At 39.2% G+C, this 208,576-nt stretch overlaps 9 protein-coding genes and 1 long non-coding RNA gene across 24 annotated transcripts; 7 read left to right on the plus strand and 3 right to left on the minus strand.

The window, feature by feature from the left end:
- Positions 1-583: 583 nt before the first annotated feature.
- LOC101157246 (ETS translocation variant 3-like protein) lies at positions 584-42,756 on the plus strand. The gene is made up of 7 exons (XM_004078236.4): positions 584-1,003; positions 3,982-4,147; positions 36,279-36,347; positions 36,960-37,194; positions 38,737-38,914; positions 40,275-40,401; positions 41,858-42,756. Exons 3-7 carry the CDS (start codon positions 36,287-36,289, stop codon positions 42,673-42,675), a joined length of 1,419 nt encoding a protein of 472 aa, XP_004078284.1. The 5' UTR covers positions 584-1,003; positions 3,982-4,147; positions 36,279-36,286; the 3' UTR covers positions 42,676-42,756.
- Positions 42,757-47,631: 4,875 nt separating this feature from the next.
- arhgef1 (Rho guanine nucleotide exchange factor 1) lies at positions 47,632-91,400 on the plus strand. Of its 8 annotated transcripts, none has more exons than XM_011485513.3 (32): positions 47,632-47,763; positions 67,728-67,807; positions 67,915-68,028; positions 70,087-70,209; positions 70,829-70,871; positions 70,963-71,068; positions 73,989-74,129; positions 76,680-76,709; positions 77,803-77,914; positions 78,071-78,137; positions 78,611-78,640; positions 79,026-79,187; positions 79,330-79,468; positions 80,317-80,328; positions 80,998-81,159; positions 82,849-83,039; positions 83,122-83,268; positions 83,496-83,578; positions 83,800-83,922; positions 85,211-85,325; positions 85,545-85,645; positions 85,790-85,864; positions 85,947-86,022; positions 86,478-86,642; positions 86,732-86,819; positions 86,897-87,004; positions 87,109-87,161; positions 87,268-87,411; positions 87,609-87,734; positions 87,938-88,128; positions 88,521-88,614; positions 88,850-91,400. In XM_011485513.3, the coding sequence occupies exons 2-31, from the start codon at positions 67,757-67,759 to the stop codon at positions 88,590-88,592; spliced, it is 3,150 nt and encodes a 1,049-aa protein (XP_011483815.1). In that variant the 5' UTR covers positions 47,632-47,763; positions 67,728-67,756; the 3' UTR covers positions 88,593-88,614; positions 88,850-91,400. The 8 variants fall into 8 exon arrangements, with proteins under 8 accessions (XP_011483815.1, XP_020565934.1, XP_011483817.1 ...); XM_020710275.2 differs by having other exon boundaries at positions 78,611-78,634; positions 79,020-79,187; positions 80,995-81,159; XM_011485510.3 differs by having other exon boundaries at positions 47,633-47,763; positions 80,995-81,159.
- A 1,402-nt stretch (positions 91,401-92,802) lies between these two features.
- On the plus strand, positions 92,803-95,113 carry cd79a (CD79a molecule). The gene is made up of 5 exons (XM_004078238.4): positions 92,803-92,954; positions 93,316-93,633; positions 94,146-94,261; positions 94,441-94,503; positions 94,637-95,113. The coding sequence occupies exons 1-5, from the start codon at positions 92,915-92,917 to the stop codon at positions 94,760-94,762; spliced, it is 663 nt and encodes a 220-aa protein (XP_004078286.1). The 5' UTR covers positions 92,803-92,914; the 3' UTR covers positions 94,763-95,113.
- A 671-nt stretch (positions 95,114-95,784) lies between these two features.
- Positions 95,785-119,083, plus strand: lipe (lipase E, hormone sensitive type). Of its 5 annotated transcripts, XM_020710276.2 has the most exons (16): positions 95,785-95,971; positions 96,362-96,389; positions 98,218-98,258; positions 100,572-100,813; positions 103,986-104,270; positions 104,761-104,851; positions 105,231-105,257; positions 105,777-105,922; positions 106,166-106,351; positions 106,716-106,868; positions 110,045-110,189; positions 110,898-111,125; positions 112,003-112,203; positions 113,327-113,505; positions 114,260-114,526; positions 115,234-119,083. In XM_020710276.2, the coding sequence occupies exons 1-16, from the start codon at positions 95,881-95,883 to the stop codon at positions 115,633-115,635; spliced, it is 2,712 nt and encodes a 903-aa protein (XP_020565935.1). In that variant the 5' UTR covers positions 95,785-95,880; the 3' UTR covers positions 115,636-119,083. The 5 variants fall into 5 exon arrangements, with proteins under 5 accessions (XP_020565935.1, XP_020565936.1, XP_011483820.1 ...); XM_020710277.2 differs by lacking the exon at positions 105,231-105,257 and having other exon boundaries at positions 95,788-95,971; XM_020710278.2 differs by lacking the exon at positions 96,362-96,389 and having other exon boundaries at positions 95,855-95,971.
- Positions 119,084-119,320: 237 nt separating this feature from the next.
- On the plus strand, positions 119,321-173,824 carry tmem145 (transmembrane protein 145). Its single transcript, XM_023964041.1, has 15 exons — positions 119,321-119,680; positions 139,072-139,146; positions 140,252-140,329; positions 142,249-142,335; positions 142,822-142,923; positions 152,996-153,080; positions 153,441-153,512; positions 156,539-156,607; positions 157,150-157,230; positions 157,545-157,623; positions 160,582-160,675; positions 163,244-163,416; positions 164,489-164,609; positions 164,926-165,114; positions 171,663-173,824. Exons 1-15 carry the CDS (start codon positions 119,336-119,338, stop codon positions 171,903-171,905), a joined length of 1,893 nt encoding a protein of 630 aa, XP_023819809.1. The 5' UTR covers positions 119,321-119,335; the 3' UTR covers positions 171,906-173,824.
- On the plus strand, positions 153,519-155,531 carry LOC110016690. The gene is made up of 2 exons (XR_002292022.1): positions 153,519-153,648; positions 153,736-155,531. It is a non-coding gene; the product is annotated as an uncharacterized LOC110016690 (long non-coding RNA).
- A 1,782-nt stretch (positions 173,825-175,606) lies between the features above and the next one.
- Positions 175,607-177,050, minus strand: mrpl17 (mitochondrial ribosomal protein L17). The gene is made up of 3 exons (XM_004078013.4): positions 176,685-177,050; positions 176,076-176,144; positions 175,607-175,990 (listed from the first exon to the last, which is right to left on the minus strand). Exons 1-3 carry the CDS (start codon positions 176,856-176,858, stop codon positions 175,736-175,738), a joined length of 498 nt encoding a protein of 165 aa, XP_004078061.1. The 5' UTR covers positions 176,859-177,050; the 3' UTR covers positions 175,607-175,735.
- Positions 177,051-177,650: 600 nt separating this feature from the next.
- On the minus strand, positions 177,651-179,113 carry LOC101161921 (trypsin-2). Its single transcript, XM_020710279.2, has 6 exons — positions 178,982-179,113; positions 178,748-178,898; positions 178,392-178,642; positions 178,153-178,289; positions 177,940-178,041; positions 177,651-177,819 (listed from the first exon to the last, which is right to left on the minus strand). Exons 1-6 carry the CDS (start codon positions 179,019-179,021, stop codon positions 177,772-177,774), a joined length of 729 nt encoding a protein of 242 aa, XP_020565938.1. The 5' UTR covers positions 179,022-179,113; the 3' UTR covers positions 177,651-177,771.
- A 5,148-nt stretch (positions 179,114-184,261) lies between these two features.
- On the plus strand, positions 184,262-185,661 carry tryp (trypsinogen). The gene is given in 6 exon segments (NM_001104900.1): positions 184,262-184,327; positions 184,430-184,580; positions 184,686-184,936; positions 185,039-185,175; positions 185,287-185,388; positions 185,513-185,661. Coding segments are annotated over 6 exon segments (729 nt in total). The 5' UTR covers positions 184,262-184,287; the 3' UTR covers positions 185,561-185,661.
- A 4,194-nt stretch (positions 185,662-189,855) lies between these two features.
- On the minus strand, positions 189,856-204,607 carry LOC101158476 (E3 ubiquitin-protein ligase CBL). Of its 4 annotated transcripts, none has more exons than XM_023964004.1 (13): positions 204,018-204,598; positions 203,115-203,570; positions 196,709-196,855; positions 196,472-196,628; positions 196,275-196,396; positions 195,993-196,130; positions 195,827-195,914; positions 195,575-195,706; positions 193,442-193,621; positions 192,131-192,262; positions 191,896-191,936; positions 191,042-191,082; positions 189,856-190,438 (listed from the first exon to the last, which is right to left on the minus strand). In XM_023964004.1, exons 2-13 carry the CDS (start codon positions 203,489-203,491, stop codon positions 190,317-190,319), a joined length of 1,677 nt encoding a protein of 558 aa, XP_023819772.1. In that variant the 5' UTR covers positions 203,492-203,570; positions 204,018-204,598; the 3' UTR covers positions 189,856-190,316. The 4 variants fall into 4 exon arrangements, with proteins under 4 accessions (XP_023819772.1, XP_023819773.1, XP_020565939.2 ...); XM_023964005.1 differs by having other exon boundaries at positions 193,442-193,618; positions 204,018-204,596; XM_023964006.1 differs by having other exon boundaries at positions 190,322-190,434; positions 204,018-204,607.
- Positions 204,608-208,576: the final 3,969 nt, after the last annotated feature.

The following is a 208,576-nucleotide window of genomic DNA, read 5'->3' on the forward strand; positions in this document are numbered from 1 at the left end:
GTTGTCAAAGTCTTCCCTCCATTTTAAGCTCTCTTTTCCCATCGTCTGCTCTCCCGGTCCCTCTAACATAGACTCCTGCTCTCTGCCCTCAGCTGGGTTCCATTGGTTTACTTAATTGATTATTAAGTCGCTGATTGGGGATCAATTAAATAATTAAAGTTTGTTAAAGCCAGAGTCGATTCGGCAGGAGCACATCTGCATGTGTGGGAGATTTTGCATATAGGTGCACATTGAAAATGTTGAATGTTTGTTCTTGTTTGCCAAAGATACTCTGCCCGTTGGCATCCACTCCTAAAAATCCAAGTTTTTCAAAGACTCGTGGAGGTAGAGGAGAAAACGCAGCTGCGCTCAGGTTTAATCTTGAAAATCACTGATTCATCCTGGAGTTTAGCGCCTGAAAGCCATCAAAGACGCCACTTGCGTTTGTTTGTGTTCGGAGAGCTGGATTGAGGAGGTGTGAGGAGGGCAACTTTTTGGTGACAAGGCAGCAATGATAGGTAACAGCGCGGGTGGAGGCACCCTGAAGGGGGGGGGGGCTCCTGTGGCGGCAGCATGAGAGCCCTGAAAGGAGAGACGAACACACACTCACAAAGCCAGCACTACACACTGCACACTCACATACCTCATATATGAGACTCAGGAGCGGAAACGGGTCGAATCCTACTTCAAATTCTCTTTCCTCTCGGCTTGTCGACCGGGGAAAACAAACCGACCCGAGGCAGAGCGAATGGGGATTTACTAATTAACTACTTTCGCGCGCGCACACTTACACACACACACACTGACTCCACAAAGAGGGAGAGAGAGAGAGATGACAGAGAGAGATGCACACCTCCTCTTCTCACTTCTCCTCCCCCCTCCCTCCGCTCTCCTCCCCGGGTTCAGGTTGGTAGAGTGCGCCTCTCCGGTCGCTGCGTCGGTGCGCTGTCAGACTGAATGCGTGTGGATTGACTGGTCGCACTTCAGCCGCTCAGAACAGCACTTCCTGCAGAGAAAACCGGAGGTTGGTTGCGTCTTTTACTTTTTTTCTTTTTTGTATAGAATGTTTAATTTTTTTCCCATCTAAGAAATTTTGTTTAAAACATGTTTTTGTTATCGTCCTCTGCTCAAAATATGTGAGTTGTTGGAATATTGTTGAAATATGAGAATTGTAATTTTGTTGTCCTAAAATAAAAGAAAAAGTTGGAGCGTGCGTAATAAGCTATTGACCTGGGACAGTTTGAGAAGAACTGGCTTTATTTAGTCAAAACTAAGTTGTTTTTTTTTCTTTTCAAAGATTTTTAATCGCCAGACATGTCGTAAGCAGGAGTGGAAGGAAGTCCCGCTTGTGCGTTCAGCTGTCCGCGTTGGCCCGGATTAGCCTTTTGAATGTCTCTATTTGTTAAGGCGTGCAGCTCTCACCTCCACGCCGCTGCATCAATCAGTCAATTAAACAGTCATTCACGCGGTGAGCTGCACGGGACTGAGGCCGGGCACCCCCCACCCCCTCCCATTCTCCCCCTCTGGCCTAATCTGTGCGCAGCTCTGAGCGCGCAAAGAAATCCGCGACTTTCAGTCCCAGATGTGGAGCGACATTCGTCAGAGTTGTGCGATTTTGCGCGTCTTTTTTCTGGATTATGATTTATTTAGCACTTCGGATTTGTTGTCAATGTAATCGGATTAATAATTTGAATTTTGCAAACCGTTGGGGTGATCATTAAATCCACATGCGCACCTTTGAAGCATGCAGACTTTTGGAGAAAAACTCTGAAAAACTTGCATAAAATGAATAAAAGTACTTTATATTCTCATACAATATGATCTGTTACCATCAACAAACAAACAACAATGAAAGCAAACGATGAGTAATAAATGCCAGAAATATTTCTGTTTGTTCCAGACAACCTCTGATTTGCGCGCGCTTCCAGACTCGCTTGGGAATTTATTTTAGAAGTGTGCGCATCGATATGATGCGGACTCAAGCATGAGCAAAATAAATATAAATATATATATATTTGGAATAATCTTTATTTGATTTGGCCTCTCCTTCATGTATGTTATTATTTTTGGTATTTTTTAGGTGTTTGCCCCCCGCACAACTTTGATGCATATTTATGCGCGCCGTGGGTGTACTCCATCAATTATTTGTGTCAGTATATTTCCAGATAAACAGTGTTTGTAAATCAATACATGCATGTAACTATTGCAGATTAAGAGGTCGATCAATGGGTTCGGAGCAACCCCAACCCATGTTGTTGTTTTTTTTTTCTGGCGCCAGTTTTCCACTGATAACTTTACTCCACACTTAGCCTGACTCCAAAAAAAAAAAACATTAAAATAAAAATGTGAAAAAAGTTTTTAAAAAGTGTGCACAGTGCACGTGCCTAAGGGAGAAGTTAAAAGGTGTAGAATTTTGCCTAATTTTCCAATTTGAAAGAGGCATACTAATATTTAAGAAATTAATTATAATGAGTAATTAGATTTAATGCAAATATGCTAATAATTATAATTGTTTTAAAATTATTTACATTTATTGAAGATCTTTTTGAAATGTTTCATAATTAATTTTATACATTTTAGACATCAAATATTTTATACCATTTTTTTCTACTTTAGTTCATCTAGTCTGTTTGCGCTTGGCCTGTAACAGGCCGTCCCGCCTGAGGTCTCAGGAGCCTGTTGTGTCCGTGTCGTGTGTGTGTGTGAACTCTGTGCCGGATAATTGGATTATGTCGCAGCTCTTTGTGCCACTGATGGCGGGCCGCTTTCCCCGTCCCCTCTGCTGTCAACAGCAGGTGGAAGCATTCCCGTCATTAAATGGCATTTTGAGAAATTTCTCCCCACGTCACTCACCCTCCCCTGATTGATCCCTCACCTCTCCACGCATTTCCCCTCGTTAACTCATCACTTTTAGTAAATATGAAGGAAGACGATCCAGGTAATAATAAAAATATCTTATTTAATCTTTAAATGTTTTTTTAAGTTATCTAAATGAAATTATTATAATTATTTGTATTATTACTATATCGGAACGTTCACTCAACAAAATGTTAAAAGTAAAGACTTTATTTCTATCAAGCTTTTTTCATACATTTTATGCCTAACTATTATGAATCTACGTTTCAATTTCTGAATAATGAAAATGTCGACGGCCAATTATAATGTTAGCTTTTTTTTGTCTTTTTAGATTTTTTTCAGTTATAGTTTTAACTGTCCCCGACACATAGTTTGATATGCGGTTTTGAACTACGTTTGTCTTCGACTTTTAAGTTATTATAAATTTTCCAAAAAATATTTGATTTATACTTTGGAGTAAAGCCGGTCGAAGTTTTTTTTTTTTTTTTTTTTTTTTAAACCCTCGACCTGAAAGGTTTTCACATTCCTTCATCTTCCTCATCCACCTCCCTAGTTAGTAAAAAGAACATTTTAACAGCTGATGAATGGGTTTGATTATCTTTTTTTCTCGTAAAAAATGTTATTTTTCATGTTTTGTTGTCTGTAAAGCAGTTTGGTATGATCAAAGTGCGGCTAGTTAATGCGGTCAATAATCTTTCCAGCAAGCGTCTCATGTATCGATGACAAGCCTCCCGCCGTGCTGCGTTCAGGTGCCTCCGTCTGCGCGCTGAATATCGCGCGCGCAAGGACAGGCGTTGGTCCGCAGCGCTTTCACTTCCAAACCCAAACGAACTTCAGATGATTTGAATCATCTATTCTTTGAGTTAACAAGATCACCAATTCTGATAATCATGACATCTTCCAATATCAGCTGTTTGTTTGTAACTATTGGAGAGTAAACAGACAGTAGGATGATTGATCTCCGGTGTGTGAAGCAGCAGAGGTCCGGCGGGGGTGAAAAAAAACACGAACGCCTGGACCGGCTCCAATCAGCTGGGTTGAAGCGCCACATATCTGCTTCAAGCCCTTTCATTTTACTCAGATGGATGGAAAAAAAAAACACTTTTAACAGAAGACATGATGACGCTTGTCATTTGTTTGTTTCAGTGTCGCCTTTGCGCAGTGAGAACGCAGCACTTCTGTTCCCTCCGCGCGCCTTCATCCCCGGATCGGATCGAGCGCACCGGCGACCAGACTCCTGTTGAACCCGAGCGGAAGTGATCGGGCTTCGGCCTCAGGTGCATCTCTGAGGCGGAGCGACGTGGAGGTCCAGGTGGGTGAATTTCCTCCACTCTCTCACGCTGGAAAATTGTTTCCTGCGTGCGCTCACGCCTTCCCTTCCTATGCGCTCTGATCCAAACAAAAGTTTGGATGGATTAAGATAAAAATATGAGATTAACAGCAAACAGAAGTTTTCAGTTTGACCAGAGATGTAGTTTAAAGCCACAGCAAAAATCATAAGTAAAATGTTGACGTTCCCAATTTAAGATGACTACAGATAAACAAGAGTAGTCACAAAAATATGTCCACTTTTAACTCTGAACCATCTTTTGTGAAGCCCTGAATTCTCCAAATAATCAAAGATGTTTGTTCGCATCCTCCCGGCTCATCTTTGCTCTCCCAGTTCACCCTGTCTGATATTAGCCCCTTAGCACAACTTACATTTGTGATTCATTACTCAAGACTCCTTACTGTTTTCCAGCAGTAACACGTGTCAAATTCACTGCCTGTGGGCTGTTTCTTCACTATTTGCACGTTCTTTTCAATCTAACTGCCCCTTTCTATAGCTGTTGTTCCCTCGTCATGTCTCGCTGCCACACCTGGTAACTACAACTTTGTGCGCAATAATAACAGCCCGATGTATCCATCTATCTCTCTATCTATCCTGTCGGCAGTTAGTGGAGTGGCTGAGAGACTTGGAGCCGTGAAAGGTCAGTTAATCAATGGCTCACAATTTGACAAATCCCAGTGACTCTTATCATCCTCACAGGCGTTTAGGGCCAAAAGGAGGACCACCGAGATAAATGCTTAATCTTGGCTGCTCAGGGAGAGACCCAACAAGGACATTGAGTACTTGTAAAGAAATGGGCCTGCAGAGACGTTTTAGGAACTTTGGGGGGGAGGCAGGGGCAAAGCTGACCAAATGTGCCTCCGTAAGGGAAAGGACAGCTCCAAGTTCGGTCTGTCAAAGAAACGGGCGACTTTGTTGCCCTCAGATCACAGAACTTGCCTTTTGGGCTGACAGAAATCCTGCTTCGGCTATGGCATTGCTGCTGTCGTGTGTCAAGTTGAGAAAGAAAAAAAGAAAAGAGGAAAACAAAGGTGTATGAGTGGTAGAATTCTCCTGTGGCATGTTAGCCCGCCTGCAGCAGTGTGCAACCAAGAGGAAAATGAGCTTTTGTCCACAAGGCTGGTCTTTCTTCCCTCTGTTTTTTTTTTTTTTTTTGAGCTGCAGGGGTTTGGAAGTTGGCACAATTGGCCTTGCACCTTTAGTACAGATCACCCTGGTGTGACATGGAAACTGTTGTTTTGCTGATCTTTCTGCACTTTTTTTTAATCTCCGCTTGCGGTTTTGTAATCCAGTTAACACTCAAATTGCCACCACCAAAGCAGCTGCCTCCAATTTGTGTTTTCAGTTTCTGTCTGAGTGCCTGTTCAGTAGATCTGGAGCTCCATGAACACCGGCGCACGCCTCAACCCTCTACCGCCGTCTCAGTTCAATGTAATTCAATTGAGATTACTTGAAGTGGCATGACAGCAGATTCCTAGTATTGTCAAAGCACTTAGGAGGCAATGACAGGACCACATCGACGTGTTCTAAACACAACGCCCTGCAAGAGGCAGAGCCCATCCAGACTCTTAGGTGTGCTGATGGAGTGGAGGGGACAGCTGGGTCAAAGAGTCCGTGGAAAAATGACATTAAGGATGTTAAAGTCTCACTCTGATCATCTTTTGATCTATTTTAAAAGCATTCCTAGTGGTCTTTAGTTAAGATTATGCCGTTTTAGGCAAAATAAAAACAAAACGTTTCTGCAGAGTGGCACAAGTTAATTAAAAATTCGTCTCTGAGTTGTGGGCGGGACTGTTTGTGTGGAGTAGGCCTTGCCCCTACTTCCCATCATCCATCAGTTTACATACTATCCCGCTAGCTTGCAGCCCCTCCCACCCCCAGCCTAACATTACCAGTGCCACAACAATGGCGACCAATATCAGAACTATCCAGCTGTACAGTTCTGAGCCTGATGCCAGCTCAGACGAGGACAATGAAGACGTACATGGATCTAGTCGTCTACAAGCAGATGAATCAGAATGAAACAGAGCAGGCTTGCAGCCTGTTGCAGGTGATACGTCACACCTACAAGCTTTTTCCAACAGCATTTTTTGTCTGCTCCCGATTCACAACTATTTAAATAACAAAATACTCAGAAATGACAATTTGAGCTTCAATTTCTTTATAAAAGTCCTCCATCACAAGAAAAAGAACATGTTTAAAACAACTTTTTCATTGGAGTGGGTCTTAAAAGGATTGAAAGTTGCGGAAAGAATGTTAAAAGGAGAGGAGAGAAATGAGGAGCAGAGCCGAGGCATGACGGAGTCTATAAAGATGAAAGAAAGATGAGTGATGGAGAGGTTCAAGACGGAAGGAGGGAAGTTAACCAGGGAAAACAAGGGGGACAGAGAGGAACAGGTGAGATGAACGGGATGGAGAGAGCACTGGAGGGAAAAAAGAGAAAACGTGGAATAAAGAACGCGAGGAGATGGGGAAGGAGGGGTGAAATGTAAAAGAGTGATGCAGGAAAGAAGAAAATAGGAAGAAATTTACTAGAAGAGAGATGAAGTCGCCTTGTCCCCGGTCAGTCATTAATCCGATTTAAGCGCAATTAAGGTGAGACTGATTCTTTCCTAGAGAGAAAGAAATAGATGGAGAGGGTGAAACGAGAAAGGAGGAGTGGAGGGGGATGGGACTGAGTGATTGAAAGCGAGAAGTGGGGAAAATGAAACAGGTGTCTGAAATCCAAAAGCCAGGAAATGTACAAATTAGGGGCAGAGTGCTGTAAACCTGGACCAAGAATCAGAGTGATTGGTTTACTTTGGGACTCGCTGCTTTTATTGTTTGCACAGCTGTAGTGTTCTTGAGTCTGAACAGTAGAGCTCTGCGTCTTGTAAAGCTACATAAAAAAAGGGTATGTGATGTGCGTTCAAACACGCTTTTAGCGTATGGTGTTCACACTGGACAAGCATGGAGAGTCTTTAATTTTTTTTATTTTGCAACTGTTTACCAGTGCATGTCCGCCACCTACAGTTGGAAGAGGCTTGGTGCGAAATGTTGAAGCAGTGCAAATCTCAGGAATCTTGCTCAAGGTTTTACTTTCACAGCTCTATCCCGATATATGAAAGACTTGGTACATGCACAATTCCTGCCAGGCAATAACCGCAATTTCGCCTCAACGATCAATTTTCAAATGGTTGGCACTTCCGTTAATCAAAGGGGTTGTCATCCATACGTCACTACCAAATCCCTTATTGGTCAAAGTTTGACCACATTCAGTGGCCACAAGCTTTGTACCTATAGCTCAAAAACTTGCATAGCTACATATGAGCGTGAGACGTTTGAAAGCCCGTGTTTACATAGGTTTTTCATTGGAAGTGGATGCTTCAATGAGTGTTGCTGAGGGCGCTGTGACGTTTTAAAAGAACTCCAATGGAGAAAATTGATGAATCTCCTTTAAATTGGAATTAGAAACTAAATTAATGTTGAGTTTCCTTTTATTTTCCCCTTCCTCCTACTGCAAAACCGACCTTTCTAGTCCCTACTTGTTGTGCTCTGCTGTTCCAGATGCATATCAGGGGTCTCAGGGTTGACAGAGGGGTCCATCTACTGCTGTTGCATTTCTATGTCTATTGGGAGATGGTGTTCCTGATAGCTTGCCCATCTGACACGTACACAACAGTACATAAATCAAGCGCACATCCACGCTTTTGCTCCATTTATCTCCCACTGGAGCGCTGCGGTGATAGCAGGCCGCTCTGCATAGAAACAGTGAGAGGGAGAGGTCTGTCTCGTTAAGTTGCAAAGTAATGGGTAGTTGCAGAAAGGTTTGTCTCCGTTGCTGCCTTCCCCTTTTGTTCAGGCTTTTCCAGCGTTTGTGCCTTCTTTGTTAGATGCGGCTGAATTGCGCGTTGCACCCACAGCTACCAGCATAATTGCTGCTCCACTCAACTGCAGGACAACAGCATGTTATTAGAAAGCTCGTTAGGGCAAACAATCGAGCAAATTGAGAGATGAGATTGTACATTTTGTTTGCTACATTTCAGGGTCTTGGATGGAAATGGCGTTACATGGTTTCGATTGACTTGCATCAAAGCTGAATGCATGTTTTTCTGAAAGGTTTTACTTTTTGTCTTTAATAGGCAAGTAGATTGTTTGCATTTACTGCCTGTTGTTGGTGCTTTTTACTGCGTCGTACTTCTTACACTTCTCTTTTGCTCCTTTTAAAGATTCGCCATACTTTTTCGGTGACACGTCTATTGCTGTTTCTGTGGCTCATCACAAGTCTCAGATTGAGTGGCCATTTGGCTGCTGTTGACAGGAGGGAGCAGCTATTGACAGGGCCCTGCCGGGGAGGCGTGTCTCAGGCCCCACGTCCAAAGCGTTTGTGGCGTTTAATACACTGTAGCAGTGGTCCTCGCAGCTCTCGCCCTGCATGCTACTGCCATAAGGATCAATATGCACTGGGTTAGAGAGAAATGGACCATCTGATGCACAGTCAGAGGAGGGGGGAGAAGGAGGGAGAGAGGCAGTACTCGTGAGGAGGATGGGGTAATGAAAGGATAAAGATAGAAACATTGGAAAAGAAGAGGAGACAGAAAGTCCAAAAGAGAAGGGGAAATGATTAGAAGGCTGGTTAAAAAGACATGGAAGCAGAGGGATGCTCAGAGCAGACACAGATAGCAAGGGAAAGAAAGTGGTCGGCGCTTGAAAGAGACATTCAGCTGGGAGAGAAAACAGATTGGAGTGAACGGGGGTAGACACTGAAAAAGAGGAAGACTCCAGACACCAGGGAGGAAACACAAAGGAAAGGAAAAAAGACATAAGGGAAGAGACGAGTAGGAGATAGGAAGGGAGAGGGGAGTAGAAGAAAGGAGGGGGGGGGAGAAAAACAGAGAGGCAAGGGAGGGTGCCGGGGAAGGATGAGGAGGAAAAGAGGAGAGGGGGGTAAAATTTCCATCAGGTTTTCAATTGGAGCGGATCAATAGTGTATTAGAGCTCACCTTGACCCCGTCTCCCCCCCCTCTCCCCGACCCAGCACACAGGCCAAGCTACTCTCGCTCACAGCAGGGGACAGAGAGGGGGAGAGATTGCATTACGGGCTCTCTGTCTTGGGCCAAAGTGGCAGAAAATGGCACAATAAAAGCAAGAGCGGGCGGAGAAAGAGGAAAACTCGGTCGCAGTGGGCAGAAACAGAGAAAGTGGGAGATGGGGAGTTGGAGGGAGCAGAGTGAGAAACCAGCGGGTGTTGTCGCTCTTGTTTTGGACGGAGCTTTCTGGGGGGATGAAACTTGTTGGGCGCCTTAACGTGTGCATGACTTGAGTGCAGTTGGATCACTATAGCACTCAAAAGGATAGATTAAAACAGTTGTTGCCCACACGGATCGGGTTGATGCACACATGCATATACACTGTAAAGCAAAACACAACGTTTCAACATAAAAGCATGAGTTAAAGGGCTGCCTCACAGTTTGATTTGTTGTGTTAACATAACCTTTTGTTGTATTCAATTAAAATATCTTGTTTAACCAAAGCAATGATGATTTATTCTGATATAGATTTTTAGGTCATGTAAACTTCTTTTGGTTTGTTATAACTTTTTTTCTCAACTCATTTAAAAACTTAAATTATGTTAAGCAAGGGGTTGCAATCAAATTAAGTAGCAAATATTATTCAAAAGAACTCACTTTTTTTTGACTAGACCTAAAGAAGACTATAAAAGAATAAAAAATTAGAACTACAATAGCTGAACACCAAGATTCCTCCATTTTCTTAACCTGCTGAATCCGTTTTCGGTCTGTCTGAGTCTAACCTCTGGCCACTGTTGGATGAGGGCAGGGTACACCCCGGGCAGGCTACAAGTGTGTTGCGGGGCCAGACAATCAATCTAAGGGCAATATAGAGTAATAATTCAGTTTATGAGTGTGGAATGAACATACAAACTCAACACACTGGGATTTAGACCAGAACCTTCCCACTGTAAGGTAAGAGTGCCAACCACTGTGCCACCATGCTTGGAGTCTGAACTTCCCAAGGCTTTATCTTATTCTTCTTCTTTTTCTGAGTAAATAGCTAATATTTTCCGCTTAGCGCCATCTAATGGTTGCAAATTGGAAGGGCTAAAAGAAAAGAAGATTGAACTTCCAATGTTAAATCAATTGAACGTAAAATCTCATATTAAGACGTTTTGTTTCGCTAAGATGTATTTGACTTAAAGTTTTAATTGTGCCAACAACGTGACCAAGAGCTTGTTCTGTTTAATTACAATAACACTTTAAAACAACAAAAATGTCAAAATGCAATTTACAGTGTAGGTGCAGGGTCACCGGGATTGTCTAAGCTCAGCCAAGCCAGTATCGACAAACGCAACTCTTGTTTTTCTCTCCAGGCTAGTGGGGATGTTGTGTACCTAAATGATTAGTCTTCAAACCATCACAAACCATAAAAATATGTATTTTAAACATCAAAATATGTGTAAATGTACTTGGTGAATTGATTTGCATCACCATATTCATGTATATTATGTCCTAATGCTTTATTTATTTGCAAGTTTGAGCCAAATGAATTAAATGTATCCAGAGAAAAGTTAGTTATTTTGAGATATTGATCTGGGATACCAAAATGGATTTACCTGCCAACAAATTTTCACTTGGATTCTTTTGAGTGCAGGTATTTTGTTCTGACTGATTCCAAAACCAAAAATGTCCCATGACCCCAAAAAAGTTGTATAAGTTACATCAGAGACTCTCTTCTCTGGCCCCTGAGCTCTATACCACCCTGCCTGTTTTCAGCTCTCCCTGCACCTCTTGCTGCTGAATACCTGAACCAGGTATGGTCGGCTAATCCAAGTGAGTGATGTGGTCGGCAGAGGGAAGTGTAAGACAGACAGGGTGGGAGATCTCAAAAACCAGAGTTGGATAGCCCTGATTGACATGTTAAAGTATTAAAGTAATTAAGTTTAAAACATTGTTTTGATCATTACTTAAAAGATATTTTAGTTTAAAATCTGAAATCTGCACACATGTTAATCTCAGATTACAGAGGTTCAATACTTGAAGTAAAAGTATAAATGTAATTTCAACTGTTTAAAAATAAACTTTCATGCAAACTGCAATTTTTCTGCAAAATTACCCTGGCAGAATCAATAAAGAATAAACTTTCAGATAAAAATTAGCTTTGCAAAAAAAATTCAGCTCAAGTTTCAGATTGCTGACATACACCGAACCAACATATCAATTGTTTTTTTTGAGCAGTTTAGATACATATATATTCTATATTCTTTTTTATCTGTCATGAGTGAAACTGTAACCTGCTTACCTGTTCATCATTAACCTTTTGATCAATACAATTATTAATCACTGTTACTGTCATTTTCCTGTCTGCCATGTCTTTTTATGTTACTTTGAAACAAAACATGTAACTGTCTCAAACATTTGTGATTTTTATTAACATCAAACTCCCATTTTAAGTACAAACGAAGGACCTGACAGCATCCCAGAGTGCATAGTAAATCTATAACTATCAGTTGGTGTTATAGTTGTTATCTGTCCCCTCTTCTCTTCCCATTTCTTATATTCTCAAGTTAAATTGCCTTCCCCTACCTTTTTCATTGACAATCAAATTCACTTCACATTTATTGTGAGTTCTGTCAGGCCTGCACGATAAATTCAACATATTGGTATAAATTTGGCTCAAAAGAGTTTATATCTATACACCTGGAGTGTCCAATTGGAGTAGTTTAATTTAAGTCCCACAATCATTTATTTGTCTGCTCCTGACTTACAACAATTTAACCAAAAAAAAGACTCAGAAATGCAGTTTTAGGCTGTATTTGTCCTCAATCATGAGAAAAATGCCACAAGGAAATGTTAAAAACATCCAAAACACAATTTTCATCAAATCGGGTCTTTTACCCCCACTGTTACATGTATATCTCCACAAGAAGCCCTCTGTTTCTCTATAGCACGACTGCTGGACATAAAAAGTTGGGAACAAACTAAAAATAGGCTAAACATTTGCACAAATTTGTTTGTGTGCCCAAATTGCACACCTGTCCTCCATCACTGCAGGGCAGCAACTTGAACTGCTTGAGGAGGACAGAGGCGGTGGACTGGAGGAGGCGGTGATGGGGCGAGAGGTTGAATGAAAAAAAATTGATCTGGGATTTTAGCATTTAGACACAGTTTACAAAGCGATATTGAGGGGAGTCAGGGGGACTGTGCGGGGGTGGGAGTGGGGGTGGCACTTAACTTTACAATAGGTCAGCTCTGTCTCTAATTCTGTTACTAACTGTAACCCTGGTGCCCTGACGTCTGGGCTATGCTTCTGGAAAGCGAAAAGTAAAATACAATCCTCCGCTTCTCTCAGCCATTCATCTTTTGGGGTGAGCGCGTGACGCGGCTGTTTAGACAGCGGCTTGTTTGTAAACGCGCGCGCCCACTAGCAGCGCCGTCCTCAGTCTCTTCTGCTCATTTCCCAACGCCGCTCTCATTGTCACCCACCCACACTCCAGCGCGCGCGCGCGCCGGGGCGCCCGACAACAACGGCGCGCGCGCGCACGCCTGTGTCAAACGCACAGTTACACACAAACTCCGTCCCTCTCACTGAGGGAAGGGCCGGGGGGGGGGGGGGGGGGGGGGGTAGTAGAGAAAAAAGAAATCGATCGCCGGGGATAGCGGTGCGCGTCGGAGGATCGTATCTTGTCAAAATAATATATTACCCTCATCCCCGCCTGATCGATGCGCTGGATTAGGGACGGAGGGCCCCCTCTCTCCCCCTCTTCTCCCCCCTTCTCTTCCTCCTCGGTGCTTGGCGCAGTTTAATATTTACCTCCGTGAAAGAGCGGCCGCGACGGCTCTCAGCCCTAATTGATTCCGACACATGGGGCTCTGTGCTCAGGCTGCGGATGAGAGGGGGAGAGCCGGCTGGAATGCAGAGGGAGAGGATGGAGAAAAAGAAAAGGGGGACGTTGGAAGAGGCAGGTGCTAAGAGATGAATCCAGGATGGATGAAGCAGAATAAGTGGTCGGAACAACATTTCATAGCAGATAGCTGTCAGAAAACATGAAAAAAAAGAAGTGAAGAGAAGAGGGAACAGTTGCAAGATTAAAGTTTTTTATGAAAGGAGCTGAACTTAAAGGATCATCGTGAATTCAGGAATTGGACCAGAATGCAATATGAGGCATGAAAGAGGGACGGGTGAACAAAAGAGAGGAAATACACCAGAATGAGGGAACAGAAGGAAATGGGACAGCAGTGTGGAAAAGGCTCCGTATTTAGCCACCTCCATTATTGGGTGCAGGTATAATTTCAGGGGTCAAGTCTTGGTGTGTTGTTTTGGGTCTCATTTGCCTCCAAGCCCCTAAAATGCAAAGAAAACCATTAAATCAGTTCATCCATATCTATGTAGTTTTATATGGTATGCTCCTCCTGACAGCACCCTCTGAGTTTACCGGGCTTTGGACAGGCACAGGCAAAACACTGGTTTGCGCCAAGGACTATCTCTGAGAATGTAACCGAGTTAGGGGGACGCCACCCACAGAAAGTTACTTGCTTCCTGTTCCAACCAAATGAAGTCACTTCAGTCACCGTCATCAGTAAGCAAAGATTAGTCCATGTCGGTCGACATTTCTATGGCAACCACTCTCTCCAATCAGGAGTCAGAAGTTAGATGTTAGAAGGTCACACCCCTTGCACTGAATGTGGACTTGGGAAAATCTGTCAATCAAACACTTGGAACAATCGACGCAAGACCACCTACTTTCATTGAGGCATCTCATTGGTCAGTTTATAATTTGAGTAACTTGCGCTACAGTGAAAAATAAAAATTAGTTTTTGCAAGAAGATAATAAAAAAGGTATCAGAGAAAGAATGGTACTGGTAATAAATAGAATGACTGAGTAATAGCTGTTCATTTCTCAACAGACGTCTGTGGTATTTTGACATTTTGGGACCAGTGTGTACTTCTTGTTTAAAACGTGAAGGGGGAGGAGTCACTGCATTTACCCTTTTTTCTCTTTATATCTGTTTATTTGTCCATCTGTCAATCCATCCATCTGTACGTTTTTTTGTCTTTTATCTCATATTTTTGTATTCTGTTGTTTATTGTGATTTCTTTTGTTAGGTGTTTGTATTTGTGTTTTTCTTTCTCTTCAGTTAATTCTGGATTTTTGGGGGCCATCACAGTTAAAGGGGGCATTGCACCCCCCTTATGCTCATACCGATATCCGGCCTTGCACCAGGAGCAGGAAGGGGAACCGGCAGGGATGAAGGCAGAGGGGAGCAAATGAGAGGGGATTAAGAGAGCGACATGAAGATGGATAGAAATGGAGGAGTGAAACATGATGGGTGGAATGCAGCGCACCAATAAAAACGGGGAGGAAAGAAATAGAGGGGGATGATGGAAAAAGAGCCTGGCGCAGAGGTGACAGAATGATATCAGGTGGGATAGACAGAAAACAGGAGTGATATGCGGAGCGGGAGGCAGGAGAGGAGAGAGGGACCATATTTTCCGATGAAGGAACTGGCCTGTCACGCTGTTCCGCCAGCGTAGAGCGGCTCTATAAAATACAGGGAGCAAGGTGGTCGTGTCGGGTGACTTATGTGTATATCTAGGGTTTGTCAATATTTCTTTCTGTCTCCTCCCTCTGTGATCCCTGTTCCCTTTTGCCAACTCCACTCAAGCTCTCCCCATTAGGACCAACACTTCTCCTCCATTATTGTCTGCCTCTGATCTGAGTCCTTTGTGAAGGAGCATCTCACATTTGAACATTTGCTTACAAGACAAATATCACTCCTCCACTCCTCCCAATCATTCTCCATTATAAGACAATAAAGGCATGATGATGAGCCTCGTGGTTAAATTGAGATTGACACGGCACCAACATCTGATTGATGTTCACACCATAAATTCTGCCTCCAGATCCAAAAAGAGGCTTATACCAGTTTGAGCCTCTCTTCTGCATGAGTGCATGGAGGAATTCATGCATGTGGTTGAGTAAACATCTCAAATATGCTCCTCTAGTTGGGCTCCGCTGTGCAGGGAGCACCAGGTGGGATGTGAATTTATGCATGCTGTTCCAGGGGAGGATCGCAGCTCCTCTTCCTCAATTGGTAGTTTACCATCCTGTATACAGACCTGAAGAGACTCATGGGGGGAGGGGGGCACTACTTCCACAAATGCACTAGTTTTGTGTGCAACTGGTAGAGACTCACCAAGACCTTTCACTGTTTGATACTTTGAAATACTTAGAACCTTGCTTTTTGAGATATACCAAATTTGAAGTTGTTTTAACAATTTTCCAACATTTCCAAATTTTTTTGTCTCATTAAGAGCTAGAATTAAGACATAAACAAATAATTAATAAAATCAGTCAAAAACCTTTTGCCCCATAATCTTGACAAACTGAAAGTACACTGTAGTTTTCGGTTAAAATTTGAGGATGCTATTTTAAATGTTCAATAGATATTGATGAATTAGACTGACATTCACTGTTATTATTTTGAAATGAAATTTTTTAGTTATGTTCTAAGAATAAGTGCCATGGGAAAACTTGTACTAAGTTAGGACTCTAATTCTGTTCACATTTTGTTCTAAAATGAGTCATTTTCACTTATTACACTAGTTTTCAGTCACTGTAATCAAATTAACTACAATCAAGGACATAAAAACTCCAAAAATACAAACCATTTGCTTGTAACTATAAAAAATACTTAATATTGGGTTGTTTGACAGAATATTTGAAGTAATTTGATCTGAATCTATGTGTTGGCAACGGCCTCGGCAACAAGCATTCAAGCGACCACTTCTAACAAACTCGTAGCGCGGGCCGCGCTACCAGAGCTAACTTAGCTAGAATTGAATTGAACAAAAGTCTATGTAAACGCTGTAAAATGTGCATTCCGGGATTCTGCTTTCAAAGCTCGTGCATTCACGCTTCTCTACACCAGTTTCTACGTACGGATAATTTCCCCTTCAATTTTTGGAAGTGCCAACCGTTGGAAAACTGAGACGAAATGATTAATTCTGCAAGTCAATATGAACAAAGGTAAATAAGCGTTTTAGGCTTCCACATTCAAAACCCTCGTGTTCACGCACTGCTACGCACGTTTACGTATGGATAGCGTCCCTATTAATTCACAGAAGTGATTCAAAATTGATCAAGGAGGAGAAATGAACAATTTCAGTTTGTGCCCTTATGGAATTCTATTAAACCAACTCTTTCATATATCAGAATAGAGCTGTGGAAAAAAAAGCTTGAAGCAAGTTTTGCAAGATTTGTACCGCTTCAACATTTCCCACAAAGCCTCTTTCCCCTGTGGCAGACATGCACTAGTATCGGATTGTGATATTCCAGTGTGAACACACACACTGCACATTCAAGAATACGCTTTCAGCGCCTTCTTGTACTCGCTCCACATACCTAGTGTGAACGTAGAAGTTAGCTTTTTTACCTTTTTTTCTAATGCTTATGTGGACGTCCTAGTTCCCAAATTTTGATATCTTATACGTTTTTATGTTAAGTACAAATTACTAGTTTCATGCATCATTTTTTTTCTCTTAAGATTTGGGTTCTTCTTCCTAGGCTACCTCTTTTTGCAGTGTAGTCGATAGTTCTTCAGGATTTCCATTCCTTTCTTCCATCTCCATCATCTAGATTTAGCTTCAGCAAACTCTGATCTTACTGGGGATTTTTTTTCTTAAATTTAATTGGAAGGAACACAGGTGACATCTGGAACCTGTTTCTTCATGACAATTGACTGTCAGTAAAAATAAAGTAAGAAAACAAAGCAGGATGCAGGATGGAGAAGTTGGACTGGATGTGAACAAAATTATTTTTGGGGTGAGCTGAAAATCTCGAATCCGCCTCCATGACTTCCTCTTTTTTCACAGTGATGCTTTTTTTCCTCTCTGCCTTCTTCCCTCTGCTCGCCTCTGTAACCGTGACTGTTCTTTATTTACACCTTTCTCCCGCTGTCTGCAGTGGCTCAGGGAGCGGTAACAGAAGTGTCACTTGTCATTATTGGTATAATTCAGTAATCCGTCATCGTGCGCTCACTGTATGCACCACATTATACGCCAGCGCAGCAGGTGTACTACACACTGAGGGGGAGATTTGATTTGACACGCGCTTGCAGGGCGGAAAGGGGCCGACCAAGGGACGGTGGGGACACACACGCACACACGAATTGTGTGCAGATTTATTTGTGTGTCAGAAATAGTGGAAAAGGGAAACACAAAGATGTGGAGACACAATTTGTGAGTGTGTGAGGCTGTGGGTGAATGACTTCAAGATGTGGCTCCAGCTGAAAACAAGAAACTGTGTCAACATGGAAACAACGACAGCAGAAAACACAAAATCTTCCTTTGGAAATTAGAAAAAATAACAACATACAGTATATTTGAGAAGCTGTGGATCAGTTTGTTTAGAGTCTGAGCTACACCAATCTGGCTTTTGATGTGTCTTGCTTGTTTTTGAACTGTTTTTCTTGACTTCAAAGTTTCTGCAGCCATTATACATATGTGTGTGCTTTACCCTCACCCTCATTTAACACACTCCAAATGAAGCCGCTTTAAATGTAGAAAACAGTTATGATCCTTAAAATAAAAATAGTTGACTAAATCAATACAGCCTTTTCTGCAAAGAAAGTTGAGTTGTACAGTTTTATTGTTTTCATTTTTTAGAAAAACACTTGAATTGAACCTCCTATTAGCTGGAATCCTGGGTTTTTTACTTTGAAAGCTGAAGCAGAGCGAGGAAAGAAATGAGAGGTGAAAAAGAAGAGCGATGACGCGCAAACAAAGAAAGGAGGCTCATGTTTTTATGACCAGTGTGTCTGTTGGACCCCTCCACCATCAGGACACCCACTCATTTTATTGTTAGATTTCATGGATGTCTTGAGCCATGCTAATAGAAGGAAGGAGATGAAAGTCAAAGCTAGCCTGAAGGCTAGTTGAAAGCTTGGACTTCACACTTCCTGTTTAAGTAACACCTTTACACTCAAAAGCAAACTTTTCTAAGAAAACGAATCCCTTGTATAAGCGTGAAATGCCCTCATAATTTGAATTACCTGGTGGCTACCAAAAAGACACTCACCTGTGGCCCTCCGTCATGTCAATTTCCAGTATTTTCCTTTTCTCTTCTACAAACACAGGATGCATGAAACTCAAAAGTTTAAAAAAAAAAAATTAGAGGTAAAATTTCAGTCTAAATTAACTGGCTGGGGTTAAGTTGGGTAGGAGAGGCCTGTTGTTTTGCAGAATTCTCACTGAGTCCCAATTTACTCAAATTCAACTAATAGTTGCATTGAAGTGGTTGTCTCTGTAGGCTCATTTTCTTCAATGTCAGAGTCAGCAAGAACTACAGAGTTTTTTTATTAACTACTGGGAAGAGAGTGAAAAGTGTCCCTAGATGTGCATGTGTGAGTGTGCGAGTGATTGTGTGGCCCTGCGACAGACTGGCGACTGGGGTGTTCCCTGCCTTTGCCCAACAGTAGCCGGGACAGGCTCCAGCAACCCTGTGACCCCAAAAGGGATATCCTGGGTTAAAAAAATAGATGGATTAAATTAATTTATATTATAGCAAATAAAAACATTTTACACTGTTTTTTCTAGATATTTAATTTCTTGTAGAACTGTGTTTGTAATTGTTTGGTGTATTGGCCCAGTTAAATTTCAGATTATCTGCAAACGCATTTGCAACTAACTCCACGAAGGCTTAACTGTGGGATGGTGCCATGGATTTAAATCTGCCTATGTTAACTTCTAGAAGATGGACTCTGGCATCAGCTTACATATTAGTTGTAGGTTTTGGACAAAAAAACGGAACTCCTTATACACTGTAACAGATCCCATCTTCATCTACATTATCTTATGAACATGTTTGCTTTTTCAGTCTTTTTCCAATGCATTTGTGAGCCCATAGCATTTGATCCAGAAGAATCAAGGAGAAAGTGCTTTTATCTTAAACAATTTTTACACCAGAATAAACTGTTCTGGCTTCGCATACATTAATGAATATACAATAAGCTGACAATGTTGAATCTTATTAAATGGAACGTCAATCAGAGCCCAGAAAAGCCCCAATCAAGTCGTAACCATATCCACTTTCTACTAGAATCATTCAGAGTTAAGAACAGAATTGTAGGTGATATAGCCAAAATATTAGTTTGACATTTATTTTGGCAATACCTAATATATATTCATGTTAAACAATGCATTTTTGTCTAGTCTTTTTGGTTCTCATGTTTAGGTGCTGGTAAAGTACAAAGCTTCTTTAGAAAATGTGGTTTATTAATTATGTTTAATGCATCTACCTGCCATTTACATCAGCTTTCCTAAGCAATCATTGCAAATATTAGTTTTCCTGTAAGTCCTGTTCATTAGGCTTCCACAAAGCTAACTTTCTCACCCTGCCCCTTATAGCTTCAGGATTTTATCATATCTAACATGATGACATCACATTTTGTTACCTTGTTTTAAAATGCACACCTGCTGTTTAAAGTGGTACATTTTCAATGGCATCAATAAGATGTTGATCGTATTTAGCATCTTTTCAAAAATAGTGGATTTGCTGAGCTAGTAATTCATATTTTCACAATCCACAAACTAAATCTAATATTTTTGTAGTCTAGTTAACCCTCACATATAAATTGCCTTTTCTTAAACATACTTGGCTAGATGCAAACCAAACCAGAGCTCTCCTGCTCCCATCTGACTTAGCTGACAGAAACATACCAGTTTACGGTGGAGCACATAACATGAAAGAGCAAAGAGCAGGAGAACAAAGACAAAGGATGGGTATGCCTCGTAAAAAAATAAAAATAAAAACTGACCTGTTCAGACGAAATCACTCCAGTTTTCTTCCAGTTCTTGTAAAACATCATCTTTCTCTGAGATTAGTTAAAAACTTAAAACAATGCTTAAGATTCACTGAATTCTTTTAAATGGCTGAGCTAAACTGCTTCAGTGATGCTGTGATTTGCATTTAAGGAAGTTTTATATTTTGAAAATTGTAAAATTATATTTGATGAAATTAGGCCAAATCTGAATAATATAACTTATTACAGTTAACTAGATATTGTGATATTCAGGTCTAACTATTCCTCTCTCAGCAGATTTTGCTCGGTGCGCGCTGCTTTGTATTCTCCAAAGAGCCACCATTTCAACCCAACTGCTATTTTACTCTGTAATCATACACAAGATGATGCTCGATGAGAGCTGCATTCTGGGTACTTTTCTCTGGAGTGTGTGAACCGAAGTGAGAATGAACGAATTTAAGGTTTGAGATAACCGAGTTTCCCCTTCTCTTTTTATCAATGGCAATTTGTATGTAAGTGCACACCTCTGTAGTCCCAGCGGACACAGTGGATTTCATCAAGTTCTTAACCCCACAAAGCTACAAATCCGGTTACCACTGTAAGTGTTTTAAACTGTTTAAACTATCACAGTCCTTCGTGCTTGAGTCTCAGGCAGAGGGTAAGTCACGCCCAGCAAGGCTGAAGAACTATGAGTCTAACAGCATTTACTTCTATTTTCTTCCCGTTGTGTTTTTGCTTCATATAACACCTGCCATTTCCACCAAACGCACTCCAGAGGGATCCAGCACAAGTGCAGAAAGTTTTCCAATTATCTTATTGATTCATTTTTCATCAAGAACAAGTTAGTTAAAACACAAGACAATTGTAAATAACTTGACTGTCCACGTTTTATTGTCTTTGGATGTAGTTATACCGAATCGGTTTGAGGGAATGGGGGCTGATGCCAAAAAGACCAAATAAAATAACAAAATAGCTCAGTGATGCAGATTTGAACATATTCTGAGATTTATCTAAGATATTTCTTAGTGTGTCTGTAATTATGAGTAAAGCCTAAAACTGTTTTAATTTGCACAAAATCCCATTTTTATTTTAAAACTAATACAAGATCAACCAGTAAACAAACAAAGTGAAGTTTTTAAAGACCCACTCCTATAAAAATAGTGTTTTTTGTATTTTCAACATGTGGCATTTCTCTGATGGATGAAATTTGTTAAGAAAATTAGGCTTAAAACTGCATTTCAGAGTATTTATTTATTCAAATCATTGTGAATCAGGAACAGATGAAAAAATGCTGTTGGTCAAAGCCTGTAGCAGTGGCGTAGGTTCTACACTCGGTGGGCCACAAGCTCCCTGTTCCGCTCCATACCAATCAAGGTGGGGTTTATCTGCACCAAAAGTCTTGCTGACAACTCAGAGGTGAATTTTTAACGAATTCCTGCTGCTCTGCAAAACCATGTCCTAGAACACCACAGAGTTTTATTTTTTTTTTTTTTGCCTAATAATGGCAAAGTCATAATTTAAAGGCCACTGGTAACACTTTAAAAAAAGATCAAAAGATGATCAGAGTTGGACTTTAAGCTTTGCTTTAACTTTTCAGGAAGCCATTCTCATACAAAATATCGAAAGAAAATGCAACAAGCTGGAAAATGATGTTGTCTGCTGTAGAGGTGAGAGAAAACAGGAAAGGGGGATTAGAGAGGTCATTGTAGACTGAGTAGTCAATGTGCACCATTAACCAGGGCATCTAGTAACAAAAAGAGTGAAAATAGCAAAAAATTAGAACTATGCATCTGTAAAAGAAACAATTTCTGCGCATAGAGGAGCGTTAAGAATGGACAATAATGAAGTCAGCTGAATGTTTGATCAAACTTCAGATAAAATCAGAAGTGCCTAAAACAGGTTGTTGGAAGCTGAAAGTCCTTTTTCGTAAAACATTTTGATAACCGTTCCTTCAAAATGCATCTTTAATGGCAGTAAAACTTAAATGTGAACTATCAGCATACCATGCAAATATGTTGAAGGGCTGGTCACTTAAATGTGCAGATTTTGTTCAGCGTGAGTTTGTAAGGCTGCAGCAACAGTATTAAAAGAAATCGGAAAATTCCCCACATGTTTGGAGTTTAACTGGTTCAGTAAAAACAGAGCTGTTAATAATATCCTTGTTTCAAAAAAAAAGGAAGGAGAGGATGATGGAAAGAAAGTTTAAAAAGAGTAATAGGAGGAAGGTGGGGAAGTAAGGGAGGGCGGAGGAAGGAAAGCCTTTGAATTATTGTCCTGTATATGCTTGAGTGGAGGTGAGACGCAGCGCTGGGTGCGACATGGAGAGTTGTTAAAGAAAAGATGAGAGGTGATGCCAGCGGTGGGGAGGCGAGGTGGTGGTGGTAGGGAGGGGGGCGCAGATGATGAATGGAAGGAGGAGAGGGATGAGAGACGGAGCAGCATGAAAGAGTGTGTAGAGTGCTCGGTCCCGCTCCGAGGATGATGAAACGTTAATTAAAGTAAACGAGCTACCTGAGCTCTCGGCTAACCCCCCCTGTCACACTCTGTCAGGAGACAGAACGAGGGGGGGGGGGGGGGGAATCTGACTGGAAAGAAGTTGGATAATCCAGCTGTGGCTTTGGATGAGAGCTGTCACAGTTTGCTGGCAGAGATGCCGTCCATCTGCTGCACGCGCCACGATCATGGCATTCTCCTTTTCAGCAGCTAATTAGTCCTCAATGAGCTTAAAATGTATTTAACATTTGCACTTAAAATTAAAGTTGCTGCTTGCGTGATTAAAAACAAACAGTAAAAGGAAAAATAGGCCCCAAATGTTCCATATGTGTCCTGATTTGCGCGCACGAGCCCCTTTGCGCACATAAGCCTCATCCCCACGCAAGGTTTATCTGCCAAGATCACCTTTGTTTCTTTGTAATGCTCATATTTATTCAATTAATCTGCGCTTTAATTCGTTTGTATAAATATCTACCCGCTCTGGCTATCGCTCTTTTTTTTATTTCTCTCCAACGATTATCCTGGCGTCTAATTAGAAATCGATGCCGCTGGGCCGGCGGGTATTTGCAGTGTGTTTGTGGACGTTGAGAACAATTCCCCGGACGGAAAAAAAAACCGACAGAAGAAAGAGAGAGGAAGAGGAAACGCTGCACTATGAACTGGACTGTGCGCGCAAACACATGAGCGTGCGCGCGCATAAGATTTCTGGACTTTACACCTCCCAGCAATTCAGCTTTAAAAAAAGCAGTAAAAAAGAAATAAAATAAAATAAAATAAAAGGTACAAGAAGATGGAAAAATGAAAAGAAAATCATTTTAACGACTGACTTGAGGGAATTGTTGAGGGTGGATTCCCGAAGAAAAACAACTGTAGAAGTGGAAGAAGCCTTTCAAATGGCCTGCGTTAAACAGCGATTATTATTATTATTTATGGTGTGTAATTGTGTGCTTTTTGTCTTAAAAAATGCGGATCTGTAAATGTTGTTGCTATTATTTTTTTATTTGAGGTTTTATTCCTAATTTAAACAAAAAGATTAAGTTAAATGTAAATAAAAACTCTTTTTTACGTGATTTTTATCACCATTTAGATGTTTTCTTTTTGTCCAATTTTATTTAAAAGTTTGAACCTTCTTTATTTCAAAAAATGAAAAAGCATTTTTTTTCCTATTTGGTCACCCTCGGTTGATGGTTCTATCCTGTCTGCCTGGCGCGTGTCCCCTCTCTCTTCCAGCCGCGTCCAGCGGACACGAGATCGTTTAGAGTCGGCGCGTTAGCGCCATTACCTTTGCCAATCGAACCTAAACGGATTATCACCTGTCGGATGGAAAAATCAACTGTTCCAACTGAGTTTAGAAAAAACAGAGAACGAAGCGCTCGCACTTTTATTAGTTCATCCATAGGGCCGAGTGTTTGCCGTCTGCGCGCGGTTGGTTATTGGCTCGCTCTGTAATCTGGTTTCCCGCTGCCGCTCCACTGTTCCTCATCATCATCATCACCACCATGAGGCAGATGCAGCTCTCTGCCCTGCTCCGTCTCCCCTTCTCCTGTGGCTCTGCACGTGCGCAGCAGTCAGGAAGTGTCATATCGGCGCGCACAGGGTCGCAGTGTCACCCCCCGCTGCACGACGAGCACAACCGACTAACTTTTTCTTTTCCCCCCACCACCCCCTTGTTGTTGCTTCACATTTCGTCAACCTCTGTGATGCTTTACTCGTTCAAAAAAAAACAAAAATCAGTCCGGGCTGTGGTGGTTCTGCTTGTGTGTGTGTGCGCGCGTAAAACTCTTGGAGTGTCTTTGTTGCTTTGTGCTCAGAGTCTCCATCCTTGCATTTTCTGTCAGTCCATCTTCCCATCTTGCATTCTCATTAAGCCCCCCCCCCCCCCCCCCAAAAAAAAAAAAATAGGCACACAGAGAAACACACACAGACACACAACCCTCCCTCCTTCACTCACACTGCTCTCCTTCTTCTTCCTCCGCGCCTCGCGCTCCCCTTGCCCGTGGCTATGTGATCGTGAAAAATGTGTTTACAAAACTCGCTCTCTTGCAGATCAAACTGCGCGGACGAATCAAAGGCTTTGGAGGGAGAGGCAGAGGAGAAGCGAGGGAAGAGATAGAGAGAAGAGTGTGCGTACAGGCCTTAGAATTTTCAAATTCTCTGTATGTTGTTCTTTTGTGTGTGTGCGTGTATGTGTGTGTGTGACCCCTCTCGCGCACATGTGTGTGTGTGTGCCTGCATCTCTTTTGGTAATACAATATCTTTAAGGCCCCCAAAACAACTATCTGTGTCTCACAGTTAAACATGAGATAATGCAATATTGATGTCTCCTTGTCTTTGCTATAACGCAATACTGGGCCCATTCTGGCTGGACATACGAAGGCGGGCTGATGGTGCCCTTGCACTTAAAAGAATTACTCTGCTCCTGTAATAAATTTTAGAGCCATGCTGCACAAATATGGAGTCCCTAAAGGAGCGCACAGACGGGCCAAACCAAAGGAGTTGAGATTACTCAAAGCAACACCAAGTATTCCGCTCAAATACAGTACATTCAGACGGGGCTGGATTCGTTGTCAGCCTCATCATTCATTTGATGTGTTCATCAGTGTTTGTTTACATCTTCAATCTTTTAGGTTCTTGTCTGAAGGTGAAGTTAGCCTCAAGGAAACTTCATGGACAGCTAAATCCATCCAGCTATTTTCTCAAAACCAAAATTTGGAGCATTTTTAGGGAAGGAATATGTTGCAAACAAAAATAAAGTCAAAATGGCAAAATGGTTGTTATATTCCATATCTTATCACCTTTTAAAGTTATTTAAGTCACGATGTTTCTTTAAATTCTTGATAGTCAACTTTCAAACAGAAGAGAAAAGATGCCTCATTATGTGAAATGTCATAAGATCCGGCTTCTTCATTTGAATCAGGATCTCGATTCCCCTTCTGTGTTAAAGGTTTTGATGGTTATGAAAGCCCCAAAAAAAAAGAAAAGAAGAGAAAGACATACAAAAGACAAGAGGAGATGCTGGTGAAGGAGAGGACAGGTGAGAGGAAGAGGGGGGAGTGAAGGGGGCAGATGGACAGGCGGGGGGAGCGATTATAGCAGGGTTTATGTATGAGCTATTGATTGGGTCGGTGGTGACTTCTTGAGTGGTTAATTCGGGAAGTGAGAGCGATAGAGAGTAACTTACTGACCAAAGAGGGAGGGGGACGCTGATGGAGGGGGGGGGGGGGGGGGGGGGGGTGAGGAGAGCGAGGGGGGAGAATGGAGACCCAACAGCCACTGTGGGAGTACCTTTCTTCAGGTGCTGTTGTCAAAAAGACCAATGTGGTGGCTCATCGCTGTAGGAGGGCACAGTTCTTCTTCTTAGTGTTTTAAGTTTTTATGCCAAAAATCATCCAGAAAAAAATTAATGAGGTTCTGGCAATTGTTTATCTTAAAAAAATCTTAACTTTAATTTTGCTGAATACAGATGCTATTTGACTAATGAAACTTTTGTTTTATTGTCTTTTTGTCTATAAAATTAAAAAAAGGAAATATAGGGGTTCAGAATGCAACTTCTTTCCCAAATCTCGAAAAAGCAAAGACAAATTGTTATAAACTGTTAATAAAGACAGATTTTGCATGTTTTTGCGCTTGATAGCTTCCATTTTAATGTCTTTTGCAACCCATTAACAGAACGATCAGCTAAAACGATTTAGACGATGACATCCAGAAGAAAAGTTCAGGTTCTCTTTCTAATTGAAAATGTTGTGTGGTCACTTTTTCTCTCTCCTTTAAACAAAATCTCATTTGATCATTACAAAGGGCTTAAAACCAAAGCTGCAAAGCATAAAAATAAAAAAATCACTTTAGCCAGCCTGTAAGCTCAACCATGAGGTCAAAAAGGTCAGCTAATGTTAAAAAAAACTATACCAGCAAACAGCTGATCAAGTGGTGAGGCAATAACTAAGAACGCATCATATACATTTAAAAAAAATGAACGTGAAAAATGGCTGGAAAGCTGCCGTCTAACATTGATCATCTTCGAGTGAAGCACACAAAAGACTGAGTCTATTAACTGTGTAATCAATAATATATAGACCAGTGAGGCAGGAAACAAAAACAGGGCAGAGACAACATCCACTTCAAAATAAAATGCAAAAAACGTTCACGAAAAATGATCAATTAAATTTCAAAATAAATCAGGAAGTGAAATGTTGATGGAGACAATTCTTTTAGCAAAAATATCAAATTTATTTTAACTTTGTTTACAAGTATATTCACAGTGTTTTGGAGTTTTTCTTTTATTATTTTACTCTTGTTTATAGTTTTCAGCATTAAGATTACATGGGAACCTTAAAAAAATCTTTAGTCCTTTATACTCTCATAAGAAGAAAACTGAGTATAAAACAACAAAAATAAGAATTTGGTACAGACACTTCAGGCCTGAATGCCAGATAAACATTACACATCATGCTTTAAGGATCAGTCTGACAAATGTGAAACATCAAATCTTTCTCTTCAGCTGCTCCATTCAGGGGTCGTCTTTCTGCAGGCATTCAGCGACATCTTTTTTACTCATTCATCTACTTTACTGCATCCATGGACTTCTGCTTTGTGTTCCTTTGACCAATTCCTCCTCAGATCGTGTCAAACCATCTCAAACTCCTGACTTTATCTCCAAAACACCCAAGAGCTGACCCTCTGATGCTCTCCTTTCACTACTAAAGAGGACCTCAATCTCCAGCTTTGTGTTGTTATTATAGAGCTGAAAGGCTCAATTTGACAAATGAGTTCACGTCTCACTAAATATTAAACATTTAAAGTTAGAGAACCCAATCTTGAAGGCTGTTTGACCTTGTTTTCTGGCCGAAGACACACAAATAGTCAGTTTAAAACTTTTATGTCATTAAATAACATGTACTCTAGCCAACTGAACATTTGATATGTTTGCTATGAGATTTTTAGAACTATTTTTTTTATTTTGGACTGTTTTTCACATCATCTCCAAGCTGGACTACGCACGCATGCACGCGCGCGCGCGGACGTCAAAGGACCCTCCGAAGCATCTCTTCTTCTCCAGCAGCACCTAGTCTCAGTCAGGAAGTCAGAAACAAAAGCAACGACCTTTAGTGCGCGCGTGCATGTAATAGTTGTGTGGGCGTGCACGTGGTGCGGATTGTGAAGGAGATTACTATTATTCCGAATGTGTACGACGCACGGTTTGCTCTCTTCACGCATGTGTCAAAGTCGGTTTGCTGGTAGGATATCCTGCAGACAGACTCCTTGTGTGTGTGTGTGTGCACGCGCGCGCGTGTGAGACCGTGTGTGTGTGTGTGTGTGTGTGAAGGTCAGCTCGCCGGCGCAGTTTCTTTTCCTATTCCTCTTCCCTCTCGCGCAGGTTTTGATCTCTCAGCCGCGAGATCAAAGGCGCTCTCTGGCTATTAGTCAGCGCGAGCCATTGATCCTTCATCGATCCACGCAAGACACAGCCGCCCCGTGAACACCGCGCGAGGCTCCCCAAAGCTCTTCCCGCGCGCCAGGAGAAAGAGAGACAGAGAGAAAGTGAGGAAGGAGGTGAAGCCGCGTGTGTGTGCGCGCGAGTTTTTTTTTTTCCACCGGCGCGCGCAGAGCCAAACTCGAGCTTTTTCTTTGCCGCGGGACATGAAACAATGAGGCTCGAGCCGGTTTTAATAAAGCGCGCTTTCCCTCCTTTCAACTCTGGCGCGAGGCGGACGAGCCGGCAGCGGAGAGCGATCGATAATTAATGACGATGAATAATTTAACCCTATCGATCGGTACTTTTTTTCTCCATCATTTTCCCCTACTTTTCCTTATTTTCTTATGGCCAGCCTCCTATATCATACTTATGCCGATTCATGCGCCCAGCATCCGCATGTCCGCTCACCTCTTCAACTGGAGTCCTCACCTCCACGAAAATCTGGAGGAAAGACAAGAAAAAAGTTTCTTCATTACAGCAACAAAACATCTAAACGTTTTAAAATTAATGCATTAATTAAGTGTCACATTGAAATGGGATTTGTTGACAACAATTATCATTTTTGGTCCAAATTCAGTAAAAAAAAGAACACTACAAGGGGACCTATTGATGCTTGCTCAACACGTGTATTACTCCGCGACCAAAAGTAGTCCACGAGAAAAAAAAACACTTCAAGGTTAAGTTGTTTTGAATAAGAACTGTCTATAAATGACTTTAATATTTTTGGGCTTTTTAATGGAGATTTTATTTTACATTTAAAATAATTTGGGATCAAAAAGTTTTATTCTATTCTAATCAAATTGAGTAAATATATTTGTTCTTCATTTCTGTTATAATCACTGTTATTTTCTCTTTTTTCCGTCTGTGATTGATCCATAGAAGAAGAAAAATGTTTTTAAAAAGCCTCTTGGTAATTCTTATCCCATGTCTGGGGCTGTTTCTTTCAAAGTAAATTTCACTGGAATTTAGCTGGGTGCTGCTGTCAGATGATGGTCTGTCTCAGTGTGAAGGACTCGGTATTAGGATTGCACCTGCAGTGTGGTGTAATATGTGCTCTGTAGGAGAACAAGCAGAGAGCCTCAGAGCTCCTGTAACTATACATCTTGGTTAAATACACTGACAGAACTGTGCTGCTGTCTGTTCCTATTACCCAGGCTGAACTGGTTTTCACCTTTTCACATGAAGTGTGTGTGGAGCACAAGATGCAGGAGGGAACGTACCAGAACGTGGTTGCTGGGCTTTTTATAAATAAGAATTGGCATTAGATTTGATTAAAAATGTTAATAACACAGTATATGACAACAGCAAGATCAGACATTTTGCAAAATTTAAGCAAGAGAAAACCCTCGAAGGTGTTTTTTTTCACTTTGTGAATCATTTTTACATTTATACATTTATTGTTATCGTTATAAAGTGCTCAAAAACAAAATAATGAGTATCCAAAAAGGCAAAGGAACTCAAGACAACAGCCGGCTGAGGAACGAAAAAGATATCAAACTGTCCAAACAGAGACAGATGACACACACACGCAGCCATGGCTATTAGTGTAAAATATATTTAAACATTTAAAGCAAAGTTTAGAGGAATGTCAGAAACCTTTAGAGGAAATTTGAATTGAGCATGTTGTCCACAAAAACACTAGAGGTCAACACTAAAACATACTTTTATTCCAACTTTGAATATGTTGATGAAAAATAGATATAAATAACAGATAAACATATAAAGATTTACCCCACAGTGAATAATTATCACAGGCTGTAATTCAGTTCAACGTTGACTTTTCTCCTTAGCGTTAGGATTGCAGGTTCCCCCCCTCCTCCTTGACCAACCCTTTCCTTTTTTTCCGTCTCTCCCCTCCTCGTTTCTCCTCTCCTTTCCATCTCCTCTAACAAACCCATAGCAGAGTCCCTCAGTTCTCCCGCCTGAGGCTGACCAGTGTGTCAGAGCTAACCAGGGAGAGGAACAGAGAGGGGGGAGACAGATAGTGCGGGAGAGGAGGAATTGAGAAGGAGAGAGTTCAGTCGGGTCTTTTTTTTTTTTTTTTTTGGGGCAACCAGAAAAAGGAAGATAAGACAGATATACTGAGTCCGTTTCATCTCGTACTAAAGAAAGCGGGAGAGGCCAGCTCTTCATGTTTCTCATAGTATTCTATCTTTTTATATCACAGCCCATCACTCTTTCCTTCTTTAGACAGCACTGGAGACATAATGTTGCCTGAATGTCAGGCTGAGCTCCTTCGCTTTTCCAGCCCAGTCACTCTGCAGAATTTCAAAAACATAGTTACAGTACTTTCCTCATACCTCCTGTCTGCAAACCGTGGCTTTGAAAGGACAACAGCTTATGGATGAAAACATTAAAATCACTTGGCTTGATTTGTAATAAAACACATTTGGGGCATTTCTATTTATGTTTAATGAAAGTTTATAAGTTGATGAGACTGAAGTGCAAAGCAGACACAGAATAGTAAAGCAAACTAGTATCAATTTAATTGTATTAGAGATGGGTTTTTTTTTTGGGGTTCAAATTCCAAGATTTGGTCAAATTAGACCTGAGCTTGGAATCACTTTGATAGAAGCAAAAAAAAATTTTTTAATTGTTCATTTTGAAAGCTAATGGAAATGCATTTGGCCTTACAAAGTACACAAGTTGTTTTAAAACTGAATTTTCTGAAGTGAAGGTGCCAGGCCTCACATGCACTGTTACACAAAAATGATGTATAACCCTTTTGCTTCACAAGTTTGAAAGCATTTGCGAAAAAAGCAGAAAAAGCCCTAAATAGCCTCTAATGAGATGGTGTGGTTGTCAAAAAGCACTGTCCTCTCTTAATCTGTACCAAACATACAGTATTTTTGATTAAAGTCCCACTCCAATCAGCTATTGCTCTATTGTAAAAGTATTTTCAGCCGTCTATAATTGGGATTATGCAGTTTTTTAGCCAAAAGAGAAAAAAAATCTTTGTATGTAGAACATAGTTTCTGCAGAGCGGCAGTAGTTCATTAGAAATCCACCTCTGAGTTGTCGGCGAGTCTTTTGTTGTGGAGCCACTCTGTGGCCTCTTCCCCTCTCCATTACAGAGAGATCTCTGTTAAGACGGTCCTCCGCTAGCTTACTGCCCCTCAAATCCTCAACCCAACACTAGCGGTGCTATAGAAATGGGGAACAATATTGGAGCTTTCTAGCCGTACAGTTTTGAACTAGATTCCAGCAAATGAAGACGTCCATGGCTCTATTTTTCTACAAGTGGATCCATCAGAATGTATCGGAGCAGGGGGCTTGTGGCTTGCCGTTGTAGCTTCTACGTCACTTAGAAGCTTTTTCAAACAGCATTTTCTCATGTGCTCCTGATTCACAACAATTTCTATAAATAACCCTCAAACACAATTTTAAGCTTAATGTTCTTTATGTTTGTCATCCATTATCAGAAAAATGCCACAAGAACATGTAAAAAACACCAAAAACAGTGAATCCTTGAACGACTGCATTTTATTTAAATATTTTTATATTTGGACTCAAATACGATAACATTTTTGCAAATTAGATGAAACAGACAGTACTCTGAGCTTCCTTGCATTCATATTTTCATGTAAAGTCAGAGAAAAATTTGTCCCAAAAACACAGCAGGATAAACCGGATAAAAACTCTGACTCATCATCTCAGGTTGGGTTTACAGCAGCAGTTCCTTTTGCAGACCTACACTGTGCAACATGTGAAGAGGTACTTTTCTTTGAGCACTGGTTTTGCAGTTTTTTATCAAGATGAGACTGTGCAGAGCGACTAGGCCTCTCCTTTTATGCGTTCTACTATTGTAACACTTCTAACTGTGTGATCCATCATTCCCACAGCTTTTATAGATGACCTTTTGTGAAAAAAAAGTCTTTTGTTTGAACTATTGTGTCCACAACCGCAGAAAATAAAGCATTGGTGTTTTCTTGTCTACCTACACTTCTTCTCTGTATTGGCACCAGCATTTTCAGTAAACAAAGTGTATTCTCTCTTTCGGCTTGCCGCTGAGACGTGTGTTAGTGTGTCGATACTGATTCAGTCAATATCTATGGGCTCCATGTCTTATTCTGTGCGCCGCCGCTGCTCGCTGTGTGCATGACGGTTGCCTGAATACCTGCAGACTGCGCTTTGTGCCATATCTGCTTGAGACTGTGCGATCTATTGCAATCTGCGAGTCTGTGCCTGGCAGTCTGTGCATGCATGTGTGTGTTTGCAGGAGAGTGCGTGAATGAGGAACTGTATTCCCTGGGCTGCTAGTTATAATGTTTCTGGGGGTGATGGGGGGGAACTTGAAAGCCCTGTGCTGCCCAAATCAAAACTAACAAGGAAATGATGGGGGCTCCTTTATCTCCTCTCTGGCCTGGGGGGCCAAAGGGGCGGGAGGGGTAGAGAATGGGAGACTGGGCAGGGAGAAACACAAGGAGGAGGAAGAGAGAAAGAGAGATGGAGAAGAAGAAGAAGGAGAGGAGGAGGAGGAGAAGGGCAGCCTGGCTTCCTCTTTGATTTGTAAAAAATGCATTACCTCCGAAATCAAACGGAAAATTACTGCGCCGAAGCAAAACACACAGAGCAGGAGAGGAAAAGGAGATGGGTGGGGCAGAAGGGAGGAGAAGACAGAGGTAAGGTGTGTGTGTAAGTAGGCAGGAGGTGGGAAAGAGGAGAAGGAGAATTCACCTGTATGGATATCCTACCAAATAGGACAAAAACGAATACGGTTATGGATTGAGGATATGCGCGGGTGTCATGGGAGTGAGATCCTGGCTGAGTACATATGTATATATAATCCTCAGAGGAAATGAGTCTATACATGCTGCAGACCAAGGGGATATGGTAAATGAAGGAGATGATGCAGTATTGATGGCCAGAAACCCACAGGGAAGAGAAAACTTATAGATTACTACCTGCAAGACAACGAATTTTTCATTTTTTTCCCCCTAAAAAGCTCAGTTCTTGCAAAAGCCTTCATTCACACCTCATGTTGAAATGTGAGGATTTTTATTGAAGGCCAGACTTCTGAAAGTTTGAACATTTAAAAAAATGTATGTTGGAGGAGACCAGCACTTCCGCAATTAATCCATTTATTTTCTTACAATCCAACCTAATCTTTTATATCAATTTTGTAAAAGACCATTTTGGTTGAGGCACGGTTTATTTTACTATTATGTAAAAACAACCAAGTGGCATCACAGTAGACAACACACATGAAAAGGCAGGAAAAAATGATCAAGCCATCATTTCAGTCCAATGTGTGGAAACACTTTAAATTTAGCAAAGACATACAGTGTGGTAGAATGCTCTAATAATGTTCACTTTGTATTATTTTGATGTGGAAAAACAACAGTGGGCTCAACTTTAGGAAGCTGAATTCAACACAGTTGTCTCGACGGGCTTCACACCAATAATTGTTCAAAAACTGAATCAGTCATGAATTAGAATTGCTGAACTGAACTAGACAGACCCTGGACATCCTGGCCCTTAGACTCTCCATCTCAGTGAGGAAAAATCTGTAAAGAAAAAATTACAGGACAAAAGAAGAAACCTCAGGGATGTCCACACCAAGGAGGGATCCTCTCCCAGGATGGACAGGCGATGTGAAAGTTAAAGAAAATGATCTCATTTAACTCTACAACTACATGTGTGAATAGTGTGCCAGATGGGCTTCACCCAGATGTCCTGGGGGACGGCTGGAGGAGCGAGACGAGCCAGAATGGATTTACTATTAATTCTTGTTTATTTGTACACATATTTAACTTAGACTTGATTATCTAGCAAGAAACACAAGGAAAGTTGAAAACATGCCTGCACTGTTCAGTATCAGGTATTTATCTCTGAGTCACACCGGTTGAATTTTTGGCTAAAGATGTCCTGGATCAGCTTTAGCTCGGTGAATCAGATTGGTCAAAATGAACCAATATTTTATGAGAAACCACAAATTATCCTATTAATTGAATCATTATTAAAAGGAATTGTTACAGCCCTAAATAGGTCAGATCACAGGCCTAAAAAAAAGCTGTTAAAAGTTTGTAAATCTATAAAAGATTGCTTGTTCAGAGCGTGCAGGGAGGAAAAAAATGATAGACAAATGAAAATGTGATTGTGTGGATGATAAGAAGAAAAAATACAAACACATGTGAGATGGTTGGAATATCTGAGGAAAACAAGAGAGCGGCTTGAAAACAAGGAGAATGAGGAGCAGGGGGAGAGCAAAGGAGGCCACAATCCAGAGGCTGAAAGTGGGGTGAGAGCGACGCAGAGACCGATGGAGAGAGTCTGTCAGAGTGAGAAATGCCTGGAGTTAGCAATAATAATTTATACAAACACACCTTAATAATTCACGTTCCAATTCAATGCTGGAGGGAAAATCCAAAATTCACAGAGCATAATTAAATAGAAAGAGGCAGAGAGGGGAGAGATAGCGGGACCAGCAGCAGCAGCAGCAGCAGCAGGGCATCTCTTCCATCTGAGCTTTGTCAAACAACCCTGATGAAACTGCAATATCCAAACTATATCCTGTCATGTTCGTCACCCGAACAGCGAAAGCTCCATACCATTCCCTGTCAGCATATGTCTGCTCACATTTCGTTTGCCGCCGTTCTTATAATAAGCTCTCATTCAATAAAGCCGACCACCTCCAACAAACACAGGTTTGGATACGAAGTGTGACAGGAAGTAAAAGAGCCCAAATGAAAACTGGGTTCCTGCGTCTTATGTCTTTCTTACATCTAATCTTCCTTCCATCTCTCTGGTGTTTTAAGGTTAGCTGTGAAAGTCACATTTTGTTGTTTGTGTATTCAAGATCTATTTATTGTCAAATTGTGCAATACATTTTAACATGCAGATGACATTTTTGTCCTCTCAGATCCTGGTGCAAACAAGCAGAATGATGAATAACAACAAAAAGACACAGCATATAAATAACATGTATAAATTACAGTATACATTAATGAGAACAATATATAAATACATATGGGAGAAGAATTACAATGAGATGCTGCTGTCGTATACATTTTGCTTTGTTTTTCATGAATTCATTTTGTCATTAGCAAAAATGAGGGAGTTGTCTTGTCATTTTAAACCCTGTTGCTTTTAAACTGGAATTAAATCATTTTCGACTCTTTTCTACTTTAGTTAATAAATAGAACTTTATGAGCCTCTGAAGCTCTTTTTGTTTTTTTATATTATTTTATGATTTTTGAAGTAAAAAGTGATAACAAATTAGTTCACAATGCTGAAGTATTTGATCATTCTTTATAGTTTTTATTTAAGCTTTTTAAAATGACACTATTTTTTGCAATCGTTTGCTGCTTCTGAGGTTGATACAAACATTGACTATATTGTTTTCATAATTCCAATTTAGTGATAGTAGATATTTTTTCATGTACTAAAGTGGCAAGAAATGCCGTTTTAAGAAATTACAGATTATAGAATCATAAATGAGCACTCTCAAGTAGGAAAGTTGTTTGAATTATGAGTATTGGAAACATAATAATAATAATGATTTATCACATGATCCTCTAGAAAACGTTTTTTTTATCAGGCCTTTAATATTTCTGAAATATTTGGACAAACTTTAAGCCATTTAGGATGCTTATTTTTATGTTTTATATTTGTTTTTTTATTCCCAGAGGTGCAGCAATACTGTCATTATAATAATAATTCATAATTGATCAAATATAACTGTTCCTATTCAGGCTCTATAGGAAAAGGCAGTAAATGCAGAGGAATTTATTTGTGAGAATTGATGCAGGTTCGTGATCAAAATCCCACCATATTATGGCTGTATTGCTGTCATGTTTATTATCTGGGACTTTTTAATGTTTGATTAAATAATTTTATCAAAACTTTTACCTCTTTAATTAATTTACAGTAAGTAAGTAAACAAATGTGAGAAGATCAAGTCTTGATCTTTTACAAAAACGTTATTGTTTTTACACTACCCAAGTCACGACGCCCATTCAAAATAACATTTTGAATTCATAAGTTAGCTTACTTTCGCAGTTGGTTTTCAAACATTTTTTTAATTCCTGCTGTTGGAGCCGCACTTTAGGAATGTCCAGCACATTGCATCACACACAGCCTCAGGTGGCCAGACAAGATCATATCCATCAAACACCTGATCTCCACCAAAGACATATGAAACATAACCTTGTTGGGTTTCACATCGATTTATGGGATCATTTTGAAGTCCTGTTGCGCCTTTAGATGCTTATGCAATACCTCAATTTTGAGAAAAGTTTATTTTGAACTTCGTGGCTCAACTCTGACCCAAGCAAATGACGTAAGATCTGCTGCTGAGGAACGTCCCTCTGGTCGTACAGGTCTGAGCACCATCTCCAATGTGTTTCAGGTGGAGGTATGGACTGCAACTGCGTCAGTGATTTGCTTCTCCCCCCTGTGCCCGCCCTTTGGACGCCAGGTGAGTCGTATCATCCTCAAAGGTTGTAGCTGTTTTGACTTCTCCATGGAAAGTTATTTTGAAAAAAAAAACATTTAATTAAGAAACAGAAAATTGAAATCCTGATCAAAACTGTTGTATTATATTTATTTTTATATTTTCTTCAGATCTAAATAGCCAATGAATAAAATGGATTGCTGATTAAAGCCAAGAAGCCTCAACATGGAAATGAAATGCTGAAAATGTTCTTAAAAGATTCAGCTTTATTTGTTTTCAGGAGTTTCTTAAAGTAATTGGTTTCACATGTAGTGTTTTTAAATGGCTTGTTATAATCAAAAGCCGCCCAGCTCTGCGTATGATGTGCATACAGTTGGCTTTTAAAATTCAGACCTGAGCAGCATCAATCAGATCTCCCCCAGCGAGCTGTCATCATCCTACTGACCAATCTGTTGAGGCTAGAGGGCATTAGCACAGACTAACATAGCTCAAGGCACGTGCTGTGATATTAAACACATCATCCCTCACCTCCACCACTCATCAGTCAGACAGCGAACACTCCCCCCCCCCAACATCGGAGCTCAGTGGGACAAATGTCAGCCCTTAACCTCCTGTTTTCCCACTTGCACCACCCAGGGTTTGCCTTCCCGGACTGGGCCTACAAGCCTGAGTCAAGCCCCGGCTCCAGGCAGATCCAGCTGTGGCACTTCATCCTAGAGCTGCTGCAGAAGGAGGAGTATCACGGCGTGATTGCCTGGCAGGGAGATTATGGCGAGTTTGTCATCAAGGATCCAGACGAGGTGGCCCGGCTGTGGGGGATAAGAAAATGCAAACCTCACATGAACTATGACAAGCTGAGCAGGGCGCTAAGGTATGTTTGTATCTGATAAGTCCACATTTATCACACTTTACATTATTTGTTTACTCATGCTGGACTTAATCCTCACTTAACATCTCTCCGTCTTGGGGAAAATGAAAAGATGAAGAAGGGACTTGCGATAGGGACGTCAATACCCTCAATTTCTGCTTATCTGTTGACATCCTAATGGAAAGTTCAGCACTGAGCTAGCATTGAAAAAATTCAATAGGGATTTCAAAATTTACCCACTGTGAGGAATTACTTGGACTTCTGCTCAGAAACCATGCTCACACCCCCGTTATATACACTTTCAACGTATCTCAGAATCTCCTTATGCATATACAAACCACCCTGTTTGAACCCTCCTCCCCCTAAATCTTTTTGGCCCCTTGTTAATGTGGGCTGTCGTCAGAGTCTAATTGTTATGAATTGGCTGGGGCCACAATTAGCCTTCTTAATTAGCCTCACTTAATTGCTCAATTAAGGGCCGCTGCACAATTGCCATGCAAAGCAAAACATGTACACATCATTGCACTGGGTTCAGCCGCCATGAATACATGCTGATATGCATAAGCTTCTGTGTTTGTTGCTATAGTGCGTCTGCATAATGAGGTTCTCCTCACTAATTTTTCCTGCTGAGTTGTTTGGTGGAGCTATGTGATCGCTTTCAGACAAAGGAATGCACAGGAAGAAGATGCTTTTGGATTGTAATCTTTAATCACGACGATATGTTTGATTTTTTTGTTCTTTTTTTGTTGTTTTGTTTTGTTTGAAGCACCTCCCCATGGTGCTTCATCAGAGCTCTCAGCTCTTTTACCTGAGCCAGATGGCTTCATGTTTTCCCTTTTTCTGCCAATACACCCGTCCCTGGCACAGGGTGCAGCATGACACCTTCATGGGTGGTAACGGAAACTGGCATGACGACGCATTGACAAGCCCAGCGGGAGACACCGGAGGTCGTCACCATGACAACTGCTCTTGTTGTACCACCTTTGGCAGTGGCAGCTTCTTGGTGTCATGTAACTCATGATCACTGCAAATCGAAACATTCCGATTCTTGTTCTTTTGTTAGGGATTTCTTTTCCCTGAACCTTTTGCAGGATTATTTGTTATATGAGAGCAAATAAATATTTTAACATTTTGTTTTATTCCTATGTGAATTTTTAGCACAATATCCATGTTATTTCTTTTTTTTTAAAACATGGTTGTGAAAATCTAATATTCTTGCATGCATTTCTTGTAATTTAAACAGGATTTAACTTCTTTGTGTGAATTACCAGCTCTGTAAGGTTTTCCTTCAAATACCTCCCTGTATTGAAAAAAGCCAGTGAGACATGAATTGATCTGGGGAAGGAGGAGATGAATAAAAACGGTGGGAAATCAGCATAGCTCTTTGCCTCACAGCACCAAAGTTGTTTACTTGTTCCGTTCTTACAGTGAGGAAATACTAAACCTTGATTTAGGCATTAAAAAAAATCATTTCCTTCTCTTTTCCTTTTCCCTTTATCCCCCACCTCCATCCTTTCATCGATGCACTCTCCACTTCCTTTCCAGGTATTACTACAACAAGCGGATTTTGCACAAAACCAAAGGGAAGCGTTTCACCTACAAGTTCAACTTCAGTAAGGTGGTCCTGGTGAACTACCCCATCCTAGACATGGCCAACTCTCCCTTTTTTCTGGCTCAGAACCACTTTAATGGGAGCTCTGCCACACCAGACTGCAGCCCAGAGGTAAAAAAGCTTTTATAATGGTTAAAAAAAATTGTTAATGCTGATTTTTTTTTTTGTGATAAGTAAATGAAGAAATTTTAGTAACAAAAGAGAATCCAGACATAAAATATCTGAAGAAGGTTAAAAAAAGGCAAAAGCATCACTTTAGTTTCAAATAAAGCACTATTACTCTGGTCATTAAAATCCACATCCCAGTTTTAGATTTTGTCATTATAGTTTTTAGCTCTGAATGTTTCATTAAAGAGGAGAAACATTTTCTGTTATGTAGAAATCATGCTTGTTTGCCTTTCTAAGATAGAGATAAATTACATCAGAAGTCAGGGGAAAGTAAATCATGAGCAAAAATATTTCAAACATTTTGCTTTGCATTATTAGTATTTCTCCCAAAAAACCTAATTAAAGAATTTTGAAACAATGTTGCTGTCAAAATGTGCATCATTTCCTTTTTTGTGCAACAAACGTCCTAGAAAGCATAGTTAACTTGAAAGGCCAGTATGAGGGAGAATCAACCATCATTTGTCTGTGCCACCCTTCAGATGGGGATAAGGAGATGCAGACTCTGAAGGAGACAGAGCAAGGGGACGGTTTTAACTCGCCCTTAAAACAAAAGAAGAAGTTATCCCCTCCTTCTCTTATCCTCGTCTCCGGCACCGTATCCATCTGTCATCGATTGAAAATGAAAGAAATAGAAAGCAAAGGAGGCCACGTCAGATCAGATCAATGGCGGGTCATTAATGCGGTTTGTTAAGCAACGTAGATCTCGCAGCTTGGATGTACAGTCTTGGCTTTCAAACTTGAGGCTGCGGGAGTGACAGAAACTATTGATTCACAGTGATGCTAGGTGGGAAAAAAATCCCCCCTTTGTCCCCTTGATTCAACTGTTTCATTTACTCTCCCTTGACTTCTGTTCTTTCACATATTTAAGCAGCAATAAGGTGGACACACTGACGCACAGAGACACACTGCTGCAAAACTTCCTGAGCTGTTCCTCTGCAAGTCCCATTTGTCCTGGGTCTTCTTACACGAGCTGACCTCTCTCCTTCTCCTTGTCATTCATTATATGTTCTCTTAATCTGGATCTCCATTTGACTCTGTACTTTTCCTGCCTTTGAGTCTAAGCCTCTGTGTCCTCCCACCTCCCTCAACCCAGAGTCCCAGGGTGACTCTTTTTATCATGTCCTTGGTGCAACTGGGTCTCTGTTTGCATCACTCTGCTTCTGTCAGTTTATGACGTTTCTCAACATTCTGCAGAGGCATTTTTTGTGGGCGTGCACACAAATTATTCAGAGAGCCCCCCCCCCCCCCCCATTCCTAAAATAATTGTGTTAACTTTATTTTTTACTTACTTTTCCCAACACAGGCCATCCAGTCGTTGTTTCCTCGTTTGCCAGACACTGGAAGAGGAGGACTGTTTGATCGAGGAACCACAGCGCCTGGACCCGAAGGGGACAAACTGAGGCTGGACACATTCCCTTTCCTAAGTACAGGTGAGCTGCAGAAACAACAACAGAAAATTGTTTGTTGCAAACGTCAATCCAAACATGAGAAATCCCTCAACGAGGCATGAGGAACTCGGGGGTCTCAGCGTTTGTTTGGGCTGTGTGCTTGCGGAGAAGTGAACAAAGGTGGGAGGAGGCAGAAGGACTGGAGGAGAGCAGATTGAGGAACAAGGATATGGGGAGGCATGAACCTTTATTGTTAAAGGAAATAAGACAGATGGCGGTCCCATAGCAGGCTGCAGAGAGGCTGCGCTTCAGGTGAGAATCACCAGGTTAGCTGCTGAATTATACATTTCAACAGAGGAAAGAAACATGTTGGAGGCAGGAGAAGTGATCCTTTACTTCAGAATGATAGTCCACGCCCCCCCCCCCCCCCCCCGTTAGGGTACGGGCGCGGCTCATGCTGCGGTCGGTTACCAAAGCGTCCAGTTTTTGTTTGCATCTTTTTTACTCTCTGCACATGCAATTTGATGCACAGGCATCCACAGAGTTCAGGAGGTAACATGCAGACACATGTACTCACACACACACGCATGCAATCTTTATCACACAACCTGCCCCCCCCCCCCCCCCCCCAACTATGTTTGTCCTCAGGTCCTATTCCCCCCTTCTTCCCTTCTCACCCTCCCATGTGTCCCCATCGTCCTAATCCCTTCCCAGGCAGGAAGGCCCTAATTGAGGGTGCAGGCTTCAGTTTGTGGCCTGTGGGCGCCCATTACTGTGTTTTCATAAGCAAGTGAGGCCTGCCTGACTGATTCAATATTCATGTGTCTGCCAGCTACTCCTGGCCCAGCACGCAGAGACTTCACCGCTGTCAAATTAGCCCTGCATAGTAAATAACGGAGTGAAGAGAGAAGGAGTGAGGCTGGGAGAGTTGGAGGGTGCAGCAGAGATAGAATCTCTGAGTTGGTTGACATTTGGAAGGAAGTTGAGAAGGTTGTGAGGCAATGCTTTTTGCATGTTCATAAATTTTTGAAAGCAGCATTACCTCAGAGTTACCCTCTTTCTCAGAGAGAAAAGATGCTTACAAGGAACCGAATTAAAAATGCAGAACAAGATTTATTTGAAAGACTGTTTTTTTTTCTGCTTAATCTGAAACAATGCAGATGCCAGAAGTCAGGACATGTGATTGACATGTTATGGGATGGCATCAAATCAGAGTCTTCTTGTTTCACCTAGCAGCCATAGAATCCCTTCCACTGTAGTGTTCTCTGTTCTCACATCTGTTAGCAGCTGTGTGAAGTGGGGGTGCGCAGTGCTGCCTGAACCATCAGTTTATTTTTTTTGTGTAAAGCAACTGTGCCAGAATGAGCCCCTGTGGCTCCATATTAGAATTGCAAATACCACCAACTCTAATTAGTAAAGATTCTTAGATGCTGAATGTCAGGAAACCTTTGCCCCTTCTGAGTTTAACCTCCTTCTCTGGATCTTCTTTGTCCTGTAGGTGCCCAATGCTACACCAAACCCCCGTCCCTGCTGGGCCCGTATCCTCGCAGTCCAACCTTCGACTACCCTTGGGGCTTTAACCCCTACCTCCCAGGAGCCTTCTCTCTCAATAACTGCCCCAAACTGCCTCCTGGCTCCCTTTATCCCTCCCAGTTCTATCCCAATCCTTTGCAGAGCAGCCTCTCCCAGCTGCCTCACCCCTTTTCTTCTCTGCTCCCTCCAGCGGAAACGGGTGCAGGAGAGAGAGGAGTAGCAGGGCAAAACGGGGGAGCAAACGGCACAGCGGGGGGTCAGGCAGGCAGGATCTGTCTGCCACCCTACCCAGGAAGCCTGCCGATGGGTCGGACAGACATTGGCAATGGAGCCGCACTGAGCGAGAGGGAGACGGTGGAGGCCAATCCCCCGGGTACGGGGCTGAACCTGGGGGTGGGAGCTGTCAACCTGGGAGCGGGGAACGGGACAGGCCAGCAGAGTCCCACAGAGAGGAGAGGAGGGGTGAAGCAGGACCCGGAGTCAGACTCAGACCTGGAGATTACGGATCTGAGCGACTGCAGCTCGGAGAACGAGAACGAGCACGAGTTCAGCATCAGAAAGGATGCCAGCCTGGTGAGCCGGCCGCAGCTCACGCTGGACGGAAAGAAGGGAAGCGTGCTGCCGCCCATCTCCTCTCTCCCTCCGCCAGTGTCCCCTCATCCTCTCAAGAGCCTGATGCCAATCAATCCTCACCCCCCATCCATCCCCCCGTCGCTCTCCCCCTCCATGCCTCTGCACGAAAGACACAGGGAGACAGAGACTCTTAAAATGATCCACAGCTAAGACATTTTCTGACCAGTCTATGCTCGATAACTCTCTTCTTCTCTCCTGTTATTTCTCAAACAGACACTGCAAAAAAAAAAATTTTTTTTTTACCATAATAAGCAGATCCGTTTTTCACCTCTCAAACAAAGATTTTCTTCATTTTTTGAGTGCATATTTAATAGGAATTGATTAAGTTGATTTACTGCCAATGATAATCAACAGCAACTTATTTTTTTCCTTTAAAAAAAAACTTTTTGAGCAAATCTGTAAGCTTCTACATTTACTGTCTGCATTTGGGCCAGGAATAAGATCATGAAAGTGATCAATCAGATCCCAGAACAGCCCACCTTGATAAATATTAACAAATAAAATCCACACACTGACAGAAGTGCAAAAGAACACTGCTTAGATCGATCTAGTTCTGCAGATATGTCCTCTCAAGATTTTGCCTGAACCAATTACTTGAAAGAAAGTATCAAATACTGCCACCTAGTGGTCACTTTAGTAAACTTTTTTTGGGTCAACGTTTTCTCAAATAAAACCAAGTTCTAATTTTTCCAATTTTTCATGAATTCTTGATTTTTTTTAATTTTATTTCATCTTTAGTCTTGTTAAATGTGTTAGTTTTGTGAACTTTGTCAGCTGGGTTCCTGCATACTTTTCAATAGGAAAGAAAAAGACAGCAAGAAGAGCTGGACCTACTTTGATTTGTATGAATAAGTCAGTGTACATATTTTATTATGATGTATATGACATTTAATTATTATTCGCTATGATAAGATTTAGCTGTATTGTTGTGATTTAATTCAGTATTTAAACATGTTGGACAATTATAAGCGTAGGTGTATCAAAGTTTAAATTATTGATGACAGAAGATCTGCCCTCTGAAGAGGTTTTTTTTATTATTATGTGGACAGAATTTAAGATGGGAATATGCCAAGATTTTCTTCCTTTTATTTATTTATTTATTTTGCTCTGCTAATTGTGCCCTTTAATAATTTTGGCCCTCAGAGCAAACCCTTTGAGCTCAAAGGTATAAAAATTTGCCAGTAGATTTATTTTTATAGTTAGTATTTACCCAGTGCAAGTGCACTGCAATTAGTCAAATGTGAATAATTTTGGCCTTAGTGGGTTTTTTAAAAAATCTTTTCCCAAATCTGTTTAGACTTGATTAGATCAATGCCTTTATAAGCAGTGATATGTTGTTTTGCTGCTGGACATTAAAGCGTGGAAAACTGATTTACAGAGGCAGCATTTCCAGGCTCTCCCTCATTTTAATGAACAAGCCCCTTTCGACAGTCCAGTTTCGTCGGCACAGAGTGAACATTGTTGTACAGTTTCTTAACCTTTGCGGTCCATGGTTTGTCAAACAGTGGCGGTTTAATGATCAGTAGTGAAAGCTCTGTTGTAAAGTTAATGTAAAGCTCCACGTTTTGGTGAGTCATTCCAATGAAAGGTCTCCAAGTGAAGAACACCAACAGCTGTAAATATTGTTTTCTTTGTGCGTGTATGTGTGTCTATACACCTAAAAATGACATTGCAGTGACTTTGCCAGTCATCCTTCTTTGTTTTACTGTAAAAAGGGAATAATGAAAAGTGCAAAAAAGAAGAAAAAGATTAATATCTTCCAAAGCAATAAATATTATTCTGGATAGAGGGCTGTTTTTGAGTTTTTGAATACATTCAGATCTTGAGAGCAACAACAAGGAGGATTCAATAAAAGCCCAATTTCAAAAAAACACACACGAAATAGTTCTGGCATTTTTAAAAATGTTTTAAGAACATCTGAGCTGTGGTTTCAAGCGAAGAATTGATCAATGATTTAGTTTTCACCAACAGGATCTCAGTTTTGGTTGTTGGTTTCTGGTTCTGCTTGATTTCCTTTGGAGTTTTGACTATTGTTAGCTATTGACAGCAGTAATAAGGAAAAAGTCTGTGCCTCTGAGGAAAGAACTGCACTCAGCTGCTGACAAACAAAAGCTTCAGAGTTTCCATTGTTGAAAAGATTACGGTTTAAATTAAAATTATAAAGTTTGAAGATTTCACAGGCAACTGGTATGGATTGCTGCTAAAACACTTAGTTTACACTTAATGAGATTTAACAAATGAAAGCATTGATTAGATAATAAGATTACTTAAAGTAATCTACAAGCTGTCAGGCTTGAAATTTCACACCTGTTTCCGAAGCTGAAAAGAAATGGCAAACAGCAACTCACGATACTAATTTAATAAGAAGTTGTTGATTGTTTAATGATGGTATTAATTGTAAGATGTCAGCTGTAATTGTGCATCCTTTTATGCTTTTAACATTTTTGTTTTTCTAGATGTTTGGTCATAATTTCCTTAACTATGAGAAAAGGACAAACAACACATGATCTTAGCTGTGACATTTAAGAAGAAGAAGAAAAAAGGAATTGAAGACATTAGCCAAACAGTTTGGAGACATGTAGAATTTTTGTATTGGATTAAGCGCACATTTATGCACAGAAATTATTTCAATATGCTACCCCATGTGTTTAGCTCAAGATACATTAATAGCATTGACATTGGGATTGTGAGTGCAAGAGAAAATGTGTTGCCTTCACTTGCTATCTGTGTGGAGGTGCAAGGAAGAGTATAAAATGTGAGGACAAATGTTTTTGTAAAAGAGCAACCCTGTACTGTTCTGCACTATGCAAAGCATGTATGCAGTAAGAAGGAAGGTTTGCTGTCATATTTATTATAAAAACCAACACAACCTACTTAAGAAGTGAAGCAACACCTTTCATTGACTGCCAAAAACAAGCAAACTAGAAGATTAGTTGTTCCAACAATCTATCAGTAGCACATTTTCATTCTGATCGGTTGGTCATTATTTTATTTTTGGCATCGCTCCTACAGACCATGAAGGATCTTTTATTCATCCTGGGAGGTCAAGAATGTGTTGTCATCTAAATTCCTCTCAAGGAGTCACCTAAAAGGAATCCATTCAATGTCTAAGAAAGCCCATTGGTGGATTTGTCACAGTAAAGGGGACCGTTTCAAATCACAGTACCGTATGCCAGCCATCAGTCAAATAGCCAGGAAAATAAGGCAAAATAGGCCAACTAATAATAGTCATTCAACAGCAATGTCATGAATACGGCCTCAGTACATCTTGATATTCCACACTACCAAATCGTAATTGCAATGTTTCAGGAAAATATTTTTTGAAATCTTTCATTTATATTTTACTGATTATAAACACAAAAGATACTTTTTTAAATTATCACTTATCTTCTGCATAAAGATTAAGCTGTAAAAGCTGCTGCACTGAAATTCTCTGCCACTAGACAGGCAGTAATTCAGTTTTATGCTTTAGCAGCCAACATGTTCATGTGCTCCTTTGTAAACCATCTCACCAGTGTTTATGATGGACACAAGGATGTGGCTAGTAGACCTCGAAACAGGTAAGAGTTTGTCTATTTCTGTATATTCTGGTAAATAATAAAACTGAGTAAGTTATCTGATTGAGAATAAAATTGTTGTGCACATATTTGAATGCATGGAATTAGCTTCTTTTTATGTTATTTTCTCTTGCTGTGATAAAACTTTCATCTGTTTTGACCTTAAATGCAAATTTATTTAACAGAATGAGTAAATAGCTGCTTTATAGTTTTTAATTCTACATACATTTTTCTTTCTTTGCACAATTCCTCAAATGTGGATAAAACATACGTTTACTTTTGAGGAAATAGAACCTTTTTCTATACAATAAATATTTTTAATTTATTCAGGGAAAGTCCTGTGAAATGAGTTTATGATTTCTTTGGACTACTTTTGAAATTTAAAAATAAAATGCCGTATTAAAAGGAAGAAATGAATTGACAAGATTTTGTGTGTGTGTGTGTGTGTCTTTATACAGCGACAATACATAGAATTTAATTTTTGCAATGATCTTCAAGTTACTTATAAGGTTCTTTTGTTCTAAATCCTCCAGAACTATCAGCATTTCTTAAACATGTTTTCTTCATACATGTTACTGGCTCAAATATTTCTAAAATAAACTTTCTACTAAAGAAAAACCTTTTTCTAAAGATTGAAAAAAAGTGTTTCTCAGCAAAAACTTCAAATTTGCCCAAAATAGGACAACTTTTATTTTTAAATATAACGACTGCATACTATTTTATATGACAAATAAAATGTTATTTGCGGATTGACACATTTGATTTCGAAATTTTTACAAACTGAAAATTCAACAGTTTTGTTTTCTATCTTATTGTTTGTTTCAAGTTGAACTTTGTGTTTGATATTTTGACAAAAAATACATTAGAATTTTCTGTGGAGATGTAGTTACAAATGATTTTCAACACATTTAATGAAAATGTCAAAAATGGTCAGAATATGTCATCTGGTGATGTAAAATATGTTTTCTGTAGCTGCGTTTGTCCACAGAGAGGCGCCAGGACGATGAAAGACAAATGTGTAATGAAGCCTGTCCAGACACAGAAGCCTGACAATAGAACTGAAGCCTGCACACAGCTGTGTTGATTTTATGGACAGCTGCTCATACAACAACTGTCTCCTTCAGAGAGTTGCAGGAATTTGTTTGTCATTCATTCATTTATCCATTTGTCAATTGTAATAACATGTTGTTTGCCACTTTTATGACAAACGTTTCAATTTTAAAGGCTCCCCCTCCTGGGAAACAAATTACGGAAGATGAATAAAAGAACAAATAGCTAATTATTAGGCTATAAAATTTCTATTTTTAGAGCAAATAAATCACTGACATTTTTTTGTTTGTTTTGTAGCAAAGTGGGCTCCGCGGGGACGGGTAACCGTGTGGCACAGTCAGTGCGGAAACACCGTTCACCCTGTCTTTTTAACTTTCTATTCCAGCCGCAGAAAACAACCAAATACCAAGTTAATTTTTTTTCTATTGGTGTATTTTACCGAACACTATACACAAATAGTTTTGAAGCCTTTCGCTTTTGCTCGCAGTCCTCTATACTTCGAGCTCTTTTTTCTAGACGTGTACTTCCGCGTACCGTGTTGTGCCCCCCCCCCTTCCACTGACACACACAGCAACTTTCGAACAGGAAACCCTTTAGACGCTTCGCCCGTCGTTTTTCTCTGCGTTCCAGGGTAAGTACATCCCATAAAACAACTCCAACTAACACTTTAACACGTTTAAATGTTGAGCGGTTCGATTGGTGTGATTAAAATCGAGATAAATTCATTTTTAACCGGACTAATGGTTCGCCCCCCTCGACCCCCCTTCCCCGTGAGGCAGATACAGGAATGCTTTGCTCGCGCGCGGCTGCTCGGCACCTCAGAAACAGCGGATTTGTTTCAAAAGTAACATAAAATGTGGAACTTTTTGCCTTCTGGTTGGCTCATGAGCCTAATATAAAGTTTACTTTGTTTTGAAAAACTTGGAAAATAGCAGCCTCCTTCTCAGGTGAAGTAGCAGACTTATATTTTCTTGCAAATCCACCGAGGATTTAGAGAACCCTATTAGGTATTACACTCTGAAGCACAAATCAGGTTAATATCCTCCGAGGGAGTACTGTTATGTCATGCGTTGTCAGAGGGAACTTTATCGCAGGATACTTTATCTATTTTGGAGTTTTATGTTCTAGACAAGGACACACATCTGTAATTTATCTGACTGTGTCAAAGGCTGGAACTGAAACAAAAATGTTAGGAAAGCCCTGCAGAGTCTGTTGTGTTTACCAGAAAGCAAAAAAGTGGGGCAGCTGAGCTCTGACCCATTCTAGTCAATCTATTTGTGTCTAGTATTAAAAAAGGAAAGTAGAAAGGAAGATCTTTGGCTGAAAATGAGGCTCAACTGATACTATTTAGGATCAAGTTCAAGGAGCCAAGTAGAGTAACACAATGGATAAATTCAAGTATATATTTTTAATATTCTTGGCTTTATTTAATTCCGTCTCCTTGTGATGCACAGAAAAGCTTAACTAATAGGGTTTTGTGAAACTTTAAGGATGACCATCGTCTTGTTTTTCCTACTTTGCTTCTGCAGGACCGTTTTTTTTGTAAAGTCCCATTCCAATGAAAATTGTGTTTTTAATATCGTTTTGTAGAATTTTTCTCATGACAGAGGATGTACATAAAGAAAATTAGGATTACAATAGTATTTCTGAGTATTTCTTTACTCAAATCATTGTGAATTAGGAGCAGATGGAAAAAAAAACCTTGTAGTTTGTGTGCCCTCCTCCTTATCTATGCCATTTATCCATCTATGCCAATGAAAACTAGAGACAGACAGTGTTCGGTATAAAATGTTTGGTTATAATTGAATGTCAATGACGATTTAACCTTTTGAGACAGTGGTGATGAGATTGCTGAGGCTGTTATTAATTCACAGGAAATTATTATTTTAACTTTATCATCAGAGAGATGGTGCCACGCAGATAGGATACTGATGTGGTTGTGGTCAAGTAGCTTAGTAAGCTGCAAAGTTTAGGGTCAAATAATGTTCTTTCGGGCTTCTTTTTTTTTGTTTTTTTTGCATCCGTGTCCTCATCTCAGACGAAGGCATCACCTTCGGGGTTTCCCCCACTAGTCTCCTTGTGCTCTCTTAAAGAAAGTTTTAAATTTAACTTAATGTTTATTTCCATTGTGAGACGTGTGGGTGCTTGCATTGGGTGTTGAAAGTGGGGGTTTTGGAGACCGATGTTTTCCCATCCAGGCGCTGTACACCCTCGAGGCCCAGCGTGAGACAGGCCCTGCCACTTCCTGTTACGCTCTGTTAAATAAAAGGAGCCCTGCACTTGTCGCGTCTTTCTCTCCCTACATTTTTACAAGTGCAGGCTTGTCTGGAACCCAAAGGCTACCTTCTCTTCCTTTTAAAGGAATGTTGGCTATTTAATCAGGGTTACCGTACTGCACTCTCTTTCCCTGGATTTCACTCTATTATTCCAGAAACATAAACCTACCCACCTTCTCTGCAATTGGGGGGGTAAAACAAAAAAAAGTTAAAACTTTGGCTGTGCCACAATGAGGTGTAAAACTTGCCACCGGCCTCAATGAGGGATGGCCAACAGCTTAACTAACAGGCAAAGGCATCCACAGCTGAACAGCCAGGGGGTGTCCGGAGGGCTTAAAGCTGTGTTGTTGGCAAGCTAATAACCTACTGTAGTCAGGGACGGACTTCAAAGCTATCACAGGTATTCTTCTCTGGCTGCAGTTAGCTTGACGAGTAGGCAGCAGATAATGAGAGACAGAGTTGACTGGGCTGCTCTTCTGCTCTTCATGGTTCAGCAATGAAACTTTCTGATTCCTTCTGAATGAGCTCAGAGCTTGATGTGCAGCAAACTTGAAAATAAGTGTGCATGGAGCGCACAGAAAGGTGGATGTGCTTTGTTGCACCTGCAACAAAAGTCTCCCTAATTACAGCCAATTTTTGCAATCCGGTAAGTACGCTTGTGGAGAAGTGCTATGGGGTGTTTGTAAACTCCTGTTCACGTCTGACATGCTAGACAGGTTTCCATAATTTCACTTTGTACGGCCTTTGCATTTTTTTGGTCATTTTTAGTCATTATTACCCAAATTAGCCTTAAACCCTGAAGCTTCAAACTCTTGGAGTCTCTTGATGGAGTAGATTCCGCTTCCGTTAAGTTTTTCTGTTGAAGCTTCTGTTTAAGGAAGTCACATAGAGTTGTGCATGAGAGTAATATGAGCAGACTAAACAATAGTTGGAACACAAAAGCCACACTAACAGATGTGCGCAGGAGATTTAACTACAACACAAGACCTTTTAACTACCCCCTTTGAAGATTTTGTCAAAGGTGATTATGCTTAATGTACAATTTACTTGCTGCTTTAAAAGGTAACTGAATAATACCTTAACAGTTGTTTTTACTAACCCTGAGGTTTTTACACGTTGGCTAGAATAATTTCCGATCTAGATAAAAAAAAGATTAAGGCTGTGCTAGCACACCCACACACCTTAGTACTTTAGTTTTAGGACCAATGTTACGTGGGAAGACCAGCCGTGTTTAAGAGAATAATTGTGCGACTACCAAAGATGTGGTAACAACTGATCTAAAAGTATCACACTTCTAGCACATTTTTTAATAAAATGTACAGATATTGTGGCAGTTTTCAGTACTTGCATTCTTGCAGACTCGGATGGTTTTAATTTGTTGAGTATTTAGGAATTTTTTGATTCAAAAGATTATCTTTAACATAAAATTCAATACTAATCACATGAGTTAACCAAGTTCACCAAGAAACTGTTTATGTATCTTATTGTTTTACAAAAGCTTTTTAAATGGATCTGTTTCACACGAACACATTTTTCATCAATTTTAAAGGTCAGTGCCCCTCAGGATTTGGGCACACACAAAATACAGTGTTCTCCCACTTATTAGCGTTTCATTTTTCACAGTTTCACGTATTCGCAGACGTTTTTTTTTTTTTTTTTCCAGTAACATAACTCCTTCGGTTCATCAAAAAAACGCAGCTCAACTGCTCATTACGCAAATTTCTATTCAGTCAATCACATGGCAGCAACTCAATGCATTTAGGCATGCAGTCATGGTCAAGACAATTTGTTGGAGATCAACCCGAGCATCAGAATGGGGAAGAAAGGTGATTGAAGTGACCTTGAACATGGCATGGTTGTTGGTGCCTAAAGGACTGATCTGAGTATTTCAGAAACTGCTGACCTACTGGGATATTCAACCACAACAATCTCAAGAGTTTACAGAGAATGGTCCAGGACATTATTTTTACAGAGGAAAGAAAAAAGTCCAGTGAGCATCAGTTCTGTGGGCGGAAATGCTGTGTTGATGCCAGAGGTCAGAGGAGAATGACCAGACTGGTTCCAGCTGATAGATAGGCAACAGTAGCTTAAATAACTATTGGTTACAACTGAGGTCTGCAGAAGAGGATGTCTGAATGCACAAAACGTGCAACCTTGAGGTAGATGGGCTACAGCAGCAGAAGACCACACAGGCAAACACACAAACACCACACAGACAAATCTGCAGCAACTGTGTGATGCTGTCATGTCCATATGTACCAAACTCTATGAGGAATGTTTCCAATACCTTGTTGAATCTATGCCACCAAGGATTAAGGCAGTTCTGAAGGCAAACATGGGTTCAACCCAGTAGCAAGGTGTACCTAATAAAGTGGCTGGTGAGTGTTTATTCTTTATAGCAACACAGAGTCCTATTTCACATAGAACTAGGTTGGAAAAATGAATCAATCATACCAATCTCAACTCACAAGATGCCATTCATGAAACCTGTGGATCGTTTTTTCTTTTAAAGCAATTTTCTTTTGGGCAAAATCGTTTTTTTGTTGTAAGAGTTGAATCATTTGTGAGTCAATGTTATGGTTCAAATGTTTCTGTTTGAACTAATATTATTGTAAAAACTTTTTATTAGCCATAAATCCAGATATTTTTTATTTTAATACTCTCAATTAGAGACTGGTTCCTTTATTGATTATTTTTTCAGTACCAGTTCCATATTACATTATTTCAGACATTTTGGTTTTATTTTCTTAATCTTGTTTTTTTTTCACAAGCTTTTTAAAACTAATATACTGAGAAACAATCACAAAAGAAATGTAATGTTAACACAACATGATGCACACATTTTAAATAAAGTTCCAACAGTATTAACTAATCTGGTGTTTGTAAAGTTTGCTGCTGCTAAACATCCCCATTTACTAGCCCATTGTCAACCAACCAAAACTAGTTTCCTTGGGTTTTAAAATGCTGGTTTGAAAAAGAAAGACTCTTTAAATATTGATTGGTATCAGTGAAATTCAGCAAGTGCTTAAAATGATCTGAATTGATACCAATCACTGTTCACAATCATAAAATTATTCAATTTTTATGTTGAATTACATTGAAATTTATAATTTGGTGCATCATAAATTTGCTGACCTTAATTTGCCCCAAATGTTATCTATTAACTTAATAGATTTTCTTATAGTTCTTTAAAGGAATTGTTTAGGTGTCAAGGCATCAGCTCACTCACTCTTTGAACTGCATAGAGTGGCATAAATAATGAGTTCCGAATATCAATATTATCATCGCTCTGCTCTGTTTCTGACTCAGATTAGTTAAATCTCACTGCTTGGCTGCCACATGTGACAAAAATGTTGGTGTGTGTTTGGGCTCTTCAATACACAAATGATGCATCTAGCCCACTTTATGTTGAAGTATAATCCAGAACTGCTGCAGTGTTGTTTCTTGTTACTCACTCTGGAAAAACAAGAAAATGGAAAGAGTTGCATCCATTTATCTGAGTTTTCCAAGTTTTTGTCAGACTGGAAGCTGGCAAGTTGAGGTGAGGCAGAGCGTGTCAGTGGGAAAGGAAAAAAGAGAAAGAGGGTCATTCATTTAGGAGCTGAAGGGGGAAAAAAAGGCTGTTGACTCCTCAGATATTTACTTTTGGGGAGGGAAGGATGGAAAAAGGTGCGCTGTTCAGTGGGGTGAAGAGGGTTTCAGTGGAGTGAGTGGGGAAATATAGGGCTGATTTTGGTAATCAAAAATTTAAGGGCTTTTGTATTTTGGACTTAATTAAAAGAGTCTAATCCTCACTAAACATGATGCTAATTTTCCTAAAATTTGTCCAAAAATAGTTTGTTTTGTCTCTGTGGGATAAACTGCACCACAGACAGTTTCTTTAACCATCTTTTGAGACATTTCCAAGTAACAATGTTTTTTTTAATATTCTTCAAATTATACGCCTTCATACTGTCAAACATTTGGGAAGGGGAAAATTGTCAAACCATAATATAAGAGATTATGTTTCTGTTCCAATAAAAAAATGTATGACTGATCTGCATTCTCCCTGAGTAGAGTACACAGACATGTCTGTAATGTAACACAATGGAAAATTGTGCCTTTCTGCTGGTTAGGTGGAGCCTGTTTGTAAGCATTGTCTATTCACAATTAAACCTTTAAAATAGACCACCGATAAGTGATTACAACAGTAGAACTATTATTTTACTAGTTGATTAATTACTTAATGGTTTCATTGTTTGGCTCATGAGGCACAAAGTAGTGAAGGTTTGTAGTTTTTCAAAGCTGATGTCTAAATAAGCTTCATGGTTTATTTAATTAGGCCGCTTTGTTTTGGTCCAGAGAGCTTGTTTGCCTAAAGCCTTGTATACACTGTGCAAGTCCTCCATCAGATATTGAGACTCTTGTTGTCACCATCCCTGTATAATGATGATGGCCAAGGACAAATACAGTGTTCCCCCGCGAATTCGCGTTTCACTATTTGCAGTTTCACATATTTGCCGATTTCTTTTCGTCACGTGACTCCTCCGGTTTAACAGACAACTTAAGACGCTTATTTGAGACTTTGGCGTACGAGGGAGGTGCTGCGCGGGGATCGGAGATGAAGAGCCCGCCGGCCTGTGGGCCTCCAAGAACTGGTCCCACGAGTACCTGAATCGCTGTAACCAAAGTTTGTGCTCCTTTATGGAGAAATGGCATCTGCTGACTCAGAAGTGGCCGGAAAATATCCTGATACGCCGAGGAAGATAATTGCGGTGAATAATTATCATTCGGATGAATGAAGAATGGATGAAATCGGTGTTGTGCCAAGATGCGTTGCCCCTGCCAGAATTTGTTCCCCGTCTGGACTGGCGTGCCATGCCCGACGCACAAATCACCTGAATGTACCCCATTCTTGGATCTATTAGTTTTGGGGAATTAAAAAAAAAAAACAGTTGTCATGGTGGTATGTTTGCAGAATACTCTTTTAATACAAATTTGCAATGTCTAGCTGGGCTTTTCTAATCTAAATTTTAATCGTCGTCATGAAGCAACACTTATGACAGATAAGGGTGCTCCGATTGATCGGTCGCCGATCATAATCGGCCGATTATAGCTTTGGGATGTTTGATCGGCCGTCTCTATAAAGGCCGATCCAGAAAAGCCGATCAGATGACGCAAAACTCGCGAGACGATTTTTTTACGCGCTGCTAAAAATGGCTTCACCGGTCTGGCAATTCTACGTGGTGTGCGAAAAAGATAATACATTAGCAATCTGGAACGTGTGTACCAAGCAAATCCCACGAGGCGGAAAGCACGCAAAACATTTTAACACCACCAACCTCATCAGACATTTGAAGGTTAGTCACGTAAAGGAATATGAGCAGTTTTCAAAGTTAGCTAGCGCAAAGAGAGAGCGAGACAGTTCAGCAACTCAAGCGCCACTCACTCAGCTGTCAGTAACAGAGACATTTCAAAGAAAGCAACCCTACAGCAGGGACAGTAAGAAGCATAAAGAGATATCAGACAAAATAATGGAATTCATTTGCCTAGATCACCAGCCTCTGTCTGTTGTGGAAGACGAAGGGTTCCAGCGACTCATGTCCTATTTAGATTCACGTTACACTCTGCCAGGGCGTAAATATTTCAATAACCAATGTCTGACTGACTTAAAACAATATTTTGGCTATAGCCTTTTTTGTTGCAGTTTTAAAAGTAGCCTAAAGCTAAATTTAAAGACTCAGATGTTATGTCTTATCTTATTTTATTTATATATTCTCCAGGAAAGTTGTATTAGTTAAGTCCTAAGTTGTTCCTAATAACCAAACACATGCTGCTAAGTTAATTTGTTGGAAATGTTGCTTCCAAATAAATACACAGTTGTCAATTCATGATGCGTTGTCTTCTCTTAATTGTAATACTTAATGTGCATTGTTGTTAAATATTGTTTAAAAAATTATGCTACATGATAAATAGAAGGCTTCAAATAGACCCTGTAATCGGTGATCGGTATCGGTATCGGGTGATACAGCTTCCAGCAATCGGGGATCGGTGATCGGCCCCAAAAATCCTGATCGGAGCACCCCTAATGACAGAGATTTAAATGTGGGAGATAAATCTAATTACAGTAAACACAGATTTGACTTGATCTTAGATTGCTATGAGAACTGGAATGGAATGCTTTCTCTCTGTGTTGTGCACCATTGGCATGAGGTTTGCAGTACCTTGAACTAAGGTGGTTCTTTGTGCAGAGATGGAGACATTCTTGGCCACATTCACCTAAAATATCTTCAAAATTGGAATTTTAGGAATCCTTCATATGCTGTTGTATTTTAGCTAAAGAAAGCTAAAATACACAAACAAATATAAAAAATCTTTTTTATACAAGCGAATAGAATATAAAGAGACTAAAGCGAATTTTTTTTTTTTTTTTTTTTTTCTCAGGGAAATGCTCATGTGAGATTTCTTTGTTAGGTCACTGAAATTACTTCTCCTCTCACACATGGAAGCATTTAGGTCAAACTGCAGGTTCACTCTGAATTGGCGATCTATACCAGTCGATTAGCCTCGTCCTATCAACTGTTTCCATGAGGCCTCTGGGCTCTAAAAGGGGTAAGAGGGGGAGGTTTGGGAGGGAAGTTTGTAGAAGATTAGCTTCCCTTTGCCCTGAAAACTAGTAGATGCAGTGAAGTTTTGATTAGCATTTGTGAATATGAGACAGTGAGGGCAGGCGGATGTTGTATCTTTATACGAGATGTAGGCTTCTAGAAAGTCTTTTGAGATTTTGCTGCATCCGTCTGTTTAGCATCATTATAAATGTCCACCGAAACAACATAAACACAAAGTAATTGATTCTCTGCTGTAGCTCCATCCAAGGAAAACCAAGATAAGGTCATTACAGTAAAGCAGCAGTGTTGCAAAAGTATGCTTCCTTTTGTAGTGCAAATAAAGTACAAGTAAGGCAGAATTCTGTGAAGCGATGAAGAAAAACCCGCCTTGTTCTTTCCTGGTGCTGTTAGCCATAATCTTATTTTAGCCACTACGTAATGGTTGTTAAATTACATAAATGGCTCTTGTCTGCTGGCTATGAATGCAGAGGCTGTCTTTGAGCAAAGGCACTTTGGCCTGCTATATTTTCAGGAAGAGGTGAAGGATATGAACTTATGAAAGGAGATGAAAGTGAGATATTTTAAGAGATGTAACTTACCAACATGGAAAAGGTTGGACAAACCTTTAAGAAAATAGATGTAACAAGGCAAATCCTTGTGTTCTTGCACTTTCAGCACAGAAAATCCCCTCCCTCTTTCACACGCACACATACCCACAAAGATGTGACTTCCTTAAACATGCGCTCAGCTGTTCAGCACTAAGTTGAAATCTCACAGTGCAGTTGTTCCCGTCTTGTTTGCTTACTGTCACAACGGAGACAAGATATTTTGACGACACCCACAGAAACACACATTAGTAACCGGTCAGTACAGTTACATTTGGCTTTATCTTCAAATGCCTCATCTTTGACGATTACAATCTTGATCAAGTCACTGCTTGTCAACTGTTTAAGATGCCTTTTATTGTCTGAGAGCATAATCTATTTGAAAGGAAAGGATGATATAGGAATTAATGTTGCTAGTAGTCTATGGCAGAATAGCAGTTCTCTTTATAGTGAAAATTGAGAAGTTTCTTATTCCTTCATGTTACATACATCACATCTTGAACATCAACACTCCAGTAAATGTCCAGTCATTTATAGAGAATCCATTATCCACTAGCTGTTCAGTCTTTAGCACACACACTATTTTGGGGTTAGACTGCAATCTGCATTTGTAAAGGCATAAATTATTCACATATTCTCCATAGTTAGATGCTTTTGAGTCTGTTTACACAACAAAATGTTAGCTCCGCCATCAGTAGCTGTAGCTGCCTGGTCATGGCTGAATGAATCCTGGGTGTGCGCTCAGTTATGGCTTGCTGACTTTTGGGTGCAGATGTGTGAATTTCAAATGCTGAGATGTGGGTCCAGATGCAGTCACGGTTGTAGATATACAGTGGTGGATAGACTTCTATGAGCTTCTTAAACTAGCACTGAGGAATCAGCTGCACTTTTTTTTAACCATTCTTTCCATCTGTTCTTTCTACCTGGTTGCTTTTTTCCTGTTACACTCTGTTTCTTGTTTGAATCTCCTCTCCCCCCATGTTCTCTCCCTCCACTTCTCTTTAAGCCTGTCTTACATTTTTTTCTTTTTATTGCTTCAAGCAGGTTTACCAACATTAGTAGTAATGCTAGTTTACAAAACTTGTTGAATCAGTTTGCAGAACGTTCAAAATAATCATGTTTCAAACAACATTAATGCTTAAAAGCTTGTTTTTTGTTGAAAAATATACATAAATATAGTCCAAACTTACAATAGCCTTTTGTTTTTGTATTTTTTAAAAGTCTGTATTTAGAGGCAATCAACCACTAATTGGAAAAACACAGAACAGTAAGTTCCAAACACACAGGAGAACAAAAATTTCTCTATTTTATGCTGTTGGTGTACTGACTGCAATGACACAAGCATTAACACTTGGATTCATGCTAATGATATGATCAAAACTGTGACGTGCCTAATTTTTGAAAACTAGCAGGAATACGTTGCTAACTACCTGACTTTACTTCTCTTTAGTTGGAATTGTCTAAAACGTTAGCGTTTCAGGTAGAGAAAACTAAAAGTAGGTAGGGAAAAGATTTTTAGACTGAGAGGAGGTGAATCTTATGTTTTGAATTTCCTCTGTCGGCACATCTTGGTATTAACAACTGCTTTTGAATGCCACCTTTTAATGAAATAAGCCATTCATCCTAGAGGTTTATCATTTTTTACCTGAGTGCACAATAATAAATCAAAATTTACATAAATATACACAAATACAATGTTTGTGTATAACTATGTAAAATCAAAAAGTTCACAATACCATTGTCCTTTTTGTCTCGCAAATTCAAGTCCATAAGGCTTTGTATTTTTTAACCTTTTCTTTGCACTCTTGCACATGAACTTCTGGATTAGTTTGTCACTTATATCAGACTGTATGCTTACTTCCTGTTCTGGTTTCCATGAAACCTTAACTCAAGTGGCAACAGGTGGTTTGTTTGGTCTGGTATCAACTGTCGTGTTTCTACAAAAGCACTTGAATGTTCAGTTTCTTTCATGTTTTTTTTTTCACTCTTTGTCTTGCATTTTCTTGCTCTTTTCTCATCTGATAAGTAATGCAGGAAATGGTTCTGATAGCTTCCTGAGGAAATTACACCCACTTCCTGTCTATACACCTCCTTACTTGCCAGTGCTGCCCCCAATGGCCTTTATTTGTTTGTTTTTAATTTTGTGTCTATGTTAAAGCACATCAGAATCAGCAGTGGAGCTGCAAGGAACCCCCGGCTACTGTTAGAGACTTTGTTCTGATGACAGAACATGATAAGTACGGCAAGCAGCAGCAGCCAGTTGGTAGACTATTTTTGGATGTTGCCCTCAGTACTTTACTGTATTGTAGAGGACAAGACACTCATTCCAATAAAGTCTAGGAATACCTTCAAATTGTGGTTAAAGATACTGAGTGTTCATAAATTGGTTGATTTGAATTGTTTGATTTTTTTAAATATATTAATGATAAGCAGCAAGAATAACTTCCCATGCATTTTCTTGTATTAACTTTTTTTTTTACTTCAGCTTGTGTTGCTAACAGGACAGATTTTAGTCAAATTTCACCAGAGAATAAACGATACCAGTATTGTCAATGTCAACAATTGCTGACACTCCCCTAGGATATGTCCTGTTATCCCTTGAGCTGAAAAGCAGGTTTGTACGCAAACTGTCAAAGAAGACTAGTTTTGTAATATCAAACATACAAAGCATACTGTCAGCCAGATGGTATGAGGAACTTCCGCTTACTATCAATTGAAAAGCCAACGGATTCATTAAATTGAGTTTTATGACAGAGCTAGAACTGACTAGCAAAAGGTCGCAAAACACTCCTTCCCCTTTTCCCACCCCACACTTGTAGCGTTAACTTCAAAAACACAAAATCCACAATTTAACAACGTAAGTAACACACATATTAAAGGAAGGGAAAAACACCGTTTTATAAAAAAAATAATGGCCATATTTTACTGACCACAACATGCACTTAAAATCATCTACACGTATTTTCCGGACTATAAGTCGCTCCGGAGTATAAGTCGCACCAGCCCAAAAATGCATTATAAAGTAGAAAAAAACACAGATAAGTCGCACTGGACTATAAGTCGCATTTTGACTGGAAATTTATTTGACAAAATCTGAAACCAATAACTAATAACCTGCACAACCTCATATGACACAATCATAACAGACTGTTTATCTCATAATTTCACAGTAATTCTTTGTCATAGTTATTTATTTATTCCTTTCATGAAGCATCATTGGCCAACTAATACTCTGTTTTCATCCTGTATTTGTAGAAACAGTTGTCATTTTTATTGCATTTCTGAATCTATGAAATCATTGGAAAATAGAATATTATGTTGTTAGCCTTCAAGATCTTACTGTAAAAAAAGTTTGCTGATTCTCTGAGTCACTTAACATACTCTTAACACTTAACATACCTTGATACATCAAATTTAGCCAGGAACATCATCTCTGTTCCTCACAAATGAACATAACAGGAGGGTTAACAATGTATTTATTTCAATTTATTTCTAATGTAAGTCGCTGCGGAGTATAAGTCGCACCCCTTGCCAAACTATGAAAAAAGGGCGACTTATAGTCCGGAAAATACGGTAATTCCTTCAAAAAATGATGGTGTTCCACATAACCTGGTGTGCCTTTAATGTGAATATTGGTTGTGCTTACTGATAATGAACAGATTTTTTGCTGTACACAGCAAAAAAGTAAATTATGAGGCCGTGCCACTTTCAAGTATTAGCTGTGCACAATAGTGGTATCGTGTTGCTCACAAGATATGTTATTGCTGTTGTCATAGTAAATAAAATAAAGAGTGAGTAAAAGGATACATGTTTTTATTCTTTTTAATCAAGCAATATCGTTTTTTGCAACCCCACATGTATTACTGAAGAAATTAAGTTATAAAAGTTAAAAGAAGGTAAAAAATCAGGCTAAAATGTTTCCCCAGGCTTTAAGTCCTGCCAGATACTTTACAAAGTTATAAAAAAATAACATACACAATCATGTCTGATTGCAGCTGGGTGTGGTAACTAAGGTTTTCTGTTGCTACTGATAATACATGAAGTAGCAGTGTATGCCTTGGGCAGTTCTGTTTTTTGTTTCTTCAATGGTTATTTGATGCTCTGCAAAAGGAAAAACACTGTTTTTAAACCATTTATTCCCATAGGATGACAAAGGTCATGCATTGAGGACAAACCATGCTTACCTGAAATGATTGCCCCATCACGTTAGGCCTTGCTGAGAATTTGTGTAAACCAAATTATGAAATCTTGATGAAGAATATTAGTCATCTAGGTGACGTCTTGAAGTTGAGTCACGGGATTTGGACTTAGTGTCTTCAGTTCTTGAAATGTTTCACCACCCAAGTAGTTTCATCAGTTGATTTATGCTGCATTAATCTGGTTTATTTATTGAAAGCAATCCACCCCTTTTTTTTTTCTTCATTGTTCACATTTCAAGCAGGTGTCTAATACGTGTTTGCGTATGTACTGTTCAGGACATTTGGCTGGTCAGCTGTGTAGTGGAATGCAAAAGACCAGTTGTCATTAGGTCTTAGAAAGGCTGCTCTCGGACATACATGCACAGTCTTAACTCTTACACACAAAAGACACGCACGCTTGATGGCTATGGTTAGATTGATACCACCTGACACTTAGCTAGGACTGGAATGTGATGGGAGGGAATAGTAGCGGGCAACTGCTGACTCTCAGGAGTACCACAGATTATCTATGTACTTCCGAGACTTTGTTAAAATTCTTTGGCCTTTTCCTCCACCATGGCTCCACGAACTTGAAAATGCGCTAACAATGAGAGGGTTGTACTAGCTCTCGTGCATTAGAGGTAAGGAAAAAAAGGGCAGCTTGGTGTTCAAACTTAGCCTCCATCTGTTCCCTGTGCCATATGCTGAAGTTCTCCACTTGGCTCTCACTCTTCCACCATTCCTGCTGCAATCCCGTCTGCTCCCTAAATCTAAATTGGAACTGACCGTTGCTTCTTCCTGAGGAACTTCAATTGCCCCCCCCCCCCCCCCCCCTTCCTTTTCCAACTTGTTACTTGTTTCTCAGTTACTCGGTAATCAAGCAAGACATTACAACTGTAAAGAATAGCATCCCCTGTGAAACTGTCCTGGGCGTCACCTGCCTTTGGCCAACAATAGTTGGGCAGGTCGTGGCCTTTGACCACGCGTAGGACTAAATGGCTTTAAAGGATGAATGAATAAATACTTTTTGGATTTGCAATATCGTTTGCTGTAATATTAATTATGTTTATCTAGTTGGCAATCAAAACTTGATATATTGTTATAACATATTGTCTTTGAATTGTATTCATTGTGAAATGTATCTAATGGAGTAAATGATCAAACGGCTGAATTTCTTTTCCAACATTAATGATGTATCTTTTAGTTGGAAATTGTCGACGTGGGGTGTTTAATGACTGTTGTATTTTACACAAATACAGCAAAACGTGTATTTTTACAAAAACAAGCAGGCTTTAAGTGTCAGTTTTGTAAGTTTTAAGATTTTTTCCCCGCTATACACTTGCTAAAATGTTTGTTTTGGCTCTCTTGTGCTGCCAACAAAAGTCTTTAATCTGTCCATCGGCCCATACCATGCCTGGATCCTTGCAGCATTCATTGCATATGGTAGCTGTTCTTTTTACATGGATAAAACAAGCTTACAATTTGGTAATGTGTTGGTGACCGTTAGTGTGTAAGAAAAGGAGTCGTCGTGTGTGTGTGTGGTTATGTTTGTTTATGGCTGCAGATGTGCACTCATGGCCCTCGTAGTCTCTGTTTAGCTAACCTCCTCCCACGCATGCTGCTTCAGTGTTGGTAGTTCTTTTTTTTTTTTTTTTTGCTTTCAAACCATCAGCCTACTGAAAACGACCATGAATGAACACATTCTTTCTCTATGTCTCTCAATCTTCTAGTGTCACTCTATCTGCCATCCTATGGAAGCGATTCTGTAGCAAAATTAAAAATAAAAGTCAATACCAGAAAAGCTTTTTCATTTTCAAAATGAAGCTGCATTTTGTAACTCAAAATTAAAATGAAAAAGCAATCCGCCAAAATGCTTTTTAATAATCTATTAAAAAACTGCTTATTCTGTGTCATAATTAAAACGAAAATGCAAAGAGGGGATTGCATTTTCACATCCACCCTGCGCTTAGTGTCGCACAATTCAATTGGATTTAGCATTTCCAGAGGGGAGGCGGGGCGATGACGTCAGTGCTGTCTCCGTGTGTCCGGCTGCAAAGAGACACATGCTAGGAGCAGTGCGGCCAGGCTTGTAGCTTTGTTTTAGCGGCAGAGGAGAGGGCTTTGTGAAGATCGTGCACTCCTGATGATTGAATGGAAAATACTAAGGGGTTTTAACTACCGTAAATTCCGGACTACAAAGCGCACCCATTTACAAGCCGCACCCACCCATTGTCACGTATTTAATTACTTGTAAATATATACAAGCCGCGTCAGAGTACAAGCCGCATGAAGTAAGCAACATGGTGAACCTGAGAAGTCACGTCCTGACTCCCAGAGTAAGTGTGATGCATTAGCACACTGTGGGAGGAGTCAGCCTTGCCTCTGGCTCATGCATGTGACTATACCCACATCTGCCAAACAGCATGGACCTCTATTCTGTTCACAAGTTCCTCAGTTATGGTTTTTTTATTTATTTCTTTTTTTTTAATTTTTTTTTTACTTATTGACAATCTAGGTATCATACATAAAATTACAAACAGCAACCATATAATCAACATTACATCCGTCAGTTATGATGAGGAAATTTACATCCGCGATTCCCCATTTCCCATGAGCCTTAGGGGCTAAAGGCGGGGCCAACGCCGGGCTCGCCACACTGTCGTACGTGTTTAAGAATGAGCAAGTGTCAGCATTGCATGGAGGGGTGAACGGGAAAAGCTCTCCTTCCGCTTGTGTCGCAGCAGCGTTATGGGAGTAACAGGGCTGGTTAAAAAAACACACCGGTAAAATAAAGCAGCGGCGACTGAAAAGCGCGCCTCAGCGCGATACCAGCGCCTCAGCACGGCGCGTGCATCAGAAGTTTCCCTTCACAACAAACACTGTTGCTCCGCGGACGCCTCTGCGCTCCGCGCTCGCCTCGCGCGCTCCCCTTCCTATCTTCTCCGACACCTCAGGCCAGGGCGGCTCCAGGGAGGAGCATATAGTGTCTGTGCAGAGCAATCGGACTTAATACTGTACGTTTTGTGGATGAGGGGCGGATGCGTTGTTACGTGTGGGAGCCATCAGACTGCCATCGGCCCCGCAGCTCTATGTGAACGAGCAGCAGGACATGTCTCCAGCTCACACGGAGGCTGTGAGCTTTTCAATGCAAAATTCCGCTCAGTCCTTAGAAACCGTTAAAACGATCACGTCGATTTGTGTTTCCAGTCGTGTCCCGACAAAATAAAGGCTGATGTTATTTCCACATATTTACGTGCAGCCAGCCGAGTCACTATGACTTAGAGGTAAATTTACTCCTGAGCATGCGCTGTTCTCTCCGTCACGCAGCTGACCGGCTTTTCCAAACCCGTTGGTGATGGTGGATTTTTTCACGCTGCTTTTAAGGATTGCTTTTAACTTGAAAGTTTCATCATATTGTAGCGGCGATCACGTGCATGTTGGGTCTAATGGCACCAAAGGATTCTGGGATGCAGCCGGGCATGCGTGTTTCGTTCTGTTGAACCATGACTGAAGTGTCTAAGACCTGAAGTGAAGTCCATGCTGTTTGGCTGTTTAGTGTGATGAAAAACAAGTGGCTTGTGCTCGGTGTTAGATAAAAATTCAAACCATTCACTGAGTCCGAAAGTACGTACATGGCGGCCGCCAATTAAATCCATAAATTAGCCGCGTCACTGAATAAGGCGCAGGGCTGTAAGCGCAGGAAAAAAGTAGCGGCTTATAGTCCGGAAATTACGGTAAACACTCTGCGGCCTCTACAGGCACGACTTGGTGGGCCAAAAGACAACCTTTGTTGGGCCAAATTTGGCTCGCGGGCCCTACTTCAGGCACCCTTGGTTTAGAGTTTCTCAGATGTGCGTAGCAGCTCTCCGCCTTCAGTGATCTGGAACTCTGGATCGCGGGGCTTCGCGCTCCGCTATGCGAAGGCGGCTGCCGGTCTGAAGACAAAGCTAGTCCAGGGGGAAGTTTTGACGAACCGCGGTGCGTCCGAAGGAGGACTGCGGAAGGCGCAAATGCTGCTATGCAGTCTGGAGAAGCTGTGTACAATCATCAGGAGTGCACAACCGTTACAAAGCCCTCTCCTCTGCCGCTAACACAAAGCTACAAGCCTGGCCGCACTGCTCCTAGCATGTGTCTTTAGCAGCCGGACACACGGAGATAGCAATGACGTCATCGCCCCGCCTCCCCTCTGGAAATGCTAAGTCAAATTGAATTCATTTTAACTATGACACAGAATAAGCGGTTTTTAAGTAGAAAATGAAAAAGCATTGATTTTTCATTTTAATTTTGAGTCATTTGATGCAGCTTCATTTTGAAAATTAAAAATAATTTCTGTTAATCCATTTTAATTGTCCAATTAGACATTTCTAAATGAATTTTGCTACACATTTACCAGATAACTTTTTGAATATGAAATGTCAAATACCATTTTCTTTATCATTTGTTAAAGTAGAAAAGTAAAAAGCATTTCTGGTTTTGACTTTTATTTTTAATCATGCTACAGAATCGCTTCCATACCATCCTACCAGCATAATATTGCCATTTTCATAAACAGACCTTACCTTGACCTCCAACCAGTTCTCACACTTTAATTAAACAAACAAATTGGCAACAAAGTCATAATGATGACCATAAAAGTTTGTCTGCACAATTTGATTTTTAATCTCTGTATTTGATTAGCTTGTTTATATAAATGCTAGACAAACAATGGAGGAGAGAAGCACTTGGATAGATTTTGTGTCCATTTTTCAACGGCGCATACTAGTCAGGTGCAGCTCGAGATTCTAAAATTTTTGAACACTAAGGGTTTAAGCCTCTTTAGTCAGTCAAGCAGCCTGGTTGCTGATAACATAAAAGCATTTGGGGGGGCTGTGGGGCAGCGGTAGGGTGGTCGACCCCTGATCGCGTGACCGCAGGCTCGATTCCTGCCTTGCCTGCCCATATGTCGAAGTGTTCTTGGGCAAAACGCTGAACTCCACGTGTCTGTGAGAATGGGACTGTGATTGTAAAAGGCCATGGGCCTTTGAAGAAGGTAGAAAAGTGCTATACAAGTATACGCCGTTTACCATTTTGTAGAACAATGCTTTTATGCAACATCATGTTAGCAATAGCTGACGTTGAAGAAGTTTCGTTTGTGCTCCTATACGTTAATTTAACTTTGAGGAAACATTTGTCACTTCTTTACACAAACAATTATATTGATAGAAATACAAAAGCAAGAAGAAGAAGCATAAGTCACATAAATGTAAATTTCAACGGCAGAAAGCCCAGGAGTTAAAGACTAGAAGGGATTCTCTCCTGTACTTGATTTCGTTTTTTCTAGACCTAGAATTTAATATATGCTTTATAATCTTTTGCACGTTTTTTCAAAGTCTTGAAGAAATTTCTACAAAAGCACATTTCAAAAAAGGTTTTTTTGGATTGATTTTTTTTTTGTCTGGCAGTGGCAAGATTTTTTTTATTTTATTTTTTACAAAGGTTCAGAAAGCTGTCTCCAATTTGCCTTATTTGTATGTTTATAACGCCCCCCCCCCCCCCCCCCCCGTCTTCTATTCCTGAAATGTGCCATTGACACAAATGTAAAAAAATCTGATTTGATGTAAATGCAAACATTATTACAATTTGCCCTCAGTAGACCCAGTAGAGCTTTTTTTGTTTCACCTAATTTCTATAGCTGGAATGTTTTTGAGCTTAGTTAGTATAATCGATTCTTGTTAACATGCAGTGAAGAAACCAGTTGGGGTTTTAAGAAATCATCTGTTCTGTCAGTGTGTTCATGTCTAAGGTTTTTAATGCTATGGGCTTGAAAATAAATGTCATTCTGAATTTTGGTAATGGCCTGACAGATTTCCCAGCAATCTCTGTCCTATGATGATGTATCTTTAAATTATTTCTCTCAACCTTAACAGAAACAAACCCATAGTTCAATATTGAAAAACAAAAACAAAAAATGACAGAAATGTAATTTTACTCAAACTGGGGTGGGAAGACTTACCAGAACACATTTTACCTGCTGGTTTTAAATCTACCATCCAATAAAACAAACCACATCTAAATTCAGTTCAGTTTGACTGCTGGAGAATTTCCAGTAAAATCTTGAGTTAAACAACCTTTATGCCAAACATAAAGTGCTGCTTTTTGTAGAAAAATGATCATACAACCCATCCACAAAATTTAATAGTGAAATTATTGTTGAACTTAAAATACATTTTAGTTTAGAAATTCTTTTGACAGTTTGTAATGATATATTCGTGATTGTAAGTAGCCATTTTCCTGTATATTTACACTGGTTTCTTAACCCTTACACTATGACCACTGTATTTATCCAGGTTTACTTTGAAGTATGTGAATGTCTTTGTGCTGGCTGTTCTCTGGTGGCGGCTGATGGCTTGCTGCCTCCAGTGGACTGAATACAAGGTCCATGTGTTGTTTGTGTGCTTAAGACCAGAGGAAGGGGTGTGGGCTGTAAAGGGTGGAGGTAAACTTGTCTTATGCTCTGATGTCGTCGTCCCCCTCCCCCCCTTTATAGATTTCAAAAGTAGGGAGTTGCTTGAACTTTTACTTAAGAGCTCAGTTCCATTTTTAGACACAGGGTGTTTCAGCAATAACATCCAGAGCCGAGCTCAGTGGGGCAAAGTTTGTCTAAAATAAATCACCCTCCCTAATTTTTGCTTTGTTTTCAAGCCTAATAGCTGTAAAAAATCTGACAGATTTTGGGTTATAATGGATGACATAGGTTTATCATTATAGTTACATGCACTCTGATATAGCTGCCCTATCTCTGACTTATAGAAGTTGGATTTTGTTTCCATTTTTATGCCAATACAGTTTGCTGTGTCTGACTCTTCAGGAGGCTGGATTAGAACCTGTGAATGTTCTTCCTTTCACATGAAGAAAGTTCAAACAGTCCTATAATGCTTATGGATTGCAATGGTTTGTCACTTTTCTGCAGGGTGCGACTTGAACTCCTCTGACCCAGCCATGAGTATAATCGGGGCTGAGGATGAAGATTTTGAGAATGATCTCAATGATGTAAGTGACGAAATTAGGAATAATCTTCTATTTTCTACTCTTGGTCTCAATTTTTTGGTCTCTAATTCTAATTATCTGTGTTTTTCTATCGTCTGTACTTTTTGTAGCCCAATGAGGACCAGTGTAAGCACTTTAACAGCATTGAGCTTTTGAAGGAACGGCCAACTCACCTGCTGGTCTTCATGCAGCATGTCATTCTACAGTTTGATCCTGCTCCATTGGTGAGATACGCTGGACATTGTTCAGTTATTTATTTTTTGTTCTATAGATGCCTAAAAGTTAACCATCCACTGAATTGTTTATTTAAAGAACCTTTCACAGTCCTGACAGATAGTAATCTTTTTTTAACCAGGTAATTGTGTCTGTATTTGTCTGCTGTATCAATGCAGTGTTGTGGAAATCCAAAGTAAAGGCTTTTTCCCTTTGACCTGTTCCAATGACACCTGCGATATCCACGGTGACTCTGTGCCAGTTTAATGCTCGTATGCCAGTGCCTATGTAAAGCATTCTGGCCCTGTCCTATTGATTCTGCATGCAGACATCAGGGGCAGAGAGCCACAACACCTGCTCTCGGTCATCCCGGTCAAATTTTCTTTACATATATTTTAGGGTTGGGCGATGTCCCTTAAATTGGCCGTTGACGATGTTTGCTGTCAACCATCCGGATGGTGGATGATATCGTCGTGGAGGGGGGGGGCAGTATTTTTAATATTTCGGTCTTATATAATTGCTATTCGTTGTTTTACTTTATTTATTTTATTTCCCAACTAATGACTCATCCGCGATTATCCAGTATAAACTGAGGGAAGTGAACAAACAAACTAGAAAAGAAGTGGTCCGCTCCTGCAGTCAAGTGGACCGGCGGAGCGCACACTTACAGCTTTGTGTTTGAGGGGAGGGGGGGGGGTGCTTTGTTACATGAGCGGTATGTGTGGGAGATTTAGAACTGCGATCCGTTCCGCAGCTCTAGGGGAACGGGCTACAGAACTCAGAACCGGGTCTAAAAGTGTGTGTGTGAGCAGAGGATCGTGAGCACACACACAGCGCTTTGGGGCGGTGTGAGCTTCAAAGCAGAAATGTCGCTCAGTCCTTAGAAATCGTTCAAACAATCACGTGGATTTGTGTTTCCAGTCGTGTCCCGACTAAATAAAGGCTGATGTTATTCCCACATGTTTACGTCCAGCCAAGATGCAGATTGTAGCGTTTCCTGCATGGATTTTATGTTCATGCTAATGTTGTTAGCCCGTGTTAGCATACTGCTAATCCTGGCTTCTTTCCGGCTCCGTTTTTCAACAGAAAAAGCACTGACCACACGGATTAAAAATAAAACGATGAGCGAACAGGCGTTTCATAATAATCGTAACATTATTAAAAGCACGTTTAGAAGATCGTCTCGTATATTACCGAGCTGACATATCAATGTAATAGCCGCTCGGCGCTGTGTAACATTGTTTTGTATTGAATTGTTACATTCAATAAAGTTTGAAAAAAAAAGCCGCTCGGCGGAACTTATATCCTCTTCCGGTTTTTCAAACCCCACTGCGCATGTGCGAATGATTTATTACTACCGAAAGTGTGACCTTAGTGAACGTTTGTTATATTCTGAAAACATTTTTCTGTGCCCATGTACACGGTTGGATTCTAATCCGACCATTGATCCCATCAAAGTATTTTTCACATGTAACCGCGGCTTATGGTGTCGACTCGCAGCGTGCCGGGGGCGTGGCATCACGATGGTGTCTCTCCATCGGGATGTCACTCACCCATCACGATGGACGATGGTATCGTCCATCGGCACAACCCTAATATATTTGTCCATCAGTGGTGTAACTTTGAATTGTGTCACATGTTCACATTTGTTCATATTGTGTGCTTGGGCTATTAGCAGGCCTGCACATATCAGCCTCTGCAATACGCTTATTCCAACAGCAATCTCATGGCAGCTTGAAGTATTTAACAAATCGATTTAACCAATTGGATGGACCCCTCTGTCCTTGACCAATCGAATGGAGCCCTTTTATGTTAGATTGCTGCCTCCTATGCAGGCGTAGTTTGGAGAATTTAAGTCATATTGTCAATGCAATATTGATCACTAATATTGCACATTGCACGTTTTCTTGAAATTTTGCAGCCCTAGTCAGTAGCTGCTTCTTTAGTTTGCGTTTTTTTTGCGTTATTTAAGATGTGAAATAAATCGTTGCAGAAGCAACACTAAGCTATGTGGAACCAAAATGTGTTTACCTTGGTCGGGACTTATTGATATGCTGTCTTCTTCTCAGCTGTGCTACCTCCATGCTGAGCTCTTCAAGAAGCTTTTTGCCAAAGAGAATGCCAAGGAGAATGCCAAAGAGATAAAGAAACAGTTTGTGGAGTTTTACAACACCTTCCTTGACAAGGGTGCAGTAAGTAGAACACAATACTGGATTTCTATCATTCCCAAGAATAATTAAGAACAGTGAATCTGAAATTAGACAGCTGGATAAACATATAAGCTTATTAAAATATAAGCTTCATGTTTTCAATATAATGATTTCATTTGACATATATGTTTGCAAAATATAAAAGTGTTTCTATTTCTCAGGAAACATTAGCACTTGTTCTACACTGTGCATTTACTGTTATGAGGATCTTGTGGGCAAAAGACTTTTACAGCCACAAATCATTTCTCTTCATGCTCACATACTTTTATGGCTATACGTTTTCTTTACATGAGAAAAATGAAAATGGCAAAAACCCTAAATTATTCTACATTGGCAATTGTTACAGATGCATTCATTCTGTTTACAAAAGCAATACTTATATATACGTGGACATCACTTTACAACCACAGAATACTTCTGGAAGGGATACTCAAGAGGGAGAGCTCAGTATTTCATTTCTGGTGTTAGATGGACCCCTGGAGGATTTGTTTAGCTATTGCACTGCAGTGTTTTTCCTGCAAAAAAAGGTGAAGAAATAACACTTGTTTTAACAAAATATGAAAACAAAATCTGTATCTTCTTGTTTGCAATTTGTTTGCAGATTCTAAGAGTGTCCATTCCAGTCACAATATCCAATGAACTGGGTAAGTGACTGATTTGTAATTCGAAAATCCCATCGAGTCGACCTTGTTAAAAAAGAATTTTCACTTTCTTCACTCTTCTTCTTTTCCTAAGATCGAACCCGCGCAGATCTGCTTTCTGAAGAAGTTCAAAAGCGTTACGTTCAGGAGATCCAGAACCTGCAGATTCCTGACGTAAAGAAACAACTGGAGGACTTCAGGTCGGACTATTTCTACCTGCATTTATTATACCTCAAATATTTGAATCCAAAATAGCTGAATGCACATTTAATGGTAAACAAACTGTCCTTTCTAATGACAATCTGCACAAATGATGATGATGAGCAGATATGAACTCACTCATAACAATAAATGAAAAAAATGAATGATTTTCTGTTTACTTTAAGTTAGAATGAAATAGAATAGAATAGAACGTCGTTATTATTACATAATCTTACAAAGGGTAATTTACCCAATCCTGCTGCAACACAAAACCGTTCAAAACGACGGATCCTATTGGGCCACGACGAGTAGTCACTAAAGTCAAAAGTTTTCAGTTGGGTTGATTGAAAATAGGGAATCCATTGTTTTCCATTCTCTGGACTCGACGTAGTGAGCACCGCTATCTTATTACCACGTAGCTAGCTTCTCTCGGCCAGCAGCAACATCGGCTGTTTTCCACCAGTGTCGTCTGTCGATCTCTGCCTGAGATGGGTTTCTTGGCTTCTGACACATGTACTGTTCTGTCCGAACATGTACGCCGTGACCAAAGAGTCACACTCAATCTAAGCTAATGACATTTAGTTACCTCTCAGTCCGTCCTCTTTTAGTGTCCCCCCGGATGTCTCGGTACAGTTAGAATTCATCATCGTCTTTTAATTTGAATTTTAATTCAAAATTTTCAGAAAGGTAGGGGAAACATTGCACATCATTTGACTGATATTCAGGCTTTTCTTACTGATCCATTTTCCATCATATTTGCTTAAGTTGGCAGATAGTATTTGTTTTTATTATTTTATTTATTCTCCTTTTATTTCTGGCCTTTCTTTCACTTTTGTGTCTCCAGCAGCTAGACTTCTTCACAGGCTTTTCTTGAAGACGACGTACTCTGAGGCCTTTCTGTCTTGTTGTCAGACACTTGGAGAGCACAATCAGAGCATGTCACTTGAAAATGAAAACATGTCTACTTTGCCACGGACTAGGCCTGCACAATATACCGCAAATTTATCGTTATCGCAATATCCAGCTCTGCAATATGCATATCGCAAAAGACGGCGAATATCGCAATAAATCGCAAACCCAAAATGTGTTAAAACAATCTTCAAGCAGCTTGAAGCATTTAACAAATCAAATAAATCCCTTTATGCTTTGACCAATCAGATGGACGCCTTCCCATTGTTGACCAATCAGATGGAGGCCTATTATGTTAACCCTGGTCCTGAAGAGCCTCAACCCTGCCTGTTTTCCAGCTCTCCTTAAACAGCTTGCTGTTGATTGGCTGACTCAAGTGATTTCACATCCTGATTGACTGAACACACCTGATTTTGGTTATCATTATTGAGCAGTCTAGGGAGAATTGGAAAACAGACAGGGTTTAGGCTCTTGAGGACCAGGGTTAGCCCACCCTGACGTTTGTCCCCCATGTCGATGAGGGTCATTTGAAGTATTATTTTTAAACTGTTGCAATGAAATGGGAATGATGTTTTTGTATATTTTTCTATTTGTTTATTTACCGCAAATTTATCGTTATCGCAATATTGATCACTAATATCGCATATCGCAAGTTTTCCTCATATCGTGCAGCCCTACCACGGACAATAGCGTTGTTATATTATAATACAGGGCTTTTATATATTGCCAGAGCCACGGAATATTGGTGTTATAGGGAAGCTGTTATGATCTCTGAATATCCTGATAAATCTTTAAAAGAAAAAGTAGATTTTCTTTTTGTCCTTTACTGGTGTTATTGTTCAGAACCTGCTGTCTTTTCCATGGAGAGAAACACAAATATTTATAAACATTCAGACGGATCAGCAATTTCAGATGAGATTTGCTTTGTGAACCTTGCAAGTATATTTACATTAAAAGTCTAGAGTAGAAACATCAGCAGGATAAAAGAAAACATTAAAGCTGCTGCTAGCTGTGAAACTTTTAGAGTTTAGGTGAGAACAAATGAAACTGCTTCTTGTGATTGATATTTTTAGTTTGTTTGTTCATGACAGAAATGGAGTTTAAACTGCTTGGTTTGTGTTGATTAACACAGTGAGTTTATTTAGTTTATTTTCAAATATTGTCCAAAAGTAAAGCCTGGTAATGTAGAGGCTTGGTGTGAAATGTCGAACCGGTGTGAATCTCAGGAATCTTGCTCCAGACTTTTTTTCACAGCTCTATTCCGATAAATGAAAGACTTGGTGTCCGGCCGGGCACAAACCGCGAATATTAATTCAAATTTCAGATGGCACCTCCATGAATTAAAAGTGACGTCATCCATATGCCATTACCAAATCCTGATTGGTCCATGTTTGACCTGGTGTAACTTTCAATGTGCATTCAAGGCCAGGCGCTTTGTACGTAGAGCCTGAAATCTGCCGTGGAAAATTGCATAATGACGTGTGAACGCGAGAGTTTTGAATGCGGAAGCAATACTTAGACTTTTTATCGGCCGCTTGAACACACGTTTCCGAGGTTGGCGTGAACGTAGCCTAAAGGTCAATCATCTCTTCTTCTGGTTGGTTAACAACAGAAATGAAACAAACAACAATGTTTGGCCTTCAGACCACATTTAGGATCCAACATTAAAAAATAAAGTATTTTATTTAGAAAGACGGAAAATCACGATATTTCTCTTTTCAATGACTGGAATCAGTACATATTAGTTACATAGTACTTTTGCTTTAACATTGTCACCTGTGATTAAATCAAGAGGACGATCAATCAGCCGATAACTACACTGACTGTCATTAATGTAACTGTGGAAATTGTTCATTTGCAGGGCAATGAGCAGCTTCACATATGTGCTTTCAAATCTCTACTCTGTATTTAAAGATGTAGTTATAAATATATTATTTAAACCACATGAAAAATGTGACCCTCTGACAAACTTTCCATCCAGCAGTCTTTCTTTTTTTCTGTTCTTTGCAGACATAAGCGTATGATGGGGATGACCCAAAACGAAGAGGAGCTGATTGATGTTGAGAACCATTACCCCACTGACCGTGTCCCGATGAAGATGAAGGAGGCATATGTAGCTGAGACGCTGCTGGAGAAGATGTCTGACATGCAGTGAGTGTCTTTTTATTAATGGATAATCACTAGAAAACTCTATAAAATGGGTTGGTATCTGTTATAGGAGAGAAGGTTCTGAAATGCTCAGTTTTTGACCTGAACTTTGGACTTGCTTCCTCACACATGGAATACTTTTACCCTGAACTTTAAATACCTCCACCCCACTGGGCCATACGCATGCCTCCCTGTGAGCAGTGCTCTTATAACAATAAGTCATTAGGGTTAAAGTTACCCTTCCTGAGAAAATGCTGCCTAATCCTACATGCTCTTTTCATATCTACCAGTCACATCCTGCATGCACAGTTAGGCACACATCCTACTTTTTAAGCCACAATAATCTGTACCAAAGTGAAACTGAACACTAAAGACAACACAAATGTCTGCACTCTTTACTTTAAACAACGTTAAATTACCTTAGGGAATAGTAATAACGTTGCTTATTTTCTGGCATCATTTAGTTTTTGTTAACATTTCTGACATTTTTTCTTTGTCCCTTTCGCTTTTCTATAATAGTCAGATCACATTGGATTTAGAGATTTCAAAAACAAACATGTTGATGTCAAAATGTTTTAAACTAGCCAAGGTAACTTCTTAAAAATAAAGAAAACTGCAAAGGAATATGCATTGACATCACAGCAAATAAAAAAATGATGTTGAAAAAGGTTAGAGCTGTGACATTCAAGTTACCACAGCGGGCCACAAGCTCCCTGCTCTGCTCCATTCTGATGAATGAACTACTGCCGCTCTGCAGAAACTGTAGAAAACGACACTTGTATTTTAAATTTGGATAATAACGTCATGATCGTAGCTAAAAGACCTCTGGGAACGCTTTTACAATATATAAAATGATGATCGAAGTGGGACTTAAAGGCATTTCTGAGTTAATGGACGTAAAATAATTTGAGCTTTGCCATCAATAAAATTGTTGCTTTACTAATCAGGAACATTTGAACACATCATCTAGGAGGAGAATTGGCTGGAAACTGTGATTGGTTTGAATTGTCTTTCGTCAGACTTAGAACTATAGATAAAAGGATTTAATAAGCACCTTGGGAAAATTTGTCAGTTTTCCAACCAAAATCATTGTTCATATTCTTTAACTTTTTATCATGGAACTCAAATAAATCTCCCACAACAATAGAATGATGTTGAGGAATCGAATAAAAATATTGCTTTGAATGTAAAAAGTCAAACAAAGCCATTTCAGTTTCTGTTCTCCTCTAAGTCTAACTTTTTTTTTTTTAAAACAAACTAAATGAAAGCAGTCAGGTTCAGACATGCACACACAGATGGAGAAGATGCAGCGGAAAAATAGTGGAGTAATAAGCTCATTAGAGCAGGGAGCCTGAAGCTGAACTGGAACAGAGAACGCAAAGGGGCAAGAAGGAAATGGGAACGCAGGGAGGAAAAGATGGAGGCGGCTGTGCCACGCTGGCAGCAAGGCTTTACGCGGGCATTTTGCCAACGGGGGTGGGGCAGCTGTGGGGAAATGCATCTGAAGGAAGACTCTTGGTCTGACAGAGTCACAGGGTTATCAGCTTCTGCCAGGAGGACAGCTAGGAAAGAAACCAAGAGGTTTGGGGGAAAAGTAATCGGTCTTTGACCTTGTGGTTATTCTGTACTCGAAGGAAAGTAGACAGTGAGGGGCAGAGGGCAGAAGCATGTCTAACTTCATCTTGTCAGGAGAAAGGTAAAAAAAAAAACTAATGGAAGGATAGATGTGGTACGCACAAGCAGCTTTCTTCCTGTGGATGGACAGTGTAGAGGATCTGAACCACAGACGTCATTTTCCCTTTCAAGCCTTCCCTCGCAGCTTCCCTCGGATCTCAGTTTCTGCTGCACAAACTCTTCCTCGAGTCTCACTCCATTCATTTTCTTGACAGTCATCATCACTCTTCCTCTCTTCATGCTCAAAGCATCCCACAACACAGTGACTGCAGCCCATTTGTAGCTCATTGGTCTTTCTGGTGATGCAAACTTTGGATTGGTTTGTTCAGGAGAAATCCCTTCAAAACTCCTCCCACCGTGCATGTTCAGTTCCACGCACACGTGTCAAATTTCTGCAGCGTTGCCTGCATATTGCATCAGTCAAAAACATGCTTAAATGGATGGTTCCACTGTCCTGGAGTATTTGAAATTCTAGCTGCATGCGTGTAGCAGGAGAAACGTAAATCTTGTTGGAAGTTTTGGAAAGTTGAAGCTCTATTTTGCTTCATCCAGTTCAGGTTTGGAAGTGAAGCTTAAATTTAAGCTTTGCAGTTAGAGCTTTTGATTTCTCGTTTTGCACCTTTTTGGGGGGACTCTTGATAGAACATGATCAGTTGCTTCATCTTTGACTCCTACATATTTGTAAGCTTAGAATTGGATCCAGAGAAGAATAGTGACGTCAGGTTTAAACGACCCAAATCCCTGTATCCCCCGTAATCAGGCGAGCAAGAAAAAGACAAAATGTTACTTAAAAGAAAGAGGTGAGCTTGTGTTTGAAATATTTCCTTTTCCTCTTTTTTGGAATCACTGTTGATGCGTGTGCATTAATCCTTTTTTCAGACCTACAATTGTGATGGATGAGGAAAAGTGGTGAGTTTCATGCTTTTAATGAGTTTGGCTCCCTTTTCATTTACTAATGGTTTTAGAAAAATATAAATCTACCAATGATTTTAATGGCGTGAGTTATTCTAATTCTGCTTTTAGGATTCTTTTTGGAGTAATCACTAAAGAAATCTCCTCCTTTTCACGTCTTTAAACTCCTGCTATTCTCTTTCTCAACCTTTTCCTTCAACTCTATTTTGATCATCACATTTTTTATTAATCTTTCTTAAACTGTTTTTGCCAAATACTTTGTGCATTTCTCCAGAGTGGGGGTGCCCAATACGGTCAATTGTTGGGTTGGTATGGATAAATTGCTGGCCATCAAAAACGTAATAAATAAAACAAAAACAGAACGGCATGCCACTAAAGTGGCTGAGTTTTTCTTCCTCCTAAGCTTCACAAAGATGTGAGTGTTCAGTGTCAGACTCCTAACCGTGGATGTAACTGCTAAAGTACCTTTTTTTTAAAAAAAGAATTAACTGACCCTCGATCTGTCACTCCAAAAGAACCTCGAACAGAATCACATGAAATGTTGTTGTTATGGACACACTGTGCAAGCAGCATCACTCACATGACGACCACAGACACATGGGTCTGATTCAATACATGGTTGAGGGAAAAATGACAAAGGGACTTTTTAATCATGTTGCAACTTTTCATATTCATCTAATATATGGATTTAATTCAAATTAATTGTCTGAGTCACTTTAAAAGCAGCTTTTTTAAACTGTAATACTGTAATTTTTAAGTACAGTGATACAAACATTTCAAAAAATGATTTTATGATATTCTTTCAATGATGATGCATGGTTTTAATGTATATAGATATATATTAGTAGATCCTCACATGCTGAAACAGTGTGGGCACCCCTGCTCCAGACTATGCCAGCAAAGTGTGAAAGGATTGTTTTCTCTGCTTTGTGCCCCTAATGTGAAATAAGTAACAAATGCATTGTCAGTGGAAAAGATAAGCAGATTTTACTCAAAAAATCAAATAGTTTAATGGTCCAGTTAAAGAAATAAGCAAAACAGAAAAGAAATTCCAATTTTATTACATTTTATCTCCTTACTTTGTCCCCAGCCAATCCATCTTTGCAGCAGTGACGGCCTATATGAAGCACCTGGATGTTAAAACAAGGGGAGCTGATAGTAAGTCAAAGTCCAAAGGAATGTTCTTCAAGAGACAAACAAAGGTAAACACAAAGCCCTTCTTCCGGTTCTTTAAGTACATCGTAACAGGTCCACACTATGATGGGGCTAAATACGATGGTCACTTTTTGCAGCATTTGATGCTTTTGTTTGCCGCAGACCTTTCACCTCTTCAGCATCTACCTGTGTTGTCTTTTCAGACTAGGAAGGATGACACCCCAAAGAAGCCTAAACAGTTTTTTCCCAGCATTCCACCTTGGAGACCATGTATGTTTTATTCTTGTTTTGTCCTTTTAACTCCATTCTAATCATATCGTAATCTGATTTTTGAAGGTCTCTGTTAGATAATTATTCCAACTGTGGCTACACAGTTGATCTGCCGCAGAAAGGAATTTCTATAGCAGCTCTTGTCACTTTTTGAGAAGATAAATCTGATAAATAAAATGATTTAAATGTATCTACTGATTTAGAAAAAAAAAAGTGCTGCAACGGAAAGCTTAATTGCTTTATTTTGGTGGCTGTAGTCCAATGTTTGCCTGGTGTCAGCGTAAAGGAATATGGAGCTCCACAGCTGCACCTGTACCGCTGAATGATTGCTTTCTCATTATCAAATCACTGTTCAAAGTGGTTCAGCTCTTACGCTAAGCATGCAAAGGGTTTATATTTAATACAGCGTCAAGTGTTTTTACATACTGGTACAGCTGAAAACATGTTCTCCTGCGCTTCTTTTCCTGCTGCAGCCGATCCCAAACCAAAAACGGACAATGAAGGTACCCTTTGTTCAGAGCCTGCTGCCTTTTCCATCTGTAGAATGATCACAAACTAATCAAACTACAAGCATGCTTGCATGTTCCAAATAGAACTAGAGGCAGATGTTGGTGGGGCGTTGTTCTGACGTTGTGTCACAATAATAAATGTTTGTGTTAACACAAAGCTAACTTGAAGGATTCTTTTAAACTAACCCTGGTATCCACTTGGTAGAAACAAATTGCTAATTTTTCACCTTTGTTTTTTTTCCTCATAAAGTTTCTGCTACTGCACTCCCCCTTATTATTTTCTTATTTTTTATGGTCTGAGTTTCTGTTTCATTTTTTTCTGCAGCTGCATTATTTGTTGGTGGCCTAATGATCCCTTTTACCCTTTGTTCTCATGAAGTACACCCAAGTCGGGAGAGTACAAAAAGCCCCATGCCCGAGCCTCCTGTTCCTGTCAGCATCACCAAAAAGTCTTCCTTAATTGTTAGTGGGGAGAGCCATGATCGCCCCGGGAGCAACGACATCAACCCCAGCCAAGAGCCCACTCTTGGGGATGGTAAAGGTACGGAACGTGACCGTGCATAATGCTGTTTAAATGATGGAGATCCGAAATGACTGAGGCTGTATTTCACTGGTTCATAGGGGCAAAAGAGAACTTGATTAAAGAGCAGTTTGCTTACCTTCATGAATGTTTTTCACTGAAGGTCACACAAGCACTCGCTTGGAACCTCCATCCCAGTCGGAGTCGGGCGATGTGTCCCCTGTTGGGACTGTTGTGCCGTCTATCGGGGAGCCCGTCTCCCCCGTAGAACTCCCTGTGGAAGAGCCTGTGGAGAAAGAGAGGTGAGGTTCCTGACGGGAAAAACAGCTTATCTTAACGCCGTGTACTTACAAACTATGAGGATTTTTAAAATGATAAAAAGCAAACGATTACGTTTAGGAAACAGTGAAGGTTGTAAAACCAAAAGAAGTCTGTCTGAACTGTGCAAGCCGAGGGAGCGTGGTAAAACTCCCCCAGCTGTCTGTCCCTGCTGTGTGCTAGCTTTTGGTCTGCTGTCTGTTGCTCATGAGCGCTAGCAGCCTGCAGTTTTGAGAAGACTCCTCATCCAGTCAACATGGGCTAAGCCTCTATAACCTCCTCATCTTTTCTTACCCCATCTCCTTTATTCTTCTTCCAAATGACACACATTCTTTTCTCCACTGTTTTTCGGTCTTTGTTGAATTGTGTTCTGTTGCGATCTCAGGTTTATCTGTTAGCTTTATTACAGCTTTTTTGGCAGTTTTTGTACTTTTTTCTCAGAGCTTCCTGATGTTTGTTAGCAGCATGGAGGTGTTTCCCATTAGACAGAGATATTTGGAGTCTTCATATTTTTTGTGGCATCAAGATTAAGGGTGATCTATACGTGCTGTTTTTGTTTTTTTGTTAGCTGCTCATTTTATGTGCTTCCCAAGATGTCCGCATCCGCCGTGGTCAGGGTCCGTCCTTCGCCTCGCTTGTCTTTGCCGTTTGTGCGGTTACATGTTGTGTCCGGGGCTTTGTCGTCAAGTGTGGCATGCAGCTGTCATGGTAGCTCAAAACATGTTTAACCTGTCACTTTGGGGTGTGTGTATGTGGAGAATACACTAGTAAATGTGGCGACCAGTGGTCTGAAGGAGGGTGTGTAACAGTGTGGTGTCCCATATTTTTGCAGACGGAAGACAAGGTGGGTGTCAGCGCCTTGACAGAGTCACGGACATGCTTCAGGCCACACACTGATCAAATATGACGCAAACAGAGAGCGTGGCACTCGCACCCTTACACACCTCACTTTTAGTCTTGTGCTCCTGTACTGTTGCAACGTAAACATGGCTAAGTATTTCTCGAAAGAATTGGCTTAATTGTTGAGACAAGTTGAATTTTATTTTATTTTTTTTTACATTTTTTGCAGTTGTTAAACATTGTGTTGTTTTTCTGAAAGTCACTGTACAGCATAGTAAACTACAGAGGAATGAGCTGTCACTGCGTGATTCCTTGTTTACTGTTGTAGATCCGCATTTTAGTGCCGCCATGTTTAAATTGTATGAAACATGCATGTTTCCTTTCTGCTAACAGAGATATGCATGTCCCATTTTATGCATATTTCTTTGTCACTCTAGTTCTATTCATCTACCTTCCTGCTGGTTTATCTTGTTCTTCTCCCCCTTAACTCTTTACTTAATTTAATCTTTACATGATCTTTATATTTTGATTTCCCCATCCTGTGGTCTTTTTAAATTCTTTTGATTTTCTGTTTTTGGGTTCTTCATATCCTTTTGTTGTCCTTCCTGCACCTCTATCTGTCTCTTTTCATCCTCGTCTTACTGGTCCTCTCCCAACTTCACTCCCTAAGTAGGAAAATTGGGCGCAGCGAGAGCGCCCGTGTGGAGCGCCAGTCGTCCCGACGTCGTGGCTCTTCCCGGGTCAAACAGCCTCGCTCTCGTAGTGACGTGGACCTCCAGCTTCCTTCTGCCTTGACAACACCACCCTCCCCGCTCACCCCCCAGCACATCCATCCGTAAGATGGACAAACCTCTTCTTAACGCTCCCCAGCAGGAGTGGTGCTCAGCAGGGACAGACAGCATGTCCAAATGAGATCAGTGCAGCCACCTGCTTCATTCAAAACCAAACCTTACTTGAATTTTGATGATTCTTTGACAGTTTCAGTGATATTGAACATTTTTTTGATAATTAAAAACTTCTTTTCACTAAATGATCTTCTACATATTGGTAATGTGGTAAAATTTTAAATGCCAGCCTTTAACCCTTTAACACCGGAGCTTTAGCTCCAATTATGACCTTCTATCAACTACCAAAACTCCTCAACCGTTTATACAATTCACATCACTCCAGAGGATTCTGAAGCAGAGAAAAGCAGCCTTGCACGGATATGCCACACTTTACAGCAGTGACGTTTTTATGCAACTGATCAACATCAAACCAGCTGATTCTGTCATGGAGAAAAATATCTTTGTGCTGTTAGGCAACACTTTATGTTAGAAATGTGTTGCATAGTGGAGCCAAACGGATATGAAATCAGCTTCGTATCAGAATCAGCTGATTTACATTGATCGTGTTAATGGTCAAGGAGTTATGGTCTGTCTAAGAGTGTGTGTTATTGAGGTGAGCATTGCCGGTGTTACAGGGTTAAAAGGGGTGATCTGTTAAAACTGATACAACATAGGGCACTTTTGTGTTGTAAAGCTTAACAAAAGCTTAAATTCTTGCCAACAAGTTCTTCAAAATATTCATATTTCCACAAGTTCAATTACTTTATTGGTTTGGGCCATCATCCACAACTTTCCTAGTTGGAAGTCCTCCGTTTCAGTGTCTGGACTTTTTGCTTAGCAGTAACATTCACTTCAAAACAGCATATCTCCAACTAAGTAGGAACGCTGATATTTTGGCAACATAATCCAATTATATAATAAAATACTGTGACCAAAGTTGAAATCCCATTCAGGTTTCTCTGCGATCCTCTCTGCCACATTCAGACACAGTAAAACGCAGGAGATTGAAGGGAAGTGTCTCTGAAACTGTCACTAGAAACATTTACAATCATGTGAAATTAACCTACATGTAAAATACCAGTTATGATAGATTATGTTGGATATATTTGTTCAATGACATCAAATGAGTTATTAGAAAGTAAACAGCACAGTTCTTTTCTATCATTTGAACCAGTTTCTATTAACGGGTGTGACTAATCATAGTAACTTTACGTTAAACTGTTTAAATTTCTGAATTTTCAGAAGAAACCATCTGTTATTTAAACTAAACTGTTCCATACTGCAGTAAACCCAAGTTTGAAGTTCACCTATCCAGTACCAGATTATCCTATACTTTATTCTTTAAATGTTTCTTTTTATTTTATAGCTACCTACTCATTCTTAAATGCAGTGTTCTTCAACCCTTGTTTGAGCCACGGTTCACTTTTTCCTTGATAAAAATCACACCAGCAACCAAACCTGTAAAGAAAAAAAAAAGACAATATACAGTTATTCTTATCAAAGGGTATGAATAAGAATCAAACACAAATAAAAGGTTTTTATGACATCATGGCAATGTAAATACTATTTGGACCAATTGGGTAATTGAACAATTTCCCGCGGCACAGCTGACCTTCTCACAGCAAACACTGGTTGAAAAACACTGCTTTGATGTAACAGTAATCGTTCTTGAAACTATTTTATTTGTACTTTATTAGTTTTGAGGGTCCGATTTTGGCTCCAGACGGTCCTTGCCACTCCCCCACCATCTCCATTCCTTCACTGGAGGAGATAGACCCTCGCCTACAGGAGCTGGAGCAGGACCCGCCCAACTGGAGGGATGTGGCACCACGTGATGCCATAAAGAAGCTCAGCAAGAAGGAAGCAAAGAGACAGGAAGTGATAAACGGTGAGCAAAAGTAAAGTGAAACTTAAGTTAAAGGTGCCCAGCTGACACTGAACATCTCATTTGAACTCTCTGTGCTCCCCAGAATTGTTTGCAACAGAGCATGCTCATGTGCGAATGCTTAGCGTCCTGCAGACTGTTTTCTCCAAGCCTCTTGGGAGGGAGCTGCTCCTGACAGCTGATGAGTTGGAGACCATCTTCCCCAGTCTTGATGAAATCATTGAGCTGCACTGTGAGTGCCCTAAAAACTGCTTTTCACCAGGGGAACTTGACCTTCATATGCTCAGTAACTGTAGGTGTGATAACAAAGGCCATAACAAAAAATGATTGCCATCACACACTACTTTAAGGTTATGCAACATATACACTTCTATGTCTTTCTAGATATAAAAGAAACAATGTATTTATGACATTTAGCCATGGCGTGTGTCATGCTGAAGCTGTGGTTCTGTGTCTCAGATAACTTCTATGAGAACCTGAAGAAACTGCGCCTGGAGGACAACTACATTGTGAAAAACATCAGTACCACAGTACTTCACTTGGTGAGTTTGGCTTTTGTTTGTTTAGTTTCCCCTCCTATTTCCTGCAAATTTTCTTTATTTAGGAATACTTTCTTTTAGTACAATTGTAACTGTAGCCGTATTTATATAGTTATTGATTTATATTAGTCAACAGTCTCAATGTTGAGCTCGTTCAAGCTTCAGGGTTTTGTTTTTTCTGCTTGTTTTTAGTCCTCCTTCCTCTGACTTTGCATGTGTTTCAGTTTGGTGGCCCAGAGGGAGAATGGTTCCAGAAGCTGACAGCCCGGTTCTGCAGTCACCAGAAATATTCATTGGAGCAGATCAAAGCCAAGAGGAAAGACCCACGCTTCAACTCCTTTATCCTGGTACTTCATGCATTATCTCTGAAAATATCTCATATTTATATTTATTTAAGACCCACTCAGATAGAAATGGCGTTATTTGTGTTTTTAACATAATCTTGCAGAGGACTGGGCTGATGAAATCGATTAATTGATGAATCAATCCATAAAAATAGAGATCGATCTTTTATGCCTTCCCTTTCCAGTGATCTGATGCAAAACGGCAGTAAATCGAAAGTCCGATATCGTGATGCTAAGATATAATAGAATTTCCTGTAGAGCGGCTAATACTAACGCTTGTTTGACCTAAACATACATTGCTAAGTAAATGAACAACTTGATATACTCACAGGCAGGACTTTTCCAAGCTGTTTTAAGGAGACATTTTTTTTAAAAGTAACCATTTGTGGTCTAAAGCCCCGTTTTTCTTCTGGAATGAAGTGTAATGGTATAGCCTGAGCTCCCCCTAGTGGCCAAATGGAAATAGAGAGGCAAAACATGATGATCTGCACGTTTTCCTTTTTACAATTTACAGTACGCGAACTTTATCAGATTAATATGAATATCTTCAAAATATATTTAGAATATTATTGTTATTTCTTTTAACAAATCTGTGTAAACTGTGTTAATTCTAAATTGTATCGCGTTGAACTGTTGATACCAGCCCTATTCTCATGATGGAGGACAAATAGTAGTTAAGCTCAAAATTGCATTTCTTAGCATTTCTTTCTTCCAATTGTTGTGAATCAGGAGCAGAAAAAGATGTCGTTTAAAAAAGCTTAATTGTTATGTAAAATAAAATACAATGGGCGGGCCACAAGCTCCCTGCTCTGCTCCATTCTGATGCGTCCACCTGTGCACGACTAGATCCATGTTTTCCTCGTCCAAGCTGGCATCTGGCTAAAAACTGTACAGCTGGATAGCTCCAAATTAACCCTCCACCATTTCTCTTACAACTGTAATGCTAGGTCAGGGATGTGAGGGGCTGAAATCTAGCAGGAGAGCATTTAAACAGAGAGCTCTCAGTAACGGTGACGGAAAGAGGGGGCGGGGTTGCTCCCTGCCAACAGTCCTGCCCACAACTCACAGGCGAATTTCTGTTGCACTACTTCCACTCTGTAGAACCTGTCCTAGAAAATGACAGTTTTTTTTTTTTTGCTAAATTAACATAATTTAAAAACCACTGGGAAGACTTTTAAAACAGATCAAAAGATGAATGGAGTGGGACTTTTAAAATATAGAAGTGGAAGTTGTATAGATTCGCTCACATTAGCAAATGTTAACATTCTGTGTTGTCACATATCAACCCTAGGAGGCAGAAAGTAAACCGCAGTGCCGGAGGTTGCAGCTCAAAGACATTATTCCAACGGTGATGCAGAGACTCACAAAGTATCCATTACTACTGGAGAATATTGCAAAGAACACAGGTGACTCTCATTCCCTTCCTACACTATTTTCTCCTGCTAAAGTGAAGCAAATCGTTTGAATGCTGGCACACAATAATCATTAGGTTGTTTTTTTATTATTTTTATTTTAAGTCTATATTTTAACTGAAGAATCATGTGAAATAATGAGGATGTGTGGATTTTGGGTTCAGGTTTGTTAGACATGTTCTGCTTTTCTTAAAACCTGTGTCTTCTCTGCAGACAATTCAAACGAGAAGGAGAGGGTTGAGAAGAGCGCAGAGTGCTGCAAGAGGATTCTCAATCATGTCAATGATGAGGTCAAAAAGATGGAGAACCTGTTGGTGAGCAGCATGCACGTCCCACTCAAAGATGTTATTAAACAACTGTTAAGAATCTGTTGAAGTTCAAGTTAAGCTCCTAGGTTTTGTTTGGTTTAACTACCTTCACTTTATTTCTGAACGTTTAATCTTTATTATTGTCTCCAGATTCTGAAGGAGTATCAGCGCAAATTGGACACATCAGGGCTTAAAACGAGCAATGACCTTTATGTTGAATATAAGGTACTCTCTGTCCAACAAAGTTAGTTTTCAGTAAACTATCCTGCCTCAATTTGTTCTCATTCCTTTGTTTTTGTTTTTCCAGAATATTGACCTGACTCAGAGGACAATGCTTTATGAAGGTCCTTTAATTTGGAAAGTTACCAGAGAGAAAGCTGTTGGTAAGAAAACAGTTTGATACATTTGAAAGGAAAACGGTCAGCCTCACCTGAAAACTAAATGTGGCTCATTAAACCAAATAAACAGCAGTAAAGCAGTGGAAGCCACTAACTTTTGCACCTTACGTTTATGTCGAATGTAGAACAATTTCTTTTTGTTACCCAAAAGAGTCCCACTTATGTCAATACTTATTTTTGGCTAAGTGTTGTGGGTTTTTATTCCCCTTTTTGATATTTGAATATTGAAATCGGTGCAATAAGGAAACAGTGCTGTACTGCAGATGGTTGAGCTTTGTTTCCCCTTTAATAAAGGATTCAAAACTTTGAAGACTGTGAAGATGTCGTGAACCCAAAGTTCATTTAACAGATTATAATTTAAAGAGGTGGAACTGAGTGTTCTAGATCCACATGCTGCTAACAGTTATATCACCCCTCCTGTGTGCCTCCCACCTTTTTAGATGTACAGTGTGTGCTGCTAGGAGACATGCTGGTTCTTCTGCAGAAGCAAGATGACAAGATGGTCCTCAAGTGCCAAAGCAAGAGTACTTATGCACAGGATGGCAAACAGATGCTAAGCCCCATTATTAAGCTGGACTCTGCTTTCCTCCGGGACGTAGCAACAGGTTAGCCAAGCATAGCAAAGCTAGTTGACTTACAAAAACAGGTCTTTAAAAAAAAAAAAAACAACTCACCTTTATGTTGTTGTTTTCAGATCCAAAAGCTTTCTACGTCATATTTGCGTGGGAAAGTGGTGCTCAGATCTACGAACTAGTTACTCAGACTATTGGGGAAAAGAAAACGTGAGTGTCAAAGAAGTTTGTAAGTTGGATAAACCTAATCCAACATCACATGGTAACCCTGTTTGTTTGGATCTTAGCTGGACAGACAGAATACAGTCAGCAGTGGATGATCTTAAGAAGAGCGGAGCAACCATTAAGTTGATGCTGCCTACAATGGCTGGAGGAGTTCCATTAAGTCCCACCATGTATGGAAAAAATAAAAAAGAACACACAAAACAAAACCCTTTTTTGCCAGCCCAAAATAATGATTTCCAAAATCCCATTTCTTTTGCTTCAATGTCTCCATCAGGCCAAATGCCTCTTTGAGCCCAACAGATAACGGAAGTTTGAAAATCAGCGTTGGTGAGTCCACACTTGAACTTAAAACTAAAAAGAAATCATTTCATTTATGTCAACGTTCGTGTTTACCTTTTGGGAAGGCTTAAAGCAGCCATGTTTTCATCTTTAGATCAAGACAAGGACAGCTTGACTGACCACAAGACCTCAGATCCCAGGCACAGGCTGATAGATTTCCTTTCAGTCGAAAGCTTCGACCTGTTAGCCCATTCCAACAGCCTTCAGGAGAAGGTGGCCGATGATGCTTTGGATGAAGGTGAGGACGTCTCCTTTGACTTCTTTTGCTCATTTTGGAGAGGAAAGCATGTCAAATTTGATGTGATTCCCATGTTTTGATGTCACTCGGATTTATTTGTATTTTGTTGACAAAAATAGCATCCCAAGTTTTTATCTATTTCCTCTTATTATAAAACCAGATTACGTATACATTTTTATATTGTTTACCTTTTTCAGTCAGGTCACTGAAAAGACTATTGATCGGCAGCATCAGTTTATCAGAAGACTCAGAATTAGATGTAGAAATCAAAGTAAAACAAGCAGAAGAGCCCAATCAGGAAGGAGACGCGGCTTCTCTACCAGGTAAACATTGCTTTATTATCAATTTTTAGCAAATTAGCTCATGGGTTTTTGGAGATCCAGAGCCTCCAACGTAAAGCTAGAAGACAAAAAATGCATTTTTCTGCTAGCATAAATCTGATGTAAACCTCAGTGCAAAGGTTTTGCCATTGTTGATCACCTCTAAATAACTAGAGGATCCATTCAAATAGCCTCTCTGTTCACAGAAGAAGGTCAGAGCACAGACAAAAGCCCAGAAGAGCAGACCGCCAGCACCGCCAAAAGCGAAAGTCCTGAAAAAGAAGAAAAAGAAGAGGAGGACAAGAGCATCAGTGCACCCCTGGTGCTCTCTCAGGAGAGGAGAGAGGAAGTCTGCAGAAGGCTGTGCAGCTTGGAGGAACAAATAAAGAGACTGCAGGTGAATAGCAGGAGATATTAGAGGACAGACTGTATGATGGGCTGATAGATTTGAGACAACCAAAGATTGGAGCTGAGTGGAAAGAGACAGAGAAGCAGGTATTTAAGCCAGGATAACTTAAGTAAGGATCCAACAAGGGACAAAATGGGGCCAAATGGCACCTTAGAGAAACTAGAGAATAGAAAAGCATTTAACCACTGCTGTTACTGCTTTGCTGAAAATTGCCTGGTGAAATTGGACTTTTCTAAAACGGTCGTTTTGTCCAAAACCTGCAATGGGATGTGTCAGGAAAACAGCGAGGCAGATGAAGAGAGGATGTTGAGGAGAGGATTGCGTTTATCTCTAAGTGGGTTGTTCTCTGTTTCTAAGGTGGTATTGATTTTGTTTTGTAGACTGTAGAAGAGGCGCACCACAAACTGCAGGAGGCCCTTTCCAAGTTCACTCTAGAAGGGGGCAACTTTTAGTAAGGCAACTTTGCTTCTCCAGGTGAGATCATTTGAACTTGATTTCTTTAGGTTCTTCATTACTAGAGGCCAATGTGAGGATTTCAGAGCTCTTCTTGTTTTGTAATACAAAATCCATTCAATAAAACATCAAAAGAAGATTGTTTTTAACATGATCATAACTGTAATGTATGTATGTCACGTATGAAGTAATGCTGGAAGTAATAATGATAATAATACTCTGTGTGCCGTTCAACATGTCCTGTTCTTCTCTCTAGGTTCCCACTGGTTCTGGTTCGCTTTCAGAGGCTTCCCTGCAGACAAACTTTCTTATGTCCCTGATACACGTTAGCTGGATCCTTGTCGCTTTTATTCTTTCATTCACGGCTTCTTGCGGCCAAAATTAAGTTTAGATTCTGTCGGTTTGGTGCACAGTCCAGTGGTTCAGTAATAGAACATTGGCACTGTGTGAAAATTTGTATGCACAGTTTACCAAAAAACAAAAAAAATCTTTTCATTGGGATTTAGGTTTTTATTTTTTGTGGAGATGATGCAAAAAGCAATATTTTGGTCTGAGTCAGAACTCTGCCTATTAAATTGTAATGACTGCATTCTGCTGTAACACACAAATGCACACCGAGACATGCAAGCTGTAAAGTGGTTTTCAGAAACGCCAAAAAATAATAACATTGTACAGTAAATGATTAAGCCTTAATAATTTTATGTAGCAATAGATGTATTGAGAAATGAATGCTGATATATATCTATATATATTGTTCCTTATATCTATGCCAAAGTACAGGAGAGATGCACTTTTATTTCTTGATCAAAACAAGTTGAGAAGACATTTTTTTTTCTGTTTGTGTGACTTCGGCTCTCTATTTCGAAATGCTTTTTGATCAGATGGGCTTAAGAAAACAGCCCTCATATTTACAAAGACACATTTGTGTAACAAGGAAGGACCTTTTTGCTTTGATAGATTTGCTTGTTCATGAAAAGGCATTTCTAAAAAGTGAAACTATAGACAATCATGCTTTTGATAACGGAGGCTTGTTTGTATGTATTGCTTTTAGTGTTTATTCCTCCGAGTCTGGTTAGGTCAGCGGGTTGCCTCATCTGAATGAGACTGTTACAACACTGGGGCTGAAATGGAGAGAAGCAGCTGGACGGGAACAGCAGAAAACCTGGGATATATGATGGAGACCGAGCGATTTTAGGGGGTTTGCTTTTGGTTTCAACTGCTTCAACTATATAGTCATGAGAGTGCTGTGCAGATGAAATACTTTGGCATGGAGACACTCAGCCCTTTTCTGCAACAATTCCTGCAATGTTACCTTCTCCTAGACAGTTGGCAGTTACTGATCTATTTTGATTTAAGCACATAAACCGACCTGGATCTTAGGAGTTTTTCCCTGATTATTACAAAAACACCTTCCCTGGTAGCACTATTAATGATAAAACTGAGCTTTCTTTTGCATTTGACTGATCAGTTGCTTGTAATTATTGTTTTTGTGGCATCATTTTTATCATGGAGGCTGTATACCAGGACCAAATGCATAGAGATCCTTATTGGAGCTACAAAAACAAAAAAACTCAAACCAAAATTCCTCCTCTCTCCTTTAATTTACATTTACTTCTGTGAGGAAAATTAAAATAATTTCTCACAAGGAGAACTACAGTGAAAGGGCTTTTAGTGGCCTCTTGAATAAAAGACTAAAGAGCAAACCTGAAGTTGGACTCGTGGGACCTGAGCTTTCAATACAGGGAAAAGGAAAAGAGGAGGAAGGAAGGAAGGAAGGAAAGCTGCAGACAAATGCTCCTCTTTCTGACATTGAGATCAGGTTCACTACCTTTTAGATTCACTTACATTGGTGTTGCAGAGAATTCCACCCAATGAACCTACTGAACTGCAGTGCTTTTTAAATCAATCATAGCTTTGTTTTGGAACATTACTCCCATTCTTTTCTTCCTCATAAAAACTGTATGTGCCATTGTTACCTTGAGGAAAAGAGCAGTGGTCTCTCTTGATGGCATCATAGGCTTTCTGCTGGACATTTTTCCAATCATGGTTTTGTTTTCATTTGATTTTTCGTATGCAAGTTAGGGAAGTTTGATGTGATATTTTATAGAACGGCTTTGCAGAGATGTACTATATGTATGCCAAATATGTGAAATAAACTTTACTAAATGAATTTACCAGCCATGCATATGTGTAACAATAGATTCTCTTACTGTCAGAATGCACTCAAGCTAAATAGCACATTGTGGGAAACATTTATAACTGTAGACGCTGATGAAAGTCAACTTCCCCTTGAGTTTTATTGACCATTTTAGGCACTTCCTCTTTTCTGTTTTTATGTAGGATGTATTGATTTTTCCCCCCCCCATTGTTTTTCTTTTAAACGTATGTGTTTAGGGCTTTGCCTTTTTATTTCCTTTACATTCGGTTGTATTGGTAGATTTTTAGGACCAGCTTCATACAGTTGATTAAAAAAAGGCAAGATTTCTTCCACATTATGAAATATTATATGATGACCTACTATGTTGATTAAAAGTAACCTTTTTTTTCCCCATCTCCCTTTTTATCCGCTCTATTTGAGCTCATTGAAACATCTATTTCCATTTAGGAAAAAAGAAAAAAAACCTGCTCCCTGTCATCATAGCCTCAGACTTTTTGTGTGTTTTGTTTTTCGAAATGAATATCCAGGAACTGTATTGTGTATTTGTTGTGAACATTAATTATGTAAGAGGCTCTAAATTGATGTATATCTAAGAAAATTTGTGGTACTTTTTTAATTCTTTATTTTTAAATAAACTGGGGACATTCAACGCTGTTTTGTTTTTATATGCTTAACAGCTGAAAATGCTTTAAATTTGATGGTAATTTTTGATATTTTATTATTTTATTTAGAAGTTTAAGTCGAGAAATTATTTCTATGGTTATTCATGCATGTTTATTCTTTAAGGAAAAACACACTGTTAGTAGAATAACAAACAGTTAATTCTGGGTGTATTCTCTGAATAAAAGCCATGTGGTTTTTACAAATATTAAGCATTTTGTAATATAATATTAAGATGGCTTTAGCTGTTTTTCCACTGCAGTTAAACGTTATTGTTAAATAAAAAACACTTAGTTTGGCTGTCCATACATTCATATTATATTCTTAACCTGGTGAAGAGCAAACCCAGCTGCTGCTTGGCGAAGGCGGGAAACACCCTCAACAGGGCCACGCACACAAAAAAGGTCCCAGCCAGGATTTGAACCAGGACCAGCTTGCTGTGAATTGAGAGCGCCAGTCACTGCACCACCAAACGTGACAAACGGCCTGAAAGTAGTATGCCTGCACCTCTGTGCCTGACAGTTGGGATGATGTGTTCATCCAAAGAATGGTAAATGGCGAATACTTATATAGTTCTTTCTACCCTCTTTCGAAGGCCCAAAGTGCTTTACAGTCGCAGTCCAATTCACACACTGATGGTGGCTCCGCTGCCGAACACTGGTGCCAACCTCCCACCAAAGGCAAGGTGGGGTACAGTGTCTTGCCCAAGGACACTTCGACACACGCGCGTGCAAGGCAGGAATCGAACCTGCAAACTTACAATGATGGGTCGACCGCCCTACCGCTGCACCACAGCCACCACATTGTCACTTTGGTCTCATCTTTAAACACATTACATTTACCAAGAAGGTTTGCATAATATCCTGATACAATTTTAAAAAATCAAAACCAGTGTTTGTAGCAAGAAATACTACCAGCAAATTTTTTTGTTGCTATTAAAGCGTTATAATTCAAGTAAATAAGCCAACTGAGACCTCAATAGTGTCAGTTGTTTTCTGAAACAAGTTAGGAAACCTCTTTCACAGTGAAATGGTCTTTTCACTCTTTCAAATGAACAGGCAAGATGCAAATTCACATGTGAGATATCTGATGAAACATCTGGTTCTATGAACGGCCCCCTCTGCTGCTTACCATGACTTTCTCTCACTGTTCCCACATTTTGATCACTTTTGTTTACACGAGTGGTGACATTAATCTGTTTGCCAGTGATCTACGGTTACCTAGAAATGTTTTAAAAAGGTTTAAAAAAACCTTCATAACTGTTGGTCCCACTTCACTTCAGTTTTTGTTTTTCCGTTGCCAAATACATGTCTAACATTTAAAGTGTATGTTCAGATAGAAAGTGTTTTTTTTTTTGCAAAACGGGGGCGGTCCAAAATCTTTCAAGCATGAATCCTGACAGAGGCTGAAAAGATCACGAGGGATCACAAAAAGAGAAGAGGGGCTAAGGAGATCAAGAAGTTATCGAGTTTTTTCAGCAAATATTTTGTTCCAAAAGAGAACATGGCGATGTTTTTGTTCTTTGTCAGTTGCAGCATGTTGGGTAGGTCATTTACTTCAATTTTTTTTTCTAATTGTTTTTTTCCCCTCCTTTTATAAGATTAAATTGAAAAAAATGGATCATTTAAATTCAAATATTGTTCATATTCATGTTCATGAAGAACAATTGACTCCAGGCTTCTGCATATCAGTTTTTGTTCCAAATGTGTTTAATGTTTTATTCAGTTTGAGTTTTGCTTCAGTGACCCACACTTCCTGTCTGAGCAGATGGCTCTGCTGTCTTTTTTGCTTCTCTAGTTTTGTTCTGACTGTATAGTTTTGCTTTGTTTTTACATTTTTTTTGTAAGTTGTTTTAAAGATCCATCAAATAACATCTGAAAATGATGTACTGGTTTGTCCCACAGGTGGTATCGTTGAAGCTGAGGTGGTTTTGGGGATGGACAGGCCCTTTCAGAGGATTCGGCTCTCTGACAGAGCTGAGCTGAAATGCTGCTTCCAGAACTGGGATAAAGGTTTCCATTGGGTCAAGAGTAAAAAAGCCTCTGAAAGGGTGGAAGAGGTTGCCATGTCCGAGCTTGTGACAGCGACCACTCGAATGCCGATCAAGAACAACTGCAGCATTCTGACCTTCAAGTCAGTGCAGCTGAACGACACTGGGATGTACCTGTGCCGGCTGAACGTGAGCTTCATCCACACACATGGCACCTACATGCAGGTCTATGGTGAGTATGCAGGGTGGGTGAGGGAAATCAAGAGAACTCTCAGCACTTCTTACTCATAAGCCATAAATCCTGTTAACTGTGGCCTAAGAGCTTTGTGGAAAGCAGTGTCGATACATGTTGCAGAGCAGCTAACCGTTACATCATGAGAAGGTCCTGGTTGCACAATGTTGCCCAATAGTTCACTAAAAAAAAAAACACCGGATCAAATATTACAAAACTTTTCAAGGTGATCCAAACACCATATATTCATTTCAGTTATAGATGGCAGTTTGGACTCTTTCATTTGACAGAAATGCTTACTTTTGCTCCTCTGTTTTGTTATAGAAAGTGTTCTTTGTGTTCAGAAAGTCAAATAACTTTAAGATCAATTGTTTTGAAAGTATTGGAAGTACCGGTAATTTTTTTTGCATTGAATTTACTTTTTTTTTTTTAAGTTTTGCACTTGTTCCCTCAAATGAAAGTTTTTATGAGCTTGTTTAGGTTTGACACTTGAACCCTGTCTGAATATCTAGTGCCAATGGAAAAAACGATCAATCTCAGTGAAAGCACCAAAAACCTTATCCTGATGACTGAAGGAATCCTCCTGTTTCTGTGTGTGGTGGGCCCATCCTTCCTCTTTCTGTCTAAGGTCAGAAACTCCTATGATGATACGTTTTCATATTCAGTGTTTTTCAAAGAGCTGTGTGGAAGTTTTAGAAATTCAGCTACTCCGTGGCTATGTATAGCCATGTATTTCTGAAATATCCCTTCTATGCAAATTTGCACACTGTAAACAATTAGCAATTTTGTGCTTTGTTTTTTTCACAGAAAAAACATGAAAATAAACAGGTGATGAAGAAAGAAAAAATGGAGGAAGAAAACATTTACCAGGTAATCCTCATATTACTCATCACATTCAATCCACAGCAGAAATTTGAAACATGTTTTTCCAAACCTTTTTCTACACATTTCATATAAATCATATAATCCCTTACTTGATTTCCTTTGGTCTTTGTGTTTTCAGGGGCTAGATTTGGATGACTGTTGTACAGCATATGACCATATTGAGCGTCCCCAGGGATATGGGCATTACCAGGATGTGGGCACCACTGTCAAAGAGGGGGAAGAAATCCAGCTGGAAAAACCCTGAAGGAAAGTTGAGGGAAAAAAAGCCACCAGGCCCTTTGGAGATTACACAGCAGCCACATTGAGCTTTTGCCAGCATATATATATATATATACTTTTTTTTTAAAATATGCCATGTATTTTAACAAATATATGTATTTTGCTAAGCAATTTATATACTTAAATGAATTAAAAAAAAAAGATTTCTAAAAATGGGCTGTCAAAATGTAGATAATTCACTTGAGAAAAAGCATAGCAAGTATCCCAGCGTAGGGAGCACACTATAGGTAAATTGAAACATTTTTAGTTTGCAACATATAGATCGTATAAAAAAATTAACCCGAGTTTTTCGTTGTTTTTTTTTTTTGGGGGGTTTCTAAAAAACACAAATTATTATATTTTCCAATCTTAGGAAGAAATCTTTGAAGATGTGAATAATAACAAATCTAATGAACTCCACAATTTCTGTGTGAACAAATTATTTTTAAAAAGTGTGACCACTTCTGAATGATCTGCACAGAAACTGAAATTAGTATTGATCTATTTTTAAATGTTGTCATGTTTGCTAGGTAAGTTTTATGGATAATTTCAAAAGACTTGTAGTACCCTGGAATATATTGCTTTTTGCTTAGGATTGTGGGGAATTTATTTACACGCTGAAAGCAACATAGCAAGCTTTGATTTTGTAATGCTATAATGTATGCTTTTAATGGTTGTATTCATTACTTTTTTACATATTTCTTACATTTTTCTAAAAAATGTAGCTTGCTCGTGATTATTAATTTGTTCTTTTTAATTAAATTGAGTAAATTCTGAGAAAATTGTGTTTCTGTTTTATCAAGAAAAATGAATGAGAAAAAAAGGAACAAACTGTAAAACTCCCCTAATTGCATTAAAAGTATAGCCACTTTAATCTGCAGCCTGGTGAATGGGATAAACAAAGCTCAGCAGTAAATCAGAAAGTTTAACAACCAGAATAATGCCGGATACTTATCTATTTTCGGCTGTCGTGATTGGCTCCCGAACGGTCAGGCAATCACTCATTGGCTGACACTTTCCTGGGGGGCGGGACTTTGACTCTTCCAGGTAGGTATGAAAGAGAGATATATGAAAGGCGGCGAGTAAAAACAGTAGGCAAAGAAGATGGCGTCCAGTAAAAAGGGTGGAGAGAATGGCAAATTGGAGCGAGGTGTAAATGGAAGACGGTCTTCTAAACTCAAGGAGGGTCCAGTGGGTGAGTTTTTTTTAAATCTGTTTTGGTGTCAATTCGTCCTTGCTGTCCCCCCCCCCCCCCCCCCCCCCCCTCCTGCTGACGTCGTTTCATCCCGCTAGCTTGCACATTAGCATCAAAGTTAGCAATACCTTTACAATTATCCTAGCGGACTGTCTCTGTATTTTAGACACTCGACTGTTTTTCTCCCCCCCAAAGTGAACATTTTCTCGTATTGTCAGAGTCTAAGTGCGGGTTTAGGTCATAGTTTTATGAGAGTAGTGCCCCTACTCTCTCTGTCATGTCTACAGCTGCGCCCCCGGCCAGTTAAATCATATCCTGACAGACTGGCACCTATGTTCACTTCGCGTTCATCATTAATCATTCACGCTTTGTTTCCTTAAATTTTAACAGCAGACGATGACGGGACCCTCCTGAGCAGGTACTTGAACATGCATCACGAGGGGGAGGGGCAGATTGAGATTAGGAGGTTTAATCTGCAAGTGTAAATTATCAATGGGAGATTGGTGTTTGTCATCGTGCTGAACTCATTATACTGCCATTGTTGACCTGTGCGCGTGTCTGACGTCTTTGTGGTTTGCGTCATTGATAATGTTCTAGGATGACCCAATTTGGCAAATTAATGTCCTGAAAAGACCTCTATCTCTTGCCATAGATGTTATCCCTTTTGTTTTTTTTTATTTTTGCGTAACTCATTTAATCAAAAATGCCTTCACATACTAGGGTTCTTTAGGTTTGCTATTCATATCATAGTAATAAAACCAGGCCTAAAAGATTAAATTTAATGTTTAGTTATTCCTAATTTACTTTATTTACAACAAGGTTTGTTGTTAGAATAATCTTTTAGATCGTTGCGTCAACACACAGATCTGAGCTTTGTTGTGAGGGTGGGGATGTGTTGTCTAATTGTTACTGGTTTCCTGTTTTGTGAGTTTGTGGTAATATGACAGAGCAAATGTTGGTGATTTGATCTCATAACGTAGCCATACACCTGAGATATGAAAAACATGTGCCACACAGAAGTTCATCGCCCTGTTAAAACCTTTGCTTTTATAGTGGACGTTAAAAAAGGGCAGCTTTTATTACATGCTGTCTCATCATCTTATCTTACTGTGACATGATGTCATTTATCAAAAATGAAGCACCAAAGGGAAAAAAAAAACACATTTATAACACAACTCTCAATCTGGGAATGGTTACAAAAATAATAGAAAAGCGCCTCTCCTCAGTTCTGCTGTTGTTTGTCTATTTCTGGATGTGGGTGAGAGGTCATGTTTCCTTTCATAAAAGGCCACAGAACAATCATGTGTTCTATTAACCAGAGGAAAAGTCCTCTGTAAGGTTCTGTGCTTTGCCGTAAAAATGTTCTGTACTTATGTTTGTAGATCTTCTGGATTTGCTTTGTTTTAAGCTGTTTTGTGTGTTTGTGTGGTTGTGTTTTTTTTTCTTCTTCTGTTCAGCTGAATCAAAGTGTTTGATACAGAATTGTAACGTCAGTTCTGCAAGGACGCTAAACAAACAGCGGTGCTCTATAAAACACAGTCTGCATGTGAGAATTGCAGGTTTTGTGAAGAGGCTTGTTTAAACAGGGGTGATTCTTTTCAGACGAAAAACATAAAAACATCACGTTTTTATAGTTGAGCAGTAAAGAAAATGTATTGGCTTTCACTGAGGGAACATTCACAGGGTTTTCTTTTGTAATAAACAATTTCTACTTTTTAAGTCAATAGCTGCAAAAGTAAGAAGAAACCTTTAAAGCCTAATTGTAAAAAATAGATAAATTCTATAAATGTAGCCAGTTGCATGCAATTTTTTTGTTTAAACTAAGATCTTATAGACGAATTAATTTAAAAACACCTCAAATTTGAACTATTTCCCCCTTGTGGCTCCACCTTTGCCTGAATTCTTTTTGTTGTTTATGAGTTGAAGGTCAGGATCTCCTCCTGGCTAAAAAGACCAATAACAGAACAGTTCTTCATCACAGAAGCTTTGCTAACCAGGTCAGGGTTGATTGTAAATATCAGTTTTTATTAAATGGGAGGGACTAACTGAAATAAAAAAAAGGGAAGGACATTCTCCAAAATACTTATGATAGAATTTGTTGGAGAAACTACAAGGTAAGATCTTAAAGACGAGAAAGCCTCAGCGAGAACCGGAGAACAGTTGTCTTTCTCTTCGTCACTCCTCCTGAACACCTGTCTCTCATACCTGTCCTCTTTTTCTCCACGCTCTCATTGCTTTCATGGAAGAGGAGACACAGACTTGGACCAAGACTTAAACTCAGATGCTGGTAAACATTTTGAATTTTTTGTTGTTGTTGTCGTTTCACCTCCAGGTTAGTGACTCGGACTCTGCAGAAAACATTCCTTGAAAAGTTATTTCTCCTACTTCTTCCACATAATTTATTCACACCTTCATAAATTTCAAATACAGAGAGTTCAGGTGGAGCTTTATGGTTTCAGTGAACAAGTTTTGGTGGTGCAACAAAAGAGAAATATTACATTCTTTAAGAAAAGGTGAGCTGACAGGCATTTTTAGGGGAGTTGTCATTCCTTAGTGGCTGAAGTGGACTGTGTTGATGGTTTTAACAGATAACAGTTTTTAAACGCTGATTTGCATTATTTTTGTTCTTCACATTGGTAAAGTTGTCATTCACATGATATTTTTAAAGGTTTAAGTTTAAAAGTGCACGCTGAGTGACCAGCTGGCTTAACTGTTTTCATTTGCATACCAATTTGCATTTGATACGTTCTCTGGTGTTGGGTAGCTATAAAACCTGCTGTTTTGATTTTTGTAGAGAAGTTTTTTTTACGGTTTTCTCTTTTAATTTTCTGACTCAGGTTGCTAAGATTCATTCTTAGGATTCTTTCAAGAAATGCTCCATTCTCCAGTGTCTTTTGCTGATTTGTACGTGCTTAAATGTTTGAATTTAAAGTCATAATAAGCTTTCACACACATGAATATCTCTAGTAGACTAACCCACACCAAACTGCCATGGAAACATGTCAATATTTCAAGAATGCTTGCATTTATTTTGGCTTTATCAAGGTTGGATTTTGTTTTGTCTTGTGCTGCTCAAAAATAATGTGTGTGTGTTAAAAAAAAAAAAAGGTTTTCATAGTTTGATTTAAAATTCAACAAAGACCGGCATTTCTAATTTCTGGGTTTTTGGAGCCCTTACCCTGCAGGTTTTACAAAATGGACTGAAATGATCTAAATGTAGCTTCTATGGAGTTTGGTGAGATGACTATGAATAGGTTGTGTTCCAGTAAAGATGGAAAACCTGCAGGGCAAAGCTGTGACAAAAAAACAACAAAGCAAAATAGATGTTTTGATGGTTGATGTGGAAACTTTAGTCTCTATTTCAGCTGTTATATTTGAATCTGATTTAATGTATTTTTTTTTTCCTCTTCAGTACACATAATGATAAATATCTTCTTTCAGTTGCGTTTGACCCTCATTGCAAACTTTTATGGACTCCAGTTTTCTATCTTGAATGTCAGACAAAATGTGATATTTGTCATTTCTGCATTATTATGACCTTTGACACAGTATCCCACTTCCTTTTTTCTTATCCCCTAAAACATCACTTGATTTTTGGTTAAAAGAAATATCTGTACTGTTTTGTGTTTTCAAAGAGGACATTTGCATATTTTTTCTCTGATGTTAACCCAAAGCCTCTTTTAAAGACACTAGTTAACTTCAGTCTGTAAAAGAACACATACATCAGTGTTTTCTAAGCATTCTCCCTCCCATAACCCCCTCTCATTCTGCTTATATTTCATCATCTGTGTGCACACTTTGCCTTTATTATTTTTGTTTCTCGACGTGCACAGTGCCGCAGCACAGTCAGTACCAGCTGCTATGGAAACTTGTGTCTCGGGTGACTCGGCGTAGGAACACAGCACAAAAACTTGACTCCTTCTGGGTCAGAGGGCTAGAACTTTACTCTACATGAGGGCAGAGATGTGAGAACACTGGAAAAAATGCACTCTGCTGTGTTTGGTCCGCTCTATAACTCCCTTTGGGACTTTAATGTGAGATGTGTTTAGATGTTTTTCCCACTTTGTGACTAATCTGTTTGCTCCCTGCTGTGAACCGTGTGCACAGGGCGTCTGCTTTCTCTTCCTGTTTCATGCACGTCTGCCCAGATGTGGAGGGATTTGTCTGCTTAGCCTGGGTTTATATTTATTTATTACAAGGTCTGCATGACATATTTTAATAAGAAAGCTGCTAGAGTTTATAAGTAAGACAACTTTTTTTTTTTTAAATACAACTGACATTATCCCACATGACTTGACCTTTACAGCTGTTGGTTTTGACTCGTTCTTTGTTTTTAGACACGGACAGCTTTGTTCCTCTCCTGAAACCTTGGTTGTGCATTTAATCTTTCATTTCAGAAACCATTTTATTAAATTTATTCAATCTTGTTTTAGTATAAATTAATTGGATTTGATCTTGTAGGAGGATAATATTACCAAGGGAGGAGGTGTTCATCTTTTTCAAATTTTACAATGTTTTATATTGGTGCTTACTCTGTGCGCTACAAAGAGCTTTTTTTTCCGTGTCTCATCTGCTGTCCTTCTGTTTGATCTGCTGTCAGTGATGGACACCAAGGCGGTATTTGCAGCCCTCTACAGCGTGTGTGAAGAAAATGCCACGTTCTTCTCGGCTGGAGGCAAAGTGTCGCAGGCCGACTCAGCAAAGCGATTGGTCGAGTCTATGAAGCTGATTCAGGAACATGCTCGCAGCCTGGAACCTGTCATTTCTGGCTTTGCTGCCATTTATCATCACTTTGACTTTGATCCACTCATCCCTGCTAATGGCTACCGCTCTTTGGTTAAGGTAAGCACTGAAAGGTTTTTATTAGCTCAGATTTTTTAAGTCGGTGTTTTTCAACCAGCGTGCCGTGGGAGATGGTCAGGTGTGCCGTGGGAAATTACCCATTCACTGATCTAAAAACATTGACCATCTCCAGGATATCAGCTCTGTGTTCATCCAAACAGTCCCTGATAAAACACAGTGGTTAGGAATATGAAAGATCATAAAAAATTGTTTTCCTTGTGTCTATTTGATTCTATTAAAGACACTTTGATAAGCTTCGGCTCTGTTTTCAGAAAAGTCCTGCCCCTTTAACTGTCTCCACCAATCCATCTTGGAGGCTTAAGCATACGTAATCGGTCTGACCAATCGGAAGTGGTTAAAGTCTTCACTTCCTTGTTCCGATTCTGCTCATAAATTCTCTGTTCCAACAAAAATACCAGCTAGAGCTCGTCTTTAGCGTTGTAGCTTCCTGCAGGATCCGGTGTCTGACCGTGGAAAAAGTGAACAAAACAATGAAGCGCAGAGAAGCGAGTCTGTCGGCGATCTGCAGCAGTTTTGGACTTCATCTCCCATGATGCATAGGACAGTAGGAAGTGGCAGTGTCTCAGTGTACAACGAACACACATCAGACAGGTTTTAAATCTTCTAGTTGAAATCGGAGGTCAACAGTTTAGTTCTCCTTCCAGGTTTGTGTTTATTAACAGCCAAACATCCCAGAGTTTGGTCCAAGTCATCTTTCTAAGTGAAACACTTTTCTAATAACGTCTGGATTATTTTATATGCTAAACTTAAGAAGAAGAAATAACAATTTTAGAAACAGGATTAAGGTGAAATGGCCAACAGACAAAATTAAACTAAATTTAAACAATTGAATCTTCTAAAGAGAAATAAAATATTTTTGTAAAAGTTTTCAAAGACTTTATCTTTAAGACGAGAAAAACTAAAAACGTCAACATGTTCACTTTTTGTGTAGCTACAGAAAACCTAAATATGCTAGTTTTTTGTGTAAATTTTGTCAAACATATTGCGATCATATAATTGTCCAAAAATTACAGTTGCCTTTTCACCAACATTTAAAAAATATTTAAAAAATAAATCACTATTTAGAAAGAATATATTTGTTTTTTTGTAAGGTTAAATAAAAATGCATGTTGATAAACTGAAAGGAAAAAAACTACCACCAGGTTAAAATTTCAAATAATTTAGTTGAAAATTATTACTGAAAACTAACTTAACTTTTATTACAGCTTTAAAAAAATCAGCTGCAACTTCCAGCTTTTTATGCCACAATTATCACAAAAATGCATGTGAGATTGTGGAGGGACTGTCCATCAATACAGACTATAGAGTTTCTCCTTTTATAATTTTTGTATGCTGGTGTGCCGCCGGATTTTTGGCAAGGATGAAGTGTGTCTTGGCTCAAAAAAGAAAAAAATAACACTCTTTAATTCATAATCACATTTAATGCTGGTTACTGCTTGAAAAATAAAGCATCCACTATATCACAGTATTGTGAATGTTTCTTTGGAGAGATTTTACTTGTCGACCTTCGAGTTAACATTTCAAGGTCAGTACTTTGAGCTTGAAAGATAGATTTTTACACTGTCAATGTCTTAGTTTTGTTCCACAGCGGCAGAGTTTCCCATCCCTGCCGTATCTACAGGGTGTTATCTAGTGTGGGTATTGATGAGCATTACTCTTAAATTGGTGCAGCTCACCACAACCTAAGGAGTTTAGCAGCGAACGAGTGCTGCTCTGTTTTCTTGCCCCTTGATTTCCACATTTCTAATCCTTTTCATCCTTGTAAGACTGCTGTGGGTAATCTGCAACACCCCGGTGAAGCCGTGCGTTTTGTCGGTAGCCCAGATTAAGGCGTTGCAACCACAAATCGGTTTCTTTCTGAAAGTTTACCACACTAATCTTAATCACAAGTGCACCCAGAGGACATGTATCTATAATGAGAGCACAGGAGGAAAAAAAACTGCTGGATTTAAAAATATTTGTTTTTGAATTAAAAAGAAATATTTTTTTGCTATTTTCAGTCGTTTTTGCTTCTTAACCTACTTATTATCAGAGATGTTTCTACTTTTTTAATTTAAAATAGATAAGTTTTGAGTGGAAACATCTTTTACTTCATGTGTTTCTTCCTTTAAAACAGTGCTTCTCAATTATTTTTTGCCAGGCCCCCCATAGGAAAAGAAAATGTTTCGCGCCCCCCCTGACCCCCCCCCCCCCCATAACCCCCCCCCCCCACACACACACACAGACACACTCGCGCGGTGACAATACATCAGGTCAGTATCTATAAAATTTGTATACCTAAAATTGTATCTTTTAACACTAACAAAAGAAAAAAGCAAAATAAATCCACTTTCAACAAATATTAACTTTATTTAGCCACAGAAACCCTGTTCTAGTCTAAAACAGAAAAGAAGCTGAAAGTACCTGAAATAAAAAAAATCTGTCATTCCTTATTTAAACTAGAAACATTTTGACCAACTGAACCATTTGATGCTGAAAAAAATAATTCAATCAATAAATAATATTAAATCTAAATTGATCTGAAACATTAACACAGCAGCACCAATATATTTAACGTTTTTAGTCTGAAGAAATAGGTAAAAACGTGCTGATTTTTTTTCCTAAATGACGGATTGTTTATTTCTGATCTCATAAAAGTGCAGCTGTTTTCCTGCATTACCTGCTGTCTTTATGTCTGTCTGACACCAACTAAACCACAGGCAGACAAAGAAAACATGGATGGAAAATAAAGACACGTCATCAAAATGTCTACAATAGTTCATAAAGAATGACATTGTTAGCATGAGCTTAGGAATCTAAGGGCAGCGGTGATCTTGGGCAACAGGCAGCGGTAGCAGTGGTCCGCGTGCCCCGATTCCCCTGGCAGACAGGGCCCACACCACCCCTCCCCTTTCGTTCTCACTCGCGCAGCCGCGGACAGACAGAACAGACAATAGGAACCGAATAGTGGACCAGATTATTTTCCAAGCACTGAGCCGCTGTCACCGCTGCCCCCACGTTAAATTTGCGCACCGGACAAACCTGTGCCTAAAACCGCCACCACCGCGCGCCCCCCCTGGCATCGCTTCGTGCCCCCCCCTGGGGGCGCGCCCCACTATTTGAGAAGCACTGCTTTAAAAGAAGATCAACCTTTTTTTTCTTCTATTTGTAGGTGGTGCGTTGCTGCCTTCTCCACATTATCCACAAGGGGCGCTACATTGCAGCCAACCGGCGCAGCATCTTCTTCCGAGCAGCGCATAACGCTGGGGAAATGGAGGCCTATTGCAGTGCGCTGTGCCAGCTGCGTGCCTTGCTGTATCTGGCTCAGCGAATGCTGCATGACAACAGTCACGGCAACCTGTTTTTCCAAGACGAAAGTGGACTGAGTGAGAGTTTCATTCGGGAGTACGCATCCATGCACAAAGGCTGCTTTTATGGCCGCTGCTTGGGCTTTCAGGTAAAATGAAATGTGTCCCACAGTTACTAGACGGAGAAATGTGAGAATAATGATGAGCATCACACCTGAGCTAAACACTGTGATGAAGTTGCCGTCAGTTCTTTCAAAAATTTGTGGTTAGGATTCTAATGAAGAGGAGTAGGAAGCCAGGACAAAAAAATGATCCAAATAATCTCTGCCTTCCAGTTCTACAGAGAAAAGGAGCAGAGCAGCTTGATGGATGAAGGCAGTGCTCGACTTTCCCAGTCATTTCCTCTTATCTCACTTGATCTTAACGAGAGGTCTAAGTGGACAGAAGCCAAAGAGAGCAAAAGAAAAACTGATGAAACCCCTTTTCCTCATTAATTTATTATGTCTTACCCTCTTGGTGTTTTAAAATCCCTTCATCTGTTTCACTTTTTGTCCGTAGGATTGCAGTTTGAATCAGCTGTTTTCTCCTGTTTAAATAATTGAAAGCATCTCTGTGTTTTTTGCTCATTCCTCTCTCCAGTTTACTCCAGCCATTCGACCCTGCCTGCAGACCATCGCTATCGGCCTTGTTGCATTTGGAGAAAACTACAAGCGGCATCAGTCAGGAATAGGTCAGCATCATCTGACATGCAGCTGTAGCCTCTGTGATTGAGCCACATCGTTATCATTCATAGATCGTACTCATCCATCCTCATACCTCTTCCACATTCCTCCTTGGCCCCTAACTGTGTACCTTTCTTGATTTGTGTGTGTTTTGATTGTGGATGCTCTTTCATCTAATGCAAACCCCAAAGATAGGTTGTGTTCTGCTCCTTATAGTTCAGTTTTTTTTTTTGCAAATGCTAGATTTTGCGAAAAGGGGTTGATAGAGGAAGATGCAAATCATATAATGCAAACATGTTCTTCCTACACATGCAGCTATAAACATACAGCCTAAAAAAAAGAATAAAAAGATTAAACTCATTGTTTTTACTCTGTACTGCCCCACAGTGGACGCAAGCGGTATTGCACCATATGGTGAGTGCAGGTGCACTTGTTTTTGATGTAGTTTTATGTAGTGTGTTCAAAACAGATTTTGCTCCAAGTACTCTCATTACATTAGATTACCGTATGTGCAATTTGCGATTCATGATGTCAAAGTTAAGGTTTGTGTTACTTAAAAGCATGGCTCTTCTTTTATATTTTTATTTGACATTTTCCCTATAGAGCAGAGTCATTCTATTCAATATTCCTAGTATTAGTTTGGCAAGATTTTCTATGAAGATGACAACCTTACGGTTTGCTGTGGTTTTGTTTCCCTTCTCCATCAAAATTGTCCTTTTTGTTTCATCTCTTGGGCTCTACTACCCTCTTCAACCGTATGATCATTCCTCCTGATTTCTGTAAATGATTGCATTAGTTCCCCTGTTTATTGCCACTGCACATTACTCTTCCCTCCTCTCTCTATTTATTTAAAAATATACACATTAGTTGTTGGCCATGCTGTGTCCTCTCCATGTTTTTTATGCTAATGAATATCTCCTGCTCTCTGACTAGGTGTTGCTGCCAGCTCTTTCTTTACCTCAGGAAAATATGCCATCGATCCAGAGCTGAGAGGGACAGAATTTGAACGCATCACTCAGAATCTGGATGTTCATTTCTGGAAGACCTTCTGGAACATCACTGAGACTGAGGTCTTGTCGGTGAGTGGACTCTTAATTCTTCTTTCTCAGCTGTTTTACATATACCTGCTAAGAGTACCTTTCTGTCATAGTGCATTTTGCCCTACAGGCTATTAGCAATAATAGGGTAGGATTCAATTTATTCACCAGGGTTTATGTTTTATTCATTGGTTTTTTCCCCCCTCTTTAATGATTTGTTTCTCCATTGAACTTAATCTTTTTTTCTTTTTGATCCCTGTCGTCATGTCCATCTTTTCCCTCCAGAGTCTTGCCAGCATGACATCAACACAAGTTAAGGTGAACCGAGCCCTTTCTGTGCCCCCAGTGGCCTTTGACCTTCCCTTGGCAGCCAATCATAGAGCATCAGCAACCATAGCGCCGCCTTCAGCACACATCGGCATTGCTCCCATCCAGATGAGACTCATCTCTTATGACTTACGTGAAGGACAGGTACCTCGTTTTAATTCACCTCTACTCATACTTTGGAGGCGTTTTAGTGGATTTCAAATGATTGTCTGATTTGGATCATATATTATGGTTTGTTTGTTTTGGGGGGAAAAACACAATGTCCAGGGAAATACACTCTTAAAAAGCCAATCAGAAAGATTGAACTTTTACATTGAGAATGGGATTTCTCAAATTGCTCACCCAACATGCTGAAACCCTGTTTCCAGTTTAAGAGGTTGAGAAAGCTGACTTGGGTGGAGCCTGTAAATGCTTTGAAGCTCTGCTAAAATCGCTTTCAACAGTGGATCTTTATCTACTGGTTGTCCTCATGTCTCCTCATGTCTTTGTCCTTTTTTTTTGTTCCCAGGATAGTGAAACTTTGCTGTCAATGTCCCGTTCTGAAGGAGGGGCTATCTCTCTGTCCCTGGGGCTAAAGACCAAGCGCCTCCCGTCTTCTCCCTTCCTCCTGATCCATTTTCATGGTGGAGGCTTTGTGGCCCAAACTTCAAAGTCACATGAGGTACCATGCTACTTTCCTGCAACATTGAGTTTGACTTTTCTTCTCAGATCAATACACAAATTAGAGTAGGAAAGTTTATTTTCTATGGGAGCAAAGTCTGCATTTGTATTTATTCTTTTAAACACACTAGTTGGTATGAAATGATTAGTTGTGGAAGTGCTGCTGAAGAAAGTGAGAAAGCAATGTGTGATTTTGAGCTTTCAGATAAGATCCTTGGAGTGTTTGGTGCCAAGATGGATCCTAGATACTGAATGGCTGATAAACACACTGAGGTGTTCACAAAGAGTGTAGATTCTATTATATTCACTATATCTAAAATGTCAGGGAAAGTTCTCATTAGAAATATATAAATATATTGATATATTGCTTTAGCATCGCAAAAACAACATTAACTGCCAAGAATGGTCACCTTAAAGGTTTACTCACATTCTAATGTGAGTAAACATCTCATGTCAGCTTAAGGTACTTAACAACTCAAATAAAGCTCTTTGACCAATTGAATGCCGTTGGCCAATCAACTGGAGCCTTTTTACGTTAGATGCTTGTCTCCTATGTAGACAAGAGTCATTTGGAGCACAATAGATGTTGACTTTCATTAAAAAACAAACTGTTGTACTGAAATGGAAATGATGTATCAGTTGTTTTTTCTGTCAGAGGTTCATGTAACGCACGTCATATTGGAATCACATTGTTGATCACTAATATCGCACGTCTTCCTCCCATCGTGCAGCCCTAGTCCAAAGAAAAGCAGATGGGAGAAAGACAGCAGCAGGGTGAGGGGGTGATGGGGCCTTCTTGCCTTACCTCCTTCTGGCGGTTCACCCAAACCGGGATTTGAACCGTTGTGCAAGGGCCGTTCCAACATCCAAATGATAGTGTTTAGAGCTGTGCACCGATTCTGGTTGAAAGCATCTTTTATTTTAGACTCTACGCTCAAATGTTGTTTTCTAGCATTTAAGCCAGGATAATCCAGCCTTCTTTACCTTTGTGCCCTTTTTAATTGTGTTTTCTTATTTGAATTCACCCCCTGATAATTAAAGTGTTGAAAAGACGTTCATGACGGAAGGGAAAAGCAGTTACCCGTCTGTCTCTTCCTGTCAATAGTGTGACATGTAGCGAGGCTGTAAATCTCATTATTTTTCTAATTATTGCCTAAAAGCTCAACAGAAGCGGACCTTGCTGAGCTTTCTCTGTTTTGCATCTCTAAGCAAAGCTTGTCCTTTGTGTTTTTCATATAGAAATGCTTGCTTCTAATTATCATGGAAAATAATACATTTGTCGATCTGTTTGGCTTGAGAAGGAAACATTTAGGGACTAGATACTCATTGGCTTTAGATATATCTTTATTTTGACCAAGTTTGTGTCTTTGCTCTGTTTATCCTGTGCTGATTTGGTCATCTGTGGCTGTCTGCAGCCTGCAGCTCCAAGTCAAAGCTCTGTGAAACCATAAAGGACACGAACACCCTTGATCTGCAGCTGCAGGTACTTTAGGATGAGAAGGAGAAATCACAGAGCTGTCATGTTGAATTAACAGAATGGTACAACCTAACAGAAAAAGACTTCCTCAGACAATGATGGAAGACTTAGACTGTCTCTGTCTCTCATTCTGATCTCTTCTTCTACAGAGAGAAAAATCTCTGTTTTCTGAATATCTTACAAACCCAGTTTTTTTCTTGGCTTTTTGTCACTGTGTGGTGCCGCCAAAAATGTCTGAGTCTCTTCTGAGCCTACAAGGACTAAACTAGACATGTCCCTTTATTCTGTATGGTGCTTGCTGTTGGTTTTATTCCACAGCTAAGGGTTTTATTCAATCAAATTCAGTGTTTCATCGTTTATCATGGGTTACATTCTAAGAAGAAACTGCAATAGGTCAAATCTGCTAAGTAGTTAACTGTTTTTTTATATATTATATTATCAATGGATATATTCTAGATATTTGTAGGTTTTTAAACCCTCACTCACTATTTTTTTTTCAGACAAAAAAAGGAAAATTTTCACACTTTCTTAGTCGTTTAAACTCTTTAAATGTAAACCCTGGTTCAAAAATGAATCCAGTGTTCTAGAACTAAACTAAACATCTGATAGAGATCGAAGATTTGTGCAAGCTGAACTCATTCTGCACAGGGTGGCACAGTGGAGATTGATTGACAAGGTCAACAGCCAATCAGGATGCAGAACGCAATCCACACGGTAAAAAAATAAAAAGCATGCTAAAGTACTCTAAAAAAAATCAGAGGCCATGGAAAGGTGCAGCGTGTTTTAACGAGGGACCACTGTACGCAGTAATGCTGGAAAGTAGAGCTGAGGAGCTGCAGGTTAAGACTCACTCCAATGGAAAATTGTGTTTTTGTTGTATTTTTCTGATGATGGAGGACATTAGAATATGCAGAAAATTGCATTTCTTTGTATTTATTGGGACGCTTAAATGTGTGTGTATGTGAAGAAGTCCCAGTTTGTCACACCCCTCTTCTGTCCTCTGGGCCATTTGACTTTGCATTCAGCTTCTTTTATGCCAGCAGATAATTGTGAACTATCACTCACCGCCTGACTGACAGATCTGCCCACTGACTACCTGGCACTTTGACACTCATTGTGTTGAGTGTAAACACCAGCTTCATATTCTCACCCACACCTTTGGAACACTCAAGATGCATGCTCAGTTGTTTGTAGTTTCTACAGGTTTGGCCTAAAGACACAACAGTTAAAAGCTGGTGTCTTTCTTTTCCCCCCGTTCTTCCTGAATCATTGACTTGAAGGACATCTGCTGCTTTGGCTGTTTAGCTTTGTCAAAAAGTATAAAACATTGACATAAAACAGGAAAGACAGTTGTGTGTTTCAAGGCTGTTGCATAAATGAAGCCGACAACCTGACCTGAGTGTGGCAGCAGTTACCTATGGCATTGTGGGAGTCATTTTTGCATTAGCGTCCTTGTGAGCTCATCACACTTTCAGTCTGTGAGAAGTTGGACATGTGGGTCCATGTCATCACTGTTTGAATAGAAAGGAAATGGAGGTGACAGTCAGGGCAGTTCCCATTCTATTCCTTTCAATGGGAAGTGAAAAAGCAGACAGCTTTTGATTTGAAGATGTGTGCAATGTAATAACTTCACCCTAAAGTCTTTATTTGTGCGCATTTAGGATGTAGTTTTCCATTTCTACCTTTGTCCTCCTGTGCAGCCCTATCTCAAGAGCTGGTCCCAGGACCTTGGTGTTCCCATCCTGTCCGTGGACTACTCTCTGGCCCCTGAAGCCCCCTTTCCTCGGGCGCTGGAAGAATGTTTCTATGCTTACTGCTGGGCTTTGAGAAACCACCACTTACTTGGTACACACACACTTCACACTCTTAGCTCTACACCAGTTCTACCAGGTTCACAAGGGAAAATACAGGGAATACATTGAGAGGAAACAGCTGTTGGTGCCACTTTTGAGCCTTCTTTTGGTTCCTATCCTAAAGAAAAAACATCTCTACCCTCAACTGTAATCTTTTCTTTCTCTTGTTTAATGAGAGCAAATTTAAGAAAACAAGACTGGAGAGTACTTCAGTGAATTAGTTTCTTAGCTTTTCTAGTATGTGCATTTCTGTCCGTGGGGGGAGGTTGTGGTTCTTTTGAATTTTTGTCTATATGTGAATAATTCTGTGTTTAACATGTCAAAATGTTTGCATCAAATATAGTTAGACTGATGGTGGGAATTGATGAGTTTTCTTCTACACACTTCTTCTTTGATCACTTTTTGTTTATCGCGTTTTTTGAAAATCAATCTATTAATCAATCAAACATAAATATGGGAATGCCCAATAATTCCGACACAAGTTAGAGGGAATGTGTTTTCTTTGAGATGTATCTGAAAAGTACAGCAGAGTTTTGATGACTAATGTCAAAATTCCAGCTAAGAGGCAACTATTATTAGCAGTTACATAATGCAAACCAAGACAAAAGGCTTTTTTATCTTGTATAGCTTTTTCTTTTTTCCTCTCGACCTATATTTCTGTTGTCTTTTTTATTTTATTTTATTTTATTTATCTCTCTAGGATGGACTGGAGAAAAAGTGTGCTTGGCTGGTGACAGTGCAGGAGGCAATTTGTGTGTGACGACGTGTATGCGTGCCGCTGCCTTTGGTGTTCGGATGCCAGACGGCGTTGTGGCGGCCTATCCAGCCACCCTGCTCACAGCCTACGCATCCCCCTCCCGTCTGCTTACGCTTATGGATCCCCTGCTGCCACTCAGTGTGCTCTCCAGGTGTCTCAGTGCCTACGCAGGTATAAGGCTTTGTGTCTGTGTGTGTGTTTTAGTTTGTTGCTTTTCCTTCCAGTTAATCAGGTTATTCAGTAATATTGGAGACTGCTATTTTTGTTTATAAAACTTTTAATACAAGTTTTTTCTTTTAATTTAAAAAAATATCATATTTTATAGTGTTTTTTCTTGATTTGCTTAAACAATTCATGCTTGAAAATGCCCTAAATAAATGAACCTACTTGCCAGATTTGTATTAAATAGATATGCATTAAACTGGAGGATCATGTACTAAATGAATTTCTTTATTTTATCATTTACATTATTCATAAACTCTTGTGCACAGCTGTTTTCTTAATGGATTTTAGTGGATACAGTGTGTAAAACACAAACAAAACAATCTATTAAAACATAAACAAAACAAGCAAAGTCTCCTCAAAATCTACTTTTTAAATGGATACTTCAGACAGCAAAGATAACTCACGATATAAGCCTTCTTATTATTTTTGAAGAAAATGGCTTTATTTAATGCAGCAGTATTCAGATCCCTTCTCTCCAACTCTTTGTCCACATTTTGTGGTGTTTTCTCCAAAAAGTGCCAACATTGATGACAAAGTGCACATGAGGCTCAGTTCTCTTAGATGAGTTTTTGCTGTACATGGGAAAAGCTTTGCAGGAATGTGGAGGTGTTGAGAGAAACGGCTGTTGTCTGTGTCGTGTCTGCTCTTAATAAGTGAACAAAAGCACTTACTGGAACCCCGCCTGTGAGATTGTTTTTTTATGTTTCTATTGTCACTTTTCCATCTTTTTCATTGCAACTCATTTCTGCCTACTTTATTGTGTTTCTTTTTTTGTCGCCGTTGTTTTTCTTTTTTATTTATTGCTTGTGAATGCTTTCTGCAGGCAGCGAGCCTCAGACGGAGAAGCAGGTAGAAAGAGTGAGCACGCTGAGCCTGGTGAAAAGAGATACGGCGCTGTTCCTGCGAGATTTCCGGCAGGGAGCCTCCAACTGGATCCATTCCCTGCTGGATTCCAACAGAGGCTCGGCCGCCCCCAGCACAGCTCCAGAGACGCCCCCAGATACCACCGACACGCGTGTCGCTGGTGTGTATTTGTGCGAGTGCGAGGGAGTGCTGTGAAGTGGGAACATTAGACAAAGATGTGGGTGGCTTTCCTGTTTCAAAGTTTCCTTTCAAATCGGTCTTTGATCCCTTCTGTGTGCCGAGGCTACAACCGAAAGGTATGTGTGTAATCCTTTTTCCCTCCTTTGATCCCTTTTCCGTGATTAAAAAAATAAGCTTCTAGGGAGGGGTGTGAATTTCCAGTTCATGCTTGGAGTTGTGGCAAATAGGAGGTAAACCATTATCAAACGATTTCTAGATCATGTTTGTCACTTTCCACATTGAATAGGTTTTTTTTGGTGTAATTTCAGCGTTCTCATTGATTGCCCGTGTGGAGGTCACTGGTTTGGATTTTGGCTATTGCCTCTCCTTGTGTTGCCCTCCTCCTTTCAGTTCTGTCAGTTCCCTTCGTTAGAATGGGTGACCGTTTCTCAACTGTGAGCTCAATCTCATCAAAGTACCACAGGTGGGCGTCTATTGTCAAGACCATCACAGGGCTGAGATGGCTCATTAAATATAAGGGGGGATCAACAGAACTCGGTGAGACCAGCTTCTATCTTTGCAGTTCTGTTTTGACAGCTCGGGGCGTGCAGCTGATGGTACTTTTATTATTTTATTTTTTTTCAGTTACTTCCACCCACCTCTTCTCTCTTCTGATTTGTAATTTGCATTTTAGGCTTTTAACTGCTGGCTGTCGACCAGAGGACAAACATAAGGAAACGAGATGAGTGACTCTGTGACTTAGTTTTATTTTGGTTTTCAAAAACTTGAATGTGTTGCAGAAACTGTCCCGTTGGCTGTCGGCCACTCATTAGGCAGTTTGATGAAGTAACAGAGGAATTACTATAGCGTGATGTTTGCAGATGTGAGAGCAGGACAGTATTCCCCCCGTATTTGCAGGGGGACCAGAGACGCCTGCAAATACGGAGAAGCACCCATAAAGTCTGGCTGTGGGAAATCAGATGGTTTTTGAGTTTTCTAGGGTTAAAAACCAGCTGGTGCACGAGCACTAAACCTCAAAATGCTGGCAATCTGGTGCTCCCATTGCCTATTTTCTTTTTCTTTTTTTAAACAAATGTTTTCCTTTTCTTCATTTTGTTTTCTAGATACAGTAAGGAAGAGCGTCTCCGAGGTGTCCATCTCATCTCCTCACGCCGACCCTCCTGTGCTCCCAGAACCGGCGGCGCTTCCCAACAGGAAGCTGTCTGTTAAAAGCAAGACTTGCCAGGACTTGAGGCCTCCCAGCAGCTGTGTTCCCGGAGCGCCGCCGGTCTCCGCGCACACCGTATGTCACGTTTGTTCTTGTTTGCATTTAGATTGACTTCTTATCAGCCGGCATTCTCATCCAGAGGGTGTTGAGACTGTTTAAAAGAGCAGGAGCTGTTGCTTAAGTCTGCAGTGAGCTGGGAGCCGATGTGTGAATTTAACATGTGATTGTATCATGAAATCTCACTTGCCTCATTCCGTACGATCACTTTATCTCTGGTGTCACACAGCTTACATCAAAGAGATCTGCTGTACAGCTGTTGCCTTTTTTAAGAGGTTAAACATTTTTCTAGCACAGAGATATTTTGGGTCCCCTATCGCATGATGCTATCTATCTGCCTTTCAGCAATGCGCATGTTTGACTTTGAACCATACTGAGATTATTTCAGCCATCCCTCACAAACGGATTAGGCTGTAAAATGCTTACAGGAAATCCAAACTTTTGGGCTGTGTGGGCCCTGGCAAGGCGTCGCAGATTATCTCCTCCTTCGTCTTCTCACATGCAAATCGGATATTTTCCTAGCTTGTGGGAAAAGTCGCGAAGAGTTTTAAGAAATTAGTTTTGGTTCTCCTTCAAGAAATCAGGATTACTCTGCTCAAAATATAAGTTTTCCTCACTTTTGCTTAGACTTTTTTTTTGCTTTTACAGAGAATTTCTGAACAGTTTTCTCTCATCATGTGAAGTGGATGCATGCAGACGCAAGCGAGCTTGCAGGAAAACCTTGTATGCCTTAAATATTGATATTTGTCTATTTTTTTCCCCCCGTGTTTAGATAGAAGATGTAAGCTTCTTCCTCTTCAAAGAAACGGACCCCAATATCTCCCGCGACCTGTCCTCAGTGGCAATACCGCCTCCTGCTGCAGAGGAGGGAATAGAGCTGCAGCACCCCAGGGAGTTTCCTTTGGGATTCGAGCCTCTGCGCTCGGATCAGTTTGCTGAAATGAAGTTGCAGAGTTCTCCGGTGTTCAAAGATCCTTTCTGCTCACCTCTGCTGGCTCCTGACAGCATGCTGAAGGGACTGCCACCCATACACATCGTGGTAAGAGGGCGCACGAGCTTCAGCTTTTAGAAGAGGCTTCTGACAAACACAGTGTCACCAGTGGAGCCCAGCATCCCTGCCTGAATACTGAGATTTTAGATCTGCATGTATTTCATAGAAGATTCCACGTGACTCTATTAAACGCTGGGTTCTTATTTTTCCACAGCCAGTTGTAACCGGTTATGACAAACAAAATGTACACATTTAGGGGTTTATATTGAAATAGGCTGTCATTTTAAGTAATAAAACAGTAAAGTTCTTACATTAAAAGCTGAAATGAAAGAAAATGACGCATGGATTTGGTCAAGTTCTAAATAAAAGTAGGTTAAGCTAATCATTTGGCGTCACTCTGAGTGTTTTACATGGAGACTGAGGCAGAACTGATCAAAAACAGGATCCTTTTGTAGATTCAAACAAACGATCCCCCACAGCACATTAGAGTTTGAGAGGAAAAGCAAAGTCTCCTCAAAATTGATCTCTAGAGATTTTCCGTGTTAACGGGTGAGGAGAGGTGACAGCCCACGCCTTCCTTTGAGAGGTGGAAACCATGAAAATGGAGAATGTTGGAAGGATTTCTTTTTGTTAGTCAGCCAGTCTGGAAAGAAAGACGAGTGCTGCTTTCTTTTCTTCTCCTCTCAATTAAGATTCTTGTCGTGTCTGAAGGGAATTTGCTTTCACTATTCTTCACCAGTTTTTCCTCATTGCAGGCGTGTGCGTTGGACCCCATGCTGGATGACTCCGTGATGTTTGCCAAGCGTCTGAGGAGCGTAGACCAGCCTGTCACTTTATGCGTGGTGGATGACCTCCCCCACGGCTTCCTCAGCCTATCGCAGCTCTCCAAGGAGACCAAGGAGGCTGCCAATGTTTGCGTGGAGCGGATTCGCGCCGTGTTTTTGCAGGACACGCCCCCCGAGCCCCGCAAGCACCGCAAGCTGGAACGGACCGATAGGGGTGTGTCGGCTCCTTCTGGCGAACGTGGTTCTCTTCTTGTGGGCTCCATCGAGGAAGAGGAGCCCGCTGTGGGCAGAGAGGCTAAATCGGCTGTGGGGGAGGACTCAGTTTCTGTGACGGCTCAGAATAACACTGACGCTGGGGGCGTTGGTGCTTAAATAAAGTTGGATTAAAAAAAAAAGTGACCTTATGTCACCCAAGGGGGAGAGAGAGAGAGGAAGAGTAAATGAAAGTCAGACTGAAGTTAGCATTAATGAGAGAGGAAGACGACATCCTGGAAACCAAAGGGGTTTTGTTTGAAAGGCAAAAAAAAAAAAAAAAAAAATGTTCTCTTCCTCTGTTGCACAGCACCAGCCTCTTGTCATGCACCTCATGTCGTCGTCCCCCCCCAAAAAAAACAGACTTTTTAAGAAGACGCTTGGATCAGAAACCAGCACTGACTCACCGGCTGCAAAGATTCTCCTTGTTGTTCAGCAGTGGAATCTCCAGCAGAACGTTCCCAACCACTTATTCACATCCAAGCGTCTCTAATCAGATGATGGGGGGGGCACACACACTATATGCTCCCGTGTGGAGTTCTCTACATCAAAATGGCCACTTGTTCTTTAGGGATCCGCCTGAATCCCACTTAATAACTCCAGATCGTGTTCTCCGTGGATGCTAACTTTTCCCTCCAGTGGAAAAGTTTAGGGTGGAAGTTTCCAGACTGACGGGTTCCATTCCCTTTTTTTTTCTTTAGAAAGCTGACACAGTTTGAATCATTTTGTGAACTATGCAGAAATATCACATTAATCATTGTGATTTTCTTTTTTTAATGATTTCTGTCTTTTGTCAAGCACAAGCTTTATATACTCTAACTTTTTCTGTCTGGTCTCGATGTTTATTTACCTCTTTTGATGTCGGCTTTAATTCCTAACCTTTTTTTTCTTTAATATTTACCAGAAGTATGTAAATATCCAAAAAAACACTCTGTTCTCACCTTTGCCTTATTATGCCTCTTGCAATATCAACTGGAGGAGTGTTTATTAGCCAAGATGCGTTCATTTTTTTTACCTTGCAAGTTGTCAACTTTTAATATGTCAAGAGTGAAAGCAGGAAAATGACAAAGAGGAGGAGAGGAAAGCTCTGCTAGCAATACGCATTTCAGACTCCACTGCACTGATTTCCTCACATCTGTCACATCCATCCTGGTGTTGCTTTGCCCTCGTGAAGGAATCACTTTCCTTCAGCCTTGGGATTTCTGTTGTCTCACTCACACCCCCCCACCACCACCACCACCACCTTTATTTCTTGTAATCCAGGTAGTGTCGAGCAAAGTCGTAAACCCTCCATTCTACCACATTTGGGTGCTACCGTTTTTTTTCCCTGCCTTTGCATCAGTGGAGGGCAGTCTGAGCTTGTTGCCATCAAAGCACTTTAACCATGTCCTTCAGTCCATACATGAGGTCCAACTAAATATAGTTGCCAGCGACGCTGGCTCTGTCCGTTGCCCTGCCTGGTAACAGCTAGGGTTGCCAGATCTGCAGAGAAGCTGTGTGAATAGGATTTAGCTGACACCCTGGAGAGCAAAATTCCGCCCCTGTAGAAGCAGGATTTGAACAGCAGTCATGCTTCAGGATTAGACCAAAGTGTTCTGTCAGAGTCACGAACTTACTGCTATATTTTTAGTCTGTTTTTGGGGGTGAAAAAAAGAGGAAAAGGAAGTTCAAGCTGTGACTTAGACTGGTCGGATGCGTGATCTCACTTCAACAGCCGTATGTGCCAACCGTGCACTTCTGCTGCACTTGGTTTGTTAGGCAGTGCAAGTTTATTTTAGGGTCAAGTTTGTATTCCACGTCATTGTTTGTGGGTCACATCGAGTGTGTGTGTGTGTAAACTCATAGCGCCTTTGTGAAGCAAAAAAAGCACAAACCGCACTTTACATTAGAGGAGCAACAGCTTATGTATTCAAGCATTGCCTATTATGTACTGTGGATATGCTACACCACTGCAGATGATGGACTGCAAAGCAAGCTGGTCAACTTTTTTTTTTTTTAAACTATGAAACATGCTGGCTTTTGTATGAAACACTCCTGTTGACCTGTCAATCATCCTGTGACCACTTAAGAGTTTTTTTTTTCATTTTTACCCTTTTGTACTTATGTAGTGTTTTTGTCATTGAATGCAGAAACTGTGTTTTCAAATGTTGACAAGTTTGAGCTGAAATAAGTATTTTAGTGTAGATTTGACTCATTGACTGTATATGAGAACTGGACTGAGCGCGTGAGACGTCACCCATAGAACATGAATTACTTCCAGTTCCTACAAAAGGAAGGCAATTCAGGCGCCATTTTTGTCAATATGGCAACCACTCTCACCAATCAGAAGTAAGCTTGTTGGGACTAAACCCCTACCACTTGAAAGCGGGCTACACAAAATCTGCGAATCAAGAATGGTTTCTCTGACAAAAACATTGACCGAGTTATAGTTTATTTCTCTATTGAAGGATTTTGGCGTCTTGGAGCCAGTGGGTACTTCCTGTTTGGAACACCAGCAGGGGGGCCTCACTCAGTCCAGGTCTTTTATACAGTGAATGGTTTCACTGTTGCTATTTCATAGAACTTGTATGTTTAAAAGTTATGCTGCTGAAGGAAAAAAGCTCTTGTGCACATATAGAGTTTCTAGATTGAGTAATGTTTTCACTTCAACTTAAATGTCATTTCAGTCCAGCGGTGCTTCCAAGACTCCGCCTCTAAAGCGTGGCAGCATGTCTACTAAACAGATTACACGTTAGCATGGTTTTTCTTCCCCGTGTGCACGTGCGCTGTTCAGACACTGCCAAATTAACAGCATTCACTAATTACTTTGTCCAGAAAGATGGAATTCAGAGGAAGAAATAACCAAATCCTTTTTGTGGGGTTCAATGACGCATGTGGAGAGCCGAATGGCTGCCAGTGGACAGACGACACACTTGAGGTGAAGAAGAAACATGGCAGTGGCTGTGAGTCATTAAGCAGATGATGCTCTGTTACGCGTTTGAGGAAACGTGAATGAAATGTTCTCTATTCACGTGCACAAAATAGCTTTATTTGAGCTTGATCAAGTATTTATGCAATAAACTCAACCCACTTTAGCTTTTCTGTTAAAAGTGCTGTTTATTGTTGATCCAAACATGTTTTAAAAACACTTTACAGAATATTAAAGAAAGGCAACCCTACTGCATGGTGCACACGCTGCAGTATTTTAATCTAAAATATTTCATTTTAAAAAAACAAAAACCTCATAGTTGGGAGTCTTAAGTTTGAAAGAACCAAAAACATGGATGTTCTCACAGCAGATGCTGACCTTGCTGTTTCACGTGTGCTGCTTTCATTGAAAGTGCCGCTCAGTGATAACCTGTACATGCAAACGTTGGAGAGAGAGTAAGCCATACTGTAAACTTGTATACTCCATGTTTTTAAAATGTTCCTTTGTTGAAAACACCATAAGTGCAAACGTGAATAAGAATGTATTCTTGCAGAAATTGTTGGTAGACTCATTTACTTTGCCGGTTGCCGAAAAAAAACAACATATCTGATGCACCAAGTTTTCTTTGGATTTTATTTAAATAAACATACTCTACCATAAGTCCTGCTTTCGTCTTCAATCTCATGGAAATAACCATTTTAAAGTAAAGAAAACTTGTTAGCATTACCGCATTTTTGGCCTTTCAGGATTGTATTGGTTAGACGAGGTATAATTCTGGACAATTACACTTAAAAGAGATAATGTTGTTTCTAATCCATAGCAAGATGTTGCCAGCCTGTCAGTTTGCTCAGATTTTGGACAAATTGTATAAAACTATTAATTACATTTCGATACATTTGAATACAAATGTGAATGTGTCGCATTGTGCAAATAACTAAGCGGATCGGCCACCGTCTACACTGCATCATCTTCATCCAGCTTCAACAGCTGGAGGGCCACAAGCTCCAAGGGGGCCCTCGTGAACGCGCCTCCTCTCTCTCTCCCTTTCCAGCGCACTTGCGCTGCTCCTCCGTGCGCGCTCCCGCGCGGGTACAGGCTTTAGGGGAGCGGAGAGAGCAGACGAACGGCAGCCGGGGAAGGAGGAAGATGGAGTTGAGGGTCGGGGAGAGACTCCTGTGCGTGGCCGCGCTGTCCAGCCTCCTCTGCGTGGATTCCGTGTTCGGGAAATATGTCAGAGGCGTGGTGAACACCAAAGAGGTGAGTCTGCTTCTACTACCAGCACCCCCCTCCCCTCAACAACCCTCCCGGCGGACTGACGGACCGACCTGTCTGACTGCGCATCCAGGTGTCTCGGAGCTCCGCCGTCAACTTGTCTCTCAGATGCGCATCGCTGTTTCTGTGACACCCACTAACCGTTTTCCGCCGCGCGTGTGCGTCTCAAGCGTGGCGCATGTTTCACCCATATATAATTGTGACAAGCCGTGGGTCCATCGCTGTCCCGGCATCAACCCAGGGTGCTGATCCGTCTCCTTTAACGCGGGAGGTTGACATGATTTGATCGAATTCTCGGGCTCTCCCTGTTAATTGATTTAATGAGCTGTCACAGGTGCGCGTCATCTGTCCGCGGGCGCGCAGCTGCAGGTTTGTTTGTTTTTTTGGGGGGGGGGGCTGGACGCTCGGAGACCAGCTCTGGGTTTGGGATCTAATTTAACGCGGATCGCCACCAAGATCCTGGGAGATCTGACAGTTCAGACGGATCCTTCCGTTTCTCATTTGTGGATCAAGTTGAACACAAACCTCCAGTGGCTGCCGACCATTTTGGCGTGGGTGAAGTCATAAAGGTCACTGTTGATCCTTTCCCCCCTCATCAGTTTATAAGTTTTTTTTTATCAGATGTCAAATGAAGATTAATCCATGTTTTTGCGTCTAGAGTAAAAATGTGTATTAAAAATGCCATTTAGTGATACTTTTACATATATGACAGTTTTTTGAAAGAATTATCTAATAATAATCTTCATTATAGAAAAAACACAAGACAGAGCTGTTTTGCCTTGAAAAAAAAGTCTTATTATTCCATTTAGGAGAAATTCATCCTTTATCTTTCAGTATTTATTGATTTCAAACATTGTAGTAAAAACAAAAAATAATTCACACAGATTTATCAAACTCATTACAGAAATTATGAAATGCATATATGAAAAAAAAAACAAGAAAAAAATAAAGAAACAGTTAAGTCACATTTGCATAATTAAAAATAGTGATCATTAACTAAAGTCATGTAAGGCTTGATTTATTGTTTCAGTAGGAGTGGGAAGAAGCGATCTTATATAATCCCACCCTACTGAGTTCATTCATTTTATAGTTTAACGCAGTTTTCATAATCTGGTTCTGATGGAAAAATCCGTCTGCATGTTGTTTTTTTTGAGATCTCTTTTGTCAGTCTTGTCAGTTTTTCAGTTAATATAAAACACAACATAAACGCTGAAAATATAACAATATTTTAATATATATGAGAAGTTCCTCATGTCATCTCAGAAAACGTAGTGTTTTTCTTGCAGCCATGTTTTTTTGTCCTGGACTTCTATATCTCTATGGGCTGGCTGTGGTGCAGAGGTAGAGCGGTTGGCCACCGATCAGAAGATCGCAGGCAGGATTCCTGCCATGTGGTTGGTGTCCTTGGGCAAGACACTCACCCCCTTACATTGCGCAATCACTGTGTGAATGTGTGGGTGCATGGGAATGTGACAGTGAAGCGCTTTGGCACTTGAGGGAAGGTAGAAAAGTGCTATAGAAGTATACAACATTCTATGGTAGAATAAGCATCCCACTGACATATGCTTGTGATTTTCTGCTTTTGTATAAGCAAGTGTCTGAAATTTGGGTTTAATGCAGTCACGCGTGATAATAATGGGCTTTAAGAATTTCTGAGTTCTTTTCAGTCCAAATTCATGTTTTTATGGTTGTGCAAAAGTGTTAGTGTCCATTATGGAGCATCAGAGAGGAGCGCAACACTGTGGCTTTTACAGACCGGCTGCTTCAAAAGGAGGCGATTAGCCAAATCCAGCTTTAATTTTCTAAGCTCATAACACATGTGCCAAAGCACACTTTGTAAAAATGCAAATACCAACAAAAACAAAAATGTCTTTAAAAAAATGTTTCTTAAACCAAAGTGTAAGAAAGGGGGTATGGTTAAAGCAGGAATGCCGCGTTGCTGAACTCGCATCCTCTGACCTCCTGACTTCAGTTAATAGAAATTGGAGTTGGACTGTAAGGTTGCGGTCAGCATTTTAAAATCTTGAGATAATGCAGAGGCTCTGGATTGATAAATTAAACGAGGCATTCATCCATCCCTCACAACTGTTTGGATGTCCTTGAATGCTGCACTGAATCTGCACCTGCTCCACTGGAGCTGCTCAATGGCCATGCAGCAAATGGTAGCATTGGGCAATTTCCAAGAGTCTCTCTCAGTGCACAAGAGACGGAGGCTGCAAATCCTGGCTAGAAGTGCAGCCATTACCTTATCCAAAAATCTGGAATAAATAGCAGGTTGTTCCAGCTGGTATAGCATACAGATAAAGTTGAACTCCACTCAAACTGCACTGAAACTGAGGCAAAACAAATTGTCATAATTAAAAAAGATCATAATAGATCAAGGTTTTCCAGTAACTGTAAAAGTTTGTTTGTTAAATAAATGAATATATTTTGTTGGTAATTGTTCAAAAGACTGACCTTGATAGTCCCTCAAGGGTTTGTATGCTTACAACTAATACAAATGTATCTGTGAAATACATTATTATTACATCTTTCTGAAATTTAAGTGGTTAGGTTAACCTGTAAATTAAAATCCTGATTCAATCTGTTGATGAACATTTGTCTTTGGATCACTATTGATCTAAGGAAATAATGGCTTTATTTTGGTTTGTGTTGCAGATGTAACAAAAAACTGATGGATCTGCTCTGTTTATTAGAGAAGGTGGTTAGTTAGATTTTTCTGAAAGAAAATTGAATTTCAAACTTTTTTTGTTTGAGTAAAGTTTTATCATGATCTTATGTGCAGGCAGTGGCAGAGGGTTATTAACCATCTTTAATTTGCCAAAATAAAAGTCGATACTTTTGTACAAAATCTATAAGAGCGTTTAGTGTGTGTTGTTCTCCCCCTGCAGTGGTTTTATCATTTTTGGTTTTCCACTAAAGAGACATGAACTGCAAGAAGATAACTCTTGCAGTTAACACATGTTCATCTAAAGCTGAACCCCTTCAAAGTTAGCAGGAGCAAAGGTGAAGAAATTGCCGGTCAATGTTGTTTTATAGTAGACAAAGCAGAAAATCAAATAAGTCATATTTGAAAAGACCCGATTCTACTGTGACTGAAGAACCGTGTTTGTTTTAGCAGCTTTGTTTCATCATCAAGCTGCTCTCATGCCATGCAATATTTTGTCTTCAAAAAGAATCACAAACGATGACGGGAAATAGTTTAACCGCAGGTCGAGAACTTGAATGCACCTCAGATTGTTCCACATTTTGAGCTGCTTCTGGTCCCAAAAAACCCCTTTAATGTATAAAAATGTATTTGCAAAGAGGTGGCACAAAGCAGTGCGTAACGGTATTCAATGTCACGGGGGCAACCAGGGTAATGCATTGGATCGAAAACTTTGCAAAATGAAAAACCCCAAACATTCTCTGAATTCTCTCATTGCAGCGGTGTGCATTCATATAGTTTCACACCTCATTAGATCTAGTTTGGGTTCTCTGCTGCAAGGTCAGCTGCTTGTTCTGCATCTCCTCCTTTCCTAGATGCAGACACACTGGTAAGTTGACTTCAGCTCCTTGACCTTTGACCGTCTCGGTGTCTGCAGATGTGGCCGTGCAGAGACCAACTGTTGGGAAGTGTGGGCCATCTGTGGGAGTTCTGCAAGATACAAGCATATTTATCTGAAGCCACTGGTGCGGAAGACCAGTCAATGGCTTTCTTAGGGCCAGACTATGAAAGTAATTAGCTTAAGTGGCTCATGCCGTTTGTACAAGCAGATAAAATGTCCCCTTTGAGGGGACAGTGGTGTGCAGGATTTAAGGGCAGAGGAAGGACGCTGTTTGGAAATCAGCTGGGACAATTTAGAAAGTGAGCAAATCTTCTCCGTCCTCTGATGTCCAGCAGCAGGAGACTCCTGATCAAGACATTAATTTACAAATTAATACAAATACTTTCCTTGTATGTGGGGAAAAAAAACTCCTAAGTTCTTTACAATTTAGGAGTTGCAAAATATGTAGTTTCTTCAAAATATGTAGAAATTCAACTTATTTTAATTTAAATATTCATATTAAAGAATCATACCAATAGATGTGGCATGTTATCATGTTTTTTCGACTGCATTGTAAGTGGTAATGAAATGGCTCAAAATGCTCATTTAAATAAATGTAAAATGTTAGAAGACATTGAAGTGTATGATAACGTCTAATCTGAATTTGTTATGTCATGGTGGTTCCAAAATGGCCACCAAAATTAAAGCACTTCTCAACAAACATGTCAGTAGTGAGAAAACACACTGCTGTGCACTAGAACTCTCTAAAATTCAGCTCACAGTGGGCACATCCTGTCAGCTACGAAATGAACTCAACAGAAGCCGAATGAGGCCGTGGAAAGCCAGGAGCCGAAAAGGAAACTGAGGTTATGAGAATGTGCTTTGGAAATATACTACTGTAAAAGTAAAACGCATTGGCAGTGTCTTTGTCAATTGTGATTTGATCAGTTATTGGTGAACTACAAAGGTAATGACTTAGACAGCAGCTGTTAAATCAGACAGATCTAGTATGCATGTCTTTTAAGGATTAAGTTGGTTTGAAGAGTAGATTTGCTATTGTGCCAACGTATTTTTATGATTGACTTTTTGCTAAATTGACTCGAGTCTCGCAAAATTGAACATGGTTGATTTTCCTGCCTCCTGTACTTTAGGGATACTTTTTGTGCAGTTAAAAGTTTAGTCTGAGGAATGAAGATTGTAAAGTCCCTTTTTTTTTTGGAATCACACCATGAAGTGACTGGAATGCTTTCTCCAGTTTAAACTTTGTGGATGGTCATGTTTTCATTAAAAGCTGGCATTTACGAAAATATGTAAATAAGCGGACAAACGACCTTGGCAGTTGCTGGAACTCTCCCACAAAAGCTGTTTGAGTTCCAAGAAGTAAACGGGTCATCTGTCAAAGGAGGTTGCCTCCATAGAAGAACAAATAAGCAGTCTGCAATTATTATTCTTCGTTCTTACTTGGCATGTTACATGCAAAACATGCGTTCTTGAACGTGTGTTTAGCCCACAGTGTTCACACTGGACAGGTAGTGTTCAGACTTCTTCTTTTTCTTTTGCTACTGTTTACTAGCGTACCTACAGCTGGAAGAGGCTTGGTGCTAAATCTGGAAGCAAATCTCACAAATCTTGCTTTAGGCGCTTCCTTTCGCAGCTCTATTCTCATTTTTTTCAAACAGTTGGCACTTCCGTGAACCAAAAGGGACGCCATCCATATGCCACTGCCAAATCAGAGTCTCTGATTGGTCCAAATTCGACCTGGTTTAACTTTCCTTCAATGGCCGCGTGTTTTGTACATAAAACATAAAAGTGGTCATAGAAACTTGCATAGCAACTCTTGAACGCGAGAGTTTTGAATATAGAAGCTTGGAACGCGCATTAATGCACTTTTACATAGACTTTTAATTGAAAGAGGTCGCTTGAACGTGTGTTGTCGAAAGTAGTGCAAAAATAGCTTTAGGGGCATGAATATATCCACAAATTTTACAGGTATTTGCAACCAGTCTTTATTTGTTCTCCTTTGTAAGTTTGGCTATTTTAGATGGAAGTGAACGTGAGATGACTTGTTTTCCTGATGGTTTCTTAATTTATGGACCTGCTTTCACCTACTTCTGTTGTAAAACAGTAATTTGATGAATTGGACCTTCGTTTCACCAGGCAGAACTTTGAAGGTCACAGAAATGTCTTTGGATTTGACTTTGAAGAACATTTTGAGAACTTGTTACAGATAGCACAACTCAATCAGATTTTCTTTATCTCTTTTTAATGAGGACATTCTGATTAGACACAGGTGTCATGGAGGTGTATGTGTGTGTTCAGCAGGCAGGTTGGTGCGCGCATGAAGGGAAGTGTTTGTGTGTGTGTCTCCATAAGCTCGCTTTAATGTGTTTTGTGTATGTATGTGTGTTTGCGGGTCTGCAAAATCTGTGTGTGCACAATAGCGTCGCCTCCAAACAGGCAGAAAAGGACAGAGTTTGAGTGTGCCCGTGTGAGCGGGTGTTTATGCACTGCAGCAGTGTGTAACCCTGACTAATGAATCATTGAAAAGCCCAGCGGTCCAGGGGTGACTTGACTAGCTGATTGGTAATTAATTGTTAATGAGGCTTAGCAAGGAAACATGGATCTTGGGAGACAGAGAAAATGACAGAAAAACCTCATAGATAAAAAAGCAGAAAATGTGAGGAATGAAAGCAGAAGAGAGCGTGTGTGAGGTGCTGAATTGACCAGATACTGCATCAAGGCATAGCTCTTGATTAATGGGGTGTACAAACACACACGCGCGTGTGCAACCACTCACACTCTGGGAGGTGGCTGAGTGACTCTGCATTACAATGCAGTAGCCTTGAGGAAACAGGAGAACTAAAAGCAGATTAAGGTAGACACTTCATCCACTGTTGCTGCTCTCCTGTGGTTCAGAGACTCGCAGGGCGACACTAAGCTAACTAGTGGCTATTTCTGTTGGTGGGAGACAGCAGTGAAATTGCTTAACCCCTGCTTCAAATTATGCTTACAGCTATCAGATGCTGAACAAGCCCGTTGTGGCTTCATCAAGTTTAGCCTTCAAAATTAACAAATCTTTCTGATATATTGCCTAAATTGGCTCTTCCTGCAAGTGTCTAACCAGTAAAGCCTTAGTCATAGCTGCCCTTATGGGTAGATATGGGCAAAAATGGGCAAACCTGTACACAGGTGACCAGCATAAAATATCAAGGTCATAGATTGTTTTGTGAGCCCGCAGAATGAAAATGTTCATGCTCATTTTTTTTTTTCCTATGGTCATGCTGTGGCCGAAAGATCATAGAGAACACCTAAACAACACATAAGGGTGAAGTAAGCAAAGTAAGGTGTGTTGTGTGGATTTCTTTTTTTTTAACCCTTCCAAATCCTGCGCACTGCCCAAGGGATGAATGCACACTCCTTGCGCCCCCCGTTGTTTGCGCTGTGCTTGCCCTCTCTGTATAGCACGGTCAGTAAGGGTCCAGTTCACAAGCCGCATTAATGACTAGAGTGCGGCGTAAGGACACCGTACCACAGAATCACCTGTACATCATAAGTGCATGTAATTTATATCATTCTTTCAAATACTTCACAAAACAGTAACCACACACAACAATAGCATATTCCAGTTTCATTATGTCCCTTAAGGTAGCCCCACGAGCCTCAAGGTAACTGCTAGACACACCGGTGCTTCCCTCAGGATGCGTCCGCTCCTGTCTCTGGGTTGAAAAACCCAAAACCCTGCAGCAGACGTATCGGTCAAGAACCAACACGCGTGTTCAAGAATGTGTTTAGCATATAGTGTTTAAACTGGACTGTTGCTACCTGATACCAGCGCATGTCCAACACCTACAGTTGGAAGAGGCTAGGTATGAAATCTCAAAGCGAATCTGGTGACTCTTGCTCCAGGCGTTTTCTTTCACAGCACTATTCTGATTTATGAAAGACTTGGTGTTATAGGAGTCCAGCAGGGCACAAACCGCAACTTTTAATTTCTGCTCCATGATTAATTTTCAAACGGTCGGCTCATCTGTAAATGAAAAGTCACTACCAAATCCGAGTTCCTGATTGGTCAAAATTCAGCCTGGTTTAACTTTCAATGCACATTCAATGGATGTGCAATTTGTGCGAAAACAATCTTAAAAATGTGCGTAATGCCGTGTGAACGCAAGCCTTTTGAATGTGGAAGCCTGACACATGTACGCATGCTTACATAAACCATTGATTGGGAGTTGTTGCTTGAACGTGTGTTGCCGAGGGCTGTGTGAATGTAGCATTAGATGTAGCATATTTTTGCCACTCATAATGAACAGAAATTACAAATTTCTTTTTGTGGTTTTGAATCATGCTAAATGAGATTTTTATCACAAACATTAGAGCAGCTAAATTAGCAGTGATTCTCTTCTTTTGCCAGTTATTTCACTCCAATAAAGAATAGTTACTCGTTGGCTCTGAACCTTGAACCACGATAAGTCATTCATTGCGCAACTTTGTAAGCAAACATGTCCTACAGTTCTCTAGATGGAGATTCATTCGGGTGGTTCTCTGCAGCAGATGGTTTATAATTTTGGATACCAGCTGCACAACTGAATAAAAGCTATCCATACTCTTATGATAGACTTCATTTTTACCCCAAGTCATTACCATTTTGTTGTGTTAATGTCTTTTTTTCTTTATTATTATTTGCAATGTTTGCACAGTAGAACCATTTCACCAAAGTTTGATGAAGCCATCTAGATTGTTGTCAGTAAGATCAAAAGCCAGGGTCTTTCATGATGTGCGTTTCCATTAGAGCCTTCGGCAATGGGGAAATCTGCTATGGCAACATTCAGGCAAAAAATTCTGTTGCTAGAAGGCAAAATATGGTGCCTTCAATAATAAACTTTTGAAACGTTTTGCATTAATCACCAAAGACAAAGGAAAAGTCTGCAAATATTTCATACATTTGTGTGAAAAATGAAAAGCCTTCATAGGTTCTCTGTTCTACATCTGTCCTCTGTACTGCATTAAGCAAATGAACGAAAAGAAACGAGCAAAAAAGCAGGAATGACCACTTGATTACTCTATAGTGTTTCCCATCTGGTTATGTGTTGGCGAGAACAATGAGACCAAATGACACATGAAATGTATTATCAGGGATCCTCGGTTTCAGTAGACAGAAAAGACTCAATACCATTAAAAAGAGTTGGTTTTTTTTCATCCTGTAAAACGTTTTTAAATTTCCAAAAATGTTTTATCACATCTTGGATTGCATTTTAAATCATGCAGAATTTTAGTTTAAAAATATGAGAACCATAAAGCGGCTATTTGATTAGGATTAAACAAATGAAAAATCTCCTGTCTTTTTTATTCTTTTTTGTTGTTTGTTTTTACCTCCAGCCGGACTAATGGCCTTCTCTGTTTCTGCAATGCATCATACGAGTCACAAAGTTTGGTCCAAAAGAAAGCGTCTGTTTGACTGTGTCGCAGAAATACTTACCTGCTTTGTACACAAGCTGACCTCAACCCCGTCTAACACCTTCTGGGACAAGGAGGAATGCCAATTGCAAGCTCTGCCTTATCACCTGACATCAGCGCCTGACCGCCTGACCCCGCTAAAGCTAAGAAAAGCAGAGAGGAAGCCAGGCTCCCAGATGTTGTTGGAATCCTCAGAGAAGCGCCAAGGATAAACTGGCAGCTTTTCAACCCTGTGGCTTAAAAATCAAACAATCCACAGACTGAATTCATGTCGTCGTACTGTTTCATGAAGTATCTAATTTATTGAAATATTTCCCAGCTATGCGTTCACCAAAGCATTTTACTGTATGTACACCCGAGTCATTAAAGGACTCCAGCTTTTTTTTTTTTTATGTATTCATGCTTTGAAACTCCAGTTAGATCATCAAATTGATGCATAAACTGCACAACTGTCTGTGTTTGCCCCTTTGGTGTTCGCAGTCTGAACTTCAAGCATAGGAGTCAAATTATCAGCATCATTGTTTGGATCTGTGTGCTGCTGCTGAAATCCAAAGCACAAGTGCATGAAAGCAGAACAACATAAAAGTGGTTTCATGCGTGAATAAAGGCTTTTACTGTGACGTTTCTATGGCAGCTGCAAACAAAGGTATGTTGTAGTTTCTATGGCACTAATGGGTTAGAGAGCTGGGGGGGGGGGGGGGGGGGGGGGGGGAGGGGGTGCTGGGTGTTATAGTGTGTATAACGAAATGCAGACTTGTTTCTGATCATGTTTTTTTGAGTGTGAAGGGTGTTTGTGAGGCCTTTCACAGTCCTCAGGGCGCTAAATTATACCCTCCTCAGCTCCTCCATCTCCACCTTGACCACCCTGGTTTGCTCATGTGTGGGTCAGTGCTTCCCCGCGGTTCCCTGGTTCCATGGTTCTATGGTTACAACCCGGGACTGAGCACAGAGGTGGGCCTTTGGCCCAGACTTTTAGTGTATATTATAACCCCAGACTCCAGCAGCTGACGCTGGGTAGCGGTGGCTGAATTATAGCTGCGGTTTTGTTTGCTGTGATATATGAAGGCAGCTTTGTTGGCTACGCTGCTCTGCTCCTGTTGCACTTTTATTTCTCAGGGCAGAAATTACTGTGCTTGTTTATGTAGTTAGAACGCTGAGCAGAGGTAATTACACTATAATGGTGCATGGGGAGCTGTGTTTGCTGGTCAGGGATCAAAAGTTCATAGCAACCAACTTTAATGTCTATTTTATTGAAGAGGAAGTCTGGCTCTCTGAGGAGAAAGAAATCCGCAGTGTTTTTTTTGTGCTGTTGTAAAATTGAGCTTTTTTTGTTAACTTTAGACATCATGGCTCCGCCTCAGCTGGTAAACCGGTTTTATCTTCCCAAATGTGCAAGTCTTTTCAACCTTGTTATTGAGATCTACCATCCTGCTTGTTTCCCAGTCATCTCTGTGCTGCTACTGCTGATGTTCTGGATCAGAAGATTCCTTGTTTTGATTAAGTAAATACACCAGGCCCACGTATAAATATGCATTAAAGCATATGCGATCCAGGCATACCAAGGCTGTTTCTTAAGGTCGGATACAAAGGGCACCAGATGACAAATTTGGGCTTTTTACTCTGTGGTCGGGTGTTTGTGGACAAAGCAATTGTGTCATCTCGGGCTAACAAAACTCAATAGCACGTTTCCTTTTCTGTTACTGGATTAGATTTTAAGAAGAGAAGTATGTTACAGCTCTAGTCAGATTAAAATAGTGTTTTTGCTGTTTTTAACATGTTCGTGTAGCATTTTGCTGAGGATGGAGCACATTCTTTTAAGAAAATGAAGCTCAAGATAGCATTTCTGAGTATTTCTTTATGAAGTCATTGTGAATTAGTAGCAGACGAAAAAATGGTGTTTAGAAAAGAGCATATTTATGGAGTTGAAAATATGCTGGCCAGGCCACAAGCTCTGCTCCGAAGTAGGGAGGGGATGGGGGTGGGGCTGCTCTGGTCACAACTCTGAGGCGAATTTCTAATGAACTACTGCAGCTCTGCAGAACCTATGTCCTGGAAAACGACAGGTTTTTTTTAATTTTTGTTTTGGCTGAAAACGGCATAATCCTAATTAAAGACCACTTTTAAAACAGATCAAATAATGATTGGAGTGAGATTTTAAAGAATATGTGGGTGCTAGCTTTGTAACCATACGTTGACATTTTTATATATAAATCCATCGTTAAAAAATCACACCAATCCTGAAAAACTTTACATCTGGATTTGATTGTAGACAAAATTGACTATGCAATGCCTCATAGTTGGAACAGCAGCTTTTTTGGAGGGAAAGGGCAAAATTGCCCTAACTAAAGTGACTTGAAAGAAATAGTTGAAGGATCATCCTCGAATTATTCACATTAAAGTAGTCATGATTTTTTTGTCTGCACATCTGCCTTTTTCTAGTGTTTCTTTTTTTTGGACTTTACCAACTTTTTCCATCTATTGACTTTGTTCTTTTTCCTCTTCTTAATATCAGAGTGTATAGATCACTTGGCATTTTTGCTTTACTGGTAGTGAACTTCATTAGCCAAATGGTTCACAGGAGATCCTTGTTTTCAGGAGAATCATAGTTCATTTGTGTCCAGGTGAGCTTTCCATCTGCACTAACAAGCTGCTTAATGTGCACAGAAACAAATGCTGATCGTACTAATGCACACCGATAGTGCTGAAATCTGCTGTGCTGCTTCCTCGTTATCATAATGGTGCTACAGTCATAGGTGGTATTCCTCTTGACATTTTTGGAGCTTCGTCCCTTCAGCATTTTTCAGATCTGAGAAAAAGGTAAATTCTTTTACAAAGGACCCCACCTCTATACTGAAATGCTGAAGTCCAGAGCCAGATACTGAAGTCATATGAACCTAATTACATTACTACTGTATCAAATTTGATTAATCAGATGTATGAAAAGCCTTATTGATCTTTTTTAAGCTTGGTTGAAGATGCACCAGCGTAGAAAACTCCACAGGTTAGACTTGCATAATGCTTCCTGGAAGCTACAAATTCCGCTTATCCATTTTCTTGTCTATTAAACTATATTTCTCTGCTGCTCCTACTTTACTCCCTGAAGATGAAAAGGCTCAAAGAATCAGTAAAAACTGCTGAAGACAAGGCTGCAGCTCAATATGACTGTTTAGAGTGCAGAGGCTCGCACGTAATCAGAGGTATCAGCCAAGTAAGTTTTCTCATAAGGCCTCAGTGGGTACTGACAACACAACCCGGCAACAGTCTGTTCCTCCTGCTCCCAACTACCAAATGATATTCATGCATCCACAGACATGCCATCAGACTTCACAAGCAATACAATCGAAATCCTCAAACTACACCAATAGTTTTACTAAATGTAAAAAAACTACAATTCTATTCAGAAGTTGGCAAAAAAGGGTAATTTCTTTACTTTTTATTTTTCTAATTGGCCATTTTCAATCATTGTTTTCTCTTATGGCACTACATAGGATATGCAAGAATACAACAAACCAGGAAAGCTTAAAATGACTTCGCTTTAATCTTCCAAATGCCTCTAAATCATTCAAAAGTCATATATAGTCCATTATTGCCCTAAGTATTGCACTGTTTTTTTTATTGTTGTAACTCTGTAACAATGATGGCCTTTTGCAGTGACCAACACATTTTATTGGTATTTTAAGTGCAGAGTGAGCCACTGCAGCACGCAGTATGACCAAACGTGTCATCTGGATCCTGCATACCGGTATTCAAGATCCACGTGGGGGGGACAACTAACTGGATGAAATGGAAGAAACCAATAAAGGGCCTTAAGTTAACCAGAGGAGACCTACCACCCTGCTGTTCTTATACTCATTAGCTTCACCATCAGATCAACTGGGATAACTGGAAAACAGTCAGGGTGGTAGCTGTAAGTCCCACTCTGGTCACCTTTGGATCTATTTTAAAAGCGGTCCCAGTGGTCTTTCAACTATAATTATGCCGTTTTTAGCCAAAATCAAAAATCCTGTGTCATTTTCTAGGACATTATTTCTACAGACCAGCAAGCTGGTCATTCAAATCCACCTCTGAGTTGTGGGCAGGAAGGTTGGCACAGAGCATCCCTGGCCCCTTCTTGTGAGTTTGTGGCCCGGCCAGGGTGTTTTCAATGTCACAAATGCAATCTTTTTCAACTGCATTTTTTTTGTCTGCTCCTGATTCACAACAATTTGAATTGAAAAATTCTTAGAAATTAAAGTTTGAGTTTGATCTTCTTAATTATGTGTCTTCCATCATCAGAAAAATGCTACAAGAACATATTAAAAAGACTATTTTCATCAGAGTGGATCTTTTATGGTCACCAGTTTCTTGACCACAAGCAATGGGAATTAAGTCAAAATATGTGCAACAAGGCTATCATTTTTGTTAGAGGTGCCTTTGAATTAAAAAATCTATGTGGTATAAGAAGAGCAGGCGTAACTGTATATTTAGATAAAACTGGGAACTATTCTGGTTCAAAGCCTGAATTTACTCTTATTTCTGTGATTTCCTCAGCTGGCATTAGGTGTGTAGCACAAATCGTTGGAGAAACTTTGTTCTAACTGCTGCACACTTGCATACAAATCAAACAACAGTAGGTCTGCATCTTTATTGTACAGCAAGCTTGATCTGCAGACAGTTTAAAGAGAATATCTGCCAAATTAGCCAGCAGATGCCACATCTTGATGTAGCTTTTTAAAGCGGTACATGCTCCCATGGTTGCTAACAAAGTTTGATAAATTCAGCTTGCTTGACAGCCACTACATCTTCAACAAACACCAACTCAACCTGCAATCGCCTGCTGGAATGTCAAATGTGCTAATAATAGAAGAAAGATAGATATAGATGTTGGGATTACCTTGGTGACTTGAAAACATGGGTAAGTCAAGGGGTGGACACAGTGGGCTGCATACCTGCTTGTTTTCCCAACATACCATCCCTCTGTCATGTCCCAATTGGCTGGTCGTACCTGATCCAGTTCACCAGCCCTGAGCAAGGCATGGAAATCTGGGAATCAGGCAGACACACCGGCCCTGGAGGTCTGGAGTTGCCCATCCCTGTTAATGTCAAACTGTATTTTACTGTCCTGTGCAGAACCTGAAAATTGAAAAAATGATTCAAAGGAAACTTTTAATACATGTTTTTTAAAAAAATTTAAGAAAGCATTTGATTTCATGTTTCTTGTATTAAAATGTGTTTCATTCCTTTTTTTTGTAATAACACCAGATTACTGAATCAGCACTTACTGAAGTGCTTTCATTTTTTTAAGGTGCAAAAAAACAGTAGAAAACCTAAAATATATACATTTCAGATTTGTACATAATGCAAATCTCAATCTATATCAGTTAATCTTTCAAGCAACTATGGCTATAATGGTTTTCAGTTCCTAAATATAAACTTGGTGCTATCTACAGTTTCTTTAATTAAATATTTGCTTGTTACACCAAATTTTATGAATTTTAAAGGCTTTTATTTTTAAATAACATACATCGACAACTTGTAATAATAAATAGGGACAGTTAAATCAAAGAGTATCTTGGTATTTTACATCACTTAATCAGGTTTCATGTACCTCTTGCGCTGGATAGTTGTCTCTATGTGAAAATTCCTTTCTACAGAGAAAAAGAAAGGTGTGATGCATATCTTATCACATTTTTCCTTTTTTTCCACTGGCATGTGTCTGCACCTTCTTCAGAGAGCCCGCAGTCCTCAAAGTGGGTAGGAGGCAAAGGAAAAAGGGTGTTATTACCAGTTTGTGTCAGTAGAGAAACAGAATACCTCCTGCTTTTATAGCTTTTCAGACCACATTTCAAAGAAATTATTTCCTCGAAGTTAGTTTATTTGTTTTTTTTTTTCCCCCTGAAAAAGAAACTGTACAACTTCAGTCTGCCTCCCGGTGCTTGAATGGCTCTGATACTTTATCAGAACAGTAACAGGAAAGAAGCTGCAAAGTGGCACATCATTATACAGCACGGTACCAAGTTCAGGTTGTTTCTGCAAAAAGTCGGCCAATAATAATTGAATTTGTTACTGAGCTGCTGGCTTGGATCTGTGCACAAATGCACAACTCTTCGCTGTGGTTGATCTTTTCAGTTCTATTAGTCGCATAATAAACCAGAAAATGTTCAGAAAATGAAACAAGTGGGGTCAGTCTAACATTAATACTGGTAAAAGCTTTTGGCATCTAATTAAAACGTCTTCACTATTTTATGGCCATTCTGTGTTTCCTAATTTCCAACAACTTCTGCAGATTTCTCATTTATAATCAGGAGAACATCATGGAGCCTCCTGCTGTATTTTTCTGGTATTGGACAAGCTTATAAATATCTTTTGCTCAGCTTGTTAAATCTGAAATCCTCAAACACTAATTGCTTAAAAAGAGCTCAGTTTCACAAGCTGGAGAAGATTTGAACTTTATGCTGGCTTTAGTAGCAGTATCCATCCATCCATCCATCCATCCATCCATCCATCCATCCATCCATCCATCCATCCATCCATCCATCCATCCATCCATCCATCCATCCATCCATCCATCCATCCATCCATCCATCCATCCATCCATCCATCCATCCATCCATCCATCCATCCATCCATCCATCCATCCATCCATCCATCCATCCATCCATCCATGGTTCGTGGGGGCAGCAGTCTAAACAAAGATGCCCAGGCTCTTCTGGGGGGACCCCAAGGCGTTCCCAGGCCAACCAAGAGACGTGGGCTGAATCTGAGTTGTTTCCCCACCCCTACATGTATCCCTCCAAGCGGAGAGATGTCGAGTAAATGGTGTCTTCAGATTCAGACGTTACTACCACTTGATGGTGTCATCAATAGCCGTCAATCATTCACGTTAAAGTGTAGCTGCCAGCGCTTGGAATATACATAACATAATTTTTATAACTTTAAAAAGTCATGCAAAAACCAAAACTCCATTCTTGCAGTACATTTTAATATAAACGTCTGTACTTCAGAGCACACCCATGTGAGGAAATGTGTTTCTCCCCTGCCCCACAAGCGTGACACGGAGCATTTTACCGGCAGAGGGATAGCCAGAGGTAAGTAACTACCGCCCCACCCCCCCATTAAAAGACACTTTTGGACACCACTACAGCATCAAATGCCCCTACTGTTGGAGCAATAGGGAGGAGCCATATGGGTAGGAAAGCAATTCGGATTCATCCGTAGTCTCTCCAGCATGTCCTGGATCTTCCCCAGGGCCTCCACTCAGTAGGACATGCCTGGAACACTTCCCCAGTCAGGCGAGCAGGAGACGTCCGGATCAGATGCCCGATCCACCTCAACTATCTCTTAACCCTTGTGCTATCCTATGGGGTCAAGATGACCATTGGCGTGTTCTCCCTACCATGACAAAGGTGTATAAAGGTGGAGAGGATTTCATGTAATCCATGGACACCAGTGAAAATCACAAATCATTGAAGAAAAACGCTCAGCCCGCACTGTCTTGTGGGGTCTAGATGACCTCACTCCCAATTACAAAGTGCCTAGGATAGCACAAGGGTTATAGATGTGGAGGAGCTGCAGCTCTACTCCGGATTCTCTACAGGTGACCGAGCTTCTCACCCTATCTCTAACGGAGTGCCCAGACACCCTACGGAGGAAGTTCATTTTAGCCACTTGTATGCAGGACCTTGTTCTTTCAGTCATGACTGAGAAGCTCAACTGATGCCCTCATCACACCAGTTTAAACACGCTCTCCCTCTGCTGCTCTTTATACCTTTTGTCATAAGACACTGGCAATTGTAACACAAAGCCAGCTCTGCTTTTTCCACTAATGTATAACTTTGCCACCTCTGTAACAAAAAGCTGCCTGTACTCTGCAGCAAGGAGCTGGCTCCACGTTTTTCACCAAAATCCGAGTCCACCTTTGTAACAAAAATCTAGCATAAATAGGTGGCTCCGTCTGTCACTAAGCTGGTTCTGTCTTCGACACAGAAGGCTGCTTTCTTTTGAGCTACATTGTCAAAGTAACTAGATGGTTCTAGATTTTATCACTGGGATTTGTTGGAGCTCAGTTTACCACAGTATGAATAGAATTATGAAATCATTGACATTTGCTAAAAAATTTCCATGCAACTAACCAAACATGGAACATGTCCCATGCATAGAGAATACTACTTTATTAAAACTTTATTTGACTAAATATTTTTACCATGAATGAGAAGACATCTATAAAATATCACTCTCATTGAATTTGCTAATAACACATCTACTTTTTGTCTTAAACCAGCAGGATTAGCGGTTTCTGCTCCTGGTACAGAGCCTTTGATATGTTCTTATTTTCTTCAGTCATGCAGACAGAAAAGTGTGCACAAACCACACAAACTGTAAGTGGTGTGGTCTTTGTGCCACATTCAGCACTGTGGTCTGTTTTTATCTCTCTGCTGGAGCTCCAAGGGGACTGTTTGGTCATGCTGCGTGCTGCAGTGGCTCACTCTGCATAAAGTCAGTGGAGCTCACCACCAGCACCAATATGTAGTCTCCTTCTACCAAGCTAAAGGCTGAATATTTCTAAGGACAGACAGGATTTCTCCTCTAGTTTTCCCTCTTCTTTTAATGTGCTGAGCATCACCTTGCTGCCGTCTCTGTTTATTCTTGGTGGAAATTTCACCTCTTGGCGATTCGTCTCTCCTCTGTAATTTTTTCTTGTTTTTCTCTTCCACCTACTTCATTTATTACTGCTGCTCTACTTCTTAATGTAATGCTTCTAAAACTGTTCACTGCTGTTAGAACTCAATTTCAGACTTCCTCTCTTTCAACTCTTTATTGCCCTCTCTGTGTCTTTTTCTGCTCTAATTTATTGGCTTCTCTGCAGCTTCTCTTCACTTTTTTTACCTCTCAGATACACATATGCTTCTCTTTGAACCTCCATTTTTTCTACTCATGCTGGCAGAAAAATGCATGCCCGTCTGTTTGTTTGCTGTTGGTTTATGTGGGACACTGAAACCTTTAATCCTGTTTGGAACATTTCATTATCTATGCGTTTTATACTAAGGGGTGGTAGTAGGGTTTAACACAGGGACTGGGGACTGCAAATTAGCTTTGATAACTATAATTTTTTTCAAATGCATTGATCCCCTGATGTTTTTAAACTCTCGTCCAACTTGTCGTTTTGATGAAAATGGAAAAAAAATAAGTTGTATTCAAATAGATAACCCTCTTTAATTATCCAGCTCGTGTCTACTTTTCCTCCCCCTTCTGTCTATAAGAACCCAGTGTTTACGTTATTCTCTGACTTCCATGTCAAAAATGCAGCAAACATGAAATGTTTTGAAGACAGTTTTTTTCCTAAGATAATAAATATGTAAGCTTATTTGAACAAGCTGAACATCATATCTGAAATTATTATAAATTATTGTATACTTCTTATCACTTAATCTACTAGCTTTTTATTGAATACAACCTTCTTTGCATATTTTTTAAATATTGGTGTAGATTTTAGTTGTAGATGGGTCTGATTATGACAGGACAGTCCTCTATTTTATTAGTTCATTTGCCAAAGATTGCACTTGGTAACAAATCACTTGTGTGAATATTCCCAATTTAGCCATACTGCTCTTCATCTACAGTCCTAAAGCTAAATCAGTAAACAGCACCAATATAAAACTGAGGAATCCTGAATTTCTGCCTTTTTTTTCTCACAGTGTCTGTAACTGTTCCACATCATGCAGCCTTTTTATTCAGATGAATCATTTTGACCTTTTCTGGCTCCCCTGCACCTCACAGGCCCCTCTGGAGACTGCTGTGGGTCTTGGAGTGTTACCTTTTGTTAGATAAATTCCTCCTCTGGTTGAAGGCCAAACTGTAGTATTATGTGATTGTTTAAGATTGTATTCGTTTTGTTTAGAATTAAAAACCAGAAAATTATATTTAAAAAATGCCATACTGTTTAAAATAATGTGTTTTCTCTGCAGATGCCTTGTAGCTTTTTTTAAATTTTCAACCATTTGGTGACACCGAGCAGCAGACTGCAAGGTAATACTTAATATGGGGCAAAATACAGGATGGGGCGCAACTAAAATCTGGAATAAGGTCACAGCTTTTAATAGTTCCCATCTTCAGTTGCAGAGCTGTTCACTTCTCAAAGCACGTTAGAAGAGATCTGGATCAGCTCAACCCTAAACTTCAATTTCTCTGTTTTATGACCAAATATTTACGTAGAACTCTACATGCACTAATGTAGGTAATATGTCGAAGTGCATCTAAAAAAAGAAAAAAAAATGTGCATCTGATCAACATTTGCGTCATATTGGATAGTTTCTCAGGGTTGTTGTTTTGTATGGATTCGTTAGGATTATTTTGAATATAAATGCATGATTTTAATGCACAGTGCCTAACACTTTTCTCCTTATGTGCTTTTTGCAGGATTGGGTATTCCTCACACGCTTTTGTTTTCTTACTGACTTTGGAAGGCTGGATTTTCGATTTCGCTATTCAAAGGTAGAGTGACAAATGTTTGTGTGTGTGCATGTGTGTGTGCTCATTTAAAAATCTGGAAGGTTGGATGTTTTAGAATGTAAATGAAACAATACAAAAGGGAAAGTTCTTCTAAAACTAGTTTTTTTTTTTTCATAAAAACATTTTTTTCAAAAGAAAATTTTCAAAAGACTAGCTGTTGGAAGGCAGCAGATATGCTAAAAGTTGAATGTGCCTGGTGACACGACGCCAAACATATTCTTAATTTTGCTGTCATACAATTGCAAAGAAACTTGCAACTTATTTCAGTTAAAACATTAATCAAAGCGGTAGTTTTAAATTTATTAAGAATTTCTCAATGAATATTTTAATGAATTTCTCAATAAATTGAGTAATTAAAGAAGGCTCTCTCAAAAGTCTGAACCATCTTGTATAAAAAGATTTTTTTGTACTTCTTAACTAACTGAAGGAAAATGTAATTTGACAAGTTGAAATATTCATCAACAAAATTTACTTCAAGGAAAATTAAAACTACATAGTTGAAGAAGCCTGCATGCCACACCTGTTATATCCACCTGTTAGTTGATATTCTGCATGCATTTGCTCTACAACAAAAACATCTAGAAGAATAGTTTGAATTAAAGAAATTTCACTTCATATAAAAACAAACTCTGTGGTTTATTCTGTGTGGTATTTTGTTCATCTATTTCATTACACAAGGGTGTTGCTGATAGAGTGGTCAGGTTTTCTGTGGTTTGCAGCCTCTTTCTCTGTTTTCTCTTCTCCCTCTTGTTCTTCCAGTGTTTTTTCTGAACTGATGCCACTGCTTGTTCCTTGTTCTGCCATTGGCTGTTCCTGCTGTGCTCACCTTGTTCCTCTTTCCACATCAACAACTCGCTTTTTAAACTTTTTATATCCTGTTGAGCTCACGCCTAGAGACTGAATAAATGAATTAAACGGCAGTCCTGGCACTTTAAGGGTAATTTTTAGAAGGGGGGGGGGGGTGTCTGAGTCTGGTTCTGAAAATGGTTTTTGGACCATAACTCTGAAGTCATCTGGCAGTCACTTTAGCGATCCATACCATAACCGATGCAGTCTCTTCTCCTGTCGTTGTCTCTCGCCTCTGCAGTCTCGCTGCTGTCAGAACATATTGCTCTACTTTGATGACAGTTCTCAGTGGCCAGCTGTGTACAAGAGGCCCGAAAAGGTGAGAAACTAACACACTGCATTCTGTTCCTGAGGAAAAATCCATTTTTTACAGGTCGCTACTGTAAGCGTGGTTTCACAATTTAACGTACAGAGAAAGGATCACTCTTCTCACTCTGCCTGGACGCTCAGTTCTTCAACAGTTGACATTTTTAAAAAGCGAGCATTTTGCTCACAGGCAGTCATTTATTATTGACGAAGCATGCGATGGAGGAAAAAAAAGGGATGATGAATGCAGATTCTTAACACAAATTGAGACACCAGAGAAATCTGCTCCCTGAAAAAGACGGGGCTGGGGTGATGGCTGCAAGCAGAAAAAGAGATGAAGGTTTTTGAAAAAACAGTTTATCTTCTGGCTACAGCAATTTTAAAGCCCAGATGTATAAAAAAATTTGCAACTGGAGAATTTATGGTATCAAGTTCCAGTGAGGCTGAAGTGCACACTTTGAGCTTGATTTCACAATCCTGTCTTTGAACCAGGTTTGAGATGCTACATTAATGCAACCAAACAAAAACACCATTTAGGCTAAACGCTGCTACTTGATTCTTGTAGTCTTTTATCAGAAAATGTGTTTTAGTGCAAAGTGAAAAACAAAGAAAGTGACCTCTTTATCCTTTGAAGTCCCACTCCAATCATCTTTTGATCTATTGTAAAGCGTTCTCAGTGGTCTTTTAATTATATTTGTCATTTTTAGTCAAAACGAAAAAAAAAAAAAACTGTTCTGTTTTCCAGGACATAGTTTCTGCAGAGCGGCAGAAGTTCATTTGAAATTGGCCTCTGAGTTGTGGGCAGGACTGAGGGCGCGGCTTAAGTCCACCCCATTTCCAATCATTCCTGTGCTTATAGTGTAGATGAATGTGATTGGAAGAGTATGGGTCGGCGTGGAGGAGCAAGTGAATATGAAGGAGTGTTGTGAGGGGTTGCTCCGTGGCAACAATCCTGCCTACAACAAATTTCCAACTCCTGCCGTTTTGCAAATACTTTGTCATAGAAAACGACACAGCAACACATACTTTAAAAAACATTGAACGCTTTAAAAAAAAAAAAAAATCAAAAGATGAGCGAAGAGGGGCTTTAAGAGGAATTTGTAGATATCTGTCCTTGAGCTGTCCAAGCAGAGGTTAGTCATCATCTAGCCTTAAGGAAAATATTTAAATCAGTATTAGAGTTGCAAGTTAAGAAATTGGCATTAAAAAGCTTTTGGGCCTGTAAATAATGTATTTATGAAACTTTTTTGAATAATTGTACATTTATTTCTCAAAGTTCAATTTTTACTTAAATGTATTTCGTAAAAGGGAAACTAAAATGACAAAAAAGTGAAGTATTTCTACTAATAGTGATCATTTATAGAACAGCTGCACTTATCAGTTTAGCCTATTATTAAGTTAAAATACATGTCCTAAAGGACCTAAATGTAAAACAAATGAACAAGCTCAACTATTAAAAACTTGGTGAACGCGTGATGTGATTGTGATGTATTGTTCTTTTATTTAGGCGTAATAGGTTTACACATCAACCCAAACACCCAGTTTGTGTGTACAGTCAGTTTTGTCTGCAGTGTAAACGTCCTTTGCCTTACATCTTCTGGTACATGGATGTGATGGGGTGTTTAAGACATTTCCTTTGCCCTCACAGGCTCCCCTCACTCCTCAGCTTTCTGTCAAACCTCTGTTAGATCCCCTGAATCAAACACTCAGCCCTTTTTCCTCCACTCATCATTTTTGCTCCTCTTTAAAGAAATCCTGCATGAATAAATCCACTACAGAAGAAACACAAAGTGTGTTTAGAATCCAAAGCTACCCCAAAGGCCAAGAAGAAAATGTTTTTTTTTTTTTTTTTGCTTGAAAGACAACATGTGTCTACATTTTTCTAAGTGCTTTGTTCAATGTTTCAAACATGTTTTTTTCTTTTCTTCTTAGAACTGTTACCAGAAGGAAGCAGTGCTGAGGCCTGAAAACAACCAGGTCATCAATCTCACCACACATTACACCTGGTCAGGATGCGTGGTAAGACGACACAAATACGTCAGCATGTATATTTAAACTCCTGTGCTGAGCTGCAGTTTCCCTGAGAAAAGCTGAAATATAGGCTGCCATATAAACCCCAGTGCTTTCAGCTCCCCTCTTGAGGGGAGAAAAACAGATGTCCTGCTGGTTTTTTTATAACTGAATTACATTTTTACACGTTTGATGATTCAGCCCGCCTGTCAGCAAGGTATCAAAAGACGTCTCCTCGCTGTAACATCTTTTTTTTAACAAGTAACACAACTCCTTTGTTGCATTAAGGGGTGTGATCGTCGGCATGTTGCTGTTGTTTTGGTGTTTAGTAGATTACGCTGCCACTTTACAGTCTATACCGAGGTGTGAAATATGCTCGTATCTTCTCATCTCGGCCTCCCACTCTGCTGTGACGGTCTCTGAGGTACAATATGCTGCCTGTTTGGGGGAAATAAAAAGATGTCCTTTGTTCAACACATTTCTTCTGGCTGTCAGGTGGAAGGCGATGGCAACGAGGAGGTGCTGAGCTGTGTGGGTGGTCGCAGTTTCCGCTCAGTCAGGGAGAGATGGTGGTACATCGCTCTCAGCAAGTGTGGGGTAAGCGCTGACCTCTGACCCAGCTCGCCACTCCCGCCTCTGTCTCCAGTTTACTGCTAGGCAGCAGAAGCTGTGACGCACAAACAGGCAAATCACCCACTGTCTGACTCTTTTCTGCATTCTTGTTTTGATTCGGAGAAACAAAAACCTTTATCTCTCTACTTTCTTTTAAGTAGGACATGTTAAGGAAACGTCATCTTTTGAAGTTCAAAAGTTTTTACATATTTCAGGAACAAGCTGAAATGAAACTGATCACCCAGAGGAGCGCTGAACAGTCTTGGTGTTTCAGGGAAACTTTTTGTGCTGCTTTTAAACAGAAAGTTAAATCAGCCTGGGTATAATTTTAGCTCAAGCACATAGATCCCTGTTCTCCATTTTCCCCACCAGGCTATTTTTTGTTAAATATAGTTCTGCTGGTTGGCAAAAAGAGACGGAAAAAGGCAAATCCAGATAGACAAAATGTTAAAAAGCTGCTTAAAGTCCCACTCCAATCATCGTTTGATCTTTTTCAAAGCTTTTCCCATTTTTATTTTTTATTAGAATTATGCTGTTTTTAGGCAAAATTAAAAAAGTTGTCATTTTCTAGAACATAGATTTTGCTGAGCGGCAGTAGGTCATTAGAAATTCACCTGTTGTTGGCTAGACTGCTGGCAGGGTGTTGGTCTGCTCCCACTTCCCATCATCCCTTTGTTGACACTCTCTCTGCTAATATGACCCCTCACAACCCCAACCTATCATCCCATCATTACGGGTGCAACACAAATGGTGAGCAATATTGGAGCCATCCAGCCATACACACAAGAGCCAGATTCCAGCTAAGACGTATGTGGATCTAATCGTCAAGTAGATGCATGAGAATGGAGCAGAGCAGGGACCTTGAGCCCTGCTGATTGGAGCTTACAAGTCACAGCTACAAGCTTTTTCCAACAGCATTTTTATCTTCTTTTATCTGAAACATGATTTGTAAAAAATGAAATACTCTGAAATGCTATTTTCTTTATCTTAATTTTCTTTATATGTCCTCAATCATGAGGAAAATGCCACAAGAACATGTTAAAATACCATAAAACATGATTTTTATCAGAGTAGGTCATTACATATTGCCTGTGACCTCCTCACATATATATCATCCTCTGTTGACAACAAGTCCTTTGTCCTCAAATCTGGTTCTGTATTTCCTGTGTTTGTGTGAGCGGTTTTATCTCCAGTGGACCACATTGCTTTTTCTGATCTTTGAACTGAGTTGGACATCTGGCTTCATCCCATCTGAAGGCTTCAACTGATGTTGAGTTTTGATAAGAAAAAAAACTTTTTTTTTTTGTTTTTTTTTTTTGCACTGCAAAAAACAGGCCCGCAAGATAGAAATAAGTCAAAAATCTTAAAATGGGAAAAAAAAATTATTTAGCAAACAAAATGGGGTAGGAAAAATTATCTTTTCCAAGAATTCTTATTTGGAGAAACAAGTTTTAACCACTTAGACATATTTTCTTTAACTAAAGTTATTTTCTCTTGATAAGATTTTTTTCTTGCAAAATAAAAGAAATATTTTTGAAAGAAGTGTTTTATTAAATTTTTTTAAGATTCTGTTTTTGCTTCTGTGTGATGCTTTTGGATTTGTCTGTGGAAGGATTAGATAAGTTGGAATAGTGATGCTGCATGCTCCTTTCCTAAGGGCATCGGTCAAGGACAAGCCCTCAGAGTTTGGGTATTCGGTGCTTTCATGGTGTTATGAAAGTGAATGACAGGATAAATGCATTAAATTAGCAGCAGGACTCCTTATCAGTGACATATTGCTAGTCAAGCGTCATCCTCTGGACTCTGCATGGAACTGTGAATGTGAGTGCCCATGCCCTTGAATTTTGTTTTGTTTTGGGGAGGGTTGTTTTGGAGCGTGCCGGCTGAGGCGGGATATGATTAGAATGGATGCTTCCTGTGGAGTGTGGCCGGGGATCTTGCCAGCATCCAGTGAAAGACACGCCGTCTAATGCTTTTGGACTGGAGTATAAAAGCTCGTCTCGTCTCTTATGGACACATGCACGCCTCGTCCCACAACCGATTTCCACCCCTCGCCTCTCACCGCTTGCCTTCCTGCTTCCGTTTCGCTTTCAAACCTCTTCATCTTTTCTCCCGCTGTCGTCGGCAATCTTTAGAAATGTCCTGCGCTCTTTCAACTCTGTCACCAAGCTGTGACGTGCTCCACGCTTTTTCATATCTGTTTACCTCTGTGCCTCCTACTGCTCTCTGTCAGCTTGTTCTTAATTGTGTTTTTCTTCTTTGCTTCCCATCTTATTCATCTCATTTTGTTACATCTTTTCTCATTTAATGCATCCCTCAGGGGGTGCCAGAGAACCGGGTGCCGCAGTGCATTTTTCTCTTTGTTCCTTTTCTCCAGCTTTACTTTAATGTGCCGTCTCACTTTCTACCTTTGCAGAAGTGGGTCTATATCAGCTTACAAGTCTTTGGAGCTGCACAATGTCTGCTTTCAGTTCTCCTGAATGCATTAAATAGGAAAATGTCAGCTTTAATTACCATTTCCACTCAATTGAACTTGGTTGGGAAATGTCAAATTGCTGTAATTGTTATTTCATCTGTTCTACATAATATTCCAGTTATTGCTATTTATAGAGCCGAAGATCTGTGAATGATAATAACTTAGGGTTAATTAATTACCTGAATCGCTGCATTATTTTACAAATCTGAAGTATTTTTTCCCTTCTTTTTGCAAAGGAAAAAAACAAATGTGCTGAATTTCTCCACCTCATTTACAGAATAAAAACTTAATTACTTAATTCTTTGTTTTAATGTAATGATACCTGGAGTGTGTCTGTTTGTTAGAATATTTAATTAAATCTCTTTCTGTCAAGATAAACACACAGCGGAGCAGCTTTGCATGCCTCTCCCTGGATGACCCCAGTCGGAGCATTTTGTTAACCTTTATTCATCAGATTAAAAATAAATATTATTTTCAACTGTCTGGCAAAAGGCTAGCCCTTTTAAGAGAGTGAAATAAAAGGGGCTCCAGTAGACTCACAGACAGAAAAAATCAGGATAAAACAGCAATAACACAGACAATCACTACAATAAATACAATGAATAAAAAATTAAAATAATCAGAATCATTAAACTAAGTTAGAGGAGCATTTTTTCTTAAAGTGATCATTAAGATTCCTTTTTAAAAACTGTCTAAAATAAGTGTTCAGTCTAGGTTTTTTTTGTAAATGATTCCAGTCTCTGTGTGCTTCAGACTGAAAGGATAAAGAACCCACTGAGGAGTTTGTTTTAGGGACTGTTCACAGAATCAGTTTTGCGGAGCGGCTAGGGAATGAAGTGTGCAAAAGCTGGCTTAAATAAGGATATAATGAATATATGTTTAATATAAATAAAATAGAAGAAAGGAAGGAAATGGAAACTTTGCTTTAAAGAACATCTGCCTTAATATTCTGGTCAAAATGTATGTGTATTGATGTGAAAATCCCCTCAACAAGGACAAGAGGTGAAATGAGAGCAGACCCACATAAAAAAAAAAGGCAAAATGTTGCGGTTGTCAACCCAGCCAAATCAATCAACCTCATGAAGGAAATCACATAGAAAAACAGCAGATGCTTTTTGGATACTGAGCAGAGGCAAGAACATTATAGACGGCGTCTCACTCAGAAACATCCAACACTGTCACGCAGGACAGAATTCTTCGCCTGTGCCAGATGGCCGGCATGTTTGGACTTGAAACGCTGCACTTCTGGAGAGTAATAAATAAGAGGTAATTGCAAGACTATTTGACAGCTTATGAGTTTTCTGCAGAGGCATTCACCCATAAATAAACAGCTTTGGTGATTTGTTGGATGTGTTGTACAGGGTAAGCACAAAGAGCAATCAAACCACTGGGACATAAACCAAGAATACACTTTATTTACTAAAACGTCTAAAAATATAGTTAAAATAATCATAACATTTTAAAATATTTTGCTAAAATACTCTAAGGTTTACAATAGATGAATAGAATAATAAACTACATTGTGCATTAATCATTAAAAAGTGTTCCTCACAGAACTCCACAACCATGATGACCATGGCTGTCATTTTCACTGCTCTGACATTATTTGGATTATATTGAAAATATCTAAGAGTTTATGGGATAAAAGGTTAAAAACTCATCAAGAAGCTGATTAAAATTATAAAGAAATGGAGTGTTCCATTGTCTCTAAAACACTATAGACGAATTAGATTAATGTCATGGAATATTCATCTTAACAGGCCTTTTCCATTTCATGGTAACCTCCTTAGCTGTCATTTTTTTTCTACTTGTCATTTTTTCTCTATTGGGTTTAGAATGAAGCTATAATTAGTTTCAAAAAGATTAATGAAACAAAACGACGAGAAAAACCAGGAAAATGTATGACGCATGAAATACGACACCCCTCTAAAACGCTTGGAGTCTATTTGATTGCTTTGGTCACTCGAGGGATTAATCTCATTTGTGTTTTTCACATTTTAATGATAAAACAATGTTAGAATAAAATGTACACACATTAAGGAAAAGTTGGGGTCCTTTAGGTCCACAGGTTTTCTTCCCTTTAACCAAGTTATGATGAGGCAGTTTTTGAAAGCAGTCAAAATGACGCCTAGTTCTTGCCTTAATCAAATCCAATTACTGATCAACAATGTGAGCACTTTTATAAAAGCAGACGACGTATTACTTGGCTGGCCTGGGGCCTTCAAATGTGCAACCACACAATCCCAAAGAGGAATGATGCAAGTAATAAAAAAAGAAATGTAACTGTTGCTGCCCGTCACTTTTGGAAGAGTTTTAAAACCGTCTCTGTACAATTCAAGCCCATCATTTTAATGTAAGAGATTTTTTTATTGTATTTTATTTTTTAGAATAAATCACTGAGTGGCAACACTTAAAAGTCCAGTCTTCTCTAACTGCAAGATATTCCTTAATGGTGAACCATGTCCTGCTCAGAGAAATTGAGGACTAAAAGAAATGATCCAAGCAGTGAAACAAAATTGATCACAAAAGCTTTGCAGATGAAATTCAGTTTTCTTCCAGGATGAAATCCCCTGAGATGGCTAAGTGTGAACCTGATGCCCACTGTTATGCACATACTAAGCATCACCAGCATATCAACACAACGGCTCCAAAGATGCTCTTCAGCTTAGTGTGATGGTTTTGGATATACAAGCATCAACGGTTTAGGCTGCAGGGCCTCTGACAAGCCAACAGACTGTGACTCTGAACACTAGAATACAGTGAAGAAATTCTGTTCAGCAGCTACACTTACAGCTAAATAAAGTCATTGGACCAAACAGTTTAAACGAGTTTTCCTATAAACTATACAATAGCAGCGTGTTTGTAAAACCAGATTATCCTACGGCAAAGGAGGATGAGATCAAGAAGATAAAAAATCTGGATTTTTACTGATTCTTTCTTGATTAGGGAGCGTTTTTTAAATCCAACGGAACGCTTGTGCTGCACAAGTGCATCTAGACTTCTGAGTCTTCGGAGAACTTGTTTTCTGTTTACTAACCCAGATAATGTCTCTTATCAATTTTTTACAACATCCCAAAAAGAAGCAGCTTACAAAGTGAACTTTGTTGTATTATTCTCAATAAAGTTTTCAATAATTTCATCCTGAGTTTAGCTCTCCTGATGCTTCAACTGAAATGACTGCTTTGTGAATTTGGCTTTGTTCTATTTGAAGCTTTTTTTACAGTTAGATTTTAAAAATGAAGTTTGATGTCCCACTTTCCGAGGCACACTGAAGGCATCTTTGCAGCAGTATAAACATCAGTGTTCAAGTGAGAGCTGCCAGTACAAAATAAAGGCTTTAGACTTGAACAGCAAGACTGGAAATGTCAGTTCTGGTCGGTCTGCTGTAGGTCTGAGAGTTAGAATGTCTCATGTTTAATTTTTTATTTATGAATCCCATGCAGTTGTGAAAGAGCTTGGCTCAAAAAAAACCTGTATTGTTTTGATATGTTATATACATCTTTAAAGACTCACAATTAAAAGTTATTTTTTTTGGTGTTTTAACATGTTCTTGTGGCATTTTTTTCAAGATGGAAGAAATGTTTTAGAGAAATTAAGCTCAAAACTGCATTTTTGAGTATTCATTTAAGTTGTTGTGAATCAGGAGCAGATGGAAACGACAAGCTCCATCCTCCACTCTATTCTGATGCAACCACATGTAGACAAATAGATCCATGCACATCTTTGTTTTCCTCGTCTGAGCTGGCAACAAAACTGTCTGGCTGCATAGCTCCAATATTGCTCCCCATTTTTGTTGCAGCAAAAAATGTTATACTGGCGCTGTAAGCCAGCGAGAGAGCATGTAAACAAAGGGATGATGGAAAGTCAGGGCAGGCTCACTTCACGCCAACAGTCCCTAGTCAGAGGTGAATTTCTAATGAACTACTGCTAAAAACGGCATCATCATAGTGAAGGGACCCTGGGAATGGTTTGAAAATGGATCAATAGATGGGACTTTAATAAAGAGGGAAACGCTTGTCAGAGTGTCAGCTGCCTTCAAATATGAAATACTTTTCCTTTTTCGCATTTCCAGATTACTTTGCTGCACTCATTTGCATGACATAAACATTTGTGTACCAGAGCAGCAGTTTTAAAAGACTCCCAGATGCCAAAAGAGTCACAAGATGGTATAAATCTTTATGTGGAACCGTTTTGACATTTTGTACTGCAGTTCAGTAAATCAGGAGCCTCTTACAAGAGAAGCCAGTCATCAACTCTAAACTTGCACTGTGACTTTGTCTATCCCACAAGAAGAATTCCAGCTGTGAAGCTCCATCTCTTCCCTCCATCACTCCATCTCCTCATGCAGTCGTTGTTCATTTTTCTTCATTTGTGCTTTCTCCTCACCAGTATTTTAAACTTTCTCTGCATCTATCGCTCTTTATCTCTGTCTCCTTGCTCTTTGTGTCTGTATTGATTTTGTGCACGCTGCACGCTTCTCGCCCTTTTTGATAGAGGGAGTAAGATGGAGTCTCAGGCTGCCGAATAAATTCAAAGATTTTTTTTTCTCCCTTCTCCATCTCTGTTCCCCCGCTCCGCTGCAACAAGCGCAAACTCCATCTGCTTTGAACTCGCGTGTGTGAAATGAGCTTTCTGTGCTCTGATTGTCAACCCATCTCTGTGCCCTTTCTCTTGTTCTTTGCACCCGTCTTTCTTTTTTTTTTTCCTCCTTTACCACCCAAGTTCACTCTAGTTTGATGCCTCTTGTTGGTTCAACTGCCAAGAATGAACATTACTCCATATCTGGTTTACGTTTGATTTATTTTTAAATACTCCAGCATAAAATAAAATCATGTTGTTTTCAGAGCCACGTTGATCAATTTAAACATTTTTACTAGAATAAAAAAAGCTATGTAAAATATTCCATGTAAGTCATCTGAAAGTTTGAAAAGACATCTATTTTTTGTTTCCCTGTCTAGTAATTTGGCCATTTTTATTTTATTTTAGAACAGCACATAATCAGTCACATAATCAATCTAGAAATATTCAAAACTTTCTCGCATATTGGTGTCCGGAGGCAGAAGGTGAAGCTTGCTGTTCACTGTCTCAAGCTTGGATAAAACTGGGTCAACAAAAACAACCTGAAGCACACTGGGATAAACGGCATCAGAACGGGTGAAATGAGATAAAAAAGCTTTTAGAATGGCCTCATCTAAGTGTGGACTCAAGTGCTGTTAAAATTCTAATCAATTCTTACCATGGCAATTTATTCTGGACATTAGCCAGTCCCAAAATAGCCCAACAAAAATGAGGCAATCTGAAGTAGTTCAAATTACTTCCCAGTAATACTGAAACGGATGAATTATGAGAGTTTATAGGTATTGCCCTTTTTTTTTTTTTAAACTTAAAAATGTATTTTAAAAAACCCAATTGCTTAAAAATGTTTATTTTGTTTTTTTTTTAATAACAAGATCTGGTAAAATCTGTTTTTTTTCTAAATGATCAAAATGATCAATGATCAATGATGTCAGAGCGCGATGGATTTTATTTTTATCATAGTTTGTACTAATTCTTTACTCCTTCTAAAGAGCAGTAATTATGTTGATCTGAATCATAAGTTAAAATGCTTTATTAAGCACACGGTGGGGATAATTCTATGTAACAGCAGCAAAAGCATAACACAATAACAATAATAGTTGTCAAAAATTCAGAAAACTGAAACTTACAGAGAAATCTGTATTACACCTATTTACAGAGGAAATCATACTTGTAATGGCAACAGGGTATATGGAACAGCCTTTTTTTCTATTTGTCTTCTTTCACTTCTTGCTTCCACCTGGGGGATTCTGAGTTGCTTCCAGGTCAGCTCTGAGACTCGGTGACTGCAGAACACAGTTCCACTCTGAAGATGCGTTCAGTCTCTGCTTCCCCAAGGAGAGCCTGGATGTTTTCTCCCACTTAAAGCAGAAACGTTTGATAAAATCAAGGTTTTGTTGTTCAAAGTGTTGTGGGATGGGATTCCAGCTCTATCCCCTCCACAGAAAATAACAATGTTGTGATTTGACAGACAGGAATGTCAGAAGCTAGGAATTAGTGCTTTTTCATCAGCCGACAACCTCCTGCGAGGAAAAAGTTTCTGGCTGTGAGATTTGAGGAGTGCATGTGAGGTGATGATGTAGTAACATTGTGCTGTTTACTGTTAAACTTTTTTTGATTTGTGCCTAAAAAAAGCAGGCTTATATGTTGGGTTTAAAATAAATCTCTTTTTCATTTGAGGTAGGCATCATGTCTTCCTTCCATCTTACTGTCACAACATCAAAACGTAGTAATTTATTACCAGAACAGATCAGCTTTTTGAAAGCAAAACCTACTGAGGTGTTTCTAAAAACCTCAATTCATGACATCTACATGACTCTTTAGATCATACTTTTTCAAGAGAGACCTGAAGATTTCTTTGTCCTTTGACCCTAGAGCACCATCGCCAGGGGATTTTCAACCGAGCAAAACTATTAACATGAATTTCAATATGTCGAGTGTCAAGGAGTCTGTGCCTTCATCAGGGAAGTCTCACATGTCCCAGGAATGGATGAACCAAAGACCAAGTTTCTAGTATCATTTTAATATTTTTTTAGGAATTTCTGAGCACGTTTTTAGGAACTTCCAATGTTTTTCTTTTTTCATTTTGTTATACATTACAAAGTTGAAAATAAAAGAAAACCACTTTAATTTATCATGTGTTGTCACGCTTTGATATATTTTCTATGACAAGTACTATTCGTTGGGTACATTACATTGGGTAAAAATTACCCGGCAAAAGTGATGGTGTAGCTTTTTATAGCGAAAGCGTTCTAGGGTCAAGCTGTTTTTGTGTTTCTTGTAGCACAACGTTTCATTCCCTGACCTAATGGGGCTTCAGGAAAACTGGCTGCAAGAAGTCAAAGCAACAAAAAGCCTGAGGTGCTGCCGTTCTGACCTTAATTTGATCACACACCCATGGGATGCACAGGAACAAGTCTAATCTGTAGAGGCCTACCTGTGGTCATAGCGTATGCTGCTAACATCTCTGTGCCAGAAAGCACGGCACACCGTCAGCAGGCCGTGGCCTGAAGGTCAGGACTGTTTTGGCAGCATGAGCTGAAAGTGAACCCACACCAGATTCAGCAGACGCTCTTCGTACTCTGGCTGATCTGTGCTACCTTTCATAATCTATCATTTCGGCCATTTGTATCGATGCTGGTACTTTATGAACATTTGGACAAACATGACTGGTTCAGTGAAGCATTTACTGCTTAGTGAAACACAGCTTTAGGTGTGACCCAGCAGATGGAGATTAAAACAGTTTAGTCATTTTTTACTCCTGATCAGATTGTTTTCCCTCCATGTGATCCATAAATATTCATTTTTAATATTCTAGAGACAAAAGCTATTTGTCCTGAGAATGTTTAAATATAAATTTGAAAGCAATTCCCTGTAGCAGAATTGCCCGGCACAGCAGAAAGCATTCATCATATTTTGCACTAATCAGAAAGCCTTTAACGACACAGGAGAACGGAGATTCCAACAAACCCGCTCATCTCTCGCTTGCCTCTTCTCCCCCTGCAGGGCGACGGCCTACAGCTGGAGTATGAGATGAAGCTGACCAATGGGCAGTCTTTCTGGACGCAGCATTTCTCTGCAGACGAGTTTGGTAAGAGTGATTAAATGGAAAGAGAGAGATTATAGAACGAATCTCCGATGACACAAGCCAGCGCCACTTAGCACGGCCAATAAAGCACACTGCACTGAACAAATCGCAATAATGAAGGGATGGATGAATGAATTAATGATGATGGATGAACTGAAAAGGAGGAATGAAAAGAATAAGATGCCCATGGATCTTCAGAATGAATTATTCCCGCATATGTAAGGCCACCTCCCTTCCTTTACTCTCTTCTGTTCTATAGCTAAGCCAATATTTTCCTCAAATTAAATTCCATCTTTCCATCATTCAATTTTCTACATTTAGGATTCTCTTTTGTCTAAACGTTTTGTCTTCAATGACTCACAGGAATCTTGGAGACGGACATCACATTCCTGGTCATCTTCTCTTTGGTGTTTCTCCTCTCCTGCTACTTCGCCTGTGAGTACCACCTTTTCCACTTAGTTGAATACCTGTTTTTCCCATTTCTTCTGACTTTTAATGTTCACAGAAATCCCTAAATCTTCTGTTCTTCAGCTTGGTTTTAAAATCTGCATGTTCTCTTGATGGGATCAGAGTAGGTTCTTGTGTTTTTTTTTTCTCAGTGAAGCAACGGTGACGCATGCACCTGCTTTACTCGAGGCTTTTCTTTTTTTCTGGACAGGGCACGAGCGTGAGTGGGTGGATGGTGGGAGCAGAGCTCGGCTTTCATGTAAAGATGAGCAGCTAAGATGAAAAGTTAGAGGCGGCTTTAATGTTTCTAGCGTGAGTTCATCGTGTGAGAATTGAAGCTGAAATAACTCTGAAGTGGCTGAGAAAAGCCGCTCTGAGGAGCAAATTAAAACTAAATAAATGCTGCTGGTCCTCATTGAATTTTTTTCTCTCTCTAAGTGGCAGTGCATTAGTTGAAGTGGTCTGAAGGTCTTTGCATCCTGTGTCCCCGCCATTTGAGGCAGGAATCAACTCAATTGTCAAAATTTCACAAATTTTATTCAAATTCAAATTCAGCTTTATTCATAGAGCACTTTTACGGTTACAGAACCCCTCAAAGTGATTGACAGCAAATAAAAAACGAGTTTAAAAACAAAAAAAACAAGGAAAAATGGCCCATAAAATCTAATTAAAACATGAGGAAATGTAAAAACAACTTAAAAGCTCAACCAAAAAGATGAGCTTTACGTGTTGATGATTTTGTATGAGTTCCATTAGATTTATCTAAATCAAGATACTTGTCAAAACCTGTGGGATTATTCTGATTTGTCGACTTGCTAAACTTTCAAGCACCAATACAAAAATAAGCATAAAAGAGTCATAGGACAGCTGTTCATCTCAGAATCTCATTAAATATGAAATGAGACAGAAAAATACTTTAATGCTTCGATGTCAGAATATACAATTATTTTAGAATGTATTGTAACACACAGAAAGACGGCCTCCATCAGCACTAACGTATTTAACTCAGTTCTTGTTTCTTTAAAACTCAATGTGCTCTGATTTGTCAGCTGATGACACTTTCATCACTCTCTGGTCAACAGGATAAACCAGGTTCATGCAGAAGTGGAGAAGGATTGAATCAAATAGCAGTTTTTGAGGAGCTATATGACGTTTGTAATTTGTGATACATCAACGCATACTTGACCTTTGGTGCTCTTAATATAGAATCATTTAAGGGTAATATGGCAGCAAATTGTGAAACGTTGCTGCGCATTGATTTTTACTGGATAGCACAGCCCTTCTCCCTCGTGTCTCATATTTTCTTATTGGCTGTTTGTTTGCTCTAAAAAGGCAGAGAGTCTATTTCATGACAATAAAGTGTAGATTTTCTGTTACTGAACAACACACTTCACTCAGCGGAGGGACTTCTTATAAAGAGTACTGTAGCGTTATCGTGCAGTTCTGTGCTTCGTCTGGGTTCCATCACAACCTGGTTTATGGTTCTGCTTTGGGCCTACCTCAGTCCCACGTGGATTCACACAACAGCCTTTAAGACCTGGTCCCCACCCCTGATATAACCACTATTTCTGTTTAATAGTCTGTAAATCTAAAGTGTGAAGTGTTCTCTCTCCTTTTAGAAGAGTCCGAATAATGTGACCAAACTGAGCCAGTTTTAAATTGAACAGTGGTTTCATAGATAAAACACCACAATTTCACTCAAAAAGATGGCAATGAATAAGAACAGAATTTTGCACATTTTGGGAGGAATCTCTGTGCTTCTAGGGGGACTACTCCTACTTGTTGCTGTCCAGTTATGTTTTAGGAGAGATGTGGATTATGATGTTGGCTATGGGATGTTGGAGGTCTCTACAAAATGTGTCTCTTCAAAATGAACCAGGATTTAATCTGCGTGAATGTGTTGGAAGACATTTTTGAAATTAACACGTCTTAAGTCAAATTTCGGGTTAATTGTTATTCCACTGTAGTCGTTCTACAGCTTTCATTAAAGTGATCATGCAAAAAAAAGTGATATTTCTCTGATTTAAAATTTCAGCTTGTTATCATTTTTAATTCGGTTCCCAGTTATAAAAATATTTAAAGGAATTTAATTTTGACTTTCAGAGCATCTGCAGCATTTATAATTAGATCAGTGTGAGTGTAGTACCTGGAGTTTCTTCTGGTAAAAAACAATAATAAAAATAAATTGGTTTAAATGTGTTAGAAAAAATTAAGTGGATTCATTTTAGCTGTTATCTATATTCAGGTTCAACTTGTAAAATATTAAAGAATATTACAGTTTAAATATAATCATCACACATTTTCATGATTTAAACTAGCTGACAAAAAATAAATATTTCTGTTTTATCTTCAAATTTGAATCACATTTTAAAAGATTTATCTTATTAAATATACAAACCAGAGAAATAAAAATGAATCTCACTAATCTTAAACATCAACAAGTTTTTTTTTAAACAATTTTTGTTATTTATGTCAAAAGATTAAAAATGAAACATCATTTTTTGATATAACTGTTATTTCTGAGGCAAAGTGGATCAAATTTGTACCTAAAAGCCCAAGAAAATATGAAGGCTCTGCTAAGTGAAAATAAAAAGGTTTCAATAGGCACTAAGGTTTACATTTTTAAAGAGTTTTTAATTACACTTCAGTGGATGTTTTTGATGTTGTGAGTTGCCTTCTTCCCCGCTGCCTCTGCTGCCATCTCTCACATTTGAGTGTTTTTCTAGTAAAATCACCTGCTTAAATATGCATTAAAATGATCTGCTCTCTGATAAGTTGACAGAAAGCACAGGAGACGTATTTGGCCTTGTTGAAGAATGAGAAGCTGAGACGGATGCATGCTAATGGTGCAGCCCAGTCCTGGTTCTCCACTCTTCTGTCTCCCACTCTCTGTTCCTCTTCCACTTTCTGTCGCCATCTGTTAGCATATCTCCATCCTTTTTATCTCTGCCCACCCTGCCGCCGCTCGCGCACACCTTCACTTCTTTGTTGTTGCTTTTTTTTTCTCTCTCCAGACAATCTGAAGGGAAGACAGCTTCTTCACACAACCTACAAAATGTTCATGACAGCAGCAGGTGTGGAGGGTAAGAGCTTCTGTCCCGAACAGACACACAAGGATCCTTGAGGCACACCAGTCAACACTCTGGATGAGGAGGAGGAGGAGGAGGAGGAGGCTGCGCCGCTGCTGCATCTCATGCGTTAATCCTCACTCCAAGAGCAGAGATATTATCACACATATTAGCCTTTGAATAGGAACTATTGCAAACAGACTGCAGCTCTGCAGCGTTCAGTGAAGCGTGCTGTTACTGTTGAACCCCTCTACAGTCACAAAGACACACCACTTCTCATCTTATCCTCTCCCCACACTTTCTTTCTCCAAATCCCCTCACAATTCTGCTCTGAACTACCCTAAACTTACTTCTCCCACCCTGTCAATGCTCCTTTATCAGCTTCACCCCTTTTCTCTCCCTTCCTTCATATCCTTCCTCATGGTCTCCTGTAGTTTTTTTTTTTTTGGATTATAACCACATCTTCTCTTGTGCCTGCTTACCTGTTCCTCTATCACTTCCCCCCTGGTATTTTCTCATTTTTTCCCCCCTCTGCTTGCATCTTTTCCCCTTGGCAGTGCTCAGCTTGCTGTTCCATTGTGTCTACTGGGGCCTGTATGCCAGAGACGGCGTTGGAAATGGCAGCCTGAAAATTCTGGGTGAGTTCCCCCTCTCTGCATCGGTCACTCCCTGAAAGACTGACGGTGGCTCAGCACTGGAAAATCGCTCCCTGCCTGAGCAGAATGGATGAATAGACAATGATGGATGTGTGTGCGCCTGGAGAAATGTAATAGCTGGGTTTAAGGGGTGTAGGCGGGATGACTTTATATAACCCAGTGCACAATATGTTGTGTGGCGACCTGATTTTATTGTTCCCCTCTGATATTACCGTTTTGGAAACCACAACCTAATTACCCCTTCTGTCTTCCCTTTCCCATTCTCTGTCTCTCTCCACCTCTCTGTCCGTCTCCAGGGAAATTACTGTTCTCCGTCAGTTTCTTGGTGTTCCTTCTGATGCTCATATTGTTGGGAAAAGGTTTCACTGTCACCAGGTGGGGGAAGGGAAGCATTTTTTTGTTGCTCATTATGGTTTGATTCCTTATTCTGTCTTTCCATGCATGCCTGTAACATTTTAAGAGTGTTTGCACCGTCACCGTGTGTGTTGCTGTCCCACTCATGACACAGTTATTGTCAGTCAGGAGGTCAGCTCTAGGAGTGTGGATGTGACCGTCAATGTAATGTGGAGTTTTGAGGTCTTCCCATTCAAATAACAAAAGAACCGTCTTCAGTTTGAAAAGGCTAAATGGATTTTCTCAAATTCATTTTTCTTTCAAAATGTTCTCTTTTGATTTTTTTCAAGCAAGAATATCATTGTTTTTATAGAATTCTAGTTTTTGTTCAGCTTAAATGCTTAAATGCTTCTCTAAAAGTTGACGGCAAAATATTTGCCAAGTGCAAAAATCTAAAACTTTGCTTTTAGACATTCAAGATATTTTAATTAAAATCAGCTGAGTAGAGAATTTTCTGTCTCATTAGGAGCCAGCATACAAATAAGGAAATTATAATTAAAATGAGTCAAAATCATTTTCCTCCATACTCATGACAATAGAAAAGCTTAATTTAGGACCAAAAAAAGCTCTAATTGCACTCACTGTACGCTTTGGTTCAATTTTATGGATATTATTTTAAAGTTCAGTATGTTGATAAGTTAAACTGGCATTCAATTTTATTTTGAAAACAAAAATTTTGATTTGTGTTCTAAGAAGTAGCGCTAGATTTAGAATGCATGAGGATTTATTTTATTGGGCCAACTTGTTCGTATACTAATATAGTAATTTTATTCTAAAATTAGTCATTTTCACCTAAAACACTACTTACTTTTCTTTTTTCCTGTAGTCAAAATAAACTACAATTAAGTTAATAGAGACTCAAACTCAAAAAATGCAAACTATTAGCTTAGAACTAGCAGAAATACATATTTTAGGGCGTTATAACATTCACTTTTAAGTAATACTAACAGTTAGCTAGAAGAACTAACAGTTAGCTTTTTGAATACGTGTTTCTAGATTTTGACTTCTTATCTTATGATTTCTAGTTAAAGAAAAACGACTTGCTGCATAGACAGATGATTTTACTACTTAGTGATTTTCTTCTAGAGATTTTTCCTGTTCTTTTCCTATTTTTAGGATACCTCTTTTTGCATTTAATCAAATAATTTTGATTCAGAAACCAAATCGAATAGTGAACTTTAGAATAAAATAAATTCTGTCTTTTGGCAGTGACATCCAGCCCTTCTTCTTTTTGTTTATTCCTTCTTCTCCAAGGCTTAGTTGACATTAAAGGCAAACCCAAAGTTCCCATTGCACATATATTATTCATGAGCGCCTTTTCTTTACTGAAACATCAGCATGTATATGTCTCCGTCCTGACAGGACAAATGCCCTCCTGCCTCAGCTGTCACCAGCTCTGTCGCTTTTTACTCCAGTTTCAAACTTTAAGCATCAAACTGAAAACAGAAAATGCCAGCTCCTTGTCGCATTAGTTTCTGATTCATGTGTTTGTCCCTAAATTGCACCGTCACGCTTTTCTAAAAATTGGAATAGCTTTTTCAGAAGGTGTTTCACAAGGTTTTGATTTGTCATCGCTTCACCCTCTGTTGATGATTTTGTGGATTTGTTTTGCTCTGCTTTAAACCTCTGAAAATGTCTTCCAGCTGAGCAAAAACTGAGCTTGCAAGATCTTAAAGCTGCCTTTTTGACTCTTGGATTATTGCCTCTGCTGGGTTCAGAGCGTTTTTCTGACCTCTTAAAGCCCAATGAATGAGCTGCTGTGTCATCATCGAGCTTAAAGGCATGCTAAGCCTTGATTGGTTGACAGGTTGGACACAACTATTACACAGTTTTTTAAAGAAATGAATCAGTTCAAGGAAAACTAAGTTTGAAAAGAGGGATTAATTCTGAAAAAGAGTCAAGTTTCTGTTTCCTCTTCTCAAGAGTTTGGAAACGTGGAAACGGTTGTTTAAATGTTTGGTTGTCATCATAATCTTGCACCATCAAAAGCTTGACTGTGTATTTTTGTGGCTTTCTTTTATATTTATCCTTATCAGTGGGGCTTAAAAATACTTGCCAGTCACTGAATCTGCAAGTCGTCCCACTTAAAAAGATGCAAGGTTTGTAAAGTTCCTCATAGACACACTTTAACTGTGAGAAAGACTGAACTAAAAGAATCTAGAAAAACCACATTGATTGATTTTTACAGAATTTATTGGTATAATAGTACAGATAATAGATATTTACCTTAGGACTTAGACTCTTCTATGCTAACAACCAACGTTCACCTTAATACTTTGTAATGTAACCCTGGTTGGCAATGAAGGAGGGGAAAGGTTTCCTGTAGGTCTTTATCAGGTTTCTGTAGATAACTGTGGGTTACCAATTATAAACTTCGTTACTGTAGAGATTGTCAATGATCTTGTATTTCTTTTCTTTTTTTAATAATTGCTCCAACAGTTGGTCTCTTGCCACCAAGCTGTTTGCTTATTGTTCATCCAGGCTTGTTCACGTCTTCAATCTGGTTGCTAGTGTCTTTTGACAGCTCTTGGTCATAGTGGAGACATAACAGTCTGACTGTTTAAGGTTGTGTACAGGTGTATTTTTTACAGCTAACCAGTTCAAGCATGTGACTTTAATACAGGTAATAAGTGGAGGATAGAAAAGTGTCTTAAATAAGAAGTTTCAGGTCTGTAAGGGACAGAATTATTGCTTATTTGTAGAAGCTAAATACTTATTTTTTACACCATTATTCAAATACATTCTTTAAAAATCAAATAATGTGATTTCCTTGATTATTTTATACATTCTATCTCTATCAGTCAAAGTGTACGACTTGCGAAAGCAATGACAAATATTTTAATCCTCACTGTATCTCAGTGTGTCTTTGTGTAATTGTGTTGCCAACGTGTGTGTGTGTGTGTGACCTCTGACCCTCCTGGTTTTTCCTGTGTGTGTCAGGGCCAGGATCAGTCACAGTGGCTCTGTTAAGCTGAGCATCTACATGACAGTCTACACAATCACCTATGTCATCCTCTTCATCTACGAGGCCGAGGTAAAATACAAAAAACCTTACAGAACTGTTGCTCACACCGTGTTGTATGAGATATGTAACCTATAAGTGTAAGAACATTCTCTACATTAATCCAGGACCACTGTTCACTGGTGAGATGAATTAATTAATTTACTTGTAAACATTTGTGGAGCCACTTATGAATATAATACGGTACATTCAACACTGAAATCTGAGTGATTTTCTCATTTTCAAGGTTAAAGGCCCACTCTGAGGAAAATAGTTTTTTTGGTGTATTAAATGTGTTCATGTGGCATTTTTCTCATGACTCATATGAAGTAGATTAAACTCAAAATGGCCTTTTTTGAGTATTTCTTTATTCAAATCATTGTGAATCAGGAACAGACGAAAAAATGCAGTTGGAATAGGATCTTAAAAAAAAAGGAATAGGATCTTATTTGTGATGTAGAAAACATGCTGGGTGGACCATAAGCTCCCTGCTCAGAGCTCTCACGAATAGGGAGGGGAAGGGGGGCGGGGTTGTGGTCTCACCCACATCTTGTATGTACCGGTATGTAATATGTATTGTCAGATCCAGTGGCAGACAGGTATGAAGAGCATCTAAGTTGTTTAGATTCTCTTTTTACAGATTTTGCTCTTCATAATTCTCACCAGAACTGCTAATCCACGACACATAATTACCATTTTCAATCTGACATTACTTCCAATCTGTGGAAGAGATTCGATATTTCAAGGCCAAAGAACAGCTTGACAGTGTCGCTGGGTAATCGTTAGTCCTCCCGCGGCACTCATTGCTTTGATTGCTTTTGCAGCTAAAGAAGACTCTTGCAAAGTCGGAATGATCAATCACTCATCCTGTTCAGGTGGACGGATTAAAAGGTTGCGACACAAACAAGTGTTCCTCACTAAATACCTTTAAATGAGCAATTTGCCTGAGTATTAGCGAGGTCTTTAGAGCCTATCAGTGATGTATGTGGACAGGCTCTTTCCGGTGACTGAGCTTGTTTAGATGCTGGTTTCAGTTCCTCGTGTCTGAAGATATTCTGCTCCCACTTAATATAGAAACATAAAAATGTTTGTATTCTAAAATAACGTTTAAGAACTTTTTTGCTTCAGGAAAACCAGAACTCAGGAAGAAGCGGTTGTGTGCGTCGTGACTGAAAGAAACTCTTTAATAATGAGACTTTGTGGATGTTCAATCAAACGCTGCCTGAACAAGAAGAAATCTTCCCATCATGTTTGGTTGAAGCTGGCCTGATGGTTTTTGTTTAATCTTGCTGACAAATTCTCCGACAAACTGAAGCAAATCATTATCTCCGCTGAGGCTTATCTTCCTTTTCCAAATTAATAATACAAATTAAAACCGCTCTATCATCTCAACAGTGCTCACATTAAGCCCACTTCAGTACAGATGTAAACAATTCTGAGCTTCTCTCCTTCAGGTCTGACTTGAAAGCAGCTTCCGAAACACTCTCGACATAATTGGATGCAAGATTTTCAACCTGCCGACACTCAGCAGCGCATCAGCACTTGTGTCGCTGCTCTCTTTGGCTTTATTTCATAATCTCATAAATATTCATTTGGCCCGCAGATCAGTGTGGGCTGTAATGGCTGTCAGTTATTTATTACATTTAAACTTAGCCCCTCATGAAAATCCCTTGAGTTCTTTTCATTTTAGAAACCGCTCCATCAAAACAGACTTGCAAAACTTTGTCTTTTTCAAATTGACATCCATTTCCAGTAATGTTGGGCATCGGAAACTAAACTTTAGAAATTTGAAAGCTTTACTTTAAGAGATTTTCTGGAAATAGTCTGAGACAATTTGAGTTACACAGCCTTTTCTTTAGTCTGTGGGGGAAAATTTCCCAACTTCAGAATGTCCTTCTGTTCAGAAATACATGAATTACATTTTGCCATGAAGGTTGTTTCACATTCGGATGTGAAACTGTTGCTTTAAAGGACACTGGATTACAGCCTTTGAATAGAGAATAATAATGACCCAAGAGGAGAAGAGTGCTGAGGGGGAATCTGCTATTTTTATCATTCAAATATATTTTTCACACTGGAATATTTGATTCTGAAGAACCAGAATTTATCTGCCAACTGCCCTCCTCCACAGGCCCGGCTGTTAAAGAGCTCAAAACTCTGGGGAGCTCTTTCTAAAAATACGCTAAACTAGGTTACAAAGGCGTCTGAAATTTGGATTTAAGGACTGTTCCTGTTCTGGAACCTACAGGCTGGATCCACCAGGGTTTTGTTGCCTAGGTGCTTCCCCGAAACGCCACACTGAACCGTAAGAGCTATGCATTATGCAGCAACAGTAACCTTGTACACCTCATGCTATCAATTCACTTGACTGTGAAATGCAATCCTGTGTGTGTGTGTGGATGCCAAGCACACACCCGCAAAAGCTGTGAAAGCACACAATCTAGTTGTTAGGAAGTGTCAAAGTCACACGAGACACAGAGTTGAACTTGTACATTGTTGTTTCAGTGGGTCATTCATCTTTGTATTTAGGACGCAGGCAACAGCAAGATGGCGAGCCACAGTGAACTCCTAAAAATGTCCATGTTTTTGTGCCTGTGCCAGTTCTTTGACCCAGGTGAAGTGCTTTATGCCTATGACAGCCCTGCAGGCTACGGTCTGATGGCCCTACAGCTGGTCGCGTACGTGTGGTTCTGCTATGCTGTGCTGGTCTCCCTGAAACATTACCCGGAGAAGCAGCCCTTCTACGTACCCTTTTTCACCACATACACTCTATGGTGAGACCTGCCTCTTTACCCATGATCTGTTCTTGCAGGAAAAATACTCTTCATCCTGAATAATTTATGCACATATTTACAACTTGTATTGTGTATACGCTTCACCCTCTGATAAATATTTTGCACACAACTGTTACTGTATATTCATTTAAAGGTTGTTGTGGTGTGCATGTCTAAAGACTGATCACAGATGTTACTCGTCAGGCATCTTAAAACTATGCGTTCGTGACCCCTAAGATGGCAGACAATGGAACACGCATGACGTCACTGCAAGACATTTATAGAAAATAAAAATAGCAAAGCAACAGCTAAGAAATGCTGATCAAATTTACTTGTTTTAGAAACCGTTTTGTGCTAGAGCAAAGAAATGTGCTGCTGTAGAGAAGTTTGATGCCATCACATGTTACAGAAAAAGCGACAATCTTTAGAGTACCTGGTGTTCTAGAAAAGGGATACAAGAAATTTTCCAACAGTCGAAAAGTATTCACTAGTTCAAGGTTTTCTACATAATCGCCACTTTTCACCAGTTTCAGAAAGTTCACTTCAGGGTCAAAGTGGCTGATCATGGTTACAGTCTTTGAAAAAGTTCAAATAAGATTAACAAAATAAGAGACTAGCTGAAAAGCCCAACAAACTGAAGCAATGTCTTATAAAAGAGTAGGTAAAATCACCCATTTAACAGGGAGGACCTTGATATGGTCTTGACGGTCTTTGTATTTTTATCATACCTATAAATGGCTTTTTACATTCCATTTTTCAAAAATCCTTACTTAGTTAGTCTAGGTATAAATACTATTTACTTTGCTTAGTATCTCAGACCTTGATTCAGAATGTATAACAGCAGAGGCTCAAGAAGAAAGGCCGATTACAAAGACTAATATTGTCTCAGTATTTCTGCCTCATTGGCAGCACTATCTCTGTGGTGATTATCTGCTCCTCTCCATCCATCTTTATCGCTCCGAGAGCTTTACATCATTGTCTTGGCTCTCACTATCATTCCATATGCTCATCAGTTTTCTTTATGTCCTCTCTCCTCATTATTATCCTGAATCGGCTCCCTTCTCTGCCGCAGGTTTTTCGCCGTGCCCGTCATGGCTCTGATCGCCAACTTCGGGATTCCTCGCTGGGCTCGGGAGAAGATTGTGAACGGCATCCAGCTCGGCATCCAACTCTACGCTCACATCGTCTTCCTTGTTCGTACTTCACACGAGCACTCATGCAAACTCATGCAGACACTCCTACGTAGTTATTCAACTTCACATTATTCACTGCCAGTCATACATTATTCACCATGCTTGATTCTTCACTGCCTCATTTTTAATGCGTTCTCCACACATCATTATCTGCCACTTTTTAACCTTCAACACATTGTTCTTCACAAATGGCTTGTTCTGCTCCCGCCGTTTCCTTCTGTATTCAAATCCTGCTGTTCCTCGACTATGCGTTATGTGACTCCTACACTATCTATGCGTTAGTTTTCAATATTGTTTTTCTCTCCTTCTGTCTTAGGTCATTACAAGGCCCTCAGCTGCCAATAAAAACTTCCCGTATCACGTTCGAACATCACAGATCGGGATACTTTTGTCCAGTCCTAAAGGAGGTGAAGGAGCGGAGAGTTTTCCCCATCATGCCTATGGAAACAGCTCCTTTCTTGGAGATTCTCAACCTAACTTCACCGAGCTGTTTTCCATCCAGTCCGTAAGTCGATTTGTTTAGTCGATTGGTTTAGCCTCTTTGATTGGTGGTTGAAGATCATTCCAGAAGCTGAAATCCTGAACTGAAACACCTCCTTCCTTAGCTTTAGTTCTAAATTGAGGACAATTGAAATTACTTTGTCTTTTTTTTTAAAATTAATTTTATGTTATAAGGTAAACTATTCTGATGCGCCACATAGATTATTTTTAAATACTATATATTGTTAAATATGTGAATTTTTAGATACTTATTTTAAAAGATAATGGAGTGGACTGGTCCTTAAAGTGATTAATAATTAGATTAGAAAGATATTTGAGAGTTTAAATTTGAGTTGAAGTGAGTTTGCAGCTTGTGTACGACTGTGTCTCTGAATGAGTTTCCATCAATTAATACAGTTTAATGCTTGCAATTGGATTTGTCCTACTACATTCTGTTTTTTATTTATTTTTTTTGAACATTTTGCCATTTGAATGCTTCTTTGAAATAATGAGATTCCTCCAGTTAGTTGCTGAAGTGAATCAGTACATGTTTTTAAAAGGTGTTTTGAAGAAATGTGATGAATTCTAAGGAGCATAATGCAGTTTAAGACGAAACATTTGATACAAATGAGTTGATGGGTTGACAAGACCTATTGAAGGTGTTATGAACTGTCTTGGGTAGATTTCAGATTCCTTTAGTGCTCTCTTTCCTACTGCATAAAAATAAGTGACAGAGAAAAGCTCTGAATCTTTAATAACATGCAAAAACAGTATGGTGTGAACGCTGGGATGCTATGTGCAAACTTGCAGAACATTATTCTTGTCAACTTGCATGTAGTGTGAACTAGAAATGGGAAAAAAGAGGATATGAAATTCACACAGGGGATTGGAAAATCATTAACATTTTTTATGTATATTTTTGAATGATGGAACTTTTTGAAAAACTGATTACAAAAGCAGTAAACTTAAATTCTGAGCCATGCCTGACGAGCTTTTGTCTTCTATATTTTCATAATCTTCTCCAACAGTTACAAACTGATATTTATGTTCAAATGTTTGCATGGTTGCTTGAGGCTTTCAGTCTAATCTTAGGCGAGTGGATTATTTCTCCCTCTAAAAAAGTTTTTTTTTTTTTTAGAGATTAAAATTAAAGAGTCAGCACATTCCATTTTTTGGAGCTTCAAACCAACCAAGTCAACAACATTTTTGCATTAAAAATCAAATATGGATCTTTTTTCCAAACTAAAGCAAACATGTGACACGGATATTGTAGTTATAGATCCCACTTCTTTATGTCTCTTAAAAGCAGCCCGAAAGTCTTACAAAATACAGTACAGTGATCAAATCAAGCTCTAAATGACTCTACATGTTGGTATTGGAGTAGATTAATTCTGAATAGGCATGACTCCTGAGCTGCTGCCAAACATGCATATCCAGAAATAGATCTGCTCATTATGGAGACGTAGTTCTCAGCAACAATCTACTTAGTCATGGCATATGGCTTCACTACTTCACATAATTAAAATAAAATAACTTTTTAATTACTTCACGGTGCCAAACAGAAAGCACTCTGGGTTTTTTTCCCCCTTTTTGTATTTGGAAGTGAAAAATGGCATTGCAAAGGGCATTTGATTAATTTTCTAATCTCCTAATTTGAAAATGTAATTGTTCTTCTTGAAAAATAATGCTTTGACTACACCTCACTTGTGTAAGAAATATTTCTTTGCATTATAGTTTTTGTTGTTTATAAATTGAAGACATAAACAAATGGAAAGGCTCAGAAAAGAAGAGAAACATTTACACGATTTAGTTTTATATGGAAAGAAATTCATAAACTTGAGAAATCTTTCCAATAAGATCTACAAATGGGCAGTTTCGGTGGCCTCAACTGTTGTTTGTCTCATTAGTGTTGTGTGATTGTTTACTTTCTTTGACAAATCCTAATGTGATCCAATGTGTCAGGGTGTGTCAGTGAGCAGATGAAGAGCAGTTTCAGAGTAGATTCAAGTTTCAAGCAGACTTCTAAAAACCCAGTGAAGAATGTACATGCCCTCTGCCACATTTCAGTAAATGCTCATTTCCAACCCTCCACAGTACTGTTTCAACTCTTCCTTCAAAGCTGTGAGCTGATAGACAGTGTTTGCATGCCTCTGTCTTCAGCTCAGCCTCCCCCCATATTTCCTGAATTCTCTGTTTGTTGGTGATGAGTCACACATGCTTGCTGTAGACTGAGAGCGTGTCCCTGCAGATGAGCATGTTTTTCCAAACAGTGATATTATGGGCAATTATGTGCCTCTTAAGCATTCAGAGCAACCAGTCTGCATGGAGGATGGAAAACGTGGAAACTGTTCCTGAAGAGGGATTAAATAAAGCTAAAGAAATCAAACACAAGGAAAGCCATCGGAAAATAAATATTGATTCTTGTTAAGCTATATTTTTAAGAACAGTTTCTTTACAATGACATGCTCTTTCTTTAGTTGAGGGAGAGATATCTGGATGATCTCATAATTATTTTGACATATGGACACAATAGACCATTTAATTTTTTTCATGAAATATTTAATTTAAAAAAAAGTTGTTTTTAAGTGAAGTAAAGTACGTTTCTTGTGTTGTTTTCTCTGAAAGGTCTGGAATTATCTGTGATGTGCCACTGGGTTCTAGTTTGGGCCCCGTTCTTTTCAACCTTTTCTTGCTTAAACTGACTTTTCTCAATGGCTTCCTTTTCCAAAGCTGGTTTGTAGCGGCATGTTTACATGTCTCCAGATTATTCACTAACTGACATGAAGATTTCTCCTTCTTATTTAAAAATCATTTTCTTTTTCCTGTATGGTAACACTTGTGATTTTTTAAATTGAAAAATGTTTTACTATACAAAGCACTTTGCTTTACATGAGTGTGAGAAGTGCTTTACGAATAAAGTTTGATTTGATTTGAAGACAAAGTAAACTGTGGGGACAAAACTGATCTTTTGAGGCTGAGAAAAAAGATGAAACATAAGAATCTTTCTAGTATTTATTATCAAGAACCTCAAAAAAATGACACTGTTTGATGCACACCTTTAAAGTTTTTCATCAATGGGTGTTTCAGACTGCCTTTTCTGTTAAAAAAAAAAAAAAGCACATCTCGTACTTCTAAACTAGTTAGATATTTTTAATGTAAAGAAAGGCACTTCTCTACCTTTGTGACACCTTCAGAATTCCTTCCTTCCTTTTTTCTGTACTTGTTCTTTTGGTTTTTAAAAAATTCCTGAATAAATTACAACTCCTGCAAAATTCAGTGCTATGCGTTTTAACCAAGACCTGAGAGAGACAGAGTTTTTGCACTAATGGTGAGACCTTCTTACGGATTTATTTTAAGGTTCTTTTGACTCGTCTATAAAGCTGATGTGGTCGTTTTTCATCTGATTTCCTGAATTACCTTCAAATTCTGGCCTCCTAGCATCCACATAATGTCATGTAAAACTAACGGTGTGACCTTATTTCATTACTTTCAATGAATTTAAAGAAAAGATGTGAAGAAAGCCATTTAAATTTCCCAATAGACAAAAAAAAAATTGCTGTCACTTTTTTTTATTGTTTTACTATTTTTCTTTTTGTTTGAGTTTAATGTTACCACACGATTTTTAGTGGGGAGCTTTAAGAAATCCAATACATTTGTTGTTTAATTAAACCCCTGCAACTTTGGTGACTAAAACCCTCAAAGTGGTGTTGCAGCAGGATTGAAAAATGTCCTTTCCTGAACACCATGGTAGCGTGTTGCTACAGAAAGACCCTTTTTTTTTAATGATACCTATAACTTACATAAACAAACCTGTGAGAATGTAAAAATTGGTGATGCAGATGTAGCAAATCACAAGCAGATTTTAGAAAATTAAGATAAAAGTGTCCCTCATTCTTTTAGATCAATTTTGTAATTACCATTCAAGCGAGCAGTTAATATTTGCGCTCAAGCTTGAACAAGATAATTAATCTAATGAGCACCTTTCAATAGTAAAGGATAAAAGCCATGCAACATGCATCTAAAATTAAATCCAGCTCAATATTGCAGCAGCACTCTGATGATCCAGTCTCTCACCCTCTGAGTGCAGAGAAGAAGCTGCAGCAGATGCTTGTGATCAGAGCTGAAAGGGATTAGCCTTTATGATGGGAAGGAAGCAGTATCCACTAAAAAAGCTTTTTCTAACCTCCAAAAATGTAGCCTTTTTTCATGGGTAATGCTGTTACTATCAAATGTTAGATGATTCAATAATAGATGGTGAACCTAAAATTCACCATGAAGGCGAATCAAATTATAGGTTGTTGTAAGAATTCGCAAATTGACATTTTCTGTGTCTGAGCTTGACATCATGAGTTAAATAATTCTGGAGAACTAATTTAACACACACAAACAACTTATCATTTATTCTGCTATAATTTAACTAAAAAAGCAGTTCAGACCATAAGTTTCCATTCAGGATTTTTTTTACTGTTTTATTTAAAAAAAAAAAAAAAGAAAAGTATATATTTTGTATGTATGCATTCAGTTTAGTCCAGGCACTGCAACCTTTAATGCTACCAGAACCATTTGGTTCAGTATCTGACCAAAACCCAATGAGTACCACAAAGTTACGCTTTGTTTAGAACAACACACCTTACTTTTGTTTGTGTGAAGCCATTCAATTCTGAAAATATTTATAATAATTAAATTATAATAAATGTATATATATATATTTTTTTTTTTTTTGATAACTTTTACTTCTACTTTTGATAGTATAGTTTTTTTCAAAATAAAATGTAACGTCAAATAAGATCCTCCTGCTGCAATAAATCCATTTTGCCTCTTAACAGCAACTGTTGTGCAGCTGAAGATAAGAATACATGTTTTAAATGTACTTTTATTATGAATATTTCTGACAATTGGTTGAACCTTTAACCATCATTTTGCTTAGCAATCTGAAATTGCCATCTTGGAAGACGGATAAAGCATTTTAATCCCTTAATTTAGTGAAATCCCAGCAATGGTTTAAAAAAAATCTTTTACTAAAATAGGATCACCTCGGTATAAAAATCTTAACATAAATGCCAACAAACTCATTATTTATCATATCTGTTAGTGTTTTTCTTTAAAGCTAAAGCTCCATGATGGAAGAATAATAGAGGCGCGTGGTGTTCCGGAGCCTCAGGTTCCAGACCCCTGCTATGGGCCAGAAGGAGGAGGCTTTAATTGAGTCTAAGCAGATATTCACATTTATTCAATCTTTTTTTTAATTTTTTGTAATCATACAGACACATTCTGCCTTTGAAGCACATACTACAATAAATAATTTACAGAGTGTAAATTACCCTTTTTTGTTCAACTAATTGTTAGTTATTATTTAGTTGTGTTTCTTTTATTTATATTCCAAAACACCAAGCAACATTTTCTATTTTGATCATTTTTTTTTTCTTTTTTGAAAGTGTTTCTACATACAGAATTTGATTTGATGGTTTTTTTTGTAGTAAAGTTCTCCCATGAGCTGAAGTGTTGCACACTGATGGATCACTATGGTCTGAAAGTTGAACTTACCTTAAACAATTTGGCAAGCACAGCAAACCTCAGCAGGTTTCTCACTCACCTGCTGTTTAGCTAGTCATTACTTTATATTGGAGCATAAGCAGAAACCAAGCACCTGTATGTGGCTAACATAAACGATTCCCATGGTGCACCATGCTGTGATGGTAGTTTGAAGTATCATTGGAAGAAGCAGGAAGAGTGCAAATATTATACCTGGTAAGCATTTATAACTGTGAAAGAGAAAAAAACATTTATTTTTCAAGTTGTTTTATTTCCTGTTGGTTGATTAAGTTTAAAAAACAGAACCACACATTAAAGACCCGCTTCGATGAAAATTGTGTTCAGTTAGTATTTTTAAGATGATGGTGTACATAAAGAAAATTCAGCTTAGAATCCCATGTTTTGGTATTTCTTTCAAATCATTGTGAATTAGGAGCAGATGGAAAAATGCCGTTAGAAAAAGATCGTTTTTGTTGCATAGGAAATACGCTGGGAGGATCACAAGCTCCCTGCTCTGCTTCAGATCCGTGTGTGTCTTTGTTTTCCTCGTCTGAGCTGACATCTGGTTCTGACCAAAACCCAAGCTGCACTGCTCATGTTACGCTGGGGGTGGGAGGGGCTGTAAGCTAGCAGGAGAGCGTGTAAATAGAGGTCTCAGCATTGGGGAGGGAAGGGTCCCACCCACAATTCAGAGGCAAATTTCTGATCAACTACTGCCGCCCTGCAGAAACTATGTGCTGGAAAATGACAGTTTATTTTTTATTTTTGCTAAAAACAGCATAATAATATTTAAAAACCACTAGAAAAGATTTTAAAATAGATCAAAGGTGATCAGATTCTTTAACACTTGAACACTGCTTTGTGCAAAGAACTCAAAGATAACGATGAGTTAAAGACATTACTATAAGTTTAAAGCTATAGTTTTTCTTATGTATGGATGGTTTTCTCAAAATATAGTTTAATATTCTTCCTTTCACATTTTAACCTTTATAAAGTCAAAAAATGCAAAATGCTTTTTCGTTTTCCTGTTTCCCCCCGTAGGATCCAGTGAAGACGGTAGAGGAGACAGTTGCTCGCAAAGGGCCAGACGTGCCCAGGAACAGTGAACAGAAGATCATCACCACCACCGCTGACCTGACCTCAATATTGCCCCCACCTCCACCTCCTATACCTCCACGCCCAGCCTCCCGCTCACCCCCACTGCCCCCGCGGCTCCCCTCCTTCACAGAGTATTTCAGCATGCAGAGCGGCGGTGGCGGAGCTGGTTTTGGAACCAAGGCATAAAAAATGGAAAGGAAAAAAACAACGATGAAACCGAGTGTTTATGATGGGAACAGGCAGATGACAAAGCTAAAGCACAGTCACTTAGTGTATTTAATAAGGAGTTACTTTGAAAGAATGAACTAAAAAAGAGAAATTAGAAGACAGGAGACTCCCTTTTCACCTGTGAGTAGACGTGACGGCGACAGAAGTGAAGGGGAAATGACAGAGACCCGAGTGCTGAGCTTGTTAAAAAAAAAAAAAAAAAAGAAGCAATAAATATTTGATGTTGACCAGTAGAAGACACACAGGGAGAGAAATGACAAAGTGGATGTAGCCAGAGCAATAGAATAGCTGTGCACAATGTGGAGATGAACAAAATTCTTAAAATGCTTTCTTTCAAAAATTCATGAGGCATTGATGGCTCGCCCATAAAAGCTTGTATATAGTGAGAATTGTGGAAAGCTAATGTTCAGTATAGATCGAATTCAAAAGACAATATTATTTCTACTTATGATATTACAAACATACTCATCTAAAAGAAGATTTTTTTGTCTAAAAAACGTTTTTATAAAGCATAAATATATTTCCTTTATAGAAAGTCTACTTGGGTTCATTTATATTCTTAATCCAGGAAGTGTAATATTTCCTCGTCTCCTGTTAGGGCACCTCTAAAACATGCATGTTAGCATTTTCTGCTGTATTCTTCTACTCCCTCCAATATTTGCTTATCGCGCACATTAAGATTCACACCTTTGTAAATGCATCGACGAGGCTGCGGTATATTTTTTAACCACAAAAGTTTTAATTTTATGCCAAACCTAAAGATTATGAGCTGTTCTCTAAACAAAAGGAGTCCTAAGTCAGTGTTATTTCAATGTTTTTGTGTGTGTGTTTTTTTTAAATGGACAAATGAAGTGATGCGGCACTAAAAAGCCCTTTTCCTCAGCAGCTCACCCATAATGTAAATTTTCTTTTCTTTCTGAAAGATACAGGTGCCCCCGTCCTTACCTCTGTGTTGTACCTGTAACATGAATATTTTATTTGGTGGCTTCTTTTAGCATTTCAGTGTTTATACAGAGCAAAAAACGGAATAAATATGAACCTTTTTGTATCCCCCTTGTATGAGCTTGATGGTAAAAACAAAAAAAACAAAAGTAGATGAACTGTGAAAACAGCCACACAACTGTACATTTCGTCTGTCCTGCATGGAGCACTTTAATGTTCCTGATATTAGTCTTGTTGATCCGTGGTAACGTCACCCTGTGAGGCTGCTTTGAAACTCCTGTTTTCACTCGACGGACTGCTGTCCCAGACGCGTACACTTGTAAATAGTACAGATTTCATACACTTTTTTTGGGACATTTTACGGAAAAATTAATTTAAAAGAAGAGTTGGAAGCACTAATAAATCGGGGGATTTTTTTTCTCAACTTAGACACACTGCTGAGCTGATGACCCACAGATTTACCGGTGGAAGCCTTGCTGTCATGGATGTTCCCTGGTGTTAGGACTGTGGCGTGTAAATTGTAAGAGTGTAGTCAGAGGTGTAACGTAGTTTGTGAAACTGAGCGATACTTGAATACTAACTGTTGTTTCTGATCACATGTGTGGTTTGCATTCGGCGTGTCTTGCCTGCTGTTGCCATGTCTTGACTGAACAGACGAGGAATGACTCGACGGGCTGAAGGACGCGTTTTGCAGCTTCAGCCTGGTGTGTTTGACCTTTGGTTGCCAGAACGACACAAAGACTAGCAGAAGAAAACTTGAAGAGGTTTTGTGTGAATGACAGAAGAGCACAGATTTTAAGGTTTCACCGAGTGACCTGGTTAAGAGCACATCACTAAAGCACTGTTCAAATGCATTTTAATGGTGTCAAATAATTCTAAATATGCTGTACATATACACTTTTTGCCATAATAATAAAAGATATGCTTTTATTTAAGGCTTTTCCCAGCTGCGTGTTATTTCCTGATAATTGGAGGGGCTGTTATGGTTCAGTTAACTCCAATGAATGAGTCACATCTATATCTCATTATAGTGTTTAGTATCTCATTACAAGAGCGTTAAAGTAAAACACAACAGGGACAGACTCCAGCCTGGGGGGTTATCTGATGTGGGTAGCACTGATTGGTTTATAATTACTGCCAATATCCTGTGTTATTCCTGCATCCTACCTATCTCCAACTTTACCTCAGCAGCTCGTACGTTTGTGGATTTATGGAGTCTGGTTTTAAACTTCTCTCAATGGTTTATAAATGGTTTTGGGTCTTTTGATTTGATTTTTTAAGATACAAACTCTTGCAGACCCTGTGGGTCTCTGGCACTGGTCTCTCAGCTGTTCCTAAGGTGAGAACCAAAGTGCATGGTGAGGTGAAGTTTGAAAGTTTGAAATACCCCTGTTATTTAACATTTATGAACTTCGGTTTAGTCCACTTAAATCAATGAAAATAACTCAATTTTGGGGCAGATATCAGCTTTGGATGTAGTTTATTGGACTGTGTTTAGAAAAAAATGAATTTAATCTGATTTAACATAAAACGCTAAATTGAATAATCATATACATGGGTTTTCTTTTTTTTAATGTATAAATGTTTATAAATAATTAACTTTTTGAATGGTTTAAATCAGGCATGTCCAAAGTCCGGCCCCCATTCAAGCTTTCATCAGCCCGCAGGCTCCTGTCATGAAATCAATAACCCCCAGCACTTTCCAAAAAACTGTACAATTTCTTCCCTGTGGTTGGCTAAATTCTGTCATTCTGTTTTGCATTAAATTGGTATTTAACATTTAATTGGAGCATAAGGGTTCAAAAAATACAGACCAACTCTCCTTGCAAAAAGTTCAGACAACCCTGGTTTAAATCCTCAATCAAAATTATTTTTTTTTACAACTAATTAAAAAATTCTTAAAGTGATATTATACAGATCATTATACAGTTACTGTACATCACGTTTTTACCTTATGTACAAAAAAAGATTCAGCATAAGCACAATTATTTTATACTTTTGATTTAAATTTAATGTAGATTTCTCGTGTACAAAGAAAAAGCATTAGAAGGTTTTATCCCCCCCCCCCCCCCCCCCCCACTGATGTCCGGCACGACTCAGGATAAGGAATGAAGTCTGCCTCGTTTCGACATGGAGGTAAAATCGTCTCGTACTGAATCACTACCTCCACCTTTTTAGACTTCGACATTTCAAGAGATTACTGACAAAAATCTGAATGAATGACCGAACTTGTGAGTAAACGGCGCAAATGTTCTCACTGTACACACAAATGATGCTTGGACAGACATACCGACTCATTCTCCAATAGAAATGAAAAATTGTCTCAGCATTGACTGTTTAGTTGTTCACAGTAACATTTTCTGTACATTGCAAAGTTATACATCCTTTTCTTGGAACAACCCCCCCTAAAATACTAAATTAAATGCAGTTTAATGATCTCTTTGAGTTTCTTCTACTTATTTCCCAGGAGAATTGAACAAAATTTCTTAATTTTTCCCTACTTTTTTAAAGTCAACAGGTCTGAGAGTAAAAGCAAAACTATTACCAGTCTAAAGCAATGATACTCTCTCTGCCATGCGTTACATTTAATACGCCTTCATGTAAACGGGGAAAAAAAGAACAGCTTAATCGTTTTTTCCCGTCCAAACAGAATTTTAAAAAGTGTTTATTGGGCCTGCATGTTGAGTACAAACTATTAGAAAAACAGGGGACGCTCATTTTATTTTTAAAGAAATAGCATTTATTAATTCACACTCAGTCCAGTGTTTCAAAGAATCGTTCTTAATGAGCGTTTCAGCCGTTTTTCCTGTAAAGAAATGCTCGAGTCACTTTGCCACATTTGGAAGTCAGTTCTTTGCAGCCAGCTCCTGTGTCTTCTCTTCTCTGTAGCCTTTGAGCAGCTGGTTGATGAGAGTCAATTCATTCTCCTTTTTCACAGGATAGAGCGGTGGAAAGGGGTTCCCTTTGTACTCCAGAACAGCCATCTTAGCTCTGTCCAGGTTCTCCCTGTTAGGAAGGCGGGCCATCCGTGTGAAGCCCTGAGAATGCTTCTCAAAGCGTGGAGCCAAGACCTTAAACAGCTTTGGGACTAGATCCTTTTCCTACAAATGGAAGATGACAAATTTTCTTCAACATCATCTGTTTTACATAAAAACAATATTTCAGAGAATAGCTGTAGATACTTACTGTCAGCCAAAAAGAAGCCATTTTCATTGCCTTTTCATCAGTGTCTCCCTTTTTGGCATAGTCAATCAGCTAGAAAGTGGGGACAAAAGAGAAATATTTAAAGTAATTCAAGATTAGAAAATTCTAGACAGAATAGTGATACGATGATGGTTTCAAATCTCTATCCAGAGTCCAGGAGGATACATTTAGACAAATGGATTATCCAATGTGTAGATATTTATTAGAGGGCAATTTGTGATTTTATCCACTTACAGTAGATTGCCGCATTGATTTAGTTGGGGGGCATTTGGTTTGACCAAGTTTTAACAAGAAAAAACAGTAATATTTGTGTTACTTCAAAACCGATCAGGAACATTTCTGCAGAACTAAATCACAACATCTGAGTTTATATATAATATTATTAAGAGAAAATACATTTGAAAAAGTTGCCATAGTTGACAGCTGGGTTCAGATGTGAGAACTATTGGAAGCTGACGGGGGAAATACGTAAAAAAGTGATTTAAAGACTGGAGAGGTAAAAACACATTTATCAACATGGACTCGGTGTTTCCAGATGTTTTAGCCGCAAACAACAGTCAAGCATAATAAATAACGGCTTTAAAATCTGACCTTTTCTGCGTAAAAACGGACCTCATCGGCCCGGGCCAGCGTGGTTTCGATCCTCTCGTGTCGCACCAGTCCGGTTAAGATGTTCCGCAGCATGTTGATTCTGGACTCGGGACCCAGGCCCATCCTCCGCGCCACCCGCCCGTGGGAGATCAGCGTTTGCAGCGTCAGACGCATGGTGGTGGTGAGACGGCTGACGGGAGTCCGTGAAAAAAAAATGAACTGAGACCGTTAAGACAGTCACCCCTCCGTGTTAAACCCAATCACAGCAACATTGAACGGGAAACCAAATAAAGAAACTATAAGGTCAATGAATGTCAACGCTAACGTTGTTTCTGTGCGCGACAGTCACTGTGCATCAGGAAATGCGTCCGACTTGGTCATGGAACTGCATTTCGGTTCCGCACCGGAAAGAGAGGGGGATACTGTTCAAATACAAGATCAGATGATCGTTAAAATAAGCTGTTATAATGTATTTGGTAAAAATTAGACTAAATTTTTCTCCAATATTTTAAAAGTAAACTTTCATCTAATTTGCTTTATTATTTTTTATCTATAAAGGGATGTGTATGTGTGTGTGTGTGTGTGTGTGTGTACAAACATATACATTATGTGTATGAGTACAAGACATTTTAAAATAGCAAATATATTTAAATGTGGAAGAATACTACTTACATTCTCTGTTGCTGCTATAACTTTCAGATTTTTAGAGATATTTTTTATACATCTAGACTGAATAAGTCAGAATAAGACATTTAATTCTCCAAGAAGTAAACACTCATTTAGCAAAAAGAACTCAAGAATCTTTAAATTATATCAATCCTAATTCCAAAGTGCTGGTAAATATATCTGCAGATTCCTCACCATATTTTTGTGATAATTTTAAAAAGCACACATGAATATGATAGGTTGTACTACAAAAGTCACTTTAAAATGGAAAAACACATGAGACAAAAGGAAAAGTTGAGCTTTAAGATTTTATTGGCCCTGAAAGTAACCGGCTGCAAAATGTTTGAAACTCCACATCAACATGTAGATTGAAATAAGAGAAGTGATGCAGCTGTGTGAGATGGTGGGAAAGGTGTCCGCCTTAGTTGCTGGCCATGGTGCTATCCAGCCAGTCGCTGAAGATGCAGACCTGACCATTGGGGGGAAAAACATCAACTTTAGTACAACAGTTTTGAGGAAGACAGTTGGCATAAAGTGTCAAATGCTCTCGGTTAAAATTAGGAATTTAAAAAAGAAAACTTTGCTTCACCTTGGCGTAGACACCGGGGTGGTTCCTCTCAGCACATCCATATCCCCAGGAGACAATTCCCTGCAGCTGCCCGTTGCACACAACAGGGCCACCAGAGTCACCCTGACAACAGAGAGCAGATGATGATGATGGAGGAGGAAAAAACAGTTGCATCCTATGTGATAAATATTCCATTTAAAAGGATGCTGAGTCTGTGAAAACCCATTCAAGTACCTGGCAAGAGTCCTTGCCTCCCTCCAGGTATCCAGCACAGAACATGGAGTTGGTGATCATGCCGGGGTAGGAGTTGCTGCAGTCACTGTCGGACAGGATGGGGATGTTCAGGCACTGCAGCTTGTCGCCGTCATCGGCTGGAGGAGAGAAAAGCAGATGGTGAACACCAGAGAAGAGAGAGACAATGTCTTTGTGTTTGACTAAATGAAGTTGTGCAAAGAGCAGGAATTAGAACTCACCGGGGCTCATGGTGTTACCCCATCCAGAGACCAAGCACATGGTTCCAGCAGGAGCGCAGCCGGAGGGCAGAGACACGGGCTGCACGTACTGGTTGAGGGTGGCAGGAGTGCTCAGCTTGATCAGCATGATGTCATTGTCAATGGTGTAGGAATTGTAACTGGGGTGGCGGATGACACGGGAGGAGGTGATGAACTGCTCGGTTCCGTCATTGTTCCGGATGTGGTGCTCTCCCAGACGCACCTCCACTCGGCTGAAAGACAATTCAGACAGGCGATGGGCTCAGCAAGTGACCAACCAACCTTCAGACTTCTTTCAGTCCAATGAGGATCTTTTCAGAAGAATTCTGTCTTCTTACGACTGGTAGCAGTGAGCAGCAGACACCACCCAGTTCTGATTCACCAGAGAGCCGCCGCAGAAGTGGTAACCAGCGTTCAGAGACACCTGATGGGGCTGGGAGTGGGGGGTGCACTCATACCCGCCGACGATCTTGTCGTCGTCAAGGGCGACTGAAAACACAGTATAAAATTTTAAACATCTATCATATTTTTATGTAGGATGTGATTTTATTCTATTCCAAAAAGATGCTTACATGCAGCTCCGATGAGCAGAACAAAAACCAGAGACCTCATGATTGCTGAGTGATCCTGATGATGACAGGACTTCACCTCCAACCCTGGTTTTTATAGAAGGTAACTCTCCTCTTTTTTGTTTTTTTTTGTTTTACACGCTGAGAACACCTCCCACTGTTATCTTTGACCAGTCCTGAAAGGACTAGTTGTGGACGATGGAAAGTCAAATATTTATTTGGTCTGAAATTTAGCCGAAAGGAACAAGTCAAATGACCAAAAACCACTTAAATGTTGACATCTACAAGCAAATTAATAGTATAAAAATAAATAAGTTCTCATGTGGATTTATCCCAAATGTATAAAAGTATGCAAGAGAAAAACTTTTGTATAATTTGAAAAAATATTTTTTTGTCTGCTGGTGAAAGCCATCAGTAACCTTGACGCTGGACAACAGATGGCTTTTTTCACAACCACAGTGCAAAAACACTCACTGTTCCTTGTACAGATCATTTGAAGGGTAGTAATCCCAGAAAGATCAAGTAACAAAACATAAAATAAAATAGTAAACTAAATGTTAAACTTTAAACATAACAGTTTTTTTGTTAGCAAAATCCACTGCCATTCGCTTAAAAAAAACATTTGGAATCCCATTCATTGCAAAGATCAAAAGTGGGATTTATAATCAGGTTTTCGGCAGGTCTGCACAATTTTAGATTAAATTGTATCAACAAATGGTTTTTGATATGCTTAGTGCTTTGTTGTCAAAGGATTCGTAAATCTTCCTGTGTGCAGCTAAACCAGATCTGCCAACATTGTTTAATCCATTAGGGAAACAGTGAGAATCATCACACATGTATTAGGCCCATTCTTTCCTGATTTAATAATTCTGTAAAAAATTACCAACACATTGTACCGTACTGAGTAAATCTTCAACAAAATCTGTGAATTTCAAAGACTGGCTAGTGCTGATCAAAAAAGGTCATCAAGTGACGTTTTAAAGCCGGAATTGAAGTAAAGGTTAAATCAGCATTCCCTGAGAGGACTCAGGGAGCTACAGATATTCATGAGTTAGACACTTGTCTTGCACAAAAGGATAACTTTCATGCATGACTTTGTATCCATTTCTGTTGTGTGAGTGTTGGTTCACCATTGGGACTCTTAGGTTGATTTTTGCTAACTTGTGTGGAGCAAAGCCTTTGGTAACACTTTAAAATGAATGTTGGCAAGTTTTTTACTGTGTTTTATGAAACACAAAGGACGAACAAAACTACAAGAAGACTGCAGGACATAAACATAATCACACCCTCACTTAGGCTTTAGCTATAAGGATTCAATTTTACATTTGCTTGACAATTCAGAAAAAGCTGGAAAAAAATAAAAAGAAGTGTTTTGGAAAATAAAACAAATTTTCAAAATGAAATGCTAAAAACAAAATAAGAAACCAGAAAAGGTAGGTATTATGGACATTGCTGATTGGATGATAACATTTGATCACCCTTTCAACTGGAAGTTATTTGCCATGGTAATATCTTCTGACCATAGACTGTATGCAGGTAACTGGACTAAGCGATCACTCTCCACCTGCGTTCCAAACAGGAAGTACCCACTGGCTCTTAGAAGCCAATAATCCATAGACTTCTGTTGAGAAATAAGTAGCTATTCCTCAGTCATTCTATTGGTCAGAATGACCATCCTAGCTGATACCTTTTTCTAAACATCTACTTGCTAATTGAACATTTGATTGACAGATTCTCCTGAGCCACTTGTGGACTTGGAACAAGCTTACTCATGATTTGTGACAGTATTTGCCATAGAGACGTTAACTCAGACCGACTCCTATCGCTCACTGTCAACCAGCTCAAATATGTTATCCATGCGTGACGTCAAACTTGCTCCGTCCAGTTCTCTTATACAGTCACTGCTTCTGACAGAAGATATTTCTTTAAGCTTCTAGCCACAGCCACTGCAAAACTTTGGTGATTGCTCAATCAATCAGCTTTTCACCACAATTCAGACAAAACATCCTTCTGCTTTCCTTCTTCAAAACAAAACATTATCATCCAATCAGCTGTGTCCCATAATACTTACCTTATTAAATTTTCTCCTTTTATTGAAATTTTTTAACATCTCATTTTGATTTCTGGAAATTACTATTGTTTTCCAAAATGTTTTTTTTTATGTTTTTATTTTTCAAAAAGCAATTTAATTTTTTTTTCTTTTTTAAATTTTGTAGTAATCTTTAGTATGTTTTTGCTTTAATTGATTTGTTGACATGATTTGAACTTCAGGGCCACCATAGGTCTCCTTACAATACAGCTATTTTCAGTAATTACAACACACTTGTAAACTGTAATACAATGACTTCAGTAATAAAAGGTAGCGCTAGAAAAGGTTTTCACCGAGATATTTGAAAAGCGGTGGCTTGATGTGAGAGAAATGGGGAAGAAAAACGATTTTTGTTTTTTTTAAAAAGGGAAATTTTGGCTTTAAAGGACAGAGCTGGACAAACTAAATTCAATCTTATTAAAATACATTCATATTGAAATAGGTGCTTCTTTCTGCTGAACTTCTAAAAGTTAAATTGATTTGGAATGTGTCTGGAAATTTTATAAAGTGTTGCTCTTTGTGAGTCACCAAGAACTCGAGCTTGAACATGTTTTTATACGCTGAAATTCAAAATTGACAAAAAATTAAGTTGATGTTCTTCTAAATTCACGTAGTTTATTTGGAAATGAAGAGGCCAGTTTCTATATAATAAGGGTTGTTGACAGTTTTGGGCAGCAACCTACAGTTTTACACTAAAGGTTTGCAGAAGCTGATGCCTGATTTAAATGGGCTGCCTGGGGGCTTGTTAGGACTGTCCTTCATGTGGGTGTTCTGGTGTGGGGTTATATTTTGCTCTAAGTTCACATTCTGCCTGAAGCGACTGGATTTCAGGGTCAACATGTGGAGCAAAGAACTCTGCTGATTGTTACACCAACACCTTTTAGCGGATGCAGTGTAATGATTTAGGGCGACATCTCCTTCCCTGGAAAAACAAGTACACTCAATTTCTTTCAGTTCAAGTACCTTTATTGTCCCCTGAGGGTGAATAAAAATGTGCAGAAAGCAGTCACAGAATGACAAAGTTGGCACTTAAAAGAAACTAACAGTTGGTTTTTAAAAGATGTAGGGGAAAAACTAGCATAAAATGTTGTAATCAAAATGTAAAATGTATCAAGGTGCATTTATCTGAAGCTTAAGAGAATAGCCTAAAACTAGCATTGAGGATCTTGATCCCTCCCGATGCAAATATTGTTTTCTCGTCTGTGTTCTAAAAGCTGAGCAGCAAAACTCTGGACCTAAGATAACCTAAGAGAAGATAGAAAAGAGGAAAGATCTCCTAATGTTCTCTATCCCGGACTGGGAGTCTGCAGGTCACACATAATACAGAGATTGAAGAGGCTCCCCAAGACTTTTTGTACAGACATTTGAAGTTCTCTGCAGAGGAGAGGAGAAGTTTCCATAAACTTCTTAATGGTGCTGACTAACTCAGACTTGGAGAGAATATCCCAATTGTCTTCTTAGCTTTTTTTTTTAATTTGCATTTCCAGACCCAATTTCTCACCCTGCTTCTCAAAGTCTTGCAGAATTGTGGTGAGTAGACTGTGGTTGGAGAGGTACGGTGACCCTGTAGTGCAAATTTTGCTATACTAAAGGTCATAGCAACAACTAAAAAAGCAAAACAAATTTTAGAAATCAAAGCAAAATTCCATAAACCAAATAAATGGATAAATAAGAACTTTCAGAAAACAAAAGTAATTTCCAGAAATCCACATGAAAGGTTAAAAATGAAACACAATAAGAAAGTAATTTTGCATGAAGAGATGATGGATATGCTCCGTACTAGTCATAAAATGTAATTAATATGTGGATAGTCAAGAAAAAACTCAAATGTCAATTGAATCAAACGTCATCATCCAATCAGCGATGACAGAGTACCTTATCTGTTTTTTTTTATTGTGTTTCATTTTTTAACAACTATCCTAACCTGGAAATTACTTTTGTTTTTCGAAAACAAAAGTAAACAAACTTTAGTTTTTTTGTGTGTGTTTTAAATCTGGAATTTTGTTTTGATCACTAAAATTTAATGTTGTTTTTTTATCATTTGTAAAACGTTTTTGCATTGAGTGATTTGTTGGTATGAATTGCACTTTAGGGCCGCCATACAGAGGAGACAACTGTGTAGATTCACAGTCAGTGGTGTAAGCCTGGGGGCTTCCGGGGGGGGCGGAAAGCCAGTAGAAGAGATGAGTGAGTTCAAGAAAACGGCTTGGTGTTTTGATAAAAACTTATTTTGACACAATTTAATAATAAACAACACCATCAATATTAGTAAATAAAGACATATTAGGTTGGTGTTCTGCTATAAAATTGCTTATTTTTACCAGTTTTTTCGTGCATTGAAATGTACAAAAAGCATTAAACTAAAAAAATAAAAAGCACATGTAGAAATATTTAACAACTATCTGCCTCATTTCTGTTTCCTGCTGAGAAGAACACAGCTGTGAGATATGATGTTCAAACAAATCCAAATATAGCGAAGAAACAACCTGCCCAGAGAAAGCCAACTGTTAATAAGATATGTCCTGATATCAGTTGGGGGGAAAAAAAAGAATATTTCCCCACCGACTATCCAGAAGTACCTGTTAGGAATTGATTAATTTGAGATTTTTGTGTCTAAACGAAAGCCAGGTTAAATGTTTCCTTCTCATAAGTCCTAGGATTTTTATTTGCATTTTTAAAACCCCAGTATCATGACATCACTGAATGTCCATCATCCACCAGGTTGTACTAATATCCTACCCTCTGTATAATTGGCATGTGATGTTGTAAAAATATGCTAAAAAGGTCAGAATAATTCAATTTATACTAAAAAAAAAACCTGCAAAAATATGTAAGTATTTTTTCATCTTTACTTTAAGTTGGTCTGGCAATAGACCTGAAGAAAATATTTATACATTTATTGAAAAAATGAAAAACAATACTGCTAATACTGTAATAACTACCAAATTTAGGTGTACGCTTCCTGGTGAAACAATTAAGTTCCTTTTTTTTTTCCAAAGAGCTTCAATTAAACCAAATTACATATTTGTGTCTGAATTTACAATTTAAATTTTCTATATCTTATCTTTGAAATAAAAAAGATGTCTTCTCTGCAACAAATCTCAGAGATTGGTCCATTTCTGACCAATGAGGGTCCTGAAAGCGCTGGGGCAGTTCCCTTTGAGGATATAAACCCTGACTGCAGGTGAAGTGGTCTCATCAACTGAATCACTCAGCAGCCATGAGGTCTCTGGTCTTCGTTCTGCTCATTGGAGCCGCCTGTAAGTGTCACATCAACTTGATTGTTAAAAAGTAGAAGTAACTCAAATTCATTATACCTTTTTAGCTGAAAGCAGGACCTTAACTTCCTGCTGTGTTTTCAGTCGCCCTTGACGATGACAAGATCGTCGGCGGGTATGAGTGCACCCCCCACTCCCAGCCCCATCAGGTGTCTCTGAACGCTGGTTACCACTTCTGCGGCGGCTCTCTGGTGAATCAGAACTGGGTGGTGTCTGCTGCTCACTGCTACCAGTCGTAAGAAGACAGAATTCTTCTGAAAAGATCCTCATTGGACTGAAAGAAGTCTGAAGGTTGGTTGGTCACTTGCTGAGCCCATCGCCTGTCTGAATTGTCTTTCAGCCGAGTGGAGGTGCGTCTGGGAGAGCACCACATCCGGAACAATGACGGAACCGAGCAGTTCATCACCTCCTCCCGTGTCATCCGCCACCCCAGTTACAATTCCTACACCATTGACAATGACATCATGCTGATCAAGCTGAGCACTCCTGCCACCCTCAACCAGTACGTGCAGCCCGTGTCTCTGCCCTCCGGCTGCGCTCCTGCTGGCACCATGTGCTTGGTCTCTGGATGGGGTAACACCATGAGCCCCGGTGAGTTCTAATTCCTGCTCTTTGCACAACTTCATTTAGTAAAACACAAAGACATTGTCTCTCTCTTCTCTGGTGTTCACCATCTGCTTTTCTCTCCTCCAGCCGATGACGGCGACAAGCTGCAGTGCCTGAACATCCCCATCCTGTCCGACAGTGACTGCAGCAACTCCTACCCCGGCATGATCACCAACTCCATGTTCTGTGCTGGATACCTGGAGGGAGGCAAGGACTCTTGCCAGGTACTTGAATGGGTTTTCACAGACTCAGCATCCTTTTAAATGGAATATTTATCACATAGGATGCAACTGTTTTTTCCTCCTCCATCATCATCATCTGCTCTCTGTTGTCAGGGTGACTCTGGTGGCCCCGTTGTGTGCAACGGCCAGCTGCAGGGAATTGTCTCCTGGGGATATGGATGTGCTGAGAGGAACCACCCCGGTGTCTACGCCAAGGTGACTTTTAAAGAAGAAAAACGTTCAAAGAAAATCGACTTTCCAGCTGTGGAAAAGCCATGTTGCATAAATATGCAATGGACACAGTGATTATTTGTTGTAACACTGATCTGTTTACTTTCAGGTCTGCATTTTCAGCGACTGGTTGGACAGCACCATGGCTAGCAACTGAGTGATTCAACCAAAGATACCTGGTCCAGCAGCTCTTCATAATTAGCTGTTAGTATTCCATCTGACTAACCAAGTAATGACAAATAAAGAATTTAAAGCTGATTCGTGTTTTCTCATCATTCGTATTTAAACCATGATTGCTGTCACATCTTCTTTCTGTACAAAACTCTGTTTCTCTGGTTCTTAGCATTCATGGTCAGCTTTTGTCATACACTCAATTTATTTAAGAAAAATCTCCTCTTTTTCTGACACAAACAAAAATTTATTAAACAACTGCGAAGCTCAGCAAGCTTTTAAGAAATTAGCAGACTGAATCCCTTTTTTTTTTCTTTTGGGTGTCACTTTTTTTGGGATCAACAGATGAAAAATACTAACTTTGTTTACTTGTGGCAACCACAAAAATACTTAAAACTCATTTTTTAAATTAAAAATATAGTCGTTAATCATTGTGTGGTTGAAACAAAAATATATCATGAAATTTCAGTTCAAATACAAACTATGCTGCATAAATTATCATGGAGGCCGAGTAGCCAAAATGTCTCTAAGTCTTGGTAACTCAGTAACTACGTGTTTAGTTATTCTTGCTGCTAATAATTGTAGTTTCCATTTTTAGTTTTTTCTTACCTTTTGGAGCCTTTTTTTTTGTATAGTCTGACTCATTTTGCAGCTTGTTTGGGTTTGGTTTTGCTTGTTTTATTTTATTTATTTGTTTATTTATTGATTTATCAGCTTGTTCGGTTTTGCCCTCTGTCACACCAGGTTTAAGCTGCCACACAACAGTGTTTTGTGGTTTAAAGAGCCCTCTGTTCTCGCTTTGGCCATTGCAAATTTGCGGTCATTCCAGTCGTTGCTTATCCAAGTTTTTTTAGGCTAGTAGTGGTTGACATTTTGTCTCTTTCCTCTGGCTATCATTGTACTTCATTCAACAGCTTTCCTGTTTTTCCTCACCCTCTGTGTACAGGAGTTTGCATTTGCATCCTCCACCTCTGACTGCCACACATGGGCTCCAGCAACAAATTGTGACTTAAATTCTGTCTAAATCATCTATATTATTGCAAATGCATTTTTGCAATATGTGGCAGCAGCCCAACTTTGGCCATATAGCTCCCTGAATCCAGCTGCTGCTCTTTACTTTTTCTGTCACAGAGATTTCTTTATTTGTTTTCAGATAGACATTACAGTATAATAAAGATTTCAGAATTGACAGATTCTTGCTGTCAGAATTTCCTGCTTCGGTTGTGGGCTGACACAGATAAATGTGGTGCATCAAAATCTGTGCCTTCCTTCCTTCCTTGAATCATTTTGTACTAATCAGAAAGAAAATCAAAAAGATTTCAAGTTTGGATGATTCAGCAAAGAGCTGAACTCTGGTCATCCCTTTATCTGTAAACAGTGTGACTGTTGGACATAAAGCAATGTCCTGTTTTTTATATTTTATGTTGGTGAAAGTCTTTAGAAAAAAAGTCTTGTTTGTTGAATATTTTTTACTTTAGCTCTTTTTTTAAATACATTTGTGGTGTGTTTTGACTATTTCTAACTGTGGTTCAGTTCTTTGCTTAACATTTGAATGTGCGTTCATTTTTTTCCTGTGCTTTAGTAATTTTTCTGTTGTTTTCTTCTGAGTTTTAAGTGACATCAACTGCTTTTACTTTGGAAATCAGTAATATAGTTTATTTACCACCCTTCCTCTGCAGCTGAATCTTCTTAAACAGCCTATAGACAGAATTAATCCATGGTTTGGGTGTTATTAAGCAGTCAGAATTACTTCCTAAACTTTTTAGACAATAATAAAAACAAGGAAAGGTTCTGTGCCATTTTACTTATATTTCTTGTTTTTTTATTGGATTGTTTATTCATGATTGGTCGTTTCCTTTGGTTATACTTGCTGTGTGGTTTTGTTTCTGCTCCCTCTGACTCTTGTTCACACCAGGTTTAAATTCTAAATCAGTTCAGCTGTCTTGTGTTAGCTAACACCCCTCAGCATAATAAAGAGTTATAATTTTGAGTCAGCATTGCCCGATTCTTTTGTCACTTTTGTTTTTATCGTGTTGAAGCATATATTCATTGAATGAAGGGTGTCCACCTGTGCATGTCTCATTCATTTGGGTCCTTCAAACCAGATTCTCTGACATTTATTAAATAATACAGCCTCGTACTTGTTAGAATTCATCATTTCGGCATGCTGTTCTGCTTTCCTGCAGCTTTTCACCCCTAGGCTACAACCTCCCACTACCTCTGTCTCTTTCAGCTTTAATCCACTCCCCTACTGATTTCCTCTCCTTCCTGTGGGGGGAGAGTTTTGTTGGTCAAGGGTCTGTGTGGTTCAGAACATCAGTCCTGAACTTCAGACAGTTCTCTGCAGCAACATGAAAAATGATTGAGGCAGGGGGTAGTTTGGCCTTTTTTTAGACAAAAATAAAAAAATAAAAATAAAAGAACCATCCCATGAATCTGCAGAAGAGTTACTGAAACCGCATAGTTGTTTTACAGTGAAATCAATCAGATTAAAATGTATATTAAATCTTTAACAAAACGGAAATTTAAAGTCCTGTCAGTTGTGAAACACCAGAATGTGCAACTATTTGCAATTAAACTTGTATGAAGTGATCTGAACTATTTCTATGAGTAAAGACCTAATTTTCAGGATCAGTTTTATCATGATGATTGTAGATTTTATCACAGTGCACACACTCTGCAGATGACATCAAGTGTGTGTTGATGGTAACAGTGTAGGCTGTCTTCCTCAGCAAGGCTTAATTTGTTAGGTTTGTGACATATTCTGCTCAGTTCTCCTGTGTCCTCTAATGTATCCAGATGTCAGACTTGTATGAAAAGAGGCTGGCAAAAAGACAAAAGTATGATTAGACCTGTTAAAATCCAAGATGTAGAGCAACCCTCTGCCAGCAGTGGGCAGCAGAGAGGATCCACAGAAAGTTTTAGCAGAAGCCGAATTGACGCATTTTTTGTGCATCCAGTAAATTGTCTGCAGGATCCTGGAACAAACAATCAGGCCAATCCTTGAGGCACATTTGCGCCTTTGGCCAACTGATATGATGAGAGTAAATCCCACTTCTGCCTTTGTTACTCAACTCCACATCTTTACGCTCCTTCCATCATCAAAAATACTACAAATTTCTGCCAACTCCAGCTGCTTCTCTTGCAGGTCAAATCTGACGATAAAAAAATCCTTTTGATCAATTTTCCAACTGTAACAGGATTTGTGTAAAGACCTAATATAATCTGACAAAACAGAATATTACAGAGGATTTTCTTTAAAAAGCAACAACTTTTATTTGATTCAAATATAGGGAAACAACTGTTTCTGGTGTTTTTTTTTCTTCTCTTTTCCAGATCAAAGATGGCCGTATTTTTCTCTCTTGAGGCTCGGATTCAGAGGTAAATAGAAACAAAAAGACACCACATCAGAAAAATGATCATCCTTTAGTCCAGATTTTCAATGTAAATGTAAAGTTGGGTAAAAAAAGAATGGTAGAATAGTTTTACATGTTCACCCTTTTTGGCTCCGTCCATGCAAATTGTGTGGGATAAATGTGATGTAGTTATATAGATACAGAGCAACTCATGAATAGAAACACAGTCATATTGGGATCGCAGGATTATGCAAATAATCTCACCTTATTTTGCACAGTAACTCAGTGTCTTCGAGCTGAATTCCCGTATGGGGATGGGGTTTTGTTACAATTGAAATTGCAAAACCATTTACTCAAATAACAACAACAAAAATCCCCAAATTAACATATGTCACATAACTCTTTCAAGTTGAAAGTTGTATGTCATACATTCAACATAACATTCCAGGGGATCTTTTTCCGTTTTATCTAATATTTAAGTTTTTGGTGCAACCTTGTTGCTTCTGCAACAATCTAATTTCCCCACTGAAGGATTAACAGAAGTCTCAAATTGTACATCTTAATATTCTAGATTCCGACAGGGTGCTGATCGCGCTCCCTCTCCATCCTGTGCGTATCTGAGGCAGCTGCATCAATCTTCCCACAGAGTAATCTAGCAGCCTCCTGAGGTGTTTTAGTCCTTGGGCTGCTGTCATGAGGTCAGGGTCATACACAGAAGACACTAAACCCTGCCTTCTTTGTATTATAGAAAATTCCTCTGAAACTTTTTATGCATCCACTTTTACATGCACTTTATGGACAAACATATTTAAAGACATCGTACATACAAAAAGTTTAAAAAAAGGAACTAGTAAAGATTAAGTCATATTTGTTTATTTGTGTGATCATAAATATACAAATTGAATTGAAAAAATTCAAATGAAGCTCAGACTTATTAGCCGTTTATTTCTTTCATTTGTCCTGCAGGCTCCTGGCCAGAGTACCTTTTATTTGTGCTGCATATTTACAAGACAATAGATGAGGTAGCATTTTAAAATCTCCTCTCTTTATATTATAAATGCCTTTCTATTTTTCCTTACATAATTACATTTGCAAGCTTTTATTTTTTTCTTTGAAGCTTTGGGAGTCATTACTAAAAAGATGGTTCGTGAGACAATATTAGGGACTTAGTGAATTTACCATGTTGATGCAGGCAGTGTAATTACCGAACAGCAGGAGGCCACAGTGGGATTTTTTTTTCTTAGTCCTGCCCACTGGTATTTTTGTGCAGAAAGACGGTTGTTAATTGTCAGTTACATTCTCGGAAGACTGATTTTCTGGCTAACCGTGTTAGTCTTTACTGGTTTCCTGTTTAGGCTGTTTTAGATTCCAGATGTCGGCTGCCACTCAGGAAGAAATTGTTCTTGTGATATCTCCTTGGCTGCTTCTGTCTTTTCGAGGCCTTGTCCTCCTTTCCTCATTCTCTGTATGTCTCCTCCCGTTGAATGTGCTGGTATTTCCCATCCTTGCTTTAATAAAGAGGAAAGAAATCTTTAAAAAGCAGTATTAAAAAAATACTAGGGAATAACTGCATATAACCGATAACATTTTATTTTCAAACTACAGTTGTGACCATCTTTCACAGAAAAATAGCATATGCATGCCGATACTATGAAAATGACTCCTGTGCATCTTATAAGAAACCCTTTTTTGTTTATTTAACAAAAATGTTAACTGATAAGAAAAGGCATCTTGTGGGCATATAAGTGTTGGTATGATTTGTTCCATTTCTCTCTGGGTCAGTTGTGGTTTCTATGACTAAGAATCTGCCAGTCCGTTCAACTTTTTAATCTATCATAGCACACCCTTCTGTCTCCTTAGAGTAAAAAAAAAAAACCTAACACAAAATTATAACTTAATCTTGATAAAAAGCAATGTCCAGCTCCTTTTTTGACTGATTAAACCCATGCAGGCTAACTTTAATCTGTCAACTCAAACTTTGATTTTCTTTGGAGTCAAAGTAAAAGTAGTTTTTTAAACGATTTTCCCTGAAAAAGGAAAAAAGCTTGGTTTTAACACAACGCACATGTGATTAAGGACCTAAATTTTAAACATGTTAAACTGTAACTTACAGTCAAAACTCATTTGGGAGGTCGACGCTGAATCGGGTTTTCTGGAGAATTCAGAAAAGAAAGTTACAAACAAATGTGCAAATACAAGTTAAGCAGGTTGCAGGAATTGAGCAATAAATATACTTCCTTGTGTCTCTCGCATTGACTTACTGCAGTGTGCTTAGTCATTGCAGTTCGTCCGGATGTTTTAAAAAAAATGATGAGAAATTAAAAAACCTTTTGCAAAAATTGTTGTAAATGTATTTGAAGAATTTTAGAAGAAAAATGTGCGAAGACACTGTAAAATAAAAGTTGAAATGCATGTTCATTAAGTAGTTTTTGACCAATATTTTACTGAAAACAAAATGACTTTATTTTTTCTTTACTTTATCTTAGGTTTTTATTTTTGTCAGAATTTTCAGCAACTTGGCATGGATCTTTAAATTGCTTTTGTATAAGAAAGTTGCAAAACAAATAAGCTGCCTTGTGTTATCCTGCTTAAATGATAATAAAACATTCTTATCTAGTTGTAAATGTCAGATATGTTTTATTAGTAGGATTATTCTATGTATTCTATGTCATAATTGGATTATAAGTGATTTTTTTAAGCGAAGAAAAGAAGAAATAAGCAAAAAATTCTATTGTTTGAAAGATATTAGTATTCTATTTGCTATATTAGATTACATGTTTGCTAGTTGTATCAAATACATTTATAGAATTCATTGATTTAAAAAAAACGTTTGTGAGTAATGGAAATCTAAAGGTAAAAATTTGCAAATAAAAACTGGCAGAAGGAAATACAAGAAAGGAGAAGCTAAAATAAACATTTTCCAGAAGTATGATCCTTCTGGCCTCGACACAGAGCGAGGTCATACCTTTGGTTTTTGTTTCTATGTGTTTCAGTGCCAGTGTGAGCCTGAAGAGGAAACAGAAACAGGTCAGAGTTGCTTTGCAAACTCATTTACATAAACACAGACCAACAAGGAGCTTGTTGGTTTGAATTTTAACAACTGAATGTTTTGAACAAGAAAAGTAACACATCAACTCTGTGTGTCAGCAAGTTCACAAAAAAAACAGTAAAACACAAAATAAAATGTAGGAAAAACTTACCGAACGAGTGCGCGTTGGGTTGTTCCCAGATGTCTGAGAGCAGCTGGATGGAGAGGGGCAGGGGGAGCCCGTAAGGTTGTGGAGGGGTGTTGGTGAAGAGGATGTGCAAACTTGGGGATCCAAGCTGGAAATCTGTATAAAAGATTTAATCAGTCTATGGGGGGGGGGGGGGGGGGGGGGGGGGACTTATTCCCACCAAAATCTAGGAAAATCTGGAAATCTGAAAACTGCAGGAAAAGGTTAAGAGAGAAAGATAATTTTAAAAAAGTGTCCCCAGTGGTCTTTCAATTGTGGTTATGCAGATTTTAACCAAAATTTTAAAAAATCTGTATCGTTTTCTAGGAGATAGTTTCTGCAGCGTGACAGGAGTTGATCTGATATTCACCTCTGAGTTGTGCGTTGGACTATTGGTGAGGAGCAACCCCATCTCCCCTTCCCCTCCCCATTACTGAAAGCTCTCTGCTGTACGAAGTCTCCCACTAGCTTACAGCCCCCCTACAACTCCAACGTCACACTACTGATGCAACAAAAATGCTGAGCAATATTGGAACCATCCAGCCATACAGTTTTGAGTCAGATACCAGCTCAGACAAGGAAGACGAAGACGTACATGGATCCATGTGTCTGCAAGTAGATGCATCAGAATGGAGCAAAGCAGGGGGCTTGTGGCCTGCCAATCCTAGCTTCTACATCAAAACAACAAGCTTTTTCAAACAGCGTTTTTTTTTCTGCTCCTGATTTACAAAGACTTGAATTAAGAAAAACTCAGAAATGCTATTTTAAAACAAGAACATGCTAAAAACACAATTTTCATCAGACTGGGTCTTTAAGTCAAAAAAGGATAGTATAATGTTGACTTTCTTTTACAATATTTAAAATGATCCTTACATGGAAATGTTGAGAATAATGAATGTGTTTTTTTTTTTTACTCAAATAAACACAAGTGTGCATTTGAGGAGTGTAGCCAGGTTTCAACCAGGTGTAAAGTTTCATAACTCACATGTCTTTGGGTAAAATACACTTTAGATAATAATTGGTCCTACGCTATCCCTGATTTCTCAACAAATTTTAGGGTTTAAAAAGTTATCTAACGCTTTGATTTATCTTCATATTTCCTAAAATTCCCTTTATCTTAAAACCATCAATTTGTCTTTTCTCTCAACCAGACTGTGAAGAGAATCAATAGAAATACCAACTGAGGACATCTTTGTAAAGGAAACTAAAATATCAAGGACGTCCAGATATTCACCCATCACTATATTTATATTTTGATGTACAGAACAAAAAGAAACAAAAAACTACAGGAGATACCTTCTTCAGAGCAGCCATTTCCTTTATCATCATTTCAATGTCCTCGTGGTCCCCCTCCTCTCTCTCATCTGCCTCTTCCTCCCAGTCACTGCTGTCCTTCAGGAACGGCTCGATGAGGACAGACTCTGTTCCCTTGATGTCGCAGCGGCAGTAAGGGCAGGTGTTGCCTACAGACTTCTGCTGGAGAACACAAACAATAAGGTGAACACAAGTGTAATGTTAATCTAGCACTACTACACAGCTTACACAGGTTTGATGCGTGTGAAACCTGCCATCAAAGGGAAGGCAATGATGGTGGAAAACACCACATTCAACCGACACTATCTTTGAGAAATTCTTTTGATTAAAAAGACTTAGTGCTCCCTTTTGATCAGAATTTAGACTTACATGAAATCTTTCCACTGTGGGATGACCTTCATCGAGTTGATCACATTGTTTCTGTGCTTCACACGCATCTCATCGTCTCATGGCTTTTAATATAGGTGAATGTCATTAATAGAGAAAAGGGAGCTGACCTCACACAGGAAGTGCTGAGCCAAATGTCAGGACATGCTGCTCTGCAGCTTTTTAAGAATGGCATCTGGTCTGTGGAGGTTGTATAGTGACAAACTGATAAAGGCCATCTGGAAATAACCGGTAGTTTGAGAGCAGCTCGTCTGATTGGATGTTGATAAAAAGTCAGAGGGAGGGACTCTACACAAGAAACCAGGTTTGCTCAATTTAACCAAATTTTAGATCTTTAGTGATTGTTTTTCTTAGAAAACTAAAGGCTCTTTTTGAAAATAATAGTCAGTTGTTTACTTCCCTGATGGATGGCTTCACCTGAAAGGTCGGTGTGACGCAGAATGGAAACACCTCCTGTATGTCTTTTGTCTTTGTTTTTTTACATTTGGATCTCAAGTTTGTAATAAAATTCTATTCTATTCTATTCTATTCTATTCCATTCCATTCCATTCCATTCCATTCCATTCTATTCTATTCTATTCTATTCTATTCTATTCTATTCTATTCTATTCTATTCTATTCTATTCTATTCTATTCTATTCCATTCTATTCTATTCTACTCTACTCTACTCTACTCTACTCTACTCTACTCTACTCTACTCTACTCTACTCCACTCCACTCCACTCTATTCTATTCTATTCTATTCTATTCTATTCTATTCTATTCTATTCTATTCTATTCTATTCTATTCTATTCTATTCTATTTTACTCTACTCTACTCTACTCTACTCTACTCTACTCTACTCTACTCTACTCTACTCTACTCTACTCTACTCTACTCTATTCCTTTCTTTTCTTTTTATTTCAGTTTATTTTATTTTATATTGCTTTATTTTATTTTATTTTATTTTATTTTATTTTATTTTATTTTATTTTATTTTATTTTATTTTATTTTATTTTATTTTATTTTATTTTATTTTATTTTATTTTATTTTATTTTATTCTATTCTATTCTATTCTATTCTATTCTATTCTATTCAAACAGAAACATCTTGTCTCTGCAGCACTTTAGAACAAAAAAAACAGATGCCGCATGAAATCTTAGGGTTAGAGTGCTGATTTCATCCACATTCTAAAGACCTTTTCCTTTAAATAATTAAACACTTCTGGTTTGCACATCAATTACTTTTTTTAAAAGGTTTTATTAATTAAGTTTTATAAATATAGTTAGGCAAAACACTCCATAGATGCGATGGAGTTATTTACAGAGGGTATCATCATTTGTTTATTAATAATGAGAGAAAGAAGAAAAAAAGAGAAGTATTTCTCATCATATCTAAATGTGAAGCACAAAGCTTTGCTGCAAAAACTGAATCCCAAGAAGGTAAAAAGAAAATTTGTCTTAACTCCTATTCAGAAGTTTTTCAACAGCAAAATAATCTTAGATTAAGAAAGCAAATCTTAGAACATTAAAGATTTTTTTGCGTTAAAATAATTATTTTGTTTATTTTAAGGGGGCCTGTTTTTGCACAGCTCCAAAAATACTTCATGTCCAGCCAAGAGAGACTGTTACACTTCACTGATCATAATCTATCTCATTATAAGGTGCAAAAAAATGGGAAATAGCTTTAGACTGGCCTGTGATTCTGCAGATGGGTAACTATATAAGTGGGGGCTTTTACCGTACCTGCCAGCCAAAGAGACAAGACTTGCACAGAAGATGCCCACAGGGCTTGATGCGGGTGTCTTTATCCTTCTCTGCACAGATCTTACACAGCTCGAAGGTGCTTCCAATCTCACAGTAAAGCCCATACTGCTCCTGTTGTGCAAGAGTATGACCATAAAGTCACAGCAGCAAACATAGATATAAAAGTTAGTCTCCCATAAAACTTCAAGACTCTGCTCCCAATCGAGCTGATAAATAACAAGTTTGCTTTACCTCTGTAACTTGGACTGTTTGCTTTTGAGCTGTTTCACACAGGCAGGTGAGTTCAGGGTTCACATCTCGACCATCTGGATACAAGTAACTACAGGCACAGGACCACTTAGAGAGGGGTTATAAAAAGAGAAAAACTCATGACATGGGGGTGCTTGCTTGTCCTTACCAGCCTTCCTTGAATCCTTGAATAAGCGCTTGATAGAGAGGTGTGTCCCCTGGGAGGGTTTGGATGATGTCCCCTTCAGCAGTCACATGGCCAACGGCCCACTGACCCATTCTTGTGCAGCTCAGGCGAAATATGTAGCTTCAAAAAGAGAGTAACAAAATAATTCACAGCCAGAGTTTGGAAAAAAATAAATGCACTTCTAAAGAATATTGTAACTGTGAGATGAAAGGGATTGTCTTTTTCTGTGCATCAGCGATGGGCCGTGGCTGCACGCATTCTCACCTTCCAGGTTTGTGTAGGTAGTGCTCCAACCGTTCTACCACCTGGTCATAAGTGAGGAAAGCCATGTAACCAGGGTGAGTCACTGCCATGTGGTTCCAGTTCCTTATGAGCGAACTCCACGGCTAAGAGTAGAAAGACGGTGACGTCAGAGGACGTTTAATCACAGGAACACCTACTCTTTCATACTTTCTGCTAACCTGAAACAGCCTCGTGAAGATGTCAAACTCAAACACAGAGATGTAGTCATTACAGGTGAGATCAATAGTTGATTTGAGAGCCATAGCCTCCATCCTCTCCTCAAACGGATGCACAGTTCTCAGCTGCTGTTTGAAATGATTCCACGGGACAATGCACCTGTCAGCACAAAATGAACAAAACATGGAACAAACCAAGGAAAAGACCCCATCGGTTCATCCTGGAAATATGGCACATACTTGTTACCAAAAGAACGTCTCCAAAACTCCTCTGCTTTACTCTTTGTCAGCTTGTAGGTGTCACCCTGAAAGTGCCCCCCTGGAAACATGGCCTTCAGCTCCCACAGCATATGACTGAACAGCAGGGACAGTTTGGTGAGATTCCTCCTAAGATGGAAAACCGTAGAAGGCATTTAATGGCAGAAGACAAGCACTGTGCATGGAAATACCTGTCGTCTCAGGCCTTGCAGCGGCTTGTGTTTTCTGACTAGTTCATCGGGTGGTGTGGAACAAATGTGAAAGCCCCCTGGGCTTTAAGAAATAGAGATTTTATCTCCAGTATTGAATTTTCACATTGATTTTTCTACCTGACTGAGTATTTTGAGGCCTTCGTTGAGTAAATCTATTTAAAGTGTGAATTAGCACAATTACAAATCAGGAAAAACGGTTGGATAGAATAAACCCTGCGACAGACTGGCAAACTGTCCAGGGTGCCCCCTGCCTTCACCCACAAGTGGCCGGGATAGGCTCTGGCAGCCCTGTGACCCCGAAAGGGAATAAACGGTAGAAGATGAATTAATGAATGAATGAAAAATGGTTTGATAGAATAAAAAAAACTACAATAAATGGTTTGAAAGCATCACTTTTAAAAGAAACTTAGGTTTGAACTTGTTTCTCTACTCTTAGTTATACTACTCAGAAACTAGTATAAAGTATATAAAGTTCAGTGAAAGAACACTGATGGCCAGATGACCCTTGCTCCTGGTGACAGATTGGTATTCAATTACTAATATCAGCACATCTATAAGCAATTGGTTAAAGAACAATCTCTTGCAAATTATGTATTTAATCTTCAATCCACATAAAATATATTTGCATGTCTATTTAATAGCTAAAATGTGAACAGACTCAAAAAAATCTAAATTGAACTTTCACAGAAAAAAAAGGTACAATGGGATCCAAAAGCATTAATTGACCTTTTTATTATAGAGGTTTATGCTCCTGACCAAAGAAAGAAAAGAGCTTTCAAGCTGTTAGCAGCAAAAATGAAACAACTTGCTGTTCTGTGGAGACAGCAGTCGCTGTAATTTACACTGTGAACAGTACTTTCAACTGTAACTTTAAGGTGACAAATTCTCCAAAGACATGTACTGAGTTGACAACGACAAAGTGCAAATATCCCTTCCTGCAAGACCACAAACTCAAAGCTTTGAGAAAAGAAAAAACAACTGACAAATGCTCAAGTGTCAAACTGTGACTCCAGTCTGGCTTTGAAGCTACGTTCACACGGCCGTTGGCAAAGCGCGTTTCCAATGAAAAATCTCTGTAAAGGCATGTAATCGCATGTTTCAGGTTTCCTCATTAGAATGTCTCACATACATGCATTGATGGCACTCCGGCTCTACGTGCATGCCACGTGTTGTAACTTAAACCAGGTTGAACTTTGCCCAACCGTGGACTCGGATTTGGTCGCGACGTATGAATGGCGTCCCTTGTCAATCTCGAAAGTACCAACCGTTGAAACATTTGATAGTGGAGGAGGAAATGTATCCGAATAGAGCTGTGAAAGAAAAAGCCTGGAGCTGGATTCATTTGCACAGATTTAACATTTTGCACCAAGTCTCTTCCAGCTGTAGGTAGCGGACATGCGCTAGTTAACAGTCGAAAAAGCAGATGAAGCCTTTCCGTGCTTGTCCAGTGTGAACACCATGGGCTAAACTCATGTTCAGGAATGTTTGTTTAGCGCGTTCTTAAATGCATGTCACATGCAGTGAACATAGCTCCAGGCAGCAGCAACAGTCTTTCTGCAGTCAGGACTAGTACCTGACCCAGAATGCGGGCAAAGTTTAACACATAAAATGCAGCATCAAGGTGCCAGCGTTGTTACAACTCAGACGGGTAAACCAATTCTGAATTATGGTGTTTTTTTATTTTCACCATTACAGTTCACATAATTTCAATTTCAAAAAGTTGGAATGATAATGTACAACTTCTAATCATTTCTTCCATTTGAAACCATCGATCAATATTCATATTGCAATGCTCAGGTTCAGTAAAGCTTTCATCGCTGCTGCATTGCAGATACTTTCCATACACAAGCACAGATCAGGTAGTCCAGCTTGCAAACAGGATGCTTGACTGTTGCATGCCTCTTTGTAAATACCACAAAATGTTCCACTGGCCAGTGCTTCACTTCAGAAAACCTGAAAGGAGTTTCATAACTCTCTTTATTTTTTATTTTACTTTTAGTCTCTTTTTTTTTTATTATTATTATTTTTAATTGTCACACAGGTTTGGTGCACCAGGTACACCACACAAAATTTTAGTTTTATTATTTAAATTTGTTTAATATGAAATCTTAACAGATAAACATGCCTACGTGATGGTGTCTGTGCAATGCATGCCAAAAGAATGCCAAATTAAACTTGTTCAGCATGACATCACAATGATGTCCACTTATACCACCCACATGTTCCATTTGCATCTTCGCCTAATCTAAATTGTTTTGTTTTTTTAATTAACAAAAAGGCCTCTCTTGCATCTCAGAACATTCAGGGTTCATAACAAATTCAGATTTCTTCCGATTTTGCAGATGCATACCATCAAAAAAAGAAAATGAGAAAACCTATGTTGAGGGTTGGAGTGGTGTAGTAGGAGACGGGAGGAAACACGTAAGCCACATCTCTCGCTCTGGCTAAACCCATGTAGTTAAAAATACAACTCTAAAGATGGAAATGCTGTGGTAAATTGTACAGCTGTTACATAAAAGAACGCTCATTGAAGATAAATTGTTGAATACCAGGGAGTTTTGTGCTTCAGTGATCATCAGTCACTGTCATTTGCAAGTGTCCAATTGTCACAATCTGTGTGTTTCTCCATATTTAGTCTTATGAACCGGTTTCTAAATTTTCTGCAGCGTGATTTTCTTTTAAAACTCAAGTGTTTCTGTTTCCAAATTATTTTAGATTATTTTCAGTTTTCTTTGTCGGTCATTCCTAAAGCTAAAAAAAGTTGTTTTGATAAATTTCTTTAAAACTGTGAAAGGAAATTTTAAATGTTAAATGTAAAAAAACAGCCTGAACAGAATCTAAAAACATACATTTATGGATTGTTTTGATTCTGACATCAAATATTTTTTAACAAAAAATTCACAGATAAACAGTTTCAGTAAATGCAATATGTAAGGGTTAATGGCCAAAAAAATATGTGTTATCACTATTTAACGCACGCCGTGGAAGCCTGAACCGTCCTCCACGTTGCTATATATATATTTATATATATATATAGATATTTAGATATATAGATAGATAGATATATATCTATCTATATATAGATATATATATAGATAGATATATAGATATAGATATATAGATATATTTTAATCATGTGATTATTTGTTTCCATTGAGGCTAGTACTTGTATGAGAGTTTTAGTCTAAATGCTAACACCGGTAGTACATTAGTTGAATTACATTTACTGTAGCGATATTTTAAAAAAAAACCTACTCCAGGGACGAAGTTTTACTGCACAACTCTTAACTTGAATAAACTTCTTGTGAAATCCAAAGGTTTATATTCACAGTGTCTTTTTTGTAGCCTACATTTATCTTCCACTTCAAGTTTTCCCGATAAGTGGTTGTAAACAATGGTGTATTCCTAACTACATTTTTTTTCAAGCAACAGAATTTTCAGAATAAATTTCTTCGCGATTCCTTAACAAATATAACAAATTGTCAAATTTTACAGTACAATTATTGTTGTTCCAAACTGTTCTATATTCATTTTTTTTTCTGACTGAAACTTTTTCGCTCTGTCTCAAGTCATTAATTTGAATTCTTTTTTATGTTAAGTTTTTACGACTTTATTGTACGCTTCATTGTACATTTGAGGAAGTCCAAATGGTAGAGAAAGTTAGTTATTTTGCATTTATCTTTCACTGACGGTATGTCTGATGTCTCAGACATTAAATCAAACCACTAAAATCTTCATTTGACTATTTACACCCTCAGCTGGATCTCAGTTCTCTTTTAATTCTCAGCTGATTACTATAGTCGTCAACATTTCCACCTTTGTTCAGCTTTGATAACTTTCAAAAAATTGCATTTTTTATTATTAACTTAAACGCCTTAAAACCTGACTTTATTTCCTGCTATGAAAAAAGAATCACATATTTTTTTCTTTCAAGCAGATGCTAAATAAAGGTTAATTTGGAGCAGATGCATATTTACATCAATAAGCATCAGGAGGTTAAATTTATTCTCAGGCCAGATTGCTGCGGTAAAGTATTTTTTATGCAATTAGCATAAAACATTCTACGCAGAGACTTTGCCGTTTGCCTGACAAAGCAAGTTAGTGGCCCATCTGTTGTAAGACAGGAAGATACGATGCAGATTTATTATCTGATTGTCCAATTCTGTAAAAAGATGATCTAAAAAAACAGCAATCAGGTCAGCAACACTGCCGCAACTAGCTGAATAAAGAAAAAGAAAAAAACAGGGATGAACGCATTTTAAGAGAGGAAAAATGTCTGTTTATGAGAGAAAAATCACTTCTTCATTTTGCTCAAAGTCAAAGAGTTTTGTTTTATTTTCTATTGTTTTGCAAATTGGCATCACAAAGACGAATATTTGGCGCTGTTTCCTGCTCTGCTGTTTGTATTCACAACGGGGGATTCTTAAAAGCTGCTCAACCTTCATGCAGAAGAAAAATCACAAAGTCACTGCTGGAAATTCTGTATTTTAGCCAAGTTTACAGACGAGGGTCATTGTAACAACACACGGAGGTTCATGTTTATATTTGTAGGGGCAGGGAATGCGCTTCATTTTTGCGCCTCAGCTTTTCCTTGTTAAAAAATTCCGGTTATAAAGGTTTACGTCAACAACCATCATTTCATAAAAGAAAGATTTTATTAATGTAAAAATTAACTTTTACACTTTGTGTTTCTAAGGAATTAATATCAATTCAGATGTTTTAGGGTTCCAGTAATAAACTCACGCACTGGCCTTTAATCCCACTAGTTTCTTTATCACAAAGGGTAAGCTTGCAAAGAAATATCATGAAAAATGGGTCTTGCTCGGATTTGTTTCTTAGATTTGTTCAGGATGAAATATCAAATGTTTATTTACTAGCTCAGCAGGCGATTGATTAATAACTGTGAGGTCAATCCAAACAGTTTTTTGTCCTGGTGGTTAAAGTTTTGCACTTTTTTTCTGTAAATCGACTTGTAAAACAAATTATAACTAAAATAGAAATACTTTGAAACAGTTTCTTCCATAAATGTATAGATTTCCGTGGATGCTGCTGCGGTAAACATTAAGAATGTTACAAAAACATCAAAACAAAATCCTTAAAACAGCAAGAACAATTTTAAGAACATTTTCAGAGAATTTCTTTTAAACTAAATTTTGCTTTTCACGCAAACCAGATTTATCCTTTTTAATTAATCAGCAATCACAGTAACATTATCATATTCTAATGGCATTCCATTAGAATATTTACTTAATATTAATAAAATTTACTTAATATTTGTTATTAATTTTAGTGATCACATGTGAGTTTGAACTATTTTGACATTCCATTTTAGGGTTGTTCAGATAAATGTGGCTATTCTCTCAGCACATTTTAATTCAATTTCTTTATTTTTTCATTTCCACAATGACAAAAAACAATAGATCTTGTGAAAACAACTTGTTCTTCTGCCCCTTTTAAATTATTCAGGTAAGGGAAGTAAGCGACAGGGGAAGTATATATATGTGTAAATATACCGTTTTGTTTCTTTTTCACTTTAGATTTATTTCCCTTATCTGAATCATTTAAAAGGGGCAGAAGAACAAGTTGTCTTCCCAACATCTATATATATTTACATATGTACAAACATAGATTATGTGTATGAGTACAAGACATTTTAAAATAGCAAATATCTTTAAATGTGGAAGAACACTACTTACAATCGCTATAGTCCGGTTTGCTTTAACTTTCAGATATTTTGAGATAATTTATATACATCTAGACTGAAATTCCAACATTTTTTGACAAAAATGTTAATGATTAATAAGAAAAGTTCAAAATACCCGTAAATGGTTTTTGATGTCTTTTATTTTTCTAACCAACAATCAAAAAGCAAAATGTCAAAACAGGTGATTAAAAAATTTAAAAAAAAAAGAAAAACATGTTGAATTCAAAAACTGTTTCAAACTTAAATTAAGGAAATAAAATAATCAATAGTGTTATTCAGATGCAAATGACCTCTTTGGGGTCATTAAAGGCAAAAGCAACAGATAAAAATCATTTTCTAACTTGTAACTTTTTCATTTTTAGTTTTCATAAATAGATGTATTGTTTCTTGATGTAAAAAACTTTTTAAAAAGTCAAATTCATTAAAAACAAGATTACAAACAGCTCCAAATAGGATTTGTTCACTGCCTTACCTGCAGCTCGATGTCTCATCAAATATCTTCTCCCGTCCGTCCTTGAACAGCAGCATGGCCTTTTCTGTTTTATCCAGCAGGTTTCTGACGTGAACTCCCAGGTACGTGGCCTCATCCCCTCTGGGAAACTGCCCTCCTGCTGAACTATAGCCGAGGTAGGGCTCCCAAACCTGATGGAGCAGCGTCAGAGTCTCCCTCACCAGATCCGGCAGGTAAGGCGGGCTGTTCTTCAGGCCCAGCCGGGGGTTTGTGCACAGATTGTGGAGCCTGTCCAGCTTTTTGAGGCTCTTGTCCACCATCTGTCGCTCTTTACTGAGAGGAGGCTGGGAGCTCAGGTTTGGACTCTTGGGTGCTCCTGAACCCGCTTTTGCCATCATTTCACAGTTTGCTTGAGGATGAAGTGAAGCAAAACCACTTCTAATTTCAGCCCTTGGGTGAAGGCAGAAGGAGGCGTGACTAAAACCAACAGCACAATGTCAAGAGTTACACTTTGAATGCGTGACAATGATTCAAAAACAAATCTGTCAAAGCAGCGGAGGCTCAAATGTTTGAATTCTCGCAATTTTTGATGCCTTTGAAAATAATCTCTAAGTGTTCGTTTTACTTAGAAAGAACACATTTTTCTTTGAACAATGTGTTAGTCAGATGACATTTGAGAAAATGTTTGAAATTTTGTGTGAGAAAATCAACTGCTGTTCTTGTATTCCTCCATCAACCTGTCCCAGAGAATGTGAAAGCGTGTGAACTTCACATTCAAAAAATTCCATAAGGCATACTCAAAACACAGAAAAGCAACGTTTGCAACTGACTCTCAGTCCTGAAAGCAGTTCAAACTTTTATCACCTCACTCCCCACCCTTCATTTTCTCTCCACTCCACACCTTTGTACCAGAACTCCGCTTACCAGTCGTTATGTCAGCAGCAGAGCTGTCCCACATTCTCAGGGTCAACAGAACAAGAACACCAGCAGCACAGCGGAATCATGCGCTTTGTCATGGCCTTGAACCCAACTGCTGCAGCTCCTTCTTAGCCTTTGGTTGTCACCCCGCTGTTCTCCCTTGTCTCAGCTCAGACTCATCGGTTTCCTGGTTGCAGCGAAACAAACGTGGTTGTTTTCTTTGCTCTGCTGCTCAAGCAGGCAAACAGAGAGAAAGATTTGTGAGGGTGGGGTGAGCGAGGGAGGGAGGATGAGAGGGAGGAGTGAGCTCAAAAGTAAATGGAGTGAGAGCAGAATGAACAGCAACAACGACTTCCTGATACGCAGAGGGTTACTAATGCTCACCTGCTTATGACCAGGGTCCTCAGATTTAGGGTGCAATTGGAAGGAACCATTTCATGGGATTCCTGAAAACTCAGTTCATTTTTGACGCCAATCCAACTAGTACTATGATCAAATAACATTTTTTCTTTAATTTAACTTAAATACTCTCAACCTTTCAGCAGCCTCAGGCACACCTCATGTATGTTCCTAATCAAAATTGTATTTTTGATGTTTTTAATATGTTCTTTTGGCATTTTCCCATAATGGAGGAAATATAATAAGAAAATTAAGATTAAAGTTGCATTTCTGAGAATTTCTTTATTCAAATTGTTGCGAATCAGGAGCAGGTGAAAAAACTGGCTGTTCGAAAAAGCTTGTTGGTGCAGCATAGAAGCTACTATGGCAAACCAGAAGCTTCCTGCTCTAGTGGAGTCAGTTTTTCAAATAGTCAGAAACTTAGTAGTACAAACACCAAATTTTACAAACACCCTGCAACAAACTGGTCCAGGGTGTCCCCAGCCTTCGCACACAAGTGGGATAGGCTCCGGCAGCCCCGTGACCCCGAGAAGGAACAAACGGATTCGAAGATGAATGACTGACTGAATGTACACCAAATTTATTATTTCGTTGTGTATGTATCTTAGGACCCTCTCTTTCAGAAATGCATGTTAGACACAAGAAAATATAAAATATTTCTACTGTATTCAATTCAATTCAATTTTATTTGTATAGCCCAAATTCACAACAACAGTCGTCTCAATGGGCTTTCATATAGGTAATTGAAAAAGTCAAACATAAAATCATAAGGATCATAAATACATAGAATTTAATAGGAAAATACTAAAATGAACTAACAAACTGACTAAGCTATACTGGGCATCCCTGCCCTTAGACCCCCTTCGCGGTAAGGAAAAACTCCAAAAAAAAACGTATTCCAGAAAAAACGAAGAAACCTCAGGGGTGCCAACATGAAGGAGGGATCCTCCCCCAGGACGGACAGGCGATTTACCAGAACTCATAGAGAAGAATCAACTTATCTAACACTACAACTACATATTTAAAGTCCAGCAGACGAGCTTCATCCAGACGGAGTTGGGGGGACAGTCGGGGGCACGAGATGAGCCGGAGACAGGATCCACAGCCAGGTGTAGGAGCAGTAGTAGAGGAGAGCCAGAGACGAGGTACTCGGTCAGGAACAGGAGCACGGATGAGCCAACTGAAAGAGGGACAGTACATGAAAGTACATGAATCACACTGCACCAAACAGAGGCACGGAGAACTAAATGATAAATAATGATCAAGAATAGAGAAGAGAAGGAGGGTAAAAGTAGATGAGAGTAGAGGACAGAACCCCAGTGCACCATTGTTACCCCAGCTTCAACTTCTAGCAGCTTACTAACGACTAATTGTTATTGTTATTAGGTTTAATTTAAATACATTAACATTAAGTTAAGTAATCTTAGAATACTAGCTAGACTGATAATAAGCCTGTCCAAAGAGGAATGTTTCGTCTAACTTTGAATGAGGAAACTGTGTCGGCCTCTTTTACATGAGCTGGGAGTTTATTCCATAAAACAGGGGATTGGTGGCTAAACGCTCTATCTCCAACTGTACTTTCCCTAATTCTGTAGGCACCCCTCAAGTGCAAAGACTGCGTTTTGTGCATGAACAGCTCATATTGTTGAGTCTGGGGCAAGCAAACATTGAATATCTTTTTAACTATTGAGAGTATGGCCGTCAACCTAAAACATTGCTGACATGTACATCTTTGTTTTCCTCGTCTAAGCTGGCTCAAGCTGGAGAGCTCAAATATTGCTCACCATTTTTGTTGCAACACTAATGTTGAGTTGGGGTTGAAAGTGACTGAAAGCTTTTAGGAGAGCGTGTAAACAGAGGGATGATGGGAAGGAGGGTTCAGCCTACTCTGAGCCAACAGTCCCGCCTACAACTTAAAGGTGAATTTTTAATGAATTCCAGCACCTCTGCAGAAAATATGTCATAGAAAACGACACAGGTTTTATTTTTGGCTAAAAATGGCATAATCATAATTAAAAGACCACTGGGAATGCTTTTACAATAGACTAAAAGATGATTTGAGCGGTACTTTAAAGAGTTTTAATGCAGACAAACAGAACTTAAATGTTAAAAAATCACAATATACTTTATTATGTTGCTTCTTCTAAAAAATAAAAAATATATAGCAGCTTTTAGAAGTGAGTAGTCTTTCTATTTTATCGAGGGATTAATTTAATATAATTTTTTTTCATTTTTACTACAACCAACCTGTAGATGTGCTTCACCTTTTAAAAGAACAAGTCTAAGACATTCACTTCTTGTTTAATGCATTTATATGTTTTGTTTATAATTATCGTGGAGTTTTCTCATACCTTGTACAACTCGAAGAGCTTTACATTTAAAACAAAAACAAAAAAATCCCACACAATATTACACTAAAAGCCCCACCCCGCCCTTCACCCTTCTCACTCCATTATTACAACATTCCCTCGACATGATACTTCCACCTCTGTGGTTCAATTGTTAGGATGTTTTTTTTAAGCTGCTGACTTTCCTCATTTATTCATAGACTGATTGTGGAAAGTATGACCAAACTGTTTAATATTATTTTAATTACCAGAAAGGACCTTTGTCCGCTCATACACCTGCAAACCTCTCCCAGTTTTTTTAACCTGGAGATGTCTTCTGCTTCATGCAACTTTATTTGTAGAATAAAAGAAAATGGGGGAAAAACTGTCCCTCTCTGAATGCTATGATAGTTACAGTCTTTCGTGGTGTTAATATGTCTATAGTTTAATGAGCTATATTTAGGCTTCAATGGTAAAGTGCCTTTTCTAATTTCTTCTAAATTTTTGGATATCTTGTAGTCCTTATCTTTAGAATTGCCTTAAAAATTAAGATTGTAATACCCAAATGTCCCCATGTAAAATTTGATAGATTTGTCTGTTCTTTTGACTTTGACACCCAAGTGTTTGTACAGTGGAGGGAGGCGCACACAAGTTGATTACATCTTTTTCAAATTAATCTCAAAGAGATCAGGGACTGCAACATCATGGCTGGGGAGAATGTAGCCAGACATACCAGGATGAGGGGTGAGTAGGATGAATCTGGTGAGGAAGATAAAAATAACATGGTCAGAGAACCATGTGGTGGAAGCTGAAAAAGGAAGGTTCTTCCAGATATCTGGACAGCTACAGCAAAAGTGATCAGAGAGACTGAGAGGAAGGTACTTTGTATGCCATCAGGTTAGGGTGAGCAAGGACAGGGATGGATATGTGTTAACAGGTTCCACAAGTGAGATGGAAAGACGGAAGAAGATCTTTGAAGAGCTGATAAATGGGGGACCTTTTCAGGGAGCACAAAGTAGAAGAGATGGCTGTTGTGAAACAAAAAATAGCAGAGCTCAATAAAGTTAAAGTGAGGAAGACAACATAAAGATAATGAAGAACGGAAAGGCAATATACATGTAGGGGTGTGGAAGTGTTTAGGGGAGATAGCAGAAGAGTTTCTGACTGGGCTATATTACAAGATCTTTGAGAGTGAGAAGATGCCTGAAGAACAAAGATGTGTTCTGCAGCCCATTTGTGAGTACAAGAAAGACCTGCAGAGCTGTGAAAGGTACAAATTAATAAAGCTGATGAGTCACACAATAAAACAATGGGAAAGATGTCTTTGAAGAGCTAGAGAAAGTCTGTGACTGGATTCAGAGAGAGGAGCTGTGGATTGTATGAAGAAATCCAGAGTGTCAAAAGTTCAAGGTATTTAGGACTTGTATGAGAAATTTAAGACAGTGTTGAGATGTTTTATGGATGCAGATGAGGATGGAGATGAGTTCAAGGTGGAGGTGGGACTTGTTTGCTGGGGTGATGGACAGACTGACAGATTGGGTTTAGACAGGAATTTCTCATTGGTAATGATGTTTGCAGACAAAATTGTGATCTGTAGTGGGATCAAATGGAAGAACATCTAGAGCAGTGGAGGTTTGCTTTGGAAAAGGAGAAGAGTAAAGGTCAGTCACGGAAAGACAAAAGTTACAAGGAGCAGAGGTGAAGAAGGTGGAGGACTTTGAGTACTTATGGTCAAAACTCCAAAACAGCAGATAGTGTAGGAAAGAAAGTGATTGTGTAAGGAGGATGGGGCAGAGGTTTGAGGTGTGATTGTCAGATAACCTGATTCATGATCTTAGC

Source organism: Oryzias latipes, chromosome 16 (assembly GCF_002234675.1).
Source record: "Oryzias latipes chromosome 16, ASM223467v1".
NCBI classification, from domain to species: Eukaryota; Metazoa; Chordata; class Actinopteri; order Beloniformes; family Adrianichthyidae; genus Oryzias; species Oryzias latipes.

Coding starts and splice junctions, on each gene's coding strand:
- mrpl17 (XM_004078013.4), bottom strand. CDS start 176,858: ATGCGTCTGACGCTGCAAACGCTGATCTCCCACGGGCGGGTGGCGCGG. Junction 176,145..176,684: donor TCCGTTTTTACGCAGAAAAG/GTCAGATTTTAA, acceptor CCCACTTTCTAG/CTGATTGACTATGCCAAAAA. Junction 175,991..176,075: donor TGGCTTCTTTTTGGCTGACA/GTAAGTATCTAC, acceptor TTCCATTTGTAG/GAAAAGGATCTAGTCCCAAA.
- arhgef1 (XM_020710275.2), top strand. CDS start 67,757: ATGAGTATAATCGGGGCTGAGGATGAAGATTTTGAGAATGATCTCAAT. Junction 71,069..73,988: donor AAACAACTGGAGGACTTCAG/GTCGGACTATTT, acceptor TGTTCTTTGCAG/ACATAAGCGTATGATGGGGA. Junction 87,412..87,608: donor CGATGATGCTTTGGATGAAG/GTGAGGACGTCT, acceptor TACCTTTTTCAG/TCAGGTCACTGAAAAGACTA.
- cd79a (XM_004078238.4), top strand. CDS start 92,915: ATGGCGATGTTTTTGTTCTTTGTCAGTTGCAGCATGTTGG. Junction 93,634..94,145: donor CACCTACATGCAGGTCTATG/GTGAGTATGCAG, acceptor CTGAATATCTAG/TGCCAATGGAAAAAACGATC. Junction 94,504..94,636: donor AGGAAGAAAACATTTACCAG/GTAATCCTCATA, acceptor TTGTGTTTTCAG/GGGCTAGATTTGGATGACTG.
- LOC101161921 (XM_020710279.2), bottom strand. CDS start 179,021: ATGAGGTCTCTGGTTTTTGTTCTGCTCATCGGAGCTGCAT. Junction 178,899..178,981: donor TCTGCTCATCGGAGCTGCAT/GTAAGCATCTTT, acceptor CTGTGTTTTCAG/TCGCCCTTGACGACGACAAG. Junction 178,042..178,152: donor GAGGCAAGGACTCTTGCCAG/GTACTTGAATGG, acceptor CTCTGTTGTCAG/GGTGACTCTGGTGGCCCTGT.
- lipe (XM_020710276.2), top strand. CDS start 95,881: ATGGCGTCCAGTAAAAAGGGTGGAGAGAATGGCAAATTGGAGCGAGGT. Junction 100,814..103,985: donor GCTACCGCTCTTTGGTTAAG/GTAAGCACTGAA, acceptor TTCTATTTGTAG/GTGGTGCGTTGCTGCCTTCT. Junction 110,190..110,897: donor GAGAAACCACCACTTACTTG/GTACACACACAC, acceptor TTATCTCTCTAG/GATGGACTGGAGAAAAAGTG.
- LOC101157246 (XM_004078236.4), top strand. CDS start 36,287: ATGGACTGCAACTGCGTCAGTGATTTGCTTCTCCCCCCTGTGCCCGCC. Junction 38,915..40,274: donor CACCAGACTGCAGCCCAGAG/GTAAAAAAGCTT, acceptor TTCCCAACACAG/GCCATCCAGTCGTTGTTTCC. Junction 40,402..41,857: donor ATTCCCTTTCCTAAGTACAG/GTGAGCTGCAGA, acceptor TTTGTCCTGTAG/GTGCCCAATGCTACACCAAA.
- tmem145 (XM_023964041.1), top strand. CDS start 119,336: ATGTGTCGCATTGTGCAAATAACTAAGCGGATCGGCCACCGTCTACAC. Junction 153,081..153,440: donor TTTCTCTGCAGACGAGTTTG/GTAAGAGTGATT, acceptor AATGACTCACAG/GAATCTTGGAGACGGACATC. Junction 160,676..163,243: donor TCTTCATCTACGAGGCCGAG/GTAAAATACAAA, acceptor TGCCTGTGCCAG/TTCTTTGACCCAGGTGAAGT.
- LOC101158476 (XM_023964004.1), bottom strand. CDS start 203,491: ATGATGGCAAAAGCGGGTTCAGGAGCACCCAAGAGTCCAAACCTGAGC. Junction 196,131..196,274: donor TACCTACACAAACCTGGAAG/GTGAGAATGCGT, acceptor CTCTTTTTGAAG/CTACATATTTCGCCTGAGCT. Junction 193,622..195,574: donor CTTGTCTCTTTGGCTGGCAG/GTACGGTAAAAG, acceptor TGTGTTCTCCAG/CAGAAGTCTGTAGGCAACAC.